The following is a 258,118-nucleotide window of genomic DNA, read 5'->3' on the forward strand; positions in this document are numbered from 1 at the left end:
CTGGAATGTAATCGAGGTTCTGATTAAAGGGGGAGTGGGACTAGGGGAGTTGTTCTTGCAGAGAGCTGGCACAGACACGATGGGTTGAATGGCCTCCTTCTGTACTGCAACCATTCTATGATACTTCTATGATTCGAGGACAGATCGTGATGGACAATAAATGCTGGTCTTACTAATGATGCCCTAGTCCTGAGAATGAAATAAAAATAGAAAGAAGTCCCTCGGAATAATAATCACCCTGGATGATTATTTTTGCCCTCTTCAGCAATGGCAACTCCTCGGGTCCAGTCCCAATTCCAATCAGATAACTTATCAGAGACTCGGGATTCCCTCACTCTATCTCACTCCCCCTGCCTTCCCACTCCAGAAGTCCCCTGCCTATTAAAATTGTAGCCATGGAATCTTTTACATTCACCTGAGAGAGCAGATGGGACCTCTGTTTAGTGCTGCATCTGAAAGACAGAACCTCTAACAATGCAGCATGAAGAGATTTATGATTTTAACCCCTTATAGGGACTAAACCAAATCAGGAGTACATCCCTATAAACCTCCTTTAATTAAGTTCAAACCAGACAAACTCTTATAGACACTTAAATAAAAGCAAAATACTGCGGATGCTGGAAATCTGAAATAAAAACAAGAAAAGCTGGAACCACTCAGCAGGTCTGGCAGCATCTGTGGAAAGAGAAGCAGAGTTAACGTTTCGGGTCAGTTCCGAAGAAGGTATAATATATTAACTATATCTAAATGCTACCTAATTAAGCCATCACAAGCACAAATCTAAACTGACATTCCCAGTGCAGTACTGAAGGAATGCTGCATTGTTTTAGTTTTTAGAGATACAGCACTGAAACAGGCCCTTCGGCCCACCGAGTCTGTGCTGACCTTCAACCACCCATTTATACTAATCCTACCCTAATCCCATATTCCTACCATATCCCCACCTGTCTCTATGTTTCCCTACCACCTACCTATACTAGGGGCAATTTTTAATGGCCAATTAACCTATCAACCTGCAAGTCTTTGGCATGTGGGAGGAAACCGGAGCACCCGGAGGAAACCCACACAGACACAGGGAGAACTTGCAAACTCCACACAGGCAGTACCCAGAATTGAACCCAGGTCGCTGGAGCTGTGAGGCTGCGGTGCTAACCACTGCACCACTGTGCCGCTGTGTTGGAGGTGCAGTCTTTCAGGTGAGATGTTAAACCAAGACCCTATCTTCTCTCTCAGGTGGATGTAAAAGATCCCACTGCACTGTTTGAAGACGAGCAGAGGGAGTTCTCTCCAGTATCCTGGCCAACATTTATTCCTCAACCGACATCTCTGGTCATTATCACGTTGCTGTCTAGGGGAGCTCGATGTGGGCAATCTGGCTGTCCTACATTACAACTGTGACCACACTGCAAAAATGGCTACAAAGGGCTTTAGCACATTGTGAGGTTCTGAAAGGCGCTATATAAATGCAAGTCTTGTTTTAAGTGAGGATGCAGAGTGGCAGAAGTTATAAATGTTCTGGACATGTTTGGCTGCTTAAAGTGAGCCAAGTGTTCCCCCTGTTGGTATAACATTGCAGCTGCAGCATACAGGCAGAGCTAGTCTAATTTGTCAAAGATCTCAGGATAAATGTCCTGATAACAAGCTCCCATTGGAGAGCGTGGAGAGAGGTTGTGGGGCTATAACACACTAGCATCAGTGGATTAACCTGTTAGCTCTGTATCCTGTTTATATTAGCTCCTCAGGGCTGAGCATGTGCGCTAATATATGTCACAACTTCAGAATTCATTGATATTTATGTGATGATTTTTTTTCAGATGCCTTGCATTTATGAATTCATATTATTCACAAGAGCACAATCCTCTTAATTGAGATGCAACATTGTAGTTCCCTTCCCATCTGAATTTCACAGGCTCTGGATGCTTGCTGGTGTCTCACTGAAGTGGCCACATGTCAAGTCTGAGTCCTGGTAGTGAGTATCAGCAGGCTATTCAACCGTGGAGCATCACTGTGAACCCCAGTTCTGCTTGTATCCAATGTCCACATTTGCTGTGAATTCTGATTTTTCGTTGTCAATCATCTCCTGTACACGGGACGGAGGAAGGGCATTTTCCTTCTTACAAGGTTCAGGTGTCAATGAGTGGAAACAGAATCAGATCTTCAGACCTCAGCAACTCTCAGCCTTTAAAGAGATGATTGGGAGGAGAGGAAAGGGAATCCGGAAATCCCAGCACAATAGCGCCATCAGATGGCAATTAGAAGTATTACAGCAACTGGATAAAATGCTCATTTGTGTCTGAACATTTGTTCAAATTCCGTTGTAGATATGGGGAGAGCTTACTTTCCATATCTATCTATATTATATATATATATATATATATATACACACACACATATACAAAGATAGCTGAACTTTGCCCCAAAGTCCGAAGTCTGTGGGTTCAAGCTCCACTTCAGGACATAAACCCCTCGGCTGACACTTCAGTGCAGTACTGAGGGGGTGCCGCACTGTCAGAGATGCCATCTTTCAGAAGAGACGTTAAACTGAGGCCCTGTCTGCTCTGGCAGGTGGAAGTTCAAGATCCCACAACAATATTTTGAAGAAGAGCAAGGGGGGATATTCCCAGTGTCCTGACCAATATTTATCCCTCAACCAACTCCTAAAAACAGACTGTCTGGTCATTATCACACTGCTGTTTGTGGGTGCTTGCTGTGTGTGAATTGATTGCTCTGTTTCCTACATTACAACAGTGACTTCACTTCAAAAGTACTTCATTGGTTGTAAACTGCATTGGGATGTTCTGAGGTCATGAAGGATGCAATACGAATGCAAGTCTTTCTTTCTTTACATCATTTTTTGCATTTATTCTTGAGATGTGAGCATCGCTGGAAAGGCCAGAATTTATTGCCTATCCCTAATTGCCCTTGAGAAGGTGGTGGTGAGCCACCGCCTTGAACGACTGCAGTACATGTGGTGCAGGTATACCCACAGTGCTGTTAAGAAGGGAGTTCCAGGGTTTTGACCCAACGACAGTGAAGGAACGGCTATATAGTTCCAAGCCAGGATGGCGTTTGCCTTGTAGGGGAACATGCAGATGGTGGTGTTCCCATGCAGCTGCTGCCCTTGTACTTCTAGGTGGGTAGAGGTTGCAAGTTTGGAAGGTGCTGTTGAAGAAGCCTTGGTGAGTTGCTGCAGTGCATCTTGTAGATGGTACACACTGCTGCCACTGTGCGCCAGTGGTGGAGGGAGTGAATGTTTAAAGTGGTGGATGGGGTGCCGCTGAAGTGGGCTGTTTTATCCTGGATGGTATCGAGCTTCCTGAGTGTTGTTGGAGCCGCACTCATCCGAGCAAGTGGAGAGTACTCCATCACACTTCTGACTTGTGCCTTGTAGATGGTGGACAGGCTTTGAGGAGTCAGGGGATGAGTTACCCGCCTCAGAGTTCCCAGCCTCTGACCTGCTGTTATAATCACAATATTTAAATGGCTGGTCCAGTTAAGTTTCTGGCCATTGGTAACCCCCAGGATGTTGATAGTGGGGGATTCAGCGATGGTAATGCCGTTGAATGTCGAGGGGAGATGGTTAGATTTTCTCTTGTTGGAGATGGTCATTTACTGGCATTTATATGGTGTGAATGTTACTGGCCACTTATCAGCCCAAGCCTGAACATTGTCCAGGTCTTGCTGCATTTGAACACGGACTGCTTCAGTATCTTAGGTGTTGTGAATGGTACTGAGCACAGCACAATCATCAGCAAACATCCCCACTTCTTGTTAAATTCCAGAAAGTTTGTTATGGAAAGTTAAGGCTGGAGCTTGTATTTACTCAGTTTCACATTTACCGTGCAGAATAAAAGGATTACAAACATGTAGCTCCTCACTCAAAACCTTCCCCAGTCCCAGTGAATGTCTACTTATAAATGCTCAACTAAAACCCCAATTAACACCGTTCACTTGCATATAATCAAACCATTGACACACAATTAACACTTCTGACCTTATGATGGAAGGAAGGTCATTGATGAAGCAACAGAAGATAGTTGGGCCTAGGACATTATCCCGAGGAACTTCTGCTGTGATATTCTGGAGCTGAGATAATTGGCCTCCAACAACCATAATCATTTTCCTTTGTGCTTGGTATGACTCTAGCCAGTGGAGAGTTTTCCCCCGATTCCCATTGACTTCAATTTTGCAAGGGCTCCTTGATATCAAGGGCAGTCACTCTCACCTCACATCTAGAATTCAGCTCTTTTGTCCGTTTTTTTCTGAGTCTATCCCATTTAGCATGGTGCTAGTGCCACAGAGCACCATGGAGGGAGTCCTCAGTGTGAAGAAAGAACTTTGTCTCCACAAGGACTGTGTGGTGGTCACTCCTAACAATATTGTCATGGATAGATTGATCTACAACAGGTGGATTGGTGAGGACAAGGTCAAGTAGTTTTTTCCCTCTTGTTGGTTCTCTCACCATTTGCTGCAGGCCCAGTCTGGCAGCTATGCCCTTTAGGACTTGGCCAGTTTAGTCAGTAGTGATGCTACCAAGCCAGTCTTTGTAATGGACATTGAAGTCCCCCACCCAGACTACATTCTGTGCCCTTGCTACCTTCAGTGCTTCTTCCAAGTGGTGTTCAACATGGAGAAGTACTGATTCAGCAGCTGAGGGAGGATGGTAGGTGGTAATCATCGGACGGTTTCCTTGCCTGTGTCTGGCTTGATGCCCTAAGACTTCATGGGGTCTGGAGTCAATGTTGAGGACTCCCAGGGCCATTTCCTCCCAACTGTATACCTCAGCTGTTGGGACAGACCATATCCAGGAATGGTGACAGAGGAGTCTGGGACATTGGCTATAAGGTATGAATTGGTGAGTATGACTATGTCAGGCTGTTGCTTGACTAGTCGATAGGGCAGATCTCCCAGTTTTGGCACAAGTTCCCAGATGTTAGTGAAGAGAACTTTGCAGGGTCAACAGGGCAGGGCGTGCCTTTGTCATTTCTGGTGCCTCGGTCAATGCCGAGTGGTCTGTCTGGTGTTATTCTTATTTGATTTTTCCTGTAGTGGTTTGATACAACTGAGTGGCTTGCTACGCCATTTCAGAGGGCAGTTAAGAGTCAACCACATTGCTGTGGGTCTGCAGTCACATGTAGACCAGACTGGGTAAGGATGGCAAATTTTCTCCCTTGAAGGGCATGCGTGAACCAGATGGGTTTTTACGACACTCCAAATGTTTCATGATCATTATTAATGAGACTAGCATTTTATTCCAGATTTATTAATTAATTGAATTTAAATCCCCCCACCCCCAGAAACCGTGGTGGGATTTGAACTTATGTCTCCAGACCATTAGGCCAGGCCTCTGGAATACTAGTCCAGTACCACTACGCTACTGTTCCCATTCAAAGCAGTTTCCGTTTTTATTTCAGATTTCCAGTATCGGCAGTATTTTGCTTTTGAATCTGTACTACACAGACTGCCTGCTGAGGAGCAGAGATTAATCTGTTTGCCTCTGCTTAATTAGTTTTGTAGGCCCACTCCTCTCCCCCTCTTTCTTATTAATTAGATTAAATGCAGAAAGGCTACTCTCTCATCTCTGAATCCCGAATAATTGCGAATGTGTCTTAAGTCAAAGATATTACTGTCATCAAAGTACTACCTCAGAGCAGTGTAGCTATTAGCCCTGTGACTCAAAAGGTTGTGGGTTCCAGTCCCACTCCAGAGATTTGTGAACAAAATCTAAGTTGCCACACCCAGTTGCTGTGCTGAGGGAGTGCTGCACTGTTGGGGGTGCTATCTTTTCGATGAGACATTAAACCGAAGCCCCCTTTTCCCTCTCAGGTGGATGTAAAAGTTCCTATTTTGGGTGGCACACTGGCACAGTGGTTAGCACCGCAGCCTCACAGCTCCAGCGACCCGGGTTCAATTCTGGGTACTGCCTGTGTGGAGTTTGCAAGTTCTCCCTGTGTCTGCGTGGGTTTCCTCCGGGTGCTCCGGTTTCCTCCCACATGCCAAAGACTTGCAGGTTGATAGGTAAATTGGCCATTATAAATTGCCCCTAGTATAGGTAGGTGGTAGGGAAATATAGGGACAGGTGGGGATGTGGTAAGAATATGGAATTAGTGTAGGATTAGTATGGATGGGTGGTTGATGGTCGGCACAGACTCGGTGGGTCAAAGGGCCTGTTTCAGTGCTGTATCACTGAACTAAACTAAAACTAAGAGCAGGGGAGTTGTCCCCCATGACCTGCCAATATTTATCCCTCAACCAACATCACTGAAATCAAATGATCTTCCCATTAACACATTACTGTTTGTGGGATCTTGCTGTGCACAAATTGGCTGCTGTGTTTCCTGCATTACAGCAGTGACTATGCTTCAAAAGGTAATTCATTGCCTTTAAAGCACTTTGGGATGTCCGGAGGTCATGAAAGGTGCTATATAAATGCAAATCTATCTCTGTATACAGAAGGCAACATAACTTTATAAGTCAAAGGGAGAGAAGCCATCACGGTTAATTAAGATTAGAAAATCAAGCCTTTGGGCTTTGTCATAGTGGAGAGTACACCAATCCTTTTGCACAGTGTAGTTTTATTCAGTGAACTAGCTGACGAGATCTTCTTGTGAAAGAACACAGTGCAAAATGAGGAGGTTTAAACGATTGGTGTGATAAAGCTTCCCTGGGTTCTATGACGTTGGGGATTGGAATCCATTTGGGAAAAGATTTAAAAAGGCACAGGACTAAAATGCCCTCTCGTGTTGCTCAGCTAATGGAGTGACTCTGAACCCGATTAAAAGAAGGCAACTTTGATCATAATCTCTCAACTGTGTGAAGCCTGGTGGCTTGCATAGTGTATGAGAGGTCATAGCTGAACAGAAGACAGAGCTTAATGGTTGCTTCAGAAATAGGAGAAGACATTCTCTCACTTCCTTCTCCCTTAAATTGTGGAACAGACGCTGGGAAACGGAGCTCAGGCGATAAGGAAAAGGGGAGAGTCTGAGAGCATTTTATTGTTGTTTCTTGACTTGTGCCTTTGGAAGTTCTTCTAGCCATGGGTGAATGGACTATCTTGGAGAGGCTCCTGGAGGCTGCAGTGCAACAACACTCCACCTTGATTGGAAGGTAAGACCCTGCTGGGGGTGGATAAATATTCACCTTTTAGGTAAAAACTGCATCGAGCCTGTTGGGAAAACCCTAGCTGCAATCTTGCAACATATATAAGACGATGAATATTCTTAAATTAACCCTTCGATTATTGTGCACCTATTTCTAATGTTGAAATGTGAGGTTTTTTTTGATTATATGAAGAATTTAATAAATTGCACAAATGTGTGTGTGTTTGTGTGTGTCTTTATTGAAGAGATTAGATGTTTGACCCAGACCTTTCTCATAGATCTGCAACTACAAATAGTATTTTAGGGACTTAATAACCTTCACCCAAATAGTAAATCAAATTGGATTCCATTTAATTCACTAAATTGCTATTTACAGATCAGCACGGTGGCTAAAAGCTAAGTGTTACCCTCTGCCATTGTTTACAAGCAGACGATGCTTCCTTTAAAATAGTGAGGATGAATGATAAAGGACGATAGAACATGGGGTTGGGTATTGGGACAGAGGGAGAGTGGCTATGCCCTAATACTGTCGTTTCTGGTCTTGTATGATATAGTTAGGCCAAAAACAAAATCAGTGAGGTTTGGCTGGAAAATAAGTGACCCTTCAAGTTAAAACATCTAATTTTCTGAAGGAGTGTTTCATGAGAATATCGGATCTCTTTGCAGCATTTAAAAAGTATTAAAATAGTCAGAGGGAAGGACGTCCAGACTAACTGGTGGAATCAGGAATTTTACAGCACTGTGGGTGGCTATTCAGCCCAACAGGATTGTGCTCACCCCCTGAAAGAAACCTCCCCCACCTGCCTTAGTGCCATTTCTCTGTCCTTTCTCCTTCGGCCAATGGTTTGTGTGCTGGCTCCCTGGAAGAGCACTTGTCTTAGTCCAATTTGCCCTGCCACAATCCTCTTATCTCTTTTTGAATGTTTCCTTTTCAAATATTTATCCATTTCCTTTTAAAAGCTATAGTGGTTTTGCTTCTGATATTCCACAGCCTAACAGCCTTCCTAAGTTTGAAAAAAATTAATTCTGCAAAGCTCATTCTTTTGCTTTTCAATCTTAAATTGATGTCCCTCTAGCTACTAACTCACTCGCTAATGGAAATAATCCTTCCCAATTTAACTTAAAATCCAGCATAATTTTGAATATCTCTATCAAATCTCCTAACCTTCGAATTAGAAAGAAACCCCATTTCTCTAATGTTCACAGAATTAAAGCCTCTCATCCCTGGTATGAGTTGAATGAATCTCTTCTGCACCTACTCCATGGCCTTGACATCTTTCAGCATGTGTGTTCACCTGCTAATATTATCAATGATCATTTCTACCCTAATATGTTGTTACCAAACACTTAAAGTGCCCACCATACTAAATTAAATGAAATAGCCTGCATTTATAAAGTGCTTTTCACAACCTCAAGACATCCCAAAGCACTTTCGTTGTATTGTTGTAATGTAGGAAAATCAGCAGCTAATTTGTGCACAGCAAGATCCCACAAACGGCAATGTGATAATGACCAGAACGTGGTTTAATGATGTTCGTTGAGGGATAAATTTTGACCAGGACACCGAGGAGAGCTCTCTTTCTCTTCTTCGAGACACTGCCATGGGATCTTTTATGTTCACTTGGGAAGGAAGATAGAGCCTCGGTTTAATGCCTCACTCAAAAGATGGCATCTCTGACAGTGCGGCTCTCCCTCAGTACAGCACAGGGAGTGCCAGCCTAGATTGTTGTGCTCAAGTCTCTGTAGTTAAACCTACAACCTCTGACTCAAGTGAGACCCGCTGAGCCACAGCTAACACCCATGTAATTATTATAATGGACAATGTGAGGGCATATGTTGGTTACAATTAGAGATTAAGGCAAGATGCAGTGACAGAAATAAGCCAAAGAGCATTTTGGGGCTGTGTAGAATCAAACACACAGAGCTGTACATTCTGTGAAATGAAGGCAATGGACTGACGGGAGGCTCGCGGGTCACTAATTCACAAAGAACAGGAGTTCTTTTTATGGATGACTGAATTCCAAGATGTTACTTAAATGTTATTCACTGTGTTTCATCGTCCCTGCCACCCTCCCGCTCTCTTCTATCTCAGCTAGAAGGCAGTGATTCCTTGAGCAGCAGGCACTCTCTGTACTGGGGCCATGTGTGATTCTCAGTGGATTATCTGATCATGGCAGAGGTACTATAGCTGAATTTGACCCTGTCCTTAGCCAATGCCAACATCAGCTGTTGGATAATTCTTTTAATATGCCCAATAATTAACCACATTCATTATCCTTTCCAAACACTAATCATATGTCTACATACAGAACCATATATGCAGTCCTAGATCTGGAAAACTCATGTAAAGAACTCCCCGGGAATCGCGAGTGGTACCTCCCCTCGAATGTAGCTCAGGATCCTTAACTGATCTTTGCTTTGTTGATGGGGGGGTGGGGAGGTCGGTAACCAGAGGCCATATGTTTAAGATAATTGGCAAAGAAATGCCAGAGGGGGAGAGGAGGAGAAATGTTTTTACGCAGTGAGTTGTTGTGATCTGGAATGCGCTGCCTGAAAGGGCGGTGGAAGCAGATTTAATAGAAACTTTCAAACGGGAATTGGATAAATACTTGAAAAGGAAAAGCATGCAGGGCTATGGAGAAAGAGCAGGGGGTGAGTGGGACTAATTAGATAGCTCTTTCAAAGAGCTGGCACAGGCATGGAGGGCTGAATGGCCTCCTTCTGTGCTGTATGCTCCTATGTTTAAGATAATTGGCAAAGAAATGCCAGAGGGGGAGAGGAGGAGAAATGTGGTGATAAGTCATGATATATGGTATGATGCTTGGAAAGTAATATGGCTGCTGAAATTACTTTGATAATAAGACATGTGACTGGACTGGGTGTGATTTTACGAAGACTTGCATTTATATAGCGCCTTTCATGACCTCAGGATGTCCCAAAGTGCTACAAAACTAATGAAGGAATTCTGAAGTGTTGTAATGTGTGAGTCTGGCATGCAGGAGCTATTTAATACGCTTGTTCACTCTTGTAAGATTTGTCTAAGTAACTTCTTGTTTGATTTTTAGAATCCTCCTCACAGTGGTGGTGATCTTCCGAATTTTAATCGTTGCGATTGTCGGCGAGACGGTCTATGAAGATGAGCAGACTATGTTCCTGTGCAACACGCTTCAGCCCGGCTGTAACCAGGCCTGCTATGATAGAGCTTTCCCCATTTCCCACATCAGGTACTGGGTCTTCCAGATCATCCTGGTGTGCACGCCAAGCCTCTGCTTCATCACGTACTCTGTGCACCAGTCGTCCAAACAGAGGGAAAAGCGTTTCTCCACGCTCTATTCTCTTCTGGACCGGGATTTCACCAGAGTGTCTGCGGAACAGAAAGAGGACACGAAGCCGAGAAGCAGCCTCATCAATGGGATTCTGTGCCAGAGCCGAGAGGGAGCTACACAGGCACTGGAACCAGACTACTTGGAGAGCAAGAAGATATCTAACCATTCAGGATGGATCAATAGCAAAAACATGAAGATTAAGCGTCAGGAGGGCATATCGAGATTTTACATCATCCAAGTGGTCTTTAGGAATGCCTTGGAGATTGGCTTCTTGATGGGACAATACTTTCTCTACGGGTTCAACGTTCCTGCAATCTTTGAGTGCGACAGGTATCCTTGTGTCAAAGAGGTGGAGTGCTACGTTTCCAGGCCGACAGAAAAGACAGTCTTCCTGGTCTTTATGTTTGCAGTCAGCGGCATTTGCGTGGTTCTGAACCTGGCTGAGCTCAACCATCTGGGCTGGAGGAAGATCAAGCTGGCTATCAAAGGAGTACAAGCCAAGAGAAAGTCCACGTTCGAGGTTAGGAAGAAGATCCCGCCATATTTCAGTGCCCAGGGAAGGGCCCAGTCTCGTGAGTCTGCATATGTATGAGTGGCAAGTCTTCAACTAAGTTCCCTTTAAGCCCAACGCCAGCCAAATGCATGGAAAGAATACTGTATACAATGGAAAAAGATCTGTGCTCGGTCCACGACTGCGGCTTGTCTTTGAAAAGTGTGTCTTGCTGGTAAAGTAAAGATGTTAAAGGACCAAGTAGTGTGAAGGGAGTCTGCACCTAATGTGTATTGGGGGCAACAACATGGTCAAGTCACTTCTTCTTGGATTTCCAATCTTTTGTACTTGACATTGGAACAATATTCAGGATCTGAACCAATGAGGCCTGCCACATCATTCGACTGAACACCTGAATTATGGTGTATAGTTTATTCCCAACATTTTTGCATTTGGTCTCCACTTGGGAATAAAACTATACAGAATAGCTAATATCACGAGGATTGCTCTTGTTGGCAAAACAGCAACGGAAGTGTTGCACTCCTGGGACTGAGTAACGAAGCGGGTTCGGTAACGAGGTGACAAGGTGGCCGAGCGGTTAAGGTGTTAAACTTGTAATCCACACATGGGTACAAATCTCATCCTTGCTGTTAATTTAGGGGAGATGGTGGTGTAGTGGTAATGTCACCAGACTAGTGATCCAGAGGCCCAGGCTAATGGCCTGGGGAAATGGCTTCGAATCCCACCATGACAGCTGTGGCATTTAAATTCATTTGATTAATAGAAATCTGAAATTGAAAAGCTAGTCTCTGTAATGGTGCCATGAAACTATCATCAATTGTCGTAAAAACCCATCTGGTTCACTCATGCCCTTTCAGGAAGGAAATCTGCTGGCCTATATGTGACTCCAGACCCACAGCAATGTGTTTGATTCTTAACTGCCTTCTGAAATGGCCTAGCAAGTCACTCAGTTCAAGGGGCAATTAGGGATGGGCAACAAATTACCTCCTCTTTCACCATTGCCTGGGTTGCATCTTGTTCCTTGGTAAAGACAGATGCAAAGTATTCATTTAATACCTCAGCTCTGCCCTCTGCCTCCTCGTGTAAATCCCCTTTACGGTCCCTAATCGGCCCCACTCTTCCTTTTACCACCCTTTAACTATTTATATGTCTATAGAAAACTTTGGTATTCCCTTTAATATTAGCTGCCAGTCTCTTTTCATGCTCTCTCTTTTGCTTCTCTTATTTCCTTTTCCACTTCCCCTTTTGACCTTCTATATTCAGCCTGGTTCTCAATTGTATTTTCTACCTAGCATTTGTCATAAGCACACTTTTTCTTCTTTATCTTAATTTCCACCTCTTTGTCATCCAGGGAGCTCTGAATTTTTTTACCCTACCATACCCCTTTGAGGAAACATACCTTGACTGTGCCCGAATTATCTCTTCTTTGAAGGTCACCCATTGTTCAGCTACTGTTTCTCCTGCCAACCTTTTGATGCCAATTTATTCGCCCCAGCTCCATTCTTAACCCATAGAAGTTGGCTTTCCCCCAGTTAATTATTCTTACTCTGGATTGTTCTTTGTCCTTTTCCGCTTCTTCACACAAAGGGGTAGTGGAAACCTGGAGCTCTGTCCCCCAAAAAGCTGTTGAGGCTGGGGGTTAAATGAAGATTTCAAAACTGAGATTGATTTTTGTTGGGTAAGGGTATTAAGGGATGTGGAACTGAGGAAGGTAAATTGAGTTAAGATACAGATCAACCATGACTAACTGAATGGCAGAAGAGGCTCGAGGGGCCTACTTCTGTTCCATTGTTAGAGAGTCAAAGAGAGATATAGCACTGAAACAGGCCCTTCGGCCCACCGAGTCTGTGCCGACCATCAAGCACCCATTTATATTAATCCTACATTAATCCCATATTTCCTAACACCTACCTACACTAGGGGCAATTTACAATGGCCAATTTACCTCTCAACCTGCAAGTCTTTGGCAGTGGGAGGAAACCGGAGCACCCGGCGGAAACCCACCTGGTCACAGGGAGAACTTGCAAACTCCACACAGGCAGTACCCAGAACCCAAACCCGGGTCGCTGGAGCTGTGAGGCTGCGGTGCTAACCACTGCGCCACTGTGCCGCCCTGATGTTCCTGATGCTGCTTTACTGTTATTGCCATTACCGGTGTTTATTCTCCACATGAGTCTCCTCCCACCCCTCTTCGCACCCTACCAACATATCCTTCTTTTCCTTTTTCACTCATGTGCTTATCTAGCTTCTCTTTAAATACATCTATGCTATTCACCTCAACAACTCCTAGTGAGTTCAATATTCTCACCCTTTTCTGAATAAAGAAATTTCTCCTGAAATGCCCTTTTTTTTAGTATCTTATATTTAAGATCTCTAGTTTTGATCTCCCCCAGAAGTGGGAGCACCTTCTCCACTATTAAACCCCTTCAGTATTTTAAAGACTTCTATCAGGTCACCTCTCGGCCTTCAGAGAAATTAGCCCAACTTTATTTGGTTAAGATTTATTTAGTTGTAGATTAAGAATAACTACATTCAGTTCTTAGCACTGTAGCTAGTGGTGGTTTGTCTGAGAGTAACAAATGAAAAAATAGTTAAGAGTTTAAAACATGTGCTGTTTAATGATGAGCCATTTTTACTCATACTGCCAATCATACAAACACTTCTGGGTCAGGGGGTGTCGGTTAGGAGATGTCCTGTCCTTGACTGAGTAACAAATTGCATCAATAATTGTACCTAAGTTGGCTGTTTCCCAATAGGAAAACCCAATCCGAGCCCATGCATATCTGCTAACTGGATTCAGAGGATTGATAGAGACTCAGATATAGGGCATCTGAGCACCAGAACAGAAGAAATAGCAGCCGGAGTAAACCAAAGGGCCCATCGAGCCTCCTCCACCATTCAAAACGATCATGGGTGATCTTAAGATTCAACTCCACTTTCCTGCCTGCTCGCCATATCCCTTGATTCTCTGAGAGACCAAAAAACTGTCTATCCCAGCCTTCAATGTATTCAACAATGGAACATCCACAACCATCTGAGTGAAGTAATCTCTCCTCATCTCAGTTCTAAATGATCAGCCCTTTATCCTGAGACTGTGCCCCCGTGTTCTAGATTCCCTGACCAGTGGAAACAATCTCTGTGCCTACCCTATCCAGCCCTTTTAGAATCTTATATGTTTCAATGAGATCACCTCTCATTCTTCTAAACTCCTGAGAATACAGGCTCAATTTACTTAGTCTCATCATAGGACAATCCTCTCATCCCAGGAACCAATCTAGTTAACCTTCGCTGCACTGCCTTCAATGCAAGTATATTCTTTCTTAAATGTGGAGACGAAAACTGCACACAATATTCCAGATGTGGTCTCACCAAAACCCTGAACAATTGTAGCAATACTTCCGTATTCCTGTACTGCAAACCCTTTCAATAACAGCCAACATGACATTTGCCTTCCTAATTGCTTGTTGTACCTGCATGTTAACTTTCTGCATTCCTTGTACAAGCACGCCCAAGTCTCTTTGAACATCGACACTTAGAAGTTGCACACCATTTTTTCTATTCTTACAACCAAAGTGCATAACTTCACACTTCTCTACATTATACTCCATCTGCCATCTTATTGCCCACTCACTTAAACTGTCTAGATCTCTTTGCAGCCTCTCTGTCCTCCCCGCAGCTTACCTTTTCACCGAGCTTTGTATCATCAGCAAACTTAAATAAATTACCCTCTGTCTCTTCATCTAAGTCATTAATATAGATGGTAAATCTGCCTTCTCAACCATTATTGGTGCATGGTCTAGGTGCACTTTAAAAAAAACTCACACATAAAGAAATGGACTCTGTGAATAAGAAAGAAAAGGTCATGCATTTCTATAGCACTTTTCACAACCTCAGTACATCCCAAAGCACTTTACAGTTTACACTTTTTGAAGTGCAGTCACTGTTGTACTGTAGGAAATGCAGCAGCCAATTTGCACACAGCAAGCTCCCACCAACAGCAATGTGATAATGACCGGATAATCTGTGTTTGTGATGTTGGTTGAGCAATAAATATTGGCTAGGATATCGGGGAGAACTCTCCTGCTCTACTTCAAAATAGTGCCATGGATCTTTTACATCCACCTGAGAGGGTAGAAGGAGCATTGGTTTAACGCCTCACCCGAAAGACGGCACCTCCGATAGTGTCGCACTCCCTCAGTACTGCACTGAAGTGTCAGCCTTGATTTTGTGCTCAAGTAGCTGGAGTGCAACTTGAACCCACAACTTTTTGACTCAGTGGTGAAAGTGCTACCAGCTACACTGCTCTAAGATTGTAATCCATTGAGAAACACTAAGAATCAAAACGATTTTTTTTTTTTCTCCTTTGTTCCACAGAAGTATATTTTTTAAAAGATTGTTTTTACAATTGGAATTTAAGGCACTGTCTCTCTTTCTTCGTAATTCTGTTCCTTCCATCTTCAGTCACACTAACCTGGGACCTCCTGCAAGAGCAGTGATGGGATTCAGAAGGTTAAGGGGGTGATTTGATCAAAGTTTTCAAGATATTATGGGGAACAGACAGGGTGGATAGAGAGAAACTATTTCTGTTGGTTGGGGAGTCTAGGACTGGGGGGCATAGTCTAAAAATTAGCGAAGATCTTTCAGGAGTGAAATTAGGAAACGCTCCTGCACACAAAGGGTGGTAGAAGTTTGGAACTCTCTTCCATAAACGACATTTGATGCTAGATCAATTGTTAATTTTAAATCTGAGATTGATTAGATTTTGGTTAACAGAAGGTAATAAGGAGTTTTGGGCAAAGATGTGGATTTGGAGTTAGGTTGAATATCAGCTATGATCTCATTAAATGGTAGAATAAGCTTGAGGGGCTCAATGGCCTCCTCTTCCTCTGTTCCTATTTCCTTTTCCCCTAGGGGTTACCAAGGTTTGTTATTACTTTATAGCATGTTCTAAGAGGCTGAGGGTGGTGGGATCTTTATTTATTTATCTGCAAGACAAAAGCAGGAAATTAGGAAAAAGTTCACTGAAAAATGAGAGAAATCCTAGAAGATCTGTATCATCATTTGAGTGAGGAGTGATGTTCGGATTTTAAATGTTTAATTCCCCAATGTGGTTTACAAACAGAAACTCTTTTGTAACAACGTTGTAGAGATAATGTTTGATAATTGTGAGTTAGAATTGTACTGATTTCTGATTCTGTATTGTATTATAATGTGTGTTGATTTTGTTTTGAACTTTGTACTCTAGGCATGGTGAAGAAATTACAAGGCAGATTATTTAATATGTGAATGTCTAATTATCTGTTTGTTCAATAATTGTAGAGGGGTCCAAACATAATGAAACTACTTCTGTGACAAAATAAAGGGTTATTTTTAACTAGACCAGTCTGACTCCTTTCTCCAATAGAGAGGGGCAGAGAGAGATTGCATGAGAGGGGCAAGTGAAGGGCAGAGAAAGAGTGAGGTTGAGAGGGGCAGAGAAAAAGATAGCGCGAAAGGGGCAAAGAGTGTGGGGAGGGGCAGAGAGAGACTGAGAAAGAGGGGCAGAGAGAGAGAGCATGCGAGAGGGGCAGATAGGGGTGGAGAGAGACTGTGCGAGAGGGCAGAGAAAGAGAGAGAGTGAGACGAGCAGAGAGAGACAGCGAGACTGGCAGGGAGAGAGGGGAATGTTATTGCTCTCTGTAAATTTCTGTGTAAATATATAAGATTTGCAACTGCATTTCGGATCCTGTGAGGCTTTTGGTGTTTTATAGATTAACGGTTGGCAAGCTTTAAGCCGAGAGTTTGGACAGGTGCCCGAAGGAAGGATTGCTATCAGAGCCAACTTGATGGCAGCTCCTGTCACACAGTGTTCTCGATTTGTTGATGGCTGTGTGCTCTACTTAACACCCATTTTAATACCTTTCAATATTCAGAGCTTTCTGAAAGTGCGATAAGGCTACAATTTTACTGTGTTCTGTGTATCAAACAAAGAGATGTCATGAGGTATTATATTATTATGTATTGTATTATAACTATTTATAATATATCAAAAAAACTTATGATTCTGTGCACTCTGTCATCTTTTTCCATTATAAATTCTTAAGTCCACATTTATAATGAAACAATCTACATAAACTTGTCACGCAGCAATTACATCCTCCCACCAATGGTGACTCTCTAGTGACCTTGGTTTTGTGTTTCCTGGCTCCTCGGCAAAATCCCTCTGCTGCAACCGGTTCTGCTCGATTGTAAAGCCCTCCATGGTTGAATAGGATTATAGAACAGTTACAGCACAGAAGGCCATTCAGCCCTTCGTGTCCATGCCAGCTCTCTGCAAGAGCAACTCACCTAGTCCCACTCCCTCGCCTTTTCCCCATAGCCCTGCAATTTTTTTCTCTTCAGATAATGTCCACATCTCTTTTGGCTGCCAGCACTCTGTCTGTCCAGGATCACACATAGAGGAGCTACCAGAGGGCTGACAGTGCCTCTGGAACTGCACCGTAAGCCAGGGTTAGCTCTTTCCAGTCTCCTCCAAAGGATTTCAAAGTCACAAGATTTGGCAATTAACTATAGTCACTGAATAATTTGCAATGCCGGATCTCTGTAAACATGTGTTAAATTTTCAGATCATATCGTTCTTTTCTTGCTTTGTAGTTTAATAGTTGATGAGCATTAAACAGGGTATTTGGACATGTGCCCAGCTGAGGGATATCTCTTGGAGTGTGAGCTCAGCACCATTCCCACTCCTTTTACACAGTGCCCTTAATTTGATGATGGCTCTGTGCTGCTTTTTAAACCCATCTTTAAGCTCTCGGAGCTTTTAGCAACTGCCATCTGGCTGCAAGATTTTGAACCGGCTGTGTGTCAAATGATTATTCTTTTACAGTTTGATAGCGATATTTTAATAGGAAGAGGTGCAAACTATACAGAGGAAACAAATCGGAATGGGAATTTTCTTTTCTTAAAGAGAAAGAGTTTGCAGGGAGGGAAGGCCCAGTCATTTTCTACTGTTTTGTCTGGTGTTGAGGAAACCAGGAGAGGGTCTCAACAGTGCCCAATCCAGAGAAAGGTACAGCGGTGTGGATGATAATTAGCTGCTATTTAACCCAGGAATCTGTTTGAGAAGAAAATAAACTTGAACTTATATAGAATCTCCAGGATATCCCAAAGTACGTCATATAACTACTTTTAAATAGAAACATAAGAAATTTACAGCACACAAGGAGGCTATTCAGTCCATCGTGTCTGTGCCAGTCGGAAAAGAGTCATCCAGCCAACTCCCACTTTTCAGCTCTTGGTCTGTAGCCCTGTAGATTACAACACTTCAAGTGCATTTCGAAGTATTTTTAAAATGTGGTGAGGGTTTCTGCTTCTACCACACTTTCAGACAGTGAGTTCCAGACCCCCACCACCCTCTGGATGAAAGTTTCTCCTCAACTCCCCTCTAATCCTTCTCCCAATTACTTTAAATCTATGCCCTCCTGGTTATTGACCTCACTGCTAAGGGGAATAGGTCCTTCCTGTCCACTCTATCCAGGCCCCTCATAATTTTAAACACCTCAATTAAATCTCCTCACAGCCTCCTCTTTTCGAAAGAAAACAACCCCAGCCTATCCAATCTTTCCTCGTAGTTAAAATTCTCCATTCCTGGCAACATCCTCCTAAATCTCCTCTGCACCTCTCTCGTGCGGTCACATCCTTCCTGTAATGCAGTGACCAGAAATGTACGCAGTACTCTAGCTGTGGTATAACTGGTGTTTTATATATAATTCGAGCATAACCTCCCTGCTTTTATATCCTATGACTCAGCTAGTAAAGGAAAGTACACTATGCCTTCTTAAGCACCCTATCTACCTATCCTGCTACCATTTATTGTGTATTCCCTTGCCTTGTTTGTCTTCCCCAAAAGCAATGCTTATATTCCTTTGGATTGAATTCCATTTGCCACTTTTCTGCCCACCTGGCCAGTCTATTGATATCTTCCTGCACTCTTCAGCTTTCTTCCTCATTATCAACCACATGGCCAATTTTCTTATCATTTGCAAACTTCTTAATCATGTCCCCTACATTTAAGTGCAACTCGTGGATATATATACCCCAAAGTCAGCTATGTGGACAAATGAAATTTCTGCACAAATTTATCCCAGAGATAGACGACCAACTGTTTTGGTAAGTATTGGTTGAAGGAAGAGAAAGACTTGCATTTATATAGCTCCTTTCACATCCTCAGGATGTCCAAAAGCTCTTTATAGCTAATGAAGTACGGCATCTTTTAGTGCTCATTTCTGGAATAGGACTTGAACTCAAAACCATCTAACTCAGAAGCAAGAGCACTAACCACTAAGCCAAGGCTGACTCTAGACTTCCATAAAAATGATGCTATGTTGTGTAATTCTGTAGCTCATTGTTTTGTACAATTTTATGAATGAATCAAAGAATGATACAGCACAGGAGGCCATTTGGCCCATTTTGCCTGTGCCAGCTCCTTGCTGGAGCTAGCTAATTAATCACACTCCCCCACCTCTTTTCCCACTGCCCTTTTTTTTCCCTTCAAGAATTTATCCAATTCCCTTTGAAAGTTACTATTGAATCTGCTTCCACTGCCCTTTCAGGCAGCGTGTTCCAGATCACAACAACTCACTGTGTGAAGAAAATGTTTCTTCATCTTCCCTCTGCTTCTTTTTCTAATCACCTTAAATGGGTGTCCTCTGGTTAACAACCCTTCTACCACTGGAAACAGATTATCCTCATTTACTCTATCAAAACCATTCATGAATTTGAACACCTTATGGGGTCTCCTTAGGACATCTCAAAGCCCTTCACAGCCAATGAAGTACTTCTGAAGTGTAGTCATTGTTGAAGTATAGGCAACTGCGGCAGGTAATTTGTGCACAGCAAGCTCTCACAAATAGCAACTTATATTTATATAGCACTGTAAATGTAAGAAAATATCCCAAGGCGCTTCATAGAGGAATTATCAAACAAAATATGACAGCGAGCCACATAAGGTGATATTAGGGCAGGTGGCCAAAATCTTGGTGAAAGAGATAGGTTTTAAGGATCATCTTAAGAGAGGGCTGAGGTAGCGAGGCGGAGAGGTTTAGAGAGGGAATTCCAGGGCTGAGGGACTTGCCAACTGAAGGCATGACCACCCATGGTGGAGTGATTAAAAGCAGGGATGTGCAAGAGGCCAGAGTTTGAGCAGTGCAGATATCTCAGAAGGTTGTGGGGCTGGAGGAGATTAGAGATAGGGAGGGGCAAGGCTGTGGAAGGATTTGGAAACAAGGGATGGGAATTTTAAAATCAAAGCATTGCTAACCAGGAGCCAATGTAGGTCAGCGAGCACAGGGGGTGATGGGTGGACGGGACTTGGTGAGAGTTAGGACACAGGCAATAGAGTTTAGGATGAGCTCAAGTTTACGGAGGGTAGAACATGGAAGGCCAGCTAGGTGTGCGTTAGAATAGTCAAGTCTAGAGGTAACAAAAGCATGGATGAGGGTTTTAGCAGCAGATGAGCTGAGATCGGGGTTGGAGTCAGGCGATGTTAGGGAGGTGGAAACAGCAATGAGATAAATAAGCAGATAATTCTGTTTGTTTTTAGTGATGTTGGATGATTCAAGGCGATGCAATGTTGAGTTTTCCTGCAGCTTAAGTGATTAGCAAAGTCAATGTGTCCCAATGCAATTCCAGTCTTTGTCCTTGGCTCCATGTTCATTAAAGTAGATGTGAACTTTCAGCATCTGCTAGTTGCTATGGGCAATCAACTGCCCCAGTTCTGAGATTGACAGCTGGCTTCAGGGACGCAGGGGAATGACGTCATGAGAACTGCGCCCATGCGTAACTAAATCATTTGTATTAAGGATAGGGTTCGCCTATTTAATAAATAGAAAATGTTTAAAAATAAACTCCAAAATAGAACAGTTTACCTAATTAATAAATATGTAATTAATAATTACATTCATTTTGAATACGTTCCTGTTTTTTAAAAGAAGTTAGAGATATTTAAATTATATTCTTTTTTCTCTCTCCCTCCCTCTTTTTATTCTTTGAATGGTGCGTCCGGTTGCCAACCACGCGTCAACCAAACGCCCTTCTTGATTGACGTCTATGCTCAGCCAATGCTAGGTGCGGATGATGGGCGATTGGCGAATCACGACCGGTGGGGGGGGCGGGACGAGGCGTGCAGACGTGCGTTAGGTTGCGCGCGGCGGAGCCCGGGCTTCTCGCCGCCTGGGGACGGAGTCGCAGGGGGTCGGCGGCTCGACGCTCGGGTAACGGGACCTTGGGAGTCGTGGGCTAGCTGGAGAGGATCGCCCGGGGCGGGTCCGTGGTTAACGGGGTCCGGTCTGCACCCCGGTTCTGAGATTGGCTGGGCAATTCGACTGTGGGGGGCATCACTGCTCAGCCCCTCTCCTCTGTTTAATACAACATTTAAGAAGTATTTAGATGAGCACTTGAAACGCCATAGCATACAAGGCTACGGGCCAAGTGCTGGAAAATGGGATTAGACTAGATAGGTGCTTGATGGCCAGTACAGACACGATGGGCAGAAGGGCCTGTTTTTGTGATATATAACTCTAAGACTCTATTAATGTTGGTTGACGGGTGTTATCAATTTAATAATGCATTAAGTACGTGCCTCCCTCCTCCTTAAAGGGGAACAGTCAATAAACTGTAAATTGAACCAAAGGAATTACAGGAAATGCCTGTCCTGCCCCCCCCCTAACCCACCCAAGTCCCACAACCATTCCAGTATGGGTCATTGGGCCATGATTTGGAGCCGTATCCCTGGCTGATTTACCCCCATCTTGGTTATGCAGTGCCCCAAATAGATCTGCCCTCTACTGTAAGAAGCAGTTAACTCAGAGAAGACCTGGGATCTTGCTTGTCTGTTGTGGGTCAATTCCATGCCAGGCTGTACACGTACCGAAAGAGTAATTCACTGGGTGTGAAAATCCTTAGGACTGTCTAATGACTTGAAAGACTCTGTATCAATGCAAAAATTACCCCCCCCCCCACCCTGATCTGTTGGAATCAATGCTACACCAATTGGTGAACTTACTTAGAAGAGATTCTTTGAGAGAGCTGGGACAGTTTAAGGGAATGTTCAATCTGGACACACATCCCAGTATATTATACCAAAAAAAAACACAATTTGGAGCAGCATGTTGGTGACAATTAATAACATTTTATCCCATTTCTAATAATTTCATTTTCTATCAACAGCTTAAAAGATAAAACTGCTCATTGCCTCTGTTGACACTGTGGGTCTTGCCAATTTGCCGTGAAGCACTGTCCGCTCACCGCCTACACCATGGAAGGAGGATCTTCTGTACAAGCAAATTATGTTTTCCGGGGGATTGAGTATTTAATCACGATGATGGTGACTGGAGATGTGTTGGAGGTGGAAGTCGAGGACAGGCTGACTTCTGAGCAATGGAGAGGGGAATTTGAGGCTGTTTGTAAGTCCAAAGCTGCCCTTTCTTGTGTAACCTGTCTCTCCTACATTTATCCACTCCCAGTTGTGGCATTTTCAATTGTAGAAGAGTTGAGAAATATATTTCCAAGCTCTTTTGATAGTTCAGTGGCTAAATGGTCAGCCCAGTGTTGTCTTAAACAAGGTTCATTGCCTTATCTGTGCTGAGCTATTTGAATTCTGCTAAAGTGGGTCGTAGGGGTGCTGCAAGGGGCCTCTCTGATCCTGGACTAGTGGTAAGGTATCTTGCTTCTAACCATTGTCCAGACATGCATTGCTGTTAGAAAGTACACTTGTGTAGATGTGTAGTTCAGCTCTGTTGTTCTTCATGGTCAAACAGTCTACAAACAATATCTGGACTCCGAATAGAATCGTAGAATGGTTACAGCACAGAAGGAGGCCATTCGGCCCATTGAGACTGTGCCGACTCTCTGCAAGAGCAGTTTAGCTAGTTCCACTCCCCTGTCATTTCCTTGTCGCCCTTCAGTTCTTTTCCCTTCATGTATTTACCTAATTACTTTTTGAAAGCCTCAAATTGAATCTGCCTCCACCACCGTCTCAGGCAGTCCATTGCAAATCATAACTACTCATTGCGTAAAAAAGTTTTTCCACGTGTTGCCTTTGGTCCTTTTGCCAATCACCTTAAATCTGTGTCCTCTGGTTCTTGACCCTTCTGCTAATAGTAATAGCCTCTATCTACTCTCTCTAGACTCAATTATGATTTTGAACTTGCAAAAAATTTCCAAAAAAAAATTATTTTGGGTATAATGTATTTTGAGGATGTACTGGAGGATCTCTGGAACTCTACTTTATGGCTCCACATCATTCGTGACATTCTGTTGCTAAGCGATAGTATAAAAGGTAGCAGGAGTTTAACGGATACCTAACTGACTGTCCATCTTATGTCTCTGCTTTGTTGCAGACATCGAGGATGTCACTCACAAAACCGGAAACTTTAAACAGTTCTCAATTTTCTGCAACATGCTGGAGTCAGCCATCACAAAGGTACAATCTGGTTCGACAGAGCAAATGTCTGTTGCTAGTGTCTGTCCTGCACTACTTTAAGCCCAAGTCCACACAAGACTTGAGTGCTTCTGTAATATCTGAGGATGCTCCTCTCATACCTCTTTCACGTTCCTGAACAGCAAATAAGATGGGAGATTCCTCTCATCTCTAGCTTCCAGTTCTCGTTCTCTCTCTCTCTACAATGAAGTACTTTTGAAGTGTAGTCACAAATCCATGCACAGCAAAAAATAGCCATGTGATAACTAGATAATTGTGTCGTCTTTTAGTGATGTTGGTTGAGGGATAAATACTGGCCAGAACACTAGGAGAGCTCCCTGGTCGTCTTCAAAATAGTGTCACGGGATCTTTTTATGTCCCCTGAGAGGGCAGATGGCGCCTCGGTTTAACATCTCATCTGAAAGATGAGTGTCAGCTTAGATTTTTAGTGCTCAGGTCTTTGGAGTGGGACTCGAACCCACAAACCTTCTGACTCGGAGGCAAAAGTACTTCCCAGTAAGCCACAGCTGATACTTCACCTACTTCTGCTTGCATGATTGGTGGGCTCTGCATGGAATACTGTGTCCAGTAGACACAAGTAATAACGTTATGGTATAGTTTTCTATGCTGCTTTAGGATCTGTTGAAATTGAACTTTGTTTCAGTGTTTCTACCAGTGTTGCCTCCTTAAAACAAAGGGTCTCGTGCAGATTTGTTCCTCTGTCGATGATACTGGAGCAACCCATTTTTATGGATCAGTTTTTTGTTTAGAAAGGCATATATAATAGAACTTGACTATCCAATTTTAGTTTTATTTTAAGCTTTATTTGGTTTAATTGGACCACATGTTTGACTACAGCATTAGTGCTGCCCTTTTAAAATGGGCACTTGCAGTGCTGATTTCTGCCAGGGGATACTAGGGCAACTCAGTGTCACCTGATTAGTCTAAGAAGGACTGGCTTGGCTTGGTAAACACACGTAGGGCCTTGTTTGCTCAGCCAGAGGTCAAATGTACAAGACTCAGGACACCACTGACCCAACATTAATTAAAATTCAGTTTCCAGGTTATGTTCTAATTATATTTGACACAGCTGAGAATGAAATGTAGCACTTTTCCTAATAGCACCTTTGGCCCAATGTCTAATTTTGTCTGATATATGCTTCTGCCAAGGGGCCTGGTTTGTGTTTTATAGTAAGTGTGCTGTATGAGTGTATGTTCTTATTGTGGTATGCTTCCAGGTTAAAATTTTTAACTTTAATTTTTAATTATGAAATATATGACCTCTTTCACATGCAGTCTATCTATAATTCACTCTTCCTTTGTCCTTTAAAATAATTGAATTAAATTATTTGAATGAAGCAGCGTATATAATACAGCAAACTGGGAACCTGGTGCCTAATAAAATTTGGTAGCACAGAACTTGAGTATTGCTGAAAATAGAGACATGTTGTCGGAGCTTTTCGTTTTGCACTCATCAGGACAATCTGAAAGAATACCAATGTAAGAGAAAACAATAGCTTTATACTGTACGAGAAGCGAGTGCTGATTGGTTGACTTGTGAACTCTGATTGGTAGAGGCATTGCCATGGAGAATGCACCAGTTTATGGTGACTGACAGTTAACTGCCAAGCTTTGTCTCTTCTCATACAGTATAAAGTTGTTGCTTTCTCTTACATTGGTATTCTTTCAGATTGTCCTGATGAGTGCAAGACGAAAAGCTTCGACAACATGTCTCTATTTTCAGCAATACTCAAAATTTGAATCATTGGATAATTTAAATTGAGGGACTGTAAATTATGAGTTGGATTGTAGCTGCAGATTAGTTGAAGTGTTGAATAATTGAATTGGTTTCAATGCCGAGATGATTCCTTTAGTTGCTTTCTGTTTGCTAACCTCTATTTTTTTCCAAAATGGGAAGAAAATACAGAATTGTATTTCTAGTGAAATAGCTTTATGTTCAGAAGTTAGGAATGCTGGCACTTCCTATCTGAATTCCTGATCCTCCCAACCCCTAGTTATGCTGGTCATTCCTGATGCTGTGCAGGTGAGGGCAGGAATGAAAACTGCAGCATCTCTTGACGTGCTGGATTTATTTTATTTCAGAGCAGTGAATCAGTGACTCTTGACCTGCTGACTTATTCTGACCTGGAGTTGCTGAGAAACCGGAAAACTGGAGTTCCAATGAGGCATGTGCCACCACCAAAATCGGGAGCGCTCAACGCCAAACGCTACCTCATCCTCATCTACTCGGTGGAGTTTGACAGGTACGTGGAGGAATTGAATCTCGTCAGAACTTACCACCCAACTCCAGGGTTTTACATGCGGACAAGTGTAGCTTAAGCTTTCATCCCACATATACCAACTGACCAGAAGAAATTCCCACTAGCGGTTAATGAGAGAACAGTGCAGTCTGATTCCACTTGGAAGGTGTCATCGATATAATATAAAACTGCTTTATTTAACAGCGCCTGTATCTTGGCATTGTCTCTATTGTAATGTTCAGTTTCAATTACCATGAAAGTAGCTGCTGTGTAGTTCACAGACTCTGAATCATACGGTATTGCAGCATTAATTGGGTTTGACCCCACTTCAATTTGAAGGGGCAGTGTTCAAGGTTACAGCATGTATTTGGCAGAGCAGAACTCTTTTTTTTTTTTAGGTACCTTTCTAACATTGATTTTGGGTGAAAAAAATCTTATCCGTGCAACAGCTGATTTAGCTGGAGTCTCAAACAGTTTGAATTGTTTCAATGTTCCACTGATTCGGGTCTTCTTGTATTGCATCTCGTTATTTTCCATGCTTGTACTCCCAAAATCTTCGCACAGATCTCTTCCAAAGGGCTCTCGGAAGAACTTTCCATGATGTCCGATCTTAAATACCTTAAACAATAATAATTTAACACCTCTTCAGCCAACTGGACCAATCGTAGTAAGTGAATGCCATCAATGATCTGAAAAGATCTTTCAACAGGGTGAAGTTACAGTTACCAAGTTAATGTAACTGATTATTTTGTTTCATTTTAAGGATTTATTGCACTGTGTGATCTGCAACAAGTCTTTGGAGAATAACCCCCTTGTATTTGTCTTCAATTGAGCTAGGAAATTGTGCTAAAAATTATATCTATCCGCTTAACTTTTATCTTCATAACCTTTGCTACTTGACAGAAAACCAAGGAGAATATTTTTTTTTTGTTAAGCTCTACAAACACATCTTGGAAAACTTGGCTGTTGCTTTAGTCGTGTATGCACCCCTACAATTTTAAGTTTCAATCACAAGGGGTACGCTACGGTAGGGTAGTGGTTGTGCTACTGCATTGGTAGTCCAGAGCCCTGGACTAATAATCCAGGGAATGAGAGTTCAGATCCCACCATAATAGTGGAATCTGGAAATAAAAAGCCGGTATCTGTTTAAAAATGACAGTGAAGCTGTCGGAATGTTGTAAAAACCCAACTGATTCCTTTTAGGGAAGGCAACCTGCTGTCCTTACCCAGTCTAGCCGATGGGTGACTCCAGGTGCACCCAATGTGGATGACGCTTGTGCTCTCTGGCCTAGAAAACCACTTGGGTTGTATCAGATGCTGCTAAGCACTTCTAGAAGAAGGCCCACCATCACCCTCTTGGTACAGCTAGAGATGGTCAATAAATTCTAGCCTTACCAGTGACAAAAATTAATTAAATAAAGACTGAGGAAAACAAAAAACCTTCTGTTTCTTTAGTTGTTTTAACTTGGTATAATTTTCATGGTAGGATTTCAGTATTGGCCAGTATTGGATTAATTTAAGAAGGTTGACTGCCTAATTCAACCCATAATTTGAGCTACAGGTAGGTCACAAATCTGCGCCATCACTAAGGCCGCCTATTTCCACCTCCATAACATTGACCCTGCCTCAGATCATCTGCTGCTGAGACCCTCATCCATGCTTTTGTTACCTCTAGACTTGACCATGTCAACACACTCCTGGTCAATGCTGCCTCTAAGCTGCACTGTCACGCAGCAGCCTGGAGTTACCACACAGGCCGCGTACAGGTCGTCCCCTTTAAAAGATAGCGTGTGCGCGACCGGGCAAAAAAAAAAATAAAGGTACCAGGTACTTAAATGAATAGATAGGGGACGTTGCTGCTGGCCCTCAAGGCTTTGTGAACCTGCCTAAATGGCCCACATTCTGCCCTGCACTTTAGGAATTCCCAACACTGTAATGGAGAGTCTGATTTCAGAGGCAGCAGTGTATCCTAGTCCAATAGACCGTCTCCACTGGCTCATCTTAAAGTTTTGAAGAATAACATCTGGGTCAGTACAGATTTCTACCAGCTTTGGTAAAAGGAAAAATAAACTACAAGTATAAAAATCTACCCTCCGTCAACTTGTGGTCATCCAAAACTTTGCTGCTCGCTTTGCCTGTTTTCTCTGACTTACATTGGCTCCTGGTCAAGCAGTGCCTCAATTTTGAAAATTCTTATCCTTGTTTTCAAATCCCTTCATGGCCTCACCCCCTCCCTATCTCTGTAACTCCTCCAGTCTCACAACCCTCCAAGATTTCTGCACTCCACTAATTCTGGACTCTTGAGCATCCTGATTTTAATCGCTGCAGCGTTGGGGCTGTGCCTTCAGCCACCTAGGCCCTAAGCTCTAGCAGTCTCTAAATCTCTCCACCTCTCTACCTTGCTTTCCTCCTTTATGAAACTCCTTAAAACCCACGTCAAATTTTTGACCATTTGGCTTATGTGGCTCCGTGTCATACTTTGCTTTGTAAAGCTGTGAACAGCCTTGAAACATTTTATTACTTTAAAGGCGCTCTCTTCCTCAAAAGGTGGTGGAAGCGGAGTCTTTGAATATTTTTAAGGCAGAGGTAGGTAGATACTTGATAAGCAAGAGGGTGAAAGGTTATTGGGGGTAGGCGGGAATGTGGAGTTGAGATTACAATCCGATCAGCCATGATTTTATTGAATGGTGGAGCAGGTTTGAGGGGCCGAGTGGCCTACTCCTGCTCCTAATTCGTATGAAAGTCCTCTCTGACCCTCCTTGGATGTTGAAAACTAGTCCAGGAGCTCGCTCTGGCCTGATAGTGCTACGACTTGCCTACCTCCTGTACGAGGTGATCTCCACCCCAGCCAGAAACCGATGCAGTGCTCGCTTGAAGGAATATAGGATTGGGGCTTGTGAGATTGGCAGTTGTTGGAGATGTGTCATGACCCACAGATCATAGTTGGGCATCAAGTAGATTGGAAGATCTTGAATAGGGCATCTGTTTTTGAGAGATTCTTGTAATTGGTCAAAATTCAGAACCAAAAACTGTTTTCTCTCCCCCCACTGAAGAAAATGACTTTCAAAGCAGCGACTGATCCTTCTTTTTGATGTCTGCAGAATACACTACCCACTGCCACTACCCTACACAGGAAAGCCAGATCCAGTTGCTCTCCAGAAAGTAATCCGAGGACTGAAGGAGGAACTTGCCAGTGTGAGATCGAAGCAAGGCAAAGATTACCGTGACGCAGAGCTTAGACGGTTGAGAGCAGAGTGAGTCTCAGCAACTTCTTTGTTTTCCCTCCCGTTTTTCCCTTCCCCTTCCTCGCTCCCCCTCAAATTTCTTTTCTGCATGTCACTTGCCAACTCTCAGCAATGACCTGATATAACTAACATTCTTCACTAGAAGACGTGTAGAGTCCCGACTTCTTGGGGTGTTGTGACAGCATATAGTAGGGTATGGCCAGGGCCCACAATCCTTAATAGGAAGTTCTCACCTCTTGTCTGCACATAGAAGTTACAACATAGCACAACTTGTTCGCATTTACCTGCTGTCCCCATACTCCTTAATCCACTTACTCAACTTAATACTGAAATTGACCTAATTTCTGCCCTCAGCCCCTAATATACAGTGCAAAGAAATTTCTGCTACCCTTTGTTCTAAATCTCAAATTTTTGGCCTCTTTATCTTGACCACTCAACTATTGGGAACAATCTGTTTCCATCTACCCTATGCTATCCTTCCATTATTTTAAACACTTCTATCTTGTAATCTGTATTGCTATAATCAAAAAGACTTTTTTCATATATATATTTGTCCCTGGGATGTGGGCAGCACTGGCAAAGCCAGCATTTATTGCCCATTCCTAATTGCTCTCTTCCCTTCCACTACACCAAGCCTGCCTCCTTTCTGTGGATAATTACTAACTTTATTTAAACCAAAATGGATCACCTCACATTGACTTCCTTCACCTACTTTTTAGCCTATTTGCCCACCTTATAAATATTCCTTTGCGGCCTCCTTCGGTCTTCGAAAGAATTAACTACACCTACTATTTTGCTATAAACTTGAAATTATCACCGCCACTCCCTCTAGGCCTCTATCTGAATCATTAATAAACAGGGGGAACAGAAGTGGGTCCCAGAACTGAACTTTGTCGGACACCACCACCCCCTTTCAAGCACTCTGGAAACCTGCCTTAACTCCTATTGTCTGCTTCTTCCTGTCTAACCAATTTTTAATCCAGTTTGCTATCCTCCCCTTAATCTGTTAGAGGTGCTGTCTTTTGGATGAAGCATTAACCCAAATCCCCGCCTCGCTTGTGGACCTAAAAGATCCCAGGGCACTATTTGGAAGAAGAGCAGGGAGTAAACCCTGGTGTCTTGGCCACTTTATCCCTTGAACATAGTAGCATTGAAAGGGAGGAAGTATTAGCTGTTTTAGCAGGCTTAAAAGTGAATAAATCCCCAGGCCAAGATGAGATGTATTCCAAGCTGTTATGTGAGGCTAGGGAGGAGATAGCAGGGGCTCTGACACAAATTTTCAAATCCTGTCTGGCCACAGGAGAGGTACCAGAGGACTGGAGGACAGCGAATGTGGTGCCATTATTCAAGAAGGGTAGCAGGGATAAACTAGGTAATTATAAGTCGGTGAGTCTAACATCAGTGGTTGGGAAACTATTGGAAAAAAATTCTGAGGGACAGGATTAATCTCCACTTGGAGAGGCAGGGATTAATCAGGGATAGTCAGCATGGCTTTGTCAGGGGGAGATGGTCTCTAACTAACTTGATTGAATTTTTCGAGGCGGTGACTAGATGTGTAGATGAGGGTAAAGCAGTTGATGTAGTCTACATGGACTTCAATAAGGCTTTTGATAAGGTCCCGCATGGAACATTGGTTAAGAAGGTAAGAGTCCATGGGATCCAGGGCAGTTTGGCAAATTGGATTCAAAATTGACTTAGTGGCAGGAGGCAGAGGGTGATGGTTGAGGGTTGTTTTTGTGAGTGGAAGCCTGTGACAAGTGGTGTACCACAGGGATCAGTCCTGGGACCCTTGCTGTTAAAACGCTAGTTAGGAGTACTGTGTACAGTTCTGGGCATCACACTATAGGAAGGATGTGATTGCACTGGAGAGGGTGCAGAGGAGATTCACCAGGATGTTGCCTGGGCTGGAGCATTTCAGCTATGAAGAGAGACTGAAAAGGCTTGGGTTGTTTTCCTTAGAACAGAGAAGGCTGAGAGGGGACCTGATTGAGGTTTACAAAATTATGAGGGGTATTAATAGGTTAGATAGGAAGAAACTTTTTCCCTTAGCGGAAGGGCCAGTAACCAGGGGGCATTGATTTAAGGTAAGGGGCAGGAGGTTTAGAGGGGATTTGAGGGGAAAAAAATTCACCCAGAGGGTGGTTGGAATCTGGAACACACTGCCTGAAGAGGTGGTAGAGGCAGGAACCCTCACAACATTTAAGAAGTATTTAGACGAGCACTTGAAACACCATAGCATACAAGGCTACGGGCCAAGTGCTGGAAAAGGGGATTAGAATAGTTAGTGCTTGATGGCCAGCACAGACACGATGGGCCGAAGGGCCTGTTTCTGTGCTGTATAACACTATGACTCAACCAACACCACTAAAACCAGATTCATTGGTCATTTATCCCATTGCTATTTGTGGGATCTTGCTATGCACAAAGTGGCTGCTGCATTTTTCTTGCAGCACAGCAGCAGCCACTATGCTTAAAAATTCAGGCATTCATTGGCTGTAAAGCGCTTTGGGGTGTCCTGAGCTGGTGAAAGGCTCTATATAAGTGCAGCTCCTTTCTGCTTGCATACCAGGATGGATTTGTTGGGCCGAATGGCATGCGCTGTAAAATACAAGTAACCGCCAGCAGTAACACTGAGGGCAGTCATAGCAGCCCCACTACACGGCTGTGCTGTCAGAAAAGAATCGCTGTCACAGAGTTTAATGCAATCATTCTTCTGTGTGCTCCTCAGGTTCGATAAGCTGCTGCAGGAGAAACAGGAGCTGGAGGTCATGATACTGCAGCTCCAGGAGCAGATGAAACTCTCCACCACAACATCTGTATCCAAAGATGTGAAAATCCTGAAAAAGGTCATCCAAAGCTTGGAAGAGGAGCTGATGAAGGAGAAAACGAAAAATCAGAAAGCAGCAAATAAACGGAACCAAGAGTACCGGCAGCTTTTGGATGAGGTGAGATTTCAGAACACAGGAAATGGGAGCAGGAGTAGGCCATTCGGCCCCTTAAGCCTGCTCTGCCATTCAAATAGATCATGGCTGATCTTCTACCTCAATGCCATTTTCCTGCACTGTCCCCATATCCCTTGATGCCTTTAATATCTAGATCTTCGTCTTGAACATACTCAATTACTGAGCCTACAACGCCCTCTGGGATCGAGAATTCCAAAGATTCACCATCCTCTGAGTGAAGAAATTCCTCCTCATCTCAGTCCTAAATGGCCTACCCCTTAATCTGAGACTGTGTTCCCTGGTTCTAGACCCTCAGCCAGGGGAAACATCCTGCATCCACCCTGTCGAGCCCTGTAAGAATTTTGTATGTTTCAATGAGATCACCTCTCATTCTTCTAAACGCTAGAGAATACAGGCCCAGTCTCCTCAATCTCTCCTCGTAGGACAATCCCGCCGTAAGTCTGGTGAACCTTTGTTGCACTCCCTGTATGGCAAGTATATCCTTGAGTAAAGAGACCAAAACTGTACACAATACTCCAGGTGCAGTCTCACCAAGGCTCTATACAATTGCAGCAAGACATCTTCATTGCTGTACTCAAATCCTCTTGCAATAAAGATCGATATACCATTTGCCTTTCCAATTGCTTGCATGTTAGCTTTCAGTGACTCATGAACAAGGATACCCAGGTCCCTTTAGACATCAACACTTCCCAATTTCTTACCATTTGAGAAATACTTTGCATTTCTGTTTTTCCTACCAAAGTGGATAACTTCACATGTTTCCACGTTATATTCCACCTGCCATGTTCTTGCCCACTCACTTAGTCTGTCTAATTCCCCTTGAAGCCTCTTTACATCCTCCTCACAACTCACATTCCCACCTAGTTTTGTATCATCAGCAAATTTGGAAATATTACATTTAGTCCCCACATTCAAATCATTGATGTATATTGTGAATAATTGGGGCCCAAGCACTGATCCTTGCGGTACCCCACTAGTCACAGCAAGATCGAGCAAGGATGGAAGTGTTTGTCTTGAAATATGAAGATTGCAGAGTCTTGTTTGTTAAATATTAATGGATAATAAGTAATTTGGCAGATATCTAGAAATTGAGATTTTCTACTTGTTAAATTCTGCTGAAGTGAAGAGTCTTGGACAGGAACAGAAACATTTCCGCCTTTCCCTTCCCCCCAGATGTAACGCACAGTCAGTATTAATCACTTCCCAGTCAACTAAAGCTTGGCTTAGATATAAAAAGAAAAGCTACCTCTATGCTATCCTGTCAAGTACATGGAGGGGAAGTAAAAATACACAGAGGGGATTGCCTGCTTTGCATTTACTACACAGACTATGCAGCACACTTGGCCCAGTTGGTCTATGCCAGTGTTTACGCTCCACACAAGCCCCTCACATTCTAATTCACCTTTTTTGTTTGTTCTAAAGCGGCAGTCACTTTCAGTACCTCCTGGTGGTACTTTTTATTTGTTCATGGGATGTGAGCGTCGCTGGCAAGGCCAGCATTTATTGCCCATCCTTAATTGCCCTTGAGAAGGTGGTGGTGAGCTGCCTTCTTGAACTGCTGCAGTCCATATAGTGTAGATGCTGTCCAGCTTTTGTCACTATTGCCAGGAATGACGTAACACAATTTTGTTTTCTAATTAACCTTTGTCAATACCCGTTTCTCCCATGTCGCAATTCACCCTAATTCTGTCTCTTGTGGTGGGCCTTGAACTGTGTTGCGGGGAGCGAGTTGCCTTGTAACAATGTGTTTTGTTACTGGATGCTGTTTTGACAGAGTAGCATACTGAACTGAGAGCAGAGGTACCAATTAAAAATAACAGCACTAGTGGCAGACAAGCAGGGCTGTACAGTTTAGAAAGCCCTGTCTTGTTGCGAGTGTTGGGGCTTTGCTGCCCATTTCCAATGCTATTCAACGCTGGATTCTGTCTCACGGGTGTGTTGAGTTTTACATTGTTAACTTCTAGTTTCATAGAATCATAGAATGATACAACACAGAAGGAGGCCATTCAGCCCACTGTGCCCCTGCTGGCTCTTTGGTTGAGTTATCTGATTAGTCCGTGCTGTTTCCCTGTATTCCTCTAAATTTTTTCCTTCGAGTATTTGTCCAGTTCTGCTTTTGAAAGTTACTATTGAATCTGCCTGCACCACCCTTTCAGGCAGCACATTCCAGATCACAACAACGCGCTTTCTGAAAGGGTGGTGGAGGCAGATTCAATAGTAACTTTCAAAAGGAGAACTGGACAAATACTTGAAGGAAAAAATTTACAGGATTTTTTTTTCCCCTCTCATGTCCCCTCTCGTTCTGTTGCCGATCACCTTAAATCTGTTCTCTGGTTACCGATCCTTCTGCCAGTGGAGACAGTTTGTCCTTATTAACTTGTATCAAAACCCTTAATGATTTTGAACACCTATATCAAATCACGTCTTAACCTTCTCTGCTGTAAGAACAACTCTAGTCTCTCCACATAACTAATTTTTTTCCTTTTTCAGCTTGAAGAGGTAAAGGCATCAGAGCGGAAACTGAAGGTGCGAATGAAGAACCTGACCACTGAGCTGACCTTGTACAAAAGGGGGTGAGTTTGCGACAGAAACTCGACATGCATCGAAATCTGATAATGTTATAAAGCACAGTGACTGCTGATTCCCTGTCTGCACAGTTCCCTGCCAAGGCAATTATAATCCAAACTCCTGGACATGGGAGGGGAATATCATCCAGTACAGTGGCAGTTGGGTGGGGTGCTAGGTTAAGTTTGGCTGCAATGCTGACATGAACGTGCATCTTGCGAGCAGTCACTGCCCAAGCCTGTTCATAAGTGAAACATAGAAAATTTACAGCACAGAGGAGGCTGTTCAGACCATCAAGTCGTCAGCGTCAGCTGAGAAAGAGCTACCCAGCCAAATCCCACTTTCCAGCTTTTGGTCCTTTGGTTAGAGCACATCAAGTGCTTTTTAAATGTGATGAGTGTTTCTGCCCCTGCCACATTTTCACGCAGTGAGTTTCAGGCCTGTACCCTATTCTGGGTGAAACAATTGCTCCTCAAGTCCCTTCTAATTCTTCTGCCAATTACTTTAAATCTATGCTGTCCACCGGCCCTCCCCCCCCACCCCCTGCAGTTATTGACCTCTGTGCTAAGGGAAATGAGTTCTTCCTAGCCACTCTAGGCCTCATAATTTTATACAGCTCAGTTAAATCTCCCAGCCTCCTCTGTTCCAAAGAAAACAATCCCAGCAAGAGTTGCTACATAGAATATACAGTAAAGAAACAAACCTTTCGGCCCAACTAGTCTGTATACGCAATAGAAGTCTCTTCCCATTCTATCTGCCTCATCTCAGCCTTTTAGCCTCTCTTTCTTTTCCTTTTCTCTCATGTACTTGTCTAGTTTCCTTTTTGAAAGCATCTCAGCTATTTGCCTCAACCACTGCCTCTGTTAACAAGTTCCACATTCTCACCACCCTCTGTGTAATGAAATTTCCTTTTATTTCCCTATTGGATTTATTAGTAACACTCTTGGATTTATGGCCCCTAGTTTTGGATTCTCCCACCAGCTGAAACATTCTCTCCACATCTACCTGATCCAACCTAATTTGTAATTTTCAAGACCTCTATCAGGACTCCTCCAGGTCTTCTCTTATCTAAGGAAGAAAGCCCCAGTCTGTTCAGTCTTTCCGGATAGGAGTAATCACTCAGTTCTTAGCATAACCGGTAAATCTTTATTGTGCTTTCTCCAGTGCTTCTATACCTTTTTATAGTATGGAGACCAGAACTGTGTACCGTTCTTTAAATGCAGCAAGTTTAAAATAAGTTCACTAGTTCTGAGTTCTATACCCCTTGAAATAAATCCCAGTGCTCTTAGCAGTTTTAATTGCTTTGCTGACTTGCGATGTTGCTTTTAATAATTTGTTCACCTGCATCCTTAGATCCCATTGCGCTTCTACCCCATGCAGTTTATTTTCTAAGGTGTAGGTGATGTTTCTGTTTTATCGACCAAAATGCATCGTCCCACATTTATCTGCATTAAAGTTTACTTGCCACTCAGTTGCCCAGTTGGCACATTTTCTATCTGAGTAGACACAGAGAGTGTGTTTCCACTTGCGGGAAAGACCAACACTAGGGGCCAATATAAGACAGTCACCAAAAAATTAAATGGGGAATTCAGAATGAACTACTTTACCCAGAGAATGGTTAGAATGTGGAGGGAGCATTTGAGGTGAATAGTAGAGATACATTTAAGGGGAAGCCAGATAAGCATGTGAGGGAGCACGGAATACAGGGTCATGTTGATAGAGTTAGATGAGGAGGGTTGGGTGGAAGCTCGAGCTGAGCATAAATACTAATATGGACTGATTGGCCTGTTTCTATGCTGTAAATTCTGCATAATAAAATCTTTTTGTCATATTTTTAATATCTGGTTATTTACTATTCCTTATATATAAACCATCCAAACCGGCATCAGTTCTTTCTCTCCCCCCAACCCCTTGCGCAACCCAAGTGATGTGGCCATTTTATCTTGTAAGCCACAATATCTATGACCTCCACTGGTGCAGTTCTGCATGTGGATGGAGATAGTTTTTATCTTTCACAGGGGACTGGGATCAAAATTTGTTAGACAGTGCTCCCGTGAAGTGCCTTGGGATGTCTTACTATGTTAAAGGTGCAATATAAATGCAAGTTGTTGCTGTTTGGGATGTTGCTGATCTTTACTGGGGTTTTGACTGGTCTGCTTAGCGGTAGTGTTGTGATGTTCTCCCCACTTTGTTTTGAAGATCCCCATATTCCCACTGTTAGCAGCTGCACATACACTTTAAAGATATTCTCCCCTCTTTCCCCAACTGCCCACACCTTGTCTGCCTGACATTCTGTTTTTCCTTTCAGTCGTCTAACTCCAGTCGGACCCTCTCCACAAAACCGATCGAATTTAAATCTCAGCTCGGGTCGGCGTTCTCAGACCAGGACAGACTCAGCCGCCAGAGTTCGAGAGGACAGTCGCTCGGCGTCGCGGGAAAGGAGCAAGCAGTGGTCAGGGCCCCGAAAGAGGGAAAGGTCCACGTCCAGAGAGAGAAGTGGCCAGTGGTCAACATTCCGTGAGAGGGAACGGTCTTCCTCCAGGGAGAGCCAGCAAGGAAATCATTGCCGTGTCCCCAGACTGTCTCCCTCTCCAGGTACAGCTTATGCTAGAGAAGAAATGCTTGGAAGTCAAGTGAGAAGCATAGAATAGTACAGCACAGAAGGAGGCTATTCAGCCCATTGAGTTTACGCTGGCTCTTTCGGAGAGCAATCCAGTTCATCCTGCTGTCCTCTTTTCCCATCCCTGCCTTTTTATTTCTTCTTCAGGTCAATCCAATTCCCTCTTGAAGGCTACTATTGAATCTGTTTCCACCGCCCTATTAGACAGTGCTTTCCAATTTGTTGCGTTTTTTAAAAAAAAAAGGTTTCTCCTCATGTTGCCTGTGATTCTTTTGCCAATCACCTTAAATCTGTACCCTCTGATTATCTACCCTTCAGCCATTGGAAACCACTTCCCTTTATTTAATCTGTCTAAACCTATTCATGATTTCAATCATCTCTCAAATCTTCTCTTTGCCTTCTCTGCTCTAAGGAGAACAACCCCAGCTTTTCCAGTCTATCCACATAACTCATCCCTGGAACCATTCACAGTTATTTTTGGTTCAGCATTTTATTAACATCTGCTATATTCTTCGCCCCTACGTGAATTATGTGCTTATGAAGGTTAAAGTTAGTGTTAAGATATGAAACACCTTTACCATTTTGGGCATCTAGTGTCTGTTCCAGGCATTTCCCAAGGCCAGGCATACACAACAGGTTAGATGCAGTGGAAATCTCCCTCTCCAGTGCTCCCATCAATGTGTTTCAGTCCTAGCTTCAGAAGAGTGTCACATACTGTACCCATGTGACATTTCATCTCCTGTCCTAGGCAATGTGTGACACCTCTAAGCAAGATTACCAGTGAGTGTGTGACTTCTGGCATTAATTGTAATGAAGATGCTGGACCCCAAGACGCAAATTCAGCCCAGTACAAGCCTTCCTGACTACAATGCCATAAACGTGGAGCCTTGTACATGCGGACTAATAGGATATCCATGCTCCCTGGTCTCCTGTGCCGTAAATTTCTGTCACTGTACTAATAAATCCAGGAGGGATTGCAGCATAAATATCTTTACCCAGAGAGTGGTGGGAATGTGGAACTCGCTACCACAAGGAGTGTAGATAAAAAAAAAAATAGCATAGATGCATTTAAGGGGAAGCTGAATAAACACGAGGGAGAAAGGGATAGAAGAATATGCTGATTAGGGTGAGATGAAGTGGGGTGGGCGGAGGCTCATTTGGCACAGACAGTTGGGCCGAATGGCCTGTTTCTGTGCTGTTAATCCTGTGTAGTTACATTTTCCCTTGCACCCCGGAATGATTTATGTACATTTGCAACCGGTACTTGAAACCTTTCAAAACAGTGGCAGCTCTCACGTCTCCTGATTTGTAATTTGCATCTGCCAGGATCCCGGAGACCTCTTGGTATCACCAGATCCACCAGCAGAATCTTTGTTTGGGTTTTGTAGATGCAAGTTGCAGTTCGCTTTAAGGCCTGTTACTCTGTATCCATGACTCCTCCAAGTGGCCTCGCCTCAAGGGAGGCAAATCTGATAATAGGCTGTTCTCCCTTAATGGCAAAATGCATTAAGACAGCGGTTCTCAAACTGGGGTCTGTGGACCTATGGGGGGGGTCTGTAGAGACTTTCTAGCTAAATAATTGAGCGATGGCCGGAAGTGGGTTTGTTGCATGCTTGGAGGCTTGAGCAGAGGTGCTGCTGCCACGTGTGAAGTACCGAGTGGGCTCGCAATCTCATCAGGAGGGGAGCGTGCATGGAGGAGCATTGAGAGCGCAGGAAAATCACCAGGTAGACCCACAGTTACCAAGGCTGGCAGTGGGTGCCAGAAGAGTTCAGCTTTGTTTAAACAGCACTTTCATGAGTATTATGTAGTGTTATAATTTAGATGGGGGGGGGGGGAGGGGGGGTCCGTGATTACTAATCCATTTGGGACGGGATCCTTCAACCAAAAAATAATCATAGAATCATAGAGTTTGAGACTAACTGCATTAGGATGCTCAATGTTAATATGGAACAGAGCTTCAGTGGCAGGGGATAGTCAAACTGCTCTCACTCTCACAGCCTTTATTTTCCTCAGGAACCCGACAACCCCGCTTTGACCCCACTGCATATGTGCACGACAGGGAACGCAAGCTGAAGGAGGCAGACCAGAGGAAGTAAGTTACTGAAAGGGGGGGGACTGGTAAATAAAATTAAAAAAACACTGTGTTTCATTGAATGACCGGGACCTAGTCTTTACGTAGCAGCTTACAGACAGTCCTGTTGAGTGAGATCACTTTTTACTGTTGTAGTGATGCAGGTATCTTTTGGTTCTGCATTTCTGTGTTGCTGTAGCTTTGTGAACCTTCAGTTGGGTTGGTTCTAGTCCCTTGCACAGTGCCTGGACTATGTGAGGAACACTGGGATTAAATTTTAAACTTAGATTCTTGGAATGGAATGTTCTTATTCTGGTGGACTTCCCATCAGTGGTCAAAGCTATCATCTATTCCCCTCCCCTCTGCAATCCCCAGGGGTTGCAGTAATTAGAGGGCATTTGATATTATTGCCAGGTTGTGGAAAATCGACTGCATGCTTTCTGTCACAAAAGCAAAATGCTCCACAAGCTGGAAATCTGAAAAAGAAGAAACTAAGATGCTGAAAATACTCAGCAGGAAAGGCAGCAGCTGTGGAGAGAGAAATAAAGTTAAAATTTCAGGTTGATAATTTTCATTAAAATTGAGGTGTTGTTTGAGGGATAAATATTGGCCAGGACACTGGGGAGAACTCCCCTGCTCTTCTCTGAAATAGCTGCTGTGGAATATTTTATGTCCACCTGGGAGAGCAGGTGAGGTCTTTGTTTAATGTCTCATCAGAAAAACGGCACCTCTGACAGTGCAGCACTCCTTCAGCACTGCACTGGGATTGTCACCTGGATTCCGTGTTCCAGTCTCGGAACTGAGAGAGTACTGAAACACGTCTCGAGTCCTTTGCTGTATTTTTAAACTGATGTTCACATTTGCCATGATGCTGTCTCTCGTGCAGCTTGAGGAAGATCTACAGGAGCATGAACTGCCTGACCAATGAGGAATGCGGAAGGTCAAAATCCAGAAACTGCTCCCGGGAAGGCAATGCCAGGAAGATACAAACATGCGGTCAAAGTCGTGCTCGGAGTTCCTCAGGTAGGGGTTGATCCTGAAAAGCAGTTGAGGGTGGGTTACATTTGGGGCTGAGCCTGCAATCTGTGCACTGGGCAGAACATTGGAAGATTTTCCTATTGCCAGTTTAGCCAAAGCAAACTGTGTGGTTTTTAAATTCAGGAAGACTGAGCTGATCAGAATTTTAGAAATTCTGTTAGCTTTTGCAACTTTCATGAAGGACTGGGGAAGACTGAGAAATCTCAACCCACTCCCATCTGACGGAGTTCTCGTGTGTCTTTTTTTTAAATGTAATGAACAGGGGTTGCCTCAAATGAATCAATAAGGCAATAAGAATGTAACCAAAAACCACATTATCCAATCAGCAATGGAAAAGGTGACAACTCTAGTCAGGATCATAAGAATTTGCTGAAATGGGTTACATCAGAGATGCAATTAGATGTTAAATATAACATGACGATCCTTGCCTGACAAACCTTCTTGGAAAAGAGTCCCTCAGAGGTCTATGCTTGGAACCCCTATCATCTCTAATGTGCATAAGTTATACGGGTAGCAAACTGATTGTCAGCTTGTCAGACTTGCTGACAGTCCTAAAATAAGCAGAAGCACAGCAATAGAGGACAGATTGGAGAATATTAAGTTCCCCGCTCTTTGGAGAAAACTGTTAAAGGGAGGCATCTGATGGAATATTAAATGGTATACAGAAAGTAAACCCAGAATATTATTTATTCAAAATGCAAAGGAGGGACCAGTAATTTGCTAGATCTTGCGTTTTGAGTAGGCAAGGAAAGGGGGTGTGTGTTTATCTAGCCTCTTGAGATTTGTGGAAAGGTAGAGAGTGATTGTCATCTTGGAGTCCATGTGAAGTTAAGCCGCAGAGTGCACGTGTGAAGGGTGTTGTCCCTCAGGTTAAGATGTTTGTTCTGCCCATGTTGGTTGGGATGTTACGTCGTTGCATCTCCTCCTCTGCAGTGGAAAATCACCGAAGCAGATTCTCCTCGGCAAGCTCGGTCAGTGATTTTGAAGACAGCAGAGGACATGCCAAGTGCAGGTAAGTATTTGACTCGAGGTGGGCAGAGTTGCCACTGGCTATGTTTAGTGAATAGATTTTAATGTTTTCTGATTTGTTGCTTGTTAGATGTTCCAAATTCATCTGAAATTACTCTCACCACCAGTGATGATCAGCGATTCATCCAGCATTGTGCAGCTTGAATTACTCTCTAAACACAACACGGGTCTGGAGAATTGTACTGCACTGGGTTTCTTTTCCAGTTTAACTGAGTATGGTTCACAAGTTTCATCTTGAATCCTAGTGACAACAGTGAAAGCTTTGGATAGAATCCATGCACAGCTCGTGCTGTGGAGAACTCCGCTGCTGTTCTTGAAATAGTGGCCGAGAGATCTTGTACGTCTACCCCTGAGGGGCCTTAGTTTAATGTCTTGTCTGAAAGACGGCACCTCTGTGCAGCGTCCCTCAGTAGTGAACTCCACATAGATTTTGAGAAACTTAAACCCATGACCTTGTGATTCTGAAACCAGAGTGCTCTAACTAGAAGGCCTCTGGTCATAGAGTTATACAGCACAGAAACAGGCCCTTCGGCCTATCGTGTCTGTGCCGGCTGTCAAGCACCTATCTATTCTAATCCCATTTTCCAGCACTTGGCCCATAGCCTTGTATGCTATGGTGTTTCAAGTGCTCGTCTAAGTACTTCTTAAATGTTGTGGTGATTCCTGCCTCTACCACTTCTTCAGGCAGTGTGTTCCAGATTCCAACCACTTTCTGGGTGAAAATTTTTTTCCTCAAATCCCCTCTAAACCTCCTGTCCCTTACCTTAAATCTACGCCCCCTGGTTACCGGCCCCTCCGCTAAGGGAAAACGTTTCTTCCTATCTAACCTATCAATGTCCCTCATAATTTTGTATACCTCTGTCAGGTCCCCTCTCAGCCTTCTCTGCTCTAAGGAAAACAACCCAAGCCTTTTCAGTCTCTCTTCATAGCTGAAGTGCTCCAGCCCAGGCAACATCCTGGTCAATCTCCTCTGCACCCTCTCCAGTGCAATCACATCCTTCCTATAGTGTGGTGACCAGAACTGTACACAGTACTCCAGCTGTGGCCTAACTAGCGTTTTATACAGCTCCATCATAACCTCCCTGCTCTTGTATTCTATGCCTAGGCTGATAAAGGCAAGTATCCCATATGCTTTCCTAACCACCTTATCTACCTGTGCTGCTGCCTTCAGTGATCTGTGGACAAGTACAGCAAGGTCCCTCTGACCTTCTGTACTTCCTAGGGTCCTACCATCCATTGTATATTCCATTGCCTTGTTAGTCCTCCCAAAATGCATCACCTCACACTTCTCAGGATTAAATTCCATTTGCCACTGCTCTGTCCATCTTACCAGCCCATCTATATCGTCCTGGTGTTCCACATAGACTAGTTCTCTACTGTTGTTGTCATTCTAACAATATCTATATATCAATAACAAAGAATTATATGAGCACACAGACTACAATCAGAGTCTGTAGTGGGATACCCATATCCCAATAGCTGGCAGGGCCACATTGAGTAAATGTTATACATACAGCTTTCCCAGTGATATGTCATAGAGTTGTACAGCATAGAAACAGGCCCTTCGGCCCACTGCGTCCATGCCGACCATGTCTTTCACCTCAAGGAAATTTAGTTGTGGACTAATTTTTTTTTAAAGTTAGATACAGATTACAGGTAACTTTCAAATGGAAATTTGATATGCATTTGAAAAACAAAATTGCAAGGCTATGGGGAAAAAGCAGAGAGAATAGGGCTAATTGGATAGCTCATTCAAACAGTACAGGCACGATGGGTTGAATGGCCTCTTTCTGTGTTGTATGATTCTATGCACCTTGTATAGCTAGCTGGTTGGTCCTAATTCATTTGACAGCTCAGTTTACTTCAAGGTGTGGACTGTAAAGGTGGCAGATTTAATCACTGAGTCTTGCTTAGTGATGTTGAGGCTTTGCTTATAACTCCAGTGCAATCTGTAATTAGTTTAAAAGAAAATTTTTTTTTTCCTTCCTACCCCTCCCAACAACAGATTGCAGAGAGGCAGAAGACCTAAACGGCCATTGGTATTGGCTTCCTGGAGCAGTCCGAACTTGGTGAGTAGATCCTTGGTCTCTGGAAAACAGGATCCTCACCACTCACATTCCCCATGCCACTTAGCCTGATTTTAGTTCAAGCTTTGTCCTCTGATCATACTATGCTGCCTTCACCCTTTCTAGATTCCTTCCCTGCACGATGAGAGGAATATCAGAGCTGAGATTTGTGACAGAACTTGAGCTTCTAATAGTAGTTTTCAATATCTCAGGATAGCCCCCTTTGTGAAGGTCTGAGTTTCACAGCATAGAATAAAAAAGACTTGAATTTATTTAGCGCCTTTCACAATCTCAGGACGTCCCAAAGCGCTTTACAGCCAATGAAATACTTCTGAAGTGCAGTCACTGTTGTAACGTGGAAAACGCAGCAGTCAATTTGCACCCTGCAAGATCCCACAAACAGCAGGATGGTAAATGACCAGATAATCTGTTTTATAGTGATATTGATTGAGGCATAGCACTGGTGCTGATTTATTGTGACAGTTGTAGGTTCCATCTCCTTCCCTGTGCCCTTCCTTCCCCATCTCTAAGCTTAAAGATTAGGAAATGTGTTGGAATTCGCTGCCTGAAAGGGAGGTGGAAGCAGACTCGATACTTACTTTCAAAGGGGAATTAGATAAATACTTGATCCAATGAAATTTTAGCCTCCTTGTTTTGTTTTCCCAGCCACAGAGGAAACCAAAACAGAAGCAACGTTTAGCCAGCACCCCAACTAAGCAAAGCAAAGCATCTGACAAAGGTAAGCGCATAATACAATTAATCAGTCCCTGCACTTTTAACAACGGTACCAATTTGTATTTATATAGCACCTTTCATGTAAACATCCCAGAGTGCTTCATAGGAGCGTTATAAAATAAGACACCGAGCTACATTAAGGAGATATTAGGTCAAATGACCAAAAGCTTGATCAGAGAGGTAGGTTTTAAGAAGTGTCTTAAAGGGGGAAAGTGAGGTAGAGAGGCAGAAAGGTTTGGGGAGGGAATTGCAGAGCTTAGGACCTAGGCAGCCGAAGGCACGGCCGCCAATGGTGGAGTGATTAAAACAGGGGATGCTCAAGAGTCCAGAATTATATGAGCACACAGATTGCACAGGGTTGTGGGGCTGGAGGAGATTACAGAGTTAGGGAGGGGCGAGGCCATGGATGAATTTGAAAACAAGGATGAGAATTTTTTTACATCAACACGTTGCTTGACTGAAAGCCAGAGTAAGTCAGTGAGCACAAGGGGGATAGGTGATTGGGGCTTGGTGCGAGTTAGGACACGGGCAGCAAAGTTTTAGATGACCTTAAGTTTATGGAGGGTAGAATGTGGGAGACCAGCCAGGAGAGCATTGGAATATAGAGTCGAGAAGTATCAAAAGCATGGATGAGGATGTCTGCAGCAAATGAGTTGAGGCAGGAACAAAGTCAGTCAGTACTATAGAGGGGAAAATAAGTGGTCCGAGTGATGTCACCTATATGAGGTTGGAATCTCATCTTGGGATCAAATATGACGAGTTGCGAACAGACTGGCTTAATCTCAGACTGTTGCCAGGGAGAGGGATGAAGTCGGTAGCTAGGCAATGGAGTTTGGAGTGGGGACTGAAAACAATGGCTTTAGTCTTCCCAGTATTTAATTGGAGGAAATTTCTGCTCATCCAGTACTGGATGTCGGATAAGCAGTCTGATAACTAAGCAATAGTGGAGGGGTCGAGAGAGGTGAGGTAGAGCTGAGTGTCATCAGCGTACATGTGAAAACTAACGCTGTGCTTTTGGATGATGTCGCCGAGGGGCAGCATGTAGAGAAATAGGAGAGGGGCAACAATAGATCCTTGGGGTCACCAAGGACACCAGAACACGAAAAAAGCATTCAGGGAGTGCCCAAATCATAACAGCGGATGTGTCAGTCTGCCTGGGTCAGGTTATCTAGTGCTGGTCTGTTGCTAGTTCAAGCTAGATGATGCTATGCCATGTAGCTGAGAGACACTGGCTTTGTGCAACTTAAACCCCTGAGCTCACCCCTACTGCTGCGTGGGAGATACCTCTTGGAGGGAGGGATAGGGAGAAGGAGTTGTCAGCTGTGCAGTTCAGGTGCAGGTGTGCTGGTCCGTGAGTCTGCAAGGAAAGGAACAAAATTGTATTTATGCATTTACTGCAGCTCTGATGCCAAGTTGGATTTCCACAAGATGGAATTATCTAAATGCATAAAAAGCTTTTTTCCCCTCTCCAGAAAATTATTTGGACTCATGTGACCTATCCGAAATCGATGCCAGGCTCAACGCCTTGCAGGAGTACATGGAAAAGCTGGGCGCACGGACAGAGTGAGCTGAGCAGCAGATCCTTCAGCCAGGCACTGCACCACAAACACATCACCGAGGGGAGGGGTGGGGTAAGACTGTGTGGGAGCAGATGCACAATCTGTCCACAGTGATCACAGTATCTCCGAGGCCCAAGTCAAAATCAGCAAAGCCGACTTGGACTAAATGGGGCTTCCTTTTCTTGAACCAGATGGAAGACCTGAGCATTGTTCCTTTACTGTAAATAGGAATTGTTTTTTTAAAAAGGGATAAGTTTTCTGGACATTGAACAGTGCTACGTCGCCTTAATGTGCTGCTACGCTATTTGATAAACCATGCGTGCGCAGTTACTGGCCAAGATTCTTCCTGAACACCTACAAGCAGTCAACACAGACTACCATGTCACTGGAGCGTGAGTGGGTCGAGGGTAATGCGTTTCTGAAGAGTTGACTATCCTGGTCACCCCTTATTTGGAAAGTCAGAACCAGTGGCTGGTGAAAACATTCTGGGATGTTTCAAAGCCTCCCAGTGTTTTTCACTTTAATACAAGGTGTGATTCTTTCCCATGTGCTGTATCCTATGCAATATTCTGATGTGCATGTGAAATTATTGAATGCTAGATTCCCCAGTTATGAGTCCACATCTGATGTGCATGGGCATTCAAGCCTAAAGGGAAGAAGGCACGCGTGACTGTCCATTCAGTGAAATATTGCGTAGGAAAAGGAGTCAATCATTCAGCCCCCTCACTCATTGAGACCACGGCTGATCTGTGACTCCAGAGACCTGCCTTTGCCCCATATCCCTTAATAGCTTTGGTTAACAAAAATCTATCTATCCATAATATCATTCCAAATTTTACCCTTTTCTAGTTTCCATTAGTGCCCCCGTTGTCCCATTCTGGCAATTTAAAATAACATTCTGCATTTTTCGTTTCTATTTTCTTTAATTTTTTTCTCGTGACTCCGAGATTACCACTTTTCCAGTCAACTCAGCCCTCTGATTGTGAGGATCAGCCACGTCACTCCTCTGCGCTGCCTCCAGCTCTCGAATGTGTCCTGGTGACCACAGCTGATGCATTCCAGGTGCAGTCTGACCAGTTACTGTGCATTTTGACCAATCAATTCATAATCCCATTTTAAACTTGTTTTATTCATATTTTTAAATCATTTGAGGTAAACGTAATGAACTGTGGGGAAAAAGGGCTTGACATAATTCATGAGCAAAATGTACGAGTGGATAAATTGTGTTGCCCTGTAAAAAAATCTAGTTGTGAGTTTTTTTGGGTTGGGACTGCAAGTGCGGGCCTGAGGTGAGTAAAACCTATGACAGTGCCACAGTTCCTGATACCATTAGTTGTGTGACATTCTGCTCAATGCTTGCAAACACTATTCTTTTGGGCCTCCTCATCTCGAGAGACAATGGATACACGCCTGGAGGTGGTCAGTGGTTTGTGAAGCAGCGCCTGGAGTGGCTATAAAGGCCAATTCTAGAGTGACAGGCTCTTCCACAGGTGCTGCAGAGAAATTTGTTTGTCGGGGCTGTTGCACAGTTGGCTCTCCCCTTGCGCCTCTGTCTTTTTTCCTGCCAACTACTAAGTCTCTTCGACTTGCCACATTTTAGCCCTGACTTTATGGCTGCCCGCCAGCTCTGGCGAACGCTGGCAACTGACTCCCACGACTTGTGATCAATGTCACAGGATTTCATGTCGCGTTTGCAGACGTCTTTAAAGCAGAGACATGGACGGCCGATGGGTCTGATACCAGTGGCGAGCTCGCTGTACAATGTGTCTTTGGGGATCCTGCCATCTTCCATGCGGCTCACATGGCCAAGCCATCTCAAGCGCCGCTGACTCAGTAGTGTGTACAAGCTGGGGATGTTGGCCACCTCGAGGACTTCTGTGTTGGAGATATGGTCCTGCCACCTGATGCCAAGTATTCTCCGGAGGCAGCGAAGATGGAATGAATTGAGACGTCGCTCTTGGCTGACATACGTTGTCCAGGCCTCGCTGCCATAGAGCAAGGTACTGAGGACACAGGCCTGATACACTCGGACTTTTGTGTTCCGGGTCAGTGCGCCATTTTCCCGCACTTTCTTGGCCAGTCTGGACATAGCAGTGGAAGCCTTACCCATGCGCTTGTTGATTTCTGCATCTAGAGACAGGTTACTGGTGATAGTTGAGCCTAGGTAGGTGAACTCTTGAACCACTTCCAGAGCGTGGTCGCCAATATTGATGGATGGAGCATTTCTGACGTCCTGCCCCATGATGTTCGTTTTCTTGAGGCTGATGGTTGGGCCAAATTCATTGCAGGCAGCCGCAAACCTGTCGATGAGACTCTGCAGGCACTCTTCAGTGTGAGATGTTAAAGCAGCATCGTCAGCAAAGAGGAGTTCCCTGATGAGGACTTTCCATACTTTGGACTTCGCTCTTAGACGGGCAAGGTTGAACAACCTGCCCCCTGATCTTGTGTGGAGGAAAATTCCTTCTTCAGAGGACTTGAACGCATGTGAAAGCAACAGGGAGAAGAAAATCCCAAAAAGTGTGGGTGCGAGAACACAGCCCTGTTTCACGCCACTTGGGATAGGAAAGGGCTCTGATGAGGAGCCACCATGTTGAATTGTGCCTTTCATATTGTCATGGAATGAGGTGATGATACTTAGTAGCTTTGGTGGGCATCCGATCTTTTCTAGTAGTCTGAAGAGACCACGTCTGCTGACTAGGTCAAAGGCCTTGGTGAGATCAATGAAAGCAATGTAGAGGGGCATCTGTTGGGTTAGGGTTAATGCTTGCAAACACTATTAGAGATTCTTTATTTAAAGTGCCTAAAACCCCATGACTGGGTCCAGTACTTCAAACTTTGCTCCTGATTCATTTGAGGAACCCACTGATGACATTTCCATTTTAATATTCCCTTTTATTTAAAAAAAAAAATCCAGGCAATGTAACTTTTTGTTTGGGTTCAGGTGACTGTACGAACAAGGAGTAGGACTGAGTTTTTAATGCCCCTGAATCTCTGGGCCTTGTGTGCTTCCTTTTATTGGTAGATGCACACTAGTGTTACCACCATTACAAGCTCCACATAATTTGGTCTGACTTGTTCCTCACTGATCGGAGTTGGACAATGGGGTGCATTTTATCTCAAGTCCGCATTTGTGAATAACTCCAATAACCTCTCAGCTGCAGCCCTCATAACCTTGTGGTGTGGCATGATACTCTCACTATGGAATTTAAAAACAGAAAACACTCAACAACTGTGGCCAGCACCCACAGTTAACGTAGCAATTGGGACACTTGGTTTATTGTGATTAATTTTTCAGTCGCAGCTGCCTTTATATCAGACTTGCAGCGTATGTTCCATTTTGTTAAAAACCTGCATCTGATTTTAACCTGCAACCATTTGGATTTAACTAGAGTGAGAGCAGTGCAGAGCTACTATAACACTAGCAAACAAGTGTATAAAGTGAGATGTGGCTGGCCTGTGTGCCTGGGTTTATATTATTCGTAGGTTTAGCAAACCTGTGTGTACGCACGCCTGCTGGTTGTAAACATTGCAGGTTGGAAAAGCTGCTTCCACTTTCAGCCTCCGCTTGCTCTGTTTGCCAGGTTCTGCTCAGATACCTACCCTCCTCCTGAATGTGCCACAGGGCTTCGGCAGAAGCTGTAATTTACTGTTGTCTTACGCATGCTCTATGTGTTCATCCTAGAACAGCTGAGCCTTCAATAATCTGAAATTTTAAACACAATTACTTGTCATCAATACAATTTATTTGTACTGATTTTACAGTCATTTTGTAAATAAATCTTTTAATACAACATTGAGCAGGTTAGTCACTTATTAAAGCAAAATCACTTCATTATGTTGAGACCACATACATTTCTGGTCCATACGCTCACTGCTCACACTGATTTCAACTACACTGGCACTCCACACATATCCTTTGCAATTTTGAGTGAGCAGTGGTTGGAGCGGAGAGGCTACAATACTCTGGGCACAGAATACAGTTATTTGATCTGCAACAAGTAGATTCAACCAAATAACTGAAGTGATAGTAGATACTGGGTATTATAATCCTTGGAATCTGATGTTGAATGATAGATTTAACGCTAATTTGAAGTCTCAGTTCAAGTGAATTTGAATAGGAAGACCAAAACTAGGGGCCATCAATATAAGATAGTCACTAATAAATCCAATAAGGAATTCAGGACAAATATCTTTGGTTAGAGTGGTGAGAATATGGCACTCACTACCACAGGAAGTAGTTGAGGTATAGCATAGATGCATTTAAGGGGAAGGTAGATAAGTACGTGGAGAAGAAAAAACTGGCATTTGTGTAGCGCCTTTCACGACAAGACCCCTTAAAGCACTTTTAAAGTATACTGACTGTTGTAGGTTTTGTTTAGGGTCTCAAAGCCTCAAACTCCAACAGAAAAAGCACTGCAGCTGTTTGGCCACTGGTTTTGAAAAGTAACAGACATAGGCTACCCAAACCATAACCAGGGCTGCAATGAGAAAGAACAAACTCTGTACCACTAACACTTCCCTCAAACATCTCAAGACACTCTACCTAGAACAGAGGAATGTATAGTTACTGTTACCTTAACTGTGGCAGGTAATTTGGGCAAAGCAGTGCCAAATGAGCAAATGCAAAATTAAGAACTTTGCATTCAGGTAGATTATTAAAAGCACAACCAGAGAGATGGGACCTCTAATCAGTTGTGACATCCAGAGAGATTGAGAACTTGGCATTGTATAGAAGGATCTTTAATCCTTCAAAATGATACCCCAAGGATATATATGTCCACAAACCAACACATTGACAAACACACACACACCCCTGCTCTGTTTTCTGTGCGGACATTTTCCAATTAATTACATCCTACTGTAGCTTTCCAGCTCCTCACCTTCCTAAGAATTGAATGCAAAGCTAGGGTTGACTAAACAGTTCACTAAATTTCAGCAAAAGGTAAAAGGGAAGACAGTCGGCATTTGAGAGACAAATGAAACATTTTGGGTAGAAATCCTACTTTCGAGATTAATTGAAAGTGTAGAGGGGCCTTTACGCCGCATTTAACTGTGACACTTAAAAAGTGCTCAGTAGGACAGTATGAATGGAGTGAGCTGGGAATGGTTAATGGGACAGTATAGAGGGGTTTATGCTGCATAAAACATGCTACACCTCAGCAGGGAGCACCTGATGCAAATACTTGCCAGAAACAGAAAATGTTTCATTCTCTAGCACTAAAGCTCCCTTAACGAGAACAGAATGAATCAGGGAATAGGGTGCACATTTTCCAGCCTCCTGTCCCAGCATATCAGGAGTTAGAAGGGCTGTGTTCCATTGGATCTTTAGTGCAAATTGCAGAATCATGAAATTCCATACATCATAATGCCACACTCTGTACGACTAATAGAAACACTTCCAGCCATGTTGAAATTTATGAATAAGGTAAAGACAAGCCCCCAAACTGCAGAAAAAGAAACAGACTTGCATTTGTATAGCACATTTTACAACCAATGAAGTATTTTTTAAAGTGTAGTCATTGTTGCAGTGTAGGAAACCTGGCAGCCGATTATGTGCACAGCAAGATTCCACGAACAGCAATGCGATAATGACCAGATAACCTGTTTTTTTTGCTGGTTGAGGGATAAATATTGGCCAGGACACCAGGGAGAAAGAAACTCTCCTGCTCTTCTTCGAAATGATGGACATGGGATCTTTTACATTCACCTGAGGAGCAGACGGTTTAACGTCTCATCCAAAAGATGGCACTCCCTCAGTACTGCCAGCCTAAAGTTTTGCGCTCAAGTCTCGAGTGGAATTTAAACCCACAACCTTCTGACTCAGAAGTCAAAGTGCTACCAACTGAGCCACAGCTGACGTGGCGAAATTTGGGGGGTACAGTGCTTGACCTATTTGCAGTACAAATGCCACTCCACGCCCAGCCTCTGCAATGTTAATGAAACTGCTACACTGAAATGTACCAATACCTGATTTCAGTTTATTCAGTGTGGGAAAACATCTCCGTTAAGTCAATGTACTTCTTGTACAATACTCAAAAGTACATTTATTTACAATGCAAACTGATGAGATCATGTAAATGTAGCTGAAATTGAGCACCCATGACTGTAAAGATAACTTCCCTCCATTTCACTGCCAATCTTTGAGTGGTACCAAGCTAAAACTGTAGTTTAAATGCACCCTTAATTCTTCACCCCAGACAGCTCCCGCCAGTTACTCCAGCATCACACAACTTAAAATGCTTGTTGGGATAAAACCACAGATTTGAAAAGGCTTTGGTGTAGCAGTGTGATTGTTACAGCTTAAGTTGACAGAGTAGTACACACTTTGCTAAAATCCCAACACTGCAAAGGGACGGTGACGGGACACGGGCAGAGGAGGGGGTCCTCAATCCATTTACACACATACTCCACAGCCCACAGAATGGAAATCAAATCCAGTCATTTACTGCTGGAGTTTATAATTCCAGCAAAAATGAAGAAACACGATTCGCACTTTTCAATAAATTACCACTGGCTCAGTATAAAGAGGGTCCCACCCAGTTGTATAAAACTAGCGTAAAGAGAAGTCAAATCTTTTAGTCTGAACTGTAATATAAGGAAATCAGAAGATGGGCCACTAGAACTGAAAAGTCCTTCCCCTTTCTGAGGTGGTGGGAGTCGCAGATTGTTAACGTCTGCCGCCATTCCTTTATATAAACTGGAGTCTGGTATCCTTTGCAATTTTGCCTGTTGTCACTGGACATGTTTAGTGCACGGGTATCAAGATTTCAGGAAAGAAACATCACAATACATTTTAATGGCGCGAGATGTGTGTCTCTTTGTTGGTCCGTCTATTCTCAGTTGAAGTTGCTCCTGCTCCAAGTGTACAAAGAGCAAAATGTTGGGGGAAGGGATGGAACATAAAGCATACGGTGTGGAAAGTCAGCACGCTAAAACATCCTGTTCGACCAAAATCCCCACAGACAACATTGTTTTCCTGACAGCAGGTATTGATGCGAAATTCGCTTTTCTCGAATTAGGCAATTCGGGGGGGACACACTGGCCTACGACGCAGTTTCCTAAGCGTGGCTTCTGAGAGACTGTGCTTTTCACTCCCTGGATCCATGGGTCCTTCGAGCAGCTGCTTCCTTGAACACCAACCACCGCACGTCAGGAGCCCTTGAACAGACAGTCTTAACAGGAGGAAGTTTCGACATCGCAGCAGAATTTAAGCTAGCATGATTGACAAATGGTTAATGGGTCCAAGGCACGCAAATATGCTGCTCTTCACACTCGTGACTACAGCACAAACGAAAAAGTTTGATACAGGCACAAATGCAGACATGCACGTACAAACAGGACAAAGTGTTCTACACCATCAATATGAGAGACTGAATGTTGAAATACAACAGATTTACAGCGGGCAATTTTTCACCCATCAATGCCTTATCTTTTCTGTCCCCCCATTCCCTGTGCCCCCACACTCTAATTCAACAGGATTCGTTTGGAAGTGTAGCTCTTCAACCTGAGCTGCAGTCTGAAATGGGACAATTTTAATCCCCATCGACGGATTTTATCCTCTTCTCTCTCAAAATTCAGTTCGAAGTGTTATTTTGAGACCTGCGGCAGCGAGTGAACAAGGCGATTGTTTTCTCGCACTCGGGCATCGAGTTCTTCGACGGTCAAGGAAAGCTGTGCGACTTGCTGCTCCAAGCTCTGCAGTGTGCTGTTGAGTGCCTCCTCTTTCTTCAGGCTGTTGGCTGCCTGCCTTATGTATTCGGCCAAGATGCAAGCCCCTCCGATACCAAATACAATCGCCTCGCCCAGGAGTTCCGCACCCAGTTCGGCCGCAACCTCCTCACTTAAGGGTTGGACTTGAGCACCTTTAAACCCCATAATCCTCATCTTTGCCTTCATTTCAATCCAGTGATAGACTGCAACAGACAGAACACCAGGTGAGACAAAAGCTACAATGGGATCAGTCTCTGTCTTGCTGGTTTACAGGAAGATTCTGCCAACTCAATCATAAATCTCCACCTCCCAGGATGGTGTTGAGGCCACCAGGCGACAGGTTGCATCCCCAGTCTCGACCATTTTCAGATGGACTCCCGTTCACCATTGCCCCCGTTCCATTCACCCTCCCCCCCGTTCCATTCACCTTCCCCCCCCATTGCCCCCAATTCCATTCACCCTCCCCCCCCATTGCCCCCAATTCCATTCACCCACCCCCCCCATTGCCCCCAATTCCATTCACCCACCCCCCCCATTGCCCCCAATTCCATTCACCCACCCCCCCCATTGCCCCCAATTCCATTCACCCACCCCCCCCATTGCCCCCAATTCCATTCACCCTCCCCCCCCATTGCCCCCAATTCCATTCACCCTCCCCCCCCATTGCCCCCAATTCCATTCACCCTCCCCCCCCATTGCCCCCAATTCCATTCACCCTCCCCCCCCATTGCCCCCAATTCCATTCACCCTCCCCCCCCATTGCCCCCAATTCCATTCACCCTCCCCCCCCATTGCCCCCAATTCCATTCACCCTCCCCCCCCATTGCCCCCAATTCCATTCACCCTCCCCCCCCATTGCCCCCAATTCCATTCACCCTCCCCCCCCATTGCCCCCAATTCCATTCACCCTCCCCCCCCATTGCCCCCAATTCCATTCACCCTCCCCCCCCATTGCCCCCAATTCCATTCACCCTCCCCCCCCATTGCCCCCAATTCCATTCACCCTCCCCCCCATTGCCCCCAATTCCATTCACCCTCCCCCCCATTGCCCCCAATTCCATTCACCCTCCCCCCCATTGCCCCCAATTCCATTCACCCTCCCCCCCATTGCCCCCAATTCCATTCACCCTCCCCCCCCATTGCCCCCAATTCCATTCACCCTCCCCCCCCCCATTGCCCCCAATTCCATTCACCCTCCCCCCCCCATTGCCCCCAATTCCATTCACCCTCCCCCCCCATTGCCCCCAATTCCATTCACCCTCCCCCCCCCATTGCCCCCAATTCCATTCACCCTCCCCCCCCATTGCCCCCAATTCCATTCACCCTCCCCCCCCATTGCCCCCAATTCCATTCACCCTCCCCCCCCATTGCCCCCAATTCCATTCACCCTCCCCCCCCATTGCCCCCAATTCCATTCACCCTCCCCCCCCATTGCCCCCAATTCCATTCACCCTCCCCCCCCATTGCCCCCAATTCCATTCACCCTCCCCCCCCATTGCCCCCAATTCCATTCACCCTCCCCCCCCATTGCCCCCAATTCCATTTACCCTCCCCCCCCATTGCCCCCAATTCCATTTACCCTCCCCCCCATTGCCCCCAATTCCATTCACCCTCCCCCCATTGCCAATTCCATTCACCCTCCCCCCCCATATTAATATTTGCCCCTCTTATTTCTTCCTCTCTATTTTCCAATCTCAATGTGACATTTCGACCTCTCAAAATGGAAGCCCCGCCCCAGTTGTTGCCCTCACCTTTTCGGGACCCTGATTGGCCACCCCACAGAGGCCCTCTATTCCCATTGGCCGATGGCGCTATCACTCTCCCCGGGCCCCGCCCATCCGCGGCCTCCCCGCTTCAGGCTCCGCGGCTGCTCCCTCACTCACCCTGCGCAGGCGGGAGGCAGATGTAGCGCTTGAAGAACTGGCTCCTCCGGGCGCTCGCCTTGATGGAGTTAGCGAGCGGACGGCTGACCTGCCGGACTCCGAGCATCAGCAGCTTCACGATGGGGTAGGCGCCAACCACCATGCTGCCCACTCGACGTCACTTCCGCCCGCAGGGAGCACCGCCCAGCAGTGACGTCAGGAGAAGCCACACCCACTTAAAGGGCCATCCCCAACTCCCATCCACTTAAAGGGCCATCCCCAACTACTGATGCTAGAAACATAGAAAATAGGAGCAGGAGTCGGCCATTCGAGCCTGCTCCACCATTCATTATGATCATGGCTGATCATCCAACTCAGTAACTTGTTCCCGCTTTCCCCCTATATCCTTTGATCCCTTCAGACCCAAAGCTCTATCTACATACAGAGCCATCCCCAACTCCTGCTACTTAAAGGGCCATCCCCAACTCCTGCTACTTAAAGGGCCATCCCCAACTCCTCCCACTTAAAGGGCCATCCCCAACTCCTCCTACTTAAAGGGCCATCCCCAAATACTTTCTCCCCCTCACTTAAAAAGGCATCCCCAACTCACCCCACTTAAAGGGCTATCCCCAACTCCTCCCACTTAAAGGGCCATCCTCAATACCCCCTCCCCACTTAAAGGGCCATCCCTAAATTCTCTCCCCCCACTTAAAGAGGCATCCCCAACACTTCTCACTTAAAGGGCCATCCCCAATTCCCCCACTTAAAGGGCCATCCCCAACTTTACCCACTTAAAGTGCCATCATCAAGTCCCCTCATTTAAAGGGCTATCTGCAACTCCCCCTACTTAAAGGGCCAACCCGAACTCCCTTAGTGAATCAATTAAGATGATTAATCACAATTTCATTCTTTAAAAGGGGCACCAGCAATGAATTCCAAATGCTAATAACACATTTTCAAATTATAACTCTGGTCCCTTTTATCAAAAGCTGACACTCCCAGTAAAGAAAGACAGGCTTGTATTTATATAGCACCTTTCACCACCACCAGCCGTCCCCAAGCGCTTTACAACTAAGGAAATATTTTTGAAGTGCAGTCACAGTTGTAAAGTCGGAAAAACAGCAGCCAATGTGCACACAGCAAATTCCCAAAAGACAGCGATGTGTTAAATGACCAGGTGATCTGTTTTTAGCTATGTTGGTTGAGTGATGGTGAATCGGTGGGGACACCGGGGAGAACTGCCTGTACTCTTCTGTAAAATAGTGCCAGGAGATCTTTTACATCAGCACCCCCAACAGTGTAGCACTCCCACAGTACTGCATCGGGAGTGTTAGCCTAGATTGCATGGGCTCAAACTCACAACCTTCTGACTCAGAGGCTAGCATGCTACTCCCTGAGACACAGCTAGTAGCAAATAGAGAGGGTAAGAGAGGACCCCAGCAATCAACTACTGAAATTGTTAGACCATCGGGTAGTTCTAAATGGATCCAGTCCAGGCAGGATGGCTAACATTGTACCAAAGGGCCCAGCTTACGTTATCAATGGTATCTTAAAGAGCACAGACACTGAGTTACAGAGGTGAGTGGTGACCAATATCGAATTAATTCAATCAGAGAGTTCTGCTGATGTCAGAAACAGGTAACTGAGGTGAGGAACTGCGACACAAAGAGACTAAACACTTTTACCAATGTCACTTTACAACGGTCCAGCTCTGTCCTGAGTCAGCGTTTCTCAGTTGCGGTGGCGATTTGTCTCGGTGCCCCTGGGCTAGGGAGAGCCGGCGCTCCCGGGTGTAATCAAATGACAACAGTGTCAACCTGCATTTGTGTAGCGCCTCACAGGAGCATGATCAAACAAAACTCGACACATGAGGAGATATTAGGGGGCAGGTGACCAAAACCTTGGTCAAAGAGGTCAGTTTTTAAGGAGAGTCATTAAAGGAGGAGAGAGAGGCGGAGGGGTTTAGGGAGGGAATTCCAGAGCTTAGGGCCCCAGGCAGCTGAAGGCACGGCCGCCAATGGTGGAGCGATTAAAATCGGGGATGCTCAAAGAGCCAGTATCAGAGAATGGTTCCGTACGAAAAGAGGCCATTCGTTCCTTAGATTCCCTGCCAGCTCTCTGCAATGAGAATTGGGGGAGTGTGTTTATCTTGGAGGGTTGTGGGGCTGGAAGGGGTTACAGGGGTAGGGAGGAGGTGAGGCCATGGAGGGATTTGAAAACAAAGATGAGAATTTTAAAATCGAGGGGTTGCTCGACCGGGGGCCAGTGAGCGATGGATGGACGGGACTTTGGTGTGAGTTAGAACACGGGTCAGCGGAGTTTCCGACAAGTTCAAGTAGACGGAGAGTGGAAGGTCGGGAGGCCGTCAGGTGAGCTTGGGACTAGTCGAGTCTGGAGGTAAGAAAGGCACGGATGAGGAATTCAGCAATCACTGGGAACAGAGGAACACATTGTGCTGCAGCCCTGGAGCATTACAATGTGTCAGAAAAGCTCAGTGAAGATTTCAAATCACCGAAGCACTGAAATTCCTTAAATGCCAACGCAATCGTCAGATGCCGTGTCCACACAATCAAGGAGCAGGCCATTCACCCCCTTAAACCTGTTCTGCCATGCATTTAGAACATGGTTCACCTCTTTCACAAAGGACTGATTCCTGCAATCCCAGCACGAAATAACCCAGAGATCAACTCGCCGCCCGGCCTAATTGCAACAACGGCCTGCATTCATATAGCGCCGTTAACGTAGTAAGACGTCCCAAGGCGCTTCACAAGATGCGCTATCAAACAAAATTTGACACTGAGTCACACAAGGAAATACTGGGATAGGTGGACGTAGGTTTTGAGAAGTGTCTTAAAGGAAGGGAAAGGGGTGGAAAGACGGAGAAGGAATTACAGAGTTACATCACGCTCCGGCGCACTGACTCTCAGCCGGCGGACAGGTTCCACGGGCACTGGCTGGTCTCCCGCAGCTCAACCAGGTGGAGTGTCGGGACTGTCAGCCAGCTATTTTAGGTTAGGTTTACCTTAGCGATGGGCAGGGACAGGTATATACCGCAGGGCAAGAATTATAGCTGGGGGAAAGGAAATTATGATGCGATTAGGCAAGATTTAGGATGCGTAGGATGGGGAAGGAAACTGCAGGGGATGGGCACAGTCGAAATGTGGAGCTTATTCAAGGAGCAGCTACTGCGTGTCCTTGATAAGTATGTACCTGTCAGGCAGGGAGGAAGTTGTCGAGCGAGGGAGCCGTGGTTTACTAAAGAAGTTGAAGCGCTTGTCAAGAGGAAGAAGAAGGCTTATGTTAGGATGAGACGTGAAGGCTCAGTTAGGGTGCCTGAGAGTTACAAGCTAGCCAGGAAGGATCTAAAGGGAGAGCTTAGAAGAGCGAGGAGAGGACACGAGAAGTCATTGGCGGATAGGATCAAGGAAAACCCTAAGGCTTTCTATAGGTATATCAGGAATAAAAGAATGACTAGAGTTAGATTAGGGCCAATCAAGGATAGTAGTGGGAAGTTGTGTGTGGAATCAGAGGAGATAGGGGAAGCGTTAAATGAATATTTTTCGTCAGTATTTACAGTAGAGAAAGAAAATGTTGTCGAGGAGAATACTGAGATACAGACTACTAGGCTCGATGGAATTGAGGTTCACAAGGAGGAGGTGTTAACAATTTTGGAAAGTGTGAAAATAGATAAATCCCCTGGGCCAGATGGGATTTATCCTAGGATTCTCTGGGAAGTCAGGGAGGAGATTGCAGAGCCTTTGTCCTTGATCTTTATGTTGTCATTGTCGACAGGAATAGTGCCGGAAGACCGGAGGATAGCAAATATTGTCCCCTTGTTCAAGAAGGGGAGTAGAGACAGCCCTGGTAATTATAGACCTGTGAGCCTTACTTCGGTTGTGGGTAAAATGTTGGAAAAGGTTATAAGAGATAGGATTTATCATCATCTTGAAAAGAATAAGTTCGTTAGCGATAGTCAGCACGGTTTTGTGAAGGGTGAGTAGGTCGTGCCTCACAAACCTTATTGAGTTTTTTGAGAAGGTGACCAAACAGGTGGATGAGGGTAAAGCAGTGGATGTGGTGTATATGGATTTCAGTAAGGTGTTTGATAAGGTTCCCCACGGTAGGCTATTGCAGAAAATACGGAAGTATGGGGTTGAAGGTGATTTAGAGCTTTGGATCAGAAATTGGCTAGCTGAAAGAAGACAGAGGGTGGTGGTTGATGGCAAATGTTCATCCTGGAGTTTAGTTACTAGTGGTGTACCACAAGGATCTGTTTTGGGGCCACTGCTGTTTGTCATTTTTATAAATGACCTGGATGAGGGTGCAGAAGGGTGGGTTAGTAAATTTGCGGATGACACGAAGGTTGGTGGAGTTGTGGATAGTGCCGAAGGATGTTGTAGGTTACAGAGGGACATAGATAGGCTGCAGAGCTGGGCTGAGAGATGGCAAATGGAGTTTAATGCGGAAAAGTGTGAGGTGATTCACTTTGGAAGGAGTAACAGGAATGCAGAGTACTGGGCTAATGGGACGATTCTTGGTAGTGTAGATGAACAGAGAGATCTTGGTGTCCAGGTACATAAATCCCTGAAAGTTGCCACCCAGGTTAATAGGGCTGTTAAGAAGGCATATGGTGTGTTAGCTTTTATTAGTAGGGGGATCGAGTTTCGGAGCCACGAGGTCATGCTGCAGCTGTACAAAATTCTGGTGTGGCCGCACCTGGAGTATTGCGTGCAGTTCTGGTCACCGCATTATAGGAAGGATGTGGAAGCTTTGGAAAGGGTGCAGAGGAGATTTACTAGGATGTTGCCTGGTATGGAGGGAAGGTCTTACGAGGAAAGGCTGAGGGACTTGAGGTTGTTTTCGTTAGAGAGAAGGAGGAGGAGAGGTGACTTAATAGAGACATATAAGATAATCAGAGGGTTAGATAGGGTGGATAGTGAGAGTCTTTTCCCTCGGATGGTGATGGCAAACACGAGGGGACATAGCTTTAAGTTGAGGGGTGATAAATATAGGACAGATGTTAGAGGTAGTTTCTTTACTCAGAGAGTAGTAGGGGCGTGGAACGCCCTGCCTGCAACAGTGGTAGACTCGCCAACTTTAAGGGCATTTAAGTGGTCATTGGATAGACATATGGATGAAAATGGAATAGAGTAGGTCAGATGGTTTCACAGGTCGGCGCAACATCGAGGGCCGAAGGCCCTGTACTGCGCTGTAATGTTCTATGTTCTATGTTCTATTTGGCCATGGGAGGCGTCACAGCCAAACCCAATCCTGTCCTCAGCCACTGTGCGTGATTCATCAAAAACTGGGTTGCCCTGGCTGGTTGTTTGCAACATCAGAGGTGCCGTCTTTCAGATGAGATGCTACATCGAGGACCCGCCTGCCCTCTCGGGTGGGTGGAGGGGGTAAAAGATTCCATGGCCACTATTTTGGAGATGAACAGGGGGTGTTGTTCGCCCCAGATCCTGCCCGATATTTATCCCTCAACCAACATCGTTAAAAACAGTTTATCCGGTCATTATCACATTGCTGTTTGTGGCATCTTGCTGTGTACAAACTGGTTTCCTACATTACAACGATAGCCCCACCTCATAAAATTGGCTGCGAGGTCCTTTGGAGCGTCCTGAGTTTGTGAAAGGTGCTATATAAATGAAAGTCTTTGCATCCCAGTTCTCTTGGGATTGCAGCCTTCCCTCCAGATGTGAGTGTTTGTGTTTGTACCGGAAAACAGCCCAGGGTGATTTTTCAGGCCATTTGCTGGGCATCTCAAGCCGTGCCAGGGTGTGTTGGTTTGTGGTTAGTATCTCTGTCTCTCTCGCTCGGTCTTTCTCTTTCTCCCTCCACAATGATACAACACTCAGTTCTCTCGGATGTTGCTTGACCTGTCAGCTCCCATTGTGTATCTCCACTCTCAGCTCAGGCAGAAGAAAAATGTCCTAATCAAATGATTGTATCTAAACTTGAGGGGATTAAAGGAGAGAGAGAGAGGGAGAGAGAAACACAGAAGAGAGAGAGAGAGAGATAAAGAGTGCGAAAGCAAGGCAGAACGAGAGAGAAAGGCAGGGAGAGAAACAAGGAGAGACAGAGAGAAAAACAAGGAGAGAGGGACGGAAAGAGGGAGAGAGACAGAGAAAGAGGGAGACAGAGAGAAAGAAACAAGGAGAGACGGAGAGAGAGGGAGAGAGAAGGAGGGAGACAGAGAGAGAAACAAAGAGAGACAGAGAGAATAACAAGGAGAGCGGGAGGGAGACAGAGAGAGAGGGAGAGAGACAGAGGAAGAGGGAGAGAGAGAGAGAAAGAAGGAGAGACGGAGAGAGAGGGAGGGAAGGAGCGAAACAAGGAAATAAAAATTTTGTAAGGAAGGCAGAGAGAGACAAGAGTGGTAAAGTCACTCGCACAGCAAGTCTTATCTGCCAAGTGATAAGATTGTTACTGACTTTTGCAAAGTTCTGAAAAGAGAAAAACTTCTTTGTTCCAGAAGAAAAACTTTTCGAAAAATTCTAGTTTTAGAAAGATCACATTGAAACAAAAATCAGGGATTTTATCCTGCTGATTGGCTCAGAGTTTGATGACTGAGGTTGGTTTCTATTGGTTTGGGTTTGATGGGAGAGGTGGGAGGGATGGAATAGTTTAATTTTGTTTTAATAAGTCACTAGGACGGGTGGACTGGCCGAGGGGCTGAAGTTGGTCAGTAATGGCTGGCTGTGGGGTTAATTCCACTCGCTGGCTCTGGATGGCCCTGGTGTCTCTTTTCGGGTTGGTGGAGTTAATCTTCAGCCAGCTCAGCGACTCCCTCGCCCTGCTCCTCGACTCCTTCCACAGCCTCTCCGTCCTGCTCGACCTCGCGATGCCTGTCCTGGCCGAATGGCTGGGCCGTCGCCCGATCCCCAGCTCGCACACCTTTGCCTGGGAGAGGCTGGCGCCCGTGGGCTCCCTCATGGCGGACGTGCTGTCCCTCTCGCTCTGCTGCTCGGTGAGCGTGGCTGCTATGGCTCGTTTCCTGAACCCGCACCCCTTCCACAGGCCCCCGCTGCCCATCGCCGCGGGAACTGCTGGGATCTTCCTCAACCTGGGCGTCCACCTGTGGCTTCGATCCACTGGAAGCGGCTGGAGCTACGGCCCGTGTCCGGAGTCTAGACAGTGTCACTTGGACACGACTGGAGGATATCAGTGCCCCAAAGACAAGGGTAAGAGTTTATTAATTTCCCCTTAATTGGTTAACAAATAATCTTGTGGTTTGACTGCAGAGAGATGCCCTTCCCCCGAGTGTCTTCATCAGAATTCCAGACTGGGAATATCGGCAAAATGTCCTGGGAAGGACCAAGCTTATATTTCTGGTCCTCAATCGTAATTGGCAGGAGATCCAGTGGTTGTGATTGGGAATTCTCTGTGGTGGAAACCGATTCGAAAAGATCCTTCAAAAAGGAACTGGATAAATACTTCAAGGAGAAAAGAGCCAGGGAGTGGGATTAACTGGATTGGTCTTCGAAAGAGCTGGCACAGACTTGATGGGCCGAATAGCCCCGTTCGGTGGCTGTACTGTCCTATGCTTCCAAACGATAGAAAGACTTGCATTTCTATAGCACCTTTCACAACCTCAGGTTGTCCCAAAGCGCTTTACAGCCAATGACCTACATTTTTTGGAAGGTGTAGTCACGGTTGTAATGTAGGAAACGCAGCAGCCAATTTGTGCACAGCAAGCTCCCACAAACAACAACGTGATAATAACCGGACAATCTGCTTTTTGTGATGTTGCGTGAGGGATAAATATTGAGACCCCCCCACCCACCCCACCCCGCTCTTTCATTAGTGGCTGTGGGATCTTTTATGTCCCAAGGCCTTTCACAGGAGCGGAATTAAACAAACTTTGACGTTGAGTTCCATAAGGAGATATGAAGACAGTTGACAGTTTCGAGACTCTCGCTGCGTGTTAATCCCACTTTGTGTTCCCTCTACAGGAAGGGATGCCACTGATGGGCTGAGTGTGGAGGAACAGCTGGCGGAGGCTGTTGTCGCGGACCCTTTGGGCACGAGCTTCGACGGGGCAGGACCCCGCTGGCGGCTGGCACGTGACGCAGAGCATGTGCTGATTCTCAGTAACCCCTGCCTCGGACTGCCTTCTGAGGAGGGTCACTGCTCGAGCCCCTTCCTCCACCCTGTCGATCTGGGCATCCGTCGACAGCTCGAGGAGGGGTCTTACAGTGAGTAAACGTAAAAAACACCACGAATAATTTCTATAGGGCCTGTCACAATGTCCCAAAGTGCTTGACAGCCAATGAAGTACTTTTTGAACTGTTGTTGATGTAGGAAACATGGCAGCCAATTGTGCACAGAAAGATCCCACAAGCAGCGATGTGAAAATGACCAGATTGAGGCAAAACTATTAGCCACAGGGCACTAGGGAGAATTCCCCTACTCTCCTTCAAAACAGTGCCATGGGATCTTTTATGTCCAGCTGAGGGGGTTTAATGTCTCATCGAAAGGTGGCACCTCCGACAGTGCAGCACTCCCCCAGTGCTGCACTGGAGTCTCAGCATTGATTTTTGCACACAAGTCCTAGTATGGGATTTGAACCCATCACCTTTTGATTCAAGAGGTAAGAATGCTATTTATTGAGTCACGGCTGACACTGAATAATCAAGTATCACACAGCAACTAAACATCGATCTCTGTGTCTGTCCATGTATGTACAGATGATAGTGTGGCTGTACTTGTATGCATGCGTGGGTCTGTCTCTGTCTGCATGTCTCTGTGTTTGTCTACACTATTACAGTAGCCTGTGTGTTCCTCAATGATTGTTTGGACGTGTCAGTGCCTGGGAGTTGGTCTTTAATTGAGTCTCTGTTGTACCACAACACACAGAAGTGACTGAGAGAGAAAAACCCAAGACTCCCTGACAGTGAGTGTCATCATCTAAAGAATAAAGCTAGGATTCTTTTTCTTTAAAAACAAGTCAATATTCCCCCTGATGGCTTTGTTGGGAATGGAAATCGCTCAGTGAGGTACCGAACAGGAAAATCCCAGTCTGAATTAGCTTTCCAAGTTAGGTAGAGCAATTAAAATACAAGAGGAGCCATGTAAATATCTGAACCACACAATGGATCAGTCAGCACCTGGAGAAAGAGCAGACAGGTTATCAACACCCGTCTGCTCAAACCCTCACCCTTACCAGACCTCCAGACTCGGCTACTGCAGATCCCTCCTGGCCAGCCTCCCACTCTCATCCACAACTCTGCTGCCCTGTATCCTAACCCGTCCCAGATCCATGCTCATCCCTCACGCTCCTGCACCTTCACTGACCTATCCTGGCTCCCAATTCACAAACGCCTCAAATTTAAAATTCTCATCCTTATGTTCAAATCTCTCCCCCACCCCCATCTCTGTAACCTCCTCCAGGCTGACTATCTCTCCAGAACTCTGCGTTCCTCCAACCCTGCCCTGTCAGGCAACCTCCTTCCACTTCTCGTGATTGGCAGCCCTGCCTTCAGTTGCCTGGGCCCCATGTTCTGGAGTTCCCTCCCTAAACCTCTTAGCCTCGCTACCCCTCTCTCCTCCTTTAAAACGCTTCTGAAGACCTAGCTCTTTGACCGAGCCTCCGCTCTCCTAATTGCTGCTGTTCTGACTGTCTGACCGTTCCTCTGTTAAGCACCTTGGGATGATTTTCCACGTGAAAGGCCGTTATATAAATTTGAGTCGTTTTAACGCATTTTTGATAGTTTAAGATGTGCAGGTACTTGAATAGAATCAGGTGAGGAGAGAATACACACGCCAAGCCTGAGGAGACTGTAGGGGATGTTGGCCTGTGTGTTCTTCTCCGTACAGATGGTGACTTCATAATTCATTAATAACTTACAAAAGGGAATTGGGTAAGTACTTGATAGGGAAGTGTTACAGGGCAATGAGGAAAGAGCAGGGGTTGTGGGACTAATTGGAAAGCTCATTCAAAAAGCCGACAGAGGCACGATGGGCCAATGGCCCCTTTCTGTGCTATAGGATTCTATCACTGACCGACTGTGAATTTGCAGTGAAGTTTCAGATTTTATTTTAAGTTGCATTACTGCCTGCTGACACTGGATGGCAGACTTGCCTGCAAATTCCACCCGAGTCACCCCAATTACACCAGGTCTTCCTGCAGACAGTGCAGAGGAAATTGATCAGAATCGGTAACCAGAACACACAGATTTAAGATAATTGGCAAAAGAACCAGAGGGGGAGATGAGAATTTTTTTTAACGCAGCGAGTTGTTGTGATCTGGAACGTGCTGCCTGAAAGGGCGGTGGAAGCAAATTCAATGGTAACTTTCAAAAGGGATTTAAACATACATTTGAAAAGGAAACATTTACTGGGCTATGGGGAAGGATCAGGGGAGTGGGACTAATTGGACAGCTCTTTCGAAGACCTGGCACAGACACGATGGCCGATTGGCCTCCTTCTGTGCTTCATCATTCCGTAGCTAAATTTCTGATTTTACTTTAAGTTGCATCACTGCCTGGTGAACACCAGGTGGCAGACTTGCCTGCAAATTTCCACGTGGGTGTTTTATTTTAACAAATTTTCTCTCTGCCCTTCCAGGTGCTGATTCCACTGGACAGGGGAGTGAACCAGCAGTGGCTGGACACACAAGAGACCGGGAGCCCTGCAGCAAGAGGGTTTCGTTAACTGGCTGGATGGAGATCTTCATCTTTCCCGTGGGCCTCACTCAGTCAGTGCTAAGTTCGGCGGTGGCTCTTGTTGTTGGCCTCTTTCACAGCTTCCCAGCTCAAACTGGCAGCTGGCACAGGGACTGCTTACCCTACCTGGACCCCGGGCTCTCGCTGCTCACGGTGCTCGCCCTGGTGGCTGGCGCGGCCCCTCGCCTGAAGGCGTCCGTCCTGCTGCTGCTGGAGTGCGTCCCGGCTCAGGTGGACCTGCGGAGGCTGACGGACAGGCTGACGAGCGTGCGGGGGGTGATCGCGGTCCACGAGCTGCACGTCTGGCGCCTGTCCATGCGCCGGGTCCTGGCCAGCGCCCACGTGCAGTGCCGCAGCCCCAGGGGTTTCGCCCGGGTGGCCGAGGATTTGAGGCGGGTGCTCGGCAGCGAGGGTGTCCATTCTGCCACGTTGCAGCCCGAGTTCGTCGGTCCTGCCGGCGGCGGGGGTTCAAAGGGCATGACCCGCTGCCAGTTGGCCTGCGGCCCGCACTGCGCTAAGAGGCTCTGCTGTGATTGGCCAAAGGGAGCGTAGGACATGACGCAATTTGCTGAAAATCAGTAGCTGGGTGTCTGACACCGAGCTGTCAAACTGTGACATCCAGCAATATTACACATCACCCCAGCATCATCTGTGTGCGTGACTGTATCTGTGCTTTATTTGTGAGGAACAGTCCGACCCTCCTTAAAACCCACCTCTGTGGTCATTACTCTCCTCAGTATTTACTTTGTCCTTTCTGCCCCAAAAGAGCTTTGCAACATTTTACTACGTTAAAGGTGCCATGTAGATAAAGAAGAATTTGCATTGATATGGCACCTGCCACAACATTTCAGTGTGATTTACAACCAATGAAATACTTTTTGAAGTATAGTCACTGTTGTGATGTAGGAAACACAGCAGCCAATTTGGGCACAGCAAGATCCCCACAATGACCAGACCATTTGTTTAAGTGATGTAGATTTAACATCTTATCCGAAAGGCAGTACCTCTGACAGCACAGCACTCCCTCAGTACTGCACTGGGAGTGTCGGCCTGGATTTTTGTGCTTGGGTTTCTGGAGTGGGACTTGAACCCACAACCTTCTGAGTCAGCGATGAGAATGCTACCCACTGAGCCACAGCTGACATTTCTGAGGAGAGCTGTTTCACTCCTAACTTCCTCATTTTAACCTAGATATTTGTATCATTCAGCATCATGACCGGCACCCCTTCCCCTCAATGGGCTGAGTCTCTGCTGAGAAATACGGGGCCTCCAGTCCCGAATTCAAACTGGCAGAAGCACTCAGTGACTGGAGTAACCTGCCACACAATCAGTTGTTTTTTTATTCATTCACGGGATGTGGGTGTCGCTGGCCAGGCCAGCATTTATTGCCCATCCCTAATTGCCCTTGAGAAGGTGGTGGTGAGCTGCCTTCTTGAACCGCTGCAGTCCATGTGGGGGTAGGTTACAGAGAAAATCGTGTCTGTCGTGGCTCAGTGAGTTATATTTAAATATATTTATTACATTTATATAGTGCCTTTTGTGGCCTCAGGACATCCCCAAAGCACTTTACAGCCATTGAAATACTTTTGAAGTGTAGTCACTGTTGTAATGTAGTAAACACAGCAGCCAATTTGTGCACAGAAAGCTCCCACAAACAACAGTCTGATAGTTACCCAGATCATACAGTCATACAGCACTGAAATAGGCCCTTCGGCCCACCGAGTCTGTGCTGACCATCAACCACCCATTTATACTAATCCTACATTAATCCAAAATCCCTACCACATCCCCACCTTCCCTCAATTCTCCTACCACCTACCTACACTAGGGACAATTTATAATGGCCAATTTACCCATCAACCCGCAAGTCTTTGGCTGTAGTAGGAAACCGGAGCACCCAGCGAAAACCCACGCGGCCACGGGGAGAACTTGCAAATTCCGCACAGGCAGTACCCAGAACCGAACCCAGGTCGTTGGAGCTGTGAGGCTGCGGTGCTAAACACTACGCCGCCCCTGATTGAGGGATGAATATTGCCCAGGACACTGGGGAGAATTCCCCTGCTCTTCTTTGAAATAGTGGCCATGGAATCTTTTACCTCCACCTAAGAAGGCAGACGGGACCTCGGTTTAATGTTTCATCTGAAAGTGGACGGGCTTTGGGGAGTCAGGAGGTGAGTTACTCACTGCAGGATACCCAGCCTCTGACCTGCTCTTGTAGCCACGGTATTTGTGTGGTTACTCCAGTTCAGTTTCTGGTCAATGGTAACCCCCAGGATGTTGATAGTGGGGGATTCAGCAATGGTAATGCCATTGAATATCAAGGGGAGATGGTTAGATTCTCTCTTGTTGGAGATGGTCATTGCCTGGCACTTGTGTGGCGCGAATGTTACTTGCCACTTATCAACCCAAGCCTGAATGTTGTCCAGGTCTTGTTTCATTCGGGCATGTGTTGATCAAAGTTGTCCACCCCCTCCCCTTCCTTTCACCCCACCATTGACGGCCATTCTTTCAGCCGCCTAAGCCTCACCCTCCTTTTAAACCTTTTGGCCTTTCTACCTCCCTCTCCTCCTTAAAACGCACCCCTTTGACCCTATGACGCCTCCTGATGCTTCCTCCTTGCAACCAACACCTAAAAACAGATTATCGGGTCATTTAGGGTAGGCGGTGGCGTAGTGGTATTATCACTGGACTAGTAACCCAGAGACCCAGGGTATTTCTCTGGGGAAACGGGTTCGAATCCCACCACAGCAGAAGGTGGAATTTGAATTTAATTAATAAATCTGGAATTAAAAGCTAGTCTAATGATGGCCATGAAACCATTGTCGATTGTTTTAAAATCCCATCTGGTTCACTAATGTCCTTTCGGGAAGGAAATCTGCTGTCCTTACCTGGTCTGGCCGACATGTGACTCCAGACCCACAGCAATGTGGTTAACTCTTACATGCCCTCTGAAATGGCCTAGCAAGACACTCAGTTGTATCTAAACGCTACAAAGTCAATAAAAAGGAAGGAAACCGGACAGACCACCCGGCATCGACCTAGGCACCGGAAACGACAACGGCAAACCCAGCCCTGTCGACCCTGCAAAGTCCTCCTTACTAACATCAGGGGGCTTGTGCCAAAGTTGGGAGAACTGTCCCACAGACTAGTCAAGCAACAGCCTGACATAGTCATACTCACGGAATCATACCTTACAGACAGTGTCCCAGACACTGCCATCACTATCCCCGGGTATGTCCTGTCCCACCGGCAGGACAGACCCACCAGAAGTGGTGGCACAGTGGTATACAGTAGGGAGGGAGTTGCCCTGAGAGTCCTCAACATCGACTCCGGACCTCATGAAGTCTCATGGCAACAGGTCAAACATGGGCAAGGTAACCTCCTATTGATTATCACCTACCGCCCTCCCTCAGCTGATGACTCAGTACTCCTCCATGTTGAACACCACTTGGAGGAAGCATTGAGGGTGGCAAGGGCACAGAATGTACTCTGGGTGGGGGACTTCAATGTCCATCACCAAGAGTGGCTCGGTAGCACCACTACTGACCGAGCTGGCGGAGTCCTAAAGGACATAGCTGCTAGACTGGGTCTACGGCAGGTGGTGGGGGAACCAACACGAGGGAAAAACATACTTGACCTCGTCCTCACCAATCTGCCTGCCACAGATGCTTCTGTCCATGACAGTATTGGTAGGAGTGACTACCGCACAGTCCTTGTGGAGACGAAGTCTCGCCTTCACATTGAGGATACCGTCCATCGTGTTGTGCGGCACTATCACCGTGCTAAATGGGATAGATTTCGAACAGATCTAGCAATGCAAAACTGGGCATCCATGAGGCGTTGTGAGCCATCGGCAGCAGCAGAATTGTACTCAACCACAATCTGTAACCTCATGGCCCGGCATATCCCCCACTCTACCCTTACCATCAAGCCAGGAGACCAACCCTGGTTCAATGAAGAGTGCAGGAGGGCATGCCAGGAGCAGCACCAGGCATACCTCAAAATGAGGTGTCAACCTGGTGAAGCTACAACCCAGGACTACTTGCATGCCAGACTGCGTAAGCAGCATGCGATAGACAGAGCTTAGCGATCCCATAACCAACGGATGAGATCTAAGCTCTGCAGTCCTGCCACATCCAGCTGTGAATGGTGGGGGATGATTAACAAACTAACTGGAGGAGGTGGCTCCACAAATATCCCCGTCCTCAATAATGAGGGAGCCCAGCACATCAGTGCGAAAGATAAGGCTGAAGCATTTGCAACAATCTTCAGCCAGAAGTGCCGAGTTGATGATCCATCTCGGCCTCCTCCTGAAGTCCCCAGTATCACAGATGCCAGACTTCAGCCAATTCGATTCACTCCGCGTGATATCAAGAAACGACCAAAGGCACTGGATACTGCAAAAGCTATGGGCCCTGACAATATTCCGGCAATACGACTGAAGACCTGTGCTCCAGAACTTGCTGCACCCCTAGCCAAGCTGTTCCAGTACAGCTACAACACTGGCATCTACCCTGCAATGTGGAAAATTGCCCAGGTATGTCCTGTACACAAAAAGCAGGACAAGTCCAACCCGGCCAATTACCGCCCCATCACCCTACTCTCAATCATCAGTAAAGTGATGGAAGGTGTCATCAACAGTGCCATCAAGCAGCACTTGCTTAGCAACAACCTGCTCAGTGACGCTCAGTTTGGGTTCCACCAGGGCCACTCAGCTCCTGACCTCATTACAGCCTTGGTTCAAACACGGACAAAAGAGCTGAACTCAAGAGGTGAGGTGAGAGTGACTGCCCTTGACATCAAGGCAGCATTTGACTGAGTATAGCATCAAGGAGCCCTAGCAAAACTGAAGTCAATGGGAATCAGGGGGAAAACCCTCCGCTGGCTGCAGTCATACCTAGCACAAAGGAAGATGGTTGTGGTTGTTGGAGGTCAATCATTTGAGCTCCAGGACATCACTGCAGGAGTTCCTCAGGGTAGTGTCCTGGGCCCAACCATCTTCAGCTGCTTCATCAATGACCTTCCTTCAATCATAAGGTGAGAAGTGGGGATGTTCGCTGATGATTGCACAATGTTCAGCACCATTCGTGACTCCTCAAATACTGAAGCAGTCCATGTAGAAATGCAGCAGGACTTGGACAATATTCAGGCTTGGGCTGATGTGGCAAGTAACATTCGCGCCACACAAGTGCCAGGCAATGACCATCTCCAACAAGAGAGAATCTAACCATCTCCCCTTGATATTCAATGGCATTACCATCGCTGAATCCCCCACTTTCAACACCCTAGGGGCTACCATTGACCAGAAACTGAACTGGAGTAGCCATATAAATACCGTGGCTACAAGAGCAGGTCAGAGGCTAGGAATTCTGTGGTGAGTAACTCACCTCCTGACTCCCCAAAGCCTGTCCACCATCTACAAGGCACAAATCAGGAGTGTGATGGAATACTCTCCACTTGCCTGGATGGGTCCAGCTCCAACAACACTCAAGAAGCTCGACACCATCCAGGACAAAGCAGCCCGCTTGATTGGCACCCCATCTACAAACATTCACTCCCTCCACCACCGAGGCACAGTGGCAGCAGTGTGTACCATCTACAAGATGCACTGCAGCAATGCACCAAGGCTCCTTAGACAGCACCTTCCAAACCCGCGACCTCTACCAACTAGAAGGACAAGGGCAGCACATGCACGAGAACACCACCTCCTGCAAGTTCCCCTCCGAGTCACACACCATCCTGACTTGGAACTATATCGCCGTTCCTTCACTGTCGCTTGGTCAAAATCCTGAAACTCCCTTCCTCACAGCACTGTGGGTGTACCTACCCCACATGGACTGCAGCGGTTCAAGAAGGCAGCTCACCACCACCTTCTCAAGGGCAATTAGGGATGGGCAATAAATGCTGGCCTGGCCAGCGACGCCCACATCCCATGAAAGAATTTTTAAAAAATTATCGCATTGCTGCTCGTGGGATCTTACTGTGCACAAATTAGCTGCCTCATTTCTCACATTACAGCAGGGACTGCACTTCAAAAAGTACCTCGTTGGTTGTTAGGCACTTTGGGAGGCCCTGAGGCGGTGACAGGCGCTATATAAATGCAAATTCTTGCTTCTTCAGGTGGTGTCACGCCCTCAGCTAGACAGAGAACTCCGCTACCCCGAACTCTTTGGCTGCTCTCTGATCCCCTCCTTGTTTTAAATGCTCAGCTTATGGATAAACTTTCTTCGCAATAAAATTGCCAAATATTATTGAAGTGACTGAACTTGTCTGTTGTGCGGTTTTATGCTGTTGTTGGCTTCCTTTAGGAGATTATGCTGGTCGAGGCTGAAGACTCCAGGAACCTTGTACAAATATCAGTTCACAACCCATAGTAACTTCAGGATCTGGAACCTCAGCCTCTCTCCACTATCACAGGGAATTGATAAAATATATTGCCCAGATAGCACATCTTGGTTCTCCAGTACCTCCCCAAGTAACATTAACAATAAACACTTCATTGAGTGTAAATTATAGGATGAAATAAATAACAAACAACTCATTAATAACTCATTTGCAGGATTACAAAGTTTTAATTTTTCGTTTTTTGGCATCTGTTTCAATTTAGCGACGTCCCCTTGCTTTTCACCCAGCGGCCAATTCTGAGACAGTCCCTTGAGGTGAGGGGGCGGGGCTCTGTGATGGACACACGTCCTATCCAATCGAATTGCAAATCCCGGGGAGATTGACCAATGGGATGCAAGGGGAGGCGGAATTTCCAGTCGCAAGCTGGCGCGGCCTGGCAGGCGGAGTGAAGCCTGAGCCTGGAGTAAGTGAGGGTCCGGGGCTGGGCATCGGGAGACGGGTTGCAGGAGGCTCCTTTGCCCTGGCGCTGGTGAGGCCCCTGGGCCTTGCACCTGGCTGCATCCCCGGCCTGTGCCGAGCTCGCTGCCCCTCAGGATGGGCTTGCTGTGGTCCTCAGCGCCCTGGGGTGGGGTGGAGGTAATAAACCATCCTAGGGCCCCTGACCCTGCCCAGGGTCCAGTGACCGCCCCCTCTGGCCTCCCTCCCGCTGTGAAATGCGATGCAAAGGCATTTGGGGGGGGGGGGGTGGTGTGTGAGAACATTGTGATGCCTGCTGTAGTCGAATAGTCTGATGGTACCCACCTATGAGGGGTGAGCACCGGGATGGGACCGAGCCCAAAGGTGATGTTATTGGAGGCAGTGTCCTGGGAATGAGCTGCAGACCAGCCTCTACTTTGGAGGTAGGAGCAGGAGGAGAGCGATCAGCCCCTCGATCCTGCTGTGCCCTTCAGTTAGATCAAGGCCGATCCCATTAAATTGTGAGGAAGTGAGAAAATTGCAGGGTTGTGGGAGCTGTGGTGAAAGGCTCCATCGAATCATACAGCCCAGACAGAGGCCATTCAGCCCATCGTGCCTGTGCCGGCTCCTTGACAGAGCTACCAATTCGTCTGAATCCCCCTGCTCTTTTCCCTGTTGCAGTTGTATGTATCTTAGTTGCCACAACATCTCAGGAAGCTTCACAGTGTGAATCACTTCTGATCTCCAGTGACTGAACCAAGGAAATTGGGAAAGAAAGTGTCCAGCAGATCAGACGAAAGGTCGAGCACTAAGAATTTTTTTTCTCTTCGGTCTAGCAGTGATTTTTGCTGTTTCAGTTAGCACCAGATTTAGAAAGGAAGAGCTTGCATTTATATAGCGCCGTTTGTGACTTCAAGACGTTGCAAAGCGCGTTGCAGCCAATGAAGTACTTTTGAAGTATGGTCACTGTTGTGATGCAGCAAATGCAACTGCCAATTTGTGCACAGAAAGCTCCCATAAACAGCAGCCAAATAGATAATCTGATTCAGGTATTGGCTGGGGACAAATATTGGTCAGGACTCTGGGGAGAACTCCCGTACTGTTTCAAAATAGCACCAAGGGATCTTTTACGTTCAGCTGAGATAGCAGACGGGGCCTCCGCTTTAACGTCTCATCTGGAAGACAGTAACTCTGACAGTGCAGCACTCCCTCAGTACAGCCTGGAGCATGAGCTCAAGTCCCTGAAGTGGGATTTGAACCCACGACGCTCTGGCTCAGAGGCAGCATTATTAACACTGGGCTGGACGGAAGTTGGGTCTTTGTTGTGAATTGAACCTTCCTGCTTTTTCCCCTCAACTGACTCCTTTCCGATTCCTCTGTAGGTCACGCTGAGCGATGCCGCTGCACAAGTACCCGCCCAGGATCTGGCAGGCTCTGCGGTTGAAGCAGGGCATCTACGCACGGTTACCCGCTCATTATCTCCGCTCGCTCACGGAGACCGAGGAGCCCACGCCCGTTCACTTTAAACCTCACGGGGTTAAATACAAACGGAACCCTCAAACCGGGCAACCAGAACGTGTGCAAGACATACCGATTCCCATCTACTACCCACCAGAGTCGCAGCATGGGTTGTGGGGAGGAGAGGGCTATATACAGGGGTTCAGATATGCCAACAATGACAAGGTACAGAGCAGAAGTCTGGCACACACCAGAAGTTTGACTTATTTTTGTATTTATTTACTTACCTCCTATCTAAGGTGTTCTGGATACCGACAGAGCACATGTGGTCAAAGTTCTCTTCTTGTGTTCAAATCCCTCCATGTACTCACCCCTCCCTATCTCTGTAATCCTCTTCAGCTCTACAACCCTCTGTGTTCTCTGTGCTCCTCCAATTCCCCTGATTTCCTTTGCTCCATCATTGGCGGCCGTGCCTTCAGCTGCCTGGGCCCTAAGCTCCGGAATTCCCTCCCTAAAACCTCTCCGCTTCACCGGAACATTGTCAGACAAAATTGTGATGCCGGGTCACGTAAGGAGACAATGGACGAACAAAAGCTCGGTCAAAGAGGTAGGTTTAAAAGGAGCGTCTTAAAGGAGGAGAGCGAAGCGGAGAGGTTTACGGAGGGAATTCCAGAATTTGGGACCCAGGCAGCTGAAGGCACGGCCGCCAGTGATGAAGGGATTAAAATCCGGGATGTGCAAGAGGCCAAGATTGTAGCAGCGTGGGTTGTTGAACCCGCATGGAGCTTCGATCTGTCACGGACTGTTTCTGTTTGTCTCTTGTGCAGCTCTCCACACGATTGAGGAAAACTTGGAAGCCGCAGTTGTTTGTGCGAGAGCTTTACAGTGAAATCCTGGACAAGACCTTCAGCATCCCCGTAACCATGCGGACTCTGGACTTAGTGGATGCTTGCTACGGTTTCGATAGCTATATCCTGAAGGTAAAATCCCCGAGGTTTGATTTAAGCCCGGAGAATGCTCAGTGTTGGTCAGGTGCCTGTTGGCCCCTTCAGCCTGAAACCAGGAGAGCGGAGGGGCAGACGGAATCTGCACCTAGGCCACCTGGTGCCAGTTGTCTGACAGCCGTTCACTTACACTCCTCCAACCTCCTAACAACCCTCTATCTAAAACAGAGAAAACAAGTGCCCGGTGGTAGCTTGCATTTAGTAATGCAGTAAAATGCACCAAGGCAATTCACTGCACTGTTCCCTCTTCATCTTTGTTGTGTGTGGCGCATTTGTTGCACTGCACAGTCCCTTTAAGACTGCTGCAAGGTTGTGCACCCATTGCATCTTTAAAGGAATGTGCATGGCCTGTTTGTTACAACTGCATGGGCCATTCCAGATTGCTACGTAGCATTGCTGCCGCACAGATTAGAGGCAACATGCAAAGGAACATTAACAAATAAAAGCTTGACAATGAGCCCCGTAAGAGGGTATCAGGAATGACGGCCAAAAACTCAGCTAAACAGGAAAGTTTTAAGGAACGTCTTAAAGGAAGAAAGAGAGGCGGAGAGGTTCAGGAGGGACTTAACCTCTTCCTTTTCGTCTTCTGAATGATCGGAGATGAATGACCAAATAAGTTAATTTTAATGACCTTGGTGAAAATCTAAATATTGGACACTAGAAAGAGCTCCCCTGCTCTATTAAATAGCGGCCGTGGGATCTTTTACATCCACCTGAGAGGACGGTTTAACATCAAAAAGACGGCAACTCCGGCAGCACAGCACTCCCTCAGTACTGGCACTGGAAGTGTTGGCCTGGATTATGGGCTCAATTCCAGGGAAGGGGGAGACTGTGGGACATTGTGAGAGTTTGCCCTCCCAGTGAAGCTGGAGTTTTATTTTTGGCACAAATTGTTCTCTAGACTCCAAAGGTCGACCTGAATTCAAAGCTGGGGATGGATCTGAAACGTGCCATGCTTCTGAGACTCGCTCGCAAAGACACCGAGCTTTACCCTGATGACGCAGAGAAACGGGAGCTCATCTATAACAAATATAAGGTATGGTACACGGCCCGAGGTTAGTGCCACAAGCTAGCTTTAAAATGAGGGGGGGTAAAGTTTTTTTTAAAATTCTTTGTAGGACGAGGGACTTCAGTTACGTGGAGGGACCAGAGAAACTGGGATTATTCTCCTCGGAGCACACAAGATTGTGGGGGGGGGGGGGTAGAGATCAGGAACATTTAAACAGGGGAACAGGAAGAGGCTATTCAGTGATATCGGGGTGATCTGTGGCCTAACTCCATGAGACACTGGAGAGGCTGGGGTTGTTCTCCTTAGATCAGAGAGGATAAAAGGGAGATTTAATGGAGGTGTTCAAAATGATGAGGGATTTTGATAGCGCAAATGAGGAGAAATTGTTTCCACTGGCAGGAGGGTCAGTAACCAGTGGGCACAGATATAACTGGCAAAGATTCAGAAGAGAAATTAGAATCTTTTTTACGCAGCGAGTTGTTGTGATCTGGAACGTGCTGCCTGAAAGGGCGGTGGAAGCAGATTCAATAGTAACTTTCAAAAGGGAACTGGATAAATACTTGAACAGGAAAAAAAGTTGCAGGGCAATGGGGAAAGAGCAGAGGAGGGGGGGGGGAGGGAGGGGAGTAGGACTAGTTTTAGTTTTAGAGATATAGCACTGAAACAGGCCCTTCGGCCCACTGAGTCTGTGCCGACCATCAACCACCCATTTATACTAATCCTACACTAATTCCATATTCCTACCACATCCCCACCTGTCCCTATATTTCCCTACCACCTACCTATACTAGGGGCAATTTATAATGGCCAATTAACCTACCAACCTGCAAGTCTTTGGCATGTGGGAGGAAACTGGAGCACCCGGAGGAAACCCACGCAGACACAGGGAGAACTTGCAAACTCCACACAGGCAGTACCCAGAATTGAACCTGGGTCACTGGAGCTGTGAGGCTGCGGTGCTAACCACTGCGCCACTGTGCGTTTCAAAGAGCTGGCACAGGCACGATGGGCCGAAGGGTCTCCTCTGGTGCCGTATCTTTCTTTCAGGTTAAACATGTGCAGAATTCGTTTGTACTGCAGGAGTTTGTGATCCCTGAAGACGAGGCAGAGTGGGTCGGTCTGTCCCTTGAAGAAGCTGTGGAGAAGCAGAGGTTGTTGGAGAAGAAGGTAGGAAGGAATATTCCTGTTAAATCACATTCAATCCCGAGTCGACTACAAGCCTCCCCTCTTAAAAATTCCAGGCTGCAGATTGTATTTATAATTAAAAGGGCTATGGGGAAAGAGCAGGAGAGTGGGGACTAATTAGAAAGCTGTTTCAAAGAGGTGGCACAGGCACGATGGGCTGAATGGCCTCGTTCTCTGTCTCATTCCATGGCGCGGGAACCCGATGTTTTATGTAAAGAATTACAAAAAGCAAGATGCTGCTTTTGTGACTGGATTTTGCGGTGAGAATGTTGCTGGGAAGGGCAGTTTGTTTAATGGGTTGAATACAATATATTACGACAATCCAAGCACCTCAGTTTGTTAAAGACGTCAAGCGGGCTCTGGTTGTCATTTACTTCACAGCTGCAACCTGAAACTTCTTCGGCTTTCTCCAACTCGCTGACAAAATAAACAATTGAACCCTAAGTGACCTTTGAGCCTGTGCTTACTTAATGTCACAATTTTAAACATTTGAAAAAATGAATTCTAGCCAGACCTGGATTTATCACCATTACCCCTTGAAGAAAAGCAGAGCAATTGTAGCCTAAAAGGGAGTCACCTCTACACTTTAACAGCAGAACAATATGTTAGTTTGGACTTTGCGGTCAGTGGCAAAATGAGGCCACTCAGCAGTCACAGCTGACCTCAGAGAAAGCTACCCACAAAGATCTAACAATCGCTGTGGCGAGGATTTCCCCTTTCCTGATGACAGTTTAAATCTGGCGTCAAGTTAAGGAGATCTCCAGGAGTGCAGCAGCAGTGATATCAGCAAGCAAGGTGAGAAGCCAATCATATTGAAGCATTCACGCAGACAGCAAGCCAGGAAGTTAAAACCCTTCACTTTAAATTTAAATTTTCAGATAGTGAAATAAATGTATGAACTGTGTTAAGATAGAAGCTAAAATACAGACTTTTGACAAAAGAGAAAAAAGTACTGTTTTTTAAAAACGTGGGATTTTTTTTTATCATAATGGAGAAATTTGACATTCCACTAATATAAAATTAACTTTTCAGGGCCAGTGAGGGTGTTCAACTGTAATTATGAAGTTAGTACGCCGTTAAAAACCCTCAGTCAACAAAGTATAACTTTGTCCAGGGCTTTTACAGTGCGCCCAACAGCTGTAATAACCGTGTAAGTTTGCAAAGGCGGCTCCCATTAAAATTGTGAACGTGGAAATTTATAATGAAAGTGCGTGCAGATGTAAGATTTTTAATATCTATGCATTTGGTTTGGGCTTGTGTCAGTTTGATTGGTTTATTCAGTTGTCAGCTGTGCCTCAGTGGGTAGCACTTCTGTCTGAGTCAGAAGGTTCAAGTCCCACTCCAGAGACCTGAACACAAAATATACGCTGGCACTCCCAGTGCAGTACTGAGGGAGTGCTGCACTGTCGGAGGTGCCGTCTTTCAGATGAGACATTAAACCCTGTCTGCTCTCAAGGATGGAGATAAAAGATCCTACATTCACTATTTTGAAGAACAGATGAGTTCTCTCAATATTTACGCTTCAAACAACATTGCCATGATCATCTCACCATCAGATTGCTGTTTCTGGGATCTTGCTGTGTGCAAATTGGCTGCCCCGTTTCCGACCTTAAAACAGCGTCAACAGTTCAAAGTTGTAAAGTGTTTTGGGATTTCTTCAAGTCGTGAAAGGCGCTAAATAAATTTTAAGACTTTCTCCAATTCAGTCATCCGGATAAACAGCCCCTGCTGTGTGGGAAGTCTGGCAGACTCTCGGCCAGTGACTTTAAAGCAATTGTCGTACTAGGCAATCATAACGCATTTTTGAAAATTGTATTTCAGGATCCTGTGCCGCTGTTTAAAGTTTACACTGAGGAACTAATCCAGCAACTGAGCATGCAGAGACTGTCAGAGCCTGCAATTGTAGACAAGAAATCGTAACTGAGCATGGACCCTTTAAGATCGTCAGAACGGCATTTAATACGACTCTCTTGGCGACATTTACACCCTGACTTTAGCCTTCCTCTTTGAGAGTGCTGACCAAACTGTCTCAGAGGGCAAGGGGAAAAGGTTAAAGTGGCTATGAACTCTTGACCTGAACTACCAAACTAAAATGCTGAGTTGTTTTTTTTTTACCTAAGGTTCTGCATCCACCTTGCGAAATGTGATCGCTAATTTATGTTCTTTCCTGGGAATAATAAGAATGAGGAATGTTTTCATGTGTTGCTGTTTCTCATTGAGCAGTCAGGAGAGTAGATCGGGTTCCTTTTTAAACATCCGGTGGGTACAAATCAGTTAAATTAACTTGTTTTCCCTTGCATTGGTATTCTTGCGGATTGTCCTGATAAGTGCAAGACGAAAAGCTTCGACAACATGTCTCTATTTTCAGCAATTCTTAAATTAACTTTATTTACACAGAGCTTGCGAGCCAGAAACAGGCCACTCGGCCCAGCCAGTCGTGTCAGAAATTACTCTCCACGCAAGCAAATAGTCCCAATTGCATTGCTGTACCCTGCTGCCTGCTCCCTTTATTAAGAGTCAGCTGTGACTCAGTGGGTAGCACTCTTGCCTCCAACTCGGCAGTTTCACTCGGTTAAACCGACCTTCCTACATGTGACCTTTACATCTGGAAGGGGCACGATGCTTCTCTGTGGCCACCCCCTCCCTCTGAAACCTCCATTTCAGTTCGTGCCGCTCGAGGGAGTTTCTGGTTTTGCCAGCAGTTTAAGTGAAAATCTCACCGGCCAAGTCATGGAAATGTTGGGGATTTCAAAGAAGTATTCGCCAAACGGCAAGAGCCGTTTCCTTAATCTGCATGTGGTCGCAGAGTCCTTAGTCCCTGTTCTGTCTCAAAGGGGTCCTGTGCTTTTTTAATGCTGAGGTGCTGGAGATGCTGATTTTTTTTTTTACCTCTGCTGTACATTGTGCCATACACTTTCTCCATTCTGGTGTCGTGTCTGCACTGTGTCAGGGCAAGTCCCTCCATTACAGGACAGAGGATTTCTAGATGGCCTGGAGTAGTCTGTACTCTCCTCAGGGGACGGACCATACATAGGGAAGTATGGCTTGCAGCAACTGCTAATCCTGTGTCAACTTGATTCATCGGGCAACATTCTCGCCTCTAAGCCGGAAGGTCGTGGGTTCGATCCCTACTCAGGAATTGAACTTAACCTAGGCTGACCATCTAGTGCAGTTCTAAGGAAATGCTGCATTGTTAGAGGTGCCATCTTTTCGATCAGGCATTCGACCGAGTCCAATCTGCCTATTTAGGGTGACGTTAAAGATCCCACTGCACTGAAGCTTCCTGGTGTTCTTCCCTCCCTCCACCATTACCACCCAAAAAAAACACATTAATTGGTCAGTCATCTCATTGTGGTTTGTTGGAACTTGCTGCTGAACTCGCCTCCGTAATGAATTTCAAATTAATCTGTGCCAATTGAAGTGAGACGTTGCCTGGATAAAAGTGCTATTAGCACAAGTCTTTCATTTCCTAGTGAAAGGGCCATTTCACTATCTAAATATTACGCCATTAAGATGCAACCGTCCTCACGCAGCCAATCAGAGTTAATCGCTGTTGGTCAGAAAAGTTTGCACATCGGCAGCTCCTTGTAAATTTCTGACTCCAGGTCAGTAAAAACGAACGCGAAAGGACTGTCTTATTTGACACTTAAGTGCGGTGTTTGAAACGTAATGGGCGGAAGTTGCTGGAGATTGAATAGATGAGGGTACTGCATCTCTGTCTGTAAGCCATGCAGATCTTGCAAGGTCCAGGTTCCATCCCTAGATAGTGCTGCCATACCTGGTCTGCGCCAAGGGGCTCAAGTTGGCCTCAGTGCCCAGAAGGGGCAAACAGTCAGTGTTCCTGTTCCTGATCACTATCCCCTTTACTGGATGGGAATTTTTTGTGCGATTGGGAATGGCTGACAACTCTTAATCACCAAAGTGCTGGAAGATGACCGTGGAATTAGTGCGACTGAGAGACTCGACCCATTGAGTCAGCTGTGGTTCAGTTAGTAACACTCTTGACTTTAAATCAGAAGGCTTTGGGTTCAAATCCCAATCTGGAAGCACGGGCACAAAAATCTAGGCCGACACTCTCGGGTGCAGTGCTGAGAGAGTGCTGTGCTGTCGGAGGTGCCGCTTTTCAGATGAGACATTAAACCAGAGCCCCGTCTGTTCTCTCAGATGGAAGTAAAGGATTGTTTATCGCTATTTCGAAGAAGAGCAGGGGAGTTCTGCCCAGTGTCCTGGTGCATATTTATCCCTCAATCAACACCACTCCAAAAAAAACCGCATTGCTGTTTGTGGAGCTTCCTGTGTGCAAATTGACTGTCGTGTTTCCTATTACATGAAAGTATTTCATTGGTTGTGAAGCGTTTTGGAACATCCTAAGGTTGTGAAAGGCACTATAGCAATGCAGCTTCTTTTAATTGAGAGGAGGAGAAGGAAAGGAATTAGAAATAAAGTAAGAGCACGAGCTTGAGATGAAAGTTACATTGAATTGCGAATTTACGACTGTTCAAGGGAGATGTTGTGGGAAGAAGCCTTAATTGTAATAAAAGTCTCAGCGTTTCCTGAACTGTCAATGCAGTCAGATCTGACCTTCATAAATCTTGCAAAGGTGGAGGAAAGGAACTCGGCTGAGGCAAATGATTGCATTTAAAGGAGACAGATAGAGTAGGGCAAAGTGACACTCGATAGAGTAAATCAGGATAAACAGTTTCCACTGGCAGAAAGGTCAGTAACCAGAGGACATAGATTTAAGGTGATTGGCAAAAGAACCAGAGGTGAGATCAGGAGAAATTTTTAACGCAGCGAGTTGTTGTAATCTGGAACGCGCTGCCTGAAAGGGCGGTGGAAGCAGATTCAATAGTAACTTTCAAAAGGGGAATTGGATAAATACCTGAAAAGGTAAAAATGTGCAGGGCTACGGGGAAATAGCTGTGGGAGTGGGACTAATTTGATAGCTCTTTCAAAGAGCCGACGTGGGTATGATGGGCCGAGTGGCCTGCTGTACTGTATCATTCTATGAGTTGAGAAATATCAAAGTGAGTGTGACTGTAGTAGAGTATTCACAATCTACGTAATGATTTTTTAAAAATATAAAAATGCACTTTCGTGCTTTGCCAGATCCACCAACATCACATCTACTGCAAATCTGTGTCTGTGAAAAAGCTAATGCAGATATTTGCAATGTATAAACTCCGGCAACAGAAGCTACTAGAGCCACAAAATCTGCAGCCTCTTTGCCTCTATACGAACTCGCCCAGTGTTTCCTTGACGTGAATTAGGCTTTCAAGTTTTAATTGGGTATGTACTCATGCTTTCACAACACAGTGTTTCACCTGATATATTGTTATTGTTGTAAAACAGCGAATCCTATAACTCTCTACCAGCAATGCCACAGGGCATTTTCTAGTATCTTAAAAAGAAAGTCTTGTGTCTAGCACATGTCTGTTGCACTCCAGCTTCCAATTTATTGCAAATGCAAAAACAGTTTTTTAAAAAATCTACTGATCTGCAGCTGGAAATTTCCAACCAGTTAAAATTGCTCACTGGTTGACCTCTGCAGTTTCTCAGTAGTGATAATTATCAGGTTTTATCCATTTAGAGCAGTGGCCTTAAGGGAAAAGAGCAGGTTAGCAGGTAAACAACACAACCCAAGACTAAACATCAGCTGTTGCAATCCATTGGTCACGTCATATAGGGATCTTTTAATATCTGAACGTGTTGACTAGTCCAAGGGTAGTCCGTTTAGCGTAACTAATCTGCAAATGTAGTGAGCTCTATATTTGGTTCAAGATGTCTGCTGTGTGTTCAGATACATGGAATTAAATTTGCCTTTTGATTAAAAAGAGTACTAAATGACTGATCCCTCTGCAATACTGCTAGGACACTGACCTCCCCAATGTTTTAGGATGGTAACTATCCCCAATATTCTCGCACGCTAATTATCAGCAACGTGCTGGGACAGTAATTGTACCCCAAGAAGGGCGCTGGGTTTCCTCACTGTTGAGGTCCAGATTTGAGCCGTGCTGACGTGGAGGTGCAACATCTTTCATAGGAGAGTTGGAGCAAAGTTACTTACCAGGTTTAATAACAGAAAAAACACCGCAAATACTGGCACACTCCTGGAGGCCCCTCAAATATTAATGCACTCCCTGGTTACCCCGCTCACACATTGAAGTGCTCCCAGAAACACTGTGTTTTGAAGAAAATGGTGTCAGTGACGCAAAGGAAAACTGTCATTGCAGGAAGTGTATTTTTATGATTCTTGCTAGCATCAGGGATAACGTGCAGGTAAGTCAAACAATACCGGGAAGCATACCTGAGTAGAGGCTGTGCCAGCTGTCACCATCATGAGAGAATGCGTGGGAGAGGCAGCATGTAAATGGGGTCCAAATTTAGTATTTGTATCACTGTAGTCTATATGACACATTTTAGAAGTCATCTGAGATACACATGATAAAAATTTCCATAGTGTGGGGAAAGCAGGTTGCTCAGGCGACCTTTCTGCTTGATAGGCCAATGTTTGTGTTACTGGGTCCTTCACCCGTTAAAGCATCAGCTGCTCTGCTCGTGACCTGCTACCCAGGGAGAGGAAAGGAAAGTGACTCGTAACGTCAACCTGTGCCTCCTCCCCCAAGCTTCGAAAGAGAGTTGAGTCACCAGCCAGTAGAAACAGGACTCAGACCTGCGTCCTCTCGCATTCCTCTAGAGGGAGACTTGCTCACATCACTGGGCCAGTGGTAGGACTGTGTCTCCTCCTCCTCCTCCAATGTTTCTCCCCCTTCTTTCTGTGGAGACACTGGGGTCCAACCCCCGCAGGCACCAGGTGCCCTTGGGTGTGTCGCCCAAACGGCCTTTTCAACGTTGCAACCATGTCTACACTTCAAAGGTTCCTCATTGGCTGTAAAGCGCTCTGGGATGCCTTGAGGTTGCGAAAGGCGCCATATAAATGCATGTCTTTCCTTCATTCCTACCTACCCCGCACCCCACCCACACACTGCATGCGAGCTCATTGGGTAGTACCTGCACTGCCCCATGGATCGAACCTCACTCCAGGAGCATGTAATCCAGGCTGACACTCCAGTGCAGTACTGAGGGAGTGCTGCACTGTCAGAGATGCTGTTTGTCTGGATGAGTCACTAAAGCGAGGCCCTCTCAGGTGGATGTAAAAGATCCCTTGGTGCTATTTCGATGAAGAGTAGAGGAGTTCTCCCCGGTGCCCTGGCCAATGTTTATCCCTCAATCAACATCACCAAAACAGATTATCTGGTCATCACATTGCTGTTTGTGGGAGCCTGCTGTGTGCAAATTGCCACAGTTCCTACATCACAACAGGGACTACACTTCAAAACTTACTTCATCAGCTGTCAGACTCTTTGGGACACCCTGGGTGCAAATTCTTTGCTTACTCAGTTTGTTTCCTGCTGAAATTCTTTGCATCTTGGAGTTGTTGGGAGTGCAGTGCAGTCACATGCTCCCAGGCTGTGGTACAAGTGTGGAATTTCCTCCATTGCCCCCCATTCCCAGCTCTGGGACAAGTTAAATAAAAAGTGAGCCCTGGTCAAGCAGTGCCTTGGTAGCATGCTGGATGCTGTCTCAATGAACTCGTGTTACAATCCTGGACACCAGCCATACATGGCACGAGTTGATACATTCCTGCAAAATCCAACCAGAATTTTTCCAGGAAACTGGGATATACCCCACACCCCTCACTGTAACACTCTGATATACCCCACACCCCTCACTGTAACACTCTGATATACGCCACACCCCTCACTGTAACACTCTGATATACCCCACACCCCTCACAGTAACACACTGATATATCCCACACCCCTCACTGTAACACTCTGATATATCCCACACCCCTCACTGTAACACTCTGATATACCCCACACCCCTCACAGTAACACACTGATATATCCCACACCCCTCACTGTAACACTCTGATATACCCCACACCCCTCACTGTAACACTCTGATATACCCCACACCCCTCACTGTAACATTCTGATATATCCCACACCCCTCACAGTAACACACTGATATATCCCACACCCCTCACTGTAACACTCTGATATACCCCACACCCCTCACAGTAACATTCTGATATACCCCACACCCCTCACTGTAACACTCTGATATATCCCACACCCCTCACTGTAACACTCTGATATATCCCACACCCCTCACTGTAACACACTGATATATCCCACACCCCTCACTGTAACACTCTGATATACCCCACACCCCTCACTGGAACACTCTGATATATCCCACACCCCTCACTGTAACACTCTGATATACCCCACACCCCTCACTGCAACACTCTGATAGACCCCGCACCCCTCACTGTAACACTCAGATATACCCCACTTCCCTCACTTTAACACTCTGATATACCTCACTGTAACACTCTAATATACCCCACACCCCTCACTGTAACACTGACAGACCCCACACCCCTCACTGTAACACTCTGATATACCCCACACCCCTCACTGTAACACATTCTGATATACCCCACACCCCTCACTGTAACACGCTGATATACCCCTCACTGTAACACTCTGATATATCCCACTTCCCTCACTGTAACACATTCTGATATACCCCACACCCCTCACTGTAACACTCTGATATACCCCACACCCCTCACTGTAACACATTCTGATATACCCCACACCCCTCACTGTAACACTCTGATATACCCCACACCCCTCACTGTAACACTCTGATATACCCCACACCCCTCACTGTAACACTCTGATATACCCCACACCCCTCACTGTAACACTCTGATATACCCCACACCCCTCACTGTAACACTCTGATATACCCCACACCCCTCACTGTAACACTCTGATATACCCCACACCCCTCACAGTAACACTCTGATATACCCCACAGCACTCACTGTAACACTGATATACCCCACACCCCTCACTGTAACACTCTGATATACCCCACACCACTCACTGTAACACTCTGATATACCCCACACCCCTCACTGAAACACTCTGATATTCCCCACACCCCTCACTGTAACACTCTGATATACCCCACACCCCTCACTGAAACACTCTGATATTCCCCACACCCCTCACTGTAACACTCTGATATACCCCACACCCCTCCCTGTAACACTCTGATATACCCCACACCCCTCACAGTAACACACTGATATATCCCACACCCCTCACTGTAACACTTTCTGATATACCCCACACCCCTCACTGTAACACTCTGATATACCCCACACCCCTCACTGTAACACTCTGATATACCCCACACCCCTCACTGTAACACTTTCTGATATACCCCACACCCCTCACTGTAACACTCTGATATACCCCACACCCCTCACTTTTACACTCTGATATATCCCACACCCCTCACTGTAACACTCTGATATACCCCACACCCCTCACTGTAACACTCTGATATACCCCACACCCCTCACTGGAACACTCTGATATACCCCACACCCCTCACTGTAACACATTCTGATATATCCCACACCCCTCACTGTAACACTCTGATATACCCCACACCCCTCACTGTAACACTCTGATATACCCCACACCCCTCACTGTAACACATTCTGATATATCCCACACCCCTCACTGTACCACTCTGATATACCCCACACCCCTCACTGTAACACTCTGATATACCCCACACCCCTCACTGTAACACTCTGATATACCCCACACCCCTCACTGGAACACTCTGATATACCCCACACCCCTCACTGTAACACATTCTGATATATCCCACACCCCTCACTGTAACACTCTGATATACCCCAAACCTCTGACTGTAACACTCTGATATATCCCACACCCCTCACTGTAACACTCTGATATATCCCACACCCCTCACTGTAACACTCTGATATACCCCACACCCCTCACTGTAACACTCTGAAATACCCCACACCCCTCACTGTAACACTCTGATATACCCCACACCTCTAACTGTAGCACTCTGATATATCCCACACCCCTCACTGTAACACTCTGATATACCCCACACCCCTCACTGTAACACTCTGATATACCCCACACCCCTCACTGTAACACTCTGATATATCCCACACCCCTCACTGTAACACGCTGATATACCCCTCACTGTAACACTCTGATATACCCCACACCCCTCACTGGAACACTCTGATATATCCCACACCCCTCACTGTAACACTCTGATATACCCCACACCCCTCACTGCAACACTCTGATAGACCCCGCACCCCTCACTGTAACACTCAGATATACCCCACTTCCCTCACTTTAACACTCTGATATACCTCACTGTAACACTCTAATATACCCCACACCCCTCACTGTAACACTGACAGACCCCACACCCCTCACTGTAACACTCTGATATACCCCACACCCCTCACTGTAACACATTCTGATATACCCCACACCCCTCACTGTAACACGCTGATATACCCCTCACTGTAACACTCTGATATATCCCACTTCCCTCACTGTAACACATTCTGATATACCCCACACCCCTCACTGTAACACTCTGATATACCCCACACCCCTCACTGTAACACATTCTGATATACCCCACACCCCTCACTGTAACACTCTGATATACCCCACACCCCTCACTGTAACACTCTGATATACCCCACACCCCTCACTGTAACACTCTGATATACCCCACACCCCTCACTGTAACACTCTGATATACCCCACACCCCTCACTGTAACACTCTGATATACCCCACACCCCTCACTGTAACACTCTGATATACCCCACACCCCTCACAGTAACACTCTGATATACCCCACAGCACTCACTGTAACACTGATATACCCCACACCCCTCACTGTAACACTCTGATATACCCCACACCACTCACTGTAACACTCTGATATACCCCACACCCCTCACTGAAACACTCTGATATTCCCCACACCCCTCACTGTAACACTCTGATATACCCCACACCCCTCACTGAAACACTCTGATATTCCCCACACCCCTCACTGTAACACTCTGATATACCCCACACCCCTCCCTGTAACACTCTGATATACCCCACACCCCTCACAGTAACACACTGATATATCCCACACCCCTCACTGTAACACTTTCTGATATACCCCACACCCCTCACTGTAACACTCTGATATACCCCACACCCCTCACTGTAACACTCTGATATACCCCACACCCCTCACTGTAACACTTTCTGATATACCCCACACCCCTCACTGTAACACTCTGATATACCCCACACCCCTCACTTTTACACTCTGATATATCCCACACCCCTCACTGTAACACTCTGATATACCCCACACCCCTCACTGTAACACTCTGATATACCCCACACCCCTCACTGGAACACTCTGATATACCCCACACCCCTCACTGTAACACATTCTGATATATCCCACACCCCTCACTGTAACACTCTGATATACCCCACACCCCTCACTGTAACACTCTGATATACCCCACACCCCTCACTGTAACACATTCTGATATATCCCACACCCCTCACTGTACCACTCTGATATACCCCACACCCCTCACTGTAACACTCTGATATACCCCACACCCCTCACTGTAACACTCTGATATACCCCACACCCCTCACTGGAACACTCTGATATACCCCACACCCCTCACTGTAACACATTCTGATATATCCCACACCCCTCACTGTAACACTCTGATATACCCCAAACCTCTGACTGTAACACTCTGATATATCCCACACCCCTCACTGTAACACTCTGATATATCCCACACCCCTCACTGTAACACTCTGATATACCCCACACCCCTCACTGTAACACTCTGAAATACCCCACACCCCTCACTGTAACACTCTGATATACCCCACACCTCTAACTGTAGCACTCTGATATATCCCACACCCCTCACTGTAACACTCTGATATACCCCACACCCCTCACTGTAACACTCTGATATACCCCACACCCCTCACTGTAACACTCTGATATATCCCACACCCCTCACTGTAACACGCTGATATACCCCTCACTGTAACACTCTGATATATCCCACACTCCTCACTGTAACACTCTGATATACCCCACACCCCTCACTGTAACACTCTGATATATCCCACACCCCTCACTGTAACACATTCTGATATACCCCACACCTCTCACTGTAACACTCTGATATACCCCACACCCCTCACTGTAACACTCTGATATACCCCACACCCCTCACTGTAACACTCTGATATACCCCACACCCCTCACTGTAACACTCTGATATACCCCACACCCCTCACTGTAACACTCTGATATACCCCACACCCCTCACTGTAACACTCTGATATACCCCACACCCCTCACAGTAACACTCTGATATACCCCACACCACTCACTGTAACACTCTGATATACCCCACACCCCTCACTGTAACACTCTGATATACCCCACACCACTCACTGTAACACTCTGATATACCCCACACCCCTCACTGAAACACTCTGATATTCCCCACACCCCTCACTGTAACACTCTGATATACCCCACACCCCTCACTGAAACACTCTGATATTCCCCACACCCCTCACTGTAACACTCTGATATACCCCACACCCCTCCCTGTAACACTCTGATATACCCCACACCCCTCACAGTAACACACTGATATATCCCACACCCCTCACTGTAACACTTTCTGATATACCCCACACCCCTCACTGTAACACTCTGATATACCCCACACCCCTCACTGTAACACTCTGATATACCCCACACCCCTCACTGTAACACTTTCTGATATACCCCACACCCCTCACTGTAACACTCTGATATACCCCACACCCCTCACTTTTACACTCTGATATATCCCACACCCCTCACTGTAACACTCTGATATACCCCACACCCCTCACTGTAACACTCTGATATACCCCACACCCCTCACTGGAACACTCTGATATACCCCACACCCCTCACTGTAACACATTCTGATATATCCCACACCCCTCACTGTAACACTCTGATATACCCCACACCCCTCACTGTAACACTCTGATATACCCCACACCCCTCACTGTAACACATTCTGATATATCCCACACCCCTCACTGTACCACTCTGATATACCCCACACCCCTCACTGTAACACTCTGATATACCCCACACCCCTCACTGTAACACTCTGATATACCCCACACCCCTCACTGGAACACTCTGATATACCCCACACCCCTCACTGTAACACATTCTGATATATCCCACACCCCTCACTGTAACACTCTGATATACCCCAAACCTCTGACTGTAACACTCTGATATATCCCACACCCCTCACTGTAACACTCTGATATATCCCACACCCCTCACTGTAACACTCTGATATACCCCACACCCCTCACTGTAACACTCTGAAATACCCCACACCCCTCACTGTAACACTCTGATATACCCCACACCTCTAACTGTAGCACTCTGATATATCCCACACCCCTCACTGTAACACTCTGATATACCCCACACCCCTCACTGTAACACTCTGATATACCCCACACCCCTCACTGTAACACTCTGATATATCCCACACCCCTCACTGTAACACGCTGATATACCCCTCACTGTAACACTCTGATATATCCCACACTCCTCACTGTAACACTCTGATATACCCCACACCCCTCACTGTAACACTCTGATATATCCCACACCCCTCACTGTAACACATTCTGATATACCCCACACCTCTCACTGTAACACTCTGATATACCCCACACCCCTCACTGTAACACTCTGATATACCCCACACCCCTCACTGTAACACTCTGATATACCCCACACCCCTCACTGTAACACTCTGATATACCCGACACACCTCACTGTAACACATTCTGATATACCCCACACCCCTCACTGTAACACATTCTGATATACCCCACACCCCTCACTGTAACACTCTGATATACCCCACACCCCTCACTGTAACACATTCTGATATATCCCACACCCCTCACTGTAACACTCTGATATACCCCTCACTGTAACACTCTGATGTTCCCCACACCCCTCACTGTAACACTCTGATATACCCCACACCCCTTACTGTAACACTTTCTGATATACCCCACACCCCTCACTGTAACACTCTGATATACCCCACACCCCTCACTGTAACACTGATATACCCCGCACTCTCACTGTAACACTGAAATATCCCACACTCCTCACTGTAACTCTCTGATATGTCCCACACCCCTCACTGTAACACTCTGATATACCCCGCACCCCTCACTGTAACACTCTGATATACCCCACACCCCTCACTGTAACACTCTGATATACCCCACACTCTCACTGTAACACTCTGATATACCCCACACCCCTCACTATAACACTCTGTTATACCCCACACTCTCACTGTAACACTCTGATATATCCCACACTCCTCACTGTTACTCTCTGATATATCCCACACTCCTCACTGTAACACTCTGATATACCCCGCACCCTCACTGTAACACTCTGATATACCCCACACTCTCACTGTAACACTCTGATATACCCCACACCCCTCACTGTAACACTCTGATATACCCCACACCCCTCACTGTAACACTCTGATATACCCCACACCCCTCACTGTAACACTCTGATATACCCCACACTCTCACTGTAACACTCTGATATACCCCACACCCCTCACTATAACACTCTGTTATACCCCACACTCTCACTGTAACACTCTGATATATCCCACACTCCTCACTGTTACTCTCTGATATATCCCACACTCTCACTGTAACACTCTGATATACCCCGCACCCCTCACTGTAACACTCTGATATACCCCACACCCCTCACTATAACACTCTGTTATACCCCACACTCTCACTGTAACACTCTGATATATCCCACACTCCTCACTGTTACTCTCTGATATATCCCACACTCTCACTGTAACACTCTGATATACCCCACACTCTCACTGTAACACTCTGATATATCCCACACTCCTCACTGTTACTCTCTGATATATCCCACACTCTCACTGTAACACTCTGATATACCCCACACTCTCACTGTAACACTCTGATATACCCCGCACCCCTCACTGTAACACTGATATACCCCACACTCTCACTGTAACACTCTGATATACCCCGCACCCCTCACTGTAACACTCTGATATACCCCACACTCTCACTGTAACACTCTGATATATCCCACACCCCTCACTGTAACACTCTGATATACCCCACACCCCTCACTGTAACACTCTGATATCCCCCACACTCTCACTGTAACACTCTGATATACCCCACACCCCTCACTGTAACACTCTGATATCCCCCACACTCTCACTGTAACACTCTGATATACCCCACACCCCTCACTGTAACACTCTGATATACCCCACACCCCTCACTGTAACACTCTGATATATCCCACATCTCTCATTAAAACTGATCCAGCCTGTATCACCCCTTTACTGTAACTGAATAAAATTTCAGATCAGTACTCCGTGGCATTTCCCGTACCCCTGCTTGCTCACGTGGCTCAGTGCCAACCAATGGGATGTTCCCTATCTCTCTCTCTCCCAGAAAAAAACACGTCATTCTGATCTTCAAATAAATGCATTTTTGGATTCTGGCCTTATGCTTCATTGACTCATCCTATTGGTCCTGACCTCAGTTTCTGAACTGCCTTTTGTTCTGAAATGCAACATTAAAACTAAAATCACTTTGACCTCAGCAGATAAAGCTTGGCGAAGGACCAGCTCTTTCACCATGGCAACAATGGGTTTGTGCAGTAAAATTGAAGATGGCACGAGATCATCCATACCTTTGTTACCTCTCGACTCGATATTCCATTTCTCTTCTGCCCGACCTCTCATCTTTCACCTCCCATGCAGCTGAGATCATCCAAACTCTGCTGCCCCTATCTTAACTTACTCCTGTTCTCCCATCACCCCTAGGCTCGCTGACGTACATTGGCTCCCAGTCCAGCAGTGCCTCAATTTAAAGAATTTGTCAACTTGTGTTCAAATCCCTCCGTGGCCTGGCCTCTCCCTATTTCGGAAGCCACCTCCAGCCCTCTGAGATCTCTGCGTTCCTCCAGTTCTGGCCTCCTGCACATCCCCGATTTTAATTGCTCCACCATTGGCGGCGGTGCCTTCAGCTGCCTGGACTCTAAGCTCTGGAATTCCTTCCCAAAACCTCTCCGCCTCTCTCTCTCCTCCTTTAAGATGCTCCTTAAACCCTTTGACCAAGCTTTTGTCTCATGTGCGTTACATTTTTCCTGATAACGCTCATGTGAAATGCTTTTTTTTTTACTATATTAGAGGTGTTCTATAAATGCCAGTTGTTGTTCTCGTCACAGACTCGTCACAGTGCAGGTTGGTTTGGATGTTCCTCATACCGTGGCTCATCCTGACCAACAGTTAGGGTTTGAAGCTAAACGAGGGTCAGATGTTACATTAGCTGGAGGAACATTTTTTAGAAGCCTGCATTTATGTAGCGATGGATCGCATCTCAGAAACGGCTCATAGAGCTCAATTCGAGTTTTTATTCATAGCAATCCTTCCTCAACCAATACCATCAAAAAGATCTGGGCATTTATCTCATTCACTCTCTGCGGGATCTTGCCATGTATTTGGTGGCATCTGGTCTCCATAACGACTGTGACTGCACTGCAGAAGCAACCCATTGGTTGTAAAACATTTGTAGACACGATGAGGTGTTAAATAATTGCAAGTTCGTTCTCAATGCACTGTTTCATCAGATTGCTTTATGAAGTGCTGAAAGGCGCTGCATAAATGCTTATATAAATATCAATGCCTCCCTTTTTTTCACTTGACTGGAAACTGTGTCACAGCCCTAAAAGGAGCTGGAATGTTAATGGCAGAAGGTCGAATGTGCGGAGTTTCCCTGGCTGTAGGCCAAGCAAGACTAAATGGGAGTAGATGAGGTCATGAGCTATTTATGGAGCCACGACATACTGGCAACTGGCTCAGGGATGTGAAGAAGCCGAGTGGGATCCATCCTGAATGAATTTTCCAAAATCTCTCACAGTTCCACTTAGCTACTGAGCTAGGTACTAAAATTCAGGGCTTCCTTGGCGTCTGCCGGGGCTGGAGTGTCAAAGAGTGTCGTAAGAACTTAAGAAATAGGAGCAGGAGTCAGGCACTCAGCCCCTCGAGCCTGCTTTGCCTTTCAATAAGACCGTGGCTGATTTGATCTTGGCCTCAACTCAACTTGCCTACTTTTTTCCCATAACCCTTGACTCCCCTATTGTTTAAGAATCTGTCTAGCTTAGCCTTGAATATATTCAGTGACAGTCTCCACTGCTCTGGAGGGCGATGAATTCCAAAGATTCAGTACCCTATGGGAAAATAAATTCCTCTCCATCTCTGTCTTAAATGGGTGCTCCCTTATTCTGAAACTATGCCCCTAGTTCTTGACCCCCTCCCCAGGGAAAACATCCTCTCAGTGTCTACCCTGCCAAGCTCCCTCAGAATCTTATATATTTCAATAAGATCACCTCTCATTCTTCTAAAACTCCAATGCACTGAAACCAGGGGCTGCATCAAAGGAGTGAGAGATCAACAAACCTGTGGCAGAAATCTGGGTTTCCTCGCCTTAATGACTCTGATCTCTGTAGTAAGCATTGCACTTTGGTCAAACCTCGCAACTTAAACTGGGATTTGAAGGGAAACTCCAGTTGCGTTAATAAGAGTAACGCAAGGAGATCATTTGACTTTTTTACATACTGTTACTCTGTTCTCCCATAGGATCACTGTTACTCTCCTCTTCTCTCCCTCCGTCTCTTTCCCCTGGATTCTAGTGCAGTGGTTCTCAAACTTTTTGTCCGGGGACCACTTAGGCAGGGCAAAAGACCCTGTGGGCCACATACCTGTCCTGCCCCACTTGCTTTTGTTTGCAAGTGCAAAAAAACTCATCGGGAATTAATGGGAATATAATAAATTTATGTGCTTTTTTAAATTAAATATCCTAAGTAAATTATTAATTCATGCCAAAAACAAAATGTATTGACATATTCATATTATAAACATGAATACAAAACAACACGTTTGTTTAAAACATTCTAATGTGTTATAAACTCATCACAATATTCTTGTTCTGAGAAACTAACACTTATTTTACATCTGTATTAATCAAACAAAATCAACAGTAACATAAATCTTGCTTATAAAAGTACTATTATGAAGGTGATTCTGTTTTTGTTAAATATATTTTTTGAGGCATTCAGAGTCAAACCTTTTTTTTTCCAAGAGTCATCAGAGGACACTGAAAGGACTTGTTTGACGATGACATTTATGGTTGTCACATGACTCAAGTTAAAAATGGAATAGAAACCCTGGTAACTGGGGGAAGATGTGTGCAGAGAAGTGACAGGTCAGAAGGTGGACTTTCTGTTTCCAGTTGCACTTTTGAATTGTTTGGAGTAGGGAATGAACTGTTCAAAAGGGGTTGGTGTTTTAAAAAGTAAAACTGAAGGACAGAACCCCAGCTCAGCCCAGCCTATGCCATCTCTTTTAAAAGCCTACAGAAGAAGAGAATTCCTACGGAAGAAAAGAAGACCATAACCCAGCTCAGCTTTCCAGCACCTCTCTAAAAGACCCTGAGAAATCCACTGTGTCAACTCATCTCATCTCCTGTCTTTGAAGAAAAGCCTGCTACACACCACCTGAAAAGCACAGTTCTAAAAGATCCCAGTGACCCGTCTACGTGTACTCGGAGGCCAGACTATTTGCCAGTTCAGGAACACAAAATATTTAATATGCTGTTTCTTCAAGAATGAGCAAGTATTCAGCCCAAGTGTTTTTTTGTCTGTAACGGAGCTCTAAACAAAATCCCTTTTGTTTTTCTGGTTAACCGGTGTATGTTTGTGTGTGTGAGTGTGAGGGGCTAAGGTAAAAAGGGAACTGTAATATTTCAATCTTTGTGTTTATGCTTTACTTCATTACTGTTTAAGTCTTGTTTTATAAAAAACAGATAATGTCGTTACTTATTCAAGAAACCTGTTTGGTGTGTTTTATTGTGGGAAGGATAGTCTATGATTGACTGTATCAATAAGTGGGAAAATTTAAATATATGTTGTGACCTGTGGAGAAGTGGGACTGAATTAACAGTACACTCCTCCCGCCTCAGTCAAAACAATACATTGTTGTTGCTTGCGCATATGACGACTCGTGTCACACACAAGGGAGCCGCTCGGGTTGTAATATGTCATGGTGGCGATGAGGATTCTGGCCTATTCTCTCGTATGGCCTCGGCTGTGGCGTTGAGCGTCAGTGACTTGCATTTTGGACTATCTGGAGGACCACACCCTGACAACCACCATTCTAGTGAAACCGAAGGTGCAAATTCAAACTAAACTTTATAAATGAGTTTTTTTTAAAATCCGCAGGACAGACCCATTTTTATTTTATTCTTGTCACATTTTCCCAAGATTGGTTGCAATGAGGAAGATCTTACGGCTCATTTGATCCCATCCCTCCCAACACCCCCATTGCAACATCTCACTGTTTCTTCAATGGATCTAATCTCCCGGGCTGACCGTCAAGCCAGTGACATTGGCTGAGGGATAAATCTCGGCCTCAAGACGTCGGGGAGAATACTCCTACTCTTCTCTGAATGGGTTCGTTTACGTCCACTCGAGAGGGCAGACGACAGAGATTGTAGAAAATTGGGAGCGACCCTCTCCCAGTGGCTTTCGAATGGCTGAAGGCCTGTTACCGTTCAGCAGCAGCCCAACCTTTGGTTCTGCTGAACGGCGCCAACACTGGCACCCAAGCCACTCGCTGTAGCTCAAGGACACCAGCCTGATACTGAGGCAGTTTCCCCTGCTGCAGGCTGGGTGGGTTCACAACGTTGTTATTCCTCTCTGACTGGGTTATAATTCATCGCAACATCATCCAAGTTGTTTTGAGCAGTTGGGGGGAATTTCCCTACCTCTCGACATCTCACATTTCCTGACTGTGATTAAATTATTAAATTAGAGATACAGCACTGAAACAGGCCCTTCGGCCCACCGAGTCTGTGCCGAACATCAACCACCCATTTATACTAATCCTACACTAATCCCATATTCCTACCAAACATCCCCACCTGTCCCTATATTTCCCTACCACCTACCTATACTAGTGACAATTTATAATGGCCAATTTACCTATCAACCTGCAAGTCTTTTGGCTTGTGGGAGGAAACCGGAGCACCCGGAGAAAACCCACGCAGACACAGGGAGAACTTGCAAACTCCACACAGGCAGTACCCGGAATTGAACCCGGGTCCCTGGAGCTGTGAGGCTGCGGTGCTAACCACTGCGCCACTGTGCTATAGAGGGAGCTTGCAGGAGCATCATTGTGAAATGAAAGACTTGCATTTATAAAGCACCTTTCACATTCCACAGTGCTTTCAAGCCAATGAAGTACGTTTGAAGTGTACTCACTGTTGTAATGTAGGAAACGTGCCAGGCAGTTTACACACAACTAGCTCCCACAAACAGCAGTGCAATAATGACCAAATTATCTTACTTTAGTGCTGTTGATTGAGGGATAAATATTGGCCAGGACAAACTCCCCAGCTCTTCTTCTGCTGTGGGAGCTTTTACATCCACCTGAGAGGACAGAGGGCCCCTCAGTTTAACTGAGGGAGTGCTGCACTGTCAGAGGTGCTGACTTTCAGGTAAGATGTTAAACCAAGGCCCCATCTGCCCTGTCAGGTGGATGTAAAACAAAACACATGGCACAATTTGAAGAAGAGCAGGGGAGTGCTCCCAGTGTCCTGGCCAATGTTTATCGCTCAATCAACATCACTAAAACAGATGATCTGGTCATTATCACATTGCTGTTTGTGGGAGCTTTATGTGCACAAATCGTCTGCCGTGTTTCCTACATTACAAGAGTGACTGTGCTTCAAAAGTACTTCATTGGCTGGAAAACGCTTCGGAACGTCCTGAGATTGTGAAAGGTACTATATAAATGCAAGTTCTTTCTTTTATTATACAGAGGATGGGAAAGGGTTAACTGCTGGGGAGAGGGAGCGAGGTGATGATCTTGTTCCAGGCAGCCCTGGTTCAGTCAGGGCTAACCACAGACAACGGAAAAACTGAGAAAGGAAATCTCCCCCCTTGTGGTTTTAACATCAGAGTTTAAAAACAAAACCCACAAAACATGTCTGGTGCAACATGGGGTTTTAGTTTATGCCCACCTGCAAAGACAGACTCTCCGATCTCCATGTTGTTCAGTAGTTAGGAGGTTGTGACAGCTATCAGGTATCGCAATGCGATTCCTTATTGTAACATCAGCAACATGGAGGTTGCACAGAACCTAGAACAGGTGTATCGATATGACGCTTGAGACTTGCATTGCTGTGTTTGAAATTCCCTCCCTAAGCCTCTCTGCCTCTCTCTCCTTTAAGATGCTACTTAAATCCTATATCTTTGATCAAACTTTTCTTTGCCATGTCCTGCTATTTTTTTGTGTGGCTTGGTGTTGAACTTTGAGTGATAACACTTCTGTGAGGTGCCTTGAGATGTTGTACTAGCATCGAGATGCTGACGTCAGATTTCATAAGCTTTCTCGCTTTGCTTCTGATCTGAGTGGCAGTGCAGAGTCCTCCAGCCACAAAGGGTTAACGTCCGTTAGGTTTCCGGGATTGTCTGTTGTTTTCTTTTTTGTTGTTAAGATTCCCTCGATAATCGTCCCTGTGGGGATTCCCCCGCCGTGGGGCTTTCCGTGGGGCAACAATCTGGCCGATTGTTATTGAAGTGAGGTACACAACACTAAAGAAACTGAAGACCAACAAAACTCCCTCAGATGAGGTGTTGCTTAGCAACCAGCAAAGCCCGAATCTGGAACTTTGTACTCACACCCTGTTATGGAAATAAGCTCAGCACAGGTTTCCCTAGGGGCTCGAGCTTCTTTCGCCTTCTCCTGCTCCCTTCTCGCTGGGGTCTGTACCCCGTGGGTACCACCGCCTTCCAGGTTTTGCAGGGTGAGCACTGGCATTGGGCAGTTTGCCTGGAGAGGCATCACCGCACAGACTGAGCCTTTGAGCATGCAGCAATGCTGGATGGAGACCAGGAGTGGGGAGCCCTGGCTTGGCTCTGCTGAGGTCAGTTGGAGCATCCACTTACTGCTGTCCGAGCTGATTGTCACGAGAGCTCAAGCACCTTTCCCTCCAGAAACTTGAACCCATCCAAAACTCTGCTCCCCATATCCTAATTCGCACCAAGTCCCATTCACCCCTCACCCCTGTGCTCGCTGACTTTATTGGCTCCCGGTACAGTTATTTTAAAATTATCATGCTTGTTTTCAAATTCCTCCCTATCTCTAACCTCCTCCAGCCCCACAACCCTCTGAGATCTCGGCACCACTCCAATTCTGACCTCTTGTGCATCCCCCATTGTTTTCCTCTGCCGGAAGCTCTGGAATTCCCTTCCTAAACCTCTCCACCTCTCTCCTCCTACCGTCCTTCATCTAAGTCTATCGGCGTAACCTTCTATTCCTTTCTCCCTCATAGAATCATAGTTTAAGGCATAGAAAGAGGCCACTTGGCTCATGCACTTATCGAGCTTCTCATTAAATGCATCTATGCATCTATGATGTTGAGATATAATAGGATAGGTAGAGTTCCCACTCCAGGGACTTGAACACATAATCCAGGTTGACATTCCTGTGCCGTACTGAGGGAGTACTGCACTGTCTTTCAGATGAGATGTTAAACCGAGGCCCCGTTTGTCCTCTCAGGTGGACTAGGAAATCCCAGGGCATAATTCCAGAGAAAATCGGGGCATTCTCCCCCTAGTGTCCTGGCCAATATTTATCCCTCGACCAGCACCTTAAAACTGATGATTGGTCACGATAACATCACAGTTCGTGGGATCTTGCTATGCGCCAGTTGGCTGCCGCATTTCCTACAATGGTGACCTCAGTCCAAAAAGCATTCATTGGCTTTAAAGCGCTTTGGGACGTCTGAGGTTGTGTAAGGCGATATATAAATGCAAGTCCTTCTCTCCTTTTGAGTTCCTGGTATGTAGCGTGCAATCTGTTTCTTTTTCATTCTGTTATCCCTCAAACTCGTTGTATTGTTTAGCGGCTGTTTGATGCTCAGCGGGGGAAAGTTAAAAACACTCCAGCAAACCAGGCTGACAGGAAGTGACGCAGGTCCTTGCGCATGTTTTGAGTTACGGGTTCAGCTCAGGATAGAGGCTACGTTGCCACAACAACAATTTATTTGCTTGGAGCGTTGGTACAAAGCAGTCACATTTTAAAAATAATCTGTGTTCATCACGGTCAGGAGCATCAGGGTTGGAAAATGTAGCACTTGCCTACATCAGCGCCCATCAAAATCTCCCAGCGCAGCTATATAAATGGTTAAATCCACAGTAAGCTACCTCTGTGCTGCTCCAACAATGTGACTTATAAAAGAGGATTCAGATAGCACTGTTATATATTCTCTAATGTAACACCGCACTGTCCTCTGTATAATCTAATGTAACACAGCACTGTCACAAAACTGTATGGTTGTCAATGGAGTGCATCATAAACAGAGTGTTAAAGTTGGGAATTTGGTGAGAGTGGGAATTCGGTACAGAGTTGAAAGGAGGTGCATTTTTGCCTCCAACACTTGTAGTGGCTTGTGTAAACTTGAGGCAGTAAGTAAATAATCAAAAAGGCCCATGGAATGCTGATCTTTAGAATACAAGGGGTTACAAGTTATGCTTCATCTATACGAAGCCCTGTTTGACCACACCTGGAGTTACTGTGAGCAGTTCTGGGCACCACACCTTAGGAAGGATATATTGGCCTTGGAGTGAGTGCAGTGTAGATTCACCAGAATGATACTTGGACTCCAAGAGTTAAATTACGAGGAGAGATTACACAAACTAGGGTTGTAGTCCATGGAATTTAGAAGGTGATTTGATTGAAGTTTTCAAGACATTAAGAGGAACAGATAGGGTAGATAGAGAGAAACCTTTTCTGCTGGTTGGGGAGTATAGTCTAAAAATTAGAGCCAGACCTTTTTAGGAGTGGAATTAGGAAACCCTTCCACACAAAGGGTGGTAGAAATTTGGAACTCTCTTCCACAAATGGCAATTGATTAATTGTTAGATTTTTGTTAACCAAAGACTTTAAGGGATATCTCACTGAATGGCAGAACAGGCTTGAGGGGCTGAATGGCCTCTTGTTCCTACATGTTCCGTATATAATCTAATGTAACTGTACTGACATAACCTCATACATAGAGCTGTTTGTAATGACATGTTCTAATACTAACTGTGTTCTGTGACAGACATGTCATGGTGGGTTTACAAGCTGATGTAACTTTTTTTGTTATGTCATGGGATGTGGGCATCACTGGTAGGCCAGCATTTGTTGCCCATCCCTAATTGTCCTTGTACTGAGTGGCTTGTTGGCCATTTCAGAGGGCAGTTAAGAGTCAACCACATTGCTCTGGGTCAGGAGTCAGTTGTAGGCCAGACCAGGTAAGGATGGCAGATTACCTTCCCTGAAGTGAACCAGATGGATTTTTACAACAGCAATGACAGTTTCATAGCACCATTACTTTCAGATTTTTATTAATTAATTGAATTTAAGTTCTTCCAGTTGCCATGGTGGGATTTGAACCCAGGTCCCCAGGGCATTAGCCTGGGCCTCTGGATTATTAGTCCAGTGACCTTACCACTAAACCAACGTCTCTGCTGAAGGATTGTGGCTGATGGGGATGATCAAATTACTCCGCACAGTACAAAAGGAAAGATGATTATATCCTCAGGGTGTGGATGAATCTTATCTTGAGAATATGTGCAGTCTCAGAAGTTTTACTGCCTACATTACACCCAATACGACCTTAAAATTAACAACTTCAAAGATGTGAGCTGCTCATTGTTTGAGATTTTGTTTTCAGTTATGGAGTATGACCCGGAGCAATCATAGCTTGGAATTCCATCATTCACCCAGGTTTTGATCCCATCTAATGCTGTACTCTTTCCATTCTCTGCTCTCTCTCCTTAAAGGCACCAAGGGTGCAGTTCTATTGAGTGAAAGTACAACTTCCATTTTGGAAAGCACCTTTTAACATGGTCAAACATCCCGAGCCACTTCATAGGTGCGTCATTAGATGAAAAAATGAACAGTGAGTCACATAGCAAACACAATTCCCAACCTCTCCGGCATCCATCAATACTCACTAGAAACGCTTGAGGTGGGGGGGGAGGGGGCAGAATCTAGAACACAGGGGCACAGTCTCAGGATTAGGGGTCGGCCATTTAGAACTGAGATGAGGAGAAATTTCTTCACTCAGAGGGTGGTGAATGTTTGGAATTCTCCACCCCAGAGGGTTTAGGATGCTCAGTTATTGAGTATATTCAAGATAGAGCTAGATAGATTTTTGGATACGAAGGGAATTAAGGGAAAGGGGATAGAGCGGGAAGGTGGAGTTGCGGTGGATCAGTCATGATCTTGTTGAACGGCAGAGCAGGCTTGAAGGGCCAAATGGCCTCGTGCAACTCCTATCAGGTTCCATTGGAAGAACGGTTAAGAATTTATGTTTGCCTTCCAACCATTGGCTAAGATCATGAATTATTGATGTGTGAGAGGAGGTGGATTTCAGTTACACAGGAAACCCCCCCTTAATCACCCTCCCACCCCACTCTTCGCATCCAACTACAATTTGCGTCTATATAGCGCCTTTAACGTCCCAAGTTATGGTCACTCTACACAGCTTATGATGGGATACAAAATACAAACACCGTCATGTTTTATTCAGTATTTTATGTTCATATTCTTGTTCCAAGCAGCCATGAGGGAAATGAACTGACATTACAGGTCAGAAGCTTCCAGCTGTAATTAAGTTAATTATTTACATTACATACATGATTTACAAAGAATTTTATCTTTACAACCCAGGCTCACTGCAGATTCTGCGAAACTTGCAATTTGTCACTTCAAAAATGTGGAACTCCTCACTTCCCACTCTCCCACAGCCTTTTCAAACCGAAGCCAAGGCTCCCACCGTTATGTCAGATAGTGGGTAGATGAACCATATAGACGAGGAAAGTCCCAGGCTTGGTTTGGGACCTGTGCTGTATTTACAGAGGAACATATTCTTATTCTGAGACTGACACCCTGTGTTCTAGATTCCCCAGCTAGGTGAAACATTTTCTCAGCATCTACCCAGTCAAGCCCCTTAAGAATTTTATACATTGCAGTGAGATCACCTCTCATTCTTCTAAACTCTAGGGAACATAGGCCTAGTCTACGCAGTCTCTCCTCATAGGCAATGATGATGGAGCACTGCAATTGGCTTTCAAGGCCCTGACATTTAGGAGGGGCCATTTAGTCAGGGTTTCTACACAGTGACCCTCCCCCACCCTAACTCCCTGGGCAGTGAGGCCCAGTCTAGATTTGCATGGCCAATGGCTGCATGGGCCAAGGTGTTGGAGCCAGTAGAAATAAAATCAAGAAAGAACTTATGGAAATGAGAGGGGAAAAAATGGAGTTTGTGTGGCTTCACCACATCACAACTTTCCAATTTACCTCCAACCCATTACAACCTCATTGGTGCCTTGCTTTGTGAGCGTTGGCCTTTTATTCCATTTCTAAAGGTTGGGTCCAGGATAAATTACAGCTTCCTGCGGTAAGAATGTTAGTTTCAGACTCAATCATACTATGCATAGCCCCAGCATCTGCCAAGACACTCCTGAACTGTCCACAGAAGAGATCGAGATGAAACGGCCATCATTGCTCATTCAGAAGATACCTACAGTCCCTCGGGCATAGTATCCAACTCCTTTTTAAAATCATGCCACAGTCTCTTTGCCTCCACTACCTTCGCCCTACTCTCGTTGCAACTCCTTCCAGAGTGTTCAGCACTCGGTTAGAAGAACTTCAGTTAAAAAATTGCTTCAGGTCATTTTTTGACGCCATGTCACCTTATCATACTGTCACAGTTTAGTTTGAAGTAGTGTTCCAGATTTATCCTTTCTGTAGCGTTTACTGTCTCTATTAAAAAAAACTCCATAAAAGTCACTGCATCACTTGTCAAGGTTGAAAGATTAATTGTTCCTTATTCACCCCTGATCAATTATATTGATGAACGTCAGTCTCATGTCAGTGAGTTGATCACACAAGTGAGCAGGATTAAGTCGGTGTTAAGAAATACAGTTATGCAATGGCAGAGGTGCAAAGTGGACAAGTGCAGAAACACGGGCCAAATTCTACCCAGTAACTGTTGGCAGCCAACAAGAATCTTACACGATCCACTTAAGGCATCACTGTGATCCAGTAGCCACGAGTATAGGGCCCTCGGTTGCTGATGGATGCCATTGGCATTTGTCTGTTTCTGGGTTATATCGAACAACAGCTTACATACGAACATATGAATTAGGAGCAGAAGTAGGCCATTCGGCCCCTCTAGCCTGCTCAGCCATTCAATAAGTTCATGGCTGATCGGTTTGTGTTTTGAATTCCACACTCCCATCTACCCCCGATAACCTTTGATTCCCTTGCCTAACAAGATTCTATCTACCTCCGCCTTAAAAATATTCAATGACCCCCGCCTCCACCACCTTCTGAGGTGGAGAGTTCCAAAGTCACACAACCCTCAGAAAAATTTTCTCCTCATCTCTGTTCTAAAAGGGTGACCTCTAATTTTAAAACCGTGCCCCCTAATTCTGGACTCACCCACAAGAGGAAACACCCTTTCCACATCCACCTCGTCAAGACCATTCTTATAAACATCAATCAATTCTCCCCTCAGTCTTCTAAACTCCAGTCAAAACAAGCCCAGTCTGTCCAACCTTTCCTCATAAGACAAACCACTCATTCCAGGTATCAATGAAGTGAACCTTCTCTGAACCGCCTCCAATGCATTTACATCCTTCCTTAAATAAGGAGACCAAAATTGGGAGTTTGTCTGGGAGCCAGTATAGGTCAGCAAGCACAGGGGTGGTGGGTGAATGCAACTTGGTGCGAGTAAGAACACAGGCAGCAGAGGTTTGATTGAGCTCAAGTATACGGAGTGTTGAAACTCGTACTGTTACACAACAAACTGTCCCGAGCGAGGGGAAAAAGTTAGAAATAGATATTGAGCAAGAGATAGCTTTTGAGAACGTTATGACTGCTCAACAGAGCAGAGTTGGAAGAACGGACCTCCGTGATTGCAAAAGTGATTTACACCCACAACTCCTGCCTTCGACAAAATGGGAGTCTCCGACCCTTCTGGAACTTTCTATCTAAAGATAGGGCACTACCAGCTCTCAATTTCACAATCACATGGGCAGACCACTCAATCCCAGAGCAAAAGCCCAAAGGGTCTTAGAGACCCATCCATCACTACACAAATTTCAAAAAAACCTAGTGCATACAAACCAGGACAATACTCTTAAACATTACAATCAGTATAAAAATTACAACTCTTAAACGTAGAAACACATTCTTTAAAAAAAAAACTTTTTAAATACACATTTCACAAATACCAGGTGCTTTCAGTATTCTCAATTTTCATCATTACAAAATTATTACAAATATTACATTTATTTTGAATAAAATTTAAAAATGAATAGAAGAACCTCAAGCACAGTTCTGACCCAGGATCTAAAAGCTCCATCATCACTGGATAAGTGGAAATGTGCACTTCAAGGGCTCTGCAACGCTCAGGCGTTTTCAAACCTTACACTCTAACTTGCTGACAGTTTATGAGTTGCCCTCGGCCCTTTTGCAGTAGGGGGATCTTGGTAAAACATTCGAAAAAGCAAGTACCATGCCAGCCTTGATCTCGATATCTGGATAGCTCTCCCAGCTTAGATACATTCAGCGCACCTCCACTGATGTTGTAGGTAATACAGCAGACAAGCTTTGCCTTTCACAGACATGACCCCTGACACACCACCACCCCCCCCCCCCCGACCTCTAACCTACAAGTCGCGATGATGTAGATGATGGGGAACAGCCGCGAGTTTCAATTGCCAAGATGTCATCCTCGAATGAGTTTCCTCCCCTCGTTTAGCTGCTTTCTAGTTTGGACATGATCCTGCTGGGGGATGGGGAGGCTTGAGGAAGAATGGGGAGGTGGTGCGTTTACAGAGTTGGTGGGGGGGGGGGGGGGGGGGAGGGGAGGGTGTGTGTTTATTGGATAAAACTCCCCAAGTTACTTGCATCTTCAGCATGGGTTTTTCCCCAAAGTTAGTCCCAGGACTATCCTGCTGGAACCAGCCAAGCAACCCACCAGGCTCAGAAGCAGCCACGGGAGGGGCTGGCGAAGGGCAGGGTGAAGACGTGGCATCACGACAGAACTGGGAGCGACTTGCTCACATGACCCAACCTCCCTCCGCTTCTCCCCCTCCCCCCCACCCCAGACACCCCACCCCCATGGCTTTCGATTAGTCAGTCAGCAGGTCGCTATTCAGCCCTTGGTTCCCGCCTGCTCACTCGGCATGGCAATGCTGCTGCCCAAGATGGTGGACAGCGCCTCCCCGCCGCTCGCGAACTCCATGCCCAGTACGTAGTTGTTGAGGTCCCGGTCGGGAGACATGGATAGGTCATTGACTGTCGTCAGGACGTTGTAATTTCCTTCGAAGGTACAATTCAAACCCTCAGCCTCCCTACAGTTCCGCAGCTCCTCTGATGGGCTGTAGAATTCGTATTCAGCCGAGTCCAATGGCTCATCCTTCATGTAACATTGGTTGTACGGGTCATCCTGCAACTCTGCGAGGGCACTGTCAGTATAGGCAGAGGCAGCAGCAGCAGTATATTGCTGGTTGTAGCAGTTCCAAGGTTTAGTTGGTTGATTCACTGCATAAAACTCTTCCTCCACAGCAAAACTATAAGCTACATCCTCAACGCTAGCCGGAAATTGGAAATCTGAAGCACAGAATTGGCTAAAATCAGTGAAAGCCCTTCAGTAACAATCAGCAAAAATCGTTCTCCTTTTAAGATGTTTTAAAAACAAAAATCTAAAGCATGCAGAAGCTGGGATCGTTCTCCTTAGAAGGAGATGGAGGTTTTTAATAGAGGCGTTCAAAATTTTGAGGGGTCTTGATAGTTTATATCCTGATTTAGGCTGTTTAGATTGGTAACCAGAGGACATGCTTTTAACAATTGGAAAAAGAATCAGAGGGGAGATGAAGTGATTTTTAAAAAAAATAAACGTAGCATTGGAGGAAGGATCGAGAAACAGGACACAGATTTAAGGTGATAGGGGAAAAAACACTGGAGACATGAGGAAAAACATTTTTGTGTGAGTGATTACGATCTGGAATGCACTACCTGAGAGTGTGGTGAAGGCAGATTCAATTGAGGCTTTCAAAGAAGATAATTGGATCATTAAAAGAAGAGAAAGAATTTTCAGGCCTATGGGGAAAAGGCAGGAGAGTGGAACTAAGTGAGTTGCTCTTGCAGGGAACCAGCACAGACAAGATGGGCCGAATGGCCTCCTTCTGTGCTGTAACCAATCTATGATTCTATGTTGTGATCTGGAACGCGCTGCCTGAAAGGGCGGTGGAAGCAGATTCAATAGTAACTTTCAAAAGGGAATTGGATAAATACAGGGTCAAAGTATAACTTTAAACTTTAATAACTTTGGATTTACATATGATCAAAGCAAACTGTAAATGACATATGAAAGTATAATTCATAAAGTTTAATGCAAGTCAGTTCAAATTTCTGGGCTTCAATATAACCGCCATCTTTTGCGATCCATCACTCATTGTGATTTTCCAACATTTCAGCTTTTCTTCCACAATTTTCAATCGATCAGTTTCAGCAATCATTAACACAGTATTAGCAACAATATTAACATTTTTAAAAAGTTTTATGAATTCTGCTTTCATATGATGCTGACAGTTTACTTCTATCATGTGGACATTCAAAGTTATTAAAGTTGCATAAGGACTTTATAAAATACCCTGTTATTTTAAGGGGGGGAAAAAAATTACAGGGCTATGGTGAAACAGCAGGGGGAATGGAACTGATTAGACAGCTCTTTCAAAGAGCTGGCATTGACACGATGGGCCAAGTAGTCTCCTTCAGTGCTGCATGATTAATCCACTTAAGTCAGCGTTCTTAACTCCTTTTATGTTTAGACTTAAAACAGAAGTTTCAATATTTGCAGCTGAGCTTTAATGAATAGCCCAGAGATTTGAAGACTGAATGGATCCAAGTCAATCCCTTGGCTTTTGCGTAGTTAACTAATCCCAGCATTGGCAACAGGAAGGAAGCTACAACTGGCCTCAGTGCCACTAGACTGTGAGAGTGGTGGGGGTGGGGGGTGGGGAAAAAGAGAAAGGGATTGTGGCAGGAAACCAGGGTTTCTACTGACCAGTGACTCCCCCTTCAGTAAAGGAAGGGAGAAAAATCCATCTTATTATTGGAGATTGGCTGTTCAGGGGTGATGTCAGGAAGCATCTATCCCCACACAAAGGGTGGTGAAAATGGTGAAATCACTCCCCAAAAGGCTGTGGTTGGTGGGGGACAATTGAAATGTTCAAGATTGAGATGGAGAGGTATTTGTTGGATAAGAGCGTCAAGGGATTATGGAGCAAAAGATGGAGTTGAGGGACAGATCAGTCTTGACCTAAAATGAATGGCTAAATTCTGTTATCTTCCTTTCTGCCTTATCTCCCAGAGATTCTAGTGAGGAGTCACGCAAAGGGATGAATGGGGGCAAATACAAAGTGATGACTCTTCTGGACTACCAACCTCTCCCCCGTTGCCCTCCCCCGCCAATCCATCAACTCACTGCATGGTAATCAAGCTTATAGTAATCATCAAATCTATCCAATGGAGGTTTCGCCTGGTAACCAAGGACGTGCCTGCCAATGGCAAACATCTCCCATTTATTTCTTCAAGCCGTGTATTAAGCATTATTCAAATCTAAATTACCTGGATTCTCAATTGTCCTCTTTAACCGCACTGCTGGGTCTGGCGATGTAAAACCGGAAGCTGTCAGCGAAACAAATTAACAGCAGGATTTTATTTGGGGTCAGGAACCAGGATTATTAATACAGAGTGAATATTGACACCAGTGTGTCAGCCAATGAAACAGAGGAGGGGTAGGACTCAGGGATCACTGGCAACATGTCAGCCAATGAGTTGGAGGCAGGGATGCGACTTGGGGGTATTTATTTCCATGTCTCATAAGCGAAACTACAGCAAAGAGTCTCCTGATACCAGCGGGATTATTTCTGTAGCAGAATGTAGTGAGTGGAACAGAGTTACGCAATAAGGGCGGCACAGTGGCGCAGTGGTTAGCACCGCAGCCTCACAGCTCCAGTGACCCAGGTTCTGTTCTGGGTACTGCCTGTGCGGAGTTTGCAAGTTCTCCCTGTGACCACGTGGGTTTCCGTCGGGTGCTCCAGTTTCCTCCCACAGCCAAAGACTTGCAGGTTGATAGGTAAATTGGCCGTTGTAAATTGTCCCTAGTGTAGGTAGGTGGTAGGAGAATTGAGGGAAGGTGGGGATGTGGTAGGATTAGTATAAATGGGTGGTTGATGGTCGGCACAGACTCGGTGGGCCGAAGGGCCTGTTTTGGTGCTGTATTTCTCTATGACTCTATGACCAATTATGGGCATAAAATAAAACCCAGTCACGTACAACAGTGATTGACAGAGAAATTACCGAATCATTTCCTTTTGCAGCCTTATTAAAAGGGCAGGTCGCTTATTAAAAGGGCAATTCATTCTTCTGGAGGTCAGAAAACTTCCATCAACACCCCTCCCCAAACACAGGAAAGTGAACGTGTGAGGACACCAGCATGGGCAGGTTTGACCGAGACGTTCCCTGGTTGAAAACTCTGTTCAGTTCTGGATACCGCATCTCAGGAAAGTTACACTGGCCTCGGAAGGGGCGTTGTTGCAGATGCATTAAAATTACAACAGGGCTTAAAATTATGAGGACAGCTGCACAAACTTGATTTGTATTCCATCGAGTTTACGAGGTTGAGGGGTGATCTAATTGAGATGTTCATGCTGATTAAAGGATTCATGTGTAGATAGGAGAGAGACTATTTCAAGATCAAGGATACAATCTTAAAATTCAGAGCTAGGCCCGAAGTGACGTTATTCGCACAAAGATCAGTGGCACTGGTGAACTCGCTCCCCCAAAGGCTGTGGTGCTGGGGAACAACTGAAATGTTCAAGACTGAGATGGAGATTTCTGGTGGATAAGGGTGTCAAGGGATATGGACAAAAGGCAGGTAAATGGAGTTGAGGAACAAATCAGCCTTGACCTAAAATGAATGGCTTAATTCTGTTCCATCTTCTCTGTCTTATCTCCCAAAGATCCGAGTGAGGAGACAGCACCTTCAACAAAGGGATGAGGGAGGAAAATACAAAGTGGTGACTCTTCTGGTTTATCAGCCCCTCCCCTTGTTCCCCCACCCTCCCCTCTTTCAACTCATTGTTATTAAGCTTGATTACCATACAATCATCACATCTGTCTAACAGAGACTGCAGCTGGTAACCGGGGCATGGTTGCTAATGGCAACCATCTCCTGAGCCCATTTAATTTATTCCTTTAATCAGGACCTAGGCCCCAAGGTCTGGAAGAATCTCTCCAACCCAATCTACCTCACTTTCCTCCTTTAAGACACTCCTTAACACCCACCTCTTTGACGGAGCCTTTGGTCACCTGTCCTAATATCTCCTTTTGTGGCTCGTTGTTAAACTTTGTTTTATAACGCTCCTGTGAAGCACCTTGGGATGTTTTATTACGTAAAAGGCGCTATATAAATGCAAGTAGTAGTTAAGCAGCGTATGAAGCACCATTCAGGTCAAAATTACCTCGACTCTCAATTGTCCGCTTTAGCCGCGCAACTGGTTCTGTCGATGCAAAACTAGATCCTGTCAAATGAAAAAGAAAAGAAAATTAGACAGCAGGTTCTTCTTTTTAAATTTGGTCAAGAAACAGGTTTATTAAAGGGTAAGCTGCTGGTTAAAGCCATGGCTCTGCAGTAGTGCTCCCGCCTTTGAAGGGTCTTTGAGTGAAGAGGTCAAAGGTTCAAACTCCACTCCACAATTTGAGCACCTATCCAAGGAGGCAATGCTACTGGCTGCAGTGCTGGGGATGCCAACCTTTGGAAGATGGATGTTAGACCAACAGTTTGCTGGATGTTATCTTGCATAATAATGGTCATGGGCGACATTGTGAAGAGCTGGGATTTCTCCTGATGTTCTGGTCAAGCCAACCAAAAAAAAAAAACCAGGCCATTCACCTAATCCTGCTCCGCGCAAAACAACTGCCGTTTGCCTACACGCGACCAGTTGCTGCATTTGAGGTTCTGTGACATGATAAAGAGGTATTTAAAAAGAAGTCATTAATTTAAACTGGTTTGGTGAGCTGCTCGGCCATTTCCTTCCCTAAAGGACATTAGTGAACCAGAGGGGTTTTTTCCGACAGTCCTTTAGTTTCATGGTCACCATTCCTGATATTAGCTTTTTATTCCAAGTTATTTAAATTAACTGAATTTAAATTCCCCAGCTGCCGTAGTGGGATTTGAACTCATGTCTGTGGATCATTAGTCCAGGCCTGTGGATTACTAGTCCAGCAACATACACACTATGCTACTATTCTCTATCAAGCACAAGACCAGAGTGAACAAGTTTGCAAAGTTGTTTTGTAAAAAAAATAAAATCAACTTCCCTACCTGTCCTGGCAATCTTTATTTTATGACATTTGAATGAAAATCTGTGACTAAAATCTTCGTCCTGGTTTCACACAGCCTCGCTGCATCCTATTCCTGTGACCCTTCCCAGCTCTGTGACAAAATGCATTCCTCTATATCTTGGACAGCCTCCTTTGCATCTGTGTCTCCACCACCCATTCCCTCTTGCACAGAATCTTTCAACTCTCGGGCTGAAACTCGACCTCCTCCCTCTGTCTTTCGACCTCTTTCCGCCCCTCTTAAAATGCTCCTCAAATCCAGTTTCCTCAACGTCACCGCTTCCATCGGTTACTCTTCTCTGCCTCCGTAAAGCTTCTTAGGGTCTTGTGCTGTGCTAAAAGCACAGGATCAGTTCATATCAACGACATCATAACGATTCGAACCGAACCCACTGACTCAGAGACCCAAAGTGTACGCGCACGATTAAATCTCGCTCAGCATCAAACACAGGACTCACCCATAAAAGTGTTAATCGGAGGGAACTTAAACTTCCTCATGCACTTGTTCCGAACTCCATAAGCATCTGTCAAAAAAACAGACTGTCAGTCATCAGCGAAGGGTGCATCACCCAGAAACTGTTCACCCAAACCCCAGGGTACCACAACCTCATCCCTTAAAAATGGGGAGCTAGGCAGTCCCAGGCGATGACACCATCTCCTTCAGCTCAGAGGACCTCTTCTGGAGGAGCAGTGAGTTGTAGCATTCTGGAACACATTGCCCGAGGGGGTGGCGGAAGCAGATTCAATGACTTTCCCAAGGGAATTAGATATATACTTAAAACATAAACATTTGCAGGGCTCTTGGGGTGGTGGGGGGGGGGGGGGAAAAGAGCAGGGGGAAATGGGACTAATTGGATAGCTCTACCAAAGAGCTAGCACAGGCACAAGGGGCCAAATGGCCTTTTAAGCTGTAAGATTCTATCAGCTATGCTTGGCCTGTGTGTTTAGGCCCATATCACCCTACAGCAGCCAAAAGCAAGAGCCAGAGTGTGGTTATCACTCAAGGTTTATTTTATGAGTCCCCTATTGCTCTAACTCCAGTCTATCCCATTTGAGCACCCTAGAGATATTGGTCCTGTACCAAGACCACATAAATGTGAGGTTGCACGCTCTGATCAGCAAGGGACAGATAGACACCACCAGCACCGATAGATAGATTGGAAGGGCCCAAAATAATTAAGTGGGACAAAAAGATTTTTTTTTCTTCAGAAAGTCAGTGACCCTGGGTAGACGAGCATTTATTGCCCATCCCTAGTTGCCCTGTGAGGATGGTGGCGAGCCGCCTTCTTGAACCTCTGCAGTCCGTGCAGTGAAGGAGGCAGGTAAGAATATCAGTGACAATGCTGTGTTTTAAAGGGAATCAGATGAGAGAATTTTTTTTTTTTTGGAGAGACAGACATCAATGGAACTTTACGACAATCTGCCCAACGTTGATGGGTCATCTTTCCTGATGCTGGTCCACAAATTACAAAGATTAATTGAATTCAGTGTCGCAGTTTGCCCTAATGGGTTGCCAGTCCAACAGTCATGTCGCTAGAGCACTCGTTAAGGAAAGGGAAGTCAGTGCTGGGGAAGGGAACACTTCACATTTCAGTAAGCAAGTGTGAGCATCGAGCACTCCCAGGACAGATACGGCAGCTTCAATGCAGCATGAAGCTTCCCCCTAAATGGCCTTTTTTAAAAAGATTTGTTCATGGGATGTGGGCATCGCTGGCCAGGCCAGCATTTATTGCCCATCCCGAATTGCCCTTGAACTGAGTGGCTTGCTAGGCCATCTCAGAGGGTAGTTAAGAGTCAACCACATTGCTGTGGGTCTGGAGTCACATGTAGGTCAGACCAGGTAAGGACAGCAGATTTCCTTCCCCACAGGACCAGATGGATTTTTACAACAATCGACAATGGTTTCATGGTCACCATTAGACTCGCCTTTTAATTCCAGATTTATTAATTGAATTCAAATTTCACCATGGTGGGATTCGAAACCATGTCCCCCAGAGCACTAGCCTGGGCCTCTGGGCTACTAGTCCAGTCACATTACCACTACGCCAACCCTCAGTTAGATTGCTTGCTACTGCACCAATGTCAACCCCCTCCCTCCCCTCAATCCCACTCCCACCATTTCCCAGACAAGCCATCCTCTGGACTCTCTGAATGAGGGTGGCAATTCAGTTTAGTTTGTGCTGTTTTAGCGCAGTGGCCTCACCGTCCCCGAAATTCTATCACGTACGACCCTCATAACAGACCGACACTCATACTGTCAGAATGGGCTGGATTTTCTTGGAATGCACAGCACAGGTAATTTTGTTCCAACTGGTCTGTGCTGGTGTTTATGCTCCACACGAGTCTCCTCCCACCTATCCTTATCTCACCCTGCCAGCATTTCCTTCTATTCCTTTCTTCCTCATGTTTATCGAGCTTCCCCTTAAATACAGCTAAAATATTCACCTCGACCGCTCCCAGTGGTATCGAGTTCCACATTCTAGCTACTCTCTGGGTAAAGAAGTTTCTCTTGAATTCCCTATTGGATTTATTACTGACTATCGTATATTTATGGCCCCTAGTTTTGGAATTCCCCCACAAGACTACCTTATTGCAGCCCTTCATAATTTTAAAGACCTCTATTGGGTCACCTTCCTTGATATTGTGTTTAGTAAATGTGTACCCCTCAATCTCTGTTCCTCTGCCCCATTTAGACTATTCTCAAGAGGTACGAGATCAAGGTTTCCTCCAAATGAAACCCGAAAGTCCCCACGTAGGCTGCACACTTCGGACTCCAAGTCACCATGTGTATGTGGGATTAGAATTTAAAGGGACCGTGCACTTAAATAAACTACCATGCACTCCAAACAAAAAAAAAATTAAGGGGATCAGTTCTACACGACCTCCTTATTCCTTCTACCAAAAAGGTGCCACCTTACGCTTATCTATACCAAAGTACATTTGCCAATGACACGCCCATCTCGCACGTTTGTTAACGTCTGGAATTTGTCGATCTGTTTCAATGCGTTACCATTTAGTTTCGGGAGGTAGCGGAACTCGAAGGACTCGCTGTATTCCTTGTCGGAGGGACGATATAATTGCAGCTTCACTGTAACTTGCTCTTGAATGTCGATGTCGCAGTATGGCGGCGTTTTGAAAACAATGGCTATCTGCCGGTGAACGTCAGTTTGAGAAAAGACCCCTTTCGCTTCCCAGTTGCCTTTCGAGAAGACGACAGCAATGTCCTCTGGAGGAGGAAGATAAGATTTAAAAAGCCATTTTGCCTTCCCTCTCTCTACAGTCACCCTCCCCGCCAAACTTTTTTTTTTTAGAAAAAGTAAAGTTTAGGGGCACTCAAGTTTTGGTCAAAGTACTTTTATGGCATCTGTTTAAAGGATCTGATAATTTCACTTCATCTGCCTATTTCCCCTGGTCATGAGAGTACAAAACAAAGGGGGCATCACCTTAAAATTAAAGAGGAACTCCTTGCGAGATACTACCTCAGCACGCATTGGCCTTTGAGGGGGCAGCACCAGAGATTCACCAGAATGATACCAGGGCTAAAAGGGGGTTAAATTATGTTTACGAGTTGCATAGACAAGGTTTGCAATCCCTCGAGTTCAGAAGATTGAAGGATGCTCTACTCGAGGAATGAAATGAATTGAAGTAGAGAAACTATTTCCTCTGCTGAGAGAGTCCAGAACAACGGGTCATAACCATAAAGGAGAGCTAGGCCCTTCAGGGATGATGTCAGGATGCACTTTTTCACACAAGGATAGTGGAAATCTAGAACACTCTCTCCCAAAAGTCTGCAGAGGCTGGGAGTTCATTGTAAACTTCAAAACTGAGAGATTGATAGATTTTTGTCAGAGAAGGTTATTAAGGGTTACAGAACCAAGTTGAGTAGATGGAATTAAGTTACCATGATCTAATTGAATGGTGGAACAAGCTCAAGGAGCTGAATGACCTCCTCCTGTTCCTACGGAAAATGTATCTACTTATTACTCTGCTGACTGTGTTCTAACTCGTACCCAATCCCGTTCACTCATCACTCCTGTGCTCGCTGACCTACACTGGCTCCTGGTTAAGCAACATCTCAATTTTAAAATTACCACCCTCGTTTCCAAATCTCCCCATTGCCTCGTCCTCCCCTTCTCTAATCTCCTCCAGCCCCACGACCCTCCAAGATATCTGCGCTCCTCCAATTCTGACCTCTCGAGCATTCTCGGTTTTAATTGCTTTCTTCTTTAAGACGCTCCTTAAAAACTACTTCTTTGACCAAGCATTTGCTCATCTGACCCAATATCTCCTTACGTGGCTCAGTGCTGTATTTTGTTTAATAACGCTCCCGTGAAGCACCTTGGGACGTTTTATTATGATAAAGGCGCTATATAAATACAAGTTGTTATTTCTGAAACAGTACATGCAGTTTTTTTTTTATTCCTTCACGGGAGTGGGCATCGCTGGCCAGGCCAGCCTTTATTGTCCATCCCCCAATTGCCCTCGAGAAGGTGGTGGTGAGCTGCCTTCTTGGACCGCTGCAGTCTTTGTGGGACAGCAACACCCACAGTGCTGTTAGGAAGGGAGTTCCAGGATTCTGACCCAATTTAAAACTAATTACAATACAATATAGAAAAATGCAAATACCTTTCTGCACCTTGTCACACAGGAGAAACAGCTCTTCCCCTCCTGTGCACATGCCATTATCTTTGTTCAGGCGACAAATTCTCAACTCTGAAGTATTCGTTGCTTCTAGAATTGAAAGAACAAGCCATGATTGCAGTCTTGTGTTGGAAGTGTTCACTCAGCCAATTCTCTTCCTCATTCCATTTCCATCGTTCCACCATTGGCGGCCGTACCTTCAGCTGCCTGGGGCCCCAAGCTCTGGAATTCCCTCCCTAAACCTCTCCGCCTCTCTCTCCTCCTTTAAGACACTCTTTCAAAACCTACCTCTTTGACTAAGCTGGTCACCTGATATCTCCTTATGTGGTGCGGGGTCAAATTTTGTTTGATAATTGCTCCTGTGAAGCACCTTGGTATGATTTACTTTGTTTGAGTCTCTGTATAAATGCAACTTGTTTGGAATTGCTTTTGAAAGTGAACCTCCCCCCAAACCCCCGCCCCCATCCCCCTGCTTTCCCGTCATTGCCTCCCCCCCCCCCTCCCCAAACGCCTCCCCTGCTCCCAAGGAAAGCAGCAACCTCAGCAAACTGCAGCTGCTAGGTGTCAGCTGTGGATCAATGGGTAGCACTCACTCCTCCAAGACAGAAGGTTGCGGGTTCGAGACCCACTCCAGACACCCAAGCACAAAATCTAGGCTGACAACCCCAGTGAAGTACTGAGGGAGTGCTGCACCGTCAGCGGTGCTGACTTTTGGATGAAACGTTAAACTGAAGCTCTGTCTTCCCTCTCTGGTGGGAGGGAAAGATCCCATGGCACTATTCCATGGAAGAACAGGGGGATTATCCACAGTATCCTGGGCCCAATATTTATCCCTCAATTATCACTAAAAACAGACTATTGAGTTGAGGATCTCATTGTAGTTTGTGGGATCTTACTGTGCACAAATTGCTCATCACATTTCCTACATTACAACAGTGACTACACGTCAAAAGTACTTCCTTGTGTGTTAGGCACTTTGGGACCTCCTTACAGGTTGTCAAAGGCGCTATATAAATGCAAGTCTGTCTTTTTTAATTCTGTTGCTACAGTCGTAGTATTTGAGGAGTCCAGACAGTGATTAAAATCTAACTCTTTGACCGAGCTTTTGAAGAGCATCTTAAAAAGGAGGGGAGAGGGGTAGTGAGGGTTAGGGAAGGAAAATGGTGTATGGGATTATGGTGCATGGGATTTTGGCTTTATAGAGTACAAAAGCAAGGAAGTTATGACGAACCTTTATAAAACACAGGTCTGGCCATGACTGAAGAAGTATTACATCCCACTCTGGGCACCGCACTTTAGGAAGGCTGCAGAAAAGATTTGCAAGAATGGTTCTGAGGAAAAGGGACTTAATTTACACAGACAGATTGGAGAAGCTGGGGTTGTTCTCTGTAGAGAAGGTTGAGAGGAGATTTGATAGAGGGGTTCAAAATCATCAGGGATCTGGACAACATAGAGGGAGAGAGAAACTGTTCCCATTGGCAGAAGGGCTGAGAACCAGAGGACACTGATTCAGAGTAAATGGCAAAAGGTGAAATGAGGATTTTTTTTTTCACGCAGCGAGTGGTTAGGATCTGGAATGCACTGCCTGAGAGTGCGGTGGAGGCAGATTCGATCATGGCTTTCGAAAGGGAATTGGATAAGAACCTGAAGAGAAAACAAATTTGCAGGATTACGCGGGAAGGGCGGGGAAGTGGGACAGGCTGTGTAGCTCTTGGAGAGCTGGCATGGGCTCAACGGACCGAATAGCCTCCTTTTATGCAGTAACCATTCTATGATTCAAATGCTGGGATACCATTGCACAGGCTCCAATGCCCTCCGCAGCCCCAGTGCCTGTCAGCACTTCCGTTTCTAATGACTATTCCAAAAATGAACATCAAATCGACATGGGATGGTGTGGAAGAGAAAGAAAGAGAGAGTGGAACAGAGATAGACGGGGGGCCGGGGTAACGATACACAGATAGATGAAGAAGGGGTGGATGGGGATTTGGGACAGACAAAGAGTAGCAATTGAACAACAGGGTGTAAAACAACAAACAGACGAACCCCACAAAAAGGTTTCCATACTTTTGTCAAAGATGGCCTCCGACAGGACGGGGGTCAGCGCCATGTATGGCTCTTGGACAAACGCCTGAAAGCAGAGTCGAACCACATTCATATCAACATCGTCCGAGCACCTCGCGGAGTCGCCAACTGTGAAGGAAAATGAAAACCCATCAGTGCTCGGGCATAACCAAGAATTCCCGCGGCTGTCCCAGGCCATCCGGGAGCTCAAAGAGGAGCTGCCCCAACCGCACCCGACAAGACAAGGCAGTTACTGTACCCGCCTCGGTGGGAGCACAGTGGTGTAAGTGAGCGGTGCTGCCTCCCACAGAGGAACAAGAAGCCTCCAGACGGTGGTCTAGCGATGCCAGAAATGTAAAACTCCCATCTTTGTTTGCAAATCGCTCCACAGCCTGGCAAACCACCCCACCCCAAATCTCTGTAACCTCCTCCAGCCCAAATCCCTCCACGATCTTGGTGCTCCTCTAATTCTGGCCTCTTGTGCATCCCCGATTTTAGTCGTTCCACCATTGGCGGCCGTGCCTTCAGCTGCCTTGGGCCCCGAGCTCTGGAATTCCTTCCCTAAACCTCTCCCTCCTCATTTAAGATGCTCTTTAAAACCTACCTCTTTGACCAAGCTTTTGGTCACTTGACCTAATATCTCCTTATGTGGCACAGTGTCAAATGTTGTCGGATAACACTCCTATGAAGCACCCCAGGACATTTTACTGCATTAAAAGGTGCTATATAAATGTCAATGTGCTACTCTCCGCTGTTTCTTGGGCAAAGCAGTATTGGATACAGCAACGTAACTAGCTGGTGTCCCTCACTCAGTGACCTATTTATCCCAGGCAACATGGCACATATCACTCAGCAACACAGGGCAAATTCCTGCCCCCACTCCCCCCCGACACTCCGCCAGTGTTTCACTTTCTCAGGAGCTCAGGAACATGGAGTCAGCAAAACTAGTGATGCTGACCTTGTAGTCTTTTTAACAATGCAAGATCAAGCCAAGTCATCAAGGGCAAAGAAGTGGACACGAAGGTTGGTGGAGCACTCATTCTCAAGAGCTGGGGATTTCCCTGCACTGTGTGCTCCCGAGATGCAGCTTCTGATAGTGGTGCGGCAGAGAGGGTTGCTACTGTCCTGACTCATTTGTGCCACTGGTAGACAGACAGTCAGGGCAGACGTGTAATGTGTCCGTTGGAGAGCTTTCTTGTTTTGAGCCTCGCGCAAGACCTTGCTATGAAGGCGTGTATCCAATGAGCTGTGGTTGCATGTTTCAATTTACCCCCATCAGTGTCAGTAGGCTATTTGGCCACACGGGGCATCACAGCCAACCCCAATCACACTCCCGTGGGCCCACGGAAATTTTTACCTCCGCCGGAGGGGGACGAAGGGGCCTCGGTTTAACGCCTCATCCAAAACACAGCCCCTCCGACAGTGCAGCACTCCCTCAGTACCGCTGCTGGCAGCGTTGGCCTAGATTCTCTGCTCAGGTCTCTGCAGTGGGACTTGAAACCCTCGACCTTCTGACTCAGAAGTGAGTGCGTTACTCACTGAGCCACAGAGGAGGATTCCCTCCCTAGCACAGGTCTCCACCTCGTGCGCAGACATCAGCACTAACTCAGCACAGACCAAGGACTAGACTGTACAGCACCTTGTTTGGCTCAGTAACATGCAGGATGGACACTGAACCACTGAGGGGCAGAGAGAGAGAGAGAGAGAGAGAGAGAAAGAAAGAGAGAGAGCGAGACAGCGCGAGAGAGAGAGAGAGAGAGCGCAAGAGAGAGAGAGAGAGCGCGAGAGAGAGAGAGAGAGCGCGAGAGAGAGAGAGAGAGCGCGAGAGAGAGAGAGGGGTCCGGGGTCCATTTAACCCTTGCAACCTCGCGCACTCAGTGACCCAGTCACTCCAGCAAATAAAGTCACTGTGGTTTTGCGAGTCATTCATCTCGTGCTGGGGAATTTCTCTCGACAGGCATGAGGCTGTTTTAACAGGAGAGGACAGAAGCAATCATCTGCAATGTTAGTGAAGTTTCCTGTTTGTGCTGGCTCAGTTCTGTCGCTCTGTTCCTGGGGTTTTGGCGTGGAGCCACAGCCTATGGGTGAGCCTTTGTGGTCTCTTAGCCGTTAAATTTAACTTTCTATCTTTGTCACGTAGCAACAATAACCGTTAGAAACCAATAGCAAGTTAAACCACCTGGTTCCAAGTCACAAGGCCATTTGCATTGCTTGCCAAATTTAAGTGAGGTTCAACTGTACACAGAACTGGAAAAACCCAGGGAGTCTAGCTCCTGAACCCTGCTTGTCTGATGCAGACAAACCATTCTCATGCTGAAGGGCAGATTTCTTGATTGTTTAAGGTGGCGGATGGGGTTGCCAATCACTCCTTCCACCACTGGCACACAGAAGAAATAGGAACAGGAGTTGGCCATTCAGCCCTTCGAGATTGCTTTGCCATTCAATGAGATCATGGCTGATCTTCCACTTCAACACCATTTTCCAGCACTATCCCTGTATCCCCTGATGGTTTTAATGAGAAGTTTGGGATGTTTTTGAGCTTTGTAAATTTTTTTTTTTTTTTAACGATATGAGAAAACTTTTTCTGCTGATATTCTGTGTTGGTCTTCTCTTAGCCTTCTCTGCTGCAAGGAGGACAACCCCAGCTATGCATTCTATCTGCATAACAGTAATCCCTCATCCCTGAAGCCATTCTAGCAAACCTTTCTGCACCCTCTCCAAAGCCTTCATGTCCTTCCTAAAGTGTGGTGCCTAGAGTTGGACACTGTACTTCAGCTGAGGTCAAATAAGTGTTTATGTAGGTTTGGTAGTGATTGGTTTCTAAGACTTTCCCTGATTGCAAGCTGTTGGGATCTCCCAGTGCCTGCACCGGTGTTTAGGGCAAGTCTACCCTTTGTTTAAGGGATGAATAGACTCAGGTTTGGAGCATTTGAATAAAAAAGTAAACAGTTACACCAGCAACAGTTACAGGACCTGCATGGAAGAATGCACAGGTTGGAGTGGGGGAGGGAGGAGACAGACAGAGATAGGAAGAGCAATGGCTTCAGCCAGATGAAATGGGAGGTGTCCAGTGAATTTGCATGCTGCTTACAAAATCTAATTTAAAATTATTAATAAAATCTTAAAATCTACAAGATGCACTGCAGCAACTTGTCAGGGCTCCTTCGACAACTCCTTCCAAACCCACGACCTCTACCACCTAGAAGGGCAGCAGATGCATGGGAACACCACCACTTGCAAGTTCCCCTCCAAGCCACACACCATCCTGACTTGGAACTATATCGCCGTTCCTTCACTGTCGCTGGGTCAAAATCCTGGAACTCCCTTCCTAACAGCACTGTGGGCGTACCTATCCCGCATGGACTGCAGTGGTTCAAGAAGGCGGCTCACCGTCACTTTCCCAAAAGGCATTAAACATTAAAAAAAATTAAAATCTAGGCGATGTTGAGCCATCCCAGAACCAGGTTTCAATCCTACTCTGTGCTCAACTCATGGATCTTAAACAGCTGGGCCCTCAGCACATCTGGGTTGGGGAAAGAGTACAGGGTGGATGGGACGGAGAATGAAATTCACCTTCGATTTCTGCTGCCGATTTGCCTTTCCCTGTACGTTTCCCTTGTGATGACACCTCCACGAATACATCCAACAACAGCTCTAATCTCCTGACTCCTCCTTGTGCTCAGACCAACAGTGAGCATGGGAATAGAAGGTTGTGATACCCTCCAGCGTCAAATAGCCTGCCCACATTAACTGTCTTGGATCATCCATGTATGACCGTTATTGGGCAAAACACCAGAGGGTGCCCAGTAACCGTGAGACAATATCCCAGAGCAAGTCAGCACCCTCCAGTAGAACAGAGAATCATAGAATAATCCAGCACAAAATGTGGCCTTTCAGCCCATCGTGCCCGTGCTGGCTCTTTCAAAGAGCTATCTAATTAGTTACATTCCCCCCGCTGTTTCCCCATAGCCCTTCAAATTTTTTCCCTTCAAGTATTTATCCAATCCCCTTTTGAAAGTTACTGAATCCGCTTCCACTGCCCTTTCAAGTAGCGCATTCCAACAACTTGCTGTGCAAATTGTTTTTCCTCATATCACCTCTGATTCTATTCAATCACCTTAAATCACTGTCCTCCGGTTACCAACTGTTCCTCCTTATTTATCAAAACCATTCGTGATTTTGAACACCTCGACCACACTGTCTCTTAACCTTCTCTGCTCTAAGGAGAACAATCCCAGCTTCTCCAGTCTCTCCATGTAACTGAAGTCCCCTCATCCCTGGTACCATTCTAGTAAATCTTCCTCTGCAACCCTCTCCAAGGCCTTGACATCCTTCCTGACGTGTGGTGCCCAGAATTGGACACAATCCTCCAGCTGAGGCCCAGCCAGTGTTTTATAAATGTTTAGCATAATTTGCTTGCTTTTATACTCTATTAATAAATCCAAGGATCCCATTTTTAAAAAAGCAAACACTTTTTTCCCCCCAACTTGTCTTGCCCCTGTCGAATTTTCGCATACATGCACCCCTGTCTCACCCCATTCCTGCATCTGCTTTCAATTATGGTGGTGGAAGTGGATGCACCGAAAGTTATTTTCCAACTAAGCTCATAAACACTGGCTTACCGTTGAAGGGATCAATCCCGAGTTTCAGTCTCTGCTCAAGGGCTTTTGTGATTTCTTTCTTCTTCATGCACTGGATGCCTAAATTAGCAAAACTGAAAGAAAGAAACAGGGAGCAGTGTGGTCAGCGAGTGTGCGACGCGTGAACAGCGACCACAGATGCAGGCAGGGTCACAGCAGCAGCAGCGGCGAAGTGGTTACAGGACTGGACTGTCAACCCAGGAGGTCATGAGTTCAGTGGCGTAAATTCAATAAATCTCAATTTGTGTGGAAACAGCCATGAAAAAAAAAATGTCCTAAAATGGTTCACCAATATCCTTCACAGAACTGAACCGGTCACTTTTACCTAGTCTAGCCGATACGTGACTCCAGTCGCACGCTGCACGATTGGCTCTCAATGGCCTAACAAGACCAGAGCTGGTTCGTTACTAATTATAGGTGTCTAGTCGTGGGTGTGAACCAGACTTGATGAAGCAGCTGGTTGTTTGTATAAAACCACAGTGCTCACAACATGAATAACACTCACATTCCCACAATGCAGCCTCTAAAATGAAATACGTGTGGATTTGACTTTCCAGATACAGTATTGGAAGTGGACTAAAAGCAAAATACTGTGGATGCTGGAAATCTGAAATAAAAACAGAATGTGCTGGAAATACTCAGCAGGTCTGGCAGCAAGGTTGAGCAGGTTGGGCCTACACCCATTAGAGTTTAGAAGAATGAGAGGTGATCTAATTGAAACATATAAGATCCGGAGGGGATTTAACAGCCTAATGTGATGTCCTTGTTCAAGGCAGGGAGGGAGACAAAAAGCAGGGAACTATAAGCCAGTCAGCCTAACATCAGTCGTTGGGAAAATGCTAGAGTCCATTATTAAGGAAGAAATAGCAGGACATTTAGAAAATCTTAACGCAATCAAACAGAGTCAACATGTTTTTGTGAAAGGGAAATAACATTTGACATATTTTCTAGAGTTCTTTGCGGATATAACACGCAGAGTTGATAAAGGGGAACCGGTAGATGTAGTGTGTTTGGATTTCCAGAAGGCATTCAATAAGGTGCCACATAAAAGATTATTGCACAAGATAGGAGTTGGGGGTGATGTATTAGCATGGATTGAGGATTGGTTAACTCACAAAAGACAGAGTCGGGATTAATGGGTCTTTTTCAGGTTGGAAAGACGTAACTAGTGGAGTGCCACAAGGATCAGTCCTAGGGCCTCAATTATTTACTATCTATATTAATGACCTGGAGGAGGCAGTTGGAGTTTAGAAATAGGTAAGTCTTGTTACAACTGTACAGGGTGTTGGTGAGACCGCACCTGGAGTACTGTGTACAGTTTTGGTTCCCGTATTTAAGAAAGGATATACTGGCATTGGAGGCAGTTCAGAAGAGATTCACTAGGCTGATTCCTGGGATGAAGGGGTTGACTTATCAAGAACGGCTAAACAGGTTAGGCCTTTATTCATTAGAGTCTAGAAGAATGAGGGGTGATCTTATTGAAACGTACAAGATTCTGGGGGGGCTTGACAGGGTAGATGTTGAGAAGATGTTTCCACTAGTGGGAGAATCTTGAACTAGGGGACATAGTTACAGAATAAGGAGACACTCATTTAAAACTGAGAGGCAAAGGAATCTCTTCTCTCAGAGGGTGGTGAATGTCTGGAATTCTCTAACCCAGAGAGTTGTGGAGGCTAGATCACTGAGAGTATTTAAAAGAGGGGGTAGATAGAGTTTTGAAATATCGGGGAGTTGAGGGCTATGAAGAGCAGGCACGAAAGAGGAGTTGAGGTCTGGGGCAGATCAGCCATGATCTTATTGAATGGTGGGGCAGGCTTGAGGGGCCGAATGGCCTACTCCTGCTCCTATTTCTTATGATGTTGAGAGGATGTTTCCCCTCGTGGGGGGAGTCCAGAACTAGGGAACACATTTTAAAAATTAGGGGTCTCCCATTTAAGATGGCGATGAAGAGAATTGTTTTCCTCTCAGAGGGTCGTACTGTGGAATTCCCTTCCCCAGACAGCAGTGGAGGCTGGGTCACTGAATATATTTAAGGCTGAGTTGGACAGATTTTTGATCGACAAGGGAGTCAAAGGTTATGGGGGCAGACAGGAAAGTGGACGTGAGGCCACAATCAGATCAGCCATGATCTTATCGAATGGCGAGCAGGCTCGAGGGGCCGAATGGCCTACTGCTGTTCCTAATTCTTGTGCTCATCTGTGGAGGGAGAAACAAAAGTTAAGGTTTCAGGTCGATGACTTTTCATCAGAACTCAACGTCATCGACCTGAAATGTTAACTCTGTTTCTCTCTCCACAGATGCTGCCTGACCTATCAGAGATGGAAACCTGGAATTGGTCAGATGCAGCTAAAGCACCTTCTTCCTCCGTGCATACCTTGTGCATGGAGACCCGCACTAACCCAGCACAGACCAAGGCCTGCACTGTACAGCTTTCTTCTATAAAAAGGAGAGATTGAGTAGACTAGACCTATATTCGCTGGAGTTTAGAAGAATGAGGGGTCATCCAATTGAAACATAACATTCTGAAGGGAATTGACAGGGTAGATGTTGAGAAAATGTTTCCCCTGGTTGGACTGCCTGGAACACGGGGTCACAACCTCAGGATAAGAGGTCGGCCATTTACGACTGAGATGCGGAGAAATTTCTTCACTCAGATGGTTGTGAATCTTTGGCATTCTTCACCCCAGGGAGCTGTGGATGCTCAGCGGTTGTGTATATTCAAGACAGAGGTGGATAGATTTTTGGGTACTAAAGGAATTAAGGGATTTGGGGATAGTGCGGGATGGTGGAGTTCAGATGGAAGCTCAGCCATGATCTTACCGAGTGCCGGAGCAGGCTCGAAGGGCCAAATAGCCGAATCCAGCTTCTATTTTGTATGTTCTATCTGGCTCCCTATCACACAGATTGGTACACTTGGCTGCCTAGGGGCAGAGAGAGACAGCGAGCGAAGACAGGAGGGCAAGCTGGAGTTTTTATTTTTAAAATCCATGCAACCTCAGCACTCCAGCAATAAAGTGGCTGTGGTTTTGTGAGTCATTGTGTCTGCAAGTACAGTACAGCCTTTTACCATGAACAGCACATACATTTGATTACAGAACTCCATTCCTTACCTCGCTTTCATGTTGCACTTGGGACTGACGGTCACTTCACAGATGCCATTTTGGCAGTCTTTACCCACAAGGCTGTGCGGGTGGGGCTTGTATGGCTCGTCTTTGGTCACCAAGGAAATGATCACTTTGACTTCACCCTGCCAGTTCTGGATCTGGAGCGAAGAGAAAAATGCACCAATTCGTCAACTGCCCTGGGACAGTTTGATCCCACCATCTGATTGAAACTATCCAACTGGAGGAAGAAACTTGAAAACACATCCAAGGCCCAACTTTGGTTGCTACTAGTTACAGGCCTCCAATAGGGATTTCAACCTCATGTAGGGAATCTCCAATTTAAACCCGAAGAGATTGCAGGTTCGTAGGGGTAGAGATCAACAACGACTTGTAATTATAACCCATCTTTAACGTAATAAAACGTCCCAAGGCACTTCACAGGAGCATTACGAAGCAAAATCTGACACCGAGCTACATAAGGAGATATTCGGGCAGGTGACCAAAAGCTTGGTTAAAGAGATGGGTTTAAAGGAGCATTTTAAAGGAGGAGAGAGAGGTGGAGAGGCTAAGAGATTTAGGGAGGGAATTCCAGAGCTTGGGGCCTCGGCAACTGAGAGCACGGCCATCAGCGGTGGAGCCATTAAAATCGGGGGATGCACTTGCTGGCCAGAATTAGAGAAGCGCAGAGATCTGAGTTGTAGGGCTTGAGGAGATTGGGGGAGGGGGAGGCTGTAAAACGATTTGAAAACAAGGGCATCATTTGGATTTACTCTCTGGTCTTCTGCCAATAGCAGTCTTTAAAATTATGAAGGGGTTGGACAGGATAGATGGAGACCAAAACTAAGGGTCATAAATACGAGATAGTCGCTAATAAATGTGACAAGAAATTCAAGAGAAACCTCTTTACTCAGAGGGTGGTGAGGTGTGGGTTCACATCCCACTCCAGAGACTGGAGTATAAAATCCCGGCCTCAGTGCCAGGACTGAGGGAGTGCCGCACTGTCGGAGGTGCCATCTTTCTAACAAGACATTAAACCGAGGCCCCGTCTGCCCTCTCAGGTGGATGTAAAAGACTCCATGGCACTATTCCGAAGAAAAACAGGGATGTTCTCCCTGGTGTCCTGGGCTAATATTTATCCGTTAACCAACACCAAATAAAAAATAATGATCTGGTCATTATCACGTTGCTGTTTGTTGTGTGCGAATTGGCGTTCCCTACATTGCAACAGCGACTGCACTTCAAACGTACACCATTGGCTGTTAAGCACATTAGGGCGCCCTGAGGTCATGAAAGGCGCTATATAAATGCAAGTCTTTCTTTTTTTACAGCCCATCCCTGTATGTCACCGCAGGCCGAAGGGTAATTCAGGATGCGTTTAACAAAGAAACCACAGTCAGGTGTAAAGGAATCCCCTGAAAAATCTCCCTCTCTGGACCCCACCCAGTGACCGTGGGAATTCACCTAGGGCTGCGCCTCAAACTCCCAACTAAAATTCCCCCAAATATTCCATTCCAAATAAAGTCAGCAAGTAAAATAAAACAAAACTAATGGAGAAACTATTATTTAAAAAAAAAAAAAAATCGATATTTTGGTTACGCTGAAGTCTTCTGTGAGATTTACCCATCCATTCTCCAGTAGGCACTTTCTATTGCTTTTCACATGCTTATTGCAATGAGAAAATTGAACAGCTCTCAGCTCCACACTCCTTCCCTTTCAAATTTGGTCCTTATTGTAAGAAATCAAATGGCTTTACTCTGTATCTAACCCTGTACTGTACCAGCCCTGAGAGCGTTTGATGAGGACAGTGTAGAGGGAGCTTTACTCTGTATCTAACCCAGTGCTGTACCTGCCCTGAGTGTGTTTGATGGGGACAGTGTAGAGGGAGCTTTACTCTGTATCTGACCCAGTGCTGTACCTGCCCTGAGAGCGTTTGATGAGGACAGTGTAGAGGGAGCTTTACTCTGTATCTGACCCAGTGCTGTACCTGCCCTGAGAGCGTTTGATGAGGACAGTGTAGAGGGAGCTTTACTCTGTATCTAACCCTGTACTGTACCAGCCCTGAGTGTGTTTGATGGGGACAGTGTAGAGGGAGCTTTACTCTGTATCTAACCCCCGTGCTGTACTTGCCCTGAGAGCGTTTGATGAGGACAGTGTAGAGGGAGCTTTACTCTGTATCTAACCCCGTTTTTTTTTGTAGAGAGAGCTTTACTCTGTATCTAACCCCGTGCTCTGCTTAACCTAACAGAATAAATAAGGAAAAACTTTCCCCTGGCAGGAGGGTCACTAACCAGAGGACACAGATTTAAGGTAACTGGCAGAAGAACCAGAGGAGAGATCAGGTTTTTGTTTTTTTAAATGAACACAGAGTTATGATGATCTGGAACACGCTGCCTGAAAAAGGCAGTGGAAGCAGATTTGACAGTAACTGTGAAAAGGGAATTGGATAAATACTTGAAAAGGAAAAATTTGCAGGGCTACAGGCAACGAGCAGGGGAGTGGGACTAATTGGACAGCTCTTTCAAAAAGCTGGCACAGGCACGATGGGCTGAACGGCCTCCTCCTGCACCGATGAATATTAATTCAAAACAATCTGCTCTGATGTCCTGATGGGTAAATGCATCATATGGTGAGGTACGGAGCAGGACCCCAGAGCAGGCTATAGCTGATGTTTTGCTGAACTAGTTAGGACTGTATTACACAGTATTTACAGCACAGAAACAGGCCGTTCTGCCCATCTGGTCCATACTGGTGTTTATGCTCCACATGAGCCTCCTCCCACCTGACTTCATCTCATCCTATCAGCATATCCTTCTATTCCTTTCTCCCTCAAATACTTACACAGCTTCCCCTTAAATGTATTTACACTATTTACCTCTCTCTAGATAAAGAAGTTTCTCCTGAATTCCCAATTGGATTTAAGTGTGACTATCTTCTGTGGTTGGCCCCTAGTTTCAGTTTCGCCCACAAATGGAAACAGCGTTGGAGGCGGTTCAGAGGAGGTTTACTAGATTGATACCTGGAATGAGCGGGTTGTCTTATGAGGAAAGGTTGGACAGACTGGGCTTGTTTTCACTGGAGTTTAGAAGAGTGAGGGGAGACGTGATTGAAGTTTATAAGATCCTGAACGGTCTTGACAAGGTGGATGTGGACAGGATGTTTCCTCTTGTGGGCGAGTCCAGAACTAAGGGGGCACTGTTTTAAAATTAAGGGGTCACCCTTTTAGGACAGAGATGAGGAGAAATTTTTTCTCCGAGGGTTGTGCAACTTTGGAACTCTCCACCTCAGAAGGTGGTGGAGGCGGGGACCTTCAATAAATTTTAAGGTGGAGATAATCTTAGAATCTTGTTAGGCAAGGGAATCAAAGATGATCGGGGGGGGGGGGGGGGGGGAAAAGAGATGGGAGTGTGGAATTCGAGACGCAAACAGACCAGCCATGATCTTATTGAATGTCGGAGCAGGCTAGAGGGGCCGAATGGCCTCCTTCTGCTCCTAATTCGTATGTTCGTACCTTCTCTACGTCTTCGCTATCAAACCCTTTCATAATTTTAATTTCTTCCAGGTCACTGCTCAGGCTTCTGCTGTCTGGAGAAAAACAGCGCCCGTCTGTTCAATCCTTCCCAACAGGTTTAACCTTTCAGTTCTAGTATCATTCTTGTAAATCTTGCCACTCTGTCCTATTTCGTAGTGCGGAGGCCAGGACTGTGCACAGTAAGAGCTCTCTGATTTAGTGGTGTCGAGGAGGTTTAGTCGATGACAATTTTCCCTTGGGTTGACAGTGATCAACACACTGGTCCATGTGCATTATCAAGGCGAGCACAGACCTGTTGGGCCGAATGGCCTGTTTCTGTGCTGCAGATACTATGCAACATTGTTGGTACCACGAATTCAATATCAGGACTTTGTATGGCACCCTTAACATAATAAGACAACCCAAGGTGCTTTACAGGAGCGTTAGAAAGCAAAATCTGACATCGAGCCACAGGAGGAGACAATCAGACAGGTGGCCAAAAGCTTGGTCAAAGATGTAGGTTTTAAGGAGCATCTTAAAAGGAGGAGAGAGGTAGAGAGGTTTAGGGAGGGAATTCCAGAGTTTGGGGCCAAGGCAACTGAAGGCATGACCACCAAATGGTGGAGCGATTAAAATCTGGGATGCACAAGAGGCCAGAATGAGAGGAGCACAGAGATCTTGGAGGGTTGCGGGTTGAAACGAGGATGAGAATTTTTTAAATTGAGGCGTTGCTTGACCAGGAGCCAATGTAGGTCAGCGAGCGCAGGGGTGATAGGTGAACGGGACTTGGTGCGAGTTAAGGCATGGGCAGCAGAGTTTTGGGTGACCTAAGTTTAAGGAGGGTAGAATGTGAGAGACCAGCCAGGTGTTTGATTTAGAGATACAGCACTGAAACAGGCCCTTCGGCCCACCGAGTCTGTGCCGACCATAACCACCCATTTATACTAATCCTACGCTAATCCCATATTCCTACCACATCCCCACCTGTCTCTATATTCCCCTACCACCTACCTGTACTAGGGGCAATTTATAATGGCCAATTTACCTATCAACCTGCAAGTCTTCGGTGGTGGGAGGAAACCGGAGTACCCGGCGAAAACCCACGCAGACACAGGGAGAACTTGCAAACTCCACACAGGCAGTACCCAGAATTGAACCCAGGTCGCTGGAGCTGTGAGGCTGCGGTGCTAACCACTGCGCCACTGTGTGCATTGGAATTGTCAAGTCTAGAGGTAACGAAAGCATGAATTAGGGTTTAAGCTGAGGCAATTCTTGAGGCACAATTCTGCAGGAGGGGCTTCTTAGGGTAGCCACCTCTGCCAGTCAGCTCAGAGTCAGTATATTGCATAGGTCAGACAGTGCAGCCCTTCCTGCAGACACAACGCGGAGGCTCACCTGGATGGTTGGGAGGGTTTTGCTTTGTTCCGTCGTGTTCTCTCCAGGGATGCTGCCCGCTGACCGACCCTCGCACTCGTAGCGAAACCTCATGCCCCGCTGCTTTGGCTGTTCCGTTATGACCAGTTTGGGCATCTCCCCTTTCACGAAAACGTTCGAGAGCGGATGGCGGAAAACCCTGGAGTTTGCCCGCGAGGAATCGGCCCTCTTCCCCACTCGGCTGGCGGATTTCCTTTTCGTGTCGGACGCCCGGTCGTCCTTGCTGACCAGCTGGGGGGGGCCCGTGCCCCTGCTGTCCAGCTGGGGGGGCCCCGTGCCCCTGCTGACCAGCTGGGGGGGCCCCGTGCCCCTGCTGACCAGCTGGGGGGGCCCCGTGCCCCTGCTGACCAGCTGGGGGGGACCCGTGCCCCTGCTGACCAGCTGGGGGGGACCCGTGCCCCTGCTGACCAGCTGGGGGGGACCCATGTCCATTGGCATCAGCTCTGCAGGCGATGTTGCCCATCCAGGGATCTGGTTCATGAGTTGGTTCCTGATCTCCCCGATCTGAGGATCAGTGAAATCACAGGGCTGCGGGTTCCTGATTTCCCCCTCTTCAAGCTCCTTCAAGATATATTCATTTAATATGTTCAGATCTGAAAAAGAAAAAAAAAAAGACATTAAGTTCCTCAACCAGAGCCCCCTTGATGCCTCTGCAGTTAATGGATAATCATTCAGCTCCTGGAACCATTTCTACTCTGCGTGGGTTGAACACGCGTCTGCAGAAGCTGTAATTGGCCTCAGTGCCCTGGGGCAGTGATGGGGGCAGGGAGAGGGGGTGGGGAAGAGGGGGTGTCGGAGGAAAATGAGGGAAGGGTTTCTCTGAAAGCAAACATACCACCATGGAGGGTCAATGCAGAATCCACCCACCTGATACCATCAATTACTGTGCACCCGTGGAATAGTACAGGCTCTTCGGCCCATTGATTCTGTACTGGCTCTTTCAGAGAGTAATCCAGTTGGTCCCACTCCCTTGCTCTTTCCTCAAATTTTTTCTCCTTATAAGTCAATCCAATTCCCTGCTGAAGTCTCCTATTGAATCCGTAATCACCACCCTATCAGGCAGCACATTCCAAATCACTCGCTGCCTAAAAAAAAAGTTCCCCCCTCACCCCCCCCCCATGTCACCTCTGCGCCCTCTGATTATCGACGCTTCAGTGATTGGAAACAGTTTCTCGGTCTGAACTCTTCAGGATTTTAAACACCTTTAGCAAGTCTCATCTGCTCTAAGGCGAACAGCCCCCAGTTATTCCACTCTATGCATGCAACTGATCCCTGGAATCCTTCTGGCTGTAAGGATGTCTTGAACTGGGTGAGAAACATCAGCCAAGAATCCACTTCCTGACTTCAGGGTGCTGGGGTCTGCTAATGTGGTACAGGTGGGCTGAGGGTGGGAAAAATAAAATGAAGATAAAGCAGGAGACTTCCTGGTCACAGTGACTCTGCAACTCACTGACTTAACAACTGGACTAACAGTGGAAAATAACTGTTATTTGAGATCCAATAGGAAATTTCTCCAGAGGCATGTGTACTCACCGAAATTTTGGTCCTGCTGAATTGATCCACTGGCAGCTGAAAAGTTGAGGGGGAAAAAAAAAAACAGGATAAATTAATTTTGTAAAATCATCCATAGCATGACACCAGCCTCTGTCAGAGGGGTGTCTCGGCCATTGATCACCACTTGCATAACAGAAAGGGTTTTGGAAACAGCAGAGTATTTAGGTCCAACAAGCCCATCCATTTTCCACAGATTAGCCTGACTGATCCGTCGTCTCTCCAGAAACGCGTCTCATCATCTCAGACTGCCTGCGTCAGCAGGCACAAGATTATATCGCTCGACTGTTCCGCAGAACATTTCTTGCTGACGAGATTTCAAATGGAGTGCAAAAGATCCAGCATTGACCACTTGGGCTGAATGGCCTGATTTTCAGTTGTCAGTTCCCTGTAACTCTCAACATTTAACCGGTTTCCTCTGGTATTTCAATTCCTGACCAGTGAACAATTTGCCTGGATTAAACAATTAGTCAACTCGTGTTCTATAATCTTCAAGTATTCATTTTCTTTGTGTGAAAATTGTGTCCCTTTTCCAAGACAGACAAGGAACTCAATTTCCTTACTCTACGCTCATGATTTAAAATTCCTGACGCCTGGAATCACCCTCGTTCCTCGACTCTGTCCACCCAGCAACAACCTTTCCATACCCCAGTTACGCACAAATAAAACCAGACTGTACCCCAATCAAAAAACGATCACCACGCACGCAGACAGGTAAGCGAACGTCAGCAGAGAAAGCAAGGCCTCTGACCACAAAGTACTCGAAACCAGCAGGGAAGCTCATTCACACAAATGCCTCCTTGTGTGGAGCCTCCAACAAGTCACTCCGGACCACACTCTGTGCCGAGCTCTGACGGGGACTGAATAAGCCCAGCTGGGGACCTCTTTAAAAACGCTGCTGGAACAGGAAGAGAAACTCGGGAATGATCAGCAGCCCACGTCAAGTGTTAACAAGAGGGTAATTTCCCCCGCTGCCAGAAACTGGAGACAATAATTCCCCTCTTTCGCCCCCACCCTCCATTACAGAATTTTTTCCTTCTTGGTGGTGAACTGTCAGGTCGGTGCGCAAGCTTCCCCCCTGAAAAAAAGGAAGTGCTCTAACGCACATTTGAGCCAGGCAAATTTAGGGAGAAGTTACCAGCGAACAGCTTCCTGATTCCGAAGTAATTGATACCATGACGTCAACAGAATGCCAGCGAAACACTTAGTGCCGCAGTCACGTCATCGGGTAGAGACTGGACCGTTTGGGCCAGGCACAAGTGAAGTTTGAGCAGCCTAAATCTCAGCTAGACGGGACTTCGGACAGAGAAGAAGGGAGGGGGAGGGGGCATAAGGAGCATCAAGTGCAGTCCAACTACCAAGTAATGTCCTAATTTCCCAAAGGCAGAGTGGGTAATCTGCACCGAGTCACTCCAGAACCCCGCTGAATTAGCATGGCAACTGAGGTGGTACAATTGGTCTCAGTGCCAGTGGCATTAGGGAATGGAAGGAAAATTAAATCAACTGTCATTCCTGCCCCTGATCCAGCAGAGGTTGCTAACCCTCCAGCATTGACCTGGAGTCTCCAAGATGCTGCTGGGAGCAAAGCCCTGGGGTGGCGGAGCGGAAATCATAGGAGCATTAAAAAGTTGTGTAATTTCCCCGCCCCTCCCATCTGCCATTTTCTTTGAAGACTTAATAATTATAAAAATATTGGATGAAGATGGGATTTAAAAGGCTGTTTGACTGGCAGTCACCACCATCCAATGGGTGTGGAACGGCTGGGCGCTGGCGAGGACAGATGTGACCAGGGGCGGGAGTGAGACGGTTGGAGGTCGGGGGATGAAACGAACCAGAGTTGGCAACCCTACCGCGACGCCCCACACAGTCGCACGGCCTGCTGACCCTCACAACGAGGAATGGCCCACCCAACCATGGGCTGCTGGTCCCTGCGCATCAAACAAAAGACAGACTTGCCTTTCTTTAGCGCCGATCATGACCTCAAAATTACCCACAGTGCTTTACAGCCAACGAAGGACATTTGAAACACAGCAGCCAATTTGCACACAGCAAGATCCCACAAACAGCAATGAGATAAATGACCAGATCATCTGTTTTTGTGATGTCGATTAAGGGATAAATATTGACCCAGGGCAAGAGGCGGATTGATCGATCTTACTCAATGGCAGAACAGGTTCAAGGGGCTGAATGGCCTCCTCCCTGCTCCTATTAGAGCAATCCTGGAAGATTGGCAACTTTACAAATACAATCAAGAGTTGATGCGTATTTGTAATGAGAAGTGTGGAGGTGCAGGTAGCAGGAAGTTGGAAGAGAGAAGGATGAGCCCCTGTGTGCTGCCTCATTGCATCTCTTGAAAAGAACTCTAAGCATTTGGCATTCAACATGTTAGCATGAAGTGCAGGGAGCATTATTATGTAGGCAAACACAGCAGCCATTTTACACACAAACAGCAACAGGAAAATGCCCAGTTACTAACTACTTGCAGTGATATAGCACAGCAAGATGTCCCAAGGTGCTTCCTGGGGCATTGAGAAACAAAATTTGACACCAAGCCACATAAGATATTAGGGCAGGCGACCAAAATCCTGGTGAAGGAGGTTGGTTTTAAGGAGCATCTTAAAAGGAGGAGAGAGAGGCGGAGAGGTTTAGGGAGGGAATTCCAGAGTTTAGGGCCCCAGGCAGCTGAAGGCACGGCCGCCAATGGTGGAGCGATTAAAATCGGGGATGGTCAAGAGGCCAGAATTTGAGGAGCGCAGAGATGTCGGAGGGTTGTGGGGCTGGAGGAGATTACGGAGATAGGGGTGGGGGAGGGGAATGGGTGAAGAGGACTCGGTGCGATTTTGATGATGTTGGTTGTGGAGACCGTATCGGCTAGGCCACCAAGCAGAACTCCCTGCTCTTCTACACAGAGCTGATAGAGGCTGCGGCCTGCACAACCATGCTCAAGCCAAAAAGTCAGCACCTCCAGGAAAAGACAGAAGGAAGGGGGGGGGGGAAAAGAAAATCACGGACATCCAAAGATCAGACCTGCAACACAGGAACTGGATTGTGATAAGTGTGGATAAAAAAGTTTTGCAAAAAGAGAGGGAGAGAGAGAGAGAGAGAGACTGTAGTGGAAACAGGTTTGACCAACATGTCAGCTGCTGCCATCTTCTCTCTCGGCTTGCAGTAGCAGAGACTACTTGCTCTAAAAGGTTCTCCCCGGTCTAAAAATAACGGCAGGAGGCGGGTCCCACCATCCTGTGGGCGACTGACTCACGTTAGGCTTTTGAGAGAGATTTGACGATTAAACTAGTAGATCGACCGCAAAGAAATCGAGAAATCAGAAGGACAAAGATGACAAACAATTTTGTTCCCAAACAGTGAAACAACTCTATGATCTGGCACCTACGCCAGGCCACCTCCACAAACCAGGGTGTTTAATTTAAAATTTGGACAGGTTTACCAGGAAGTGAAGCAGCCAGAATGGGCGTCTTATATTGTAATATTTCTTCACAGTGGAATAATGTTTCAGAATGCTCCATTACTCTGGCATCTTTTCAAGTAGACTTTCGCCTCCTCTTTAATTGCTATCTGCCCCATGTTGGAACAGCCTGAACCCATCGAGACTGTCACAGTGTCCCTGGCTGTTAAGTTACCCGTGGAAATCTGTCCATGGTAAAACCACAGGAGTTGTTGCAATACTCTGCTCCATTTTTTACAGTTTCTGAATGGGCCTCCAGCACCACAAAGAATTTTCGACTTACACGCAAAAAAAAAACTGCCCCATCAAAATATGTGAACTTTGCTCCCACTGCCACCCTCACCAAACAACTTAGATGTTTTTGCACAGACGGACTGAACAGAAAACTGAGGAAACGTCGTTTCCAGGGTTACTGTGGATGTTGCTTCTTAAAACAGCCCTCTGTCATGTCTGATACAGTCTAAATATGCACACACACACACCACAATCTTACTACAGATGCAAACCAACCTTTAAAAGGAAAAAAAAACTCAAGATCGACCTGCAGCTGAAATTTACTGTTCTCGGATTGACACCATGCTGTGCATCAATAACTACAGTTGTCTGGTTTTGCCCATAAGAGCAATGGGCTAAAAATCACATGCCAGGTTGGCAGCTACACATCACAGCCACAGCTTGGGAGGTCTGTTAGTATATAAATTAAATTCTTGTATTCAGCACATGTCCAGAAATCTCAAAAATTAAAAAAAAGAGGGTCAGTAATCGACTTGCAGCCTGAAAGTTACCACCAATTACAGATGCCCTTTAACGGACCTCAGCAGTTCTTGGCGAATAGCAGTCCCTATTTACTTGTTAGAAGCAGTGCCTTAAATGGCAAAGGCCGAGTTCGCAGCATTGCTGTGTCTCAGACTACTTGTGAGCGATGCAGTCAAGAACACATCCCTCCCGCCAATACCTGGGAGCTACCACTCAGGTGTAGCTCCCCAAAAACACAAGGAGGCCGACGTAAAGCAAACTACTCTTTCACAAAAAAAAAATCACTGAGTCCGCAGCCTGAAATTTGCACCGTTAACAACTACTGTCTGATTGTAGTGAATGAGAAGCAGCCTGAGAACAGTTACTTGGTTAAGCCTGCAAGAGCAATGGTCTTAAAATAATATATACCAGGCTGACATGACTATACTGCAGAGACAGGTGTCATTACATAGAGCCTACAGCACAGAAACAGGCCATTCAGCCTAACTGGTCTATTCAGGTGTTTATGCTGCACACGAGCCTCCTCCTGACCCTCTTCATCTCACCCCATCAACATCTCCTTCGTGTGTTTATCCAGCTTCCCCTTAAATGCATCCACACTATTCAACCACTCCATGTGGTAGTGAGTTCCACCTTCTCACCACTCTGCGGGGAAAGAGGTTTCTCCTGAATTCTCTACTGGATTTAAATCGGTGACTATCTTATATTGTAATACCTTGGGATATGACCTCAGATTGACCTTTTGTACAATGTCAGCACCCCACGTCCTGCAGCATTCAATTTCACAAAGTACAGCTTGATGCCTTTAAATGGGTTTGCAAGCTGCACCGTCCATAAATCTCTCTCCTGACACCTACACTGTCCAGTCTCCACTGACTGCCCGAAGAATCATTTCCACTAAGGCATTCCAGCCCTCGTCTCGCCCCTAGCAGAATGGATGGAAGATGCAGAAGGAGGGAAGGAACGAGTAAGAGATCCAGCTGGAAAGAGCCAACACCATAGCCTGAGCGGTGGGTCTTGGGACGGCACAGCAGTCGAAAACAAAGATCAAACTCAGCCACCTTGAGGGGGCAATGAGTGAAGGGATGATGGAGACAAGACAGGGAGAGGAGGGAGGGAGGGAGGGTTGGGGGGGGGGGGGTCAGACAGACACAGGGGTGGGGCAGACAGTGACAGATAGACTCAGGAGTGGAGGGGGGGGGTCCACAGTTGACAGGTGGACAGACACAGGGATAGGGGGAGACAGAGACAGGGTGGGAGTAGACAGTGACAGACAGACACAGGGGTGCAGGAAACAATCACAGGAGTGGGGAGGGGAAAGAGTGACAGACATACGCAGGGGTGGGTGGGGGGGGGGAAGACAGTGGCAGACACACGCAGGGGTGGGGAAGACAGACACACAGGGGAGACAGTGACAGACACACACAGGGGAGACAGTGAGAGACACACAGGGGAGACAGTGAGAGACACACAGGGGTGGGGGGAGACAGTGACAGACACAGGGGTGGGGGGAGACAGTGACAGACACAGGGGTGGGGGGAGACAGTGACAGACACAGGGGTGGGGGGAGACAGTGACAGACACACACAGGGGAGACAGTGACAGACACACACAGGGGAGACAGTGACAGACACACACAGGGGTGGGGAAGACAGACACACACAGGGGAGACAGTGAGACACACACAGGGGTGGGGAAGACAGACACACACAGGGGAGACAGTGAGACACACACAGGGGTGGGGGGAGACAGTGACAGACACACACAGGGGTGGGGAAGACAGACACACACAGGGGAGACAGTGAGACACACACAGGGGTGGGGAAGACAGACACACACAGGGGAGACAGTGAGACACACACACAGGGGTGGGGGGAGACAGTGACAGACACACACAGGGGTGGAGGGGAGACACCCACCTGTCGGGCTGTGAAGCCCCGGGTGCTGCTCCTGCTCTTTGCCCTTCATTGCTGCCTCCGGCTGCTACTGCTAGCGGTGTCTACCCCTCCGCCCGCTGCGCCTCTCTGTTTATTTCAGTGTCTTTTTTTTTGCTACTTCTCTGGAAATTCCCAGGCGAAGCTCGCGCGCTGATTGGCTGCAGCGCCCGCGCGCTGGGGGAATCCCCACCCCTTGGGCCGAGTGACGCAACCGCGCGAGAGCCCATTGGCTGCCCCATCAGCAACTAAAAGCCCGGACTGGATCAAACCCAAACATGGACCGGGGCTTCAACAAAGCGAAGCAAAGCCCGGACTGGAGATGAAGCCAAACACGGATCGGGGCTCAAGCAAAGCCAAACAAAACCCGGACTGGATCAGAACCAAAACCCAGATCTATTCCAGCCATAATCTGTAGCTGTTGTGGCGAAAGGGTTAATCAGGCTGTCCTATCTGCCATTGAGTGGGCACCCCAGGGAGCAGAAGGTGTAATATTATCATTTAATTTTATAAGTTTGCTTTTGGGATGCGACATTAAACCAAGGTCCCCGCCTACCCACTACGGTGGATGTAAAAGACCCCATGGGACTATTTCGAAGAAGTGTACAGGAGTTTTGCCCAGTGTCCTGCTCCATATTTATCTCTCGACCAACATCACTAAAATAGATTATCTGGTCATTATCACATTGCTGTTTGTGGGACCTTGCTGTGCGCAAATTGGTTGCTACATTTCCTACAACAACAATCAATACACTTCAAAAGGGGTGTACTGGCTGAAACGTGCTTTGGGATGCCCTGAGTCAGTGAAAGGCACAGTTTAAATGCAAGCAAAGCTACCAAGAACCTTCCCGATGGATTGTGAGAATGCTCCGTCAGCTGCTTCTGTCAGCCCGGTTCCACTGCTACACAGGAACAGGAAGCGAGCGTCCGTGGCAAGTCTGTCAACAGGAGTTTCCGACTTGGAGCCTGATAGCACAAAACTGTTCACATCACTAGAAAAGGATAATCACACCAAAGCAAAACCCAGACCTCCACCAGGCTGTAGTATCAGTTCTCTCTTTCAAACAACAGTAATTACAGTGAACTGGTGAATAATATCACAACAGTGACGCACTGGGGATTCTCTCCATCGTTCCTTCGCTGTGTTGTTCAGTGTGTAAGATGAGAAGACCCCCCTTGGCATAGGGATTCTTATGTATGCAGCAGATTGTCTCTGATTTTCACTCATTCATGAGAAGCGGGTAACTCTGGCAAGACCAGCATGTGTAGATACACCCACAGTGCTGTTAGGAAGGGAGTTCCAGGAATTTGACCCAGTGACAGTGAAGGAGCGGCGATATAGTTCCAAGTCAGGATGGTGTGTGACTTGGAGGGAAACTTGCAGGTGCTGGTGTTCCCACGTGTATGCTGCCCTGTCCTTCTAAGTGGTAGTGGTCATAGGTTTGGAAGGTGCTGTCGAAGGAGCCTTGGTGCGTTGCTGCAGTGCATCTTGTAGATGGTACACACTGCTGCCACTGTGCGTCAGTGGTGAAGGGAGTGAATGTTGAAAGTGGTGGATGGGGTGCCAATCAAGCGGGCTGCTTTGTCCTGGATGGTGTTGAGCTTCTTGCATGTTATTGGAGCTGCACTCATCCAGGTAAGTGGAAAGTATTCCATCACACTACTGACTTGTGTCTTGTAGATGGTGGACAGGCTTTGGGGAGTCAGGAGGTAAGCTACTGCCGCAGAATTCTCAGCCTCTGACCTGCTCTTGTAGCCACAATATTTATGTGGCTGGTCCAGTTCAGTTTCAGGTCAAATGTTACTGTTGTCAAATCTCTTTATCTTCCCGTCTCTCCCGAGGATCTTGGGGTAGAGTTTCTGCATTGGGCTCAATTGCTGATTCTGGTGCGAAATGAACTGAACGATGCTCCCATTTTGAAAAGTGTTTTTTTCCCCCGGCTTCCTGCTCAAACTCATTGCATATCGCCAAATGCAAAATCTGCCATGGGCTTGCACAATCAAGCAGCATTTAAAAACATTTTTTTTTTTTAAGTTGGCTTTAAAAAATTTTCCTTCATGTATTTGAAAGTGGAAACTTGGTGATCTTTGATGAAAACAGCTGAAAATAGGTTCGCCACTAAAAGATAAGCATTTTAATCACATATCAATGCAGCACCTCTGAGTAACCGATTTTGAATCACTAGAAATTCATTTTTAAAAGATATAAGGGATGCTTTTCTAGTTATATTAGATTACATTAGTCATTTTGTTAGTAACATAAAACAAAAGTCATGTTTAAAAGCTTTTAAAATGTACCTTTTTTTGTGTTTTTATGTCCAAAATACCTGGCATAATTTTTAAGGCCTCCCTGGAGGCTTGCAAATAAGTATAATTTGCGCAAACTCCCAATTGAGTTACACGGAGGGCACGGTCGCTTTTGTGGGCTCGTCCTGCCTCCAGTGCAATGAAATTAAAATTGCTGCAAAAGATCACACAAACTTGAGGTGCACCAAATGCAAATTCAATTTGCAGCCTTTTGCACTGTTTTTTGGCCAAACTGCATTGAAGAAAACAACACAACTGAGCGAAAACTCCAGCTGTTTATCTAGGCAGGGGCCACATGAAGAATTCTTGAAGCATTGAATATTTGGGCCTCACACCCCCTTACACACTCCACCACACAAGCCCATGCTCTTGAGGTGCCATCTCGAGCTGGAGGAATTCCTGGAGGCTTTATCGCATAACTTTATGCCGAACCTTTATAAAGCTCTGGTTAGGTCCCAACTGGAGTATTGCATCCAGTTCTGATCACCACACTTCAGGAAGGGATGTGAGGGTTCCTGAGAGGGTGCAGAGGAGATTTACCAGAATGGTTCCAGGGATTTTAGTTACAAGGTTAGGTTGGAAAAGCTGGGTTTGTTCTTCTTAAAACAAAGGAGATTGAGGGGAGATTTAATAGAAATGTACAAGATTATGACAGGCTTAGATAAGTTAGAAAAGGAAAAACTGTTCCCATTAACTAATAGTACAAGGACTAGGGGATACAGATTGAAGGTTTGCATCAGTACTTTGCATCAGTATTCACCAAAGAGAAGGACTTGGTGGATGACGAGCCTAGGAAAGGGAGTGTAGATTGTCTCAGTCATCTCATTATCAAAAAGGAGGAGCTGTTGGGTGTCTTGCAAAGCATTAAGGTAAATAAATCCCCAGGACCTGGTGGGATCTACCCCAGAATACTGAGGGAGGCTAGGGAAGAAATTGCTGGGGCTTTGACAGAAATCTTTGCATCCTCATTAGCTACAGGTGAGGTCCCAGAGGACTGGAGAATAGCCAATGTTGTTCCTTTGTTTAAGAAGGGTAGCAAGGATAATCCAGGAAATTATAGGCCGGTGAGCCTTACGTCAGAGGATACAGCAGGATATAGATCGGTTGGAGACTTGGGCGGAGAAATGGCAGATGGAGTTTAATACTGACAAATGTGAGGTAATGCATTTTGGAAGGTCTAATGCAGGTGGGAAGTATACAGTAAATGGCAGAACCCTTAGGAGTATTGACAGGCAGAGAGATCTGGGCGTACAGGTCCACAGGTCACTGAAAGTGGCAACGCAGGTGGATAAGGTAGTCAAGAAGGCATACGGCATGCTTGCCTTCATCGGTCGGGGCATAGAGTATAAAAATTGGCAAGTCATGCTGCAGCTGTACAGAACTTTAGTTAGGCCACACTTAGAATATTGCGTGCAATTCTGGTCGCCACACTACCAGAAGGACGTGGAGGCTTTGGAGAGGGTACAGAAGAGATTTACCAGGATGTTGCCTGGTCTGGAGGGCATTAGCTATGAGGAGAGGTTGGATAAACTCGGATTGTTTTCACTGGAACGACGGAGGTGGAGGGGCGACATGATAGAGGTTTACAAAGTTATGAGCGGCATGGACAGAGTGGATAGTCAGAAGCTTTTTCCCAGGGTGGAAGAGTCAGTTACTAGGGGACATAGGTTTAAGGTGAGAGGGGTAAAGTTTAGAGGGGATGTGCGAGGCAAGTTCTTTACACAGAGGGTGGTGAGTGCCTGGAACTTGCTGCCAGGGGAGGTGGTGGAAGCAGATACGATAGCGACGTTTAAGAGGCATCTTGACAAATACATGAATAGGATGGGAATAGAGGGATATGGATCCCGGAAGTGCAGAAGGTTTTAGTTTAGGCAGGCATCAAGATCGGCGCAGGCTTGGAGGGCCGAATGGCCTGTTCCTGCACTGTACTGTTCTTTGTTCTTTTTTTTGGGCAAGAGATGCAGGGGGAATGTGAGGAAGCACTTTTTTTACGCAGTGGGTGGTAATGACCTGGAACTCGCTGCCCACAAGGATGGTAGAGGCGAGACTATCAATGACTTCAAGAGGAAGTTGGATGACCACTTGAGGGAAATGGACTTGCAGGGCCAGGGGGAATCGAGCGGGGGTGTGGGACTGACTGGATAGCTCCATGGAGAGCCAGCATGGACTCGATGGGCCGAATGGCCTCATTCTGTGCCGTAAATTACTCTATGACTGTCTTTCTTCAGCCGCCTGCCCTCACACTCCTGTCATTGGATGACCATCTTTCCCATAAGTCTCACTGTGGCTCAGTTAGTCGCACTGTTGCCTCTGTGTCACAAGGTTCTGGGTTCAAGTCCCACTCCAGGGCTTGAGCACAAAAATCAAGGCTGATGCTCCAGTGTAGAGCTAATGGAGTGCTGCACTGTCAGAGGTGCTGTCTTTCTGATGGGATGATAAAGTGAGGCCCTATCTGTTTGCTTGTGTGGATGTAAAAGATCCCATGGAACTATTACTAAGACGAGAAAGGGAGTTTTACCTGGTGTTCTGGGCAATATTTAGCACTCAAACGGATTGTCTGATCATTATCACATTGCTGTTTTTAGGAGCTTGCTGTGCGCATACTGGCTGCCGTGTTTCTTTCATTACAACAGTAATACAGTTCAAAAAAGGACTTCATTGGCTGTAAAGCACTTTGAGAAGTCGAGTGATTGTGAAAAGCGCTATATAAATGCAAGTCTTTCTTATAAGTCACGAAACACACAGTGTTTATGGAAAAGAAGAAAGAAACTAGTTTTTTTTTAATTGTGGGGATGTGGCTATTATTTATTGTCTATCCTTAGTTGCCTTCACAGCATTAAGTACCAGTCATATAGTGTAAGATGAGAGTCAGACCTAGCCAGAGTCGGGTGACAGGCAGATTTCCTTCTAGGACAGGGGTGAATCAGTTGGGTGTTTGCTACAAGATAGCAGCTTTCATGGTCATTTTTTGGTATTAGTTCACAAACTAGAAAACGTTTAAAAAAAAATTCAATTTCACCCAATGAGATTTGAACTCACAAACGTCCATGTTACTATATGTATTCAGTCTCAGGATGTGAGTGTCGCTGGCTAGACCAGCATTTATTACCCATCCCTAATTTCCCTTGAGAAGGTGATGGTGAGCCACCACCTTGAATCCAATGCAGTGAATGTAGTGGCATAGTGGTAATGTCGTTGGGCTAGTTAATCCAGAGGCCCAGGCTAATGCCCCCGGGAATATGGGTTTAAATCCCACCAGCAGCTGGTGGGATTTAAAATTCAATTAACTAACAAATTCAATTAATTAATTTTTTTAAAAACCTGGAATTGAAAGCCAGTCTCAGTAACGGTGCTATGAAATTATCATCGATTGTCGTAAAAACCCATCTGGTTCACTAATGTCCTTTAGGGAAGGAAATCTGCCATCCTTACCTGGTCTGGCCTACATGTGACCCCAGATCCACAGCAATGTGGTTGACTCTTAACTGTCCTCTGAAATGGCCGAGCAAGCCACTCAGTTGTCAAGGGTAATTAGGGATGGACGACAAATGCTGGCCTTGCCAGTGATGTCCACATCCCATGAAAGAATAAAGGAAAAAAAAAGGGTGTTGTCTAGTTGGATTTTAAGAAAGTCTTTGACAAACTACCACATAAAAAGCTGGTTAACAAAATTCAGGCTCATGGAATAGGAGGGTCGGTGTCCAACTGGATAAAAAATTGGCTTAAGGACAGAAAACAGCGAGTTGTGGTAAATGGTTGTTTTTCAGACTGGTGGATTATAGACAGTGACAAGGGTCAGTGCTGGAACCACTGCTTTTTTTTTGCTATATATAAATGACTTGGATCTTGCAATACAGAGTAGAATTTCAAAATTTGCCAATGATACCAAATTTGGAAGAGTGGTAAACAGGGAGGATGATACAAACCGCCTGCAACATGACATAGATAGGCTAGCAGAATGTGCAGACAAGTGGTGGATGAAATTTAATGCAGACAAGTGTGAGGTGATGTATTTTGGCAGAAGGAATAGAGAGAGGCAATATAGACATTATGGCACAGTTCTAAAGAGTGTGCAGGAACAGAGGGACCTGGGGGTGCATGTGCATTGATCTTTGAAGGTGGCAGGACATATTGAGAGAGTGGTTAGTAAAGCATATGGGATCTTGGGATTCATAAATAGAGACATTGAGTACAAAAGCAGGGAAGTTATGCTGAACCTTTATAAAGCTCTGGTTAGGCCCCAACTAGAGAATTGTGTCCAGTTCTGGTTACCACACTTTAGGAAGGATGTGAGAGTCCTTGGGAGGGTGCAGAGGAGATTTACCAGAATGGTTCCAGGGATGGGGGATTTAGTTACAAGGTTAGAGGGGTGAAGTGTTTCACCTGTGAGATGTGGGAAGTCCGTGACGCTTCCAGCGTTCCGGACGACTACATCTGCAGGAAGTGTACCCAGTTACAGCTCCTCACAGACCGCATGGATCGGTTGGAGCGGCAATTGGATGCACTTAGGAGCATGCAAGTGGCAGAGAGCGTCATAGACAGGAGTTTTAGAGAAGTGGTCACACCCAAGGTGCAGGCAGTTAGATGGGTGACCGCTAGAAGGGGCAGGCAGTCAGTGCAGGAATCCCCTGTGGCTATCCCCCTCTCAAACAAGTATACCGTTTTGGATACTGTTGGGGGGGGTGGCCTATCAGGGGAAAACAACAGCAGCCAGAGCAGTGGCACCACGGCTGGCTCTGTTGTTCAGCAGGGAGGGACAAAGTGCAGAAGAGCAATTGTTATAGGGGACTCTATAGTCAGGGGCACAGATAGGCGCTTCTGTGGACATGAAAGAGACTCCAGGATGGTATGTTGCCTCCCTGGTGCCAGGGTCAAGGATGTCTCTGAATGGACAGGGGGCATTCTGAAGGGGGAGGTTGAACAGCCAGAGGTTGTGGTACACATCGGTACCAATGACATAGGCAGGAAGAGTGATGAGGTCCTGCAGGGGGAGTTTAGGGAGTTAGGTAGTAAGTTAAAAAACAGGACTAGGGTTGTAATCTCTGGATTACTCCCTGTGCCACGTGCCAGTGAGGCTAGAAATAGGAAGATAGTGCAGCTAAACACGTGGCTGAACAGCTGGTGTAGGAGGGAGGGTTTCAGATATCTGGACCATTGGGATCTCTTCAGGGACAGATGGGACCTGTACAAGAAGGACGGGTTGCATCTAAACTGGAGGGGCATAAATATCCTGGCTGCGAGGTTTGCTAGCGTCACTCGGGAGGGTTTAAACTAGTGTGGCAGGGGGGGTGGGAACCAGAGCAGTAGGACAGCAAGTGAAATAAATGAAGGGGAACTAGTAAATAAGGCCAGTAAGACTAAGAGGAAGAACAGGTAGGGAGATGTTGCGGAGAACAGCGGGACTGGTGGTCTGAAGTGCATTTGTTACAATGCAAGAGGTATAACAGGTAAGGCAGGTGAACTTAGAGCTTGGATTAGTACTTGGAACTATGATGTTGTTGCTATTACAGAGACTTGGTTGAGGGAAGGACAGGATTGGCAGCTAAATGTTCCAGGATTTAGAAGCTTCAGGCGGGATAGAGGGGGTTGTAAAAGGGGTGGAGGAGTTGCATTACTGGTTAAGGAGAATATCACAGCTGTACTGCAGGAGGACACCTCAGAGGGGTCATGCAGCGAGGCAATATGGGTGGAGCTCAGGAATAGGAAGGGTGCAGTCACGATGTTGGGGGTTTACTACAGGCCTCCCAACAGCCAGCGGGAGGTAGAGGAGCAGATATGTAGACAGGTTTTGGAAAGATGTAAAGGTAACAGGGTTGTAGTAGTGGGTGATTTTAACTTCCCCTTTATTGACTGGGACTCACTTAGTGCTAGGGGCTTGGATGGGGCAGAATTTGTAAGGAGCATCCAGGAGGGCTTCTTGAAACAATACGTAGATAGTCCAACTAGGGATGGGGCCGTACTGGACCTGGTATTGGGGAATGAGCCCGGCCAGGTGGTCAAAGTTTCAGTAGGGGAGCATTTCGGGAACAGTGACCATAATTCCATAAGTTTTAAAGTACTTGTGGATAAGGATAAGAGTAGTCCTCGGGTGAAGATGCTAAATTGGGGGAAGGCTAATTATAACAATATTAGGCAGGAACTGAGGAATTTAGTTGGGGGCGGCTGTTTGAGGGTAAATCAACATCTGACATGTGGGAGTCTTTCAAACGTCAGCTGATTAGAATCCAGGCCCAGCATGTTCCTGTGAGGAAGAAGGATAAGTTTGGCAAGTTTCGGGAACCTTGGATAACGCAGGATATTGTGAGCCTCGTCAAAAAGAAAAAGGAAGCATTCGTAAGGGCTGGAAGGCTAGGAACAGACGAATCCCTTGAGGAATATAAAGACAGTAGGAAGGAACTTAAGCAAGGAGTCAGGAGGGCTAAAAGGGGTTATGAGAAGTCATTGGCAAACAGGATTAAGGAAAATTCCAAGGCTTTTTATACGTATATAAAGAGCAAGAGGGTAACCAGGGAAAGGGTTGGCCCACTCAAGGACAGAGAAGGGAATCTATGTGTGGAGCCAGAGGAAATGGGCGAGGTGCTAAATGAGTACTTTGCATCAGTATTCACCAAAGAGAAGGACTTGGTGGATGATGAGTCTAGGGAAGGGAGTGTAGATAGTCTCAGTCATCTCATTATCAAAAAGGAGGAGGCGTTGGGTGTCTTGCAAAGCATTAAGATAGATAAGTTCCCAGGGCCTGATGGGATCTACCCCAGAATACTGAGGGAGGCAAGGGAAGAAATTGCTGGGGCCTTGATAGAAATCTTTGCATCCTCATTGGCTACAGGTGAGGTCTCAGAGGACCGGAGAATAGCCAATGTTGTTCCTTTGTTTAAGAAGGGTAGCAAGGATAATCCAGGACATTATAGGCCGGTGATCCTTACGTCAGTGGTAGGGAAATTATTAGAGAGGATTCTTCGGGACAGGATTTACTCCCATTTGGAAACAAATGGACTTATTAGCGAGAGGCAGCATGGTTTTGTGAAGGGGAGGTCGTGTCTCACTAATTTGATTGAGTTTTTTGAGGAAGTGACAAAGATGATTGATGAAGGAAGGGCAGTGGATGTTGTCTATATGGACTTCAGTAAAGCCTTTGACAAGGTCCCTCATGGCAGACTGATACAAAAGGTGAAGTCACACGGGATTAGAGGGGAGCTGGCAAGATGGATACAGAACTGGCTCGGTCATAGAAGACAGAGGGTAGCAGTGGAAGGGTGCTTTTCTGAATGGAGGGATGTGACTAGTGGTGTTCCGCAGGGATCATTGCTGGGACCTTTGCTCTGTAGTATATATAAATGATTTGGAGGAAAATGTAGCTGGTCTGATTAGTAAGTTTGCGGATGACACAAAGGTTGGTGGAGTTGCGGACAGTGGTGAGGATTGTCAGAGGATACAGCAGGATATAGATCGGTTGGAGACTTGGGCGGAGAAATGGCAGATGGAGTTTAATCTGGACAAATGTGAGGTAATGCATTTTGGAAGGTCTATTGCAGGTGGGAAGTATACAGTAAATGGCAGAACCCTTAGGAGTATTGACAGGCAGAGAGATCTGGGCGTACAGGTCCACAGGTCACTGAAAGTGGCAACGCAGGTGGGTAAGGTAGTCAAGAAGGCATACGGCATGCTTGCCTTCATCGGTCGGGGCATAGAGTATAAAAATTGGTAAGTTATGTTGCAGCTGTACAGAACCTTAGTTAGGCCACACTTAGAATATTGCGTGCAATTCTGGTCGCCACACTACCAGAAGGACGTGGAGGCTTTGGAGAGGGTACAGAAGAGGTTTACCAGGATGTTGCCTGGTCTGGAGGGCATTAGCTATGAGGAGAGGTTGGATAAACTCGGATTGTTTTCACTGGAACGACGGAGGTGGAGGGGCAACATGATAGAGGTTTACAAAGTTATAAGCAGCATGGACAGAGTGGATAGTCAGAAGCTTTTTCCCAGGGTGGAAGGGTCAGTTACTAGGGGAGATAGGTTTAAGGTGAGAGGGGCAAAGTTTAGAGGGGATGTGTGAGGCAAGTTCTTTACACAGAGGGTGGTGAGTGCCTGGAACTTGTTGCCTGGGGAGGTGGTGGAAGCAGGTACGATAGCGACGTTTAAGAGGCATCTTGACAAATACATGAATAGGATGGGAATAGAGGGATACGGTCCCCGGAAGTGCAGAAGGTTTTAGTTTAGGCAGGCATCAAGATCGGCGCAGGGTTGGAGGGCCGAATGGCCTGTTCCTGCACTGTACTGTTCTTTGTTCTTTGTTAGATTGGAAAAGCTGTGGTTGTTCTCCCTGGAGCAAAGGAGACTGAGGGGAGATTTGAGAGAGGTGTACACGATTATGACAGGCATAAGTTAGACAAGGAAAAACTGTTCCCATTAACTGATGGTACAAGGACTAGGGGACACAGATTGGAGGATTGGCTAAGAGATGCAGGGGGAAATATGAGGAAGCACATTTTTACCGAGCGGGTGGTAATGACCTGGAACTCACTGCCCACAAGGGTGGTGGAAGCGGAGACAATCAATGACTTCAAGAGGAAATTGGATGGCTGCTTGAAGGAAATAAACACAGGGCTATGGGAATCGAGTAGGGTTGTGGGACTGACTGGATTGATCCGTGGAGAGCTAGCATGGGCTCGATGGGTTGAATGGCCTCCTTCTAGGCCATAAATGACTCTATGTCAAAGGCGTTCAAACTTTACACAGAAACTTTGATATGCTTTAAATACCAATCTCAGCCAACAACTGACTGGTTTGCTAAGAGGACAGTTAAGAGTCAACAGCATTGCTGTGGGTCGGGAGTCACAAATAGGTCAGACTGGTTATGGATGGCTGTTTTCCTTCAGTGGCGCAGTGGTTAGCACCGCAGCCTCACAGCTCCCGGGACCCGGGTTCGATTCTGGGTACTGCCTGTGCGGAGTTTGCAAGCTCTCCCTGTGACCGCGTGGGTTTTCACCGGGTGCTCCGGTTTCCTCCCACAGCCAAAGACTTGCAGGTGATAGGTAAATTGGCTGTTATAAATTGCCCCTAGTGCAGGTAGGTGGTGGGGAATATGGGATTACTGTAGGGTTAGTATAACTGGGTGGTTGTTGGTCGGCACAGACTCGGTGGGCCGAAGGGCCCGTTTCAGTGCTGTATCTCTAAATAAATAAATAAAGGACATTCGTGAACCAGATGGGTTTTTACGACAAACTGTTAGATTCATGGTCACAATTACTGAGACTAGCTTTTTTTAAATTCCAGGTTTATTTAATTAATTGAATTTAAATTCCACAGCTGCCACAGTAGGATTTGCACTCATGTCCCCAGATCAGTTGAACAGGCCTCTGGATTACTATTTCTGTAACAGAACCAAGGTGCTACTGTACCAACACTACTAATCTATATGCATCGTCGAAAAGAATGACTTGCATTTATATGGCACCTTTCACAATATCAGGCTATTCCCAATAGCGCTTTACAGCCAATTAAGTACTTTTTGAAGTGTAGTCATTGTTGTAATGTAGGCAACACAGCAGCCAATTTACGCACAGCAAGCTCCCACAAACGGCAAAGTCCAGATCATCTTTTTTTTAGTGATGTTGGATGAGGATTAAACATTGGGCAGGAATGCCAGGAAAAACTCACCTGCCGTTCTTCAAAATAGTGCCATGGAATCTTTTATATCCACCTGAGAGAACAGACGGGGCCTTGGTTTAACCTGTCATCCGAAAGGCGGAACCTCCGACGGTGCAGCACTCCCTCAGTCCTGCACTGGGAGTGTCAGCCTGGATTATGTGTTCCAAGTCTCTGGTGAGGGACTTTAAACCAATCACCAGATTACACGTATATAGTGTCCTTCGTAACCTCAGGATATGCCAAAGCACCTCACAGCAATGACTAACTTTTATGGGCAGTCACCATTATCTAATGGTCAAATGTGGCTGCTAATTTGCAAATAGCAATTAAACTCCTTTTCTGCCTGCTGCCAGTTGAGAGCTGATGCAAGGAGAACCATTAGTGACCTTTTGACATTTCAAGGAGGTAGAGTTTGAAAAATGCCTGTAAATCTCCTGTCTGTACTGTTTAATATTAAATAAATTATAAACTGAGTCTCAGTTTGATAAAGTGTACATTCATCCACCCATTAATGTCTCGGAGATTGGGTACAAGAGTGCCCTGTTCCACCCCACAACTCACGACAGTTACCTATACCTTGAGAGGAAAGACCTCCTCCTGTTCAGAGGGGAGGTGAGGTCTGCTTTAGGCACTGGATGGTGAGGCTTAAACAAACTTAGCAAGAATTCCATTTATTTAATGTCGAAAAAGTCTCAAGGCATTTCACAGCACTGTGGGGAGGAGGGGGTGAGGGGCGTGGGCTTGGTGGAGGTCGAGGCAATGGAGAGATTCTGAGGGAGTGACCAAAAATACGGCCAAATTTTAAGAAAGGTCTGAAAAGAGGACAGAGTGTCTGAGCAGTTTTGGGAGGGGACAGAGGTAGCTGACCGCAATGGCAGAAGGAGAAAAGGTTGGGATCCAAGACGGTGGACTCAGAGGAGCAAAGAATTCAGGGAGTTACATAAAGGGCGAGGAGCAAAGCCATTGAGATATGCAGGTTCCAAGAGGAGTCACTGGATATTAACAGGAATCCTGCCTGATTCTCATTGCTTCCTGAGTATTATGGCACTGAGATCAACTGTAGCCCTCCCTCCAATTGAAACCCCCAATTGTAACCTCCCCAACTGTAACCACATCACTGTAATCCCAACTAAAGCCCCCAAACAGTAACCTCCCACCATAATCAGCAACTGTAACCCCCCAACTGTAATTCCCCCCCTCTGTAACCACCCCACTGTACTCCCCAAACTGTACCCCCACTGTAACCCCCAACTGTAACACCCACTGTAATCCCCCCCACTGTAACCCCCAACTGTAACCCCCACTGTAATCGCCTACTGTAACCCCCCACTGTAACCCTCCAACTATAATCCCCCAACTGTAACCCCCCCAACTGTAACCCCTCAACTGTAACCCCCAACTGTAACCCCCTCACTTAAACCCCCCACTGTAACCCACCAACTATAATTCCCCCAACTGTAACCCCCCAACTGTAACCCCTCAACTGTAACCCCCAACTGTAACCCCCTCACTTAAACCCCCCAACTGTAATCCCCAACTGTAATTCCCCCCACTGTAATCCCCCACTGTAACCCCCAACTGTAATCCCCACTGTAATCGCCTACTGTAACCCCTCACTGTAACCCTCCAACTATAATCCCCCAACTGTAACCCCCCCAACTGTAACCCCTCAACTGTAACCCCCAACTGTAACCCCCTCACTTAAACCCCCCACTGTAACCCTCCAACTATAATCCCCCAACTGTAACCCCCCAACTGTAACCCCTCAACTGTAACCCCCAACTGTAATCCCCAACTGTAATCCCCAATGTAACCCCCAACTGTAACCCCCACTGTAACCCCCAACTGTAGTCCCCACTGTAATCCCCAACTGCAACCTCCAACTATAATCCCCCAACTGTAACCCCCCAACTGTAACCCCTCAACTGTAACCCCCAACTGTAACCCCCTCACTTAAACCCCCCAACTGTAACCCCCACTGTAACCCCCAACTGTAATCCCCAACTGTAATCCCCAGTGTAACCCCCAACTGTACCCCCACTGTAACTGCCAACTGTAACACCCACTGTAATCCCCCCCACTGTAATCCCCAACTGCAACCTCCAACTATAATCCCCCAACTGTAACCCCCCAACTGTAACCCCTCAACTGTAACCCCCAACTTTAACCCCCTCACTTAAACCCCCCAACTGTAACCCCCACTGTAACCCCCAACTGTAATCCCCAACTGTAATCCCCAGTGTAACCCCCAACTGTAACCCCCACTGTAACCCCCAACTGTAGTCCCCACTGTAATCCCCAACTGTAACCCCCAGTGTGACCCCCAACTGTAACCCCCACTGTAACCCCCAACTGTAGTCCCCACTGTAATCTCACACTGTAACCCCCAACTGTAACCCCCAGTGTAACCCCCAACTGTAACCCCCACTGTAACCCCCAACTGTAATCCCCAACTGTAACCCCCAGTGTGACCCCCAACTGTAGTCCCCACTGTAATCTCACACTGTAACCCCCAACTGTAACCCCCAGTGTAACCCCCAACTGTAACCCCCACTGTAACCCCCAACTGTAGTCCCCATTGTAATCCCACACTGTAACCCCCACCGTAATCCCCAACTGCAACCTCCAACTGTAACCTCCAACTGTAACCCCCCCAACTGTAACCCCCATTGTAATCCCCACTGTAATCCCACACTGTAGCCCCCACTGTAACCCCCATTGTAATCCCCACTGTAATCCCACACTGTAGCCCCCACTATAACCCCCCAACTGTAACCCCCATTGTAATCCCCACTGTAATCCCACACTGTAGCCCCCACTGTAACCCCCCAACTGTAACCCCCACTGTAATCCCACACTGTAGCCCCCACTGTAACCCCCCCCAACTGTAACCTCCACTGTAACCCCCACTGTAACCTCCAACTGTAATTCCCCCCCCCCCCACTGTAATTCCCCAACTGTAATTCCTCCAACAGTAGCCAATGACCCTGCCCCCCCCACAACACCCCACAACTGCCATCCAGGCTGAGATCAGCAAACTCAATGAAGAGCAAAAATCAAAGATGGGGCTTTCCTCCTGTCCTGTGGAGTTTAACTGTTTACTGAGTCACCTAAACCCACTGGTGCCATCCATTCCATTGGAACTTGGTGTTTGGTATCTGCGACCCATCTTTGATCGTACATGGCGACAAGAATGCAGTGACAACTTGTAAACAATGAACGCTGCGCTGGTGAGCACTCAGCGCGCCTCCCACTGGCCATCAAACAGCAATCATCTTCTACTGTAACTCAGTCTTCCAAAACCTCCCTCAGTATTCACTTCCGCCGATCATCTGCGTAGCAAGCTTTTGAAACTTCTCTCATCGTCTCTCCTACTCATTTCAGCCTTGGTGGTGTCCTTCAGGATAAACCTTTTAGCGGGGTTCTCCAGTAATGAGTAGCCTACTGCCAGTTTAACACATTATGAGTGGCAGAGTGATTCTCTGTATTGATGCTGTGGTACTTGTCTGATGGGTGTTCAATCTGCCATGCTGATCTCCATTGTATGCTTGGAGCTGTGGAGATTTGAAGATGTGATATGCAATGTGTTAGAGGGATAGTTTTAAGTGTCAGATGTGATTTGGGGGTGGGGGGGGGGGAGCACTCTCGCCTCTGAGTCAAAAGGTTTTGGTTTTAAGCTGCACTCTAGGGGCACAAAATCTAGGCCAACACTCCTAGTGCCAGTACTATCAGAGGTGCCGCCTTTCACCTGAGTTGTTGAACCGAGGCCACGTCTGCCATCTCAGGCGGGTTTAACAGATCCCGTGGCACTATTCATAGAGCCTGGTGCGGGGGGTGGGGGGGGGGGGTGGTCTCCCTGGTATCCTGGCCAATATATATTCCTCAACCAACATCTAAAATAAAGATAATCTGGTCATTATCACATTGCTGTTTGTGGGAGCTTGCTGTGCACAAAGTGGCCTTTCCTACATTACCACAGTGACTACACTTCAAAAGCAAAACCTCATTGGCTGTAAAGTGCTTTGCGACCTGCTGGGGTCCTAAAGGAGCTGTATAAACGTAAGTTCTTTCGAAATACTTTCAGGAGAGGAGGAAAGTAACAACACTCTTCTCACAGATAAATCTGCTTGAGCAATAGGGTCATCCAACAGAGGGCAGCAACACCCCGATCCACGCTATACCATGGGCAGAGCGAGTGGTGTCAGCAGAGTCCCAGACCTCCCACAGCTTCAGACATCTCAGCACATGCCAGAAACCTTTTGTAGATTTTATAGTCACGCTATCTGCTTGCTTCATACTGACTTTGGGCACCAGCAAATTTTGCTAATTTTTCTTGGTGTGGAGACTGCTGGATCTTTTTTTTAATATATTTCCAAAATATACTTTATTCATAAAAAATCTGTAAAAAAAATACATGACAAAACAGTTCCAAACAGCAGCAAGTCAAAAATTGCAAACAGTGCAAAGGAGGTCAGTTTCCTTCAGTACAATCACGAGTTGTCTCTCAACCCTTCCATTTCATTGGTCGTGCCAGATACATTTTACAGCAAACAAAAATTTTCCCGATACGGTTTGAGGGGTTTCCCATGGATCCAGCCCCTCAGTCCAGCTTGGTGGGGGGGGGACCTTACACAGTGGTCTTTCCCCATTGAGCCTTTGCTGCGGCTGCCCCAAGCTTTAGTGCGTCCCTCAGCACGTAGTCCTGGACCTGGGAATGTGCCAGTCTGCAACACTCGGTCGTGGACAACTCTTTGCGCTGGAAGACCAGCAAGTTTCGGGCAGACCAAAGAGCGTCTTTCACCGAATTGATAGTCCTCCAGCAGCAGTTGATGTTTGTCTCGGTGTGCGTCCCTGGGAACAGCCCGTAGAGCACAGACTCCTGTGTTACAGAGCTGCTTGGGATGTGGAGGCTGGATCTGATGTTACACAGGAATTTGCTGATTTAAGTCCCCATAAAGTGAAATGAAACGATAGTGAGTCTTTGTGCATATCACACCACTTTACTGTGTGAATATATAACTCCCAATACATGTTTCCAGCTCTCCCTTTACAATCTCATTACAGGATTACCCATATAATCCCATATCCTGACACCCGACTTTGCCCCTGTCGCAGCACATCTGATGCTGAAACCCTTACTCATATCTTCGTTATCTCTAGACTTGACTATTCCAATGTACTCCTGGTTGGTCTCCCATATTCTACTCTCGGTAAACTTGAGGTCATCCAAAACTCTGCTGCCCGTGTCTTAACTCACACCAAGTCCCTTTCTCCCTATCACCCCTGTGCTCACTGACCTACATTGGCTCCCAGTCAAGCAACATCTTGATTTTAAAATTCTTAATTGTAGACGGGAATGTGGATTTGAGGTTACAATCAGATCAGCCATGATGTTATTGAATGGCAGAGCAGGCTCGAGGGGCCGAGTGGCCTACTCCTGCTCCTAATTCGTATGTTCATATGTTATCCGTGTTTTCAAATCCCTCCATTGTCTCACCCCCTCCCTATCTCTATAATCTCCTCCAGCCCCACAATCCTCCGAGATCTCTGCTCCCTTTTAATTCTGGCCTCTTGTGCATCCCCTAATTTTAATCGCTCCATCATTGGCGGCCGTGCCTTCAGTTGCCTCGGTCCCAAGTTCTGGAATTCCCTCCCTGCACCTCTCCACCTCACTTTCCTCCTTTAAGACACTGCTTAAAACCCACCTCTTTGACTAAGCTTTTGGTCATCTGACCTACCATCTCCTTGTGTGGCTCAGAGCCATACTTTCTTTTATAATGCTCCTGTGAAGCGTCTTGGGTTGTTTTATTATGTTGAAGGTGCTATATAAATATAAGCTGTTGTTGTTGTATCAATTACACTATTTCGAAGAAGAGCAGGGGAGTTCTCCCCGGTGTCCAATCCAGTATTTATCCCTCAACCAACATCACTAAAAGCAGATGATCTGGTCATTATCACATTGCTGCTTGTGGGAGCTTGCTGTGCACAAATTGGCCACTCCATTTCCGACTTTGGAACAGTGACTCCACTTTGAATAAGTACTTCATTGGCTGTAAAGTGTTTTTGGGACATCCTGTCATTGTGAAAGACGCTATATAAATGCAAGTCTTTCCTTTTTTTTAAAAAGGCCATAAAGTGGATGATCAGCCATGATCATATTGAATGGGGGAGCAGGCTCAATGGGCTGAATGGCATAGTCCTGCTCCTATGTTCCTATTTCCCACCTGTTACTATTCTTCACTATTCATTAGCATATCACCCCATACAATATAATACCTTTATTATTCATATATAATGCAACACCTCCATTATCGACCACAGTACCTCCCCATGTAACACAATATATTATCCAGGTACAGAGCAATACATTCACTGTTCAGTACAGTCTCTCTCTCCACACAACACAATTCCTCAACTATCCATTACAGTAATGCCCACACAATGCAATACTTCCGTTATTCCGTTATTAGGACCGCGTCTCCAACACAGAAGTCCTCGAGGCGGCCAACATCCCCAGCTTATACACACTACTGAGTCAGCGGCGCTTGAGATGGCTTGGCCATGTGAGCCGCATGGAAGATGGCAGGATCCCCAAAGACACATTGTACAGCGAGCTCGCCACTGGTATCAGACCCACCGGCCGTCCAAGTCTCCGCTTTAAAGACGTCTGCAAACGCGACATGAAGTCCTGTGACATTGATCACAAGTCGTGGGAGTCAGTTGCCAGCGTTCGCCAGAGCTGGCGGGCAGCCATAAAGGCGGGACTAAAGTGTGGCGAGTCGAAGAGACTTAACAGTTGGCAGGAAAAAAGACAAAAGCGCAAGGGGAGAGCCAACTGTGTGACAGCCCCGACAACCAATTTTATCTTCAGCACCTGTGGAAGAGTCTGTCACTCTAGAATTGGCCTTTATAGCCACTCCAGGCGCTGCTCCACAAACCACTGACCACCTCCAGGCGCTTACCCGTTGTTTCTCGAGATAAGGAGGCCAAAGAAGAGAAGAAGACAGTCTCTCTCTCCACACAACACAATTCCTCAACTATCCATTACAGTAATGCCCACACAATGCAATACTTCCATTATTCAGTACATATCCCCATGGAAAGCAATATCCCGACTATCCAGTACAGTATCCACATACAATATCCCGAATATCTATTACAGTATCTCTGCGAGAGGAAACTAGATAAGAACATGAGGGGGAAAAGAATGGAAGGATATCCAGGTGGGGGTGAGATGAAGTATATTGGGAGGAGGCTCACGTGAAGCATTAACAGATGGGCCAAATGGCCTGTTTCTGTGCTGAAAATACTATATAATGCCTTGTACAGTATGCAAAAATGCATTACAGTAGCCTCATCGACAGTAGTGCATTCTAGTGTCAGCTGTGGCTCAATGTAGCACTCTTACCTCTAAGTCAGAGGTTGCGGGTTCAATTCCCACTTCAGGACTTGAGCACAACAATCAAGGCCAAGGCTCAACAACCTTAATAACAAGAAGAGCCATTTAAAAAAATGTAGTCAAAAACGCAATATCTAAGAGCTGCACTGCAATAATAATGCATAACAAGACAGAGACTCATTTCAACATTTTAAAGGTTTTTACAAAAACGTTGTTAATTGAATACTTTCTCACAAATACAATGTTAATAAAATCGTTTTAAAAAAATGAAACAAGCCGTTTAATTACAACCAAAATGGGTTCGATCGATCAAGGTCAGGAGCTGCACGAGTCCTTAGTGAAGCTGCATGCTCCAGAGCTGCAGGTTGCAGACCCCTGATCGAGTATTCATTGAATGGTGGAGCAGGCTTGAAGGGCCGAGTGGCCTACTCCTGCTCCTTAATTCGTATGTTCGTGGGCTGACGCTCCCAGTGCAGTGCTGAGGGCGTGCTGTACTGTCAGAAGTACTGTTTTTCAGATGAGATGTCGCACTGAGGCCTTTATCAGGTGGATCTAAAATATCCCATGGCTGGTATTTCAAAGAAGTGCCAGGGAGTTCTCCCTGGTGTCCTGGCCAATGATTCTTGTTCAGACAACATCACGAAATGGATTATCGGTCATCATATGGCTGTTTGTGGGATCTTGCTGTGCTTAAATTGTCTGCTTGCGTTTCCTGCATTATAACCATGACTACGATTCAAGAAGTACTTCATTGGCTGCAAGGCGCTTCGGGATGTCTTGAGGTCGTGAAAGGCACGATATAAATGCAAGACTTTATTTCTTTGACCACACCAATAAGTAGATCAGTTTAAAGAATTGCTTACCCGCCATCAGATTTCTCCACCTACATAAATTGTTCCCTTTCTGTCTTTCAAGTGTTCTATGGCCGTCTGTCAGATCACCTCACACTATCTCCCTGCATTACAGCAAGTTTCCTTTATTCCTCTTGCAGTATCTCACATTCCCATTTATAGTAATCACCATTACAGCAAGCTGGCAAGGATGTGCAAAGAGGTTTGAGACTGTAGCTGATTGCGTGTGTCGCTGGATGTGCCAGCCTGACACTGCAGGAGGGTCTGCAGCCGATGGCACAGACTGGCACCCGCCTCAATGAGACAATATTCTATATAGTATGTCTTAATTCATTACAGAGACCCCCTTTACCCCACATTGGCTTATTAGTATCCCCCAGCATAGTATCTCCTACTGCATCACCAAGTTTCCTTTATTCCACTTACAGTATCCCACATTCCCATTACAGCAAGTCCATTTTTTCTCCTATATATTGTGGTCCGAATCCGAAATGAAATCCCACATTTCCTCTCCAATATCCTAACCTCCCTGCAACTCACTGCCAACATCACAACCACATTACCTTACATCTTCCAGTACTGATATCCCACAAACTTTATCCCATTCCTCTTTCCTCGTTACAGTTACCCCATGGAGTATTTTCATACAAAGCCCTGGCTAGACCACACCTGGGGTTACAGTGAGCAGTTCTGGGCACCACACCTTAGGACTGGCCTTGGAGGGACGTGCAGTGTAGATTTACCAGAATGATATCTGGACTCCAAGGGTTAAATTACGAGGAGAGATTACACAAACTAGGGTTGTTTTCCCTGGAATTTAAAAGGTTAAGGTGTGGTGTGATCAAAGTTTTCAATATTAAGGGAACTGATAGGGCAGATAGAGAGAAACTTCCGCTGACTGGGGAGTCTCAGACTGGGGGCATAGTCTAAAAATTAAAGCCAGACCTTTCGGGAGTGAAAGTAGCAAACACATCTACACATAAGGATGGTAGAAGTTTGGAACTTTCTTTCGCAATTGATTCTAGATCAATTGTAAATTTTAAGTCTGAGATTGATAGACTTTTGTTATCGAAAGGCATTAGGGATATGGAGCAACGGCTATATGGAGTTAGGTCGTAGATTAGACATGATCTCATTCAATGATGGAACAGACTCAAGGGGCTGAATGGCCACTTGTATTCCCTCCTGTCCTCTCTCCATCCTTCCTATGGACTTCCTGAGGTTATCAAGATGCTATATTGGGTACAGTAGCTTAGTGGTTATTCGTGGACTAATAATTAAGAGACTTTGCTGAAAGATTTGGAGACATAAGTTCAAATCCCACCACGATAGCTGGGGAAATTTCAATTCAGCTAATTAAATAAATATTGAATAAAAAGCTGGTGTGAGCAATGGTAACCATGAAACTACTGGATTGTTGTGTTATGACCAGGTGAGAAAGGTGTCTAGGGGTCCCTCTTAGCCTTCACCTGGTCTTACTGTAACAGGATTTAACTTTAAAAACACCGTGTTTTTAGCTCCCCCTCAGTGAATCCTTGTTCACCGCTTTCCAATTATAAGGCAAAGAAACCAGCACAAACAGGTTTTCTCAGGTCTAAAGAAGAAAAGCGAAATTTTATTAAACTTAAACTCTAATTTGGTTAACGCCTATGGATATATGATGCGCCCACGCTAGCATGCATACGCGATGCACACATGCAGATAGAGACAGAAAGAAAGTGGAAAAGTTACAGGCAATATCTGAGGAGGTTTTTTTGTCTTATGGTTCTTCGAGCTCATTGTAGTGTCCTTTATTGTAGGTAGGTCTCGCCTTTCGTTGGGGCCCAGTATTCTTCTTAAACCTTGTTCGCTGTAGGAGACTTTTCTCTTTTGGGGTTCATGTGTCTTCAGTGGATTTGGAGTTCCGTGAGAAAGAGATGGGAGCAGGCAGACAGGAGAAGCTGTGGTGAGCCAGCCAGGAGAGATCTTCTCAGTCCAGGAGCATTCTGCTTTCTGCCCCAAACTGTTTGTACAAATTCAAAAAACTCAGGTTGCCCAGCAGATTAGTCATGTGACTAGCTGGTTTGACCATGTCCGTTTGTGTATTCGGCCATCTTAGCAGTCAACCTGGAATGCGAGCTCCCCCACCTTCAAAAGTCCTCTATGGGTTGAATGTGTCAGGGAATGGCTGCTTTGTCCTTTCCAAGCACTGTCTGTTAATATGCAAATGTCTTTCCAGACAAGATCTGGCAACTTTTCTTTTGAAACAACTCCTTTCTTCACTCCAGTAACAGTTTAAAATCAATGTTCATGACAAAATTAATGTGCCTCATTCTTGGCAGGTGGGGGCCTAGCAGGACAGTTGTAAAAAAAATCCACCAATACCCTTTAGGGAGGGAAATCTGCTGTCCTCACTTGGTCTGGTCTACACGTGACTCCAGACCCCACAGCAATGTGGTTGACTCTGAAATGGCCAAGCTACTCAGTTGTATACGAGAAGGCAGCTCACCACCACCTTCTCAAGGGCAATTAGGATGGGCAATAAATGCTGGCCTGGCCAGCAATGCACACGTCCCATGAAGGAATAAATAAAAAAGGTTTCATCTGCGACTGAGGGTTAACTGGTTTCTATGGGTTCATATATTGGTTTAATTTGTAGCTCAGTCTATTCAAGCTCCAGTTTGACCCCATTTACAGTATTTTGTTCAGTTCTAGACACCACACCTCAGGAAGAATTGGCCTTGTAGGGGGTGCATTGTAAATTTGCACAAATAACCCTATAATGACAGATGGCATAGACTAGTCTTGTATTCCCTTGAGTATAGAAGATTAAGGGGTGAGCTAATTGAGGTGGTTAAGATTATTAAATGGGTAGATGGAGAGAAACTATTCCCTGGGGTTAGGTGCAGTCCAGATCAAGAGGGCATCACATTAAAATTGGAGCTGAGCTGTTCAGGGGTTCACACAAAGGGTAGTGGAAATCTGGAACTCTCTCCCCCCAAAAAAACGTTGAGGCTGGAGGTCAATTGAAAATGTCAAAACTGGGATTGATAGATTTGTGTTGGGTAACGGGTATTAAGGGTTGTGGAACCCAAGTGGGCAAATGGAGTTAAGATACAGATCAGCCATGAGCTAACTTAAGGGCAGTACAGGCTTGAGGGGCTGAATGGCCCCCTCATTCTTAAATTTCTCCCACCCTCACTCTTTTTTTTCTAAGTGAGCATTCCTTTCTTTCCTCCCCAACACATGGCTCATTCTAAATTGATCCCCCCCCCTTGAGTCCAGAACATTTCCCTTTGGAGAGCAATGTCTCAAGGTCCTGCATTCTCTGTCACAATGTCACGACAGTAAGAGACTGTCATTCAGGGACCTTCCGACCTTGCAGGACTTGTCCTTGTTTATACAATTAGACCCAGTGTAAGCAGCCAAGAAGAGGACTTACAAGTAGGAAATTGGTTGATCTGCACCTCAATTCCATTACCTGGCCTTCGATCCTTTTCCCTTCGCACCCTAAGCTAATAAAAATATGGCGAACTCAGTCTTGACGCCTGAGCCTCCACAGGTTTCGGGGGAGAAATTTCTAGATTTCCACCAGAGTTCCATCAGAGTTCTCTGATTTTACTTTTAAATGGCCTGTCTCTAATTTTACAATACTGCCCATATTATTTGGGATTCCCTCTTTCCCTCTCTCTCTCTCTCCCCTCCTTCCCTCTCTCTCCATTCCTTCCCTCCTTCCCTGGCTTTCTCTTCCCCTTCCTGTCTTTTCTCCATCTCCCCAGAGGAAATAGGGAATAGTTTCTCTCTATCTACCCTATCAAATCCCTTCAATGTTCAAAGCGGATATTCTCACCATTGCTCCACTGATGCAGAAATGCACGGTTGTGCAAGTTCTAGACGTCTCTCTCTCTTCCTCTATTCCTGTTTTGTCTCTCTCTCCTCTCTACTTTCTCTTTATCCCCTCCCCTCTCTCTTTTTCTCCTCTTGTTCTCTCTTCCACTTTTGTTTTCTTCTCTCTCTCTCCTTTCCCCATCCTCTTTCATCTATTTTTCTCCCCGATCTCTCTTCCCCACTTCCTGTTTTATCTCTCTCCCTCCTTCCTTCTCACTCTCTCTCCTCCTTCCTTCTTTCTCTCTCCTTTCTCTGTCCCCCTTTCCTTCTCTCCCCTCTCCTCTTCCTCTGTCTATGTCTATCCCTCTCTGATTCCCCACCCCTCCTTCTTTCTCTTTCCTCCTCTCTCTCTCTCTCTTCCTCTCCTCTTTCTCCCCCTCTGACCACCCTCTCTCTCCTCCTCTCCCTCTCTCCCTTCCCTCTCTATCCATTCCTCTCTTTCTCCTCCTTTCTCTTCTTTCTCTCTCCATCTCTTTTCTTTCTCTCTGTCTATCCCCCTCCCTCTCTCTACCTCTCTCCTTCTCTCTCGGTTGATCGCCCTCTGATCTCTCTCTTCCCTCTGTTTATTCTCCTCCCTCTCTTCATCTATCCCCCTCCCTCCCTCCCTTTCCTCCTCTCTCCATATTTTCTTCCCTCTCGCTCTCCCTCCCTCTTCTCCTCCTCTCTCCCTCATCCTCCCTCCCTAACCTCCTCCATCTCCCTCCCTATCTCCCTCCATCCCTCTCCCTCTCTCCCTCCCCCCTCTCCTCTCAATATCCCTCTCCCCTCTATCTCCCTCCTCTCTCTATATGTATATCCCTCTCTCCGTCCCTATCTCCCTCCTCTCTCCCTCCCTCCTTCTCCTCTCTCCTCTCTCTATCTCCCTCTATCTCTCCCCCTATCTCCCTCCTCTCCCGCCTTCCTCTTGCTGTATCTCCCTTCCTCTCTCCCTTGCACTATCTATCTTTATCTCCCTCCTTCTCTCTCTCCCTCTCTTGCCTTCTTCCATCTCCTCCCTCTCTCTCCCTCCATCTCCTTGCGCTCTCTCTCCCTCCCTCTTTCTCAATCTCCCTCCTCTCTCTATATCTCCCTCCCTCTCTCCCCTCTGTCTCCCTCCCTCTGTCTCCCTCCTCTCTGTATATCTCCGTCCCTCCTCTCCCTCCCTTTGTCTCCCTCCCTCTCTCTATCTCCCTCCTCTCTCTATATCTCCCTCCCTCTCTGTCTCCCTCCCTCTCTCTATCCCTCCCTCTCTCTCAAGCTCCCTCCCTATCGCCCTCCTCCTTCTATCTCCCACCCTTCCTTTTTCTCCCTCTCTCTCCTCCCTCCCTCTCTTTCCTCCCTCCCTCTACCTCCCTCTCTCTATCTCCCTCCCTCTCCCTCCCTCCCCTTCTCTCTATCTCCCTCCCTCTCTCCCTTCATCTCCCTCCCTCCTTCTCCCTCCTCCTTCTCTCTCCTCTCTCTTTCTCCCTCCTCCTTCTCTCTATCTCACTCCCTCTATCTACCTCTATCTATCTTCCTCCCTCTCTCTCTCTCCCTCTATCCATCTCCCTCCCTCTTTATCCCTCCCTCTCCCTCCTCCCTCTCTCTCCCTCCTCCTTCTCTCTATCTCCCTCCCTTCCTTTTTCTCCCTCTCTCTCCTCCCTCCATCTCGCTCCCTCTCTCTTTCCTCCCTCCCTCTCTCTATCTCCCTCCCTCTCCCTGCCTCCACCTTCTCTCTATCTCCCTCCAGCTATCTCCCTCCCTCCTTCTCCCTCCTCCCTCTTTCTCCCTCCTCCTTCTCTCTATCTCATGCCCTCTATCTATCTCCCTCCCTCTCTCTCCCTTCATCTCCCTCCCTCCTTCTCCCTCCTCCCTCTTTCTCCCTCCTCCTCTCTATCTCACGCCCTCTATCTATCTCCCTCCCTCTCCCTCTATCTATCTTCCTCCCTCTCTCCCTCCCTCTTTCTCCCTCCCTCTCCCTCCTCCCTCTCTCTCCCTCCTCCTTCTCCCTCCCTCTCCCTCCTCCCTCTCTCTCCCTCCTCCTTCTCTCTATCTCCCTCCCTTCCTTTTTCTCCCTCTCCTCCCTCCATCTCCCTCCTCCATCTCTCTACCTCCCTCTCTATCTCCCTCTATCTATCTCCCTCCCTCTTTCTCCCTCCTCCCTCTCTCTCCCTCCTCCTTCTCTCCATCTCCCTCCCTCTCCCTCCCTCTCTCTCCCTCCTCCTTCTCTCTATCTCCCTCCCTCTTTCTCCCTCCTCCTTCTCTCTATCTCCCTCCTCCTTCTCTCTATCTCCCTCCCTCTCTCTCCTCCCTCTCTCTCTGTCTCCTCCCCCCTGGTCCCAGTCTCTCCGCCTTGAACTTGCTCTTCTCTCTCATCGACTCGCAGCGCAGCCCCGGAGCGGCCGATCCGGCCCCACGGCAGTGGGAGAAGTGGGGGGTGGGGGGCAATAGCTGGCTGGATCTCGGGGGGTGACAGGAGGATTGTACCGGCCAGTGGTGGCTTCCCCAGCCCCCGGCACCGGACCATGTCCCGCCGCAAACAAGGCAGCAAACCGCAGCACCGCAGCGAACTGAGCCGTGAGTACTGAGCGCTGGGGGCGAGAAAGGGGCAGATTTGTGGGATGGGGGGGCAAAGCCGGGGCAGTCCTGCGCGGAAAAGATAGAGTTAAAAGATCTGAAGCAGAAACGCAAAAGAAACGGGGGGACAAGAGTGAGAGAAGGAAAATTGGCGGATAAACAGGTCTGGAGGTTGCTTTAACCCTTACGGCACCGTCAGCCTGTCTGAACCACAAGTACAGGCTGGAGATCTGAGTTTTGCATTTAAATCAGCGAGGGCTGGGGGTGATGCTACCAGGCATCTTTGCTTTGCTTTTTATTCATTATCTGAGTGAGGGTTAACTGCAATAAAGAGTGAGAGAGAGAGAGAGAGAGAGAGGGGGGGGGGGGGGATTTTTCAGTTTGCAAACCACGTATTTTATTTTCAGTACTGTTTGATTGTCAAGTCATTCAGTGGTGAACTGTCCTCAGTCAAAATGAAAAAGTCTTGCGTGTCTACAGGGTCCCCCAGACTGTGACTCCTACAGTGAACTGTACATTCAGAAGTGCCTGCATGAGAGAAGGAGGAAGTCCAGGTGCAGAACCCTCATCTCCTCTGTTCCTCTCCCCCCTAGTTGGCATTCAGCAGTCGGAAGTGAGGGCAAACCAGTCCAGTCCACAAGCAGAGCCCCCCCCCCCTCCGCCCCCCCACCCCACCCCCACCCCACGAAGCCAACTGTGCCATTGAGACACCCTTGCTTACTGGCTCCAAGGGTGTCGGAACCACACGTTATCTCTCGCTCTTCCTGCCCAGATGGTCTGTCAGCTCAGCCCCTGCCAGCTCTTAAGGACCCGCCTGTCTCAGATGATGGCACCTAACTGTGCTGGCCTCTTTCTGACCTCTCGTCAACCCCCCGCCCCTCCCCATTTCCTTGGCTTCACTGTTGGTGGTGGGGCCTTCGGCCATCTGGGCCCCAAGTGCTGGAATTCCCTCCTTTAACCTCACCGCCTCCCTCTGCCCTCCTTCAGACCTACCTCTTTGACCAAGTCTTTGGTCACTCGTCCTAATATCTCGACAACTTCAACTTAGACAGTTCCTTTAATGTCGTAGAACGTCCCAAGGGGCTTCACAGGACTGTGGTCAAACAACGTTTGATACCCAGCCGTATTAAAAGAAATTAGGACGCAAGTGTCTTAAAGGATGGGATGGGGATCCGCAAGAGGCTGGAATTGGAGTAGTGCAGAGCTGGAGGAGGTTACAGAGATAGGGAAGGGGGGAGGTCATGGAGGGACATAAGACTCTTGGTCAAGTTCGGTCTGATTACACCTCTGCGAAGCTCCCTGGAATGTTTTCTATGTTAAAGGTGCTATATAAATGCAAGCTATTGTTGCTGGTGTGGCCTTTGGCCGATGGGTTGGTGAATGAGACATAGTAGTGGCGATAGCTATCCGCCCTGTGATGCATTTAATATTTTCGCGTACCTTATAACAGTGTAAAAAAAAAAGGGGGAGTTGCAGATCTGTGCTGCGAGGCACTATGTGTCTGAGTGGGATCAAGGTGGTGTCAGTACAAGTTCAAAAGGCACCAAGGCCAATTGTGACATTTGACCTGGAAGATTACAGTATCACATGACCGGCACTAAACTTCCCCTCAGATATATTTTGCAGCCTCTTTCATATTTAAAGTAATTTTTTTGTGGGGGGCGGGGAGGCAGTGGGGTACATTCAATGAGGTTCACAATGGAAGCACACAGGGGAGTGTTTTCAGTTTGAACAAAAGAACAGGGAAAATGGGAAATGTCTTTTGTTCCCTCGTTTCAAGGCTGCTTCCCCCCACCGCCCCCCCCCTCCCCCCCCCGCGTCGAGTCTGGATGACAGAGGCACGGGGCTTTCGACAGGTAAAAGCCATCGGGACATGCCCTGACCAGGTGTCTCTTATTCATCTAGGTCTTGACCTGAGGGAGCAAGACATCTTAATTACATTCTCCACCTGTGCTATTTTCAGTGCACTGGGAACCTCGTGCTGTTCAGTAAAACCTTTTACTGCACCTCCAGCTCCTGTAATTTCTGTGTATCAAATGATTCCGATATGTATATAACATAAAGCCCCCTCTGCTGTCATGGTATTACTGCCAGTCTATGACAGTTCCTATTCCAATTCGTGTTCTTTTTCCTCTCCCACCTCTCATTTCTTTTACAGCCCCGTCCTAATTTTCTCACCTCAATCATGACAAATGTGGCTCAGTTCGAGTCCCACTCCAGAGGCCCTAATCACATAATCCAGGTTGGTACTCCCAGTGCCAGGACTGAGGGAGTGCTGCACTGCCAGAGGTGCCGTCTTTCAAATGAGATGTTAAACCGACGCCCCGTCTGCCCTGTCAGGTGGACGTGAAAGGTCCTATGGCCACTATTTTGAAGAAGAGTGGGGGAGCTCTCCCCGGTGTCCCGGAGCCAATATTTAACCCTCAACCAACCTCACTGAGATAGAGAATCCGATTATTATGGCATTGCTGTTTTGTGGGAGCTTGCTGTGCACAAATTGGCTGCTGCATACCCCCACATTGCAACAGTATGCTTCAAAAGTACTTGATTGTCTGTGCAGAGCTTTGGGGCAACCTGAGGTCGTGAAAGGCGCTATATAAATGCACATCAGCCTCCTTCCCATCCGCACAGAGTGTGTAAATGCTGCATGCAAGATACTTTCAGTGAAGTAAGCAAAAGTGAGATGTTAATCATCTAGGCCGTGACCAATCCATTGAGCTCTGATCTCAGTGCCTCGTGGGGGAGGGACTGTGAGATCAGAGAGAGAGGGAGAGAGTTTGCCCCCAGCTACTTCCTTGCAACCTCCGGAATCCCCTTGCTGTCTTGGGGCTCCTCGCAGTCTGACTGTTGGTGTAGGAAGGGGTGAATGTGGTCAGTGCTGATCCCTTCCTCTGAAAGTCAGGGCTTGGTTACATAAGGCATGAGAGTGGGGCCATTAGACTGTCCATTAAAGGCCTTAAAATACTGGAGCGAACCCCGGGGAGATGGGCATAGAGCTTCAGCCGTACCAGCAATAGCTTTCATCATCGACCCACTTGATGGATACCATCTAGCATTACCACTAGGATTTCAGTTCAGAATGTTTTCTCCCTTTAGTCACGAGCAAAATAATGTTCAGAATTCCAGATGCTGTCATTTCCCGCCCTCCCCACCCCCAACGCAGATACTGGCTTGTGTCTGGGACTGGTAGTCTGAGCTCCGAGAGCCCTGCGCTTTGCCAATTCTGGTCTCTTGAGCATTCCCGGTTTCTAACGCCCGCTGGCCGTGCCTTCAGCTGCCTGGGCGCTAAGCTCTGGGAATTCTCTCCCTAAACCTCTCCGCCTCTCCCTCCTCCTTTAAGACGCTCCTTAAATCCTACCTCACCCTTCCTTATGCGGCACGGTGTGAAATTGTAGTTGATAACTCTCCTATAAAGCACCTTGGGACATTTTACAACATTAAAGACTATATAAATACAGGTGTAGGGAACAATCTTAATCCTTGTTTGTGCACGGTGATCCATTTTCCAGGACAGGATTCCCTGCGCCGGTAACAGAATGAGCTCGTAATTCTGCTGCAAGCCCATTTGTGATACAGCTTCAGTTTTCAAGGAAAACAATTCCTCCTCGTCATCCACCCTCCTCTTCAGACTCCATTCCCTCCCCCCTGCTCCCTGCCACTCCCCCGATGCCAAACCTTGTCCAAACACAAAGGCAGGCAGATATAGCTCAGGTGCTATCCGCTGGGATCTTCTGCAAGATTGGCCTGGAGCAATTCACCTGACACCCTCCCAGTGCGGTGGAGCCCAGACTCCGCTCACTGCCGTTCCCCAATGAAGCAGGCAAGGCCTCTCATGTTCCACTGCTTCATTAGATCATAATAGGATCAGGAATAGGCCATACATCCGCTCAAGCCTACTCCGCCATTCAACAAGATCATGGCTGCTCTTCTACTTCATCTCCACCTTCCCGCACTATCCCCATATCCCTCAATTCCTTTAGTGTCCAAAGATTCATCAACCTTAGTCTTGAATATACTCAATGACGGAGCATCCACACCTCTTTGGGGTAGAGAATTCCAAAGATTCACAACCCTCTGAGTGAAGAAACCTCAACGCATCTCAGTCCCAAATGGCTGACCCCGTATCCTGACACCGTGCTCCCCCGTGTTCTAGATTTCCCCAGTCAGGGGGAAACAGCCTCCCAGCATCTTCCCTGTCAAACTCTCTCAGGGTCTTTTGCATTTCAATGGACTTAATATGTGAGAACCTAGGGCTGTTATAGTGCATGAGTGCGGCACTGTTACCATTTCAGGAGAAAGCTACTTCTCAGAGAATCATACGGCACAGAAGGAGGCCATTAGCTCCATCGTGCCTGTGCCAGCTCTTTGAAAGAGCGTTCCAATTAGTCCTACTCCCCTGCTCTTTCCCCATAGCCCTGCATATTTTTCCCCTTCAAGTATTTATCCAGTTCCCTTTTGAAAGTTACTATTGAATCTGCTTCCACCTTTCAGGCAGCGCATTCCAGATCACAATAACTCGCTGTGTAAAATAAATGACCCCTCATTTCCCCTCTGGTTCTTTTGCCAATTATACTAAATCTGCGTCCTCTGGTTACCGACCCTCCTGCCTGCCAGTGGAAATGGTTTCTCCTTATTTACTCTATCAAACAGTCTTCATGATTTTGAACACCTCTATTAAATCTCCCCTTAACCTCCTCTGCGTTAAGGAGAACAATCCCAGCTTCTCCAGTTGCTCCATGTAACTGAATTCCTTCATCCCTTGTAGCATTCTAGTAAATCTCCTCTGCACCCTCTCCAAGGCCGTGACATCCTTCCTAAAGTGTGGTGCCCAGAATTGGGCAGTGAGGCCTAAATGATGATTTATAATGATTTAGCCTAACTTCCTTGCTTTTGTATTCTACGCCTCTATTTATAAATCTCAGGATCCTTTATGCATTTTTAAACAGCCTTAACAACTTGTCCTTCCACCCTCAAACCCACTTATGGCCTGTACACTACTACAGTGGAATGGAGAGGTAGGAGGAAGTGTGTGAAGAGAGTGTAGGCCGTGACCATGATTGCCACAGTACTTCAGGCCTGTTCAGCATATTGATGGCCTCGGTCTACGGTCACACTTCAAGAATGGTATTACGAAAGTGCTTCCATTTTGAGGATTAGGGTTTTAAAACTGAAAAGGATTCCATAGATGCTGGATTTTATCTTTTTCTTTTAAAAAGAGGTCATCGAAAGGTCTTTTGGACTTGGTTTAGAAACAACCCTTACTGGAAGTCACCTGTCTTCGGATAAGTACCCAGAGGGGGCTTCTTTGACCTGGGGAGGATGTTTACAGAGAAGTGACAGGTCAAGATTTATAGGGGTGAGGAGGCTTGACTCTTGAGACATTGTCTTTGGTTTCGCTTTGGACAGTGAGTTGGGGTATGGATGGTGTTGAAAGGAGTTTAAAAATCAACCGGCCAAGAACAAAGCCCCAGCTCAGCCTTTTCCATCTCTTTGAAAAGCCTGCCAGCTTTTCCATCTCTTTGAGAAGCTCTTAGAAGCAAGTGTAAGAAATAGAGAAATTGATGCTGCATTCCTCCTGGAAAGCCTGCTAACCTGATCTTCAACGTTGCCTGAAAAGAACTGTTCTAGAAAGATCCCAGTAACAGCCGATTTGGGACGCCAGAATAAAGGGACAACTGACATCGTTCCACATCTAATTTTTTTCTTCAAGAATTAGCAAGTATTTGGCCAAAGGTGTCCTTTTTTTTGGTAACAGAGCTCTAAAGAGAAAAGCTCTGTTTTTCGGTTAATGTGTGTGTATGTTTGTGTGTATGGGGCTAAGGTAAAAAGGGAACTTTCATATTTCAGTCTGTGTGTTAATGTTTTGCTTCATTACTGGTTAAGTCTTGTTTTATAATAAACAGATGATTTTGTTGTTTATTAAAGAAACCTGGTTGGTGTGTTTTATTCTGGGTAAACATTTATAAATATATGTTGTGACCTGCGGTGAAGTGGAGCAAGAAAAGACAGTGCACTCCTCCCACCTCAGTCGTAACAATGGTCAGTTGGTTAAGGAGCCGAGACCACCTATGGAACTGAACCTCAATGCACTTTAACTACGTGACACAACACTTTTGCGACACTGTTAAGTCGTTCACCCTTACGCCCCACCCTCTCCCCCCAAATTGTCCCCATCGCTGCCAGTGACAGACTTGTATCCGCCAGTACTTCACCCCAAGGTGGTTGAGCTCAAAATATCCCCCCCGAGTTGCAACCCAGTATTCGGGAAGACAGAATCATTGATTTCTAGGCTGGTTGTTAATCGAGCAGCCCATTTGACCCAGTCAGTTTTCTGCCCAATGAGACAAGTTAAAATGACCCCAGGTGTCTTCAGGAGAAAAAAGGGAATAGTTGCCTTATTTGAGGCAGGGAGAGAACCTCTGGAGTATAAACACATGGCCGAGTGTAAGCCTGGCTCAGTAGTTGCCTTAAGCCTCACTGCCAGACCAAAGTGTGGGCTGACGCTCCAGTGCTGCACGGTCGGAGGTGCCGTCTTTCCAATGTAGTGTTAAACCGAGTCCCCGTCTGCCTGCTCAGGTGGACGTTAAAGATCCCACGGCCACTATTTTGCAGAAGAGCAGAGGGGAGTTCCGCCTGGTGTCCTGAGCCAATGTTTCTCCCTCAACCAACATCACTTAGAGAAACACACAATTACCTGGCCATTTCTCTCATTACTGTTTGTGGGATCGTCCTATGTGCAAATTGGCTGCCGCATTTGCTTACAAAATAGCTCAAGTTCGTCGACTGCTATCTTGAAGGATGCTATATAAAGAGACTGATGGTGTTCTGATCTACAGTTGGCCACTTGTCTGTCAAATAGTGACTCGCTGAAACCCCCAGTCTGTCAGTTTTGAATACTTTGATTGTAACACTTGTCATGTCGTATTCATAACTTTAACCATGGCCTGCATTCAGCATAGAATCTTCTGGAGCTGAATTTTCTTTTTAAAAGAACCACAATGGACATTAAAATACTGCAAGAAGATGGCTGCCGCGGGTCCGGTGCCTTTTGCAATTTCGGCCCAGACTCGGAAGTATCTCAAGCCTCCGGAAAGTTCCGAAATGAATGACTACGGGTGGAGTGCCTTCCTTGAATGGACATACCAGGATGAAACCATTTGTGGAATTCACACCTCCTATTGTTTGTGATCGACACAAAACTCTATCCATGGACTCCTAGACACTCTGTCTGCAAGCTTGAAACTGAACAAAGAGCTGTAAGAAACCAGTTAAGCCATCGATAGGTGTGAACGTCCACTATCCATTCCCCCATTGTGTAGCAATGGCTTTGAGCTTCAAATCGCTCTGGGCAGACAATAGAAGTATTGATTAGATGGTCATCCAACCAAAACTAATTGGCAGATATCGAATCTTATTACTCCAAGCACCAGGGAGAGGCTGGGCACTCTTCAAATAACAGCTGCAGAGACAGCAGGGAAGGCAAAACACCCATGCCTGAAAACTGGAGACCACCACATCATCCAAGCTGTTCCTTTACAAGTCCAACAGTACAGAGCACCAACCTCCTTTCTGCTGTGGAGCTGGGGGAACTTTGATGCTGAGACACCAGGTGGAAGGCCTAAGGCCTAGAATCCAGGACTCCCCTCGGGTTGGAAAACCCAGGATGGCCGATGAGTTAAACCAAGAGGAAAAAGAACAAGTGACACCAAGCTTGGGTTTTAAAATAGGCTAGATTGTGGGGTTAAGGGAAGAGTCACTGGGAAGAGATTAAGGGGACGCTAGATAAACACAAGGGAGAAAGGAATGGAAGGTTATGCTGATAGGATGAGATGAAGTGGGATGGGAAGAGGCTCGTGTGGAGCATAAACACCAGCACAGAGCAGTTGGGCCGAATGCCCTTTTTCTGTGCTCTACCTTCTATAAAGTAAGTGCAATGGGTTGTGATTTTAACACTGTCTGGGTCAGGAGAAAGGTGTGTGTTGCTGGGATGTGTCTGAGGCAGCTCGTAGTCCCGCCCCAGTACTCTGTGTCCTGATATCCAGAATCCCGTTTAAGACCTGACTGGAGTTCATCAGATCAGGAGCCCTGTGTGAGTGGCAGCAGGACTTTCCATCTGAGACCCTCCCTCACCCCTGGGGTGGACAGGGGTGAGAAGACCCCTTAACAGAACCAGCCAAAGCGAAGAAGAGAGCGCAGACAGAGGTCAAAGTTCGTATCTGCTGAGTTGGGGGCAGGAAGTGTACTATGTGTGGTGTTAACCATATTTTTCAATTTTTTTCCTTACACGTAGGAACAGGAGGAGTTCCCTGCCTTGGGTTTAATGTCCTAAGAAGTGTAAAGTAATGGGTCTTGTGCAAGTGTCTCATCCTTGTTTTCCAATACCTCCCTTGCCTCACCCCTCCCTATCTCTAATCTCCTCCAGCCCCGTAGCCCTCTGAGATACTTGCGTCTATCTAATTCTGGCCTCTTGAGCATCCCTGATTTTAATCATTCCACCATTGGCGGCCTTGCCTGGGCCCTAAGCTCGAGTTCCCTCCCTAAACCTCTCCTCCTCTCTACCTCGCTGTCCTCCTTTAAGATGCTCCTTAAAGCCGACCTCTTTGGCCAAACTTTTGGCTCCCTATGTGACTTGGTATCAATCTTTGTCTGATAACTCTCCAATGAAGCACCTTGGGAGGTTTTACTACATTAAAGGTGCTATAAAAATGCAAATTGTTGTTGTTGTTGTCATCTCGGGCATTGGAAGGACCAAAGCTTGAGAGAGAGAGCCTCAATGTGGCAGGCAAGCAGCTGGATGCAAATGTGAGGCTCTAGCGAGTAAATGGTAGATGAAGGGGTGGCTTGTGAGGAAGGCAAAGGGCCTGAAGTTAATGATGTCTGAGAAGTAGCCAGGAGGAAGAGGTAAATAATGCTTCAGAAGGTTATGTTTGAGCAGGGTAGGAGGCCAAAGATGGGGAGGTTGGTAATAGAGTGGGAGGGGAGTTGAGACACAAACAATGTAGGTCAGGATTGTGCCTAAAGATAGAACGTAGATGCTTGACATTCTTAAAAAAATATGTATTGCTGGTGAGGCAGTGGATTGATGCTGAACTTTCACCTGCAGCCTGGACCAACAGGATGAAAGTGGGTATTTTCCAATTTTCTGATTGGGGCTGAGAGCCTGCTGTCAGAACCTGTCAGAAATTCAGGCCCAGGCCAATTGGAAAATCATATAGTGTGTGCTCTACACAGCTTGGGCCTGGGCCTTGGACTGGGGTTGAGCATGTCTCTGGACCTGGACCTGAGTCTTCTTGAGCCTGGATTTGAGCCTGGGCCTGTGCCTAGGGTTGAACCTGGGCCTGAGCTTGAGCCTGAGCCTGGATTTGAACCTGGGCCTGAGCTTGAGTCTGAGCCTGGGCGTGAGCATCTAGCACAAAGCTGATAGCAATTGGCACGAAGAGGCCACAGAATGGCTGGAATAGGAAAACAAAATGTCATAACTGGTTACCTGAGGGTGTTACTGAGGCACATTGATCGGGCTGAGTAAAGGGGGGCATTTGGTGGTCCAGTAGCCTGACCTGGGAGTGCTTACTGCATAAAATGGGAAAGCTCCATTCCTCACTTTGCTGTCAGCCGTGGCTCAGTGGACAGCACTCTCATCTCTGAGTCAGAAAGGTGTGGGTTCAAGTCCCACTTGGGGCACAGAATCTCAGGCTGATGCTCAGTGCAGTACTGAAGGAGTGCTGCACTGTCAGAGGTGCTATATTTCAGGTGAGATGTTAAACCGAGGCCCCCTTGGGTGGATGATAAAGATCCCGTGGCACTGTTTGAAAAAGTGTTCTCCCTGGTGTCCCAGCTAAACATTTGGTCATTTGTGGGAGCTTGCTGTGCAATTAACTGGCTGCCAGGTGATTTGGGACGTCCTGCGGTCGTGAAAAGTGGTATATAAATGCAAGTTCTTTCTTTGCAATGGCTGCAGGAGGGAAAATGGAGGGGGCTAAGTAATAACAGGAGAATTGTGTTGCTTTTTTTGCAGGTGAGGACGCAGACTTGGATGAGGCCTCTGGCCAGAAGGTCACCATGCCACCCCAACCGGACCTACGCAACCAGGACCTCCTGACGTGCGGACAGTGTGGACGCAACTTCCTGCTCCGCAACATCCTGGGCTTCATTGAGCACAAGAAGGGCGGCTGCGAGCGGCCCTCCCACCTCCGGGACGTGCGTGGGGGACCGCACTCCCCTTTCGCAGCCAGTGAGGACAGGGGAACGGCGAGCATGTTGGAGATCGGGGCGGAGGACAACCCCGCGGGAGGCAAGTGACATTTTAACGAAAATTAAATTAACGTTAGTTTTGTCTCTGGTTTGTTTTTGGATAAATTGCATAGAATGTACAGTACATTCAGCGTGGTAGGTGCTCATGCTGTACACAATCTTTCTCTTGCTCCAGTTCACCGCACCCTATCAGCATCTCCTTCTATTCCTTTCTCCCTCACGTGCTTATCCAGCTTCCCCTTAAATATATCTAACTATTCGCCTCAACCACTCCCTGTGGTAGCGAGTTCCACATTCTCCCTGCTCTCTGGGTAAGGACGTTCTGGGCTCCAACAGAGGAAATAGTTTATCTCTATTTACCCTATCCACATTGCTGATGTTTTCATTTATTCTTTAATGGGATGTGGGCGTCACTGGCAATATTTGTTGCCCACCCCAGTTGCTAGGCCAATTCAGAGGGCATGTAAGAGTCAACCACATTGCTGTGGGTCTGGAGTCACATGTAGGCCAGACCAGGTAAGGACGGCAGATTTCCTTCCTTAAAGGACACTAGTGAACCAGATGGGTTTCTTTTTAAATTTGGATTGATAGTTTCATGGGACCATTACTGATTCTAGATTTTTTTAATGAATTAATTGAATTTAATTCCACCAGTTACAATGGTGGGATTTGAACTTGTGTCCCCGGGCTTTTGGATTACCAGTCTAGTGACGTTATCACTCTGTCACCATCTCCCCTCATCCCTGGTAGAGACTAGGATCACTTGTCCCCAGTGTTACAGACTAACTTTCTAATTTAATTGCTCTGGTTCTCCAGCTCTTCTGCACTGCCTGATCAGGGCCATTTTCTGATGGGAAATGATTGAGGCAGACTCTACTGTTTTGTTCTTTGGGATTTCAGGAATGCCACAGATCCCTTCATTTTTCCAGCAAAACTGTTGTCAGGGGACCCTTGCTGGTTGAGGAGACACTCATCATTGGAGATGGCCTTGTTTATTGGAAGAAATTCTCAGCCTTGGTCTCAAATCCCTCATGGGCCTCCCTACCTCTGTAACCTCCTCCAGTCCAAAACCCAGTGAGATCTCTGCACTTCTCCAATTCTGGCCTCTTGAACGGCCCCATTTCCACCACTGCACTATTGGCGGGTCTCAGCTGCCTGGGCTCGGGAATTCTCTCCTTAAACCTCTCTGCCTCTCTTTCCCTTTAAGACACTGAGCCACATAAGGTGATATTAGGACAGGTGACCAAAAGCTCAGTCAAAGAGGTGGGTTTTAAGGAAGGAGGAGAGAGGGGCGGAGAGGTTTTAGGGAGGGAATTCCAGAGCTTAGGGCCCCAGGCAGCTGACGGCATGGCCGCCAATGGTGGAGCGATTAAAATTGAATATGAGCAAGAGGCCGGAATTGGATGTGCATGACACGTGGGGAGTTCACAGCCTTGTCCAATTCTTTTGACATCGTCTCACCTGCACTTTACAATCTTGTGGGGCGGAGTTTGTCATTGCATAGTGATCAGGAGCAGGAACCCTGACTGATTCTCTTACTCGATCTACCCAAGCCTGTGCTGAGGTCAAATGTCATGACCCCTCACCCCGGGACCTGCCTGCCGTGTAGCTGCAACTCCCTCGCCCGAAGTGAGGGCAGCAAATTCAGGCACATGTTGGGGATGGATCCCAAGACCCTGGGCAGTGCCCCTTCCCCCCCACACTCCCACCACCCCACACACCCTGTGGCACCAGATTCTGGCTGGGGGCAGGTCCGACCCCGCATGTGACACCGGACGCTGGCGGGTCTCACACATGGTTGGTTGGCTCGTGCTCGTTGTCTGCTCAGGAACAAACAAAACAAACCACAATGTGTAGTTTTAAAAAAAAAGTCCCTTTGGCTTGAAGGAGGAAGTGAATATTCAAATCACACATCTGCAGCAGACAAGCTTCTGCTTTTCTCAAGCTGCGGCCCATTAACACCATATTGGGCCTGCTATGCTTGCTGAGGAGGAAGGCCGAGATCGCCATAGTTACAGACCATGGGGTCCGCCAGTGACAGGGTTTGGGGGAGGGAAGGGGAGAGAAAATTCATTAGAATGGTCGGTATGAGAAATGAAACAGAATGACTTTGTTTGTTCTGAGTTTTCTCTCACTCGTTTCCCTAAAGGCCTTTGGCTAAGGCCTTGTCCGCCCAGTTACTGAGCCTCTGCAGGGCCTAGCAGCTCGACAGCCAGAATCCCCAGTGCCGGTTATCTTGTGGCTGCCTCTCACCTGTGGTAGAAACCTGTACAAACCAGTATTTAGCAGCCACGCCTTTGACCTTAGGGCTGCTGGAGCAGGGCCAGGACAGTCAGACAGATAATGTAAGCATGTTTATTAGAGGAAGCAGTCAGTTGAGGGAGGGCATGTACTGGTGCTGCCATGCCAACACAGGGCAGGACTATACGTGCCTGTCTGGTCTCAAGCTGCAAAGACACCTCCCACATGCTGTACCTCATCTCAATGTTAAAAGCAAGAATTGTTAGGCTGCCTCTGACTGTGAACACACTCTCTCACGGGACCTGTGGGATCCCTCACCTTCCCTTCAGCCTGTGGCATGCAGGCTTTGGAATGGTGCCAGCCTCGGAGTCACACGGTCATGGGTTCAGGCCACAGGCTGAGGGAGTGCTGCACTGTCGGAGATGCCGTCTTTCGGATGAAAACGTCAAACATACTGAGGCCCTGTCTGCTCTCTCGGGTAAAAGATTCCTATCTGAAGAAGAGCAGCGGAGTTTTGCCCGGTGTCCTGAGCCAATATTTATCCCTCAACCAACATCTAAAAAAAAACAAGTCGTTATCCCATTTGCTGTTTGTGGGATCTTGCTGTGTGTAAATTGGCCGCCTCGTTTCCTACATTACAACAGTGACTTCGCCTCACAAAGTACTTCATTGGCTGTAAAGCGCTTTGAGACATTCTGAGGTTGTGAAAGGCGCTATATAAATGCAAGTCTTTCCTTTTTTTAACCCAAATTTGAGGTCAATTTGCCTCTTTTGCTTTTCTCATTGGTGTTGGTGTTGACCTTTCACCCAGTCAGGATGATGTGGGTCGCACTGGGGTGGGAGGGCCTGTTGCGTCCTCCTCTAGTACGTGATACACTGAAGATCGCCGGGCTTCCATTTCAGGGACCTGAGGCTCCATCACAGTCTGAAAAGATACTTCAAGGCTTGGGAAACACCTCCCATAACCTCTTCGCTTTCCCTGCCCCCCACCCCAACTCTCTCTCTTCCTTCAGAACCTGACTTAAAATCTACAAAGCCTTTGATCACCTCTCTGAATGTCTCCTTCTTTGGTTTAGTGCCAATCTTTGGTCTGATTTCACTCCTGTGAAGCCACATTAAAGGCGCTATATGTTGCTGGAGCGTTGAGTTCGTCGAAACATGAAATGGTTAGGCCATTCGGCCTGTCGCGCCCCTGCTGGCTCTCTGCAAGAGCACCTCACCCCGTCCCAGTCGCCGGCCTTTTCCTCGTAGCCCTGCATACTTTTTCTCTTCAGATAATTGTCCAAATCGCTTTTGATTGAACCTGTCTCCACCACACTCTCAGGCCGTGCATTCCAGATCCTTACCACTCATCCCCAGAACCATTCTCGTGAATCTTTTCTGCACCCTCCCTCATGCCTTCACATCCTTCCAAAGAAAAGTTCCCGCAGTTGATTCCCACTTGGGCAGGGGAGGGGATATAATTCTACAGTAACCTCCAGGTTAGTCAACCAGGGAGGTAGGTTACATCATGCTTAAAGGTAACCCATCATCAACCAGAAAAATACTGTCAGTGAGGGGTGGGGCAGTGGCCTATTGGCCATTGATACTTTTGCTCTGACTGACTCTAAATGCTCCACCCTTGTGTAATACTGAGTCATCTGAGACAGAAGGTTTGTGGGTTCAAGTCTCAGTCCAGGACTTGTGAGCACAAACTTCGAGGCTGGTACCGACTTTCAGATGAGACGTTAAACCGAGGCCCCGTCTGCCCTCTCAGGTGGACGGCTGCTATTTCGAAGGAGAGCAGGGGAGCTCTCCCCGGTGGCCTGGCGCTATATAAATGTAACATAAATACAGAAGTGCCGCATGAGCCATACAGGTTGTGGAACACCCCGGATGGCAGTGAACCACACACACACTATGATAGTCCCATGTTCACTCCTCACATTTATGCTGTTCTCAACTGGACTCAGATGAAAACAGGTCAGTCAGGGTGATTATCTTCTGCTGAAGAACATGTGTGTTTGGACATTCCGTGATGGCTCCCTTAGTCAAATGTCCTGGTCAAGAATGGCCACTCGAGGAAGGAGCTGAAGGACGACCAGATCTGTGGAATGGGAGTCGGGAAAGACTTCACTCTGCATTTCACTGCCTGTCTTGAGTTACACGCCATGGTGGTTGCCCCTGGTTACCGGCCTAGCTGTAATCTCTCACGACACAGGCCTAGAGCAACACCACAGTGTGATCTGAAGCACTCACTCAAGCTTTTGTTAATTTGCATATTAACATATGTCTCCAAATCCCCGAGGTGTTGTCTGTTCATTAATATTCCTCCCTGTTCTGAATCCCGGGACATTTCCCTGTGGAGTCCCCAGTTCATCACTCAAATTAACATTCGTGGGTGTGGGACGGAGGAGTTGGGGGGGGGAAGAAAATTAGCATTTTTTAATTAGTCTGGATAATTATTTGCTGAATATTCATCCGACCGACTGCCTCCGGAATCATCTCATCCGTAGCTCCTGTAGGACTCGGAGAAAATATCCTTACTCCCTCGAAACCCTCAGCGCATCACGGGATTAGTAAGATGCATCTGTGTCAAGTCCAGAGAGACCGACTGCAACAAAAAAACAAAAGAAAAATGTTTAACCCTGAATTGTGGCAGGATGGTTTTTCTTTCTGATGGGAAGGGTACCCAGCTATAGGGGCCTTCACACCCAAGCCTGATGTCTTCATCCCCGCCCTCCCAGGATCTACTTTGCAGCAGGTCAAGTGAGGGCCATCTGGAACAGGAGGCCTAGTTGAATTTTTTTTTTGTTAAGGTCTTCTCCCTCCCTCCCCGCCCTTGGAAAAAGAGGCCTGTTGTTCTCTTCCATCCCCAGCTGATGTTTTGAAAGAACGTAGGTCTCACATTTATATAGTGTCTTTCACGACTTCTAGTCGTCCCAGAACGCTTTACAGCCAATGAGTGCAGTCACTGTTGTAATGTAGGAAACCTGGCTGCCAATTTGTGCACAGCAAGATCCCACACACAGCAATGTGATAATGACCAGATAGTTGTATTTTTGAGATATTGGCCAGGACAGAAGGGCGAACTCCCCTGATCTTCTTTGAAATAATGGCCCACCTGAAATTTGAGGCCCACCTGTCTGGGAGGCAGTGTAGGTCAGCGAGCACAGTGGGTGATGACTGGACAGGAGCAGGATCAGGGTGATTTATTCTCACTTCCGCCGAAGGTTAAGCTTAGTCCTGAATTGCGATGAGTTTATAATAATAATTATCAACCAATATTCACCATAAGCCCACGGGCTCCCACAACTACCTGGACAACACTTCCTCAAATCCCTCAAATCCCACTTCCTGCAAGGACTCGATTCCATTCTCCCAGTTTCTCCGTCTCCATTGCATCTGTTCGCACAATGCAACCTTCCATACTGGCGCTTCCGATATGTCTTCCCTTTTCCTCATCTGAGGATTCGTCCCCACCATGGTTGACACGACCCTCGATCATGTCCAGTCACTTCTGCTATCATCCCTTCTGCTCCCTCCCAGGACCATGATAGGGTTCCTCTTGTCCTCATCTTTCACCCCATCAGCCTTCACCATTTCCACCACCTTCAGCGTGATGCCACCACCAAACGCATCTTCCCCTCCCTTCCCCTATTAGCATTCCGAAGGGACTGTTCCCTCCACAATACCCTGGTCCACTCCTCAATTACCCCCAAACACCTCCCCACTTTCCTGTTGCTCCTTTCCATGCAAAGGCAGGAGATGCAACACTTGCCCTTTAACCTCCTCCCTTCTCACCATTCCAGGGCCCCAAACACTCCTTCCAGGTGAAGCAGCGATTTACTTGTACTTCTTTCAATGTAGTATACTGTAGTGGAAGAAGTCTCTCACTCTAGTATTGGCCTTTATAGCCACTCCAGGCGCTGCTGCACAAACCACTGACCACCTCCAGGCGCTCACCCATTGTCTCCCGAGACAAGGAGGCCAAAGAAGAATACTGTAGTCACTGCTCACAATGTGGTCTCCTCTATATTGGGGAGACTAAATGCAGACTGGGTGACCGCTTTGTGGAACATCTCTACTCAGCCTGCCAGCACGACCCCGAGCTTCCTGTCGCTTGTCATTTCAATTCTCCACCTTGCTCCCACTCTGACCTTTCTGTCCCTGGCCTGCTACAGCGATCCAATGAAGACCAACACAAGCTCGAGGAACAGCACCTCATCTTTCGACTGGGCACTTTACAGCTTTCTGGACTCAACATTAAGTTCAATAATTATAGATCTGCCCCCTATTTTTTTCCTGCTGGTTTGTTTTATTTTGTTGCCCACGCCCCACCCCTTCTTTCTTAATCCCTTTACTCAGTGATCAGATGGGTGCTTTCCTGTCAAGTACACCTCATCCGGACACATCTTTTGTATCTTTACTTGGCTTTGTACCATTTAATTTCCCCTGCCCACCACCATATCACAGACCTTCCCTTTTGTTCTTCTTCCCCTCTCCCCCCTTTCACTTGCTCAAAACCCATTCCATTTCCAACCTGTGCCAGTTCTGATAAAAGGTCACAGACCTGAAACGTTAAGGGCGGCACAGTGGCGCAGTGGTCAGCACTGCAGCCTCACAGCTCCAGGGACCCAGGTTCGATTCCGGGTACTGCCTGTGTGGAGTTTGCAAGTTCTCCCTGTGTCTGCGTGGGTTTTCTCCGGGTGCTCCGGTTTCCTCCCACAAGCCAAAAGACTTGCAGGTTGACAGGTAAATTGGCCATTATAAATTGTCATGAGTATAGGTAGGTGGTAGGGAAATATAGGGACAGGTGGGGATGTTTGGTAGGAATATAGGATTAGTATAAATGGGTGGTTGATGTTCGGCACAGACTCGGTGGGCCGAAGGGCCTGTTTCAGTGCTGTATCTCTAATCTAAAAAAAAACTCTGCTTCTCTCTGCACAAACCTGCTGAGTATTTCCAACACTTTCTGTTTTTGTGTTTCAGTTTCCCAGCATCGGCAGTATTTTGCTTCTGTTTTATTAATCGTGTTTCTTTCCTCTCTCAGGTGAGTTGGAGCCTGCTTATTACATCTGCACCTCGTGCAAGGAGCCCTTCTCCAGTGCCTGGGTTCTACTGCGCCATGCCCAGTACACGCACGGCCTGCATATCTTTCTGGATCTGGATGACTCTGACAGGATGGGAATCTCGCCGTCAACCAACACAGAGCAGCCTCCTCAACCCTCGCCCACCTCCGCCCTTGAAGGAAGCCCCTTTGAGGGTCTGCAGTGCCCCGAGCCCTCTTTCCGTGGCCGCTCGCCCGCCAACTCCATGCTGTTTAGCCCGCCACTCCGCTGCCCGCTGGACTACAGCGACAGCGGCTCCGAGGAGGCCAACCCCTTACCCGCCAGCGGCCGCCTGGCGGAGCAGACGTTCCCGCTCCGGGTGCCCGGGGGAGCGCGGAAGGAGATGGACTTTTCCCGGAGGCTGCGGAAGCTGGCGGGGGGCATGGGGCCCGGCGATGCCAGCCGCCTCCAAGGCGCCCGCCCGCCTTTCCTCCCTGCCCCGTCGCCGCCCCCTCCCGTCAGCTCCTCCCGGCCGCACGGCCGCAGCAAGGAGTGCGAGTTCTGCGGCAAGAGCTTCAAGTTCCCCAGCAACCTGGTGGTGCACAGGAGGAGCCACACAGGGGAGAAGCCTTATCGCTGCCCCTTTTGTGACCACGCCTGCACCCAGTCCAGCAAACTGAAACGCCACATGAAGACCCACCTGAACCACACTGGCATCTTCAACGGCTGGTCGGGCGTGCCCTCCGAGGGGGTCATCAAGGAGGAGACCTACCGACACCACGCCGACCCAGCGGCCGGGCAGGAGAATGGCACCTACGAAGATGGGGAGGGACAGGCCAGGCCAGAGGACCAGAGTCGGGTCTATTCAGCTGTAAATGTTGGCTCTCTGCTCCATGGACAGGAAGAGCTCAACTTGAAGGTGAGCGACACGAGTTATTTACCCTCCAGCTTTCTCCCCTCGATGCTGGCAGGGCACAGAATGAGGCCGTTCAGCCCATCGTGCCTGTGCTGGCGCTGTGAAAGAGCTATCCAATCAGTCCCACTCCCCTGCTCTTCCCCTGCCCTTTCAGGCAGCGCGTTCCCGATCACAACAACTCGCTGCGTAAAAAAAATTCTCCTCGTCTCCCCCTCTGGTTCTTTTGCCAATTACCTTAAATCTGTATCCCCTGGTTACCACCCCTCCCACCACTGCAAACAGTTTCTCTGTATTTACTCTATAAAAATCCTTCATCATTGTGAACACCTCTATTAAATCTCCCCCTTAACCTTCTCTGCGCTAAGGAGAACAATCCCAGCTTCTCCAGTCTCTCCACGTTATCTGAAGTCCCTCATCCCCGGTCCCATTCCAGTAAATCTCCTCCACACCTTCTCCAACGCCTTGACATCCTTCGGAAAGTGCGGTACCCAGAATTAAGACACAATATTCCAGCAGATGTCCAACCAACATTCAGTGATAGTTTGGCATAACTTCTTAAATTTTGTATTCTATGCCTCTGTTAATAAAACCCAGGATCCTTGCGATTGAGCCTGAATATTCAACTATGGGGCTCTTCATAACGGGGCCAAGCCTGTCCTCGCACCGTGTGTGTGTATACACGCACACTTTACAACATTGCGAGGGGACCGAGGCAGTGTGAGCATTAGTCATTGGTTAGTAACAAGCAGTAGGAACCCTGGATGAGTTTCCCTTCTCTAGCCCAGGTTGGTTGGCATCCTGCCGTCTATGAAAGATGATGGACAGGCAGCAAACAATCCATTTCGGTGGGGTGTCTTCTCCTGGTGCACCTTTGCTGACGGCTGTGAAGGCCAATCCTTGAGAGGCAGGTTCTGCCGCAAGTGAAGCTGCCAAGTGACGCTGTGAGTTGTTGTTTTTGACGTTGGCGCCTGTTGACAAGCTGCTGTAGCCACTGGTCGTCATGGTAGTGCACACCCAGTCCACAGGATGTGTCGCCATTTCCCTCTTTCGCCAGCTAGTGTCTCCCAAGTGCAATAGTCGACATTTAGGGCCTTCATGTCACGCTTGCAAGAATCTTGAAGCAGAGCTTTGGGCTCCCCACTGGTCGTCCGGCCCCGGCTACCTCAGAAAGTCCTTGGGTGAGCCACCGTCTTCCATCCTGCGGATGTGTCCGTTAATTATAGTGAAAGAGAGACTTGCATTTCTGTAGCACCTTTCACAACCTCAGAATGTCCCAAAATGCTTTGTAGCCACTCAAGTACTGTTTGAATTGTAGTCACTGTTATAATGTCAGCAAGACAGCAGCCAATTTGTGAACAGGAAGATCCCATTCACAGCAGTGTGATAATGAGCAGATAATCTATTTTAGTGATGTTGGTTTTGGGACAAATGACCAGGACTTGAGGGAGCTCTCCCCTACTCTTCATCAACATAGTGCCCTGGGATCCTTTAAGCCCACCCGAGAAGGCAGACGGGACGTCGGTTTAACGTCACAGCTGAAAGAAATGCTCACAACTGATGTCCTGGCTGCCACCAGTTGCCTCAGCTACCCTGGGGATCGAACCTGGAATGGTCGGGTCTTTCAGGCTCAATATCCCAAGCGATGAATGGACCAAAGCCGTTAGGATTGAGCGAGTAATATTCATGGGTATCAGTGGGTCGGATTCTCACTTCTGAGTCGTAGGTCAGTGGGTTCAAGACCCACTCCGGAGAATTGAGCACAAAATCTAGGCCCAGGCTCCAAGGAGTGCTGCACTGAGGGAGTGCTGCACTGTCAGTGGTGTTGTTTTCTGGTTGAGACATTGAGCCGAGACCCTGTCTGCTCCCCTCGGGTGGATGTCAAAAGACCCTGTGTCACTTCTTCGAAGAAGAGCAGGGGAGTTCTCCCCAGTGTCCTGGCCAATAATTATCCCTCAATCAATATCACCAAGAAAAAAATTATCTGATCATTACCACATTGCTGTTGTGGGATCTTGCTGTGTGCAACTTGGCTGTCGCATTTCCTACATTACAACAGTGACTACGCTTCAAAATTGGTTGTAAAGTCCTGTGAATACACAGCGAGTGGTTAGGATCTGGACTGCACTGTCTGAGGTAGATTCATTCGTGGCTTTCAAAAGGGGAATTGGAAAAGGACCTGAAGAGAGTTATGGGGAAAACGTTGGGGAATGGGATTAGCTGAGTTGCTCTTTCAGAGAGCTGGCACGGACACAATGGACCGAATAGCCTCCATCCTGTGCTGTAACCATTCTACGATCCTGTCTAGGCGATGAAAAATCAGCCAGAGGCCCTGTTCCTGATCACTGTCCAGTGATGGTGTATGTCCGGCCTGGGGTGAGGACAGGCTTGAGCTGTTGACCCTAGCTGTCTAGGGTCGTGGGTCAATATGATAGTGTGGTTAGGATACCGGACCAGCAACTCAAAGGTCGGGAGTTCAAGCCCCCCAGCATGGCCAGCTTGTGCAAGAGAATTCACTAAATCTGGTCACTCGTGGGCCGGAACGGAACACAGAAGTTCCGGACAAACCCAATTGGCTCACGAATATCCTTCGGCGAATGGAACCTGCCAACTAAACCCCGCCCCCCCCCGTCCAGTCTATTCATGGGCGGCACAGTGGCGCAGTGGTTAGCACCGCAGCCTCACAGCTCCAGCGACCCGGGTTCAATTCTGGGTACTGCCTGTGTGGAGTTTGCAAGTTCTCCCTGTGTCTGTGTGGGTTTCCTCCGGGTGATCCGGTTTCCCCCCACAGCCAAAGACTTGCAGGTTGATAGGTAAATTGGCCATTATAAATTGCCCCTAGTATAGGTAGATGGTAGGGAAATATAGCGACAGGTGGGGATGTGGTAGGAATATGGGATTAGTGTAGGATTAGTATAAATGGGTGGTTGATGGTCGGCACAGACTCGGTGGGCCGAAGGGCCTGTTTCAGTGCTGTATCTCTAAACTAAACTAAATTATCCGAGTCTACACAACCTGGTTGGACACATTCCTGGAGGGGGCATCACATGACCAGCTCTCCGCTCTCGCCATTGGTTGCCCAACATGCCCGTTGTTGCCACGGCCAATCAGAACGCGAATAGACTTGTCAGCTGCCCTTTCGGGAAGGAAATCTGCCGTCCTTACCCGGTCTGGCCTACATGTGACTCCAGACCCACAGCAATGTGGTTGACTCTTAAAATGCCCTCTGAAATGGCCGAGCAAGTTTAAGGCCAATAAGGGATAGGCAATAAATGCTGGCCTAGCCAGCGACACCCACATCCCATGAACGAATAAAAAAAACAGCTGATTGGATGATTCTTGACTGTCAGCCAAACACCCCTGCCATGTTTGAAACTTCTTTAATTCATTAATAACATTTTTTTTTTTAAAAAGCACACATTTTTAAAATGCCCCTATGAATTTTCTCCCTGGCTGTTGCTGTCAGCCATATCCTGGAAACTCCAGGGTAATCCTACTGGCTCCTACTGTCCTCGCAAGTGGCCTAGAAACCCACTGGATTGTACAATCAGAGCAGGTAGAGGAGGTGCGTTAATAAATGGAGCCTTGAATCTGACCCCACAAACAAATTTTAACAGGGCGGCACAGTGGCGCAGTGGTTAGCACCGCAGCCTCACAGCTCCAGCGACCCGGGTTCAATTCTGGGTACTGCCTATGTGGAGTTTGCAAGTTCTCCCTGTGTCTGCGTGGCTTTCCTCCGGGTGCTCCGGTTTCCTCCCACAGCCAAAAGACTTGCAGGTTGGTAGGTGAATTGGTCATTGTAAATTGCCCCTAGTATAGGTAGATGGTAGGAATATGGGATTAGTGTAGGATTAGTATAAATGGGTGGTTAATGGTCGGCACAGACTCGGTGGGCTGTAGGGCCTGTTTCAGTGCTGTATCTCTAAATCTAAATAAAAAACAGAACGATGAACGGTGAAGACTGGAGGCTGTGGAGCCCACGCACTCAGGAACTGTTGGGTTGCACAGCAGGAGTTCTGAATAACTAGAAGCATTGAAGGAGCAGCTCGATAAACACATGAGGGGCAAAGTGATTTCTTCACTCAGAGGGTTGTGAATCTTTGGAATTCTCTACCTCAGGGAGCTGTGGATGCTCAGACATTGAGTATATTCAAGCCGGGGAGGGGTCGATAGATTTTTTGGGGCACAGAGAGAATCGAGGGATAGTGCAGGAAGGTGGAGTTGAGGTAGAAAATCAGCCATGATCTTGAATGGGGGAAGCAGGCTTGAAGGGCCAAATGGCCTACTCCAGCCCCTATTTCCAATGAACAGAAGGATACACAGACAGGGTGAGATGAAGTAGGGTGGGCTGAGGCTCGTGTGGGGCATCAACACTGGCGTGGGCCGAATGGCCTGTTTCTGTGTTGTCGTTACTATGTAAGATGAGAGCTGCCTGGTCCGACATGATAGGAATTTGGAACGTTGTCAATTCAAGTTAACTGTGGGACGAGGCTTGGGTGGGGATGTAAACACGATGCACAGACCTGGTGAGTGAGAGGCCTGTCTCCCGTGCCATAGAATGCGATATAATTCTAACATAAGTTTTGTCTTCCAACAGATTAAAGTCCTGAAGGAAGAGCCAGACTTGGACGAGGACCTGCAGCCCGGGGAAGGACAGTCGGACTGCGAGGGGAATGAGCCCCTATCTGACTCCGAACACTTCCACACAGGAGGCGATGGCGATGTCGTCAATGGTGAAACCCAGCCTGTCAGGGCCTCACCTCCGACAGGCCTCGCCAATGGCTTTGGCTTCCATTCCAAGCGGCTGCTGGGGCCTCCACTAGGCCCCAGCCTCTTGCGGGCACCCCTCAAGCCAGTGAAGGCCGAGAAGGACCTCCTATCAGAGGAAGCCAGCAGGAACTTCTACTCCCGGTGGCTGGCCGACTGCGCGGCCTCCCGGAAACCGCCCAGGGCCGCCTCCGTCGCCCGGGCCTCTCCCTGCTCCGAAAACTCCGGGGAGAACGCCGGCTCCTGCTCCTCCACCCCGCCGCGGGACGCGTCGGCAGATAGCGGCACGGCCAGCGGGCACAGCACCCCGAAGCGGATGGGCCCCGGGCGAGGGGTCGGGGAGGGCCGGCGCCGCAACACCTGCGAGTTCTGCGGCAAGACGTTCCGCAACGCCAGCAACCTGACGGTGCACCGGCGCAGCCACACGGGCGAGAGGCCGTACCGCTGTGAGCTGTGCAGCTACGCCTGCACCCAGAGCAGCAAGCTGACCCGTCACATGAAGACGCACATGCAGCCCGGCAAAGAGGTGTTCCGGTGCAACACCTGCAACATCCCCTTCAGCATCTACAGCACCCTGGAGAAGCACATGAAGAAGCGCCACAGCGAGCACCTCCAGGAGCCCCAGCTATCCAACTAAGCGGGGCGTCACAGCAGGGTTTATTGAGGGGGTGGGGTGTTGGAGGTCTGACTGGACCTCCATAGGGGAGAGGGTGGGGCATTAGAAGGGCGGTGGGGGGGGTGGGGCGGTTTATGAGGGATATTGCTCAGGTCACAGTGTGTAGATTTTTCATAGATACAAAGCATAAAGACCAGGATGGACCAGTTGGGCCGAATGGCCTGTTCCAAATTGTGAAATCTGGTATAATTCCTATAAAGACGAATTTTCCTCCCATCCCCCTCCCTGTGTTTTGGTAGAGGTGCAGCTGACCATAGCAACGGGGGGAAAACCCCATAGCAACCAATCGCCAAGTGATACCTCAAGACTCTTTCTTGGCACTGAGACTCTCCTGAGCCAGGAGTGTGTCACCTCTTACAAATGGGTGGGGGAGACGGGGTTAGGAAGTGAATGAGTGGTAGATAGTGTGAAGGAGGAGGAAGGGGAGGGTCGAGTTGAATGACTGGCGCCTTTGGAAAAGACGACCGATATTAGAAGTGTGACTGGAGGGACAATAGTCATCCACACTTCATGTGCCCATCGAGTCTGCTCAACCAATGGTCATTCTGTTGTGTAAAGGGGAAGGGGAAACTTCGAAGATCCTCGCACGGTGAGCGTTTTTCTTTTGTTTCAATTTTCCTCGTTGTGCAGGTGGAGAGAGGCGTGGACCCCTCCACTCAAAGAAAGTGCCTTAAAGCTAAACGCACTGGTGCAGAGACTCCTCAGGTGGGCAAGAGACAGCAGCTGAGAGAGAGAGAGAGAGACCACGCCTGTGCCAGCGCAGTGCCTGTGGCCTGTGCCCAGGGCGATGGCAGAGTTCGGTGTACAGTTTGGGCAAGGGGAGTACCCTCCTAGCTCACGGCTGATGCCACATGTGTGATTCAGAAACTGTCCCGGGGGTTTTCTCTGTATCTTTCACAGCGGCAGCCCACCTTGGGGACTGCTTTGTACGTTGTCAGTGTTTAAGACAGAAAGCAGTTCTTCCTCCACCACATCCCCCTCCCCTCGCCATTCTTGAACGCCATCTGCTTTGGCTTTTGGTGTGACCGCCATCAATTTGAGGGACAGAACATTCCCAGGCAGCTGAAAGCCTGGACCCAATCCCTTGCTGTTGTTAAGCACCATCTGCAGTAACACACAGGCACACAGTTTTTTGCCAAGTGCATGCCCCGGCTGTGCCAGTTAACACCGTGACCCACCTCCGAGGTTGGCAGGGGGTGGCCTGTGCTAAGGAGGCTTCCACTTCCCCTGCCAACACCTGCCCCGAGAGGGAAGGAAAGACGTGTCCAAAACCTCACTGGATCATTGCAAAAGAGACCTGAGAGACCCACAAAACCCGGGACTCAGCGAGGGAGAGAGATTGAAAGCAAAAAGCTACTGCATCAATAACCAGGAGGCACTGGGGTTATGGCAGCAGTGTGGGTTTCTACACTTGTCAGTGAGTTAGGGAGGGAGGGTAGTAGAGGGAGGATAATAGCCAGAATTCACACTCCCGATCACTACCCGAAGGCACCTGCTGAAAAGCGGTTCGTGGGCCTCCCCGAGGGAAGGGGAGGATTGGGCTCAGCTGTGATGCCATCCTTGGTCGAATAGCCTGCTGACCTCAGCTGGACACGCACCTTGAGACTGGGCAGTCGCATTCAAGCCGCACCGGGGACAGTCGTGCAGCAGCATTGTAACGACACGCCGTCACGAAGCATGGCCTGGGTCCTCGAGAGGGTCTACTCGCGCCACCTGGCCTCGTGGTGCCCGTCACCTATCAGGTGCCTATGGAGGGGGGGGGCGCCCTTGTGTGCGTGTGTCAGTGAGTACAATGGTTTAAGGGCCTTCAAACAGTTCACCTCCTTCAGAGGGCTGGGCGAAACTCCTTTGTAATTTTTTAATAGTTGTGTAGTTTCTACAGGGTGCGCTGGGAGCGAAGCAATTGTTTTTTGTAACGTATTTTGTGTTGAAAGCATTCGGGGTGCCCAGGTTCAGCGCTGTGGCCAGGGCAGGGTGAGGGCAGAGGTGTTTTGTATGACCTTTGCCCTTTTTGTATTACCAGTGTGTCTGTGATAACTTGTGCGGGTCTGGGTTGGTGTCAAACACAATTTATAATTTAAAAAAAAACACGAGGGGGGGAAAACGAAAAACTTTGTTGAATGTTGTATAGTTTAATATTGTGAATTAATTAAAACTGGCATGTTCAGGGGGCCTAAAATTGCAGTAAAACTGTACGATTTTTGCCAGACAGCACTGACCTCGTGTTTTACTTTGTCGCTGTGGGGAGTATACTTTTTGGGTTAAGGGGCTTATCGTGACTTAATGTTTGGTAGGGGAATTCTTTGAGCAGGGCTGCTTTTCTATTGGGAGGGCGGGCATTAAGGGAGTGTGACATTTAGTGGTGTTGTCACTGGACGTACTGGTTTAGGTGTGTTACAGGAGTAAACACACACACAAAATCCACCTGAACTTTGGCAGAATCAATTCTTCATCTCAAAAATGCTGTTCATTTGTATCCATCAGGGTGGGGGTTGCCGAGCCTTAGCTCAACTGCTAGCTGTCGCAGTCAGAAACTGATGGTTTGAGCCCCCATCCACTCAAGAGACTTGAGCACGTAATCCAGACCGACACTCACCTGCTGCGCTGTCGGAGGTGCCGTCTTTCGGATCAGACGTTAAACCGAGGCCCCGTCTGCCCCCGCGGGTGGACGTATAAGATCCCGCGGCCGCTATTCCGAGGGAGAAAGAGGCCAGTTCTCCCCGGTGTCCTGGGTCAATATTTATCTCTCAACCAACGTCACTAATAACGGATGATCTGGTCATTCATCTCATTGCTGTTTGTGGGAGCTTGCTGTGCACAAATCAGCTGCAATTCCCACATTACAACAATGACTGTTAAAAATGCTTTGGGATGTTTCACCCTAGCTTTAAACAACTAAAGACACAGCCTGCGTTTAGAAGCATTTAATCTAGAACTGTTCTGCCAGGTGATTTTATTTTGTTGCATGTTCGCCTAAATCCAGTGACAACATTGGAAAGATTGCGGGGGGGGGGTGGGGGAGTAGAAGTGGGAGCAGGGAAGTATTTTGTAAAAATACTGTCAGCCTATGTTTTAAAGAACAAATGTTTTTAATGATTTTATAAAATTGAACTTCAGTGAAAAAGCAACTTGCTGCAAACATCTGAATTAAAAAATACGCGATTCGGAGAGTGTGATTGGTTTGTGATATATCTTTCTGCAGTTGTCTTTGCAACAAGACATTACATTTGTTGAGATAACAGAAATCACACTCAATGTAATCACTGACCAGTAGGTCCCAGGTTTCTATCTGGAGTCCATGTTGATCTGAACTTGGCCAGCCAGACAGTCAGGGGGCGCTGTGGTTTGGCCTCAGGACCCCCGAGACTGGAGAAAGGGAAAGTGAACCACTGGGATCCCCACTCACTAGGTAGCGGCCCCTGCTGGAAAGTGAGCATGTGCACACATTGGGTGCGGGCTGGATTGAGCTTGGTTCCACCCCATGGCCAAATAGGCCCCCTCTTGCACTCCTGGAGGACAAGGGGTGGTGCGCATGGAAACATCAAGGGTTCACGTCCCACCCCTCAGACTTGAGCTCATAGTCCAGATTGAGCACTGAGGGAGTGCTGCACTTTCAGACGAGACATCAAACCGAGGCCCCTGTCTGCCCTCTTAGGTCATCGTAAAAGATTCCATGGCCACCATTTCTAAAGAAGAGCGGGGTGGGGGGGGGGGGGGGGGGGGGGGAAGTTCTCCCCGGTGTCCTGGCCAATATTTATCCCTCAACCAACATCGCTAAAACAATAGATGATGGGATCTTGCTGTGCGCAAATTGGCTGCTGCGTTTCCTACATTACAACAGTGACTACACTTCATAAATACGTCATTGGTTGTAAAGCGGTTTGGGGTGTCCTGAGGTTGTGAAAGGCGCTATATAAATGCAAGTCTTGGAACTCCTGATGTGGAGGGTGACTGTGCCTCTCATGGCTGCAATAACCCTCCACATGTGAACCACAGAGCCTTCTGACTGGTAAGAAGAAATTTGTTTCAGGGTCACCTTTGATCAGGAGGGAGATTGAAGTGGTATCAACAGCACAGTTAGATTTTTTTATGGAACATACAAACAGAAAAAGGTCTGTCCCAGACAACTGAACCTCGTGCTCTTCTCTATAGTCTACAGTCCCAACTCTTTTCGCCTATCGTGATAACTAAGATGCTTTGTTCTGGGGATTGGTCGAGTGGTGGTCCTTCTCACACTTTCCAAAGCCTCAATATCACTTACCACGTGAGGAGACCAAAACTGGACACAATATTCCAACTAACCAGGGACATAGTCTGTCTCGTCTTATATCGATTGTCCTATTCTAGCTGGGATTCCGGATGGAGCAGGCTTAATGGGCCAGACTTTATAGAATTTATATTAGACATGGCCACCTACCGTCCACCCCGTGCAAGCCATCTCCAACTGTTTCCAGTCCCATTCCCCTCCCCGCACCAACCTCATGTCCCTCCATGTCCTCCCACCTTCCTATCTGTGTAAACTTCAGTCCCCATAACCCTCCGAGATCTCTGCGCTCCTCCGATTCTGGCCTCTTGCACAGTACCACTTTAAACGCTGCACCATTGGCGGCCATGCCTTCAGCTGCCTGGGCCCCAAGCTCTGGAATTCCCTCCCTAAACCTCTCCAACTCTCTCCCTCCTCCTTTAAGATGCTCCTTAACACCTCCCTCTTTGACCAAGCCTGTCCCGATATCTCATGTGGCTCAGAGTCAAATTTTGGCTGTTGGCATCTCCCACGAAGCACCTTGAGACATTTTTGCGACATTAATGGTGCTATATAAATGCAAATTGGTTGTTGTATCTGCCTTTGGTAAAAGCCATCGCCCAAGTCGTGTCTAACACCATGCTCAAATACTTAACAGCCTAGCCTTTGGCCTTCTATTTAGCGTCATAGTCATAGAGTTATACAGCACAGAAACAGGCCCTTCAGCCCATCATATCCATGCTGGCCATCAAGCACCTATCTATTCTAATCCCATTTTCTAGCACTCGGCCCGTAGCTCTGTATGCTATGGCGTTTCAAGTGCTCATCTAAATACTTTTTAAATGTTGTGAGGGTTCCTGCCTCCACCACCTCTTCAGGCAGTGCGTTCCAGATTTCAACTACCCTCTGGGTGAAAAAAATTGTCCTCAAATCCCCTCTAAACCTCCTGCCCCTTACCTTAAATCTATGCCCTCTGGTTATTGACACCTCCGCTAAGGGAAAGAATTTCTTCCTATCTACCCTATCTATGCTCATAATTTTATAAACTCAATCATATCTCCCCTCAGCCTTCTCTGCTCCAAGGAAAACAACCCTAGCCTTTTCAGTCTCTCTTCATAGCTGAAATGCTCCAGCCCAGGCAACATCCTGGTGAATCTCCTCTGCACCCTCTCCAGTGCAATCACATCCTTCCTATAATGTGGTGCCCAGAATTGTACACAGTACTCCAGCTGTGGCCTAACTAGCGTTTTATACAGCTCCATCATAACCTCCCTGTCCTTATATGCCTCGGCTAATAAAGGCAAGTATCCCATATGCCTTCCTAACCACCTTATCTCTCTCTGCTGCTGCCTTCAGTGATCTATGGACAAATATACCAAGGTCCCTCTGACCCTCTGTACTTCCCAGGGTCCTACCATCCATTGTATATTCCCTTGCCTTGTTAGTCCTCCCAAAATGCATCACCTCACACTTCTCAGGATTAAATTCCATTTGCCACTGCTCTGCCCATCTTACCAGCCCATCTATATCATCCTGTAATCTAGGGCTTTCCTCCTCACTATTTATGACACCACCAATTTTCTGCGAACTTGCCAATGATTTTCTCAACCACTTCCTCACATCTGCCTTTGATGCCCTTACCCCAGTAAAGCATTAACATTCCCCGTGGTATCCTGCACTCCCCTCCTATTTCAAGTTCAAAGGGCAGAGACTTGAGTGTATCTGGTGCACAATTGGTTTAGCCATTTATCGCCAGATCTGGCTGGACCATATCAAGCTATAGGGACCTCCGTCTTCTCTGCTTGGTACTTGATCAACTTAGAGAGCAAAGATTATCCCCAACATCCTCATTAAGCCCCCCCTCCTCCACTCCATTCTTATCCACAACAGAAGTCACAGTGATTTCTTTACTGCTAAGACTGAGACGATCCATTGGGCTACCTCTGATACTTCCCTTCCAAGTTAAACCTTCCAGCAGTTCTTCCTGTCCTATGCCTGAACTCAAGCCTCTCCCTCACTGGCAAGGCCAGCATTTATTTCCCATCCCTAATTGCCCACGAGGAGATGCCTTCTTGACAAGAGACTAGCTCACTGGAGCACTTCAAGGGGCAGTTAAGCACCAACCATGTAGCTGAGAGTCCGGAGTCGCGCGTAGGCCAGACTGGGTAAGGACAGCAGATTTCCTTTCTAGATTTGCGTGATTAACTGAATTTAAATTCCCCTAGCTGTCAAGGTGGGAGTTGAACATGTCTCTGGAACATTAGTCTAATCCTTTGGATTACTGGTCCAGTAACATAACCACTCTGCTACTGTTCTCTCGTTGGTCCCTCTTAATGATATCAGCCACAGACATGGGCTGAGCCTGCACATGTATGCTGTTCTCAGACTGTTTGTCTGACTACCTTGCTCAAGGCGCAATTTTCTCCAATTAAACATTAGGAGGAGAAAAAAGAAACACTTGCATTTATATTGCGTCTTTCGCGATGTCCCAAAGCACTTTACAGCCACTCAAGAACTTTGGACTGAAGAACTGTTGTAAAATGGGAAATGCAGTAGCCAGTTCTGACTCAGAGGTGAGAGTGCAACACACTGAGCTATAGCGAACAGAAGACCAAAAGCAACGTCTTCAACTCTACCTCAAACTCTTCACCCCCGGCCATCAAGATCCAGTGCTCTCTCCCAGGCTGAACAGGAATTATTGCAGCTACTATGTTCTATATGACCCCGTGCTGAGGTTCTGACTCCATGTCCTCTCCATCACAAAGGCTTCCCTGCTTCCATCCCCATAATGCTGCCCCCTTTCCAGCCCTATCCCTACCTTGGCCCATCCATTTCTAAAGTCCTCGTCCACATCTTCATCACCTCCAGACTCGACTAACGCTCCCCTGACCGGCTTACTCCCATCCACTTCTTTAAACTTCATCTAAAACAGAACCCTTCAGCCCATATCCTATCCCACACCATGTCTTGCTTGCCCATCACTCCTGTCCCTTTTGACTGATGTTGGCTCCTTGCCCCAATGCCTCCAACTTAAATATGTTCAAATCTCTCTATGGCCTCATTCCTCCCTATTTCTGTAACCTACAATCCTCTGAGAATTGGCCATTCTGGCCCCTTCACCCCACCACTGGTGGCCGTGCCTTCAGCTACCTGGACCCTAAGCTCTGGAATTCTCGCTTTCCTCCTTTAAGACGCTGCTTAAAACCTACCTCTTTGGCTAAGCATTTGGTCACCTGTCCTAATATCTCCTGATGTGGCTCGGTGTTAGACTTTGCTCCTGTGAGGTGCCTTGGGACTTTTTGTTATATAGGGTGCCATATAAATATAACTTGTCGCTGGTCACTTTCACATCCTCCGGAAGTCATGAAGCTCTTGGCAGCTAATGAATTATTTTCAAAGTGCAGTCATTGTTAAGCACTTTCACACTGCACCGTCTCACAAACAACTGAAAGTAAATGACCAGTTCAACTGTTCCTGCTGTTGGCTGACAGAACAATATTAGTCAGGACGTAGCAAGAGCTCCCCTGCTCTTGGAAATGGGAGCTGTGGAATCCTTTACATCTACTGGAGAGAACAGAGGGGCATCAGTTTAACACTGGTTTAGGGTCCCCAACTCCTGTTAGACTTATTCATCGTCCCCAGCATTCCTGCGTCTGAGTCAGAAGATTGGGGGTTCAAGTCCCACTCCAGAGACTTGAACCCAAGATCTAGGCTGATGTTCCCAGTGTTGCACTGAGTGAGTGCTGCACTGTCGGAGGTGCCGTCTTTAGAATGAGACATTAAACCAGGGCCCCATCTTCTCTTTCAGATGGGCACAAGAAATCCCATGGCACTATTTTGAAGAAGGGCAGGGCAATTCCCCCCAGTGTCCTGGCCAGTATTTATTGCTCAACCAACATCAGAAAAAGATTATCCCAACACTATCACATCGCTGTTTGTGGGATCTTGCTGAGCGCAAATTGGCTGCCGCGTTTCCTGCAATACAACAGTGACTACGATTCAAAAAGCACTGTAAAGCACTTTGGGATGCCCTGAGGTCATGAAAGGCGCTATATAAATGCACATCTTTCCTTTCCTTTTTTCCAACTGCCCCGGGGCCCAGCTTCCCGCCATTGGTCGCCCAACATGTCCATCCCCATGGCACCCCACCCCCCCCCCCCCCCCGCCCCCGACCAATCAGAATGCGACAACATTCTTCATTACCCAATTGGATGATTGTTGAGCAGTTCCAATATTTTTGTAATTAATAAATAAGTGTTCAAAGAAAACAAAAAAAAAAACACCATTTTGTTTGAGGTCCCCAATGAATTTGCCCCTGGGGTTTTGTTCGCAAAAGTGTCCGGGAGATTAAACTTAAATTCCTGGAGACTCCAGGCCAACCCTGGAGAGTTGGCAACCCCTACTTAACAGTCAGAATGGGGCCTGGGATGAATGTTAGCTCTGAAAGCTGGGGCCTACAAAACCACAGAGCTCCCTCAGGAGGGTACATTTTGGCACTCAAACCCTTGGCATGGGTCTCGAACACACAACCTGGCCAAGCAGACAATCAGGGCCAAATCTCCGCTTCCATACTGTTAACTACAAAGCAGTTCTGACCTGCACTCCCTCTCAGCGTGGGTTTCCTTATTGGGAGGATGGGATGGTCCCTCATGAGAATCAGAGACACACAGAGTGTCACAAACATGGTTCACATTGCTGGGAGCAACGTATCAAAGAGCATTGGAGTCTGGGGGCGCGGGTCTCCAGTCTGAACTCGCAACTGCTCCTCAGGGAGCTCCTGAACGGCAGCAGGAAAGCAAACGTTTTCTGCAAAAAGAAACATTTCGAAAAGCAGATGTTCATTTCACCTGAAGGGTTTTGACCTGCTCACCTGTGCGAGACGAGTCCTCAAGGGGACTGGCCCCAGCCTCTCCTGTCTGCCTGGAGACAGCAGTGATTGCATCAGCCCTATTGACTGGGCCTGACCTCACAAAGTGACGGTGACCTGTGAACTGCAGGGGTCACCGGGCAGTCAAGTACAGAGGGGACGGTGACCCTGTCCCCCACTTCCCTCCTTCCTCCCTAAAACCCCACTGTGTCCCCCAGCAGCTGAGGGATTTCCCAAGATCCAAGCCCATGCTCACTGCTGTCAGGTCGGGCAGCCGTCCAGCTGACAGACAGCAGCCGTCTTCAATTTGTGAACGCGTTCAGTCCAAGTGTCAGCTTCATCTGTCCAAATGTTGAGGGACAAAGGCCAGCCTTCTCCAATTCATTCAGTTGCAAAGCGCAGAACTGCTGACCATGTGATCCTGAAACAATCGCACGATAGTTTTTTGTTCCTCATTCCCTTGTCACTACCCTGTATCAACATGTTTAGAAGACTATTAGCCTCGGATTGCTCCCAAATTGCTGACTCGTGTTGGGGTATGGTACCCATGGGTGCAAGATTTCATGAGCACACTGGATCCCAGTGATCCCAGCTTCCCTCCTGTGCTTTTGGTTTATTTGCGGTGTTGACCCTGGTTTTTGTTGCTCCGATGCTCCATTTGCATGGATCACTTTGTCAAGACAGCATGGACGAGCATCAGATCACAGTGAGGTCCATGAGTGCGTCAGCCGTTCACTCCAGCCAGGCACCTCTTGTGCATCGAGCAATGTCCACACGATCTGTCCCTCCAGTGGGCCTAAAGGGAAAATGACACCAAACTCATTAATCACCCACGCCGCCACATCTGTTCACTTGTCACCTCTGTCACTTCCCAGTCACTGTATCACTGCCCAATGCCACTGCTCATCTGTGCCACAAACTCCACTCCCCACCCCCCCCGGCAACTCTCTGAGTCTGAATCACACTGTTCACATCTTGGCATCATATCTGACCCCGACATGAACTTCCCACCATATATCCACGCCATTTCCACCTCTGCAACATCGCCCGATTCCACCCCCGGATCAGCTCATCTGCTGCTGGAACCCTCATCCATGCCTTTGTTCGCTCCACACTCACTGCCAGCTGTGGCTCAGCTGACCACATGCTTGCCTCTGACTCACTAGATCTGGGTTCAAATTTCACTCCAGGAAGTTGAACGCAGCAACCTAGGCTGACACTCCAGTGCAGTACTGAGGGAGTGCTGCACTGTCAGAGGTGCCGTCTTTTGGATGAGACGTTAAACCAAAGCCACATCTTCCTGCTCGGGTGGATGTGATTTTATGGCAGTTCTGAAGAATAGCAGAGGAGTTCTGCCTGGTGTCCTGGTCCAGTACTGATCTCTCAATCAACCTCACAAGATTATCTGGTCATTATCACATTACTGTTTGTGAGAGCTTGCTGTGTACAAATGGACTGCTGTGTTTCCTACATTATAACAGTACTTCAAAAGTACTTCATTGGCTGTAAAGCGCTTTGAGACATCTGGTGGTCGCAAAAGGCACTATATAAATGCAAGTCCTTTCTTTTCTTCTAGACTTGACGATTCCAACGCTCTCCTGGCTTGAGGGTCATCCAAAACTCTGCTGCCCGTGTCCTAACTCGCACCAAGTCCTGTTCTCCCTATCACCCCGGTGCTCACTGACCTACACTGCTTCCTGATTAAGCAACGGGTCGATTTTAAAATCTGCATCCTCGTTTCAAATCCCTCCAAGGCCTCGTCCCCTCCCAATCACTGCAATCTCCTCCAGCCCCACAACCCTCCCAGATCTCTGCTCTCATCTCATTCCGGCCTCTTGCACATCCCCCATTTTAATCACCCTGCCATTGGTGGCCATACCTTCAGCTGCCTGGGCCCCAAGCTCTGGAATTCCCTCCCTCAACCCCTCCGTCCCTCTTTCCTCCTTTAAGACACTCTTTAAAATCTACCCCTTTGACCAAGCTTTTGATCAACTGACCCAATATCTCCTAATGTGGCTCAGTGTCATTTTATTTTATAACGTTCCCGTGCAGCACCTCGGGATGTTTGAGGATGATAAAGGCACTATATAAATATAAGCTGCTGTTGTTGCAGCTGGAAATTATCCAATGCTATTTGGAGTGAAACTCGGCCTCTCTCAGTCTCTGGTGTACTCGATGTCGTTCTGGGAGTGGAGTTTGCTGCTAAGTGCTCTGATCGCCCTCCCAGACTAATGAACAGATTAAATCCTGTCCCGGTAATTACAGTCCAATTACTAACTCAGGACATTCAGTGTTACAGAGAGAGAGAGAAAGAGAGAGCGGGTGAATGATGTCTTACACTGGAGAGTGGTAATTCAAACTCTCCAACCCAGTACCCCATATGATGCTTGTGTGCTTTTTGAGGGGATAATGTAAAGTCCAAGGATGCAGCTTTCCCCTTTGATTTTGCCCCCTCACAGTTTGGAAATGTTCAATAAATAGAAATATACATCGACGCAAATCTCAGAACGCCAGCCCTAATCGCAGCCCCCGCAACCCCTGCCGGATTTGGCCTCGGCTTAAGGTCGCGACCTCCATCCCAGCACCCCATTTAAGAGAGGCTGTGCAGGGAGATACGCCACTCTCCGCTTTGCAATAGACAGATTCCACTCCCTCCCCACTCCCACAGGAGACCAAGAACAGATGTAGGTAATTTCTACCTGGACACAGAGCAGCTTGTTAATTATAGTCCTGGTGCGTGGGACTGGCAGGTTGTCGTTTGGGGGGGGGGGGGGGGGGGGGAGGGGGAGGTGGCACAATGCCCAGCAATTGCTCACTGAGTCAACCCAGCTGCCAACAGATCCTGACACGACAGAGGTCAGTGTTGTATACAATGTCCAGTGCCAGGGAACATTAACTCACTGATCTTCATGAACTAAACAGATGACAAAAAGGACAAATGGACGCACCAACCATCACTGTGGATCCAACCACTTCCTGGTGCCTCTGGAAACCACCACGCTGGGCTCGATTCCAGGCCAGGCCCCCTGTCCTCACAATTACACATCCAGAACTGGACGGGGACCAGGAATGGAGGGGAGGAAGTGAGGAACAAACAGAGAGCACTCTCCCCTCTGAGTCAGAAGGTCGTGGGGTTCAAGTCCCGCTCCGGAGACTTGAGCACATAATCCAGGCCGTCACTCCGCAGCGCCGTACTGAGGGAGTGCTGCACCGCCAGGGGTGCTGTCTTTCAGATGAGGCATTTACTGAGGCCCCCATCTGCCCTCTCGGGTAAAAGATTCCACAGGCACTATTTCGAAGAAGAGCAGGGGAGATATTCTTGGGCCCAATATTTATCCGTCATCCAGCATCGCTAAAAAAATGATCACATTGCTGTCTGTGGGAACTTGCTTTGCGCAAATTGGCTGCCATGTTTCCTACGTTACAACAGGGACTACCTTTCAAAAGTACCTATTAGATCATAGGAGCAGGAGTAGGCCATTCGGCCCATCGATGCCTGCTCCGCCATTCAAACCGATCGTGGCTGATCATCTACTTCTACGCCATTTTTCCCACACTATCCCCATATCCCTTGATGTCATCAGTATCCCGATATCTATCGATTTCTGTCTTGAACATGCTCATTGACTGAGCTTCCACAGCCCTCTGGGGTAGAGAATTCCACAGATTCACCACCCTCTGAGTAAAGAAATTCCTCCTTTTCTTATGCTGAAATGGCAGTAACTCTAGAGAATACAGGCCCAGTTTCCTCAATCTCTCCCCCTAAAACAATCCCGCCATCCCAGGGATTAGTCTGGTGAACCTCCGTTGCACTCCCTCTATGGCAAATATATCCTTCCTTAGATAAGGAGACCAAAACTGTACACAATATCTTACACAGACAGAGAGACTAATAACGAGACTTCATTGGCTGTAAAGCGCTTTGGGACATCTGGTGAACATGTGAGGCGGCGCTACATAAATGTAGGTCCTTCTTACTGAAGATGGATTGCCGCAATGAGGCAGGATGACTATTCTGACACATGAACATTAAGGAGTTAATGAGTTGATTTGCAGTCTCTCAGGCAGAGTCTGGTGAACACGACACACTGTGATGGATTCTCAAAGATTTTCACATAGCGTTGCCCCTCCCCCCCTCTCTCTCTCTCGCTCTCTCCCCTTCAGACACCTCCTGGGCCTCCCATCCCATCCCCCACCCCCCCCTCCACCCTCCCCGCACAACCCCCGCCATCCCAGAGTCCAACTCCTCCCCGCAGGTGGTGTTTGAATAAACACAGGTGTCCGATTCTTTTTGAGAAGTTTAAGGGAAAGAGCCTCCCAGTCTGTACACCTCCGGCCACTCTTCTGTCTGGGTGCGCTCGGTGACCTCGCGACCCCGCTGTCTGGTCATCTGGGGTCAAGGAACCTTTTCAGCTGGGAAGGAACCGTCAAGAGTAACCTTCAACCCTGACCCCTTAGCCTCGCATACCCAGCCTGCCGTCCAGACTGGGGAACAGCGACTGCCTCTTTCGAGCTCAATAAACCCTTCCAGCTCACTCCATCTGCAAATGCTTTGTGTCGTTTGGCAGGGTCAGACGTTGCAGGGAATCATTAGGGAGATTTAAGGAGGCTCAGATTAAATATCGAAGCGATCGCTCCCTCAGATGACAGGCTTTTATTTCCACTCCTTGCCACGCCTGCTCTCAAGTTGGACAAAGGTGGGGAGGGGGGGGGGCGGGGGCGTCTGCAGATCCCCTCAAAAGCCTGTCTTGTACACTTGCTCATTCTCAGCCGTGACTTGCTCGGTAGCAAGCTCGCGTCTAAGTTAGAGGGCGGTGGATTCGATTCCCCACGCCAGAGTCCTGAATCTCAAATCAAGGCTGGTAAGCCTCGTGCAGCACTGAGGGAGTGCTGCCCTCTCAGAGCAATGTCTTTTGATGAGATATTAAACCGAGGCCCGTCTTCACTCTCAGGTGAACGTAAAAACTCACTCTATTTCGAAGAAGAACAGAGGAGTTCTCCCCGGTGTCCCGGCCAATACTTATCCCTGAGGCAACATCACTAAAACAGATGATCCGGTCACTATCACATTGCTGTTTGTGGGATCTTGCTGTGCGCAAATTGGCTGCCTCGTTTCCTACATTACAACAGTGACTACACTTCAAAAGTATTTCATTGGCTGTTTTGGGACGCCCTGAGGTCGTGAAAGGCGCTATAGAAATGCAAGTTCTGTCTTTCTTTTCATGAGTGAGCCCACACTGAGAGTTCAGGAACACCCTCTGTCCTGCAGGGGCCCCATGGAAATAATCGGTTTGGGGGCCCACTCACATTTTACTCGACAACAGTATTAAACAGTTACTCACTGGCTTCACTCAGGTTAGGGTTAATGTTAGGGTTGGGTTGGATAGTTACAGGCAGGAGGGTTAGGGCCAGTATTAGGGTTAGGGTTAATGTTAGGGTTGGGTTGGATGGTTGCAGACAGGAGGGTAGCTGTCCCAACTTGTGTACTTGTTCTCATTTCTCAAGTTTTCCTTTGTTTCACTGCCATCTGCCATTTTTGTTTGGCTGTCACCTTTTGTTCTGTTTTCGTGCCATTATCGTGTTTAATAGTTTTTCTTATGCCCAGCCAGGGTTAGGGTTGTGAGCACGATTTTGTTCCACATCAAACTGTGGTTTCCAATATTAGGGCTGTTTGCTCTGTGGGTTAGGATTAGAGTTAGGGTTAGGGTATCTGGGCAGTGGGAGGGAACAAACCCCCCTTCTCGTGTTCGAATACTCATTTCTTGCGTTTCATTTCACTAGTATCTGCCACTTTTATTCGTCTCACGCTTTGCATTGGTGTCTCTCCAGCTCTTCCTGTCATTTTCGCTAGATGGATAAAGAACTGGCTGGGCAACAGGAGACAGAGAGTAGCAGTGGAAGGGAGTTTCTCAAAATGGAGACGTGTGACCAGTGGTGTTCCACAGGGATCCGTGCTGGGACCACTGTTGTTTGTGATATACATAAATGATTTGGAGGAAAGTATGGGTGGTCTGATTAGCAAGTTTGCAGACGACACTAAGATTGGTGGAGTAGCAGATACTGAAGGGGACTGTCAGAGAATACAGCAGAATATAGATAGACTGGAGGGTTGGGCAGAGAAATGGCAGATGGAGTTCAATCAGGGCAAATGCGAGGTGATGCATTTTGGAAGATCCAATTCAAGAGTGAACTATACAGTAAATGGAAAAGTCCTGGGGAAAATTGATGTACAGAGAGATTTGGGTGTTCAGGTCCATTGTTCCCTGAAGGTGGCAACGCAGGTCAATAGAGTGGTCAAGAAGGCATACGGCATGCTTTCCTTCATCGGACGGGGTATTGAGTACAAGAGTTGGCAGGTCATGTTACAGTTGTATAGGACTTTGGTTCGGCCACATTTGGAATACTGCGTGCAGTTCTGGTCGCCACATTACCAAAAGGATGTGGATGCTTTGGAGAGGGTGCAGAGGAGGTTCACCAGGATGTTGCCTGGTATGGAGGGCGCTAGCTATGAAGAGAGGTTGAGTAGATTAGGATTATTTTCATTAGAAAGACGGAGGTTGAGGGGGGACCTGATTGAGGTGTACAAAATCATGAGAGGTATAGACAGGGTGGATAGCAAGAAGCTTTTTCCCAGAGTGGGGGATTCAATTACAAGGGGACACGAGTTCAAAGTGAAAGGGGAAAAGTTTAGGGGGGATATGCGTGGAAAGTTCTTTACGCAGAGGGTGGTGGGTGCATGGAACGCATTACCAGCGGAGGTGGTAGACGCGGGCACGATAGCGTCTTTTAAGATGTATCTAGACAGATACATGAATGGGCAGGAAGTAAAGAGATACAGACCCTTAGAAAATAGGCGACAGGTTTAGATAGAGGATTTGGATCGGCGTAGGCTTGGAGGGCCGAAGGGCCTGTTCCTGTACTGTAATTTTCTTTGTTCTTCTTTGTTTCCACACCCACCCTGGATTATAAATGGAATTGGAATGTAAGGCATATATTGTTAACTTTGCAGTGAATATATCTAATTGAAAGAGCAGTCATGCTTACGGTCAAGACAAAGGGGTCAGATTTTAGATTAAGGGTTTTAGAGAAGATTAAGGGAATAGTGTTTGGAATCACTTGGTTAGGGTAAAGGGTTCGGAAATAGGATAACTATGTGAATATATAGGGTGCAAGGGCTGTTTAGGTTTAGAGGTTAGGGTTAGGAGTTAGGGTTAGGATTAGGGTTAGGGTTAGAGTATGTTAGGATTAGGGTTAGAGTGCATTGAGGTTAGGGTGAGGGTGAGGTTCAGGGTGAAGGTGAGTACTATGAGGGGTTAGGGTTAGGGTGAGGGTTAGGGTGAGAGTTAGGGTTAGGATGAGGGTGAGGGTAAGAGTTCGGGTTAGGGTGAGGGATAGGGTGAGGGTGAGAGTTAGGATTAGGATGAGGATGAGGGTTAGGGTTAGGGTGCGTACCATGAGGGGACATCACTGCAGCGACCATTACAGATCCTCTGCTCTCCTGATAGCCCCACACCCACATTTTCTTTGCCAGCAGGGGGGTGGAATCCCTGAATTTAGAACAGGAATGGGGCCCTTGGAATCAGTTCACCTACCAAGCTCCCTGCCCCAAGTTCATCCCAGCTAGTGCCAGTCAAACACAGCTGAAATTCCATAGAAAACCCTCTGCACACACCCTGGAGTTAAATGGAATCACACCTCTTACCGACACCTGAAATATATCAGAAAGGGCGCGGGTATATTCAATAAGATATAGCACCGAGATTACTGCTCTTTCGCAGTCTGTTTTACTTTCAGATCGCACATTCACTTCCAGACTCTGTTTCAGTCTGTTTCACTATCTGTCAATGTCACAGTCTCTCACTCTGTCCTTACTGCTCCCCAATGCTCTCTATTTCCATCATTCTCATTCTTACACTCTCTCATCCTCTTTATCATGCTCTTTACCTATCTCTCACCGTCAATCTCTGTCCCTCACTGTCACCCTCTGCTGCTCTCTATTTCGATCATTCTCTCCCTCAATTTGTCTCTCACTTCCTGTTGCTTTCAGTGCCTCTTTCATTCACTCACTCCCGCTATCACTCGCTGTTGCTCGTAAAATTCTCATTCTCATGTTCAAACCCCTCCATGACCTCACCTCCTCCCTATCTCTGTAATCACCTCCAGCCCCATATCCCTCCGAGATCTCTGCACTCCTCTAATTCTGGCCTCTTGAGCATTTCCGATTTTAATCGCTCCACCATTGGCGGCCGTGCCTTCAGCTGCCTGGGCCCCAAGCTCTGGAATTCCCTCCCTAAACCCTCTCCGCCTCTCTCTCTTGCGCTCTCCTCCTTTAAGACTCGCCTTAAAACTTACCCCTTTAACCAAACCTTTGCTCATCTGTCCTAACATCTCTTTATGTGGTTCGGTGTCAAATTTTGTTTGATAAGTCCTATGAAGTCCCTCGGGGCTTTTTACTATTGTTAAAGGTGTTATATAAATGCAAGTTGTATTTTTCTTAACCAAAAAAAAAAAATATTATTTAAAAAAAATAGTTAATAGCTAGTCCCCATTCACACTGGGTTGGTAAAGTCTGGTTAAGTACCTGCTGATATCATTCCCAGTGTCTGGTAGGTGTTTAGGAGGTTAATACTAGTGTTAGTGGAAAGCCTAGAGGGCTGTGGAAGGGATTATCCACTCTGTCTGCTACTAATACCCTGGGAAAGAGCAATCTTCTCACAGAGAAAGGCTCCATTTATAGAGACAAAGACACAGCGGAGCTCACCCCCATCCGTGCAGTGTCTAACATTACTTGGTGTGTTGGTGTGGGGGGGGGGAGAGGGGGGAGAGGAGAATGAGTTACTTTGCTATTCTCTCTTTGACTCCACTCTCAGTCATCTCATGCTGCATTCTATCCCCGGACAGGCTCGGGCACGTTCCTATGCTTTAACAAATCTGCTTTGCAAAACTCTGTGAGTGGAGGGTGGATGTGAGGGGAGGTCGGGTCTATCTGAAAGAGGGACTTGCATTTATATAGCACCGTTCATGCCCTCAGAACATCGTGAAGTGTTGTCGCTGTTGTAGTGGAGGAAACGTGGCAGGTAACTTCGTGCACCGCAAGATCCCAAGAGCAGCGGCGTGATCATGGCTGGATAATCTGTTTCAGGTGTTGGTTGAGGGATAAAATGTTGGCCCAGGTGGGGAGGACGAACCTCCCCTGTTCTTCTTTGAAGTTGTGCCAGTTGGTATTTCAGATCCACCCGAGGGGGCACACAGGTTTAACGTCTTAGCCAAATGACGGCACCACTGACAGTGCAGCACTCCCTCAGCCTGGATTAGTTGTTTAGATTTCGGGAGCAAGACTTGAACCCCCGTGACCTACTGATTCAAGTCAGAGTACCATTCACTGAGCCAGGGCTGATACAATGCTCTGCTCAAGTATATGGTAGAGGCCCAGCACCCTCCCCTCAGTCCCCTCCCCTCTCCTCCCCCCACCATACCCAACTGGACCAGAAAGCAAGTTGGGAAACATGAGGAAACATCTGCAACTCAGATCCACATTATTCCTCAGCTATTTCTGTTTCCCTCTTTCACTTCTTTCCCACTCCTTCCCGAAGGCAGGGACTTCTGCCAGGATTCAGTTCCACAGGGTCTGGGAACTCCCCGGGACCGAGCCCGAGTGGCCATTCATGGTTGAGCCCGGGGAGCAAATGTCTGCAGGCATCATTGGCCAGCATGATACTTGTTTGTGTCCGACTCCCTCCCCCCCGACTTGTCAGTGCGAGTGGTGGTGGGGAGGGGGGGGTTGTTCTCAAACAGGGGTGTGTAAGTACACTGCTATCATGGAGCAAACACCAAGAGCCAGGATCCTGGACCACAACAACATGCACTTATATAGCACCTAAAGCAGAGTAAAACGCCCCTAGACATTTCACAGGAGTGATTATCAAACAAAATTTAACACCCAGCCACATAAGGAGAAATTAGGTCAGGTGGCCAAAAAAACTTGGTCAAAGAGGTAAGTTTCAAGGCACGTCTTAAAGGAGGCCAGAGAGGCCAAGAGGGAATTCCAGCGCTTAGGGCTGAGACGGCCGAAAGCACGGTTGCTAATGGTGGCGCAATGGTAAGCGGAGAAGCACAAGAGGCCAGAACTGGAGCAGGGCGGAGATCTCGGAGGGTTGTAGGGCTGGAAGAGGTCCCAGAGATGGGATCAGGGGAGGGAAGCTCAGGCATAGAGGGATTTTGTGTCAGTACAAAGGCAGCTTGCATCTGGATGGCGTGCAAGGTCCGAATTGGACCCAGCCGCGATGCCCCCCATGACCGAATAGCCGCTGGCACTGGCGGAGATAGGCTGCTCGTGCGAGTTACCAGAGGTTACTTGTGGGACGGTATCTCGTGGAGACCTCACAGCAAGGGGAAAAAGAAAGAAAAACCCTTCGTAACGTTTTGGTGCACCTCGCGATTGCAGCCTCTCCAATCAATGCAGTGTGGTCTCTCGGCTTGTTGAGAACGGATCCTACCCACGAGTTGGGCAGCCACCTGTTTCAGCAGCCACAGCATCCGGCAGTAGGACGGCAGGTTAGCGAGATAAGGAAACACGCTCCAGCTCCACTCCGCTCCCCCCACAAACCACCAGCAAACACGCACAGTCATGATGGTCAGTGCAGATGGTCATTGTGGTCAGGCTGCATTCCTTATCAGACATCTACCCCTGACAGGCCATTAGTTTCCCACACACATCTCCTCTGCACCACCCCGCCAAGACTGGCTGAGGGAACTGACCCTCCGCTCGGCTTCTTCTCAACGCTGGGTGACAGCAGAAGCCTAAAGAGAGGAGGAGGCCATTCAGCCCCTCAAGCCTGTTCCGCCATTCAATTCGAGCATGATCCGTATCTTAACTCCCATCTACCCACATTAGTTCCGTAAGTAATGTCCAACAAAAAGATAGTCTACTTCAGTTTGGAAATTTTCAACTGATCCCCGCACCCTTGTTTGTTTTCTTTTTAGGGGGGAGGGGGAGATGTACCTACAATTCACAGCACGGAACCAGGCCCTTCACTGAATCATAGAATGGTTACAGCACAGACGGAGGCATTTCAGCCCATCGTGTCTGTGCCGGCTCTCTGCAAGAGCAACTCACCTCGTCCCAAACCCTTTCCTCCATAGCTTTGCAAATAATCTCTCTTCAGACAGTTACCCGATTGCCTTTCGAAAGCCTTGATTGAATCTGCCTCCACCACACTCTCAGGCAATGCATTCCAGATCTGAACCACTCACTGCGTGAAGAATTTCTTTTCCATCATGTCGCTGTTGCTTCTTTTGCCAATCACCTTAAATCTGTGCCCTCTGGTTCTCGACCCTTCTGCCAAAGGGAGTGATTCTCCCTCTCTACTCTGTCCAGACCCGTGATTTTGAACATCTCTATCAAATCTCAAACTGTCAACAAGCATGTTGGAGTTTCTGCTCCATACCAGTCTCCTTCCATCCCTCTTCACCTAGCATGTGCACATCTAGTTTCCTGCTAAATACATCCACAAGATCAGTTCCGGGATTGTTATTTCTTCTCCACCTTCCCATGTTCCTCTGTGCTTGTGGGTTAATTCTACCTCACCCCAGACCAGGACATCTCCATCACCTCAGACCAGGACATCTCCATCACCCCAGACCAGGACATCTCCATCACCCCAGACCAGGACATCTCCATCACCCCAGACCAGGACATCTCCATCACCCCAGACCAGGACATCTCCATCACCCCAGACCAGGACATCTCCATCACCCCAGACCAGGACATCTCCATCACCCCAGACCAGGACATCTCCATCACCCCAGACCAGGACATCTCCATCACCCCAGACCAGGACATCTCCATCACCCCAGACCAGGACATCTCCATCACCCCAGACCAGGACATCTCCATCACCCCAGACCAGGACATCTCCATCACCCCAGACCAGGACATCTCCATCACCTCAGACCAGGACATCTCCATCACCTCAGACCAGGACATCTCCATCACCTCAGACCAGGACATCTCCATCACCTCAGACCAGGACATCTCCATCACCTCAGACCAGGACATCTCCATCACCTCAGACCAGGACATCTCCATCACCTCAGACCAGGACATCTCCATCACCTCAGACCAGGACATCTCCATCACCTCAGACCAGGACATCTCCATCACCTCAGACCAGGACATCTCCATCACCTCAGACCAGGACATCTCCATCACCTCAGACCAGGACATCTCCATCACCTCAGACCAGGACATCTCCATCACCTCAGACCAGGACATCTCCATCACCTCAGACCAGGACATCTCCATCACCTCAGACCAGGACATCTCCATCACCTCAGACCAGGACATCTCCATCACCTCAGACCAGGACATCTCCATCACCTCAGACCAGGACATCTCCATCACCCCAGACCAGGACATCTCCATCACGCCAGACCAGGACATCTCCATCACCTCAGACCAGGACATCTCCATCACCTCAGACCAGGACATCTCCATCACCTCAGACCAGGACATCTCCATCACCTCAGACCAGGACATCTCCATCACCTCAGACCAGGACATCTCCATCACCTCAGACCAGGACATCTCCATCACCTCAGACCAGGACATCTCCATCACCTCAGACCAGGACATCTCCATCACCTCAGACCAGGACATCTCCATCACCTCAGACCAGGACATCTCCATCACCTCAGACCAGGACATCTCCATCACCTCAGACCAGGACATCTCCATCACCTCAGACCAGGACATCTCCATCACCTCAGACCAGGACATCTCCATCACCTCAGACCAGGACATCTCCATCACCTCAGACCAGGACATCTCCATCACCTCAGACCAGGACATCTCCATCACCTCAGACCAGGACATCTCCATCACCTCAGACCAGGACATCTCCATCACCTCAGACCAGGACATCTCCATCACCTCAGACCAGGACATCTCCATCACCTCAGACCAGGACATCTCCATCACCTCAGACCAGGACATCTCCATCACCTCAGACCAGGACATCTCCATCACCTCAGACCAGGACATTCCCATCATCCTGTCTTGTTGCTTCTCCAGGGAGCCGCAATCATCTGTCATTCTCCAAGTTGTTTCCCCGGATCGGTTATTCCCTCCTTCCACCCCCCCCCCCCCCCCCGATGCTCCTGTACCTACTTCGCGGGAGACAATGAGTAGAAGAATTCTGACAGTCAGTCTTCATCAGGGTGGCATAGAAGCAGAAATTCAGGGCAGCCCCTGCCTCCCCAACCTTGATGTTGAGTGTAGAAGGAACTTTAATCCTCATCTAACCAATTCATTTCAAAAATTCAGAAGCTTCCACCAGAGCAGTTCGATGTGTTTGAACCATTTCAGTTCAAAGGAACTTAAAAAATAGCCATTAAACTTAAGAGCCCTCCGAAGCACAGCAGCTCAATATAAAACTCAAGCACATAACAGTTAAATTACAAGTAACTGGAGGGGATAGTACGGAGGGAGCTTTTCTGTATCTAACCCTGTTTTTTTCCCCTCTCCAGCAACTGATCGCAGCACTGTCAGCTGCACCTCGTTGAGGCACTCAGCACTTCCAATCAGAGGGCAGCCAACCCTGTTTTTTTCCCTCTTTTTTTTTGTACAGGGAGCTTTATTATGTATCGAACCCCATTTTGTTTTTTTTTAGGCTGCAACACATTTATTTAAACTGGACCATACAAGCTTTAGTAAGAATATTGACTACAGGAAGGCATTGCACCATACTGCTAAACAGGTGGTGCACTGTCCAGCTTGTTTGCTGTTGGCCCCACAGATGTCTTTCAACCAATCCTTAAACAATTCATCATCCTTTCTCAGAACAAGGAACTGGTCTGACAACTGGCCTTATCAAAGCCTTGCTCTTCCAGTTTCTTACCAAGTCTTGTTCCAATACCAGCCAGGACAGAAACTGACTTGTTCCCCATTGGTTCGGAAACAAAATTCCTGTGCTGTGTGACGTCAAAATCATTGTACAGAGCTGTTAAATCCTTCATCCCCCTCACCTTCTGACACCCTCAGGGATCTTGGATACACAGATGGTTCGGGCCCTCCGTCGCCACGATTGCCGCTCTCCCGTTGGGGTTTAGACGGAGGGGAGGGAGGGTACCGGTCAGGCCAGCTGCCCTGGGAGTGTTTGATGGGGACAGTGTAGAGGGAGCTTTACTCTGTATCTAACCCTGTGCTGTACCTGTCCTGGGAGTGTTTGATGAGGACAGTGTAGAGGGAGCTTTACTCTGTATCTAACCCTGTGCTGCACATGTCCTGGGAGCATTTGATGGGGACAGTGTAGAGGGAGCTTTACTCTGTATCTAACCCCGTACTGTACCTGTCCTGGGAGTCTTTGATGGGGACAGTGTAGAGGGAGCTTTACTCTGTATCTGACTCTGTGTTGTACCTGTCCTGGGAGTGTTTGATGGGGACAGTGTAGAGGGAGCTTTACTCTGTATCTAATCCCCGTGCTGTACCTGACCAGCACTTATCTGAAAAAAATAAATGAACAAACACTATCAGGTGAAAACAAAAACTTTTACTTTTGCTTAAAGGAGGAACATTTACAGAAATTGAGCCAAAAATTACAAACTGTACAAGACAAAAACTCCAAAAAAAAGTTTTAACGCTTGTCTCAGAAGTGTAGTGGAGCCTGATTCAAACAGTCTGTTGCAAGAGATTAAACAAGCACACATAGCGAGAGACAATAATCACAGAACTACACCTTTACAAGCAGGGCCCACTTTCCTGTACATACAACCGATTGAACATAGTAAGAAAGCCATGCCTACGAGTTAATACAACCTAAATCTCACAGGGGCAGCGAGCTGGGGTGAGAAAATATTAAATCAATAAACAGAGAATGGACTTCTAGTTCAGCTGAAAGTTTATACAAAAGTCAGTGTCTGATGAACCAAATAATTTTGCACTGCATCCGAATTCTAAAGCAGGTGTTTCCCAGGACCTTTTTAAACCAGTGTAGGGAGGTGGGCAGGACATTAAAAAGCCCTCCACGTGGGTTTGGGAAGGACCTGATCACACAACTCCAAGCACAATAAACCTCTGCTCACAAATATGTACAGAAGTGTTTTTTTTTTAAATATAGATTTTCTTTTAAATGCAATGAAAAACTTGCCAAGCATAGCACTTCTGTGAAACCAAACTGTCCAGCACTGAAGAAGACAGGTGCTTCCTCCTTATGAGGCTGTCCATCTCGGGGGCTGTGCCCAGGCAGTTCCTGTGCATCTTTACTTTCCGCTGTGATGCTTTGCTTCATGTCCAGTTGTGCATAGTCTGGTTATTCAAGTTATTTACAGAGACACGAGAAACCTCTGCAACAGGACTTTCTCTCTAGGGCAAAGTGGTATGGGTGAAGATCATCACTGTCATTGACAGGCAGTAGGGTACAATAGCTCACACTGGAGCTGTGGCAGGAAGCGAGGAAGTTCGATAGAATGTATTTTGTTTAAATGAAGTGTTTCTTCCGCGCGATTCTGCGACTGGACAAGAGCTTCGCATTACACAATCACAGAAGCTAGCTGCCCTGTACCCTTCCCAATGGCATTGTCCCAAGGCACGAGGACTTTGCCAGTCCAAGAGTTCAGAGCATGGGGCAAACTGCAGTGTGGTTGGCCATCTATTTCCAGCCAGGGCTATCGGGTGTGTTATCTCGCCACTAGTCATCATGTTTGGTTTTGACCAAGTTCCTGAAGACACCATGTTTACCCAGGCAACCAGAGGGCCTAGTCCTTGAAGAGGAAAGGAAACAAAAACATTTCTATTTGCGCTAGCCCGTGCGCTGCCGGAAACGCAATCGCTCGCGTTACCCGCCTCTTTAGTGTAGATGTGTATGGCCTTCCAGCACCGCAAAGCCATGTAAACCAGGCTGAGGGGGGGGAACCAACCTCACATACACGAGACACTGAGATAGTGGGCATCAGGCAGAGACGCACACGCACTACATTTTACCAATATTTTGACTAGGAAAGCAGACAAAAGATTAGTTGTCAGAGAGAGAATAAGCAATATTAAAAACAGAGCCGTTTGCTGGTACAGTTACCTTAAAGCAAGTCTTTTGAAACACAATTATTGTTTCACTGTACTACGTGAATCTGTGACAATTACAGACACGTTTGCCTCCAACCCCAGATTATATGCAGCTGGAGTGCAAGTACAACCCCAAACCGATCTCTGTACGTCGCTGACACGATAAATATACCTATGTACATACATACAGGCGCGCACGCACATAGTTATTACGCGCTTGGTGCCTGAGGCTGCTTCTCGTATGCTGTCCATCGAGCCAGCACTGTCACCAGCCATGTCTGTGGATCAAGGGGAAACGCTAACAGTCAGCGAGTCAGCTGGAGGACAAGCGACTACTTCTAATGGCGATGGTGAGGGCTTCTCGAGCGTGAGCGAGTTCGTCTGGACGACAAGAAAATGAAACAGTCAGATTATTCACTGAAAACATTCATTTCCTCCCCCACAACACCACCAATTCTCTGGTACATGAAACACAAAAAGTTAGCAAGCAGGTGCAGCAAGTAATTAAGAAGGCAAATGGGATTTTGGCCTTTATTGCTAGGGGGTCAGAGTTTAAAAATAGGGAAGTCTTGTTACAACTGTATAGGGTGTTGGTGAGGCCGCACCTGGAGTACTGTGTACAGTTTTGGGCCCCGTATTTTAGAAAGGATATACTGGCATTGGAGGCAGTTCAAAAGAGATTCACTAGGCTGATTCCTGGGATGAAGGGGTTGACTTATCAAGAACGGCTAAACAGGTTAGGCCTTTATTCATTAGAGTTTAGAAGAATGAGGGGTGATCGTATTGAAACGTACAAGATTCTGAGGGGGCCTGCCAGGGTAGATGTTGAGAATATGTTTCCACTGGTGGGGGAATCTCAAACTAGGGGACATAGTTACAGAATAAGGAGACACTCATTTAAAACTGAGATGCGAAGGAGTTTCTTCTCTGAGGGTAGTGAATGTATGGAATTCTCTACCTCAGAGTTATGGAGGCTAGATCACTGAAAATATTTAAAGAGGAGGTAGATAGATTTTTGAAATTTCGGGGAGTTGAGGGCTATGAGGAGCTGGCACGAAAGATGAGTTGAGGTCTGGGGCAGATCAGCCATGATCTGATAGAATGGCGGGGCAGGCTTGAGGGGCCAAATGGCCTACTCCTGCTCCTATTTCTTATGTTATGTCCAAAGGGGCTGAATCTTTGCAGGGGGCAGCTATACGTGGGGAAAACTGGGAGGACAGGGAAGGGAGAAGGGGAAAGAGTGGGTGAGGGGAAAAAAGTGGGACTAATTGGACAACTCATTCAAAGAGGTGGCACAGGCATTATAGGCCAGGGGGGTGTGGGGACAGAGGGTGGAGAGTGAGGGGGACCTCACAGCCTAAGTTGAAATCTATCCTCAGTTAACATTTAGACAGAGCCCAGGCAGCATGCGCTGGTTAGTGCAGGAATCCCACCCCCCCAAACCCCCTAGCGCTGGATGTGGAGGCCAACTGCTGAGCACCCTGCCTGAGATCAATGCCCTCAGCACAGACCAAGGACTAAAACTGGAACAGTGCTGGTATGCACAACCCATTAACCACGTGGCACACACCAGCCCTCAAACAGGGGAAAGGCCGCTTAATGAAAGACACGTTCCAGTGAAAGACCACATGCAGACTGGACTCTCTTACCTCCGTGATGAGCTGCTGTAATCGCGGCCTAGGGAGTAAAGGAGAAGAGAAAATCAGTGGCATCAGGAGACTGAATCCCTGCATTGTGACTTGTGGATACACATGCAACAACACTGATTCAGGCCACTGCACGCAGAGCCAGAGAAATGCAATTCTCAGAGAAAGGCCATTCGGCCCAACACGTCTCTCTATCCCATTTACACAGATCTAGGCTCCCACCCCAGTGCAGTACTGGGGGAGTGCTGCATTGCTGGAGATGCCATCTTTCAGATGAGATGCTGAACAACGTGAGAGATTCCCAAAACCTGGAATTGTTATCCCAAGCTGGACCCTCCTTAAGGGAAAGATGGTCAGTGCTGTACACAGTCCTCTCTGCAGTGCACATACACTCTGCTCCCTTATGGTTACCCCACCTCGTTAAGACTCAGACTCCTGCTGCAGCAAAGATCAAGCAACACAGGCCACGCTCTGGTTTCGCATTCAAGTATCTGCTCTTCATTTGTACACATAAAGGCGGACTTGCATTTATATAGCGCCTTTCACGACCTCAAGATGTCACAAAGTGCTTTACAGCCAATGAAGCACTTTCTGAGATGCAGTCACTGTTGTATATTGTAGGAAACACAACATTTGCGCACTGCAAGCTCCCACAAACAGCAATATGATAATGGCCAGATAATCTGCTTTAGCTGCTGGTCAGAGGATCAATATTGGCCAGAACAGTGGGGAGAACTTCCCATTATCTTCTTTGGAATAGTGTATGAGGGGCCCGAAAGGGCTTTTGTTTAACGCCTCATCTGAGGGACAGCATTGCCGACAGTGCAGCATTCCCTCAGTACTGCCACTGGGAATGTCAGCCTGGATTTGTGCTCAACTTATAGGTACTTGAACCTACGACCCTTCTGACTCAGCAATTGAGAGAGTTACCTGATGAGCCAAGGCAGCTATTCACCCACCTGGAGCACTGGGGCCAGGCCCTATCCTGTCCAAACACAGACACACACTTTCTCCCAACACTCATTGAATTGGGATCAGGAGGGATTATCTCCTCCTTACACTGAAGTCATTTCTCATGCCCCAACCGGCTGCGATTATCCAACTCAAAACAGATCAGGGATTGAATCCGGCACCTACCTTCTGCTCGGTGCAAAGTGACGGTCATGTCTGCCTACACAGCAATCAGCCCACTATCTCTTAAGCCCTTGCATTCTCTCCCTAACGCTCTCCGCACATCTGCCTCTCTCTCTCTCTCTCCTCCTTTAAGAAAGAGAGTTGCATAGAACAGACAGCACAGAAATAGGCCATTCGGCCCTAACAGTCCATGCCAACTTTCATGTTCCACTTAAGCCTCCTACCTTAAGCTTTTGGTCAACTATCCTAACATGGCTCGGTGTCAAGTTATGATTACACTCCTCTGAAGCACCCTGGGACGTTTTACTAAATTAAAGGCGCTATATAAATGCAAGTTGTTGTGGCATGATGTGAAATCCTGAGAATGCTTAGAGGAGATCTGCTAGAGGTCTGCAAAACTGAGGGGTTTTGATAAAGTAATTTGGGTGGTAAAAAGGTATTTCTGCTGGTCAGAGTCTGCAATGAGCGAGATCATTACCAAAACAACAAATTGGAAGGGTCAGGAGGTTTTATTTTTAAAAAATGCAGAGTTAGCATGTGGAAAACCCCCTCAGCGATCGGAGCAGAAACCATTATAGCAGTTAGATAGGGAGAGAATATTTGGAAAGTACAAATTTGAAAAGGCAGGGGAATGGGACTGAGTGAACAAAGCTCTCAGATTGAGCCAGCACAGGAACACAAAGGGCCATACGGCCTGCTTCTGTGCTGTAAAATTCCGCGATTCAACGTGATCAAGCTGCTATATAAATGCAGCTCCTTTCTTGCTGGTCTGTGCTGCTCATGTACCTGCTGCAGTAAAGCATGGAGGTGCCGAGCTCGCAGTGGGGGCCTCCTGTACCTCGACAAACAGTCACCTCACACTACAAATGAGCTGTTTAAAGTGAAATTCCACACAAGGGCAGAGGGTGGTTTGAGACGAGGCAGGCCAGGCCTCATATGGCACCATCTCTCCTTTTGACATGGCAGTGGGGGGGGCGTAGGGCAGCGTCTATGTTTGCGTTTGAGCCCAAACTCTGAAGGAAATCCCAACTGATTTGGGCTCTGCCTGATGCATCCTGCCAGTTTGACTACCTCGTCCGCACCTCCCCATCGATTAACAACCCGATTGGTGAACAGGGCCTCACACATTATGTTATAAATGGAATTGCTGGTGTACAGTGACTGACTGAACAAGCCAAATTCCAGCTTCACCAAATGGGAACGCTAGGATCGCTTCTACTGTCATGGGAATTGCACTCCTCTCGATTCTATCCATTTTTCTACAAATCACTGCCTGCGATTATATGCGGTGTTTATATATTTAATATACTGACACACGCTTGGGATACATTTCATGGTTCCAGCAACGGTGAACTGAAAGGCTGCTTAGTCACAGGGACCCCAGAGGCTAGGGGGATATAATCCTGTCTGACCCGTCTGGGCCCAGTCATGAATAAAGATAGTGGTGTGGATCAAGGCACTGTCTGCTGAGCTGCAGGGGGGGGGGGGGAAGCAATTTGCATACACAGCCACCAGAAAGAAAGAGAGTGAGTATCGGGAGGTTACCGCAAATTTCGAATGAGGGGGTGGATGGGTGAGGGAAAAGAAATGACAAATATTGTTCTGAGCAACGTACGGTTAGTGAAGCTTCACAAAGAGCCAGGGCAACAAGCAGGTAAATAAACTAAGCTGGAAGCCCATCTGAAGTGCAGAGCATTGGCCCAACCCACTGAGGCAAAGCATGGATGGAAACAAAGGGTGCTACCTTACTGTTGGTCTGCCACCTCCTTGTGGTTGCAGGCACTCTGTCAGTAACGGACAACACCATCGCCATTCCATAGGAGTGGGGAGTTGAAAGCATCAAGGGTTAAAATAAGCTGGTGATACTAAAAGTATGTTGGGGACTGCGTGTGGGGCTCAACCCGGCTGCCGTGCTTCCGACATTAGCGACTCAGCTTCCAAAAGGGCTTCCATGGCTGGAAAGCTCTTTGGGACTTGCTGAGACTGTGACAGGCTCTATATGAATGCAAGTTCTTTCTTTCTTTCAGTGGCGATGCCTCTGGCATTTCAGAGAGCTCGCTGGAATGCAGCTCGCTGGAATCGTATTGCAGAATGGCCCCAGCTTCCACTGCTGCTCTGTGACAAGCTAACTCCACAGCCAAGGCGTTTGGAGCATTATTTGACCCCTGGGTTAGGGAAAAACAGGTATAATTAAAGGGCTCTCCCCCAGCTACCCCCCCACCCCCACCACTCCTAATCAAAGTGTGCATTAGATGAAGTTGGAATTGAGCAGTGATGCCCCCACAGTCCAATATCCCATTGTGAAGTTGGGTGGATTAAGCCATGTGAGGGCAGTTGGCACGTTTGGAACAGTCCCCTTGTTAAGAGTCTGCACCTTCAAGAGAGGAGGGGAGAAAAACAGATTGTAATTGAATTAAAAGGTCAGGCCAATAACAGGTTGTGAAAAGAGAAACTTGGTTTTCATTCAGCTTTAATAGCCTTGGGCCGTCTTGGAGCTGTGATAAGAGTTATATAATGCCAGCTCTCTCTCTATCAACCACGCCAAACATTCATAATCTGCACCACAGCAGGATTAGAAAAACAGAACGGGCCGGTTTCTCAGATCCCTCCCACGTGGTCTTACTTTTCCAGGAAAATACATTTCCTTCTTGTGACGAACAGAAACTCGAGAGCAGAGCAGGAGGATTACGCAGTGACACACCGCAGAGGACACCTACACACCTCCCCCCCACCAATCTGTGCCGGGGTGGTGGTTGGGGGGGGGGGGGGGGTGCAGCCCCAAGACACAAAGTAACCTCAACAACTTGCATTTATATAGTGCCTTTACCATAGCAAAACGTCCCACAGAGTTCCACAGGTGCAAAATCAGACAAAATCTGACACCAAGGCACATAAGGAGATTTGGGTAGACGATCAAAGAGATAGAGCACCTTAAAGGGAGAGAGAGGTGGAGGGGCAGAGAGGTTTAGGGAAGGAATTCCAGAGCTCAGGGCCCAGGGAGCTGAAGGCACAGTTTCCAACAGTGGAACGATTAAAAAGGGTGTTGCTCAAGAGGCCCAAATTCTCATAACACTAACACACGCTGGGTGTAGGAAATATTATGTAGAAATTCAATGCATAAAGTTTGTGGGAAAACTGACACAGTAGCGAGGGCAGTAAGGTTTTTCGTTGTTGCTTAAAACCAATTCTGTGCCCCTCAGTCTTCCTATGATGGCTCCCGGCTCTGGCTGCCAAATGAGGGACAACACACAACTGTCCTGACCCAGAGATACGTGTGGTTACAGGAGGGTTGCAAGTCCTCAGAAGATGGGCTGAATAGATCAGCAACGCTGAAAGCACAGAGATGGCCTGTTCCCAAACTTCTGACCTAGTACCATTTGCACGAGCTGGAATCAGAGAATGAAACAGCACAGGAGTAGGCCATTCGGCCCATTGTGCGCCTGCCGGCTCTTTGCAAGAGCTACCCAATTAAGCCCACTTCCCCCTGCCCTGACGATGCTTCTGTTCCATTTCTGACTTCATTTCGAACTTTTCAGTCTGTGGCACCAGGCCAGTGAGGTTTGTACTGAAGCTGCTGCCAATGGGTTTTGCCCACAGCCAGGCTTACAGTAACAAGGGGACAAATGGATCCTCACTGAACTCCATCTGTTATTAGGTACAAAGGGCTCATGGCAGGATGTGGACACAATGAAGCTGGAGCACTGTCTGGTGGGAAAACGCATTACTGCAACACATCAGATATAGCCAAAATGCAAATATCAACTTACATTTATATAGTGCCTTTCACAAGCTCAGAACGTGACAAAAGAGCTTCACAGCCAATGAAGTACTTCTAAAGAGTTGTCACTGCTGTAACGTAGGAAATGTTGCAACCAACTTGCACGCAGCAAGTTCCCACAATGTGATAATGACCAGATCGTGTTCTTGACGTTGACCAAGGGGTAAATATCGGCCAGGACACTGGTAGAACTCCCCTCCTCTTCTTCAAAATTATATCTTACGCCCACCCGACAGGGCACTCACCCAAAAGACTGACGCTATGTTGGAAACATATTTCAATGCCCCACAAGCAGTTCCTTCTGGCCCGTCAGTCTGATGTGTAAGCATGTGCCCTCTCTAGAAACAAAACCGAAACAGTGGTGCAGTGGTTAGCACCGCAGCCTCACAGCTCCAGCGACCCGGGTTCAATTCCGGGTGCTGCCTGTGTGGAGCTTGCAAGTTCTCCCTGTGTTTGCGTGGGTTTCCTCCCACATGCCAAAGACTTGCAGGTTGATAGGTAAATTGGCCATTAGCAATTGCCCCCTAGTGTAGGTAGGTGGTAGGGAAATATAGGGACAGGTGGGGATGTGGTAGGAATATGGGATTAGTGTAGCATTAGTATAAATGGGTGGTTGATGGTCGGCACAGACTCGGTGGGCCGAAGGGCCTGTTTCAGTGCTGTATCTCTAAACTAAACTAAAACTATTTACTGGCATTTTAGAATTTAATGATGCAGCTTGTAAACTAATAGGATATAACCAGCGTCAACAGAACTGAACCGTTCAAACAGGCAGCCTGCGGGGATAATTTTCTAAGTTACATGGAATTTACAGCACCGAAATGGGCCTTTCGGCCCAACAGTTCCATGCTAGCGTTTGTGCTCCATGAGGTTCTTCCCATCCTATCAGCATGTCTAAAGACAGCACCTCTGACACTACAGCACTCCCTCAGCACTGCAGGGGGAGCGTCAGCTGAGATTTTGTGCTCAGCTCACTGGAGTGTTGACATGAATCCGTGACCTTCTGACACAAGAGAGAGTGCTACTCACTGAGCCACAGATAACGCTGAGCAGCAGGGAACCTTCCTCAACTGATGGTTCAATTTGACAGCGTGGCGTCCATTCACCCTTGACCTCCCAGCTCCCCAGAGTGATGTGGGGAGCTGAAGCTAAATATTTCACGGTGGCGACCGAAACCAAGTTAGAAACCCACCAACTAATGCTCCCTTCACACAAGAACGTTGTTCACAGCTAATACACACCATGCCTCGGTGAGCACGAGCGGCTTCTTCTCGGGTACTCTTTCTCCCACTCGTCCCGTTCTTTATCTCTGCGTTCTCTCTCCCTGCACAAAAAAAAAAGCAGCAATTGCATCAATCGTGTCCCCAAACATTGTCGGACAATCACACAGTTCCAAACTCCAAGATTCTCTGGCTGTCGGAGTTCGGGATGTTTCAGGTGAAGTAACTCCACTGTTTCTCCCCACTTTCCCCCTCCCACCTCTCCTGAAGTTACTGAAGCTTGCTGGCTACATCCGCAAACCCCGGATCCTCTCCGGTACCCCACCCGTTGGGCCATTATTCACAAGTAAGCCTTAACATTGAAGTCCTGATTTTAACCCATCCTGCCTGGCAGGAACAGTATTACTACGCGTTGCTTGCTCATTCCATGCCCCCCTTGTTTTTACTCCCTCTCCACTTCAATGGGGCATCAGATTGGACAGGGTGTAGAACAGGCCCAAACCTACTGGGTGAGCGAGATTAAAACTGGGGCTTAATCCAAGAACAGCCAAGTCCAACTCTGTTTCATCTGCACATGTGCATTTTTCAACAGGAATCATGGGACAGCAATCAAGAACAGGAGCCCCGGCTGATTATTGCCTCTCCCTAAACCAGGAATCCTGCAGCCGATTTCAGCACCTCAAATCCAAGCCCTGCTTGAGAACAGTCAGGGATCACTTTTTTTTTTAATGTCTCACTCACTGCGTTATTGGAGAAACAAAACAGTCATTAATTACTGAAATGTATTAAACATGTGCACAGCAGAGCAGCATAGTGCTGGGCCGCACACACAGAACCACCCCCCCAGAGGCTGTGGCGTAGTGGTTATATCACTGGACTAGTATTGCTCCAGGGACATGGGTTTGAATCCCACCACGACAGAAGGTGACATCAGAATTCAATTAATAAAATCTAGAATTTAAAAAAAAGCTCATCTAATGGTGACCATGAAACCATTGTCGATTGTTGTAAAAAAAAACAAAAAACCCCCATCTGGTTCACTAATGTCCTTTCGGGAAGGAAATCTGCTGTCCTTACCTGGTCTGGCCTACGTGTGACTCCAGACCCACAGCAATGCAGCAGACTCTTAAATGTCCTCTGAAATGGCCTAGCAAGCCACTACTCTCACACACACACACGACAGCACGGATTTTAACAAGGGAAATTATTCTTTAAGCTGTGGTTGATGAAACAAGGGGCTGCAAGCAGAGTCTGAAGACAGCATAAAAAATAAAGCATTACAAACGCTCAGACGGATTTTGGCTCCATTCTGATGAATTAATGTTCCATTCATTATGAGGTGTGTTGAGCTCCAGAGCCACCTTGTGGAGAGTCAGGAGTTTGACCGAATCAGCTCAATCTTGATTTTAACCATGGACTAAAGTCCCCCCATGTTGCTTTCTCTTCTCCAATTTCTCTGACTGCAGCAACCTCTTGCTCAACATCCATACCTTGATCAAACCACATTAATGTTAATTCTGCCCCTGGAATAAGTTACCCCTCCCTTGCTGACAACAGTAAATACCGTTTTTACTGCCGATAGTCCAGCACCCTGCTGGAGAAATGGAAAATATACAGACTATGCCTGAATTCTTCAGCAATTCAGTTTCAGGAGAGATTACTGTTAACCTTCTAATCTATACTGAACTTTTCAGAATGAAAAACAGACAGCAAGTCCCACAATAGATCGTATTGCATCAGGAAGGTGTGGGGTACAGTAGCTGATCTCGGCAGGGCTGGAGTTCGAGGCATAATATTTCATTCAAGAGAGCAAAGCTGCAGGGCGAAGGGGTGGGGAGTGTGTGCGAATGTCAATGAGAACAGGATCAGGCTCATGTCTGACGCCTTGACGACAGATCACTGCCCATGTTTAGACAATAAGAATGGGCCAGGTACTGGTAAGAGTTGAAAGAGGGAACAAGTGGCGGAAGGAGTGCAGCTGAACTGCTGCATTACAGAGAAAACAAAGCGACTGTAGGTTAGAGAATTGTGCAAACCGTTCAAAATGGGAAAGTGAATAAATTAAAAAACTATTTCCCGCCATCTGATTGCGATCCACGCCACACCACCCGGTTACAATTGGTGAAACCAAATGGAGATCTGCATGCTGATGAGAGGAAATTGCAGCAGCTTTACAGCAATTTACTGTACACACAGAGACAGACGCAGTCAGTAGAAAAGTATTACTTTAGTCGTATTTTTCGAGCCATCGCTCTCAGCTCATCCTCGCGTTCCTGAAAAAAAGAGAACCATGGTTCAATACGTCAGTCTCCTTCAGTCATGAACAGATCATTCCGCACATCCGTTTAACTAGGTGTGAATTTGCCAGTCCTGCGTTGCCTCTCCCTCTATCACTGTTTTCCTGATTCCTTTCACCTCCGCCCCGCTCTTCCGATCTGTCAGTCCCTGATCTCCATTGCCATGCACTATGCCTCTCTTGGTCTCCCAACTCATTCAACACTCTCCAGGTGACACGGACTCTTCATACAATCTGCTCAATCTTGATTTTAACCATGGACTAAATTCTCCCATCTTGCTTTCTCTTCTCCAATTTCTCTGACTGCAGTAACCTCTCTCTCAACATCCATATCTTGATCAAAACACATTAATGTTAATTCTGCCCCTGGAATAAGTTACCCCTCCCTTGCTGACACCCTAACTCCCAATGCCCTCTCCTCTGCTGTCTGTCACTTGTTATCACTGTCATTGCTAACATGAGCACTGCCCTTGTTTATGCCTTCAATGACCTCATCAAGTCCCTCATAGCCTCCTAATATCCTGCCTTGCCCCCCCCACCCCGCACCTCCATGTCATCAAATATGAGGGCAGCAGGCTGGCCTGATGATTCACTGCCACATCTGGCTTGACCACCCTAAGAACTACACTGTCTCCTGCTCTGTGGCCAAGTTGTCCAGCTGCCTGAGGATGAACCTGAAGAATAAAGTCTGCACCAAACTCTTCTTCTGAATCGCAAACTACTTTCACGACTCCCCAACCCCTGCCACACAGCCTGACCAAGGTCAGAGATATCAATGCTCTAACATGCATGGAACTATACCCCAGGACAAGGTGGATAAATATACAGTCCTGGAAGCGTTTCAGAATGTTCAGGACCTGGACTGAGCTGCAGCTGCATTTGGCCCAGAAACAAAAAGCATAAAACCTTACAGCCCAGGAGGAGGCCTTTCACTCCAAGGTGCCTGCTCTCTGAAACAGCTATCAATTAGTTTATTGCTCACAGCTCTATGAATTGTTCCTGTTCAAGTATTTATCGAGTACCCTTGTTAAAGTTAATATTGAATCTGCTTCCACCATCCTTTCAGGCAGTGCATTCCAGATCACAACGATTCACTGTGCAAAAAATATTCTCATCTCCACACCCTGGCTGTTTTTGGTCAATGATCTTAAATCTGTGTCCTCTAGTAACCGACCCTCCTCCTGTTAGTAGAAAGTTTCGACCAATCTACATTATAATTTTGAACACCTCAATTAATTCTCCCTTTGACGCTCTCGGCTTTAAGGAGAACAACCTGCTTCTCCAGTCTCTCCACGTAATCAAATCCCCTCATCTCTGGTAGCATTCTGGTAAATCTCCTCTGCACCCTCTCCAGGTGATGTTGAACATATAGATAATGTAAGTTATATATAAATGCAGGTGATGTTGTGGTTGAAAGTTCAGCTCAGAATAAACAGAACCCTAAAATCGCACAATGATGTGTTCTGTTGAATGAGAAGGAAGGGGAATACAATCAGGGTGAGAAGTGTGGTAGCTCAGCCCCATCATTTGTGGTTTTATTTGCTACTCGTTGAATTTTGTTGGGGCTGTTGCTCACTGCTGGATAAACCACGATCGGCGCACCGGGGTCTGTTAGCATCTGCAATGTGAGGTAAGTGGAAATGAATGGGAACAAAAATGTAACTGTTATGGAGGCACCCCCCAGGGAATGCAGCTATACAGCCATGAGGACAGAACCCTGATCTAGACCGAGCACTACCCACACGGGATAAAATGACAAGATTACAACCCTTTAAATACCGGTCAATCAAGTAGTCAAAAAGGCTAATGGAATGTTGGCCTTTATCTCAAGGGGGATGGAATATAAAAGGAAGTTATGCTTCAGTTACAGAGACCCATCTGCATTACTGCCTTCAGTTCTGGGCACCACATCTCAGGAAAGATATACTGGTCTTGGAAGGAGTACAACGCCAATACAATAGAATGATACCAGACGTGAAAGGGTTAAATTATGAGGACAGGTTGCATAAGCTTGGTTTGTAGTCCCTTGGGCTTAGAAGGTTGGGCAATGACCTAATGACAGCAGTTAACACGGCAAAGGGATTCAATCTGGTTGATACAGAGAAAATATTTCCCCTGTGGGTAAATCCGGAAAAAGAGAGTATAATAATATTAGAGCCAGGCCATTTAGGAGTGAAGTCTGGAAGCACTTTTTCACACAAAGGCTCGTGGAAATCTAGAAGTTACTTTCCTGAGCAGGCTATGGATGTTGGGGTGGTGGGTGGGGGTGGGGGGAGGCGGGGAAGGGTCAATTGAAATTTCCAAGACTGAGCTTAATACATTTTTTTTTTGTTAGTTAAGAGTTTCAAGGGATATGAAACAAAGGCAGGTTAAAGGGACTGTCGCCTCCTTCTGGAATGTGCCTTTGCAAAGCAGGTCTGCAAAGTGATGCAGTGGTTTTTGTCGAGGTTCATCCCAAGCAGCTCTGTAACACTGGACTCTGTGCTCTACGGGGCTGTTCCCAGGGATGCACACGGAGATAAATATCAACTGCTGCTGGAGGACCATCAACTTGGTGATAGACACTCTTTGGTTTGCCTGAAACTTGCAGCTCTTCCAGTGCAAAGAGCTTTCAACGACTGAGTGTTGCAGACTGGCTCATTCCCAGGTCCAGCACTACATTCTTGGAGACCCACTAAAGCTTGGGGCAGCCGCCGCAAAGGCTCAATGGGGAAAGGCCACTGTGTAAGGCCCTCCCGCCACAGTATAGCGGGGGGCTGGAATCCATGGAAAACCCCTCTGGCTGCATGCACCAGAGAATGATTAAAACGAAATGTAAATGTACATCGTAAATATAACCTGTAACAGCAAGTGTAGTGAGGCATCTCATGTACTGATTTGAAAGCAGCTGATTTGTATGGCACTTTATGTAATGTCAAATTTGAACTGTTACATGACGTACTTTTACAAATTTTATGAATAAAGTACATTTTTGGAAAAAGTAAAATAAAGGAAGGTTAATTGGAATTGAGTTACAGGTCTAACAGAACGGCAGAAAGGTTCAAGGGGCTGAATAGCCTCCTACTGTTCCAATATATCGAAATTCCCCTCATCTGCATCAATAATACATATGGTCTGAGTGCTGCTGTTGCACTGGGAGATTACCTGTCGTTCCTGTTCTTGCTGCAGTTGTTTTTCCTGTGCAGCCTTCTTGTCTGCTTTAACTGGAGGCAAAAAACAAGGTTTACTTTACTGCAGAGTCTAAAGCAGTCGCAAGTATTCCCGCTCCTGTGCATCGATTCCAACTCTCCCTAACCCACCGCCTCCTACCTCTCCAGACTACTGCAGGATTGCGTGCTATTCCATAGACACCCCACTGGGGGTCACAGCTCCCACAGCGGATACAGGGCATGCCTGGAGTTGGAAAGGATCACTCCTCCCTTATCCCTCTCCTGCAGCCGCTCTTCATTCCTGCGGTTGTTTGACAGAGCCACTGCTGACTGTGTTACTAAGCCTAGTAGAACAGGAAGACACCAGGCTCATTCCTTGGTCTGTAATGAGTCAGCCAGTCTGGGGTCAGCGGCAGGGTGTGGGGATGGGTGGGGGAAGGGAGGGGAGAACAGTTAGGGTTACTTTCCTCCAGATTGCTGTCTGCTGAGCCTCATTGTGGACATTGGGCGAGGACCTGACCAGGTTTGGTGGTGATGCTGTTCAGAGACGAACAGTCACTCAGCCATCACTGTTCAAGGTCACATGTGAATAGCACCACTTGGGTGCTTCAACTGGAGAACCAGCTTGTACCTGTGGAACTGTACATGAAAAATCTCAATGGCGCAATTGGGGAGCTCTTCTGAGGCACACTGCTGCACAAAACAGAGGAAGCTTTACTCTGTATCTGACCCCGTGCTGTTCCTGACCTGGGAGTATTTGATAGGAGAGTGTAGAGGAAACTTTATTATTTATGAAACCTCTACTGGTACCAGACCAGGGAGAACTTGTTGATGCTCAGTCAATATACTACCACATCCATCACCTTGGAAGGACACAAAGTTAACAAAAAATATCCTGCAAGGTTAAAATATAAAAACCAGGATATAGATGCTTACATTGTTTATTCAGCGCCTTCTGCATGCGGAGTTTCAGCTTCTCCTGTGGCGTCAGCTTCGGCTGAAAGAAAAAAAAGTGACATTGGTCCGGGGCCAATATTCCAGGGGGTCAGACAGTATAAAAACCTGCAGCATCGTCTCGAGGGGAACAGGACAGAATGGTGCACATTTTTCACCCTGGAAACAGCGACTGCCTTGTCGACAGTCAACAATCATCAGCCTGTGGGAAAGTAAGAAAACGACACAGACCTGGGAGATTTACATTAAAGTTCCACCATTTGAAGCTACATTTAAGGGTTCTCTGCAACCTAGAAGAATGCAAACATATTACGCAAAATACATGCAGCAATGCTTCACTAAAGACAGAAGCAATCTGACTGTGTTCTCTGCAATACAATATACCAAAGGGTCTGCAAACCATGCTGTAAAGCACTGCTAGAGGGCAGTGTTGATCCACTCCTAACCCAGTGCAGCAAAACCTCCCACAACATGAAAACAACATACAGTACTGACGTAAAGACTGCCGACTGCAGCACCAGGAAAAATATTCCATTTAATATCTAGCCTTTCAGGAAGTTAACACATGGTACTCATCCCCGAGCAGCTAAACCCAAGGGCATGACACAACGCAATCTTGAGAAGCTTGATGCAATCTTACTGTTGAACATTAGAACAGTTCCCCAAGCCTCAGTCACGCCAACATCAAAAAAGAACCAATTCAACCAGTTGTGCATTCTCACCTTTTGGGAGTAAATTGTAATTAAAAATTGACAGAACTGAATTTGTTAAGCTTTGGACGTTGGATCACACAGAATTAACAGTGTTAAGTGCTGCAGTGAGGATTCTTATGTGGCGATCTCATGTCAGTGACCAGTGAATGAAGGCGAGCTTTGCTAAGGCAATTTGGTCACAGTTACAAGAGAGGCAGAACTGGCCACGAGGAATTAAACACATTTGGGTTTTTGAGACTGAGAATCAGGAGGACATTTCTAGGGCAGACGTGAGGCCAGATTTCGCTGTCTGGGGCTCAACGTAACACACAGTGTGTCGAAAATTCTGTACTCACTTTTTCTCTCTCCCCCACTCCCAACCCCCGAGTTTGTCGATTTGACAGTATGTTATTTCAGTTACCATATTATAATAAAGGCATATCCATTGTAACTACTGGCAACTTAGTTCAGCTGCTAGCACGGTCACCTGAATCAAAAGGTTGATTTTAAGCCCCAGCCCAGCATATAAGAGACTTGCATCTATATAGCATCTTTCACAACCTCAGGAAGTTCCAAAGATCTTTACAGCCAATGAAATACTTTTAAAAAAAAAGTGTAATCACTGTTGTAAAGTAGGAAACGCAGCAGCCAAGTTGTACACAGCAAGATCCCACAAACATCAGTGTGATAATGACTAGTTCATCTGTTTTAGTGCTGTGGGCTAGAATGCCAGGGACAACTCCCCTGCTCTTCTTCCAAATAGTGCCATGAGATCTTTCACATCCACTTCAAGAGGGTTGATGGGGCCTTGGTTTAATGCCTCACCCAAAAAAACGGACGCTCTGACAGTGCAGTGCTCCCTCAGTACTGCGCTGGGAGTGTCAAGCCTAGATTAAATGATCAAGCCTTTGGAGCGGGATTCAAACTCACAACCTTCTGACTCAGAGGCAAGACTGCTACCCACTGAGCCACAGCTAGTCTAGGCCGAGACTTCAGTCCAGAAATGAGGGGCGATGTTAAACTGAGGGTCCATTGCCAGTTCAGGTGCATATAAAAGATTTTATGGGGCGATTCTTGGGGTAGGTGAGCTCTCCTGGTGCCCTGGTCAACATTTATCTCTCACCCAAACACTGGTTATTTATCTCATTAACATGTGTGCATATTGGCTGTCTCATCTGCCAGCAGAAGAACACTGACTATACTTCAGAAGTAATTTAGTTTGTTAAGCAGCTGCGAAGCACTTTGGCTATACAAAACATTGGTTCTTTCTTATCCACAGCAGTTTCTCACTGGCGGCTAACAAAGTCACAGAAATTAGAACATAGAATGCTCAGACAGCATGAAAATGTACAAGGGGGTTCCACAGGGACAGTGTTAAAACTTGCAGGGTCTCCCCAGGAGGGTGTCCGTTATTTGCAGGGGTTTTTCATCTCACACAGAAAAGCTTGAAAACCACTTCTTTTAAACAGTTGCTTTTAGGAGCTCAGGGTTCGACAGGTGGTCACATAATACAAAATCAAAGTGAACCTGTAAAGTTCCAGGATCCCATGGTTATTTAAACCCTCACCTCACCTATTGCTGAAATCGACACAGTTATTCGAACACAGCAGTCGGGAGGTTCGTGCACCATTCTGCTTTTTACTGTTTTAATCCCTCGTGCCATTCAAACCTCCTCTAAAAACCAGTGAATACCTATCAATCTTACTCCAATCACCTATGAGATTTTCACCACCCCACTTCCTCCTTGCCGGATGGTGTTAACTCTGTGGGGTGTGATTCTATAAGAGTTGGCCATTTCCTTGAAACTGCCTCAAGTACTTATTTGTACGTGAGTCAGACAGGACAGAATATAACATGAGGGAATTCTTCGGCTGTACGACTCAGGACAAATGCCTAATTCAGGACTAAATTTTACTGCAACTGTTGCAGTAACGTGAATAGTCTAAAACAAGTTGCACTGTGACACTATAAATCCCATTCAGTTAAGACTGGTAAACTGCCTTTGCTACTGCACACACGTAGCTGACATATACAAGTATCTTTTATATATAAGATGGTTGAGAAGAGTTGAGGCACATTTCAGAAACTCACTCCACAATGCTCCCTAATGACTAGAAACTGTAACTACACCGTGACAGCTGACATAGCAAAAATGAATGGAAAATATGTATTGAAATAAAAGCCAACCAAAAATTGTAATGAATAGAAGTTGGACAGGATGTGTTCATCCTACACAGCAGATGACAGCTAGTTAAGTTGACAACGGAAAAACCTGTAACAAATTCTAAAATATATCTGCAGTAACTTTATAGCATTCACAGAATCACAGAAAAGATGAAACATTAGAACTAGCAAGGCTGGGCTCTTTGATAAGTCTTTGTCTTTAAATTTTAGCACAATTTGAGGAACACAGAAAGGGAACATTTTCAGTGTGTGAGCAAGGTGCTGCCAAACTGATGTGCATTCTGTTTTGTGTTACCGGTAACACGGCCTCAAGGACAATTTCAGGTTAGAAAGAAAAGCGACTAAAAGTTGCTGAAAGACTACTTGAGGCTGCGTAAGTGTTTCTGTGAGGTTTTCAGAGGGGCTGTGTTTAACGGAGGTGAGGTAAAATTCTTACTGACTTTGGCAGCTCCGGATTCTTTACCCACAGGAGTGTCAGACCTGGAACGAGAAAGAGAAAAAGAGAGAGCAAAGTTCAGAGCATGCCTAGGACGACACGATGCATTTCAACCAGCATCTCTCTATGGCTCGGCGTCTAAATTTACCACTTGCTGTGAAATGCAACAATACAGACCAGTAGATCCCAGGTTCAATCGCTGATTTGTGTTGCGTTCGCTGAACAGCCTTCAACAGATGCACAAGAATGTGCTGAACAATATCAATTACTTTCCATGTTTCTGATCGCCACCCGGTGAAAACTACTGAAAAGTGTGTTGTAGCCGTGCCTTTAGCTACCTAAGCCATAAGCTCGCGAATTCCCTCCATATACCTCGCTATCTTCGTTTAAGGAACTCCTTAAAATCTACCTCTTTGACCAAGCTGGTCACCTGTCCTAATATTGCTAAGTGATTTTGTGCCAAATTTTGACTGATAATGGTCCAGTGAAATGCCTTGGGACGTCTTTTTACTACATTAAAGGTGTTATACAAATGCAAGCTGCTGCTGTAGTCAGATGAGGGCAGGATTCAGTTTAACTATGATGCCTTCTTTGGTCAAATAGCCAGACAGTACTCACTATGCAGACTTGCACATGAAGAGAGTGAGCAGGAGAGCAAGGAGTGGACAGTGCCTGTAAGAGTCAATACTTTGAGAGGAGGGCAGAAAATTGTTAGGGCTGGGGGGGCGGGGGCGGGGTGTGAGGGCCATCCGCACGGAGATATACAGAAATTCGTTCAACACAGGTCACTGATTAGAAGCAGGACAACAATTTTTAAAAACCTGTATTTGTATCGCAACTTTCATGAGCTCAGGATTTCCTCAAAGCACTTTACAGCCAATGAAGTACTTTTGTAATGTAGGAAGCATGATAGTCAATTTGCACACAGCAAGATCCCACAAACAGCATGTGTGATAATGATCAGATAATCTTTATTTTTTTTTTTAAGTAATGTTGGTTGAGAGATAAATATTAGCCAGGGCACAGGGGAAAACTCCACTACTCTTCTTTTGAGATCGCGCCCTAGAATCCTATATGTCCACCTGAGAGGACAGATGGGACCTCGGTTCAACATCTCATCTGAAAGATGGCAGTTATTGAGCTAGATTAAGTAAGATTTGGATTAACAGCAGTAGAGATATAGTTACAAGGGCGAGTGCACTACAACTCAGTTTTCTGAGGCTCAGTGACTCCTTCACAGAAGTTAATAGTAACTATTTTTAAATTTAGAAAGGGGCAACATTCTCTCTTTGGAAGTGGGGGCATCCCTCTCAAATGCACCCGAGCCCCCCCCCACCCCGAGGTGTACCTCAGCTCGCCCTCAAATGCAGTCACTTCATAGCCCCACATCACTTTGTTCCCAATCTCCAAGGTGAGTCAGCCCTTACCCCACACAATTCTAATGGGGAGAATTCAGCGCAGCCTTTTGGGTGGAATCAGGTTATTCCTCCTTGCCTCACCCCAGAACCAGCCAAATGGTTTAGGAGTCTGCAAGTTGCTGCTGTATCGTGGAGGCAGTGGGAGCTGGGGTGGGATGCAGAGGAACAAATTACAATTAAAACAGGACAGTGGAGGGACATCGGCGCCTTTCCCTTGGCCGAGGCGTGCCCAAACCCACTCACAAAGTGACGCGCAGCAGCCTAAACCAAAAGAACGAGCAGTTCAAAGTCATTCTCACTTTTTCAGTTTTTCGCCCATGGCAGGTGAAGCAGCTACTTTCCCCAGGCTCTCTTTGACGGGGGACAGAGATTTGCTTTGGCTCTGAGAACCGCTCAGGCTGTCGCTGCTGCTCCGACTGCTGCTGTTCCTGCGTCGGCTTGAGCTGTAGCCTGTCCTGCTGCTCCGGCGGTAACGGTCATCTGAGCGCGAATGACTCCTTGACCTTAAATAGGAAGGAAAGATGCATTAACAGTATGAAGAAGGGGTAAAGTACGCCCCCCTCTCACCTCTGTAACTTTCTCCCCTCCTCTCCTGAAGGCACTAGTTTTTTTAATTCTTTGATGGAATGTGGGTGTCGCTGGCAAGGCCAGCATTTGTCGTTCATCCCTAACTGCCCTTGACAACTGAGTGGCTTGTTAGGCTATTTCAGAGGGCAGTTAAGAGTCAACCACATTGCTGTGGGTCTGGAGTCACATGTAGGCCAGACCAGGTAAGGATGGCAGATTTCCTTCCCTAAAGGACATTAGTGAACCAGATGTGTTTTTTTTTTAAATACGACAATCAATGATAGCTTCATCGCACCATTACTGAGACTAGCTTTCAGTTCCAGATTTTTATTAATTGAATTTAAATTCCACCAGCTGCCGTGGTGGGGTTTGAACCCATGTCCTCAGGGCATTAGCACGAGCCTCTAGATTACTAGTTCAGTGGCATTACCACTACACACTACTGTCTCCCAGTAATGCTGGGTACGATACCACAGTGTTGCCTGCCTCGTGTACCTCATAGGAGCATTGCAGAGAATTCACAGCTCAGAAACAGGTCATTTGGCCCAACTGGTCAATGCCAGCATTAATGCTTCACACAAGCCTCCTCCCAGCTCTCTTTACTTCACCCTATCAGCATAGCCTTCTAACCCTTTCTCTCTCATTTATTTATCTAGCTTCCCCTTCGCATTCTTCATAAGTGAAACTAGACAGCAAGTGTCGGCAGTACAGCTGACCACGCCTCTGCATCAGAGGTATGCCTGGCCATCTCCTGACCAGAACGTTCCAGCATATGCTAGTTATAAACACATCACCAGTTCTCCAATGCCTCAAATGTAATGTTCTTATCCTTGCATGGCCTCGCCCCTCCCTGGCCCGACAACTCCCCTCATCCTAACTCACCACTTCTTTGACTCCGGCTCCAATGCATCAACCCCTCCTTCCGCCTCATCCCTGCTGGCTGTCTGAGTCCCACAATCTGGAATGCACTCACTAAACTACTCCATTCATCCCTCCTCATTTAAGATCCACATTGAAATCCATCCCAGATTTTGGTCTCTCCTCCAACTCTCCCTTTCTATCCATTTCTTTCTTTCTTTTATCCTCACGCCTTTATGAAGCGCCTTGGGACATTTCACTGCCTAAAAAGGTGCTATATAAACTCAAGTTCTAGTTGCATAGAATGTACAGCACAGAAACTGGCCCTTCGGACCAACTATGCCAGTGTTTCTACTCCACTCAAGCCTCCTCCCACCCTTCTTCATCTCACCCTATCAGTTTATCCTTTCTCCCTTATATCTAGCATCTCCTTAGAAGCATCTGTGCTATTTGCCCCAACCATTTCTTGTGGGAGCAAGCTCCACATTCTACCCATTCCTGCAACAGAAACTTATATTTAGATAGCATCTTTAATGTAATAAAAGGTCCCAGGGTGCTTCACAGGAGCCGTGTAAGGAGATATGAGGACAGGTGACCAAAAGCTTGGTCAAAGAAGCAGGTTTTAAGGAGCACCTTAAAGGAGGAAAGTGAGGTAGCGAGGCAGAGAGATTTAGGGAAGGAATTCCAGAGCTTAGGGCCCAGGCAGCTGAAGGCATGGCTGCCAAAGACGCAGTGCTGAAAATCAGGGATGCACAAGAGGCCAGAATTAGAGGAGCGCAGATATCTTGGAGGGTTGTGAGGCTGCAGGAGATTATAGAGATAGGGAGGGGCAAGGCCATGGAGGGATTTGAAAACAAGGATAAGAATTTTAAAATTAAGATGTTGCTTGCCTGATTAAAGAAGTTTCTTCTGAATTTCCTATTGGATTTATTAGTGACTATCTTATAGCAACCAATTTTGGTCTTTCCCAATGAGAGGAAACATTTTCCTACGTCCACCCTATCAAACCCTTTTATAATATTAAAGGCCTCTACCAGGCCATCTCTCAGCCTCTATTTCTCGAGAAAAGAGCCACAGCCTGTTCAATCTTTCCTGAGGGCTATAATTGTCGTTGTTTCACCAGTTTAACTGTGGACCTGACTGCATACCTGGATCGTCTGCCGCGGCTGCGAGAGCTGATGTAACGCGTCCTGTCGGCCGATCGAGACTGCGAGCGCGAGCAGCGACGCCCATCTCGGGAGCCCCCTCTGCTGTACCGCCCATGGGACCCGGAGTAATGTCTGTTGCGCGAGCGGGAGCGGGAGCGAGAGTACCGGCTTGACCGGCGGTGCCCACGGGAACGCTGGTTGCGAGAGTCTGACCGGGATCTGGAGGATCTGGAAGAGGAAGAGGAACGGCGCCTGAGGAAGGAAAAAGAAGCAAAAAAAAAATGAAAATCAACAGACTAAGTTACATTTCAGTCTGCAGGCACCGAGACCAATCACGCTGCAATTTTCTTAGTCTTAAACCCATACCATCATAGAATCACAAATGTAAAAACCAGGATGCCCGAGGGGAAACCAGAGCTTCTACCCTGGGGTCGAAATTTAGTGTCAGCTTGGCTCAGATAGTTCCATTCATCGCTGAGCCAGGTGGTTTTGCCCCAGTCTGGGACCTGAGCATTTATTTTAGGCTGACGTTCTGCTACAGCATTGTTGGGAGGTAAGGTAAGGCAACGACAAACTGAGGCCCCTTTTGCCTACTTGGTTCAGGAAGATGCAAAAGGCCCCATGGTATGATTCAAGGAAGAGCACAGAGCCATTCCATGTGTCTTGACCGACATCCCTCCTTTGGTCACCACCACCAAAAACAGATTAGCTGGTTATCTATCTTAATGGTTCTGTTGGATCTTGCCATGTGCAAAATGGCCACTGTTTGCCCACATGATGATCACTGCACCTCAAATTAATTGTGAGAAATGTCAAGGTGTTTCAGAGAAATGTGATAAAGAGCGCTAGACAAGTGCAAGTCTCGTTTTGTTAAAATGGCCACAACCTTCCAGTTAATGCCTACTCTTTGTGGCCTAAAGCTTTCAGAAAATCTTCCTTTAACTTGCAAGCTTTGCTGCCATTGAGATTGCTTGTGCACAGTTCGGTTTACAATCATGTCCACTTGCATTTATATAGCACCTTTAACGCAGAAAAACAATTGAGGTGCTTCAACATGCAACACGAATGCTCGCTTGCTGCTCAGAGGACAATGTGGTCAGCTCCTGGTCATTATTCTCCTTATGCACCTGAGGCGGTAACTCAAGTAAACGAGGCTTCACTAGGCCAAAACATTGCACCCAGCGAAGAACTACCACTACCTGCATCCTCGACTCTTAAAATAAAAATCTTTGAGCTCTCCATCTCCAAAATTGAGCCCATCTACTCAGCGACCTCACCACCTCCTGGCCATTCGCCCATCGCTCTTCAGCCTAACTTAGAAAAATCATGAACTAGTCTCTTGATTTAGCCAGTTAACCCATCTTCCAAACTGACACCATCACACCGCTCCCTTTAAAAAACCCCACCATCGAGTCTTCCCATTTGCTGCTCCATTTCTAACCTTCACTTTCTCAAGTCTCATTGAAAAACCACCTCCACTGCACCTCTGCCAAAATATCCCGTTTGAAATTCCCTTCAGTCTGACTTCTGTCCACTCACGGCAGCAAAGCTGCGACTCGGCACTTTATTTCTCGTTGGACCTCTCAATACCATCGACCACTCTCTCCTTCTCCACGGCTCCTTCCCCATGGTTCATCTACATGGCACCATTTCATGTAGTCAGCACAGCTCCTGTAAAGACTTCTTCCTCCACCTACTCCTGCAGTGTCTTATTTATGGACGCCTGCTATTCCTTATTTACATGAACCCTTTCAGCAATTTTATCTGTAAATATAGGGTCAACGGCAAAGAAAAACAGCTTTATCTCTACATAACACCCTGGAATCTACAGTCTATGCAACTAGCAAGGCTGAAATCACACAGTCTGTCAGAAACTCTGCCTCATGCCCCGGTTTTCTTCCCCTTCCCACTCAGGTTGATCACAACACTAAACAACATCGGAGGACTGCTCAAGGCTTCAAAGCTCACCAAGACTTCTTTTTTCAGCTCTGTCCCAGCTCACTCCCACCCTCCCACTGCTGAAAACCTCATCCTCCCCTGTGTCACCACCAACTATCCAAGTGCCCCTTTAACCAGCCCGCTGAGTTCCACGTTACACAAGCTTCTACTCACCCACAACACCACCATTCGCATCCTATCAACCAACTCCAGGACAACGCCCAAACATGGACCCTTCACTCAAAAACTTCAGACTATTTGCTGATTTGCCCTCCCTCTCCCCCTCCTTCATCAGTTGCAGGGCTTCACTCACCAGGCCCCTGCACTTGTGGATTCCTAAACCTCTCCACTTTGCTACATCTTACTCGCCTTCAATAAAACCTCCTGAGAACCTTAATTCCCTATGCCCCAGCCCACCTTCCCCAACCTCCTGGCTGGTGCCTGCTACCGCCCTTTGTGAAACCCCCTCGGGCTGCTTCATTGCATTGAGTGCAAATTGTGAACCTCGTGTCACTTGTTCTAATGCTGAATTTAATGAAGTAACACACGGCATTTTAAAGTTGATGGCATATCAGTTGCTGGACGTAGAGTAAGAGGGACCAACATTTTGGGGGAAGAAACACAACACAAGAGGGCACTTACTTTAATTTACGCAGTTAGTGAAAAAAAATCAAATTATTCTGAAGGGAATAAACAGCAAATAGACCTGACCAAAGTCCCTCCGTTCAGAATTAAAGAACTTTTAGGACCAAGGAGAGGCTATTAGACTCCAAAAGCCTGTTCATTTCTCACAGATCAGTGTTACACTGCCTACTCCAATGGATCTCCATGCAGATTACACTACAAGACTTTTTGCTCTTTGTTACTTTCTAATGTTTACCTTGTGCCTCCTGCTATTGAAAACCATCACTTTACTGAATAATATGCCAGTTAAGTTCCATCACTTACCCTTCATAAACTTAAAACCCCAAATTAGGTCACCTTAAAGTCCTCACGTTCCAAAGAAAACAAACCCATCCTCTTGAATTTTTCCTCACAACTCAAATTCTTGAAACCCATTAATAGGTGTGCCAGTTTGTTTATTAAGTCACATTATGCACTGGCCAATTTACTAAGTTACACTGTACTGTAAGACAGACATTTCAGCTTCCTTTGTTGCAGCTTTGTTCGCAAACCAAAGCCACTCGCTGGACAATGAGAAATCAACATTGTAAAGTCAGGTTTATTCGGACCTCCCGATTCTCTCTCTGCCTATCGGGGAACTGGGATTTACACAGCATTTTAAAGCTAATGGAAAACCAGTGTGATTATCTTGCAGTAGTCTAGGTAAAAGGCCTGTGATCATGAAGATTCTAAACTCTGACAAAGACTCTGGACACCAATGGCAAAATCACCAGCTCACACTCTCAATGACATGGGCTACATTTCTGGCCACCTAACAGCACAGTCCCTACAGGCCTGTCTACTCGGCCTGCCCAATCTTAATGCCCACCCTCCTTGCTGTGCAATCTGCCCACCCTCTTGCAGCATGGCACCTACTGTTTGGTCTTTTCACCCCTGCCACAGTGGCATGGAGCTTACTGCCGGGCCTGTCAACCCTCCTGATGGCATGGAACTTCACACCCAGTCTACTCATCTATTCAGTGGCAATGCACAAGACGACTCTGTCACACCCCAAGCAGATACGTTGACCATGTATTAAATTTTTGTGCAAAGGAATAATATGCAATATAACATGTCAAGGAACAGACAGGCTTGCTGTAGATCTGTGATAGCCATTACAATTTGCCTTTGTATCTGTACCGCAAGGCGTGTCTGAACTTTAAGATATTATGGGCCACATAGGTGCATAGCACAGAGCTTGGGGCCACCATATATAAAGTTTGAATCCACTTTGCCCTTAAGTTAGACATAAATTGAGCTGCTGATATGAACTCATCTTGGTGTTTTAGGATTCATCCAACAGAGGAAACAGGTCATCCTAAACCTCCTGACTCATACTCATATTAATAGGAAGTATAAGCATAAATAGGGCTGTGGGTCTGATTCTGTGGGCTTGATTCCATGGGCCGCTGTCACAGGGCTCAGGGATGACTAATCGCCAAGGGCTTGCAGCTTGGGTGCCGTAATGCTTCAAGTCAAAGCTCTGCAGATCAGATACAGTCCGAATCTCCCTCAGACATAGTATGCCCTACTCTTTTGCAATGTTGGAATTCCTCCAGTCTCCTCTCTATTCCAGAGGCTTTTAAAAGCCACGCTTAGTGTCAACTAACTGCTTTCTGATTCTTCTCAGCTTCTCTATTCCCCTTTTCAACAATGACAACGTGCCCTGTACTGCGTGAGGCCTTGGCCACTCTCAAAATTAAACTAAATACAAGATCGTTAAACACAAAAGCTTCCCTCTTTGGAAGTTCCAACCTTTCACCCTAGAAGCACAAGCAGCGTCTTTGGGAACGGTAAAGGAATGATTTTGAAAATTACCGACCGGGAAGAGCTGGTATGACCTGTGCCAGAGCTTTGCAGCGAATTGGAGGTCCGGTGCCTGCCCAACGGGGCCTTGGCTGGGGCCACTCCAGCCTGTGCCGTCGACCCGCCCTCGTCCTCGCTGCCCCCGAAGCTTGTGATGTAGGTGATCTTTTCCTCGTGGGTAGGGGAGTTCGAACGTGACCGCGATCTTGTCCCTGAGCTGGATTCAGACTGCGACCTGAAAGATCCACAAGCATTAATGCACTTTACACTGAAGGATTAGTGCAGCAAAGCGCCAACACTGCCCATTAAGCAAAAACACAAAGGTTAATGTGCAGAGCAAAGCTGCTCTACTGAGCCATCAACAACTCCCAATCACAGGCTTGCTTGCAGAGTAGAACTCCCTCTAGACTGCCCCAATCCTAACCTTAGAAGATCATCCCTGACTGCATCAAGGTAACACTCCTAGTACTAGCAGTATAGGGCAGATTTAGGGACAGTTTTACGCTGTGCAACAATGATCACTAGGAAATAGCAACACAAAATGCTGCCCTCCAGTAATCCCAGAGACCATAAATCAAACTGGATTCAGCAAGACAGAAGACATTTGGACAGCTGTATTACTGTCTAGCATCATTACTTGCAGCATACAGACTCATTTATCATAAACGGATGACAAGGTAACCTTGTTGGGTGCGATTGGGAGTACAGACCACAGACTGGGTGCCATATCTATACAAATTGGAATGAACTGCATCATTTGAGCACTACAGATATGCTATAAACTCACAGGTTTTGGAAAATGAAAATTTCAGGTAAACTGATTTCACTGAAAGGCTCAGCCTCCTCTACATTCAGTATGACAATCTGCAATCGCCTGCTCCTTGGAAATAAAAGTGCGGCCAAAACTCTGTGGAACTGGAGGCTGCTGTGAAAGTGTATTCCAGCATGAGTCCACTGGGGAGAAACCCAGAACAAATGGGCACAATCTGAAAATTAGAGCTAAGCCATTTACAAAAATCAGGAAGCATTTTCTCCCCCCCCACGCAAAGGGTAGTGGGAATCTGGAACACGCTCCCCAAACGGGCTGTGGGTCAATTAAGATTTTCAAGACTGAGATCGATAGATGGTTGTTAGATCAGGTTATCGAGGGATTATGAAGCAAAGGCGGGTAAATGGAGCTGATGTACAGATCAGTCATGATCTAACTGAATAAACGGAACAAGCTTAAGGGTCTGAATAGCCTCCCCCTCTCCCTATGCTCTCTGGGGCAGGGAGAAAACAATTTTAGCTAGAAGTACACACTTATTCAAGAGCTACAGCAGGGAAAATCATGCCTAGCACCCAGCCCTAATCACCAGCCAGTGACCTCAGCTGGAAAACGTTTGTGTGTATATGTCGGATGAAGACAGGATCAAGTTAGGCCCTTATGCCTCCCTTCACAGCATGCCAGCACTCACTGTCTAGCCTCACAACTGAGGTAGCAGAGGCTCCAGAGCCTGTGGAACTGGACAAGGAATTCATCCTGTTTGGAGGGAAGGAAACTGATGCAAAGAGGTGGGAAGGAGGTGTTTTCAAAAAAAAGCTCTCTTTTTTTATTACTACTCCTCCAGCTTGCCAAACATCCAGCGTAGTTCTGCAAATCATTTCTGAAAATTGTTCACTCTATTTGTCGCTCTTTGATATGCAGTACACTATACAGGAGCAGACTGCTCTATTTGTTTGAACTCTCTTATCTGTATTTCAGTCCAGGCTATAAATTTACCTTTTGTATGGGTCATACGTCGGGCTGTCCCTCCTCGCATAACTGAAAATGAAAGGAAATACATCAAACACCGATTCTTAATTGCGTCTACCCACCCCTCCTTCTCCCCTTCGGTGATAGACCCTGCCGATAGGAAAAGCCAAGCACGCCTGCCTGACATAGTGGCAGCTCTGTGTCATGGAATGGTGGGAGACAGCTTCAATCCTTCACTCCACCAAAGTCTTAATCCCTCCCGTGCACTCCAGAACCAGGTGCCACCCATCAATAGTAAGAAAGGTCAGACAGGAGTGTCCTTAAGTGTCAGCTGATAGCACCATCGCCTCCGTGTCGCAAGATTGTGAATTCAAGTCCCCACTCCAGAGACTTGAGCGCAGAATCTAGGCTGACACTCCCAGTGCCAGTACTGAAGGAGGGCTGCACTGTCAAAGGTGCCGTCTTTCTGATGAGACATTAAACCAAGGCCCCGTGTGCCCCCTCAGATGGATGTAAAAGATCCCATGGCACTCTCTCACTAACAGTACTGTGGGTGTACCTACACCCCAAGGACTGCAGCAGTTCAGGAAGGCGGCTCACCACCACCTTCCCAAGGGCAATTAGGGATGGGCAATAAATGCTGGCCTAGCCAGCGACGCCCACATCCCACGAACGAAAAGAAAAATGAGCAGGGGAGTTATCCTCAGTGTTCTGACCAATATTTATCCCTCAACTTATATCACTTAAGAAAAAAATCTGCTTAGTATCACTGCTAGTCGTGGGAGCTTACTGTGTACAAACTGGCTGCCATGTTTCCCACATTACAACAGTGACTACACTTCAAAAAGTACTTCATTGGCTGCAAGGCACCTGCGGACGTTCTGAGGTTGTGAAAGGTGCTATATTAATGCAAGTTCTGCCTTTACTGTGGAACTGAGCCTATAGAGCAGAACGTTCCCCAATTGGATTCTTGGTCTGTGCTGACCTTAATTGGGGTGGCATGTGGGGACTAAAACCCTTGATGGGATGCACAGGTGGGGACATTGGGTGAGGATAGCTGTCCTGAGTTGTAATGCTTTCCGCAGTTGAATAGATTGGCACTTACTATCCCGTCTCACAGATGAAGAATGGGTCCTTGGGTGAGGTACCAAAGAATGGAACTGAGCCCTCCAATCAGCACCCTTCAGGATAGAAGGGGAGAAACCAGGCAAATCTAAAAAAATGTTTTCTAACTATATGTGAATCTTCACCAGGCCAGTGTCATGCTGACAAACAGTGGCCATGATAAGGAAAACGGAGCTTCTAATCTGTTTTTCTCTTTTTTTGTTTAAACGATAAGAGGCTGGGCTGAAAGGAAAAGACTATGAGCTGAGACACTGTGGAAAGTGGTCTGTACCTGGGTGGGCTGATCTTTCTTCCCTTCAACCGCTTCTCTCTGAATTCTCTCCTTTGCCGACGCGACCTTCGCCCCTGCAAACAGAAAACACTGCAAAATAATTATATTGCTCATCTGAGCCAAACGCTGGCAGCTACAGCAAAGTCTGATACGCACATCCTCTCCCACTTGTTAGGTACAAGCAAAACAAGAATGAACGTCCTTACCGAGTACATCGCCTTCTCCTCCTCCAGGGCCTTGGCATGCTTAATTGCCTCCACTTCTTCTTTGTCTTTCCTCAGCATCCTTCAAACAGAAACAAGGATCGGTTTTAAAGTCCAACAACAGGCAGCTACCCTCTATAACATAGTGACAGGCAGTGAGGGGACAGGCTTGGTACCCTGCAGGTGTTAGTGATCATTCCTCTCTGCACTGTCTGCTCAGAGACTGTAACCAGATCACCTGCCCAGCCTCTCCACAGTGCATTGATGTCTGACTTTGAGGGAGAAGACAGGAGATGGAGAAATCCCCCTCGCCTGAAGGCACTTCTCTTGTGGGGCTCCTGTTCCATAAGCTACCTTCTCCCAACCAATCATTCTTCAGGGAGCCTTTTCCCCCTTCTGCTTACAAGTGACTACACCAGGAAGTACTTCACTGCTGTGAAGCCTCTTGGGAGGCTGTGAAAGGTGCTGTATAAATGAGAGTTCCTTAACCCAAAGGCATCAAGCCCAAATATAACCCTTAATAACCTCCCCACTAGAAGACCAACTAATTTAGCACACACTCGGCCTAAACCAGGAACCGTTCTGCTGTGACAGGCTGGAACCACACGAGATGGTGCCTCTGTCAACTGAACGACAGGTTTGTTTTAACCTCACCTGACAAAGTCACCTTCAGACATCCCATAAGTGGTAGCAAGTTTGTTCAGCTCCAAAGTTTGTTCAGAGTTTAGTTCATCAACGTCCACTTCAACATCTTAAGGGCAGGAAGTAAATATTTCAGAAAACTTAACAGACGAATGAACTAGACTAGCAGCAAAAATACACCCTGAAACACGCATCGCTTTCAAAGGTAAAGAGGGAAACCACACGCTCAGAAACAAATTGAAGACACTCTCTCTTCCCAGCCAATTATTTTGCAAAAAAAATAACATTTACATGACAGGTTCTCTGCATAAACCAGAGCCCGGTCACCTTTATGACAAATCTGTAACAAGTTTCTATTTAATAGATGCATTCGAAGATAAGCACACGAGGGAGAAAGGAACCGGAGGATATGTGGATAAGGTGAGATAAAGAGGGGTGGGGGGAGGTGGGAGGCTTGTGTGAAGCATAAATACAGGGATTGACCAAATGGGCTGAATAGCCTGTTTCTGTGCTGTACATTCTATGTAATATAAAGACCTCACTGCTCGACACGTGCAAACCATGTTCATGAGGTGTGATTTCTGTTGCAGTAAATTCTGCCTCCCGGATACTTTACTGAGCACGTGTATACACATAAGTGTTAATCCCTGCTCCAGCCTTCTGTCTGTGCTGCTCCAAAATCAGTTACTGAGATGCACACAAGGAGACATCATTCTCCCTGCATTTATTGCAAGGGCATATAGCTGGCCCCTAACTGAGTGTATCTGCAGAGATACGGTTGTTATTGCCAGATCATTGAAGGTAAAGTACAAAATTGTGCTGTTGCTCTTCCTTCCTCACTGTCATAACCTCAATAGCTCAGCTGGCTACGGCAAGGATTATACAGATCAGGAAACCCCAGTTTCGAGCCCTGGACAGTGCTGAGATCGCAAGTATATCAGGCAGGAGAAAAATCTAACCAGGGCTCCCATTCCTCTGGTGAGGACAGAATCAGACTCAGGTCTGATTACCCACGTCCCTCAGCCAGGTAGCCGACCGACACTCAGGTGTGAAGAAGGGGTGAGTTCCCGACAATGCAGCATAATTGTGGAGCTGCACTCCTGAACGAAATCAATGCTTTCAAGGAGTTAAAGAGAGAAGGCAAAAAAAGAAAAACGCAACTGAATTGGGAACCCAAATGCTACCAGTGTACAGAGTGGTGCTCCAATATGTAGAGGAAATATATTAATACCCTTGCTTTAGCTTAACTGCATCACAATAATACTTCATATAACTAGATGGAGCACCCACTTACCCTTGAAATACACTGCAGTTTAATTAGCATCTTTAAGGGTAACAAATCTTAAACTTTAACTCAGGATGGAGACGCTCTGTCAGAATAGAATTCCTTCAAAACGTCTGCATCTAAAAAATTAGCCTGTTTTTTTTTCTTTTCAAACACTGGACTGGCCTGCTCCGTATTTCCAACAATTCCTAACCTTGTTTCAGATTTCCCAATTTTATCTTCTTTTTAACCCATTAACTTTCTCTCTCAAATTTCTTTCCTTCTGGAAGTCAGACTAGAGCTGCCCAAACCCCAGGGAAACACACGGGTCTCCACAGAGGTCAGAAATTTGACTTTTAATGTTAAGAACTGACTAGATCCTTTCCTGTTTAAACATTCAACATCACCTTCTGCTGCTATTGAATTTTAGGGCCAGTGTTCAGAGGCACTGCAGTAGCTCACCGATGTCTGGGATCTCTTCATCCGAGTCGCTCTTCTCATCTGAATCCTCCTCTTCGTCTTCGTCCCTCTCCTCAATCTTGTCATCTGTGGTTACTGAGCTGTCATCATAAGTGTAGCCAATCGATGCTTTCTTTTCTGCCAGTCTGTTAAGGAGCAAGATGGACAGGTGATTAACTGGTCATTCAGGGGTGGGGGGGGGGAGAGAGGCAGGTCGGGGGGAATCTTGCTGCGCGCAAATGGCTACCGCATTAGCCTAAGTAACAGTGCCAGAACTTCAATGTAGTTCATTAGATGTGGAACTCTTCAGCACATTTCTTTACCCAAAGAGTAGTGAGAATGTGGAACTCACTGCCACATAAATTAGCTGAGAATAGCATTGATCCATTTAAGAGGAAGTTAGGTAAGTACATTAAGGAGAAAAGAATAGGATAACACCAGCATTGACCTGTTGGGCTGAATGGCCTGTTTCTGTGCTGCAACTTCTTTGTAAACTAATTCTATGTAATTTCAAAGAGATGTGAATAAGCCACTACATAAATTAAAGACAAAAACAAGAAATGCTGGATTCACTCAGCAGGTCTGGCAGCATCTGTGGAAAGAGATGCTGCCAGACCTGCTGAGTGAATCCAGCATTTCTTGTTTTTGTTTCAGATTTCCAGCATCCGCAGTATTTTGCTTTTACATAAATTAAAGAGCTTTCTTTGACTGAACTTCTGTCTGCATCTGGTCAGTGCTCAAAGAACAACGGTTAAAGATTTCAGATTTCATTTCAGGCAGTCGAGGGAAAGGCAGTGGTTCAATTTGAACCCTGATGCAAAAGAGGACAGGAAAACAGACTTTGTCACCCAGTCTTTTCCAGCACCAATGTCAACCTACTGTTTGAAATGAAAGGCATAAGAGTTCAAAGCAAGAGGGATCACTGCTTTGTTAATACATTATCAACCCTGCTACGGAATTCAGAGGCATTTCAAACCCAAGTATTTCACACAACGTGTTTGTCAATGTGGCAGCAGAAATACTTCTTAATCTTTCCTAATTTTACCTCTTGCACTGCTGAAGCCTCAGCATTTCATGGGCAGTCCTGGTCTAAGTGCCCACTGTTTGTGAATGCCCGTAAACTATTTTACTGCAGCGGCATCACAGCTGAGCCCCATTTGAATCCTCATTTGGATATTGATCAGGAGTAGGAATGCCTGCATATACCAGAACTGAGAATGTTATACCTATTGGGAAAAACTGAACAGGCTGGGGCTCGTTTCTCTAGAAGAGAGAAGACTGAGAGGAGATCTTTAAGAATATGTAAGGCTTCGATAGGGTAGATGTTTCCATTTATAGGTAAGACCAGAACTGGGGGCCGTAAACACAAGATAGTTATTAATATATTCAACAGGGAAATTCAGGAGGAGGAATTTCTCTACCCAGAGAGTGGTGAGAATGTGGAACTTGCTACCACAGGGAGTAGATGAGGCAAATAGCACAGATGCATCTAAGGGGAAGCTAGCTAAGGACAGGAGGGAAAAAGGAGTAAGAACATAACATAATAGGAACAGGAGTAGGCCATTCAGCCATTCGAGCCTGCACCACCATTCAATGAGATCATGGCTGATCTACTTCAACACCATTTTCCTGCACTATCCCTGTACCCCCTGATGTTTTTAATGTGTAGAAATCTATCGATCTCAGTCTTGAACATACTCAATGACTGAGCCTCCACAGCCCTCCAGGGCAGAGAATTCCAAAGATGCACCACCGAGTGAAGAAATTCCTCCTCATCTCAGTCCTAAATGGCCTGCCCCTTATTCTGAGACTGTGTCCCCTGGTTTTGGACTCCCAGCCAGGGGGAACATCCTTCTTGCATCTGCCCTGTTGAGCCCTGTGAGACTTTTGTATGTTTGAATGAGATCACCCCTCATTCTTCTAAACCTCAGAGAATAAAGGTCCAGTCTATTTAATCTTCCCTCATAGGACAATCCCTCCATCCCAGGAATTGGTTTGGTGATCCTTCATTGCATTCCCTCTACGGCAAGTATACCTTTCCTTGGGTAAAGAAAGTAGAAGGAAATGTTGATGGGGTTAGATGCAGAGGGGTGGGAGGAAGCTCATGTGGAGCATACTAACACCAGTATGGACCTGTTGGGCCAAATGGCCTGTTTCTGTGCTGCAAATACTATGTAATAGATTTCCCTTCTCTTCCTTCAACCCCCTCCCCAGCTCAAGAGGACATCAAGGCCAACTGCATGGCCCCGGTTGACATCAACTCACTCAACACAAACCTTGGCCACTAAGGTATCAGAGAGTCTGGACAATGAGAGAGAGACAATGCACAGCTACTTCCTGTTCCATCCTTCCACCCTCCCTCCCCCTGGACTCTGCACATACTTCTTCTTCTCATCTTCGTTGGGTTTCTGCATGCCCCCGTACAGCTCGTCGATGTATATCTGGTACAGGCACTGCTCCTCAGCAACTGAAACACAGACAAAGACCAGAAGGTTATAAAAAAGGGAACGAACACTGGAAAACTGAAATCCAAACAAGAATAACTGGTTCTGAAAGAGAAAAGACAGTTTAATGTTTCAGTTCTGACAAAGGGTCAACCCTTCAAATATTAACCAAGATGGGTAGATACAGATAAGCCATGATCTAACTGGATGGTGGAACAGGGTTAAATGGGTCTGAATGGCCTCTCCTGTTACGATGTTCCTAACCCACCTTTCCTCCTTCAGGTGCCTGCTGTGTATTTCAAGCATTTTCTGTTCTTTTATCAAGTGATTGGCACTAGAACTGTAATGGTGGAACTGTAACTACCAGTGCAGGTTGAGCAAAATTCATTTGTATGTCTTAAAACAGAACATGAAGTTGATTTCCCATAGCACTGTCCATGGACAGTCAGGAGAAGGTGCAAAACAAAATTTACACGGGTGATACGAGAACTGAGAGGGTACAACTTTCAAGAAAGACTGAACAGGCTAGGCCTCTTTTCTTTACATTAGGGCAACCACCAGCTTGGTCAATTTACCGGTTATTAACTATCGCGACAGCTCCATTAACATAAAGTCAGCTAAGTTCAACTGGCCACATTTCTGGACAAATGGAATGGAAACTTACTGCCTGCAAAATCGTTCTGAACCAGACCTCTGTATCGCTCATAATTACACTTCCGCTCATCGTTGTCATGATCTGGAGAGCTGGATAAAAAAAATAAACGGTCATCACAAGTTCCAATTGTTATCTTTTCACCAAAGATACAGGGTCTGTTCTTCAAACAACCAAAATGGTTTCATCGGGTGACGTTATTTGGGTTTGCAACTTCCCAAACAGGTTTGTGTGAAGCTCTGACTATATACACTTGTATACGGAGAATTTAGAACTAGGGAGCATCGTCTCGGCTATTTAGGAATGTAATGAGGGAGAATTTCTTCTTCACAGGGTTGTGAAACTCTGGAATTCTCTACCCCAGAGGGATGTGGATGCTCAGTCATTGAGTATATTCAAGGTTCAGATCAACAGATTCTTGCAATCTAATGGAATCAAGGGATAGGGAAATCGGGCGGGAACGTGGAGTTGAGGTCAAAGTTCAGACATGATCTTACTGAACGCAGAGCAGGCTCAACAGGCCAAATGGCCTATTCCAGCTCCTATTTCTTATGTTATGTGTTATCCTTAAATCTTAGATGAGCAGTCACTCTAGCCATTGGGCTTCCATACAATGAGTTTGAACCCCAGGTCTCAAATTGCATTGTTCAGTCCTTCACAGATGTTTAATGCACAACAGCATAACTCTCAATATTGACAAGGAAAAAAGCAATTAGGTAGGAAGTAATCCTTACCCTGCTGAACAAACCAGAAATCTATATACATGCACAGTGAATAATCCTTATCCTGAACAAACCAGAAATCTATATACATGCACAGTGAATAATCCTTATCCTGAACAAACCAGAAATCTATATACATGCACAGTGAATAATCCTTACCCTGCTCAACAAACCAGAAATCTATATACATGCACAGTGAATAATCCTTATCCTGAACAAGCCAGAAATCTATATACATGCACAGTGAATAATCCTTACCCTGCTCAACAAACCAGAAATCTATATACATGCACAGTGAATAATCCTTATCCTGAACAAGCCAGAAATCTATATACATGCACAGTGAAAAATCCTTACCCTGCTGATAAAACCTAAAATCTATATACAAGCAATGGGAGTAATCCTTACCCTGCTGAATGTGCAGCAGCTCCATATAGTTAAGACAATTTAAAGGTCAGGAAGAATGGGAATATCAAATTGGTCCAAGGGAAATGCACTGCAGGACACGTATCCACTCTTATTCATAAATCAGACTTAAAGTTGCATACCTTTATTGCTTTAGAATTGTTAATTATACAATTCTACCACTGAAATGTACCTTTGCACAAGACAGGCTGACTGAGTGCTAATTGAACATATTCGCAGGCTGTGTGAAGCTGAGTTATAATGAGGCATGGCTAGCTATATTTCCCAACCACACACTCCGCAATTTCTTTCCCACCTATTTTGAAGCGGGACTCTTACTGGGCTAATGCTCCATTACAATCAGCCCACCACAATCCCGCCCAAGTGGCTACTATTCACTTAGACTGCAAACTTGCGTGGGCTAGTGAACTGCAGGTGGCATCGCAACCAAACTGGATCCTGTCATTTGCTGACCACATCCCTGACACATACATACATGCACACACGTGCACAAGCACACACATGTGCACACACACATTCCAGATGGAGTTATGGACAGTGATCAGAAGCGAGAGCCCTGGCTCATTTTTCAACCCCCCCACCCCCTTCCACCCTCACTCCAAGACATAGCGGCCAACCTTGACACCCCAACTGCTGCCACGCTTAGAGAAGGTAACTCAGCAGAGCTTGATTCATCTGTGGGACCTTCCCAATATGTGTGGCCACCTAGATCACCATGCAATGTGTTTGGTCACCAGGCCTTTGGGGAGCTGAGTGACAGCCTGGATTAAGGTCACTATGGACTCTTCCTTGCAGAATATAATTTTGCATACCTTCCAGTCATACACATCAAGTTCAGAGAACAACCCCTCAGTCTTGGAGATGGAGGAGTGGCATTTGGATTAAAAGCCTGTGGTTCCTGTGACCTCTTAGAGGAGGCTGCAAGGGGAGACGTTCTCTTTATCTGACAAATAAAGAGAAAAGAAGATCCCCTCCTTCCGTCAGGTTATACATGTTGATACTCACAGAGCGCTCAGGAAGGGCGGGGTATACTCCAGAATGTAATCCAGATGTGCCCGAACATCAAATCGATCAATCATGTTGTTTGTATCACCCTGCCAGGGCATCCTAGGAAAATAAAAACATGGAATAATGAGCAGGACTGGGCAACCAAGCACAAAATACCGTGTATAGCTAATACTCCCGCTGCCAGTACTGAGGTATCAGCCTGGATTATGTGATCAAGTCTCTGGGATGGGTAACTGAACCCACAACCTTCAGAGGTGAGAATGTGAACCATGGAGCCAGGATATTATAAATCGTTGGTACGCATTCACTTCCTTTTGCTTTTTGATAGCACTATATGTTAAAACTGCCTCGGTAAATATTTAGAATGGAAATTTTGTATGTAAACATGAGCCTGTAACAAAATAGTTGGGACTTCAGCTAACAGGTGGAGCTGAGGAGTGAGTTTTAATTAATTATTAAAATGGAACAATTAAAATGTGGAGGAGCTGCATAATCATTTAAAGCAGCCTGTGTGGGTGCTGTACAATGCTGTAATGATGCCCTATCTCCATGACTAGATCCGAAGCTGACCCTGCAGCTTGGACCCTTACTAACACACACAGCACATGAGCTCCACAATGTGCGACAATCTTACTCAAATCCTCAACTTGCAACATAGAGTACTGTGTAATTTATCTGTCTACTCTTGTTCCTATCTCTTCCTACTGTTACATACAGAAGATAGCCTACTTTGGGTCACCCAACAGAAGGCATGCTAATCACTGAGCAGATAGCAGCACCAAGGCATTCCTACTCAAATTAGCATCCCCAGCAGACAGAAGACTGAACATAGCTGAGAAAAGGAAGAATATTAGGTGTCTGGTGTGGCTCAGTGGGCAGCACACTTGCCTCTGACTCAGAAGTTTGTGGGTTCAAGTCCAGAGACTTGAGCACAAAAATCAAGGCTAACACTCCAGTGCATTGCTGAGGGAGTGCTGTGCTGTCTTTTAGATGAGATGTTAAACCGAGGCCCCAACTGCCCTCTCAGTTGCATGCAAAAGATCCCATGGCACTATTTCATAGTTCACACCTGGCCAATATTCATCTCTCAACTTCATTATCACCTTGCTGTTTGTGGGAGCTTGCTGTGCACAAACTGTCTGCCCGTTTCCTACATTACAACACTTCAAAAGTACTTCATTGGCTGTAAAACGCTTTGGGATGTCCTGTGGTCATGAAAAGTGCGCTATAAATGCAAGTCTTTATGAGTCTGTTAGGTGTCAGATTACAGTAAGCAGACACATTACTACTCACATGTTGAGAGGACTCTCTGCAGCGAGGGCCACGGCAGAATCCAGGTGGATTTTACATGCCCGACCGTGAACTTGCAGGAACTGCGCTGGATCTTTTTTCTGGAAATCAAAGATTGCAGAGCACTGTTTACCTCGAAAAATTGATTTTCCGAACTGTTTACCTTAACATTAACTGACCATAATGTTACAAAACCCAAACCAAAACAGTAAGCATTATAACACGGCAAAAAACTCACAATCTTTTCGTAGTACTCTCTGCGCCGCTCCGCGCGCTTCTTGTAGTCCACCATCATCCCGCGCAGCTTCCGCTCGTGCTTCCGAGCCTCGTGCCACATTCTGAATTCCCAGCTTGACGCAAGTTACACAAAACGGCAAATCTGAAGAGAAAGGAAGTGATTTTATTTCAATAATCAGCTTCCAACAACATCAGGGATGCTCAAGAGGCCAGAATTACAAAAGCGCAGAATTCTCGAAGGATTACAGGGCTGGAGGAGGTAACACAAGAAGCAGGCAAGGCCATGGAGGGATTTGAAAACAAGTGTGAGAATTTTAAAATTGAGGCATTGCTGGACCAGAAGCCAATGTAAATCAATGAGCACAGAGGGTGATGGGTGAACGGGACTTGGTACGAATTACGATGTGGGTTGCAGAGTTTCTCATGTGCGCGCAAGTGTATAAATAAATATCACATACATATATACTCCCCCTCTGCATTTCAGAGGCTACCCTGGCCACCAGTTGAGGACAGTTCGTCAATGTTGTCACATTTCCGGGGATGATGGATGCACGCTGAATCAGAAACTGAAGCACAGACTTGCAGGAGACAGAGCATGAAGCACCGATCAACAACTTGCATTCATCTAGCATCCCCAACATCCAAAGACAGATGACTGCAGATATATTGTGGCCAATGGAGGACCAAAGGCTGTGCATTTGGGTGTTTGAAAGTACAGTCCTAAGATACTTGGGGGGGAGGGAGGAAAACTTATTTTTCGAGCTGGCTCAGATGCAGAAGGAAGCGAGGTTGGAAGCAGGTATGGAGAGTAACCAAGGGGAGGAAATGTGAGATGGCCACGAATACAGGTAGTTTACATGGAGGGATAGGTTTAGGGAGAACAGTGAATTCAAAGGCCAGGGGTTGAGGGGAGCCGAGAGAAAGCTTAAAATCACGGAGGATGAGGACGTAGCTTAGAAAAATGACCCAAGGCATTTCACTGAGACATGAAGAAAATGGACATGGTGCCAAGGGAGATATTAGAAATGCCCAAAAATTTGGGCTCTAAAGAGGAGGACAATAAGTTTGGGGGATTTCATGTATTCCTGTAAGTGGGACTTAAGCAGCTGAAGACACAGCAGCCAAAGGAAAGGGATTAACACTTCAGCTCGCCCAACCTTTTGTGTATCACTGTAAAAACATTATTTACTCACTTCTCCCGTGCTGGGGGCACAGAGCAGCTCTGCAAAAGGAGGTGAAAAGTCAGATAGTTGGTAGCGGCATTCAACCTGGAGGTAGGCAGAACAAGGTGACAGCTATGAGTAAGGAACAACACTCACTCCACAGCCAATGGAAGTATTTCTATGGAGCTGAAACTTTTGAATCTGATTCTCTCTCTCCCCTTCCACAGGGTGCTCCCAGACCCAAGTGATAGCCAGTATTTTGTTCCAATGGGTTGTACATTAAAATGCATTCTGCTCATTGTGATGGAGATGAAAGGTCTTTGAGATGATTCCCTGGCTCAGGGGAGTAGTGACTCCTCTCCCTCCTCCCCCCCAGTCCCAACTCTGAGGCCAGGCCCAGAGTCCAGCCTCTGCTCCCAGGCCCCATTCCCTGCCCCTCCTCCCAGAGCCAGGCTCTGTCAGGCCCACAGGCCGGGACCCAGACCTTTATCCCCCAACTCCTCTCACCGTTGTCGGCACACATCTTGCTCCCCCCCCCCAAACCCCTGGCTACCCCTCTCTTCCCCCCCATCAACTGCTCCCCTCCCCCTCTCCATTTGCAGATTTTACCTGAAGCACTACCAGCACTCCGCCATCTTTTCTTTCCCCCCACTTTCTGGTTGCTGAGACGACAACTTCCGCCCCGCTTCCCTGGCCACTTCCGCCCCGCACCAGGTACCGCAGCGAAAAGAACCCTCCCTCCGCAACTTTGCTGCAACATTAGTTCCGCGGAAGGAAGCGCTAATCCGTTACATTGGCCCTCCTTTGGAAAATGTCAGCTTAGGGTCCAGCTCCCACCCCACCACCGCTAAAACACATGGAAGTTCATAAACTGACACTGGGTTAATCTTATCCCTAAGTCTGCAGTAGTTGAAGACAATATTAATGACGAAAAGAAGACGTGCATTTATATAGCGCCTTTCACAACCACAGGACATCCCGAAGTGCTTTGTAGCCAATGAAGCACTTTTCCAAAATGTAGTCAGTGTTGGAATGTAGGAAATGCAGCAAACCAATTTGTACACAGCAAGCTCCCGCCACTGTTAAATAACCGGATAATCTGTTGTTGTGACGTTGATTGAAGGATAAAATCAGACAGGACACCTTCCCCACTCTGAAATAGTGCCAAGGGATCTTTTATATCCATATGCAAGGGCAGGCAGGGCTTTGGCTTAACATCTCACAATAGTGCCAGATAATGCTCCCTAGATTTTTATGCTCAAGTGTGACTCAAACCCAGAACTTTCTAAATCAGAGGTCAGAGTGCTACCCACTGAGTCACAGCTGACCCTGACTATTAACTAGCCAGCTTAAGTCCATGGTGGAATGTAAAGGGGTAGACTTGGCATCGGGAGCAGAGACTTCTTCTGTACTTGGCTTCAGGTAACCCTGCAAATCAGTGCTGCAATAGGTTGGGTTCCTGCTGGCTGGTTAAACCACAGCAATCCTCTGTATGCATATTGGAGTCGCCTTTTACCAAGCTACACCTAAGATCTTTGGATTTCAACAAACTGGATGAGTTTCGAGTGGAGAAAATGTGTGCTCCACATCAGGCAATCAGAAAGAAAAAAAACTTGCAATCACAAAGCCCAATTCACAACCTCAGTACATCTCTAGGCACTTTATAGTCAGTGAAGTACTCCTAAAGTATAGTCACTGTTGTAATGTAGGGAAACGCAGTAGCAAATGAGATAAATGATGTTTTTAAGTGATGCCGGTTGACAGATAAATATTGACCAAGACCCCAGAAAGAACTCCCTTGCTCTTCTTTTGAATAGTGCCATGGGGCCTTTTATGTTCACCTGACAGGACTTCAGTTTAACATCTCATCCAAAAGATACACTCCCTCAATACTACACTGGAGTGTCAACCTCGATTTTGTGCTCAAGTCTCGAGTGGGGCTTGAACCTGCAACCACTGAGCAAGGCTGCCACCTACAGGTGGATGTAAATTTCCCAGTACCTTCATTTGTAAAACATTCATTCTGGGCATCACTTGCATTTATTGCCCATCTCGACTTGCCCTTGTGTAGGTGGTGGTAATCCTTTTGTCTTGAACTGCTGCAGTCCCTGTGGTGAAGGTGTTTAACCCAGTGATGCGGAGGAATGGTGATATACATCCAGGTTGGAATGGTGTGCGATTTGGAGGAGGTCATGTAGGCGTTTCCATGCACCTACTGCCCTTGTACTTCTAGGTTGCATTTGGGAGATGCTGACAAAGAAGCCTTTGCAAGTTGCTGCAATGCATCTTGCACACACTGCAGCCACAGTGGTGGAGGGAGTGAATGTTTAAGGTGATGGATGGGGTTCCAATTAAGTGGGCTGATTTGTTCTGGGTAGTGTCAAATATGTTCAATGTTGTTGGAGCTGCAGCCATCCAGTCAAGCGGAGAGTATTATATCAGACTCCTGATGTGCTATGTTAGTGAGCCTTTGGGAGAAAGAGGAGGGGGCCAAAGGCAGATCCTTTGGGGACTCGAGAGGTAAATGTAAGGGTATGAGAAGCCACTACTAGAGATTCTCTGGCTGCATCAGGCAACAATGGAACAAAGCAAGTGCAGTCCCACTTAGCTGGCAATGGAGGACAGGTGGGGGAAGATGCTGTGTTCAACTATGTTAACGGGTGCAGAAAGGATGAGGAAAATGAGGCTGGAGATGATTTTTTGATCCCTTCACCTTAACTCATCAGCAGACCATCTCCAAATTATTTAATTCTAGGGAAAGTCCTTGCTGCCTTAACACCAAACTGCCTGACATCAACCAGTTCAGATTATATTAACATTTACACCACAATTCCCATATTAGGAAATGCAACAGCTACTAAATTAACCCCTTCTTGCCAAATCAAAGATGCCTCCCAGTAAAGTTGAGAGCCAATGATGTTTATTAACACCTTATCACAATTATCCACCCTTGCCTCAGCTCATCTACTGCTGAAACCGCCATTCGAGCCTTTGTTATCTCTAGACTTGACAATTGCCCTAGCGCTATCCAAAACTGTGCTGCCTGTGTCCTAACTCGCACCAAGTCCCAATTCACACCAAGTCCCATTCACCCATCTCCCCTGTGTTCGTTGACCTACATTGGCTCCCGGTTGAGTAATGCTTCAATTATAACATCCTCATCCTGTTTTTAAATCCTCCAGGGCCATGCCTCCTCCCTATCTCTGTAATCTCCTCCAGCCCTACAACCCTCCAAGATCTCGGCACTCAAATTCTGGCCTCTTGCACTCTCACGATTTTAATTGCTCTGCCATTAGTAGCCGTGCCTTCGGCTGCCTGGGCCCCAAGCTCTGAAATTCCCTCCCTAAACCTCTCCACTTCTCTTTCCTCCTCTAGACACTCCTTAAAACGTACATCTTTGACCAAGCTTTTTGTCGTCTGTCCTAATATCTCCTTATGTAGCTCGGTGTCAAATTTTTTATGACAACGCTCCTGTGAACCACCTTGGGATGTTTCATTATGTTGAAAGATGCAAATCAAGTTGTTACTATTAAAACTGCAAATTTTTAGTAGCTATGGTCAACAAATGAAATTGCAGGTAGTTCATCTATGACAGTAATTCAGCATGAACCATCAGAATTTAAATGGATAAGATTGATACAAATTGGTGTGAGTAATTTATGGTTAAACACCTTGTATCACTGACTACTTAGAAGATTTATTGGATATATTAATTGTCTATTGTTTTTCTTTCTCAGTTTTCATAATGCTTCAAAGAACTCAAAACCTCATCTTTCTATGTTGATGTGATAGAGCTGATTGCTTTGTCTTCCTCTGCGACATTAGACTGAGCTGGTGAAGCCTCTGCTCCTGGGTAGTTCCGCCTACTGTGCTTGTTGCTGTGTTTGGACCAGGTGACTCGAATCTTATTACTCTTAGCCTCAAGGACAC

At 46.7% G+C, this 258,118-nt stretch overlaps 8 protein-coding genes across 15 annotated transcripts; 5 read left to right on the forward strand and 3 right to left on the reverse strand.

Annotated features, from left to right (window-relative positions):
• Positions 1-7,036: 7,036 nt before the first annotated feature.
• Positions 7,037-11,018, forward strand: LOC137353205 (gap junction delta-2 protein-like). Its single transcript, XM_068019261.1, has 2 exons — positions 7,037-7,107; positions 10,166-11,018. Exons 1-2 carry the CDS (start codon positions 7,037-7,039, stop codon positions 11,016-11,018), a joined length of 924 nt encoding a protein of 307 aa, XP_067875362.1.
• Positions 11,019-21,098: 10,080 nt separating this feature from the next.
• ccdc61 (coiled-coil domain containing 61) lies at positions 21,099-49,319 on the forward strand. The gene is made up of 14 exons (XM_068018949.1): positions 21,099-21,187; positions 22,143-22,378; positions 23,315-23,397; positions 25,498-25,658; positions 28,757-28,909; positions 31,629-31,845; positions 34,354-34,436; positions 36,737-37,023; positions 39,065-39,143; positions 40,009-40,145; positions 41,094-41,172; positions 43,195-43,258; positions 43,922-43,994; positions 45,463-49,319. Exons 2-14 carry the CDS (start codon positions 22,231-22,233, stop codon positions 45,555-45,557), a joined length of 1,659 nt encoding a protein of 552 aa, XP_067875050.1. The 5' UTR covers positions 21,099-21,187; positions 22,143-22,230; the 3' UTR covers positions 45,558-49,319.
• opa3 (outer mitochondrial membrane lipid metabolism regulator OPA3) lies at positions 49,275-55,316 on the reverse strand. The gene is made up of 2 exons (XM_068018950.1): positions 55,143-55,316; positions 49,275-53,462 (listed from the first exon to the last, which is right to left on the reverse strand). Exons 1-2 carry the CDS (start codon positions 55,282-55,284, stop codon positions 53,137-53,139), a joined length of 468 nt encoding a protein of 155 aa, XP_067875051.1. The 5' UTR covers positions 55,285-55,316; the 3' UTR covers positions 49,275-53,136.
• A 6,538-nt stretch (positions 55,317-61,854) lies between these two features.
• On the forward strand, positions 61,855-66,681 carry LOC137353152 (proton-coupled zinc antiporter SLC30A1-like). The gene is made up of 3 exons (XM_068019199.1): positions 61,855-62,308; positions 63,080-63,322; positions 65,694-66,681. The coding sequence occupies exons 1-3, from the start codon at positions 61,855-61,857 to the stop codon at positions 66,341-66,343; spliced, it is 1,347 nt and encodes a 448-aa protein (XP_067875300.1). The 3' UTR covers positions 66,344-66,681.
• A 5,838-nt stretch (positions 66,682-72,519) lies between these two features.
• On the forward strand, positions 72,520-96,177 carry mrpl28 (mitochondrial ribosomal protein L28). Of its 4 annotated transcripts, none has more exons than XM_068018952.1 (6): positions 72,520-72,599; positions 73,975-74,275; positions 74,878-75,030; positions 75,956-76,090; positions 77,144-77,230; positions 95,793-96,177. In XM_068018952.1, the coding sequence occupies exons 2-6, from the start codon at positions 73,988-73,990 to the stop codon at positions 95,913-95,915; spliced, it is 786 nt and encodes a 261-aa protein (XP_067875053.1). In that variant the 5' UTR covers positions 72,520-72,599; positions 73,975-73,987; the 3' UTR covers positions 95,916-96,177. The 4 variants fall into 4 exon arrangements, with proteins under 4 accessions (XP_067875053.1, XP_067875055.1, XP_067875056.1 ...); XM_068018954.1 differs by lacking the exon at positions 95,793-96,177 and adding an exon at positions 79,070-79,442; XM_068018953.1 differs by lacking the exon at positions 72,520-72,599 and adding an exon at positions 73,170-73,392.
• A 6,838-nt stretch (positions 96,178-103,015) lies between these two features.
• Positions 103,016-139,124, reverse strand: LOC137353033 (putative transcription factor p65 homolog). 3 transcript variants are annotated; one of them, XM_068018956.1, is made up of 12 exons: positions 138,994-139,123; positions 132,838-132,873; positions 131,266-131,897; positions 126,369-126,520; positions 123,241-123,332; positions 118,622-118,747; positions 116,543-116,647; positions 114,927-115,142; positions 112,375-112,440; positions 111,037-111,096; positions 109,139-109,198; positions 103,016-107,119 (listed from the first exon to the last, which is right to left on the reverse strand). In XM_068018956.1, exons 1-12 carry the CDS (start codon positions 139,040-139,042, stop codon positions 106,662-106,664), a joined length of 2,052 nt encoding a protein of 683 aa, XP_067875057.1. In that variant the 5' UTR covers positions 139,043-139,123; the 3' UTR covers positions 103,016-106,661. The 3 variants fall into 3 exon arrangements, with proteins under 3 accessions (XP_067875057.1, XP_067875059.1, XP_067875058.1); XM_068018958.1 differs by lacking the exon at positions 138,994-139,123 and adding an exon at positions 133,535-133,939; XM_068018957.1 differs by lacking the exon at positions 109,139-109,198 and having other exon boundaries at positions 138,994-139,124.
• Positions 139,125-165,465: 26,341 nt separating this feature from the next.
• On the forward strand, positions 165,466-192,669 carry LOC137353034 (B-cell lymphoma/leukemia 11A-like). Its single transcript, XM_068018959.1, has 4 exons — positions 165,466-165,615; positions 175,631-175,906; positions 183,140-184,056; positions 188,648-192,669. Exons 1-4 carry the CDS (start codon positions 165,564-165,566, stop codon positions 189,452-189,454), a joined length of 2,052 nt encoding a protein of 683 aa, XP_067875060.1. The 5' UTR covers positions 165,466-165,563; the 3' UTR covers positions 189,455-192,669.
• A 20,463-nt stretch (positions 192,670-213,132) lies between these two features.
• Positions 213,133-254,879, reverse strand: clasrp (CLK4-associating serine/arginine rich protein). 3 transcript variants are annotated; one of them, XM_068018960.1, is made up of 22 exons: positions 254,798-254,879; positions 254,219-254,293; positions 253,027-253,167; positions 252,792-252,889; positions 251,496-251,597; positions 249,355-249,434; positions 248,629-248,713; positions 246,250-246,392; positions 244,536-244,632; positions 243,885-243,963; positions 243,679-243,752; positions 242,310-242,351; positions 240,564-240,782; positions 236,141-236,392; positions 233,867-234,070; positions 232,154-232,193; positions 228,820-228,880; positions 227,879-227,937; positions 224,665-224,711; positions 222,460-222,542; positions 216,310-216,337; positions 213,133-215,041 (listed from the first exon to the last, which is right to left on the reverse strand). In XM_068018960.1, exons 3-22 carry the CDS (start codon positions 253,123-253,125, stop codon positions 214,999-215,001), a joined length of 1,935 nt encoding a protein of 644 aa, XP_067875061.1. In that variant the 5' UTR covers positions 253,126-253,167; positions 254,219-254,293; positions 254,798-254,879; the 3' UTR covers positions 213,133-214,998. The 3 variants fall into 3 exon arrangements, 2 of the variants coding, with proteins under 2 accessions (XP_067875061.1, XP_067875063.1); XM_068018962.1 differs by lacking the exon at positions 254,219-254,293 and having other exon boundaries at positions 254,798-254,857; XR_010969803.1 differs by lacking the exons at positions 213,133-215,041; positions 216,310-216,337; positions 222,460-222,542 and having other exon boundaries at positions 224,681-224,711; positions 232,150-232,193.
• Between the last annotated feature and the right edge of the window lie 3,239 nt (positions 254,880-258,118).

This window comes from Heterodontus francisci, chromosome 40, assembly GCF_036365525.1.
Source record: "Heterodontus francisci isolate sHetFra1 chromosome 40, sHetFra1.hap1, whole genome shotgun sequence".
NCBI lineage: Eukaryota > Metazoa > Chordata > Chondrichthyes > Heterodontiformes > Heterodontidae > Heterodontus > Heterodontus francisci.

Coding starts and splice junctions, on each gene's coding strand:
- LOC137353205 (XM_068019261.1), top strand. CDS start 7,037: ATGGGTGAATGGACTATCTTGGAGAGGCTCCTGGAGGCTGCAGTGCAA. Junction 7,108..10,165: donor CACTCCACCTTGATTGGAAG/GTAAGACCCTGC, acceptor TTTGATTTTTAG/AATCCTCCTCACAGTGGTGG.
- ccdc61 (XM_068018949.1), top strand. CDS start 22,231: ATGGAAGGAGGATCTTCTGTACAAGCAAATTATGTTTTCCGGGGGATT. Junction 22,379..23,314: donor AGGGGAATTTGAGGCTGTTT/GTAAGTCCAAAG, acceptor GCTTTGTTGCAG/ACATCGAGGATGTCACTCAC. Junction 34,437..36,736: donor CTGACCTTGTACAAAAGGGG/GTGAGTTTGCGA, acceptor TTTTCCTTTCAG/TCGTCTAACTCCAGTCGGAC.
- opa3 (XM_068018950.1), bottom strand. CDS start 55,284: ATGGTGGTTGGCGCCTACCCCATCGTGAAGCTGCTGATGCTCGGAGTC. Junction 53,463..55,142: donor CTGCCTCCCGCCTGCGCAGG/GTGAGTGAGGGA, acceptor TGTCTGTTGCAG/TCTATCACTGGATTGAAATG.
- LOC137353152 (XM_068019199.1), top strand. CDS start 61,855: ATGGCCCTGGTGTCTCTTTTCGGGTTGGTGGAGTTAATCTTCAGCCAG. Junction 62,309..63,079: donor TCAGTGCCCCAAAGACAAGG/GTAAGAGTTTAT, acceptor TTCCCTCTACAG/GAAGGGATGCCACTGATGGG. Junction 63,323..65,693: donor GCTCGAGGAGGGGTCTTACA/GTGAGTAAACGT, acceptor CTGCCCTTCCAG/GTGCTGATTCCACTGGACAG.
- mrpl28 (XM_068018952.1), top strand. CDS start 73,988: ATGCCGCTGCACAAGTACCCGCCCAGGATCTGGCAGGCTCTGCGGTTG. Junction 74,276..74,877: donor GATATGCCAACAATGACAAG/GTACAGAGCAGA, acceptor TCTCTTGTGCAG/CTCTCCACACGATTGAGGAA. Junction 77,231..95,792: donor AGAGGTTGTTGGAGAAGAAG/GTAGGAAGGAAT, acceptor CTCTTTTAAAAG/CCTACAGAAGAAGAGAATTC.
- LOC137353033 (XM_068018956.1), bottom strand. CDS start 139,042: ATGAAGGGCAAAGAGCAGGAGCAGCACCCGGGGCTTCACAGCCCGACA. Junction 115,143..116,542: donor GTGTGACAAGGTGCAGAAAG/GTATTTGCATTT, acceptor TTCCTCCTCCAG/AGGACATTGCTGTCGTCTTC. Junction 112,441..114,926: donor CTACCTCCCGAAACTAAATG/GTAACGCATTGA, acceptor TTTTTTTGACAG/ATGCTTATGGAGTTCGGAAC.
- LOC137353034 (XM_068018959.1), top strand. CDS start 165,564: ATGTCCCGCCGCAAACAAGGCAGCAAACCGCAGCACCGCAGCGAACTG. Junction 165,616..175,630: donor GCACCGCAGCGAACTGAGCC/GTGAGTACTGAG, acceptor CTTTTTTTGCAG/GTGAGGACGCAGACTTGGAT. Junction 184,057..188,647: donor AGGAAGAGCTCAACTTGAAG/GTGAGCGACACG, acceptor GTCTTCCAACAG/ATTAAAGTCCTGAAGGAAGA.
- clasrp (XM_068018960.1), bottom strand. CDS start 253,125: ATGTGGCACGAGGCTCGGAAGCACGAGCGGAAGCTGCGCGGGATGATG. Junction 252,890..253,026: donor GAGAGTACTACGAAAAGATT/GTGAGTTTTTTG, acceptor TTTGATTTCCAG/AAAAAAGATCCAGCGCAGTT. Junction 232,194..233,866: donor ATGGGCGAAAAACTGAAAAA/GTGAGAATGACT, acceptor TTCTCGTTCCAG/GTCTGACACTCCTGTGGGTA.